General features: G+C 37.7%; 19 protein-coding genes, 6 long non-coding RNA genes and 4 pseudogenes across 42 annotated transcripts; 16 read left to right on the top strand and 13 right to left on the bottom strand.

Moving 5' to 3' along the window:
• Window positions 1–4,804: 4,804 nt before the first annotated feature.
• Window positions 4,805–6,446, bottom strand: LOC126601343 (uncharacterized). The gene has a single exon (XM_050268032.1). The coding sequence runs from the start codon at window positions 6,030–6,032 to the stop codon at window positions 5,079–5,081; it is 954 nt and encodes a 317-aa protein (XP_050123989.1). The 5' UTR covers window positions 6,033–6,446; the 3' UTR covers window positions 4,805–5,078.
• A 3,322-nt stretch (window positions 6,447–9,768) lies between these two features.
• Window positions 9,769–10,489, top strand: LOC126601346 (uncharacterized). Its single transcript, XM_050268035.1, has one exon. It carries the CDS (start codon window positions 9,924–9,926, stop codon window positions 10,284–10,286), a length of 363 nt encoding a protein of 120 aa, XP_050123992.1. The 5' UTR covers window positions 9,769–9,923; the 3' UTR covers window positions 10,287–10,489.
• A 1,808-nt stretch (window positions 10,490–12,297) lies between these two features.
• On the top strand, window positions 12,298–13,267 carry LOC126601345 (early nodulin-55-2-like). The gene is made up of 2 exons (XM_050268034.1): window positions 12,298–12,514; window positions 12,769–13,267. Exons 1-2 carry the CDS (start codon window positions 12,340–12,342, stop codon window positions 13,026–13,028), a joined length of 435 nt encoding a protein of 144 aa, XP_050123991.1. The 5' UTR covers window positions 12,298–12,339; the 3' UTR covers window positions 13,029–13,267.
• A 1,767-nt stretch (window positions 13,268–15,034) lies between these two features.
• Window positions 15,035–16,083, bottom strand: LOC126601649 (transcription factor MYB73-like). The gene has a single exon (XM_050268391.1). The coding sequence runs from the start codon at window positions 15,884–15,886 to the stop codon at window positions 15,167–15,169; it is 720 nt and encodes a 239-aa protein (XP_050124348.1). The 5' UTR covers window positions 15,887–16,083; the 3' UTR covers window positions 15,035–15,166.
• An 8,579-nt stretch (window positions 16,084–24,662) lies between these two features.
• Window positions 24,663–25,689, bottom strand: LOC126603541 (protein MIZU-KUSSEI 1-like). The gene has a single exon (XM_050270429.1). It carries the CDS (start codon window positions 25,515–25,517, stop codon window positions 24,813–24,815), a length of 705 nt encoding a protein of 234 aa, XP_050126386.1. The 5' UTR covers window positions 25,518–25,689; the 3' UTR covers window positions 24,663–24,812.
• Window positions 25,690–29,820: 4,131 nt separating this feature from the next.
• LOC126603532 (uncharacterized) lies at window positions 29,821–41,505 on the top strand. Its single transcript, XM_050270413.1, has 18 exons — window positions 29,821–30,142; window positions 30,248–30,435; window positions 30,591–30,695; window positions 30,791–30,862; window positions 30,987–31,134; window positions 31,371–31,453; window positions 38,025–38,080; window positions 38,347–38,483; window positions 38,593–38,683; window positions 38,790–38,855; window positions 38,978–39,200; window positions 39,490–39,591; window positions 39,822–39,907; window positions 39,996–40,118; window positions 40,407–40,476; window positions 40,568–40,659; window positions 40,826–40,930; window positions 41,021–41,505. Exons 1-18 carry the CDS (start codon window positions 29,844–29,846, stop codon window positions 41,132–41,134), a joined length of 2,160 nt encoding a protein of 719 aa, XP_050126370.1. The 5' UTR covers window positions 29,821–29,843; the 3' UTR covers window positions 41,135–41,505.
• A 3,207-nt stretch (window positions 41,506–44,712) lies between these two features.
• Window positions 44,713–46,078, bottom strand: LOC126603538 (uncharacterized). The gene has a single exon (XM_050270421.1). The coding sequence runs from the start codon at window positions 45,986–45,988 to the stop codon at window positions 44,930–44,932; it is 1,059 nt and encodes a 352-aa protein (XP_050126378.1). The 5' UTR covers window positions 45,989–46,078; the 3' UTR covers window positions 44,713–44,929.
• A 12,787-nt stretch (window positions 46,079–58,865) lies between these two features.
• Window positions 58,866–63,185, bottom strand: LOC126603533 (uncharacterized). Of its 3 annotated transcripts, none has more exons than XM_050270414.1 (12): window positions 62,543–63,185; window positions 62,233–62,304; window positions 61,630–61,731; window positions 61,407–61,523; window positions 60,966–61,209; window positions 60,673–60,833; window positions 60,262–60,584; window positions 60,054–60,153; window positions 59,837–59,896; window positions 59,628–59,711; window positions 59,434–59,538; window positions 58,866–59,326 (listed from the first exon to the last, which is right to left on the bottom strand). In XM_050270414.1, exons 2-12 carry the CDS (start codon window positions 62,290–62,292, stop codon window positions 59,027–59,029), a joined length of 1,656 nt encoding a protein of 551 aa, XP_050126371.1. In that variant the 5' UTR covers window positions 62,293–62,304; window positions 62,543–63,185; the 3' UTR covers window positions 58,866–59,026. The 3 variants fall into 3 exon arrangements, with proteins under 3 accessions (XP_050126371.1, XP_050126372.1, XP_050126373.1); XM_050270415.1 differs by having other exon boundaries at window positions 60,673–60,827; XM_050270416.1 differs by having other exon boundaries at window positions 61,630–61,721.
• A 14,677-nt stretch (window positions 63,186–77,862) lies between these two features.
• On the bottom strand, window positions 77,863–79,444 carry LOC126603545 (uncharacterized). Its single transcript, XR_007616281.1, has 4 exons — window positions 79,042–79,444; window positions 78,861–78,958; window positions 78,071–78,685; window positions 77,863–77,929 (listed from the first exon to the last, which is right to left on the bottom strand). It is a non-coding gene; the product is annotated as an uncharacterized LOC126603545 (long non-coding RNA).
• A 5,084-nt stretch (window positions 79,445–84,528) lies between these two features.
• Window positions 84,529–89,118, top strand: LOC126603534 (serine carboxypeptidase 1-like). The gene is made up of 8 exons (XM_050270417.1): window positions 84,529–84,933; window positions 85,748–85,858; window positions 85,976–86,250; window positions 86,903–87,175; window positions 87,817–87,926; window positions 88,112–88,198; window positions 88,307–88,415; window positions 88,701–89,118. The coding sequence occupies exons 1-8, from the start codon at window positions 84,543–84,545 to the stop codon at window positions 88,857–88,859; spliced, it is 1,515 nt and encodes a 504-aa protein (XP_050126374.1). The 5' UTR covers window positions 84,529–84,542; the 3' UTR covers window positions 88,860–89,118.
• A 2,137-nt stretch (window positions 89,119–91,255) lies between these two features.
• LOC126601423 (serine carboxypeptidase 1-like) lies at window positions 91,256–100,825 on the top strand (annotated as a pseudogene).
• A 219-nt stretch (window positions 100,826–101,044) lies between these two features.
• On the bottom strand, window positions 101,045–113,180 carry LOC126603540 (uroporphyrinogen-III synthase, chloroplastic-like). Of its 4 annotated transcripts, none has more exons than XM_050270426.1 (10): window positions 112,913–113,175; window positions 112,202–112,289; window positions 111,854–111,923; window positions 111,644–111,762; window positions 111,201–111,296; window positions 110,901–110,956; window positions 110,332–110,417; window positions 110,097–110,231; window positions 101,481–101,553; window positions 101,045–101,363 (listed from the first exon to the last, which is right to left on the bottom strand). In XM_050270426.1, exons 1-9 carry the CDS (start codon window positions 113,108–113,110, stop codon window positions 101,505–101,507), a joined length of 897 nt encoding a protein of 298 aa, XP_050126383.1. In that variant the 5' UTR covers window positions 113,111–113,175; the 3' UTR covers window positions 101,045–101,363; window positions 101,481–101,504. The 4 variants fall into 4 exon arrangements, 3 of the variants coding, with proteins under 3 accessions (XP_050126383.1, XP_050126384.1, XP_050126385.1); XM_050270427.1 differs by having other exon boundaries at window positions 111,854–111,920; window positions 112,913–113,173; XM_050270428.1 differs by lacking the exon at window positions 111,201–111,296 and having other exon boundaries at window positions 112,913–113,179.
• A 2,112-nt stretch (window positions 113,181–115,292) lies between these two features.
• On the bottom strand, window positions 115,293–119,190 carry LOC126603535 (polyadenylate-binding protein RBP47-like). 2 transcript variants are annotated; one of them, XM_050270419.1, is made up of 6 exons: window positions 118,610–119,190; window positions 116,799–117,279; window positions 116,232–116,299; window positions 116,015–116,145; window positions 115,819–115,915; window positions 115,293–115,661 (listed from the first exon to the last, which is right to left on the bottom strand). In XM_050270419.1, the coding sequence occupies exons 1-6, from the start codon at window positions 118,988–118,990 to the stop codon at window positions 115,488–115,490; spliced, it is 1,332 nt and encodes a 443-aa protein (XP_050126376.1). In that variant the 5' UTR covers window positions 118,991–119,190; the 3' UTR covers window positions 115,293–115,487. The 2 variants fall into 2 exon arrangements, with proteins under 2 accessions (XP_050126376.1, XP_050126375.1); XM_050270418.1 differs by having other exon boundaries at window positions 115,293–115,664; window positions 118,610–119,188.
• Window positions 119,191–149,526: 30,336 nt separating this feature from the next.
• On the top strand, window positions 149,527–157,059 carry LOC126603531 (uncharacterized). Its single transcript, XM_050270412.1, has 16 exons — window positions 149,527–149,865; window positions 150,474–150,862; window positions 151,008–151,233; window positions 151,364–151,606; window positions 151,738–151,853; window positions 152,008–152,106; window positions 152,214–152,301; window positions 152,867–153,096; window positions 154,060–154,244; window positions 154,337–154,536; window positions 155,062–155,394; window positions 155,515–155,616; window positions 155,799–156,096; window positions 156,241–156,389; window positions 156,462–156,746; window positions 156,834–157,059. The coding sequence occupies exons 2-16, from the start codon at window positions 150,564–150,566 to the stop codon at window positions 157,044–157,046; spliced, it is 3,066 nt and encodes a 1,021-aa protein (XP_050126369.1). The 5' UTR covers window positions 149,527–149,865; window positions 150,474–150,563; the 3' UTR covers window positions 157,047–157,059.
• A 274-nt stretch (window positions 157,060–157,333) lies between these two features.
• On the bottom strand, window positions 157,334–159,584 carry LOC126603539 (probable inactive heme oxygenase 2, chloroplastic). Of its 4 annotated transcripts, none has more exons than XM_050270422.1 (5): window positions 158,940–159,584; window positions 158,613–158,854; window positions 158,137–158,244; window positions 157,897–158,032; window positions 157,334–157,792 (listed from the first exon to the last, which is right to left on the bottom strand). In XM_050270422.1, exons 1-4 carry the CDS (start codon window positions 159,538–159,540, stop codon window positions 157,931–157,933), a joined length of 1,053 nt encoding a protein of 350 aa, XP_050126379.1. In that variant the 5' UTR covers window positions 159,541–159,584; the 3' UTR covers window positions 157,334–157,792; window positions 157,897–157,930. The 4 variants fall into 4 exon arrangements, with proteins under 4 accessions (XP_050126379.1, XP_050126380.1, XP_050126381.1 ...); XM_050270423.1 differs by having other exon boundaries at window positions 158,631–158,854; window positions 158,940–159,583; XM_050270424.1 differs by having other exon boundaries at window positions 158,970–159,583.
• A 400-nt stretch (window positions 159,585–159,984) lies between these two features.
• On the bottom strand, window positions 159,985–166,115 carry LOC126603530 (uncharacterized). 4 transcript variants are annotated; one of them, XM_050270411.1, is made up of 10 exons: window positions 165,191–166,115; window positions 163,698–164,855; window positions 162,392–163,546; window positions 162,255–162,296; window positions 161,941–162,017; window positions 161,358–161,442; window positions 161,168–161,251; window positions 160,935–161,036; window positions 160,755–160,853; window positions 159,985–160,552 (listed from the first exon to the last, which is right to left on the bottom strand). In XM_050270411.1, the coding sequence occupies exons 1-10, from the start codon at window positions 165,944–165,946 to the stop codon at window positions 160,442–160,444; spliced, it is 3,669 nt and encodes a 1,222-aa protein (XP_050126368.1). In that variant the 5' UTR covers window positions 165,947–166,115; the 3' UTR covers window positions 159,985–160,441. The 4 variants fall into 4 exon arrangements, 1 of the variants encoding a protein (XP_050126368.1); XR_007616271.1 differs by lacking the exons at window positions 159,985–160,552; window positions 160,755–160,853 and having other exon boundaries at window positions 160,978–161,036; window positions 161,978–162,017; XR_007616272.1 differs by lacking the exons at window positions 159,985–160,552; window positions 160,755–160,853; window positions 160,935–161,036; window positions 161,168–161,251 and having other exon boundaries at window positions 161,383–161,442; window positions 162,448–163,546.
• Window positions 166,116–169,465: 3,350 nt separating this feature from the next.
• Window positions 169,466–171,722, top strand: LOC126603537 (patatin-like protein 2). The gene is made up of 7 exons (XM_050270420.1): window positions 169,466–169,669; window positions 169,806–169,987; window positions 170,092–170,281; window positions 170,449–170,610; window positions 170,735–171,037; window positions 171,154–171,326; window positions 171,426–171,722. Exons 1-7 carry the CDS (start codon window positions 169,538–169,540, stop codon window positions 171,502–171,504), a joined length of 1,221 nt encoding a protein of 406 aa, XP_050126377.1. The 5' UTR covers window positions 169,466–169,537; the 3' UTR covers window positions 171,505–171,722.
• A 1,413-nt stretch (window positions 171,723–173,135) lies between these two features.
• On the top strand, window positions 173,136–175,814 carry LOC126603543 (uncharacterized). 4 transcript variants are annotated; one of them, XR_007616277.1, is made up of 5 exons: window positions 173,136–173,701; window positions 173,971–174,259; window positions 174,455–174,487; window positions 174,599–174,674; window positions 175,532–175,814. It is a non-coding gene; the product is annotated as an uncharacterized LOC126603543 (long non-coding RNA). The 4 variants fall into 4 exon arrangements; XR_007616278.1 differs by lacking the exon at window positions 174,455–174,487 and having other exon boundaries at window positions 173,140–173,503; window positions 173,608–173,701; window positions 173,971–174,090; XR_007616276.1 differs by lacking the exon at window positions 174,455–174,487 and having other exon boundaries at window positions 173,137–173,701.
• A 417-nt stretch (window positions 175,815–176,231) lies between these two features.
• Window positions 176,232–209,322, top strand: LOC126603544 (uncharacterized). 2 transcript variants are annotated; one of them, XR_007616280.1, is made up of 4 exons: window positions 176,232–176,652; window positions 176,927–177,590; window positions 177,893–178,051; window positions 209,102–209,322. It is a non-coding gene; the product is annotated as an uncharacterized LOC126603544 (long non-coding RNA). The 2 variants fall into 2 exon arrangements; XR_007616279.1 differs by lacking the exon at window positions 209,102–209,322 and having other exon boundaries at window positions 177,893–178,719.
• LOC126603546 (uncharacterized) lies at window positions 182,449–190,823 on the bottom strand. The gene is made up of 2 exons (XR_007616282.1): window positions 190,377–190,823; window positions 182,449–182,831 (listed from the first exon to the last, which is right to left on the bottom strand). It is a non-coding gene; the product is annotated as an uncharacterized LOC126603546 (long non-coding RNA).
• LOC126603542 (glutamate dehydrogenase 1-like) lies at window positions 190,853–206,198 on the top strand (annotated as a pseudogene).
• On the top strand, window positions 197,659–200,261 carry LOC126603547 (uncharacterized). The gene is made up of 2 exons (XR_007616283.1): window positions 197,659–198,925; window positions 199,347–200,261. It is a non-coding gene; the product is annotated as an uncharacterized LOC126603547 (long non-coding RNA).
• Window positions 209,323–211,457: 2,135 nt separating the features above from the next.
• On the top strand, window positions 211,458–214,193 carry LOC126602205 (patatin-like protein 2). The gene is made up of 7 exons (XM_050269036.1): window positions 211,458–211,829; window positions 212,219–212,400; window positions 212,535–212,718; window positions 212,853–213,014; window positions 213,171–213,473; window positions 213,593–213,765; window positions 213,866–214,193. Exons 1-7 carry the CDS (start codon window positions 211,515–211,517, stop codon window positions 213,945–213,947), a joined length of 1,401 nt encoding a protein of 466 aa, XP_050124993.1. The 5' UTR covers window positions 211,458–211,514; the 3' UTR covers window positions 213,948–214,193.
• Window positions 214,194–225,393: 11,200 nt separating this feature from the next.
• Window positions 225,394–227,881, top strand: LOC126602175 (patatin-like protein 2). Its single transcript, XM_050269007.1, has 7 exons — window positions 225,394–225,619; window positions 226,083–226,264; window positions 226,360–226,549; window positions 226,678–226,839; window positions 226,927–227,229; window positions 227,359–227,531; window positions 227,644–227,881. Exons 1-7 carry the CDS (start codon window positions 225,485–225,487, stop codon window positions 227,702–227,704), a joined length of 1,206 nt encoding a protein of 401 aa, XP_050124964.1. The 5' UTR covers window positions 225,394–225,484; the 3' UTR covers window positions 227,705–227,881.
• A 22,791-nt stretch (window positions 227,882–250,672) lies between these two features.
• Window positions 250,673–253,262, bottom strand: LOC126601891 (uncharacterized). Its single transcript, XR_007615853.1, has 4 exons — window positions 252,975–253,262; window positions 252,784–252,848; window positions 252,288–252,356; window positions 250,673–250,966 (listed from the first exon to the last, which is right to left on the bottom strand). It is a non-coding gene; the product is annotated as an uncharacterized LOC126601891 (long non-coding RNA).
• A 1,832-nt stretch (window positions 253,263–255,094) lies between these two features.
• On the top strand, window positions 255,095–261,798 carry LOC126604122 (patatin-like protein 2). 2 transcript variants are annotated; one of them, XM_050271234.1, is made up of 7 exons: window positions 255,095–255,357; window positions 255,485–255,666; window positions 255,797–255,986; window positions 256,104–256,265; window positions 256,367–256,669; window positions 257,627–257,799; window positions 261,717–261,798. In XM_050271234.1, the coding sequence occupies exons 1-7, from the start codon at window positions 255,223–255,225 to the stop codon at window positions 261,796–261,798; spliced, it is 1,227 nt and encodes a 408-aa protein (XP_050127191.1). In that variant the 5' UTR covers window positions 255,095–255,222. The 2 variants fall into 2 exon arrangements, with proteins under 2 accessions (XP_050127191.1, XP_050127190.1); XM_050271233.1 differs by lacking the exon at window positions 261,717–261,798 and adding an exon at window positions 257,897–258,139 and having other exon boundaries at window positions 255,102–255,357.
• A 943-nt stretch (window positions 261,799–262,741) lies between these two features.
• LOC126601414 (patatin-like protein 2) lies at window positions 262,742–266,483 on the top strand (annotated as a pseudogene).
• Window positions 266,484–268,074: 1,591 nt separating this feature from the next.
• Window positions 268,075–270,787, bottom strand: LOC126604120 (patatin-like protein 2). Its single transcript, XM_050271231.1, has 7 exons — window positions 270,508–270,787; window positions 270,192–270,373; window positions 269,619–269,808; window positions 269,356–269,517; window positions 268,831–269,136; window positions 268,527–268,699; window positions 268,075–268,384 (listed from the first exon to the last, which is right to left on the bottom strand). The coding sequence occupies exons 1-7, from the start codon at window positions 270,655–270,657 to the stop codon at window positions 268,300–268,302; spliced, it is 1,248 nt and encodes a 415-aa protein (XP_050127188.1). The 5' UTR covers window positions 270,658–270,787; the 3' UTR covers window positions 268,075–268,299.
• A 6,732-nt stretch (window positions 270,788–277,519) lies between these two features.
• The window catches only part of LOC126601411 (patatin-like protein 2), a 9,394-nt pseudogene continuing 4,388 nt past the window's right edge, over window positions 277,520–282,525 (top strand).

The following is a 282,525-nucleotide window of genomic DNA, read 5'->3' as shown; positions in this document are numbered from 1 at the left end:
CAAGGAGTTTTTCATTCTGGGTTTCAAGCTCCAAATGGTTTTAATGATAACTCTGGCCAATCTCATTTCTTTAATGGAGGTCACAAGTTTAAATACAAGGGTAAAGGTAAAACTGGAAATTTTCAGGGCCACAAATATTATAATAATCAGGGACAAAGGTATTTCAGATATAAACCTGTTGTTCATGATTTTACTCCTGGAATTCTTAGTAATCCTTCCCGGCTTCATAATGGTCTATCTTCGTCCAGTATCATCTGTCAGTTATGTTCTCAACAAGGTCATAGTGTTGCTACTTGTGGTTACAGAAACACTAACTCATCTGAGTCTACCGTGAACTGTCAAATCTGTGATCGAAGTAACCATATTACAAAAACTTGTTTTTATAGAAATAAGAACCGACCTCATTCATCCCAGATGATTGTTATGCAAGCTACTTTTCCTGGATATATGCAGCCTCCATATATGCCATCTATGATGCATATGGACTATCATAATATGCTCTCTATGATGAACATGATGTCTTCAACTGGTACACCAAATCTCAATTCTTCTACACATATAACTAGTTCTAATGCATATGCTTTTACCAATATGAATTAGAGGTGGAAAAAATTCCCAAAAATCCTGAACTGAATCGAAAAAATCCTGATCCCAAACCAGGAATTTCGGTAAATTTCCCAAACCGAAATTCCCGAAATTTTTGGGATGTTATCCCGAACAGATCCTGAAATTTCGGTACAAGATTCGGGATTGGCTTCTTGATATTTGGGGAATCCCATACCGAACCGAAAATATATATATTTATACATATATATGATATATATTATTCTTTTATAATTGATGCTAGTAGTTTCTAATTCATGCTCTGCAATCAGGAATGCCCTGCACCTTGCATATTTTTCATGTTCTGTTTGATTTTCATTTGGATTTTATTATTGCTGCTGTCATGGTTGAGGATTTTATAAGGCTTGATTCTTTTGTCTGTCAACAGATTGCCAAAAGGGTTTTAATTAATTTGAATTTTGACTTTGATAAAAGCAGTCAGGCATGCCAGTGTTCAATTAAATGGTAGTGTGAATGAAATGACATTCATAATTCATGAATGTGTTCTTGAATTATATATTTGAAGAATAATTCATAATTTCATATTTTAATTTGGGATTCCCGATTTGTCCCGAAATCCCGAAAATTTGGTTTGAGATTGGTCTTCAAATTCTCGTCCCGAAAAATTTCAGTTTGAGATTCGGGGTACTAGTTTTGGTTAGGTATCCCATACCGAACCACCCCTAACATGAATGTCTCTACTTCATATGCTCCTACCATGCCCAATTTCGTTTCCCCACAAGTTTGGTTGACAAATTCCGATGCAACCAATCACATGACAAATGACCTCAGCAATTTGTCTCTGGCCTCTCCATATCCAAATAATGAGACCGTTCACACTGCAAATGGGGAAGGTTTACAAGTTTCACATATTGGGAGTTCTCTTATTCGGCCATCTTCACAATCTATCAAATTGAATTATGTTCTTTACATTCCCAAATTGTCTCATAATTTGCTGTCAGTTCATAGAATATGTTTTGACAACAATTGTTAGTTAATATTCGATGCTTACTGTTTTTGGATTCAGGACAAAACCACAAGGAGAATATTGTATAAAAGGCTATGCAACAATGGACTGTATCCAATTCCTTCATTCCCCAGTTTATCATTAGGTTCATCATCTCACCTACATGTTTCCTTCCTTTTTCTTCTGCTTCTGCAAAATCTGTAATACCCTTTGAGGTTATGCATAGTGATTTGAAGGGATCTGCACCTAGTGTATATATGGATGGTTTCAAATATTATGTCCTTTTTGTTGATGAATGTACCAAATTTTGTTGGCTCTTTCCTTTAATCAATAAATCTTATATTTATTATGTGTTTGTTACATTCTACCACTTTGTTTTTACTCAATTCTCAGCAAGAATTAAGACTTTATAGAGTGATGAAGGGTGAATATATTAGTAAACCTATGCAGTCTTTTCTTGCTAAACAAGGCATTTCTCATCATAAATCTTGTCCCTATACCCCTGAACATAACGGTTTGCCTGAGAGAAAGCATAAACATGTAGTTTAAACAGCAATTACACTGTTACAGAATGCACATTTACCTTTTAAGTTTTGGACTTTTGCTTGCCAAACAGCCATCTATTTGATCAATCAAATGCCATTTTTATCCTTCAAAATCAATCACCTTTTGAACTATTGTACTCTGCTATTCCTGAAATCTAGCACCTAAGGGTGTTTGGTTGTGCTTGCTTTCCACTTTTAAAACCCTATAACAACAACAAATTTTAACCTAAGTCTGCAAAATGTATCTCTTTGGGATATGCTTCGAACTATAAAGGTTATATATGTTTTGAACTCAATCTTGGGAAAATATATATATCAAGACATGTTATTTTCAATGAACTTGATTTTCCCTACAGTGCTTTGAGTTCTAAGTCACAATGTTCGCAGTCATAATGTTTAAAGCCCGATAGTAGTCCTCAAATACTCCCTGTTGTGATGACTACCTTGCAAAATGTGTTAGTTTCTCCATCATTAGTTCCTTCTTTTATACATGAACCTGATCCATTACCTTCTCAATCTCCCCCAACATAATCTCCTCCACCATATATATTATCTCAGTCATCATCACCACATCAGTCCATTGTTGCCCAAGATTCTCCAGCTCATATGGTTCCTGAATATAGCTCTGAAAGTCTTCAAATGGTGATTGACATACCACCATTGAATTTACATCCCATGCAAACTCAATTCAAGAGTGGAATTGTTAAGAAAATGGTTCTATTTTCTTCTGCCAACATCTTCACAGTGGTTGATTTGACTATTACTGAACCTACCATATATAAATCTGTATTGGAAGTTCTCGTGTGGTTTAATGCAATGAATGAGAAGCTTAATGCTCTTTATTCACAGAAAACATGGAGTTTGGTTGATCTTCCACCTCACAAAGAATTTAGTTGGGTGTAAATGGATTTTTAAAGTCAAGAGAAATGTTGATAGGAGTATTGCTAGACATAAGGCTTGTTTGGTTGCCAAAGGATTTAGTCAAGAGGAAGATTTGGACTATGGTGAGACATTTAGTCTGGTTGTTAAAACAATAACTGTGAGACTCATACTTGCTCTTGCTGCTCACTATAACTGGCCATTGAGACAACTAGATGTGAGGAATGCCTTTCTTCATGGCATTTTAAATGAGGAGGTTTATATGTCTCGACCTCAAAGTCTTGAGGATTCTAAGTATCCCTACCTGGTTTGCAAATTGAATAAGTCTTTATATGGACTTAAACAATCACCAAGGGCTTGGAATGATAGGTTTACTCAATTTTTACCACTGTAGTGTTTCAAAAACACTCATTCCGATTCTTCATTATTTGTTAAACATGTTGTTGGTTCCATTATGGTTCTTTTCTTATATGTGGACGATATTATAATTACTGGGAGTGCATCTTCTGCTATTCAACAAGTTGTTGCATATTTAACCAAAGAGTTTGATATTAAGGATCTTGGTCCTTTACATTTCTTCTTAGGTATTCAAATTTCCAGAACAACTCAGAGGTTGTTTTTGTCTCAAGAGAAGTATATTGTTGACTTGTTAAAGAAGATAGACATGATAGATGCCAAACCTACAGCCACACCATGTTTGCCTTATAGTAGACTTCTTAAAAATGATGGCCAGCCTTTTAATAATTCTGCCCTTTATCGAAGTGTGGTTGGAGCTTTGCAATGCCTTGTGTTCACTAGACTTGATATCGCATTCTTTGTGCATTAGGTTAGTCAGTTTATGCAAGCTCCAATGATATCTAATTTCACTGCAGTTAAACGTATTTTGAGGTATCTTAAAGGGTCTTTATCTAAAGGGATTACTTATAGTCAAGGAGAGTTGTTTCTCAAAGCCTTTAGTGATGTTGACTGGGTGGGGGATCCCAATGATAGCCGCTCAATTACAGGTTTGGTTGTTTTTCTTGGCAACAATCCCATCTCTTAGTCTTCAAAGAAGCAGCAAACAGTCTTTCGTTCATCCACTAAAGCTGAATATAGAGCTTTGTCTTCAACATCTGCTGAATTAGAGTGGATTCAACAGTTGCTTACATTCTTGCAAATCAAAATTTCTAATCTTCCAGTATTGTTTTGTGATAATATGTCTGCTATAGCATTCTCTTTTAATCCAGTAAATCATCAGCGAACTAAACACATTGAAGTTGATGTTCACTTTGTGCGAGAAAGGGTTGCAAGCAAGAAACTACTGGTACAATTTGTTTCTTCTTCAGATCAATTTGTAGACATCTTAACTAAAGGACTCAGTGCACTTTTCTTCAACACACATTGCAGCAACCTCATGCTTAGTTCATCCAAACCTGAGCTTGAGGGGGGATGTTAGAGTATATACTCAAAGTCATTAGGATTATGACATCTGTCAATGTTTGAAAGGCTAGATTACAAGAGTTGGTTAGTTAGTTAGTCCAAGTTGTATGGATTTAGAAGATAAAGATAAAATGAAACAAAATCTTACACAAGATATATTGTGATTGTATTGATCAGCTTCATTAAGGAAAATATATGCAAAGATTTATTTCTCTCTTTAAAACTCTCTCTCTCTCTCTCTCTCTCTCTCTCTCTCTCTCTCTCTCTCTCTCCTTCTTCGATCTTCTTCTTCATAAGTCTTTCTAATCTTCTATGTGCAATATTGAGCATTACTGCACTATGGTTAACACTTAATGTAAATATATTGTTGCACTGAAAAAGAGTGAACTCGTTTGATTTTCTCCAAAAAAAATGCATCAATTATATTCCTCGTATTACCTTTAAAACAAATGTTTAAATAAGGATACAATTTTTTTTTTAAAGCTACTAATAAAATTAAATAAAAACCCAAACCAAATAAATATACAGAAGAGAATTACTTAGTTGGATGATCCAGTAGATCATTTCCACATTGCCAAACCATAAAATGAATAAATTCACAACCTTTCAAATATACGCATGACCACACACACACACACACACGCACACACACACAAAATATTAATCTACAAGAAAATAAAACAATCAAGAGAAATTAAAGGGTTATCAATGTCCTCAGCAGGAAGAGAGTCCATATAGTCAGCCAGTGCTTCTCCAGCTGCAACCTCATCGATTTTAGAGGTGATCCTGTGAATTCTCATCTCTGTTTCTCTGCTGTTCAAACAAGGCCGAAGTCGCCGGCTCGAATTATTGTAATTCGCGTAGGGGTTGTGTGGCTCGATACAAGTCTTGGATGTGGATTTAGTACCGGCCTCACGCTGGTCCGTCGCGCAACAATATGAACCTGCAGGCCTAACATTCAATGCACTGTTAGGTCTCAAATGATTTAATTCTTTTGGTGGGATTGGCATGTTGAACCTTCTACTTGGGGAGGGTGACCTCAAAGTTCTACTTGGAAGTGAATATGCAGAGATCATAGGCCTCTCTGGCTCTTTTCGGAAGCTCTTTTGCCTTCCTAGAGAATTTGGTGAGCTTGATCTCACTCTCTTCTGTGGTGTAACTGACACATTTGCCCTTTTAAGGTTCGGCAGCGGCTTCTTGTTCACTACAGTGGCAGAAACCGGCTTTTGTGGCAATGCCGATGGGGAAAATCTCGAAAAGCTTGCATCTTTGATCGAGTTAATGCGAATGACATGCGGGTTCTCCTTGTAACACGACCACAAGAACTCGTTGGAGAAAGAACGATCAATTTTCGAGCTGGAGGCCGAAGAAGCACTTGACAAGGCTGAGCTCAAGGAGGAAGCGCTTGTGTAGGAAGTGCTTGTGGTGCAAGGGAAGGAGGAGGCAGAGGAAGTGGAGTTGGAAGGGGATTGAGGACAAGGTGAGATTTTGTTGGAAGCAGAAATTGGAGGGATGGTGATCCTAGGAGGAGGCTGTGAAATTATCAACTTGTCTTGGACATTGTTGAATTGTTGTAGGAAGTGTTTTTTGGGTGTGCATTTGCTAATGCAGGAACCCATTTGCTGGATTTTGAATTAATGCAGGAACATGATGGTAAGTGGTTACACAATTTATATAGTTGGTACTAGCTTTTTTTATTTAATTTGTGGGAAGTGATGGAAAAAGTGGGTGTGTGAATGTGGCTTTTGCTTTTTTTCTTTTGCTTTTCAGATATTTGAATTTTGTTGCCGGGTATGAATTCCGTTGAGCAACGGCTAGGTTGACAGGGATGATATCAAACGGTGGTGGCTACTTTCATGATTTCATCACATGCCTCTTCAGCTTCTAGAATACACATTGCAGCCAGATTTTTTGGAAGATTTTTTTTTTTACTGTGCGAATATTGCACGATGATTGAAATTGTCTATTTTCTAGTTTATCCTTTAAATGTCAACCCTGTACAAAATTCAACCAAATCAGAATTAGTTTAATTGTTCGATTAATGTTTTGAGAACTGAATGTTTAACTGAATAACATTGTTTGTTTCTTTATTGAATAATTATTAGATAACTAAACGATTTTTGTCAAACTTGATTGTTAAAGATAGTATAGAAAATAAATAGTTTTGGATGCAACATTAGAGGATAAGAAAAAGAACTAAGAAAATAACGAAAATGTTAAATAAAAATGTTACCCATCTATATGGCATCCAATTGACTTCTTGTTACACTTTGGGCATGGCAAAATAGTCCGTCGTCGAATTGGGCGGCCCACTTAAACCCGGTTTAAGCTTTACCCAAGCCTATTTGTACTTTTAGGTACATTCGAGGCCCACTATGTAGGCAGCTCCTCTATTTCTTCATTGTTACTTCAATTAGGGTTATATATTATAATATGAAATATTGTAATATATAATTTTAATAATTTCAATACAATTCCAAGTTATATTTTCTTCAGGTCGTATTTGGCTCGTTGGAGTTTCTTCAGGTCGTATTTGACGCAATACAATTCCAAGCCAAACCAAGCTAAGCTCGAGTTTGAAAATTTTATTCAATTTCTCGTAAATCACACCATCGTCACCTAATAATCAACGATTCAAATTTACAATTGAATAAAATTCGCAAATAATTGAACACAGTCAAGAAAATTGTCATTAGCAAGCAATTAACCGACTTGATTTACCAAAAGAACGAACTCCATTTGCAGGTTGCAATTGATGATGGAGTCAGAATTCCCATAAGAAACAACTCATCATGAACAATACTAACATTAACACCAAACAAGATTTGGCAAATAGATCCATACAACTTCCAACCCCAATTACACTTCCCCCCCCCCCCACCCCCACACCAAATGGGGGATTTCCCGTTGTTATTTCACAACTAGTTAGGCTTCATAAAAATATACATACAAACATATCGGCACACATCGTACTTAACTTTATGGCGACGAGTATGTAGATCAAATGGTTACGGGCGACTAACCAAGTCAGCCACAATCTTCTTGATTATGGATCCTCTAGGTGGCACTGGTGCTCTACCCCCACCGCCGTTTGCCGGGGCCTGGCCGGGTCTACCTCCGCCGTTGGGATCGCTCATCTTCACTCTTTCTGCTTGGCCTTGGACTAAATTAGCCAGTCCCAGTGGGAGATGAACCGACAAACACAGCACAAGAATTTTTGTAAGGTGCTATTTATCCCACTCTAATTATTTATGCCACAAAACCGCACATTGCCCCGGCGCCAGCTGTTTATAATGCCAACATTATTTATCCATTTCTTGTCCTGTTGTGATCATTTTGGTTAAATATTATGAAGTCGGCACCCCCAGTCTTACTGTGTATTACTCATCCGCCCATCAAAATTTTACTACGATTTAACGGTATTTTTTTTTCTTTTCAGATTTGCAAGTAAGAAATTTTGATAAACCATTGTACATGGTAAATACGATACTCACTTAGTATGGTGTACAACTAAAGTTTTGATCAAGCTAATTACTTGAAATTAGGGTAACTTAATCCGTGTATAAAAAATAAAAAAACAGTTTTAAACTGGTTATTTGGACAATGTGATGTGATTCGTTCAATCATTTAGGGATTAGGCCGTGGCGTCACCATGCTTACGTCAGCACCGCAAAAATCTGAGGCCTTGCGATCTTATCCATACACTTGCACATGGGATCTAGAAGGCGGCTTAACTGAGAAACCAAGGATTAAGATGAGAAATGCTCCACGACATTCTTTTTTTTTTTTCAAACCAGACATTTTTTTAGGAATATGATTTCTGTTATCTTACATTTTTGTTACAACGGTTTATGATGTTGATATAAAAATTGACGTTAAATTGTAAAATGACAGAGAATATCACTTTGAAATAGTCTCTTTAACATTTCTCATAAGATATAATATTGTTGAAGTTTATCTTGTATTAACTTTTTAAGATATTTGTTGATATGCATGGTTCAATTTTATTAAGGTAATTTTTTATGGAGATGTGTAGATTGGAGATTCTCTAACAATTGTTCTGTTTATTAACCAGCGATATTCCACATTGGATTTATTTAAACCAAAATAACAGAAATTCGAACTTTAAATTGATGAAGTAGCTTGTTGCCGGGTAAACTTTTTATTCTCACAAATGGCCTAAGCCCAAAGAAAGCCCAATTACAAGCCCATCCTCTTTTCTTATATTTCCTTCGAATTGGCGCTGGTATTTGTCAGGCTCAATCCCCATCCCATATTACATGTTCATGAATCATGTGTGACTCAGAGAATTGGCTCTGGTATCTGTTAGCACGATTTCTTCACACGGTGACATAAAGGGAACTGACAAAGCTCGATGAAGTTTTTTCGAAAAAGTGCTTCTCTTGGAAAGTGATTATACACTTCCAAGATTCCAACTGTTCCAGTGACTTTTTACTTTGCTTTCGTCCTTTACTCGCCCCTGGGTTCCGCTGATTCAAATAACGATGTGGTATTCACACATCTCATTTTACTTTTCATACACTTCTTGATAATTTATGTCCGTTGATTTTCTTCAATTCATCCGATCCGAATGTTGAAAATTAAAAAGATGTGTAAGAAGTAAAATAAGGTGTGTGGATATCAAACCCTTTAAAATATAACTTAGTGAATGACTGGACAACGAGCTAGCGAAATTTTTTTTTACTTATAAGTAAAGGGTTTTAAGTTTAAATTTTGGAAATTATGATTTGGCAACTAACCTATCCTACCATCCCATTAGTATAAATATCGTTGTAAAAAAAAAATAACGATTGTGATTTTATTTGATGTTAAATTGTCATTGTAAGACAATCGCATTGAACTTTCCATCATCTCTAAAGAACTTGCGTAGGGCATTTAGACCACGTCATCTATGAGAATCTCATAAATATATAATCTTCGGTATTAGTGTTACATTGATTTCACTAGGACAAGGATTGTCTGCTCTCCTACTTCTGTGCCCTTTTGTTTTGTGTGGCCACGATTAAGCCACATCAACATTTTATATTACTATTCATTTTTATCTTATTATCTCTATAAAAAAATAATATAAAATGTTGACGTGGCTTAACCGTAGCCACATAAACAGAAGAACACCGGAAGGAGAAGGGCAGACAATCCTTATCCTTTCACCAGATACGAAAATTGTTCTATTCGTACTACCTTACCGAAAATTTACTTCTCCCAAAAGGGGTAAAACCCGTAAAATAAAAAATCAATTGATGAGAATAAACTCTAGTTCTGGCCTTTTCTTCCAAACATGTGAATAAATCCACCCTCCAAGAATCCAGTTCCAAAAAGCAAATCATGCACTGCTCACAATAGGCCACAAAAACCCTAAACCCTAAACCCTATTCTGATTTCTTGAGCAACTCACAAAAAAGCTTCCAACTTTTGCATTATTTGGACTGCATTTCAAGGCACAAGAAGCAGAAAACCCAGCATTTCCCTCTTCTGGGTCAGCCCAAAAAATGTCAAGGCCATTTGATCAGACCCAGCAATCTCCACCAGACTTTGTGCTGCAGCAAAACACCAACACCTTTCACTCACCCCATGGCTCCATTGGAGCAGTTGTTGGTGTTCTTATTGTGGTGCTACTTTTGGGTCTGGTTGCTGCTGTGATTGGAAGGGTCTGCTCTGGAAGGAGTATTTTCGGGTACGGACATTACGATTTGGGGAGCTGGGCAGAAGCGAAATGTGCATCCTGCATTGATGGAAGAATCAACACTCAGATTCCAAGGCCTAATGTGTCGGCTACTTCATCTGCAACTGCAAGCCCAGCACAAACCCAGCAAGAATCTGAGCTTCAACCTCCACAAACTGCAAATGTTTGATTTCTGGTTATTGGGTTTTGGATTTGGTATTGGTACCTACCCAACAAGTCACAAGTTTCCTATTTTTTTTTTTATTCTTTATTTTCGATCTTCATCTGATCTCTGTTGCTGGGTACGTTATTAGAGCAGGGAAGCCATACATTCTGTGATGTTGGTGTCAATGATTTTGGAAGGATGAAATGAATTTGGGAGACTTCTTTGAATTTTTTAATTGCCTCTCTAACTTAGTTCTAGTTGAAAAGAAAAAGGAGTTAAGATATACATTACCAATCAAGATTCAAGCATTTTTGCAACGAATACTACAACGTATCAAACTGTGATTTGTCTGTAACGTATCGATTCAAGTTTTTTCCTTAAGCAATTGCCATATTTTTCATTTGATCGATCACCGGAGCCACATGATCTTTACGATCACATCAGACCATTCAACAGAAAAAGTAATTGCAAAGGAAAAGTAGTCAATGTGGTCCACCGAGCACAATAACTTGAGCAGCTGGTAGAAATTGGTGACTGAATTGAGGGAATAGGTGGAAAATGGCTAAAAATTCAAAAATCCACATGCTATAACAAGCTTAACAAGGCCCCAGAACGCATCGCTTTCAACCCAGAAAAGGGAATAATTTTGTTGATTCTGCAAGCACACAACTCATCCAAGAATACTTGGGGTCCACACTTGCTTTAATGCCCTTAGCTGGTGGTAGTTTACAACTTCCAGATGCGTAATGTCGAATCTCCAGATTTTGAAGTTGTGGTAAATTTGATTTTTGCTTTCAATTGAGCTGCAGGCAAAAGTACGTTAAAACAGTAAGCTGAACCAGTTCTACAGGATTTGCCACTTATCTTCAAAGAAATTACTGTTTCCGTTTCCACGGTCAATATTTTACTTTAAACTAATCTAAACCACAAGGAAGATGATTGAAGTAATGTGCATAGGGTGGAGCAAATCCGCAATAAACAATTCTGCTATTTGTATATTTGTAGGGTAAGAATGGACCTAGCTTCTCTGCTCTCCCACTTTCTGTACACTCTCATCTCCTCTTATTTGTGCGGTCACGGTTAAGCCATGTCAACATTTTATATTACCATTCTTTTTTGTCTTATTATCTTTATAAAAAAAATTAATATAAAATATTGACATGGCTTAACCCTGACCGCACAATATAGGAGCGTATGAAAAGTCGGAGGACGAAGAAGCCGGATCCGGTAAGAATACGTTAATCACATGTAGGCTTTTAAGAAAACTGTTGAGACCCAGAAAAGGGGGCACTTTTTAGCAAGCCCAATTGTCATTCATCATAGGGTTTCCAGAGAACAGCTTTTCTACCCTGTGCATTGCCCCCTGCACATGGCTGCGTATTGTGCGTATCAACTCATCACATCCACCGGTTTTTAATCTATAAAAATGGAGGGCTGAGGTTTTTGCTAATTGGGGCATGCGCGCAGCACATATGTGCAGGATAGTAAACATCTTCCAGAGAAATGTTCAAAACTTATTCTTCCTTCCCTTCATCCAAATTTTCTCATTAACCAAACAGACGCCTTGATCATATTAAGATTGTAAAAATTCCCAAGTTTCCACATGCCGTTGTTTGACCGTTTAATCCTCGTCTGTAAACGAACCCACACCTACCCTCCGTTGCCTTAGCTGACCTCTTAAACTGTTAATGCGCCACTAATCATAGCCATTGCATGAGATTTTTGTACTTAATGGATAATTACCAAATTTACGATGACCAGAACCACTTGTCAACCAATCAATTTTACTCTTTTACCCCTGCAGTCTTCTGGTCATGCTGTCACATAATCAACTAAGGAGTAGAGTTATGATGTAATCTGAAAGTTGGCAATTCAGTAATTACCAAATGAGAAAATAGGGTTTTGAAGTTCAGCTTCTGGAATCTGAAAATGTGAAAAATGTTGAAACCAAAGAGACAGAGGCAAATCTAATCACTTTCGATTTCCTATATAAACCCCATAACCCTCTCACGTTTTCTCATCACCTTCTCACACAATCAAGTTTCTATATTTTTTTAAGGACATTACTAGAGGGGCAATGGCTTTGAGTTCTAATGCGCAAGTGTTCATCCTCCTCCTAGCTGCTGCCTCTCTCTTGGCAGTGACTGAGGCCAGAACCGTGGTTGTTGGAGGGTCTGAAGGCTGGCGTTTCGGCTACAACTACACTGACTGGGCGCTCCAAAACAGCCCCTTTTACATAAATGACCAACTAGGTTAGTATCATTTAACATCAAAATTCTCTGTGCAGGACATCCCTTCTTGAATTTCAATAAACATGCTTTTATATTGTACGATAACATGTGTATGTGACAACTATATCAACGCATTATCAATGGCAACATCGGCAGTTAGTTCTTTAATAAAAAACGGACATACAGATGTCCATTATTCCGTAGATCGATTATTCCATGCATGCATACGTCAACTATTTATGTGTGTGTATAAGTTCTTGGTTTAACTTTTGCAGTGTTCAAGTACTATCCACCGAGTGAGGCGAACTCCGGCTACAGCGTATACCAACTGCCGAACCTATGGAGCTACATAACTTGCGACTTTAGCAACGCCAAGCTGCTGGCGAGTCAGATGCAGGGAGTTGGCGACGGCTTCAAGGTGGAGCTAACTCGGTGGAGTCCTTATTACTTTGCCAGTGGTGAAAAAGATGGCAAGAACTGCAAGGATGGGCTGATGAAGCTGTTTGCCATCCCACTGCCACGTTGGAATAATTAATCGCAGAGTTTGAAAACACACAAATAAAAAGGTCCGGGAAGAAGAGACGGTGTACAAAAATACACACATACGCACACCAGATTGATTATGTACTTCAATTATTCTGCAGGGTTTCGAGCCAAATAATAATTTCCCCATGATACTTGTAGGGGGAATCGTGTCTGAATAATTTGTACTTGTTTCTTGATTTTCATACAGTCATATACACAATAAAGATGATTTTGTCGGTTTGAAATTTATTTTATATTAATAAAAATGTTCAGCTCGTGAATAAGAAAAATATTATCTTACTGGACTCTCTAAATATTTCAAATGTTTATGTTGTCAGATTAAAAATCTCAACCATTGATCAGGTTGATTTTATCTGAATGATTAATCTGAACCATTTATCATAATTCTTATCTGAATGGTTAATTCATATTCATACAAGTTAAATTTGTACTAAAACATGAAAGCCTTATGTAGGGATTTAGCACCTAGTATCCAAAAGTGCTTCTCTAGAAGCAGAAGTGGGGAACACAAAGTGACAGTTTGCTTCCAACCGCGCCAAAACAAGGTGCCGCTATTCGATCAGACGTATGCTTTGTTAGCTTTTCCACCAGTGGAAGAAAAGATGGTGAAAAAGTCCTCGCGTACTTAGTTTTCAAATATATATTGCAAGTCGGTGGTGGGTTTAAATTGTTTTCAAAGACTTTGAATCTGTTTTTATTCGGAAACATGAAACATATTCCGCTTGATTCTAAATAGTAAATACCTAGACTCTTGAAGAAAACCTTTAGCTGTCAAGTCATTTGTATTGATTTAACGGTTGACAAGTTGTGGGGCTGATCTTGGCCATTCAAAATTGTGCAGTGTTACGCTTACTGTCAATTTGTATCATCTCTCAAATAGAGGTAAGACCTACTCATACATGTGGATTTCATCTCTATTAAAGATATAGTACGAATAGATAGCAAAAATAACATTTTTTTTTTCAAATTTTGGCCTTCTTTCCTTTCGAGGGTACACTAGCTTTAGGGCTTCCCAGGGGTGTGTCCAGAGTAGGAGGCGAGACTCTATGAAATGCTTGCCTAATTAGATAACTGATTTAACCAATTTTCCCCACTCATGTATGATTGAAGATAATGGACACAAATTTATGTAAATATCTTACCCAATTTCTTTCTTAATTAGGTGTAACAAATAATGTGCTTATTATTCCATGATGTGTAAGTTAATTAATTTTCCATCAATATTGAAGTACTCTGAAGTTGGTCAACACTAGCGTTGACCAGTTTATTAATCTTATTTAGGAAATTAATCTTATTTAGGTTAAATAAATTAAGTTGTTAGCGTTTGTTGGTATTCGATAATAAATTAAATAATACATTCTTATCCCAAATGTTGTTCAGTGTTTCAATGGATGTACACAACATGCTATATACTACTAATTATATTCTCTCACCAGCTGGAATTTCATTAGCTACCAAAAGTGTTATATTATATTATGCTAAATTAGTTACGGAAAATCTGCCACACCAACATAAACGACATGGTTAATTCAACCGTGCACATGATTTTTTTAAGTCGTACGTGTTTTTATGACAGACAATCTCAAATTTCAAAAAAAATAATTGGCGTATGAACATGTATGACATGCAAATTTGCCTGAACAATTTGATCAACAAAGTTTCCGACTTCTTAAAAAAAAAAATCAAATTACAACAAAATGTCCATCAAGCATCTAAAATTTTCTAAATCCCAAAACTAGTTGGTCTCGTGATAATTTAATTTTCTATAAATAAATACCATACTTTTACTCAAAAAATAATAATAATTTTTGAATTTTCAAATTACGTATGAGTGCATATGCAATATTATTTCTGTTACTGAGTTAAAGTTCCATCTACATCGAACTAATTGATTGTGGCACTTAACATCTCGACTTTCTTGTCTTTTCTATTCATTTCCACTTGTTCGTTGATGACAGGCTGGAACACCAGCCTTACATTTTTTTTAATCAAGAATTAAAAATTTTAATTATTTTTAGCTTATATTCATTCGACCAATCTTACATTTTTTAGCCTCTGAGAATTAATCGAAGCCAACATATTAACAAAAACATAATCCGAAATTAAATCAAAACATCATTAATTTTATCAAAGAAGCCCCGAAGGCTCTGAAAATGTTGTCGCCACGTAATCTCTAACCTCCCTAGCGATAACATCCCTCATCGCGTCCCAAAACCCCGCCGGCACACTCTCATTATTCCTCCGCTGCTCTGCCACCATCGCCCCGCCGCTTCCGCTACCAATCCCCGGCGGTGCCAAAGTCAACTCTGTCAACGGGTCAAACTCCATCGACCCATTAACCAAAGATCCGGAAACCGAACTCGTGCTCATCCCCTCATTGCTACCCACATTGCCGCCGCCGCCGCCAAGAAAACTGCCACCCTCCGTTAGTTGATCTCCCCTGACCCTCCGCTTCAACGTCGAGTTCCAGTGATTTTTCACCGCGTTGTCGGTCCGACCCGGAAGCAGGCGCGCAATGGTGGCCCATCTGTTTCCGAACCGGGCCTGTGCGGCCAAGATGGTCTCGTCCTCGGCCTGCGAAAAGGATCGATGCTGGACGCTCGGGCTGAGCTGGTTGCACCACCTTAGCCTGCAAGACTTCCCGGACCGTCCCTTTATATACCGGCTTATCAATGACCAGTTTCTAGGCCCGTAGCGCTCGACGAGCCGGGTCAAGACCCGGTCCTCCTCAGCGCTCCACGGGCCCTTGATTCGTTCGGGCTTATTGGGATTTCTCGTCAGAGAAGACTCCGACGAGGACGTGTCGGAAGACGAAGCAGAAGACGAGCAAATATTCAATGCTTCCATGGAAATACAGTGTTGGTGTTTGTTCGAGGAGAGTGAGGAGTGAGTGCCCGAGAGATGTTTGTGAAAATTCCTGAGAGGGGGAGAGAGGGGAGGACTGAAATGAATGAGAGATAGGTTGTGTGTTTGGGGATTATATTTTTAGGGGAAGAGGTGCGTGCACTTCTGAGTACTTTTATGGGAAGGTATCGAGAGGGGAAGGGGTACTTCCACGAAATTGGCTTTTGTAAAGTGGGTGGGGTGCTAACTTGAACCGAGTGATTAGATGCGTACCCCTTGTTTGTATCCTCATTTTTCTTTTACGGATATTTCCTTCCTTGTCTGTGGCCTCTGGTTTTGTTTATTTTACTATTTTGAGCTTCCCACGATATATTGAGACAAGGTGAGCTGTCATGTTTTCTCCCTTGTGACAATTTTTTGAAAGCGTTGCACAGTCATTTGATATTATCAGTTAAATTTATACAAAACGTAAATCATGCATAAAATAGATAGTTTGGTTAAATTTGATAATTTGATAAAACACTTACTAACATTTTAACTCAGGGGTAGCTATTAAATTTGATAATATTTTTTTCAATTTAACAATTATCGTATAAGAGATTTAACTTAAATCATCTTCAATTAAATAGACAAAATAATCACTAGAAGATGCCTGAGGAGGACCAGACCATCTCGTCCTCGGCCTGCGTAAAGTTGAAAATAAAAAGTAGTAAAATCATTCTCGTACATGGGACAAGTCTCAAGAACAAGAAGCGTGACTACTTTATAGATTAGGGAGCGTTTAACACATGACAGGAAACTCAGAGCTGTTAATCACAAATCAACGTTTCAAAACCGCAAATGGGCCACAACAAACTTTTTTGACCACTTTTTAGCCCCAGACTCTCTCTCTCTCTCTCTCTCTCTCTCTCTCTCTCTCTCTCGTCTACAACCAATTTAACAGCTGTGAAAAAAAAAAAAATTTAGTAGTTACAAGAACATAAGTGGTACATCACGTGTTTTAATAGAAGTTATGAGAAATTTTATTTTTTAAGTTATTAACTTTTTAGCACACATATTCCACCATTTGTATAATGACACGTGGTGTACCATCTTGTGTACCGATCATATTGAAAAATCTCTAGCGAAAAAGGGACCAAGATTGTCTTCCCTTCCATCCCCTTCTATTTTTTTCAGATATTGATTTCATGTCGAGTTAATTTAATACTTCAAATTTTTTTCACCTCACCAACAGCACTAAAGCATCTTTCAACCCAATTTTCCTAACTTTTTCTACTGCCTCTCCCCTCCCTCCTATCTGCCTTCCCGCTCTTCCAATTTTTCTGAACTTCACCTCCCACCGATTCGATTTCTAGGTCACAATCACAACAAAGTTCATCATCTAAACTTTTGCAACTCTATCCTTATGCCATTTTACACCAATGCATCTTCATTGGATCTTCTCAGGTTTTGTTTTTTCTTTTTTTGCTTGTTTATGCTATAGGATTTGTATTTTCTTTTTAATAACGTGTTGGGGTCCTCTTTGATTGAACTTGTCCCATTATTTGTTTTTATAAAGTAATTGAGAACAATTTTAAAGTATACAAAAGATTTAGTATTAGTTAAATAAAGCCCACATCCTCCTCCGTAAAGAAAAAAAAATTTGAGATGATGATTTTTTTTCTCTATTGCAGATAGGATGGAAAATGATTGATTCTGATGATTATATTTTAAAGTATACAAAAGTTGTTGCAGAAGCAGCTATGCCATGCATAGAGATTGCAGAGTATACAAAAGATGTTTAGTTAGATAGGTTTGGATCTCGTTGGTTTATGCGAAACAAATATTTTGTGTATAATTTTGAATCTGAATATTCTTGTGCTGCAGTCCATGCTTATTAATTTTGAATATGCAAAAATGTTCTGCTTGTATTGGAAGCATGTATTACTACTCCAGTCCAGGCTTATGTAAAATGCATTTCAGAAACAAGGGCAGCTTAAAGGGCAGATAAGAGCAACTCCACCTTTGAAGCCCTCCCCCTGGCAATCCACTATTGAATTCAGCATATTGAACAGTAACTGCCTTTAATGAATAGTAACTACCATTAATGAACAGTAATTACCTTTTGCATCTCCACCCTTGGAGCCCTCTCCCCTGGCAATAGGTAATAAAATAGTAGTTTTGTTTGTTTGTTTAAATAATATAAAATATAAAAAAACAGGGAAATGGGGTTGTAGGGCCTCGGGCTGACACAAAAAACAATAAAAAAATGCCTTGGCCCTCGGGCTGCAGGCCTGTCAACTCTCCACCCCCCTTGTGCTCGGGCTCTCACCCTCACTCGGGCCCTCCATGGCTGGAGAAGAATCAACCGGCCCTCGGGCCCCTTCCTGCAGCCCGTCCTCCGAGCAAAGTAGAAGGCTGAAGTTGCTCTAAGAGAGGGCGGAAAGGCAGCAGAAAAAGTTAGGAAATTTGAGCTTTAAAGTCGTTTTAGTGTTATCGATGAGGTGATAGAATCTGGAGCATTATTAACACGGTATGAAATCAATGGCTAAAAAAGTAAGAGAATATGAAAAGAAATGAAAAGTAAGAGAGGAATCAATCTTGGTTCGGGAAAAAGCCCCCGTCAGTCAGCCCCTTTTGCCTATAGAGTCACTGAAATGTGGAAATTAACGGCGTCCCCGATAAAAAGGAATGACTTTAACGTCTTAGACGTAGGAAGGTCCCACTCCCAGGCTGTGAGAATCTCACGTGATTTCAGTTGAACCCCCTCTTTGACTTCTGAGGCTCTCTTCCAATAAAGCTCTGCTCATCTTCGTCGAGGGTTACCCGTCCCTCACTTTACACCCCAAAGTTTTCATTGTTTTGTCGTTTAGTGCAAAATGTGGAAAGTGATTATCGATCGATTCGATTCGATATATAATCTAAAGAAACGAATTATGTAGAATTTGTTTGGTGTTTATGATATTTAATCATTCTTTTAAGTTCAATATACAAGAATGAAGAAATGAATGTATACTTCTATCGGTCGAATTTAAAGTAAATTTAACATTTTCAACTCTACAATACTGATATAATTGAACTTGATTATGATACAATGCATTTATGTTCAACGTACATTGGATTTATTAAGTTATCATATCCAATTTAATTATAAACACCAAATACCGTCATAATGTTTCAGACTGATTAGATGATAAAGTTATAGTGTTTCTACTCTTCATACGCTATAATACATCAATTTAAAGTGTTCATATTGAGTACGGCCTCAGCCTTCTGCTACATCTTCAATAACCCACAATCAGCACGAGACCATAGTAGCAAACATACAAATATCTTTTGGTTGTTTAATTTGTTCCAGGTTAAATAATTTTTTGTCGAAAAAAGGAGCAATTTTTTTAGGTTTGTGCTTCTTACACACTCATTTTTACTACTCACACACTCATTTCAATTTTCGACCGTCGGATCGAACGAACTTTCACTCGGGCTACTTTTCTTATTGGGCAAGTTGCCACCCGTTGTTCAATACCCTAACTATAGCAAGTAGCTTAATCTATCGAGAAGAACCAAAAAACAGTTACTTCATACTGATGATGCAACCAGTGGCGTCGTCACAACCATCAATCAACTACTTGATGCTCTGGTCTTTGGGTTGAGCATACCCAAAAGAGTCTTCAAACAAAAAAGGAATACAACCAGGAGGAGGACTTTGCAACTCAAAATAGCCCAGGTCATAAGTCAATCGAATGTTTGCCAAGTATCTAAAGAAGATCCAATGATCACAATTAACAAAAAAAAAAACGTGTGAAGGTACAAATAGATGTGTAGATAGTGAACATCTATTAAAGTTTTAGATAATATCTTGTAAAACAGGAGTAAGGATCCTTGTCGGTCCTCTTTGTGAGGATCTCGGGAATCCTCAAATCACATCCGTTCATCGTATATCATGCCGTCAGAAATCATTGTAAATTTTTTATTTAAAATTAAATATAAACAGTGACGAAAACCACCGCCATACAAGTATCAATTTTTTAGTAATTTCAAATTTTTGGGCAGAAAACTGAGACCCACGCGCGGACAAGCTCAGTAGAAATAAAGATCCCGCAATCTGAACACGAACGTTGTGATGATTGCATCCTAGGCGCCCACGTGGCATTTTTAATGGATTTTGGCGTACTTGTGGTGAACTTTTGGCAAGAAGCAGTTGGGCAGTTGATACCACAGCTAGCTGGCACCAGATTAGTCACCGACTTGTTTCAGATTTTTCATTACAACAAAAAGAACTATACATGTACCAATGTCCTTTAGTAGAAAAAAAGCCCTAGAGTTGTAGGGCACTGGCCATAATGTTAACTTTTAGTCTCAAATTAGAGTAGCGCTAGAATTGGTCACGTGGACGCAAAAGAGACGTGCTCGAACCAATTGTGTGAGCGATGCAAAAAACAGATTGTGATTAGTGTGTGTATAAACGATTGAGAGACAAGTAAATGCATGCTGCAGGATCATTTAGAGTCTCGTTACGAGTAATAATTTGGTGAAGAAAATTCAGTAAATACATTTGATAAAATAATCTGTAAATTCCATATTTATGGCAACTCTCATCTTAAATTGAACTCTCATACGTAAGGCCTGGAACTCTAACTCTAACCTCGAACTTTTTGAAAAAAACATTTTCTTTATGCCATCGCTCGAATGGTATATCTACAGAGCTACTATAACTATGGAAATACATTCTTATGTTTTTATTATATAATTTGCAAAGTTTTTTCAAGCGGAACAACGTAACAAAAATTCGAAGAGAAACAGATAAAAAGAGATGATTGTGTACGGTAGGTACCGGGAGGTGGGCCCCAAATTTGGACTCCTTTCATTCGTAGATATGTTCACTGATGGGAGGAGATTTGGGATACCTGGTCTGGTAACTATCAGAGGTCCCGCGATGTCCCCTTCCAACCCAGTTGCCGGTTGGGTCGGTCCCACAGTTAGGGTGGCAGCCCAAACCGCGTGAGAACCGGTGCCCGGTCCTTCTGTGCTGGTCAACAATTTGCATAAGACAAGGATTGTCTGTCCTCTCACTTCCAGTATCCTTCCATACCCTCTTATTTTATATGATTATGGTTAAGTCACGTCAACATTTTATATTATTTTTATAGAGATAATAAGACAAATATAAAATGTTGACGTAACTTAACCGTGACCACACAAACAAGAGGACACGGAAGGGCACCGGAAGTGGGAGGGCAGACAATCCTTGTCCATTTGATTAACCACGGTTGTTTGATATTCTCCTCGTTTTTCTTATTTTTGCATTCATTTGTTTTACGTGAATTGATTAGGAAAGGCTCCTCTCCTAAGCTTACTTTTTTTTTTTTTTTTTTTTGAAAGCTAGGAATTCACATTCCAAGGCTAAGAAGCCAAACAGAAACAAGAAAGCCAACTCCTGGGCAAACACCAAGGAAGACCAACCAAGAAAAAAGTAGTGCAAGGATATTAGACCAACAGACACTTCAATCAAGTAAAAGTGTCACCCCAAGCACCACTAATGAGGACATGGAAGACCATCATTACATAAGACATACACTAACGAATATGGGGGCCTATCGACCCACACAAAATCACACATCTCCGTAAAACCAGCCGACGTGAGAGCATCCGCCGCCATGTTGGCTGATCTTGGAACCTAAGACCAGCGACAGTTATGGAAAGACTCACTCAACTTAAGAGCCCTTGCCAAGAAAGGGTAAGCCTCTCAACTGCCATTATCAAGAGAACCACGAAGACAAGAAATCGCTTCAAGAGAATCGGATTCGATCATAGCAGAGCTCACACCCATCGAAATGCCCAGCTCACACCCACGAATCAGAGCCAAAGCCTCAGCAGCTGCGGCATTAGGAGCCAAAAGAGAGTACCTAGCAGCAGCCAAGAAACAGCCTCCCTCATCCCTGATAATCACCCCAGCGAAGCCCAATCTAAACACCTTTGACCAGTAAGCATCGACGTTAATCTTCAAGAAAGAAGAGGGAGGGGGCTCCACCGCTCAACCGGAACCTCCCTCGCACCCACCACCGGCCTACGAACCTCCATAACCCTCACCGCACACAAAAATGAATCCAAAGCAGAAGAAATGGCAAAAAGCACTTTTGAGGGATTAAGAGAGGCTTACTTTGTATGTGTTGATTCCTTTCGAAAATTTGTGAATACCGAAAATTAGAAAACGGTACCTCGTCTATTTGCATACGTAGATAAACGTGTCAAGGCAGAACTCTAATATAATAGTTGTAAAAAAAAAAAAAAAAAAGAGTATCTTCATCAGATTAAATAAATGAAACAAAAAAAAAATAGACAAGAGTAAATAAATATATATACACAAAAAGAACGCTTTCCTGCCCCCCTCACAAAAGAGTTAAATTGTCTCTTTTGTGCTATATGACTAATAACTGTAACCTTCCAAAGATCAAAATATATAAATCTAGCAATTATCTACAATATTACAATTAACAAGTCGCTTTTATAAACAGAAACTCAAATGGATGCAAAGCTGCTGACAGATGGATCAAAATTAAAAAAACCGAAGCACAAGACTTCTCAAACTAGGGAAGATCTAATTAAGTATATTCTTCTTACCCACCTAACCCAATCCCTATCCAATAAGGTTGGCTTCAATTCCAATCGATGTCAATTCATTTGGATGAGGTTTTTCTGGACAACTCTCTTTGACCATCTTTAATTTAAAGGAAAACTAAGCCCTATCTCTATTTCTATGTCTATTACGTTGGAAATTCTTATGTCCAAGAGTTGGACTAGGTGGATTGTCCGACATACTAAAAAAAAAGAAATAGGGTTTTTTTCATTTGAGTACCACAATCTCATGTACATGCAAACTTCAATGCTAGCGTTATGCTATTTAGTGATTGGGCCAGACAGTCTATCATATATGTCTATCGAACACAATAACGATTTCTAAGTGACAAAAGAGAAAAACTAGAAACAGTCCCACAAACACATACAAGCTGATCCTGACCGTCACCAATATATGATTATCCTGTAGGATAATCATAGTTAGTCTGAGCACGTACATCCTGGCATTTTCCTTGACAGAATGAAGCCGGCTGTAAATAGCAAAGTTGGGTTAGTAGGGATTCATACAAGGATTTTGGAGGCTTGGGCAATTGCAGGTTTTGTGCAATGCTAGAAGCCCATTCTTGTTGCCCGTTACTGTCTTTGTTACTGGACCACTAACTGAATCCAGTACAACTCACTTTTGGGCTTATGAGGCCTCACTTCGCATTATACGTGGGAGTATGTATTCAATTAGGAATTTGAGAGATTTCAATGAATTTATAAATCAATAGATTTTTAAGAAGTTTAATTGATTTGTAGAGATTCCATGTAAAATTTTGATTCAATTCCCTCGAAATCTCATGAGGAGAGGTGAGATTTGTAAATGTTTAAAATACATTACGAAATCTCTCAAATTCTCTCAAATTCCTCACTTTTTCAATTTATTTAAAATTAAATTTTAATTGAATAAACCTGAAATGTTATAAACTTCTTTAAAATCTTAATTGAATACCCCTAGATTTCTAACAATGTTGATAAGCTATCTTAAAATCCTAATTGAATACACATTGAATTTCAGAGAACCACTTAAAATCCTGATTGAATGCCCCTAGATTCATTAAAGAATTAAAATCACTCAAAATCCCAATTGAATACACGCCCCTTAGGTTTTCTTCCTTGCACTTGTGGATTGTGCGCATGAATTGCACATGACCTGACTAAGTGACATAGACGAGATATAGTAACCAATTATCAACATCATCTTGACAACGTTATATTGATGTACTGATACAAAATATCAACACTATACCCACAATATCTACCTAATATCGATGTAACATTTGCTGAATATCAAAGTTGTTGCCATATCATTGATATTCAATTGCACTATTGTCATCTGTATCGCTATTCGAGTCATGCCAAAGGAAAATCTTTTGAATTATACATACCAGAGGCACATTTTAATTTCTTTTCCTGCTTGTTTTCTATAAATTTATTTTGGAAAGGGGGTTGTGTGCATAGATGGCACATGACCTGAGCGACATAGATGAGATATAGTAACCAAATATCAACGTCATCTTGACAACATTATATTGATGTATTGATATCAAAATATCAACACTATATCAACAATATCTACCTAATATCGATGTAACATCTACTGAATATCAACGTTGGTACCATATCATTGATATTCAATGGCATTGTCATCCGTGTCGCTATTCGGGTCATGGCGGAGGAGAATTTTCTGAATTATACATATCAGAGGCAAATTTCAATTTCTTTTCCTTCTCATTTACTTTAATTTTATATTGGAAAGGGGGTTGGGACAGAAAACATTAATTTCACTGATAAAAGAATGTGGTCCAAACACTTTCCAGCCCGTTATTCTTTCCTATGTATCATCATGGAATGATCAAGAAAATACCTTGAAGGCAATTGATGAGATTTGAGACATTTTTTAATTTATTCTGCTGTGATTTGCGTGATAAATCAATTTGTTGGCCTAATTGTAATTTTCTTTCTATACCTTATCCGGTCGTTAAAACTTAGGCTAACCCAAAAAGTTTAATTATTATTTATTTATTGTATAAGTCAATTATAGTCCACATGAAGATTTCCTCCATGCTAAATAGACCATTGCTAATTGGACAGATAATGTCACATTGCACTCGAGTTCGAATACCTTTTCCGTCAATTAGAGAGAAGTTTCAGAATTTACTTTGTTAGAGAGAAATAAAACTTTTTGGAACTCAACTACTCCAATCATTGAAGTTCAAAACAATCAATACATGCATTTGAGAACTTTAATTAGTTTACATAGACACAAAGTTATATTATATATAACCTAGATTAATTAATCAAAAGAGTACATAATTTTTTGCTAATTAAGCTAATGAGCTCTTACAAAGAAAATACTTAATTCTGGTCCTGCAGCACCATCTGGATTAATCATGTACAAAGCTTCAGAGTCCTTTGATCCAACCACCCTCTCAAACCTTGCCCTAATGTAAGTCAACTCCCCATCTCCTGCATACTCCTTCTGATCAGAAGGGCATGGAAGAACCCCTGCCCCCATCGAAACACCCCTCAAAGTTTGCATAACATGAAGCTCATCCTCCGACATTTGCTTCCTCCTAATAGAATACCCTACCTTTCTTCCATTGCAGTATACAGCCCACACATACTCCTCCATCAGCTTCTTCTTGTGCGTCTTCGTCTCGCTCTCCAGCGCGATTCGGACTATATCCGACGCCATTTCCTTGTGAAACACACTACTGTGCATTGGCAGCTCTATCACAAAGAGTGGCATGCAATGAGGGTCTTCTTGTATAGCTAGGCTTACCCTCCCCTTTCGATAGCCGAAAATTGTACCTGTTGTGGCATGATCCTTCAGTAACGGCTTCCGGGGCCTGCCTAGCAAGGCAACCATTTTGCAGCCTGATGTTAACATGGGAAAGAGCTTGAACATCTTGAGAAGGCCTCCGGATGAAGATTTTGTTGAACGTTTTTGGCCTGGCGTGTGAGCGTGCCGGATTAGGTTAAATATGGCTGAGTTCTCTATGTGGTGGAAGGGGCTAGAGTGCACAGAAGGCATTGTAGCTAGGTTATGAGGTTCAGAAATCAATTTAGAAAATACAAGGTAAGTTAGATATGAGTGTCTGAAATTGTACGCTAATTGGAGATATATATAGAGAGAGTGGAAGGTTGGAGAATAGGGCTTCAAAGTTTAGTTTGGTTGGTCACTCGGGACTCTGTGTTTGGATGCTTTCAGTTGAACGACGTCGTTTCGAGGTTTGTTTGTGTGATTGAAATCTTTGAAGTGGGAAAGGGAATGGAGACCCTTTAAATTTCTTCTCAAGTTGGTTAAGGGAGAAAGGGAACTTAATGGGACTAAAGAGTAAAGTATGATGTGACAAAGTTTAGTGATGAAAAGTGGAGGGGTGTTGAATGCGATAAGAGAGGTCGGACCACACAGGAAGAAAAAGAAAAACAACACTATTTGTCTCATTACATGTAACAAGTCATTTCTCTTTATTTGTAGACCATTCATTGTTCGTAACAAGTTAAATTATCTGCTTACAAAACTACTTATTGTATGTAAGGAGTCATTCTTCTTTATTTGTAAATCACTCTTTGCAAGTAGTGGCTCATTCTCTATTTGCAGATCACTCAGTGTGTGTAATGACTTACTTATCTCTACTAGCAGATCATTCGTTTGTGAAAATTGATTCTTTACATGTAAGTGATCAAGTATATTACGAAAAGAAACTCGAAATGACGTGTAAAAAGGAACGTGGAAATGTTGGTTATGCATGTGACTCTCTGGTCATCAAATAAGGCATCAATGTCACTAGCTTTATGCTTTTCCAAACCCCATCCTAAATGCCTCAATAATTATTGAGGTGCAGCTCATCTTTCCCCTCATAATATTTTTCTCCTGTTTATCCATATTGGAATTAAACTTTGCTTTCTTTCCATTGTTTAGTGACTATCCCTTTCTCTGTTCCCTTTTATAGTTATTTCCTCTTATATGTCAGAGATGGTCTTATCACAAACGCCATGTTAGGCAAGTGCTGCAAATAATTGGATTCTATATATACCAAGTGTTTTTCTAGTTTCTGGTTTGTGTTCAACTAGGCATCCGTGGCACAATTACGAGCAAAACTTTCATGCTCCCAAAATGTCTTGGTGCTAGTATTTGAATCCAATCACGTACAGACTTGCCACGTAAAATGTGATTAACTTAAAATACTGTCATCGTGACATCTTAGGTTTGACGCAAAGTTAGAAACCCTAACTTTTAGTAAGTAACAAAATCGTTTATTTGAAGTTCTTCCACATGTTTAACAAGAGGGTCCAAACATGAGATAACTAGTGTCCATGCTGGGGCTCCTTTCCCATGATCTAGTATTTAGGGGCAGTATTGTCGGTATCACCAAACCATGATCCTTGACAATGTTAACCAAAACAGCATCTTTTAATGGTGCCCACAATCTCAATAAAGTTTATAGCCTCTTTTTTTTTGTTTAGTACAACTAAACGTGGTTGTGTTCGTTTTACACTTGCAACTTTAATCTTGCTTTGCAACAAGTATTAACCATAACTAGAAATGGAGTAGAGAGATGGAACGATGCTTAGTCTTTTTTAATGAGAAGTGAAATATGTGAGACGTGACGTTACTTGTTATGTACAATCACGTTTTTGTTTTTCATTTATCAAACATTTAATCACGTGATTGTACACAACCGCGTATGAATCATATTTGCCCTTGAAATAGAGATTTCACAACCAAAAGTGCATGAGCCAATCCCCTAACAACACATCTGCTCGATAGTTTGGTTTATTGGGAGCATTAGTTAAAGCTGTGAAACCTAGTGAGGAACTTAGGTATGGGAGATCTTTGCCAATGCAATAATACAAGTCCAAGGACAAGAAAGTTGAGTGCTCATATAACTAATTAAAAAAAGGGATTTAACTCCATGACCATGTCCATTCGGCTTTTGGGAAATGACCCACTGACTGAGCGATCATGTACCACAAGCATATGTTGGATAGAAAAGCTCTGGTCACTTTATAATTTGGAGTTTGGAACAATGCAAGACCAAGTTACCTGCAGCAGAGGTGGGTTCCATATGCATATGCATATGTATTTACCAAAGGAGTTTTAGTCTTCACTGATGCAACATAAAGTTGCAACTAAACCATGATCTGACCACTTACAATAGTGAAAAAAACCAATAATATAAGATTGGATTGATTTGAGATGGGGACGTTAATGTTCGGTTTTTCATTTCGATACCGACACCAGTTACTCGGCCATCCTAAACGGCTACAGTGTACTTTTGTCGTTCATGGTGCGTTAATTTCTTACTTAGATTTCAAGTTGAACTCTAGAGTTTTTAGTTAAGCTCGAGAGTGAAACTTGGAATCCAAGCTTGTAGGGTTATTTTTCATCCTTAAAGAATCAACACTTGTCAAAGATGAGCTCAAAATTTACAAAATAAAAAATTTGATGAAACGTGACACATTTAAGGTAAGTTACAATTTTCATTCTAAAAAATGATAGTTTTGTTGAAACCAGACTAACAATGCATTCACACGTAATTCATGGTTAACGTCTAGATGAAAATATAATTATGTATACAAATTTGATTTGATAACTGAATCTTGAAGGATTGATAATTCAATATGATGTTTTTGGCACGTAAAGCAAATTTAAAAAAGAGTAATTAGAAGATTGTTTGAAAACTCCTCCACCTTTAGAATTATTATTGCGCTTTGGATGGGATCGTCAACTCTTTTGGTTTTTCAAGTGACATGATATCAATAAAAGCACTTATAAGAAAAGCTTTCTTGAATGTGGAAGTTTGCTAGAGATTGGACAGTCCATGGCCAAACAAAGAAGTGAAAATCTCTCTCATCACTCAATTGCAATGATTGATCTACAAGTTGTTAACTTGCGCTTGTTAACTAGAAAAGGATTGAATTTGTGTATATAAAGATTTAACTCTTTTCACTTGTTTTTAATTAGTTTTTATTTGGATACTTACATTCTAACATGACATCAGGCATGTTATCTATTTGCGTCTAAACGACTATACCTGCTCTTGCTTCTCCAAAATATGCGTTGTTCAGTTGTTTGGCAGAAGGGCGAAATCCTTGCATTATTGTTTAAGGGTTGTGTTATCCACACATCCAATTTTATTTTTCACGCACTCTTGTTAATTTCTGTCTGTTGATCTTCTTCAATTTATTCAATCCTACGTGCAAAAAATTAAAAGGAGTGTATGAATAACACCACTTGTTTAAAACGATATTGAATATCTTCGCGTACCAATTAGTTTTCAGTTAGATGCTAACATCATAACGATTTGTTTCTTTAATAATATTATTCCGCAATCCCGTTTGCACGATTTACACTGCTCTCATTTCGCTCACCGCCACATTACTACGTTCGTTGGGTCCAGAAATTCGAATCCTCACTCTCATATTCGAAATGAAAAAAGGATAATGTGTATGGAAAGTAGAAACTTAGAAAGTCTAGATTGGGCTTAAAGGCTAACAATATATGAGGCCATAAAAACTTGAACCATCTCACGGCCCATATAAAGCCTCAGAATCACTCAACACCCAGCGACCCAGTCGGCCTCTAGCGTTTGGAAGGCCCGCGTATTCCCGCCCATTCCAAAACGCTCCCAACAGTTATTTATTTATTTAATTTTCTGTAAATGTTAGAAAAACGGTTTTATATTTTTAAAATATAAGAGCAGTTCCACCGAGGAACCTTTAGGCTGGCACCCAGCTAATCCACTCCAATCGAGCATATAGGCTAGCACCCAGCCCAAGCTGGTCTCTAGGCCGGCTTAGAATGTGCTGATCTATTGCCTGGCCTACATGACGCCAGGCGATACCGCCACGCCTCCCTCGACCTGAGTGTGGAGCACCTCCTTGGCGAGCTCTGACAAAGAGACCGACGACGAGGTTGAGTTGCCCCATGCGAAGGAGGAATCATTCGCCGAATTTCTTGACGAGGTCAGTGAGGCGACGATCACGACGACGACCAATGATGAGGTGACGATCATAGAGTTTTGAAATGGCGATGGCGACGAAGAGACCCAGAAGGGTCTTTTCCATGAGGAGGAGGAGGTCCATTTTTGGGGGAGCGTTGGTGTGGTGAGTAGTTTGGTGGGCGTACAGAGCAAAATGCAGAGAGTTGCCGTAGGAGAGTGAAAAGTGGGAAGACAAAGAAGGGATAATGCTAGAAATTAAAAACTAAATTATTATTTTATAATAAAAAATAATAATATTTTAATAAAATTGATTAGACAATTTAGTAAAGATGTATTTGGCATATTACTGTGCCCATGCCTATCTGGCATTTTTTTAGTGATGTAATTGCTCTAAAAACGGAGAGTCAGAAATGGCTGCTTTCACTCTCACTCTCACTCTCACTCTCACTCGCTTATCTTCGTCTTCCTTCAATCGAATTAGTCAACGATTGAGCTCCAGAGTACAGACGAACAGCCACCGTCTCCACCAAATGGCTACTTCTTCCTCCCCCGAAGTCAAGCAATCGGAGAAAATCGTAGCTCCTTACGGGTCCTGGAAATCCCCAATCTCCGCCGATGTCGTCTCTGGCGCCTCCAAGAGACTCGGCGGCACGGCCGTCGATTCCCTCGGCCGCCTCATCTGGCTCGAGTCCCGCCCATCTGAATCAGGGTATCCATCTCTCTCTCTGTGTGTCTATATATATGTATATCTTGTATTTTTTCGATTCTTCGTGAATGTATGTATTTAATGAGGAATTATTTGGTGGATGTATAGACGGGCGGTTCTGGTGAGGGAACCGGAGAGGCCGGAGGACGAACCGGTTGATATTACGCCGAAGGACTATGCGGTTCGGACGGTGGCGCAGGAGTACGGCGGCGGTGCATTCAGCGTTTCAGGGGATACAATCGTTTTCTGTAATTACAAGGATCAGCGTCTTTACAAGCAGTCCCTAAGTTCGAAAGGTATGTGATGTTATCAATCTCGTAGCTTTTATATGCTTGTGACTCTAATTCTCGAGAAAAGTTGGTAATAATTGTTTAATTTGAAAAGATGATAACTTGTATTAATATTGGTGTTGTGGTCTTATGGGTGTTGTGTTCTTATGGGTGCCAATTAGATTCTGCTCCTACACCACTCACTCCGGATTATGGCGGGCCGGTAATTAGTTATGCTGATGGCGTGTTTGATGCACGTTTTAATCGTTTTGTCACTGTACGGGAAGGTATGTGAATGTAGTGCATTCTATTTGTATATACATTTTCTTTTCAGTTTTTAACTTATGAGGAATTGTGTATCAATTTTCTCATTTTTGTGTAGATCGTCGTGAAAGCAGCATTAATTCGATAACAACAATTGTAACAGTAGGGCTTGATGGAAAGGAAATTCAGGGTAAGGGTTTATCAAAAACCCATGTCTTGCTTCAGTTTACAGTGCCATAGTTTATGTTAACTGCGAAAAACATTGCGGTATATTTGACAATATTTGACTATTGTGGACACCATTTGACATACAGAACCAGAAGTACTAGTTGGTGGGACGGATTTCTATGCCTTCCCGCGTTTTGATCCGAAAGGTGAACGTCTGGCATGGATTGAATGGTGCCATCCTAATATGCCATGGGATAGGTCTCAACTTTGGGTTGGGTATATATCCGAGAAGGGGTAAGAAAATCTCTTTTCAGGATGCCATTGCCCTTCTTATCATTTCCTTTCCAAAAGTAATCTTTCCAAGATAAATTAGGTCAACGCTGAAGAAACTAATAACCATTGGAAGTTTGATATGTCAGTACACACTCCATGCATATTGAAGTCAGTTTTATTTATGCAGTACTACCATAATACATATAGTCAATATGGAATTATTACCAAACCAAGTGTTATATGCTTCTTTCTCGCAGAGAAGTCTATAAACGAATTTGTGTTGCTGGCTCTGATCCTTCCATTAAGGAGTCCCCAATTGAACCCAAGTGGTCCTCTAAAGGTACCTTTTTTTACTTGCTTGAGTAACAAATTTAAGTAGCTTTTACTAAACAAATGGTCAATCTTTGAATTATTAAACAGCAGAATTTTGGTATCCGCAGTCTTATCAAATTGTCATGCTAACAATAAGATATAATAGACTGAACTAGGTTGACTTCAGGATTCCGCTATGATCGCTATCAAGGAAACGCTAAATGTGCATCCTTTGCCAACAACAACAACAACAAAGCCTTTTCCCACTAAGTGGGGTCGGCTATATGAATCCTAGAACGTCATTGCGCTCGGTTTTGTGTCATATCCTCCGTTAGATCCAAGTACTCTAAGTCTTTTCTTAGAGTCTCTTCCAAAGATTTCCTAGGTCTTTCTCTACCCCTTCGGCCCTGAACCTCTGTCCCGTAGTCACATCTTCGAACCGGAGCGTCATTCGGCCTTCTTTGCACATGTCCAAATCACCGGAGCCGATTTTCTCTCATCTTTCCTACAATTTCGGCTACTCCTACTTTACCTCGGATATCCTCATTCTCAATCTTATCCTTTCTCGTGTGCCCACACATCCCACGAAGCATCCTCATCTCCGCTACACCCATTTTGTGTACGTGTTGATGCTTCACCGCCCAACATTCTGTGCCATACAACATCGCTGGCCTTATTGCCGTCCTATAAAATTTTCCCTTGAGCTTCAGTGGCCTACGACGGTCACACAACACGCCGGATGCATTCTTACACTTCATCCATCCAGCTCGTATTCTATGGTTGAGATCTCCATCTAATTCTCCGTTCTCTTGCAAGATAGATCCTAGGTAGCGAAAACGGTCGCTTTTTGTGATCTTCGCTAGATTGCTCCGGTCATTAGTGTGGATAAGTATATAAATGGATAGAGATAGGAAAGCAAACACAAGATGTACGTGGTTCACACAGATTGGCTACGTCCACGGAATAGAAAAGTTCTCATTAATTGTGAAGGGTTTACACAAGTACATAGGTTCAAGCTCTCCTTTAGTGAGTACAAGTGAATGATTTAGTACAAATGACATTAGGAAATATTGTGGGAGAATGATCTCGTAATCACGAAACTTCTAAGTATCGGAGTGTGGTGTCGTCTTGACTTGCCTTATCTGTCTCATAGGTAGATGTGGCATCTTCTCTGGAAGTACTCTTCCTCCATCCAGGGGTGGTATCTTTAACTGGTGGAGATGCACAAGGTAATGTATCAATTTCACTTGAAGCTTACTTGTAGTTTCAGGCTTGGTCAAGCGCGATACAAACCATGTAGTAGGAGTCCCCCAAGTCGCCGAGCTAGGGGGTCTGCTGAAAGAGGTGACAGACAAGGTAAGCAATCAAAGCTCCAACTGATTGTTCACCTTCTCCCCATCTTTCAGCAGCATGAAGGATAAAGAGAAGAAAAATGAGAAGAGATGATATGAGATACTTTTGCTTTTGAAGAAGTAACTTTCCACAGGCTTATTCTTGAACTGAGCTGGAGGGTTTTCTGGTTTCCTCCAGAGTATAAGGCCGACTGAAGAATTTGAGGGTCAAAACAAGTCCATCAAATCTAGAGTACGTTCCACCCTGCTGATATGGGATACTTTTGCTTTTGACAGAGTAATGGATGTATCGGCACGTGTGCTGTTACGCTTGTCTCCACATGCTTCCTTGTATCCTTCGCACTTGCCCTATCTGTTCCTCAAGCAGATGCGGAATCTTCCCTGGAAACATAAGATGTTGAAGATGAGTACTCGAGAGCAATGCCAGGTAAGTAATCAGGTAAGCGGTTCCAGGCAGTCAGTTCCTGGCTGGAAGCTTGATTCCAAGTGCTGACTGATTGCTCTCTTTCTCCTTGTCTTGCAGGTAAAAACAAGGCCAAAGGAAAAGACAGGGAAAAAGCATGATATGGGATACTCTTGCTTTTAACCCTGATGATATGAGATATTCTTGCTCTAGTATAGCTTGTTTGCAGAGGTATTATCGGGGGGAAAGAAAGCTGAATATTTCGAAAGGTTTCGTTGGGAGTGCCCTCTCATATATGATGAAGGGTTGAGCATTTTTGCAGGTCTGCCTGTTCGTTGGGGATGGAGGTCGACATATATAGGAGTCTCCCTAACAAGTAGTAATGCTATTCCTTTACCCTGCTTGGTCATATCACGGTAGTGGGAGCTGCCAGTTTCACATGTTTTAACTCTGTCAGAGCACTTTGAAAAAGTGGTCTGTGGTATCTGGCTCTCGAGATTCGGAGAACGATGCCTCTTCGATTTTTGAGAAAGCAATCATGCTGGGGGTCTGGCTCTCGAGATTCGGAGAGCAGTGTCTCTTCGATTTTTGAGGAAGTAATCATGTTGGGAGTCTGGCTCTCGAGATTCGAAGGGCGGTGCCTCTTCGATTTTGGAGCAAGCAATCTTGTTGGGAGTGTTGTCTCGAATGTGAGTAAAGGTTGGGCATGTTTGCTAGTCTACCTTGCCACGAAGCACAAAGGTTGACACACAGGGACTTTCCAATTATCCAGCAATGGTACTGTTCCTTTACCCTCTCTTCGATTTTGAGAAAGTAGTCATGTTGGGAGTCTGGCTCTCGAGATTCGGAGGACGGTGCCTCTTCGATTTTGGAGCAAGCAATCTTGTTGGGAGTGTTTTCTCGAATGTGAGTAAAGGTTGGGCATGTTTGCTAGTCTACCTTGCCACGAAGCACAGAGGTTGACACACAGGGACTTTCCAATTATCCAGCAGTGGTACTGTTCCTTTACCCTTGTGGGTAATAATATGGTAGCTAGACCTTCAAAATTTATGTGTCTAAACTTTGTTAGTGCTGTTTCTTTGCTATTCTTTTACCTTTCTTGGTCAGAGCGATTTAGTGGGAGCTGCAAGCTTCACGTGCTCAACTTTGGCAGAGAACTTTGGCAAAGTTATCTGTGGTACCCATGAGCTATTGTTGCGTGTGGGAAGTGGGTGATTGAACAGTAAGATTCATGTGCTTTCTACTTCACCAGAAGTCTTCGACAGAATGCCCATAATTTCTGCAAAGCTGAGTGTGCGTGTGACAGGTGCTGACAAGGCTAGAAAAGTAGGTGCCTCTTCGATTTCTGAGATCGAGCCTCGTGGTCTCTGAGCAGCCCAGCTTTTGAGAAAGCGAGCGCCTCTTCGATTGATTCGAAGAACGATGCCTCGTCGATTTTTGAGAAAGCAATCATGCTGGGGGTCTGGCTCTCGAAGATTCGGGGAGCAGTGTCTCTTCGATTTTTGAGAAAGTAATCATGTTGGGAGTCTGGCTCTCGAGATTCGGAGGGCGGTGCCTCTTCGATTTTGGAGCAAGCAATCTTGTTGGGAGTGTTTTCTCGAATGTGAGTAAAGGTTGGGCATGTTTGCTAGTCTACCTTGCCATGAAGCACAGAGGTTGACACACAGGGACTTTCCAATTATCCAGCAATGGTACTGTTCCTTTACCCTCTCTTCGATTTTTAAGAAAGTAGTCATGTTGGGAGTCTGGCTTTTGGAGCAAGCAATCTTATTGGGAGTGTTTTCTCGAATGTGAGTAAAGGTTGGGCATGTTTGCTAGTCTACCTTGCCACGAAGCACAGAGTTTGACACACAGGGACTTTCCAATTATCCAGCAGTGGTACTGTTCCTTTACCCTTGTGGGTAATAATATGGTAGCTAGACCTTCAAAATTTATAGGTCTAAACTTTGTTAGTGCTGTTTCTTTGCTATTCTTTTACCCTTCTTGGTCAGAGCGATGTAGTGGGACCTGCAAGCTTCACGTGCTCAACTTTGGCAGAGAACTTTGGCAAAGTTTTCTGTGGTACCCATGAGCTATTGTTGCGTGTGGGAAGTGGGTGATTGAACAGTAAGATTCATGTGTTTTCTACTTCCCCAGAAGTCTTCGACAGAATGCCCATAATTTCCGCAAAGCTGAGTGTGCGTGTGACAGGTGCTGACAAGGCTGGAAAAGTAGGTGCCTCTTCGATTTCTGAGATCGGCCCTCGTGGTCTCTGGGGAGCCCAGCTTTTGAGAAAGCGAGCGCCTCTTCGATTTCTGAGATTAGCCTTCGTGGTCTTTGAGCAGCCCAACTTTTGAGAAAGCAAACGCCTCTTCGATTTCCGAGATCAACCCTCGTGATCTCTAAGCAGCCCAGCTTTTGAGAAAGCAAACGCCTCTTCGATTTCTGAGCAGGCGCCTCTTCGATTTCTGAAGCTCCGTCGAGTGCAGATTTTTATAGGGGCTGGCATTACGTTCCAAAGCACACTTGAATCTCCACCAGTAGAAGCTTCATTCTTGCACTTCTAAGATCTTGATTTGTCCGACCTCTTCTCTCTTCAACACCTTTGAAAATGTCTGGCCCCTCCGACCGTCGTTTTGACTTGAACCTTGTTGAAGAGGCAGCCCCGCCTTCTCCAGACAACATATGGCGCCCATCCTTCGTCTCCCTTACTGGTCCTCTTACCGTTGGGGATTCCGTGATGAAGAATGATATGACCGCTGCGGTGGTGGCCAGGAACCTTCTCACTCCCAAAGATAACAGACTACTTTCCAAACGGTCTGATGAGTTAGCTGTTAAGGATTCGCTGGCTCTCAGTGTTCAGTGTGCAGGTTCTGTGTCTAATATGGCCCAACGCCTATTTGCTCGAACCCGCCAAGTTGAATCATTGGCGGCTGAAGTGATGAGTCTCAAACAGGAGATTAGAGGTCTCAAACAGGAGAATAAACAGTTGCACCGGCTCGCACATGACTATGCTACAAACATGAAGAGGAAGCTTGACCAGATGAAGGAAACTGATGGTCAGGTTTTACTTGATCATCAGAGATTTGTGGGTTTGTTCCAAAGGCATTTATTGCCTTCGTCATCTGGGGCTGTACCGCGTAATGAAGCTCCAAATGATCAACCTCTGATGCCTCCTCCTTCTAGGGTTCTGTCCAGTACTGAGGCTCCAAATGATCCCCCTCCGGTGCCTTCTCTTTCTGGGGCTCTACCGACTGCTGAGACTTCTCCTAAGCAACCTTTGTGAAGGCTCCCTCTTGTGTGTTTATTTTGACTCATGTATATGTACATATTTGTAGCTTATCGGGGATATCAATAAATAAGATTTCCTTCATTTCAACGTATTGTGTTAAATACACCAAAGCCTTCTTCGCTAAGTTCTTTGAATTTTCTTTTGTTGAAGCTTGTATGTTGAAGCTTTCTGAGTGGAGCATGTAGGTTGGGGTAGTGTTCCCTTAATTTTCCGAGTGAGGAAAACTTCTCGGTTGGAGACTTGGAAAATCCAAGTCACTGAGTGGGATCGGCTATATGAATCTTAGAACGCCATTGTGCTCGATCCTGTGTCATGTCCTTCGTTAGATCCAAGTACTCTAAGTCTTTTCTTAGAGTCTCTTCCAAAGTTTTCCTAGGTCTTCCTCTACCCCTTCGGCCCTGAACCTCTGTCCCATAGTCGCATCTTCTAATCGGAGCGTCAGTAGGCCTTCTTTGCACATGTCCAAACCACCGTAACCGATTTTCTCTCATCTTTCCTTCAATTTCGGCTACTCCTACTTTACCCCGGATATCCTCATTCCTAATCTTATCCTTTCTCGTGTGCCCACACATCCAACGAAGCATCCTCATCTCCGCTACACCCATTTTGTGTACGTGTTGATGTTTCACCGCCCAACATTCTGTAACATCAACACGTACACAAAATGGGTGTAGCGGAGATGAGGATGCTTCGTTGGATGTGTGGGCACACGAGAAAGGATAAGATTAGGAATGAGGATATCCGGGGTAAAGTAGGAGTAGCCGAAATTGAAGGAAAGATGAGAGAAAATCGGTTACGGTGGTTTGGACATGTGCAAAGAAGGCCTACTGACGCTCCGATTAGAAGATGCGACTATGGGACAGAGGTTCAGGGCCGAAGGGGTAGAGGAAGACCTAGGAAAACTTTGGAAGAGACTCTAAGAAAAGACTTAGAGTACTTGGATCTAACGAAGGACATGACACAGGATCGAGCACAATGGCGTTCTAAGATTCATATAGCCGATCCCACTCAGTGACTTGGATTTTCCAAGTCTCCAACCGAGAAGTTTTCCTCACTCGGAAAATTAAGGGAACACTACCCCAACCTACATGCTCCACTCAGAAAGCTTCAACATACAAGCTTCAACAAAAGAAAATTCAAAGAACTTAGCGAAGAAGGCTTTGGTGTATTTAACACAATACGTTGAAATGAAGGAAATCTTATTTATTGATATCCCCGATAAGCTACAAATATGTACATACATATACATGAGTCAAAATAAACACACAAGAGGGAGCCTTCACAAACAATATTGAATGATTATACAGTATCAACTAAGGATCAGATTTTCTTGGCTAGTTCTTGGCTTTTATATGCACAATGGAACACTTAAAGCCATCTACTCTCTTAGAATCTAGCTATTTCTTTTGCTCTTGTTTATTCTGCATAGTGATAATTATGTATTACACGTTCAAATATTTTTATTAATGTTGGCCAAAAACTGTTGAACTTTCAGATGCTGGATGCCATTGCATGTTTTAATTGGTTAGCTTGATGCCATTGCATGTTTTAATTGGTTATACTTGAATTACAGGGGAACTATTTTTTATTACTGACAGAAAAGGTGGGTACTGGAATCTTTATAAATGGGTGAGTTCTGTACTTCAGCATTTCTGTCTTGCTTATTTATTGCAAATGATAAGAACAGTAAACTCCATCTAACATGGTTAAGTTACATCTTGTTTAATTGGACGATGAATTTTTAATTTCTGTTTAATTGGATAACAGTATTTGGTGTCAAAGAAGAGTGCTCAATTTAATTTTTGCTGGACCTGCTGTCTAGTCAGACAACAATTGTTTGGCAGTTGGTATTGATTGGCTTCAATATGATATATTCACTTTTTCTGTATCCACAGGTTGAGTCTAGTAATGAGGTCGTATCAGTTTATTCCTTGGATGCCGAGTTTTCCAAGCCATTATGGGTTTTTGGCATGAATTCTTATGAATTTATCGAGAGCCATGAAAGTAAAAACATAATTGCTTGCAGCTACAGGTAAGAATTATTTTTGATTGTTTTGAGTCTATCTTATTTTGACTTGTAATTTGCAATGATTGCATCAATGCGGTTTAGTCTTGCTTAAGTAATGGATGCTTGCTTGCAGGCAGAAGGGGAGGTCATATCTTGGAATCCTGGATGATGCTCAGGGCTCACTGTCTCTACTTAATACTCCTTTTACAGATATTGATAATATTGTATGCCTAGAAACCTTGTTTTCCCTAAGTTTCAGTGCTGAAGTTGTTAAGTATTCGACCTGATTATAGTTTTTTCTTTGTTAAATTTTCATATTTATCTATGCAGACCTTGGGGATCAATTGCCTGTACATTGAAGGAGCATCAGAAGTTCAACCTTTGGCTGTTGCTAAGGTGTTTGCCATCTTTTATGTCCCGTCCTAAATTACCTTTTTCTCTTGTCAGGCAAAGGCCATTGTTTTGGAAATTGAACCACCTGTGTTTTTGTCTTCAAATAATTTCATTCTCCCTTGCAGGTGACTTTAGATGATCATAGAACGAAAGCAGTTGACTCCAAGATTATTTGGTCTTCCTCACCTGATTGCTTAAAATATCAGTCCTACTTCAGCCTACCCGAATTAATTGAGTTCCCAACAGAAGTTCCTGGTCAAACTGCCTTCGCATACTTTTACCCACCAACAAATCCCAATTACCAAGCTCCTCAGGGTGAAAAGCCTCCACTGTTATTGAAAAGCCACGGTATGTGTGGTTTAAAATTTTCATAGTTATATTTCCTAAGTTTCCTGCATTTGGGCTTTCTTCTGCAAATATAGCTATGTGCTCTCTGAAAGGGTGATTTATTGCTGAGGATATCATGTTATCAATAATTTTGCTACACTAATAAGTAGTAAATTTACAATTAAGCTTTTGTAAGGCCTTTTACTTAGGTGCCCTTTGTAGTCAAAATATATCCATTCTCTTGAATGTCTAGTTGAGCTTCTTGTCAATAGAATTTGTTACATCACTGTATTTCTTTGATTTACAACAGGAGGGCCCACAGCCGAATCACATGGAATCTTAAATTTGAGTATTCAGTATTGGACTAGTCGTGGTTGGGCATTTGTCGATGTTAACTATGGTGGAAGCACTGGTTTGTTCTTAACCTTATGTTTTTCTTATTTCACTTTGGGGGGAATTTTTGCAGTTCATCCTGAGTTTTTGTTATCTCTGATTACACTCAATCTTTCAAACTCTATTACTCTATTTTGTTTTCTTTCTATGTCACATATGTCATATGTGGCTATCAATGGTGTTAGTTTGGCCGTAAAATGAATTGAATTTTAAATTACATTCTACTATATCTAAGACATTGCATTTCAGGTTATGGCAGAGAATATCGGGAACGACTCTTGAACAAATGGGGAATTGTGGATGTAAATGATTGTTGCAGCTGTGCTAGATATCTGGTATCCATTTATCTCCCCTCTTGTAAATGGTGATGTTGATTTTGATGGATCACATATCAAGCTTGGTAATATATACTTTGTTATTTAGGTGGATTCCGGAAAGGTAGATGGGGAACGACTTTGTATTACTGGGGGATCTGCAGGTGGCTATACAACCCTAGCTGCTCTTGCTTTTAGAGATACCTTCAAGGCAGGATCTTCCTTGTATGGTGTGAGTACCTAACTTTATATTCGATTTATTATTAATTTCTCGCCTCTCTCAACTAATCTCTTGTTATCTATTAACTAGAGAACTGAGGGAGGGATTATATTATTGCATTATGTAAGCTTTGTTGTTTTAGATTATTTCAGATTTGGCTTTTGCTTGTTTTCTCTCTTTCTTTTCCGATTTTTTCTCTCTGCTTCCTCTGTTACTACCAAAATCTCTTTTTATACTGCACAGATTCTATAAGAACTAGTTAACTGAATATCTTCTTCTTTTGTATTGATCCCTGAACAGGTAGCCGACTTAAACATGTTGAGGGCAGAAACTCACAAATTTGAGTCTCATTATATTGATAATCTTGTTGGTAAGTCAGAAGATGACATTTGGTGCTTTACGCTGCTCTTCTTGTTTTTATTGATATTGTTTGAAAATGAGCCAATTTTAACCGGTTGCAGGTAGTGAAAAGGATTATCATGATAGGTCACCCATCAACTTTGCTGATAAGTTTTCTTGCCCGATAATCTTATTCCAAGGGTTGGAAGACAAGGTAAGCAGATGTTGCCTTTTTTTTTTTTTTTTACCAGTCACGATATAATAAAGCAAGAATTTGTTGATGAGAAAGGAACCGAGGAATTTATCGATAACATGTGGTATGTTTGGGTTTTAGTTATTATCTTAAAGTTTAGTTTTATGAACTACGATTTATTTTGTAGGTTGTAGCCCCAGATCAAGCTCGTAAAATTTATCAGGCTTTGAAGGAAAAGGGTCTGCCTGTTGCTCATGTGGAGTATGAAGGAGAACAACATGGCTTCCGCAAGGTATTTTCTATTCCGTTTTCTATTGTATGTTGTATTAACAAATTCAAATGATTCGAAAGAGTAAATTGATCTTGTACCACTTGTACGCAGGCTGAGAACATTAAGTTCACGCTTGAACAGCAAATGGTTTTCTTTGCTCGTTTAGTTGGAAACTTCAAGGTTGCGGATGAGATTAATCCTATTAAAATTGACAACTTCGACTAGAATTCAACCCGAAAGTGGCGCCTCAAGGTGGAATTTTTTGAGTCTTGTGTTTTCATGCGAAGGAATTGGTTTACAGGTTTGCTTTTTCTGAAGAGACTTCTGTGCCATCTGAGGAGTGGAAAACAATTATCTAGTTTTACTAAGAACGTGGATAAATAACAACTTTGAGACGGAGCTTGAAATACTGACGCAAATGGGAATGGCTACATCTTCTTTGGTTTTCTTAAACCCTATGTGAACTTTGTGTTGATATACTCATGTATCCTCGGTTGTATATCTTTGTGTGTTTATTTTTCTCTCGATAGACGTATCTTGAAAGGACACACTTATGTTCTTCGATATTTTATACATAGAAGTTTTTATTCGCTAAATTTTTGATCCGGGATCCAATGATTTGAGTTATTGTGCATATAAGATCGTATGAGCATAAATAAAACTCTTGATGTACAAAGACCATAAAATGATTTTTTACTTGGGCCAAGTTTCCTGGACATGGGACAAAGTGTCTGTTGGTTAAAATGCGACCGGTTCCTTGCATCAAGTTCATATTCTACCGTAAATTAGGACATGTCAATAGTGTTTTGGTTCAATAACGCAATGCTATGTTACGTTGCAACATCAATTAGACTCGTTTACTATACTTCAAGTACAAAACCAAAAAAAGATGGAACAACGTAGCGGTGATAGAGGTGGCGACTGTCAGAAAAGGAGTGAGCTGGTACGAGTCAAATGGCCTTCTTCCTCAGTCCTCTTCCTCATCTGCAAGCGTTCATCTCTGCATGTCGGTTTCACTTGAATTCTCAACTTCAACGTATCAGTCGTAAACCACTCAGGAGTCCTAACCCAACTAAAACGCATAGCTTCAAGACTATGACCACTTATTCCTTCGAATCTATGAAAATGGAGAAAATCAGAGCTCCTTATGGGTCCTGGAAACCCCCCATCACCGCCGAGTTGTCTCCGGCGCCTCCAAGCTACTCGGTAGCACTGCTGTTGATTCTTTCGGCCACCTCTTCTGGCTCGAGTCACGCCCCCATGCTCTGTATCTATATCTATCCAACCATCTATCGTTTCATCCTCCCCCTTGCTAAACGGTAGTGGTGAATTTGGTACAACACCCATCAAGCCAAGGTAATATATATTGTGCCATTTTCTATTCCTCGTCATATGCTTTTTGAAGGAAGTTGAGGTTCCACCACACAACGGGGTGACGTGGAGCCCGTATGGCAGTTTGGCTTTACACGTGAGACAACTTGCTCTGATACCAAGAAGGAAGTTGAGGCTCCACCATAAAACCAATTGGTAATATGAGGAGTAGCCCAACCTCTTATAAGCCAATGCAAAGTCTCTACTTCCATCAATATGAGACTCATTCTCAACACTTTTCGTCCTACTTTCACCATGTAATTACTGGGGATGAAAATTTTGACAGAGATGAGATAAAATAATAAAAATTGAGTTTGGAAAATACAATTTTATTTTGCAGTCTGTACCCCCAGCACAAGCTCGTAACATTTACCATGCTTTGCTCTTGTGGAGTATGAAGGAGAACAACACGGTTTCCGTAAGGTAATTTCTATGTTCTGTACTCACAAAATTTATATGATATATATGTAATGCTATTGATCTGATATTATATGCAGGCTGAGGCTGAGAGCACTAAGTTCACGCTGGAACAACAAATGATCGTCTTTTCACGTTTAGTCGGACGCTTCAAGGTTGCAGAAGAGATTACCCCAACCAGAATTGATAACTTGGATTAAGCATTTATTAAAAGAGGTGCCTATGGGCCCTTTTGTAATATGTATGAGGTAATATGTCTGCAGATTTTGTTTCGTTATTTGGTTTCCATGCAATCTGGATGAGAAAAATTTGCTAGATTTAAAAAAACTTGTGGATCTTTTACTGATGACAAATTTAAATGAATTTTAATCTATTTGGAGCATTTATGGATTACAGTTTTTCATGTTGCGTGAAGTATTTATCATTTATGTTGTCTGTATTACATTGTCGAAAACCTTACTTGGAGCTTGGCGGATCCAATCAAGGTTTTTTACTTTAGATTAGGGAAATTGTCATTTGGAGACTAATATATCATATGCATATACGGTTCCAAAACCGTAGAGCGAAAACTTATATGATTTGTTTAAGCTTCGACATCCCACCTTAATACTGCAATTCACATTTCTAACGTCTAGAAGTTGACTGTACCTTTTGCCTACCGCCCGTTATATTCTACAATTTTAAAATCATGTCGGACAAGGATAATGGACTTGTCTAGTAGTTCGTCTCTATCTATCTGGAGTAAACAATGATTCTAGCAGTTGCATCCATGTTTACAAACATAGATCCACTGCAAGCATTTACAAGGTCATAGAATATTATTGTGAAGGCCTTAAGAAACTTCTAAATTACCTATAGATATTTGTTAACTTTCTTTTTAACAATTAAGGACAGAGTCCAAACTTTCTCTAACAATTTCAAGTGGTAAGTTTGCAAATGATCATGTATGAATAGTTGGGTTATTTTAATGAGTTGTCTCATTGGTTATAGAGATAAGTTTGATACAAGTTTTTAGGGATTTTAAAGTTATTTAGGGGTCTATATGTTGCACTATGAGATTTTTTTATTGTTCTACGGGGATTCTGATACTTGAATTTTTTTTAAGTGTCAAATTTTTAGTCAAAAAATACCAAACTTAAGATTTAACAATTAAAATGACTTCTAAAACCATATAATTTTTTATCGAACTCTTTTTAATCACTTCCTTAAAAAACAAGAACATATGACGTATTGACTTCTAGATGGCTGAATTAGGATAATCAAATATGAGGTCTATCTGACAAAACTGAGTTTGGATGGGTCTATGTCAAACCGTGTTGTATGTCTGATACAATGTCCTTTTCTTTTATGGCATCACCAAATATTCTTGTGGTCAGTATTCTGATATTTTTCCTTCTTTGTTTTTTTTTGGTCAAATGGATTGGGTGTAGGGTCTTGGAATTATTGCAGGGAGTCATCAAGTGTGCACAATAAAGATGTTAGTTCTTCTCTAAAATGGAATTGTAAATTCTCACTGAAGTCAGGTGCAGCCTGCTTATGAACTCTTAGCTTGTTGCTTCCCTTAGGTTTTCTGAAATCATACTTTCTTATAAGGTAAAGTGTTCATATTCGATTTCCTTAAAGTGCCAGGGGTTTTGTAGTTAAAGTGGTTAAAAACAATTAATCCTACTTTTGAAGTTAGATACAATAAGATTGAATTTTGATCTGAATTCGGATCGAATCCGATATAATTAACAAGACTTCTAATCCAGTAATCCAAATACGGTTTGAATTTGATAATCTTCGAATATGGAGTAAGGCTGATTTATCGTAAAAACGAACAAAAGTTTTTTTTTTGTCAAACACAAACAAAAGTTATGGTGCAAATTAATAAATACCAGTTAGAGGATGGCAAAAATCTCATACTCTCTAAATAGGCTTTGAGAGGGAAGCTAAAAACAGCGGACAATTATGGGATTAGATAATCTATGCTTCTTCCAGCATGTAAATATTTTTCCAAACTACTAACTTTGAGATAAAACAAAGAAATTAAGAATTGTATATATACGAAGTAATGGGGCAATCATTTCTTGATTTTTCACTGCACACCACCAATTACACTCCTCTCATGTATGAATTCTACATTGGTAATTAACAAAAATAACAAATTTAATTACAACAAAAAAGAGAGAAAAAAAAAACATGAAATTTTCTTAAGAATAAATCAATCATCAATTGGGCAATTGGGGATATTCATTTTCTTGAAAGAGACCCAAAGCCGTTGGCAAGGGCACTGACGGCGGGATTGAAGGCCAATCTACCCAAAAGGCCCTGCTTGTAAGGCAAGAAGGTTTTCTTCTTCATATCATTAGACGCTGCTTTGTTCACAGTGTAATGCAACTCGTGAGCTGAAACTGGCGGCCCTTTTCTCCTTGAGCTCGAAACCGAGGCCGGGCTGTCTATTGACCTGAAGCTGGAGTTCTTCATGTCTTCATTTTTTCTGAACAAAGTTGAGTACTTCCTGAACGGATCTTTATCTGCGGCTCTTCCCTCCGATGCGCTTCGAAACAACAAAAAGTCCTTCAGTTTCCATTTTCTTGAAGCCTTAGAAACTATGCAGGATGTAAACATAGCTGTAGGAGCTAACTGCTTGTTGTTTTGTTGTGGCTGCTGTTGCTTCTGTTGATTTTGTTTTTCTTCTTCTACCCATTGGTACTCCGAAACCCTCAAAGGTGACACCGATCTCGTCGCTCTTCTGCCTGAAATGGAGGATGACAAGGCTGCTGGAGCTCTCTCTCTACCTCTTTGTTGTTGTTGATCGCTTCTTCTCTCGCTTCTTCTTGTGTTGTTGTCCATTTGGGTCGGGGACGATAACCCAAATGGATATTCTTTACCCTTTTTCCGTCTAGGCGAAAGAACCTTACGGAAAATGGATGGAGTAGGTGGAGGCTTATTTAAGGGTCTTATGATGCCGCCATCGAAAAGCTCTTCAGCTGAGAGGGAAGTTCTTTGTACCTCTTCACCAACATCAAAAGCAAAGTCATCGAATCCAAAGTCCTCCTCACGTTTATGTGATTTCGGTGATCTTGGGGTGGCTGCTTGAGATGCTGTCTCGTCATCTTTCCAGTTACTCGTGTTGGAAAACTCCTCAAAATCCCTATAAAACTCGGACATCCGAGTTGGGCTTGTTGGTGCACTCATGTAGAAGTCCCCAAACCGCCGTGGTGTCGAAGGTGCAGTCACGGACGGCGAGGATCGAGCGCTGTTAAAGTCGAAATCCATGTCTGCTCTACTTGGTATCAGCACCTCCATTGATATGATCCAATCTGTAGTTTGCTTTGCTTGTTGTGTTGGGAGAGTTTGGTTTTTGAGAGGGACTGAAAAATGAAAGACAAAGGTGAATAATATATATAAAGGAGTACAAGTAGAAGAAGGAACATTGAAATGAGAATAAAAGGTAGAGATTGTTGACCAATGACCATCACAGTAAGACTTGAATTAGATTAATCTGGGGCCGCCTTTTAATACTTTGTGGCTAAACATGGTTTATTTTCTATTACTTTTTTTTTTTGGTAATGTTTATTTTCTATTATTACTTGTGCTATAAATCACTAAAACATCATATGCCAAAGTCTCATCATTCCTTTTTTTTTTTTTTTTTTTTTTACCGTAAGAATTTTCCTTAACATTAATGGATAGTAATATTACTTAAAAGTAAACGCGGATGTTAATCTCTATCGTTCATTATTATATGTAATTGGTAACTCGTATTTTTGATATCCATAAAATTTCCTTTATATGATGGTGAGGTTAATTTATATTAAAGTAAAACTCATGGCGCAATGAATGGCATCACTCATTTCACCTGTGTTTCTTTGCCTCCAAGTTTAATTGGTTTGACCACAATGCATGCGGTCAACGTAGTCGATTGCTTTCACCTGAGATGTGGGATTAATTATAACCATAAGTTTGGTACGTGTTTATAAAGCCCAACCAAATGATATGAAGAAAATATGACAGGTTAGTATAATACGTCTTAATCATGGGAAACATAACTAGGGTTGCTTGAGAAATATGGTAGAACACGTAACTTGGCTCTTTTTATTTTATTTTATATGCTATTGGGTTTCCCATTGAAGATGACGAAGAAGTAAAATTTAAGGAAAACTAAAGTTAATTATACAGATTAATTGGCATGATGATTGTTACGGCAATATAGTGGATGTATTGTAAATTAATTCATCCATATATTTGTTTTGTTTGTAAATTCAATTAATTCAATTGATTAGAGAATGTTTTGTACCTTTATATTTAAGTTCAAATTTCTCTCAATTTATAAAGTACCGCCTTGTCAAAAATTATATTCTTTTTGTTCGATTTTGATGCCCATCTACCTGAAAGATTAGCTGAATTGATTAAAGATTTTGTTTGATGGCTTTATAAACGTGACTAAAATCGCTCTTATTAAATCTCACTTCTAGAAATATTTGAAGCCTCATCAATTTTCTTGAGCCATGTAAGGGTGTGCTTATAATTCAACATCTAATAAGACTCCGATGTTGTTGGGTGCAGCTATATATCTTGCCTTGGGGCCCAAATATATCTAAATGGTGACAAAATGTTGTACAGCTGACAAATTTAGCCGAATCTCAAGCTGTACATAAGCCCCTATTGTTGAATTTTTGATGCAGAAAAACAAATTTGGTAGGGAAACCTTATCACCTTTTACACCTATCCAAATTTACCTCCAACAATTTTTGCTCCTCTCCATAATTTTCTTCAGTAACTTTTTCTTATTGTAAATTAAGGAGAAATACTTCTATAGCACCAAGATATTGTCTTCGTGAAATTTTTTATTATTGTAAATGACATTTGTAAGTCTTTTCACATAATGACGAAGTATTGTGTCATATGTGTATTGCCTGCGATACAAAGAGTGAGTTATTCTTTTTTCAATTCATGTGTCACTGGATGTTGCATGCAGTGCTGTCCACATTATAACTTGGTACAACAAATACATGTGGCCTTTGGTGAGGAACAAAAGATGCAAAAGCGCATGGCGGGGTTAGGGTCTTAGAAAGAGATGTAAAGTAGTGGTTGGGCAATGCAGCCGGCCTAGTTAGTCTTAAGGCTGCATGAATAATGCTTTCGATTTGTGGGTGCACGTTTGTGCCCATCCATATATTATTTTGATACATAACAAGCATTTGCCGTCCAATATGCGCTCCCCCTTGTATAAACTTTAATACCTAATTTAGTTGGATTTTTGTGCTTATTTGTGAATGGTATAAACAAATGTTCTTTACTATTTGTATATAAGTAAGTAGATCTTTGCTGATAAAGATATATGTAGACGAATTCTTAAAGAGTAATGTTCTTTTGCTATACTTATATTTTAAACGGATTTTTATCATAAATAATCTCTGAGATTGATCAAACTCATCATTTTGGTCCTTCACTTTCTAAATCAATCAATGTCATCACTGACATTCACTACCGCACGCCAATTTGGTCCTTACGTTAAGATTCCATCAACTATTCTATTAGTTTGTATATGGGACCCATAAATCCAATGAAATGGTTACACATGGATTACACAAAATAAGGATTTTTATCGTAAATGGTCCCTAACATTGATCTAACACCTCATTTTGGTCTTTGAGTTTCAAAAAAATCGATAAATTTGGTCCCTAATTTTCAATACCGCACATCAATTTAATCCTTCCGTTAAAGTTTCGTCAATATTTTTTGTCCCACTAATCCAATCATATGGCACCACGTGGATTAACTACAATAAACTATTTTTTAAGATTTAAAACTAAAAGTAAAATAAGAAACTAAAAACCAAAACTAAAAGAAAAAAAGGTCATCGTCGTCTTCATCAGGGTATGCTAAAAAAGAAAAGGAAGGCACCATGACACCACTAAAGTAATTGACCTCCTGAACTCACTCCTCATTCTCTCTAGTTGGTTATAATCCTATCAAATTTGAATTGAATTTGGATTACATTTTATCGAATTTAGATTGATTTTTTTTTTCCAATTGGGGTTGATGGATTTGAGAAAAATGTTAGCAGGGCATACTCGTCTGTTGGTTCACTCTTAAATAAAATAGTTTATTACAGTTAATTCACGTGGAGCCATATGATTAGATTATGGGACCACATCATAACACAAACAAAAAATATTGATGAAATTTTAACGGAATGACTAAATTGATGTGCAGTAGTGAAAGTCAGGGATCAAATTTATCGATTTTTGAAACTTAGGGACCAAAATGAGGCGTTGGATCAATGTCAGGGACCATTTGTGATAAAAATCCTTATTTTGTGTAATCATGTGTCACCATTTCATTAGATTTGTGGGTCCCACATACAAACTAACAAAATAGTTAACGAAATCTTAACGGAATGACCAAATTGATGTGGGGTAGTGAATGTAAGGGACCACATTGATTGATTTTGAAAGTGAGGGACCAAAATGATGAGTTTGATCAATCTCAGGGACTATTTGTGATAAAAACCCCAACAACATATATTTTTATCTTATCAATTTGTGAATTTGAAATTCGCAAGTGTTGCCCTCAAGTGAGGAGCTATACTATGGTAGGGTGTTTCTTAAAAAATACTCGTAAGTAAATTTGTTTGATACAATTAAAAATTAGAATATGCTAACAATTATATTAACAAACTACAAAGATTATTTATTAATAGAATATCGGCTAGCAATTGAAGGCTACATTTTGACTGATTTGTATCTAATGAATAACCAAACACCCTATTTATAGAGCTAACCCTAATTCCTACTAGGCAAGTAAGTGAAACCCTAATCTTAATAAGCAAGGGAACCAAAATTTAAGCCCACAAGAAAACTCATAAAATACCGAACTACGCTTATCCATGTCAAACTTATGGTGGTACACACCATGAATTTGCCAACATGAAATGTTGATTGCCGATGTTGATGTTGATGGAGATGTCGATGGAGATTTCTGGATGCCGAAGCCATGAACATTCCATATGCATGTAGATTCAGAAGTTGTTGGGGTGTATGAAAAGAAGGCATATGAATGCTCATCATCTCTAAATGAACGAGATTTTCGTATTTCACCATCAATGAAAAAAATAGAACCGATCACAAATTTTCAATGCCAGTGGAAACTTCAAACAAACAAAACAAAAAAAATCCAATCTATCCCCATTTATACAACATCACTTAAGTTGTGATCAGTCCAAACACTCGAGTAATCGTTGTGGTCAAGCAACAAAAACTTTTGCCTGAGCCTTTAAAGCAACATGCGGCCCAACAACTTTTCACTGTCAACCATCCCAAATTCGTTGATAATCTCGGATCAGGATCCTCTCTTGAGCTTAGGAGGCTGAGCCTCTTGAGCAAATCACACGGCCCGTTGGATTAAAATCCAACGGCTACAATTATTATAACTTTTAGAGGAATACCTATTTGTAGCCGTTGGATTTTGATCTAACGGCCCGTGTGATTTGCTCAGGAGGCTCAACCTCCTAAGCTCAGGAACGGATCCTAATTAGATAATCTCGCATAGATTCAAAATAAAGTCAATAAGTTGCTCAACCGTTTAAGTATCTGAATTTTCGTGGACAGTTATATGCTCATGGAACCATGCGAGTAGCAAATAACCTTCTTCAATTTTAGAGGTACGTATATATTTGAAAATTCCGTCTTAGTTGCATAAAACAAATGCCAAATGGGATTAATAAAAAAGAAAAGACCATCTAGAAGTGAAGACAGCTCATGGAGTTGAATCGTTGTCTGACAAAAGTAATATCAAAATGTGCATGACATGCACATCTATACCCTAAAAATTTAATTCAAAACAAGGCATCGTATTCGTACGTGCGTATGCAAATTAAAACAAAATTCTTAACTCATGACAAGGTACAAATTGACACACAACCCATAAGATAAACATGCCCCGGCCCTTCAAGGTTCATGTATGTACAAGAAGCTAGCTAACTTCGAACAAAATAATAAATAAAAATTTAACAAGAACTAGAAGCTCCTGTGTTTGTAGTCTACATGGTGCTCATTAACAACTCTTCGCTTTGGTTTGTTCTTTCTAATATTATTTTTAAACAAGCGATATCGAGAAAGAAGATAGTTTGACATATGACCTCGAGTACAAGGGTTAACACTTTTATCTCTTAACCACTTGTTGCAAATAGTGGCTTTGATTTAAGCAAGCTAATTATACATTGAATTAATGAAAATGATAATCACACACTTTTTTCTTTCATAATACACTCTCATGTAATTGTGCACCTTATTTGATTTATTCAATTTGATAATTGTGCATGCGATAACCTTTGGCTTGTTGTGGAGCGAGGTTAGTGCCTCTCACTCTTCAATAAGAGAGTATTATCCACAAATTAATAAATAAAATAAACTAATAGAGATGATTAGTTGGGTTCATATTAATTCATTAGGTCAACTTGCCTTTTCAAATAATAAACCATTTGGCAAGCATCTTTAATACTAAACAACAGCCTCTCTCGCAACTCCCATGCATGAAATTGTTTTTTGTTTTCATGTGTTCATTTTGGTGTATGAAACGTGCTGAATATCATTGCATTCGTCTTCGGTTTCAGTTCCCTATCGTTAATATAAATCATGAAAATGTCAACCCTAAAAAATTTGTGGTTAGGAATTGGGATTATCTAATCTAGGTTCAGCCAGCCCATGTTCTAAATTATGTCTTCTCCAAGCCTCTTGAGTTGGTGATCACCGATTGGTGCTGCTGCTGCCATGCATCCTATTGCTAGCCCCCATTATTGGTTCACCTCTACTGCTTTTGGTATTGTGTGATTCGGCTTCATAAACTGGTTATATGTTCAGTCGAGAAATGTTAGCTACAAATTACGATCTGAGAAATATGCAAATCTAACTGATTGAAGGTCACAAAACAAAGTTTATATTAAACTAAACATGGTAAATACCAAAAATATATATGACATTATTTGAGAATTTCTTATATATTCATTAATCTCCAAAGTGGAGTATATATATGAGTTACAATTGTATTACATATGTACTTCACCAATGTGGGACAATAAACTACTATTTACACTTTAACTAATATATAACTCGCAACACTCCCCCTCAAGTTGGTGCAAAGATGTCACACATGCCCAACTTGTCAAGCGAGTTGGAAAACCCACTATTAGACATAGCCTTGGTAAGAACATCAGCAAGTTGATCTTCAGATCTCACAAACGGAAGCATAATAATTCCAGCATCCAATTTTTCCTTAATGAAATGTCGATCAATCTCCATATGTTTTGTTCGATCATGTTGCACTGGATTATGAGCAATCTCAATAGTAGTTTTGTTATCACAATGAAGTTTCATAGCACCCTTGGGTTTAAACCCAAGATCTTTCAACAATTTTTCCAACCACAACAACTCACATACACCATGAGACATACCATGAAACTCAGCTTCTGCACTTGACCTAGTCACCACTTTTTGTTTCTTGCTTCTCCAAGTAACTAAATTACCACCCACAAACGTAAAGTATCCAGATGTAGATCGCCGATCAGTGATAAAACCTGCCCAATCTGCATTTGTATACCATTCGACATTCAAATGACCATTCTTGGAGAAAACCAAGCCTCTGCCAGGAGCCATATTCAAGTACCTCAAAATACGGGTTACTGCATCCATATGAGCTTCACTAGGTGAGTGCATAAACTGACTTACCAAACTAACTGCATAAGCAATGTCAGGGCGAGTGCGAGTACGAGACAAATAAATTAATCTCCCCACAAGCCTCTGATTCCGTTCCTTATAAGTAGAAACTTGATTTGGAAATAAGCCCAGACGATGATTCTGCTCAATCAGAGTATCAACAGATTTGCAATCTAACATACCTGTTTCAGCTAACAAATCAAGAACATACTTCCGTTGAGACTGAAAAATACCATGCTTGGATCGTGCAATCTTGATTCCAAGAAAATACTTCAATTCACCCAATTCTTTCATCTCAAATTCAGTAGCTAGGTACTTTTGAAAGCGTTGTATCTCATTCTGATAATCACCAGTCACTATCATGTCATCAACATAAATAATCAATGCAATTAGCTTACCATTTTGTCGCTTTAGAAACAAAGTATGATCTGAATGACTCTGGATATACCCAAACTTCTTCATTGAACTTGTAAACCTCCTAAACCATGCTCTAGGATATTGTTTCAAACCATACAAAGCCTTTCGTAACCTGCATACAACACATTTTCCAGGAAATGTTCCAATACCAGGTGGGAGATCCATATAAACTTCCTCCTTAAGATCATCATGAAGGAAAGCATTCTTAACATCAAACTGCAACAGAGGCCAATCCTGGTTTGCTGCTAAGAACAGAAGAATACGCACATTATTAAGTTTGGCAACAGGAGCAAAAGTTTCCTGATAAAATCCACCCCATAGGTTTGAGTATAACCCTTAGCAACTAATCTGGCTTTATATCGGTCAATAGAACCATCTGCTTTGTGCTTAATAGTAAACACACATTTACATCCAACGGCTTTCTTCCTGTTTGGTAAAGGAACCAAATCCCAAGTAGAATTCTTTTCCAAAGCTTCCATCTCAACTTTCATGGCATTAACCCACTTAGGGTCAGACAAAGCATCTTGCAATTTTGTTGGAATTAATACACTAGATAGCTGACATATGTAAGATGCATACGGTTTGGACAAACGATGAGTAGACACATAATTGTTGATATGATATTTGGTTTTGACATGCATATCAGACTCATATTTTACCTTAGGTTTTCCACGATTAGCTCGTGGAGGCAACTGATAAGTAGAAGAATCGTCAAAATTTACCTCATGTATGCCACCATCTTGTACCAAACTATTAGAAGAATCATCACTAGACAAATCATCATCAGTCAACTCGTTAGACATATCAGCAACAGGCAGCCGATCATTAGAAGGTAATTCGTCTGACATACTAACAGGCAACTCGCTGGGCACATCTAATTTGTCGTCAGTAGAAATAGTTCCGGGAATGATAGGTGACCGATCACTATCTGTAGCCAACTGATCAGTATCACGCAACATAATAGGTTATGTTTCCAACTCTTCCTGTAACACATCATCCATACCATCTCTTTGAATCTGCACTTCACTCTCCCTCTTCCCTTGAAGTGGAGAGTCGGAAGAGGGCTTCACAAAATACGAAACTTCCTCATGGAATGTGACATCCATGGTAATATAAGTTTTTTGAGTCGGAGGATGATAATACTTATAACCTTTTTTATTGTTAGCATACCTAATAAAGACACATCGGATAGCATATGCATCAAGTTTACTCTGCTGATAAGAGTAGACATGCACATACGCAATACATCCAAACACTTTTGGAGGAAGCTTTGATACAGAAACAAGATAAACATGTTTTTTGTAGCACATCAAGCGGTGTCTGAAAATCAAGAACTCTACTTGGAACACAATTGATCAAATACACAGCAGCTAAAACAGCATGACCTAAATACATTTATCCAACATCAATGAGCGAGCAACCTCCATTATTTGACGATTCTTCTGTTCGGACACACCATTTTGTTGGGGTGTAAACGGAGTAGTCGTTTGGTGAATAATACCACGATCACGAAAAAAACATGCCAAAGTGTGATTCACATATTCTCCTCCGTTATCAGACCTGAAGACCTTAACCTTGGTCTAAAACTGAGTAGACACCATTGTACAAAATTCTTGAAGAAGTAACGGAACATCACTTTTATTCTTCATCAAGAACACCCAAGTTAACTGAGTACAATCATTAATAAAAGTAACAAACCAACGGAATCCATTAGAAGTAACTTTCGCCGGACCCCACACATCAGAATGTATCAAATCAAATGACAAAGTAGCTTTAGAATCACTTACGGGAAAGAAGGCACGATGACTCTTAGCCATGACACATTTTTCACACTTGAACTCTGAATCACTAGAAGTGTGAAACAAAGAAGGAAATAGATGCTTCATATGACTGAATGATGGATGTCCCAATTGTCGATGCTACAACCAAATTTGATGTCTGTCATCCACTTTAGCACTTAAAACTTGATGATTATTTGAACCGGAAACAACAGTATTCTCTATAGTCAAGTTGTACAAACTCCCTACTCTTTTACCACGACCAATTATTTTCTGAGTTTGAATGTCTTGAAAATAGCAATACGTAGGGTAGAAGTGAGCAGAACAATATAAGGTATCAAGAAGTTTTACTACCGACAAAAGATTGCACTTAACATCAGGAACAAATAAAGCATGGACCAGTGATAAGGTTGGAGTCAGAGAGATAGTGCATTCACCCTTCACAGGGGAAGGTGCTTCATTTGCACTAGTAATATACGGATCACGAACATAATCACATAACTCATCAAACACTTTAGGGTCACTAGTCACATGATCAATGGCCCTAGTATCAATTATCAATTTATTTGTTCCACCAAGATGCATAACAACACTATGATTATATTGAGCCATTGAATAAAATCACGAACAATAAAGGCACAAAAGATATGCAGCGGAATGAAAACAATTTACCAGAACACTGTAGCAATCACTGTTCACGATACTGTAGCAATATGTCCACAAAGCAGATCACTGTTCAGGGCATTGTAGCAAACGATGTACTGTAGCGCGACACTATTCATTTTTTTTTCAACGAAGGAAATCACGAAAAATGTGGACACAAATTAAAGCACACAGATCATCAAAAGCGAACTGCTTTAATGCCATATTAAACTAAATATGGTAAATATCAAAAATATATATGACAATATTTGAGAATTTCTTATATATTCATTAATCTCCAAAGTGAAGTATATATAGGAGTTACAATTGGTATTACATATATACTTCACCAATGTGGAGTAATAAACTACTATTTATACTTTAACTAATATATAACTCGCAACAATTTAGCGTTGGAACAGTGAAAGAAACCCTAGCTAGAGATAAAAAGAAGTCGCTCACCAGTTACACCCTTGCCGCTAACCCATGACTTGACTTTCCTCTAAGACTACATCTCAAGTTTCCATTTGATCTGTTTGGGGTATTGTGGGGCGCTATTTTTGGACGTGGTGGTGAATGATGATTTCTACTTCGATGGCAGTGTATGTGTCAAGAGGCATCGCAACTAAGAGCAAACATTGCTCCAAATTACGGGTTAAATCTTCAAGACAAATCCCATAACATTGCAATTGACAGAAATGACATAATTCTCATCTAGAACGTTCAGACTAATCACTAGAGAAGGTTTACCAATATTTAGCAAAATGTTTGCTCGTGTTTGCGATGTCTCTTGCAATTGGGTTGAATAATCATTTTTTCCCTCCTTCAAATTGTGTTGCTTGAGCATTACAATTTTTTCGATTCAAAATAATATTATATTTATAGGATATGTTATCCACACATCTTTTTTATTTTTTACACCTTTCTAATTTTCGGCAGTCGAATCGGATGAATTGAAGAAGATCAACGGACATAAATTAATAAAATATGTGTGAGAAGTAAAAAGAGGTGTATAGATAGCACATCCCTACATCTATATCTTTTCTTATAAAAAAAATATCACAAAAACAAAAAAAATTACACAAATATCAAACTGTAATTTATGAGTTTAACTTCATCGATTAGAAGGAAAATTAAGAAATCCAAAACCATTCAGCTCCAATTTTCTTCCAAGTCATTGCAACTGTTCCTCTTCATGTTCACTCAGTGAATGAAGGACCCATAAATGATAAATATGTACCTAAAAAAATGGACTTTAAACACAGTTGTCTTCAATAGCAGTTGGAAGATGCACAGTCCAAATGTCTTTCGAAAAGATATTGGTGCAGTAGCTCTGCAACTATTAGGTTTGGGCCTCAAACTTTAGCCGTACTATTTGTTTGAGTACCAACAGCACGTACCATTTTGACGTCACGGGTGTTGTGCTATTTCAGAAAACAGAATATCTCCAAGCCTGAAGTCAGCAGGTACAGAAAATTTAACTATTCTGTATGTTCTTTAGTACAGGGTGATAATTGTGGAAATTTTTGTTAATATTACTCAACATCCCGCTTTAGAAAAATAACATATTTTGCTATGATTTAAGAGTTTTGGGGGAAGGGATTATAAGTCGGTGTTGTAATGGCACGTCTTACTTATGAGCTCTTAAAAATTGGTATTAATTAGGGGATTGTGAATCCGTCTTAAAAGAAGGAAATGGTTGCCACCATGTGAGACGCCTGAGACACAGGCATGGAAGGGTGGTGTAATATTCTAAGTCGGTTTTGTAGTGCACGCTTTACCCATGAACTCTTAACATTTTGTATCAGAACCTGATTTCGAGTCAATGAATATTAATAAATGAGTGTTCACTCATCCTAAGAGCACTTCCACCAAGGTGCAAATGTGCCAGCATTCAGTCAAAAAACCAAGCTGGGGGTCATTCCATTCACTCCAGCCCACAAACTTGCATGGCACCTAGCCTAAGCTAGGCAATAGACCAGCCCATTTTTGACAGACCCAAAGATCGGCCTATTTGACTGGCTCGTGCAGTTTATTCACGAGTGGGCGCGAGTAGGGGACATGGGTGCAGGCGGCGGGGCCCGTTGTCAGCCCACTTGTTCTTCACTCGAAAGTAGGTGACGTGGCCCTCTCAGTGCCGTTAGATTTCCAACGGTAAAAAAAATTTAAAATTTACTTTTAAAATGGATCGTCCAATCACAGATCAACAGTCCACGTTTTTTCCCCAAAAATAAAAATAAAAATAAAAAGGCCCAACGGTCAGAATTATGACCGTTGGCCACATGGCAGCTCCTTGGCTCTTGGATTTGAATATTTTTCAAATTCAACTGTCTAGATTAATTAACTACATTAAAATTTATTAAAAATTATGAAAAAATAAGGAAAATTTTTAAAAAATTTATTTATTTTTTCTATAAATACCTAACTCTCATCTTCCACCTTACACCACATTTCAATATTTTCTACACTTTCTACTTTTCAATATTTTCTACAAAATAGTACATTCGGATAATTACACGTGATGTTACGAGATTGATTAAAAATCTTATCCGAAATTAAAACTATTTTATTTATTTGTTCTTTTATAAAAAAATTTAAAAAATTTAAAATGGGCTGAGTGCCAGCACATTTTGTAGGGGTGAATATCGTTTGTGCCAGCGTATTTTTTTAAGGGTGGAGATGCTTTGGCCTATTACTGTTCACTATGGTATATTACTGTTCACTTGAGTGAATAAATGTATTGGGTGCTGACACAAAATTTTTAGGGATAGAATTGCTCTAAGTTGGCTGACGATGACGTAGGTACAAAAGCGTGGTGGAATGTATGGAACACCAGATTTTAACGCTGTAAACTCGATTAATAAGAATTACAAGAAGAAAATGTAATATGAATGCATGGAAATATTGTCGGGTTTTGTTTTCTGATTTTTGCCTTTGGTTAAACGCCCCGCTCAGGTTTAGACTCTAAGTAGTGACCCCTCCACCTTGAAAAGCGTGGTTTGGTCGTTGATTCGATGTGCATGATGGATAGGTCTGTGTCGTGAAAATGACAAATTTTAGGACCACTCACTCAACTTGTTTCCAATAAAATTTTGAGAATTTTAACGAAATATTCCCGGTACTATTCATTTTAATGAAAAATCATATTTTTACATTAAAAAATCAATCCCACTACTATTCACCTTACCTTTTATTTTGTCTTTATCGTTAAAACTCAAAGTTTTCAAACTCTTTTCATTAGTTTTGCTTAAAATTTTCTTGCGCATGGGCCAATACTTAGATTATCTAGCTATACAGATCCGATCATAACCAGCGCTTTTTATATAAGCAATATCAAAGGAGGGGGAATTGAATAGAATATCAGAGTGTAAAGGAGAAAGCTCTTGATTATTTGAGTTACATACTCCACTATTGGGAATAGGGAGTAGAACACATGACTAGAGAACATATTTAAGTACTCTATTTGAGCTACAAGCCCTTGTATCGATAAGAGAATGGAGTAGAACACATGATCATAATGCATATGTAAATGCTCTAGACTACTTGAGCTACAAGCCCTAGTATCGGAAAATTGGGAGTAGACACATGATCCTGAGTGCAGATGTAAATGGTATAGACTACTAAAGCTAGTGCTTTCAAACTTGACGCATTTCTCTCATTATTACTCACAAGTTACAAGAGAGCATATATTATACATGTAATTTGCATATATGTCTATATCTATGTACAAAATCATAAACCCCAAAACCCTTACAATGATGTGAACAATAATTTGCAGAGCCAAAGATGGATCATGCGCATAGAAGGTACCTAAAATTAAACTCATACGGCATTACTTGGACAAATTGTAAAAGAGGCTCATTTTTACCTTTTACAAGAAGCTTAAGTGCCTCTTTTCCTAGTTCACTTGGGAGCTGAAGGCAGATCCAATCAAGCAATGACTCCAAATCCTTAGCAAAATCAGGTAAATACCAATCCAAAATCTTTGGAATTGCAAACCTATTTGATGAAATTCCAACTGCAGCTTGTAGGTACTCTCTTTTTGCAACTTCCAGTTCATTTTCAACTTGGGATGCAGTGTACACTCTCACCTACATTTTGGCAGAGATCTTATATTAATAATGTCAGTTGGCCGCGTTGATAATTAAATGATAATAGACAGATAGATTTTGTTTATTCCGTGTGTAAACAAACTTACAGAAGGGGAGGACCAGCTGCCACATGATAGCGCAAACGTTACCAACGGTTCGGATAATTCCAATCCGAAAGTATTTCTTGCCGTCTTCTCGTCATTTTTTGTACCCTTGGAGAAGGTCCGGTCAGGAGTTAAAATTATGATGAGAAATCTTCTCTTTTCTATCTTCTATGTGCATGCAAGTTGAGTCTACTTACATATTTTGAGTGAAAAGGCAGTCTCAAGATGAAATGTTCAATAGTTATTGCATTCAGTATGTGTCCACCAACATTTATTGTCGCCTGATTCACAAGAAACACAACCATATGGTCCATATATGAATTATTGACAAGCAGAAGTATTCAACAATCTGGTTTGCTATATGGAATTTGTGAAAATTTTGTATCATAAACGACATATTTCATACTTTCTGCATTAGGGCAACAATTATCTCGGGACTCTCAGGTATGCCGTGCTCGAGGAAGGCCTGCAGTATTGAACAAATGCAGCAGTTGAAACAATTTCGTAACATAAACTAGACGGGAAACAAACAAGGAAACGAAGACGTGATTACTAAGGCATAACGGCACAAGATTGATCTGAAGTGTTTTAAATAAGAATCTCTTTTGATGGCTCTTACATACATTCATCATGCAGGAGTTGTATATATTGATCCAGAAGGCAAGCTTCTCCTGATGATTGAGGCTTTGTAAATTTACAGAAGCAAGTTTCCGTAGCAGTAGTCTGCAAATTCAACAAAAAAATATGACTATAAGTACTACTAAAATAATCATCATCATATCATGCAAGAAGGTTGAAAACCAACCAAACATTACAAAACAGAGAACTTACTTCAGTCTGCCGAGTAGGAACAAAGCATTTGCTGTTTGGTTTGGATTAATATTCCGAGCTTCAATTGCGTGTAATTGTTTATATGGACCGATATCTCTTTGTCCAAATTCCAAACAAATACGATAAGGATCCCAATTTTCTGTTCTTTCATTTTCTGCAGGACCCGAATTCTTAACTGAACTCATTCTCATGAGAATGCTTGATAAGCAATTGATAATATTTTCTGAAATTTTGTTAGGACTGTTATCTCCTGACAACTCCTTGTCCGGCATAGTAGGAAGTCTTGCTTGCGCACTTTCTTGATCCGCAGTTCTAGTTTCAAACTGAACGTGCAACACAAGTGAAACAATGTTCATTGCACTGCAAACGAGTGTAATTAACTTAATGAAATTTGGTAATTTTATTATGTACCTGTAGTTTCTGAGGCTCTAAACGCTTTTCTGCAGCTCTGTGATCGATTGGAGGTCTCTTCACTGGAGTCCTAACCTGACCTTTATGGATCAAGGCTCTCTCATTGCTCTTCGTAATGTTATTATATGATTGGTTCTCTTTTCCCTGCTTATCATCTGAAACTGCAATTAAGAACATTAAAAATCTCATGGCCTAGAAATTAGCATGTGATTGTTTGATCTCTGGTTGCGATTCCTTTCTCCCACGCTTTCCGTTGGTCAATTTTCAGCAATTAGGATGAACATATTGCTTACCATAAGGGGATGGACAATCCTTTTCAGTGGAATTGGTAGAATTGTTTCCTCTTTGAGATTGAAATTTGGGATTCTTTATCGGGTACGAATCAGATGAAACAGCTGAGAATGTTTCCATTTTCCTCTTGGAGTTTGAAATGTATACAGCTTCCTGATACAAGTCCTTCCTAAAATGCACTACCTGTTCTTCGAGCCGAACCACCTCCTCTTCCAAAACCGCCACTTCTGCTAGAAGCTCTAATGTCTACAAAATTTAAAATTACAATTGAAATTACTTTCAAAACTCCTTTAAGTTCATCAGTCCTAGTTACTTTCTTGAACAATGGACATTGGTGCAAAATACATGGGTCAAACCAATTGGCCAGGACAACGAATTCATTTTCCCGTAAATTATAGCAGATTAGAATATCGCTTTGTCTACAGGAATAGTGAAGTACTCACATAAGGAGGCAGATAAGGAGGAAGACGAGGCAGAGCTCCTAAGGGTCTTGTAAATGCCCTCTGCAAAGCTCTGCGTACATTCTCTTCATGTCTAAGCTTCTTCTTCAACTTATCAACCTAAACAAATTACAGTGTTCAACTCAATAATCAATACCAATTAAAAAGATAGAGAGCATATGAAATTACATAACATAAAAATTAAAAAAAAAAAAAAATTTCATACATCTTGTTGTAAAGCAAATTTTCTCTCTCTGCTCGAAGCTCTTCCATTGCTGATTGCTTTTCTGGTATCTGTAATCTTACCCCCTTTCATTTCTACCCGTTCCTTTAAATATACAACAATTAGCTTCCAATACAAAAAACTGAACTGGGCAGAGAAGAAAACTTGTAAAATTTAAACCCCATGTTGGAAATGGATCAAACAAGTTAAATTCACTTTCTTGTGTTGAAAACCAGTAGAAGGGTCAACGGAGAATTGGAAGAAAATATTATATAATTTTCCCGAGAAAATTTCGTGAGGCAGGGGAGATAAACAACTACTGAGATTGAAGTGGAAGAACCATCACGGAAATCTATCTAAAGATGTCAGCAATTTAAATTTTTTTGGGAGGCTCCAAACTTTGAAGCCATGATTTTGGTGAAAAACGGTTAAAGCTAAAAGTTGAAATGATAACAAATTCGCGCTCCATGGAAAATTTCCATAGGCTCCTCTCACAGTGAAAGCACTGAAAGGAAAAAAAAAATCGTTTTTCGAAAATTATGATTAAAAAATGTGAGAAAGGTGCATAACGTAAGCTTAGCTCAGAGTTCAAAGTATATGATTTACCTTTTGATTCTTCTCAGGTGGCTTCATAGACTGCAGCCTTGTCCTCACTCTGGTGTTCATCTTCCAACTTCTCTGCAAAATTGTTAGCAAACCAATCCAACTATTTCATTAGAGAAACAAACTTTGAAATGAGCAAAATTCAATTAGGATTTTCTAGTAATACTCCGGAGTTTTTAACGGTTAGATTATTGGTCAATGATAAAATGACCAATATCTAACTGCTAAAAACCTTGAAGTATAGATACTTTGGAGCACCATAGAATTTTCGAAGAATATGAGTTGAATTGCTATAAAGAGATCAGATTCATACCCTTTTACAGAAAATAGTTCATTCCCTTAAACAAAAACAGAGACAAGAAATTCAAGTTTCAATGCCACTAAACAGTAATCACTCTCCAATCTCTCCTGCCTTCCTCGTTCAAGGTGAACTAAAAAGTGCAAAACTAACCCAACCCATGTCACAAATTCTTGGGTATTTGAGCTGGGATGCTTTAGATTAAGCAAAACTTAGAGAGAGAGAGAGAGAGAGAGAGAGAGAGAGAGAGAGTGAGCGTTGGGTTTTGGATATGCAGAAAGATAAGGGGAAGAGAGCATCTAAGAGCAATGTGCAGAGCCGCACAAAAAAACTAGAAGCAAAGTGCACTACAGCAATGGTGCTCTCTCACTTCTTTGCGTCATCATGAACAACGTGCACCTTTCTCTTTTAAGCTCCTGCAGCGTAGCACCGACTCTGCTGCCTTTTATTTCACACCTTCTTCTTTCTTTCCCTATTTTTTTGTAATTCCGAGAATGCCCCTAATTCATGCCATACATATCAAAACTTAGTGGGGGAAAATACACTACGAGACATAAATTGCGTTACCAAAATTATAAAAGTTTGTATTTATGTGTTCATAGTTCTAACAAGATGATGTAGTTGACTACTGGGGAAGATCGAGAGGTATTTATATATTTCTGGTTTTTCCACAATTTATGTGGAGGTCAAGTGACAAGTATGATTTGTTGATGCATTAAATAAGATTGTGGGGGTGTTTATTTGAAGGCAAAAGCTGCCCAAATCACATGTTTTGCCAACCAGCTAAATGGGTTTTAATCGTGGAAAAAGAACTAAAATATATGGGCACTAGCTCCTGGATTGCTTGACCATTCACGATTTGATTCAGAGTTCAGACTTGTTCTTGTTAATTTACCATGTGTCACCGATTCTTCATTCATGCATGCTTAGTTAATGTTGTTATTTAATTCCTTATGTGCAGACGCTCCAATATTTAATAGATTGGATCCTATTTTCTTATGTTCTTTTTATTGGAGACTATATATATGACAATTACAAAGATCGTTATAATGAGATGACACATCATAATAAGTGTAAATTTCTCACAGATAAATCCTTTTTTGCAGTTGAGAATTACTTCCTTCAACTAAGTGAAGGTAATTACCATTTTCAATTAAGTAAAGTCAATTAATTACCAAAAACTAAAACTGGTTTGTAATATTTATTCAGTTAGGGGAGACAAAAAACTTTGCAGCTGTGAAATACTGAAATTATTGTTGGGGCTTCTCAACTTAGCATCATAATTCAATACTAGGATACAGTTAATAGAGTAAGAACCTGAGAGTTCTAATTAGAGTAATGACAGTACTTTCACTTTTGGTTGAACTGATCTTTAAAAGAAAATTGAGAAAATAAACAATTCAAATACAAGAAAGTTCAATGAGAAGGTTGGTAGCATTCATTTTTATGACTACTACTATTAGAATAATACTATAACATACTTTCACCATAAAAATTTCTTAAAGCAACTGTTTAATTTCTTAATTCTCATGTGAAGATTATGCCTACAAAAAATCATTCGAAGCAGAGTACATTTATTCATTTAAATGTATCAAATATATCAACATTTAATTACCAAGTAACATATTTAATAAATTAATAAGTTATCAATTAGTTGATAAATTAATAATTAATAATTTATTGATTATTTAATCTCTACTAATTAATGAAACCCTCCTTGTCAACCAAAAGAAGATGAAAAAATAATTTAGTCTTCTATCACACAAAAAAAAAATGATGGGCAATAATGTTATTTCACATATCCAAATTTTACTTTTTTTTTATTGAAGCCTCATCTACAGGTGATGGTAAAATATCTCTAATATTTAAAATTAAAAAAAAAACCTCTCACTCTCCCTATGTTCTCTCTTTCTCTCTCTCTTCCTCTCTCCTTCTCATTTTCTAAAAAAATGTGTTCATACACACAAAGTGTGTAGACAAATACTAGTATTTATTAGCTTAACATATTTTTCTATCGAAAAATTTATTAATTTATAGAAATTTAACTGTATAATTGTGATAAGAGATGATCATGCACACATGGGATATTGGAATTGGTGTTCTGAAAGGAAAGCTATCATGATGTTGATGGCAGGAAATTACAAATATGTGAGTATATAAGTAAAGTGACACAAATTCTCACTCCAAATGCAAGCCCAACGCATGGCTAATTAGAAAAAAAAAAATTTCCCAGGAATGGTCCAACACTTTCAAAAACAAAGAGAAAAATAAAAACTACAAAATATGGACACGGCATTCCAGCCACGTGAGACCGAGTCTCAAGCACAAAAATGAAACCTATTTTAATGCTTATTTGATTACTTAATTATTAGATTAGTTTAATTGTCCATTATCAAGTAACTAATCAACTAATTAATAATTTAGTCGATTATTGTGAAATGACCTCAAGCAACCTCTCCTGGAAGGGTAGTTTCATCATTTTCTTGCAGGACACCAACAAAAGCGCAACGAAACAAAACTCAGATCAGCTATACCTTTCGTGCAAATTAATTTTCCCTTAAAAAAATGAGATTACTTTCTTTAGCTTCCTTTAAATATTCATTTATTTGTCTTCCAAAAATGGGTAATTGATTTTTTCTGGATTTGCTGAGGAAGCTAGAGCCAGTTTTTTTTTTAAGAAATGTACGTAAGGTGGAAAAGATTATGCAAATTATGGCGTCCTAGTAAATGTCATTTTCGACTGCCATCAAATTCATTACTTATCTAATTAATAATTGAATGGAGCTGTTTAACGTGATGGCAATGTGAAGTACATATGTATGAAAGCCGGTTTACATTAATTTAGAGGGGACCTGATGATGTATCTTGCGCTGCAGGAAAAACCAGGACATATATACTTTTAGTATTGTTTGTGAGAAATTCTAAAAGTTCTGTTACCCTTTATTTTAATAAATTTAGGGTGTGTTTGATTGGCTTCTCTAAATTTCACTGGACTAGCTAGGATACTTAGATCATGTTTAGTGCAAGTAGGGATTGTATTTAATGAGACTAAGCTGGACTCGTTGGGATTAAACGCTTCGCTAAGGGGCCTTAGCGAGACCCCCCCCTGGGAAAAGGAGAGGATTGCTAATCCCGTCTCCTACACTTGCTTTGCTTCATCTCAGGCTCGTCCAGGACTTCAATATTCTTCACATAGTCCTCGTAGCCATCCGACGATCGACGACGGACCTGCATTGTCGTCGAAACCCAAATCCCTAAAAGACAAGATATTTGAAAGAACGTTGCTGGAGGAGCGCTGTTGCAAGCGCAACAACGGCCATAAGTGTTCTCAATCCCCGCTTCAACAACGGCGCTGCAAGCACAAACCACCACTTCAAGGAGGTCGGACCCAAAATCGAACGGATCTAAGCCAACCAAGCTCGCCCATTCAGGATTCCACGCCCACCGAACAAAAACTTGAAAAACCAAGCTCGATTCTTCGTTTTGCAGAATTTTTTTTTGGCAATTAATTGGAAAAAAGAGGGAAGGGAAGGAGAGCGTGGGACGAAGACAACGAGGGAGATAAAAGGGAGAAAAAGATGGACTGATGGAGGCTTCCAAAGAGAGATAGAATTAATTAATATAATATTATTAGATATAAATTAAAAAAATATAATATTGTAGTTTGGTATTATCCTTCTTTTTAGTCCGACACTGCACCGAACGCTTTACTAAGTCAGTCCAGATTAGTGTAGTCTAAGGCAATCTAGCTTAATCCCTAAAGCTAATTTAGTCTGAGATAGTCCGGTGCAACAAACACACCCTTATATTATTGGTAAGGTTTACTAGTGGTGAAGCCAAAATTTCAGTTCATTGGGATCGTGAAGGGAGATGTTGTAACATTTTTTTGTATATATAATTCATGACTCGTTCTTATATTATGGACTCATCGTTGTACGATATCATTTTCAATATCGACACTATTATTTTGATGTATACAATCAAATTATAACTACATATTGATCTTCACTATATGATTAGCCTCTTTCACTTAAACAATCGCAACCGTTAATTTGATTATCATAACCAAATACACCAACTTTTGCGAAAGATCAATCCTTTCAATTGATTGAACTCACTATGAAAGACTATGGATCAATCATTTCAATCGATTGAACTCACTATGAATGACTATTGTTTAATAGAGTGTTTGAGAATAATGGAAATAAAATAAGAAATCAAACGCGTGAAGACATAAAACTTAAGCTGAACCTAATTATTGGAAGTTTTTATTGGGATAATGGGGATCGGTAGCAAGAATTATATGGAGTAATATAGAGCTGCTGGGGGTCATGTTATATGGTACATGATAATGCTGATATTATAAAATGTTTATTACACTACTAATGTTGATAGTTACACAATAATTGTATTGTTAACAATATAGATATAAGCTCTACCTTCACGTTTAATGGTATTATAGTATGACATTAACATTCAATGTTCGAAATACAATAAATGTAAGTTACATTATAATCAGCTAATTTTAAAGTCCAACGTTATAGCAAATAACATAGAATGTCATTACTGTAAAATGCTGATTATTACATTATTCACATCATATTAGTATACAACACTGAAAAAGTAGGACTTGCCGCGTCACCTCATTACATTACAAAAGCATCGTTTGATTAAAAGTATCATTACATTTTTTTTAAGAGAAAACTAATGAAAAGACTTTAAAAATTTTGAGTTTTAATGATAAAGACGAAATAAAGGGTAGAGTGAATAGTATGAGGATTGACTTTTTAGTGTAAAATTATGATTTTTCGTTAAAGTGAGAGATTTTCGTTAAAGTTCCATTTTCTTAAAGGTATCATAAACTAAACTTTTTCTATAACAATTATTTTTCTCTTGGCTGTAGCTAGGCATCCTGTAATTTTTCTTTTAAATTGTCTATAATAGATTTGCTGCTGTTCTATCCTCATATTCTAATCCCATGCACGTTATTTCTGGTTTGACCAACCATAAACAAAATGAGAAATTGAGAATGGAAAATATAACAGTTCGTGCGCATTAGATTTCTATCTATTTGATAAATGACCAAAATTAAAAAAGAAAACTAATGAAAAAGGCTTGAAAACATTAAATTTTAATCAAAAGGATAAAAATGTGTTGTAAGTGAATAGTACCATAAGTGATTTTTTAGAGTAAAAATGTCATTTTTCGTTAAAGTGAACAGTACCAGAAATGTTTCGTTAAAACTTCCAAATTAAGAATCGTTAGGGGCCATTAGACACACAGAAACTATTGCTTGGTCATACAACAATTAAGATATGTTGTCTCAACCGACTTTCAACAGACCATTCTCTCTGGCAAAAGAGATTACAATTTTTGAAAAATCTAATTTAAAAAAAAAACACAAAAATTACTACTATTATAAAACTACACATCAAATTTCTAATCTGAGTGAAAAAGGATTTGCCATAATATATAGGAGAACATGTTCCAAAATGGTTCATAATTAATCTTTGATTAATTCGTAGTGGTGTCCCGGCTTCAACTGAGAGCCTTATATACACCACCCCACAAGTCATTTCGTGCACACAGCCATCTACTCAGCCATGTTTTCTATAAAGTGCTCATTTTTTTGGTCTTTTAAAAGCTCTTCAGTGTGGGGACTTTGATGAGTACCGAAGTTGCTCATTGAGGCCTATCGAGCTCATAGCTTTTATCTAATTCCTTTTCTCCTCTCTTATTTGTTTCCATAATTGCAATGTAATTGTAATAAAACTAACACACTTTTTTCATATTACATTACATTAGAAGGTTTCAAATTCTCGACCTAGCCTAGTCATACTTATTACCCTATCCACTTTCACCACTAAACTAACCTCAATGGCTTAAACTCACACACTTGCATAATGCCAGCCAACAAACTCGAATTTGCAGTAAATCTCCAATTGTAACATGTCATAGCTCAATCCTCATCAAGATATTGTAACCTTTAAGTCATATTGGCACGGTTTTGTTGGCTTTCAGATTCACAATCAAAGATGTCATCTAAACATATAAAGCACAACACTATTACCACAATCTACCTCGAAGGGGGCCTGAAGTTCCTGTCAGCACACTTCAGGTCAAGTCTAGCTATAACTTCCATCTTAATCCAACTTTATGAATAAAACATTTCCGAAATTTAAAGGTGACAAAAAACATGAAACTAATAATCAATATTTTTTTTTTTTGGAATACTAATTATGGAGAGCAAAGTACAATCATTCTGGAAAATGATGGTTGATAATTTAGGAAATACATGGCAAACAAATAATCATGGAATGTGGTCCAAAGCTGGATGTGGGCTTGATCAGTAACAGGTCTTACTATCCTTGCATTCTAAATAACTGAGATGAATCTGGTTCTAGGGTTTCTGGGAACTTTTTAGGTGCACGTCTGGCCAAAATAGAAAGTGAGAAACGTATTTTTGCAGTACTAGTAGTTCTGATAAAAGAGAAGGAAAAGAAGCTACATGTTTAAAAGTCTATTTTTCTTCTCTCACTTTTAGGTCCACCACATAAGAATCAAAGCTAGCATGCTTTGGCTTGGGGCTCTTTGTAGTTTGTATGTTAATTAAGGTCAATTGATGTTTGGCTGTCTCCTATGTAAGGGTCCATTGTTAGACCAGCCGAAGTGACACCATACAAATCCACATTATTGGATTATTGAATGATAAAGCTAGCTCAAGATCGATATATGTGTGCTTTTATCAGAATAAAGGGAGAGATTTGGTATGCTTTTTACACTAGGATAAAATAATTCACCAGGATTTGTTCATAGCTCTCACAAGGACAAAAGTTTTGCCAGCTAGCTGAACCATTTTTGCATCCTTTACTCTACACTTAACTTTGTCTTCTAATCACAAGGCAGGGCATGTCTCAATGTGTACTTCATACAAAAAAAATCACACTACATTTATGTATACGCCGTATTTATTATTTAATTATGATGAAAGTTGGTGATACATATCATTTGTTTATTTTTTCATATATTATTATTAGTTGAGGGAACATTAGGAAACCCCAATCTCTAACATGTTAATAAGAGATCTACATTGCATGAACTTACAAATGAATTGCAAACTTCCTAGTTTTCCAATGTGGGACACTTTTCACATCTTTACACATCCTCTTCTAAAACCATGAAACAAGTTGAGATTTCTTGCAAAGCAAATAATAAAGCGAGTTGCATGCACGTGAGCTAGTTACTAATGAACGGAAATGGATATTTATATGATGAGGTAACTTTGTCCAAAGTTATAATATAGGATTTCTTTTTGGCCTTTTTGCTTCTCAAAGATTTAAATATTGGTGGTGGATTTAGTAGAGAGGAAGAGTCCAAGATTTCTCAGGGTGATGAGGACGGGAAATGAGACAAAGCTGCAAGTATACAATGAGAAATCTCGAGAGGTTGTTCAAAGTTTCAAGGACCCGTCATTTTCTGCTGATATGTTTTTTGGGTTTGCCAGCTCGAACCAGGGAGTACTGGTCCCTGCTTATTTGTGTTTCTTCTACTATTTCTCTAATTATATATCTACTTCTTCTCTCGCAACCAACAATGTCCATCAATGGTTTGCTCTCACATCCAAATTCCAACCCCAAATTATGCAGTCATTTTCAGATCAAGTAAATTAAAAGAACTGGAGAAATTAATTCAGGTGAACTGTTAATTTAGATGCTGGCCCTCCACAGTGGAGGGTAGTCAAGCCTCAACCTTCTTTATTTTGTTTGTATGTTAAAATTTTGAAGATCTTTTTGAGTTTTGGGTGTAGTGATGAAATTGTCGGGTGCATATGCTCCCGAGACAAAACTAGTTGTATGTCATAAATAACTTTCTAATCCAACATCTTGGCAGGCTTGTTGATTACGTCTAGAGTAGAATTGGGCCACAAAGTTAGCTTGGTTGTGTTGAAGGATTACCTTCAGCTTTGTGCAAGGAATTAAACACCAAATCAAAGATTGGAGGGAACATGTTGATACTAAGATAAACAATTGTATAGTAGTAGCGCAGATTTTAGAGATGTAAGTTTTAATTGAAAGATATGAGTTGAACATCAAAGTTGAATATCAGAGTGCCCATACCACAATGAACGAACAAACGGATTACAAAACTAGAAATATTATTGATATCAAACACTACAAAATCGCCGAGACGGCTACAAAAACTCCAAGAGGCTATATTGTGAATAACTTATATCTCAAACTAAATTACAAGCAATATTTATAGAGAACTATGTTTGTACCATACTTGACCAATCCCGAAACTACCGAGCACCGGCCAACGCTATACTGTCAAGGACCCAGAAGAGTTCCCCTCCGACCAGGAGGCCAATCACTACTCGACACGTGTCAAGATTAGAAGCCAATCAGAGCGCAACACGTGTCGACATCAAGAACCAATCATAACATGACACATGTCAATGTGACAAAGCTACAAGTTTTTCTATAAATAGGGGTCATTCCCCCACAATATGGCCTAATGCCATTTTGTGTTAAATCATTCACAAGAACTCACTAAATTGAGAGCTTGATCCTTTGTACTTGTGTAAGCCCTTCACTACTAATAAGAACTCCTCTACTCCGTGGACGTAGCCAATCTGGGTGAACCACGTACATCCTGTGTTTGCTTCTCTGTCTCTATTCATTTACGTACTTATCCTCACTAGTGACCGAAGCAACCAAGCGAAGGTCACAAAACCTGACACTTTCTGTTGTACCAAAGTCCTCACAGATTTTGTGCATCAACATTTGGCGCCGTCTGTGGGAAACGACACTTATTCCTACTCTCTTCAGCTGTGTCAAGCTGGTTTCTATCATTCGTACACTTTCTTTTGATCAGGCATCCCTCTCCAACATGGGAAGCGAAGGAAGCCACAGCACACAGAATGACACCCCTCTTGCACATAGTGCGAAACAACGAAAGAAGGAAGGAAAACGAGTTCTTCTTCAAGCTAAAGTCGATGAGTTGGAAGCTCAGAACAACAAGATAGCAATGAGGAATGAGGTCCTCCAGGAGCAATATGAGAAGCTCTTCGAGACACTCCACGAAGCTAGGCAAGCTCAGACACGCGAGCTTGTTGCCCCCGTGGAAGTCAACCATCAACTGGGTGCCCTCCAACATGGAAGGTCACATGCATTCGACATAGATATCCCTGATAGGGAACAGATTACCCCTCGACTTGATAATCAACATGAGGCTTCTCTTAACCCAGTTGCTTCGACCCGAACCATGAGAAGTGGAGGGAGACACCTCTTTGCTGAAGGGGCAGAAGGATCGAAAGCCGTCTTTCGCGATTGTCGGGATTTCCTGAAGCAACGTCGAGAGAATTCCATCCATATAAGCTCAAAGATCAATGACCCAAGGATTTCTGAGAGACTCGGTCCCCTGCCACGGCCCGAGCCGGCCACCAATTTGGGGAAGGGGCAACAAGTCCTAGAGAGACATGAGGGTACAGGGGACTCAGAGGTGTTCCGACAGACATACCCTGGAAGCCAGTACAGCGAGTCCAGGGAAAAATCACATGCCCTTGATCAAACCTTCCTAATTCCAAGAGGAGATGGAGATTTACGAAAGAAAGCTCCAGTGGCACATAACTCCGCTCAGGACCCCCTTGTCCTACAACTTCTTGAGGAAGTAAACAAGTTGAAGGCTGAACGTCAGGCTGAAATACCTGACTGGAACCAACCCAGGCCTGGCCCTCTTACAAGGAGGATCCTCAACACCCCCCTTCAAGCAAAGACAAAGCAAAAGCTTGGCTTGCAACTTTATACTGGAAAAGAGGACCCGATTGAGCACCTTAACCTCTTTGAGTCCACCATGGCATACCAGATGCACACCGACGAAGAGCGATGTCTTCTCTTCCCCTCCACCCTCTCTGGCGGAGCTCTAAATTGGTATTGTCGTCTTACACCTGAGACGGTAGACTCATTTGAGGAATTGAGGAAACTATTTGTTTCCCAACACATTTTCCAAACCGATCGCTTGCACTCTGCAGATGACCTGTACACTATCCGCCAGAAGCCAGACGAGTCATTACGTATGTATGCTGGCCGCTTCAGCCATGAATACTCCCGGTGTGCCGAGGCAGACGACAAGACTGCCCTCAAAGCCTTCACGGCAGGCCTACGTGATTGTTTCTTTAAATACATGATCAATGCCAATACTTGGAAGACTTACTCTGAGGTGATGGCGCAGGCTTATAACCATGCCTCCGCCGAGGCAAAGACATATCAGGAGAAACCCCCTACAACCATCATTTATCAACAAGTGGGAGGTGGAAGCCAGACTCACCTAAATGAGAAGACCTCGACTTTCCAAACAGCAGTGGCACCTCCCCATGCCTTGCATAATGCTTCGCCGAATCAACAGACATATCAATTTCAAGGCAAGAGGAAGGATTTCCATCCTCACCACTCTCATTTCAGTAAAAAGAGTAAGGGACACTATCCCGATAACCAAGGGTATCGCCACAATAACGCTCGCCCCCAGGCAGTCAATGCAGTGGGTCAAACCTGCGTCAAGATACCCCCTACCCCAAGGTATGAGACATACACGCCCTTGAATGCCACATGCGCGGCCATTTACCCCAGCATAGCTCACCTGATACCAAAGCCAAAGCCGAGGTACCCAGATTACACGCCCCCGAATAACGCGGGCATGTTTTGTTGCTACCATGAGCATAACGGCCATGATAGCGAGAAATGTATCATCCTCCGTGATCGTATTGAAGCTTTGGCACGAGAAGGAAAAATTGATCAATTCCTCATTCACCCTCAAAGGGATAACCGTAACCAACGCCAGGTGAATGTCATATATTCCATAAGCGGCGGCACACCCATATCTGAATCTTCCAATAGGGCCATGAAAAACAGTGAACGAATTCTGAGGCCTGGTCACCAAGTGTTTCACGTGGAAGACATCAGGGGAGGGAAGTATCAAAAGCCTAACTGGGATCCGATATGTTTCTACCCTGAGGAAGAAAGAGGCATCATCTACCCTCATAACGACCCATTGATCGTGGAGGCTCACATAGCCAACTTTGATGTTCGACGAATCCTCGTAGACACAGGGGCTTCGGTCAATATCATGTTTGCCGAAGCTTTCAGGGCACTCAGTGTAGCTGAACACTTGCTCGATCGCTCGATTTCTCCTCTGATAAGCTTCTCCGGTGATATCGTGCAACCCTTAGGGAGCATACATTTACCCTTTACTATTGGTACAGGCCCTTACACGGCTACCATTACCACTAACTTCCTAGTGGTTGACTGCCCAACGGCATACAATGTCATCTTTGGGCGCACAGGCATCAATGATCTCAAGGCTATGGTATCCACGCATATGCTGTTGATGAAATTTCCAACCCCCCATGGCAACGGCTACATCAGAGGAGATCAGCTTAGTGCACGATCATGTTACAACACTTCAGTTAAGCAACAACACTTGCCCGGACCCAAGGAAACCCTGTCTGTACATGACCAAGTCACAAAGACCAGCCTAGATGAAGCGAACTTGGATCTTCCTGATAGCAACAATCAACCCGATGATCCTCGAGATGACTCTTTCACCCAGCAAGCCCAACCTGCTGAAGAGTTGGAGAATGTACCTATCTCAAGAGATTATCCAGATCGCATGGTGAAGATTGGCACCACATTGTCACCACCCCTTCGGTTAGCATTGATATCTTTTTTGAAAGAGAACACTGAAGTCTTCGCCTGGTCATACGAGGACATGCCAGGCATCTCTCCCGATGTCATCTGTCATCGTTTGAGTATTGACCCCAAGATCAAGCCGGTGAGACAGAAGCGAAGATCTTATGACGCTGAACGATACGAGGCAATGAAAGCAGAAGTTGAAAAACTTAAAGGCATAGGCTTTGTCCGCGAAGTCAATTACCCGACATGGGTAGCAAATGTGGTCCTTGTTAAGAAAAATCCGACCAAAGAAAGTCTTTTGCTTCAAAAGGTCTTGTGGAGAATGTGTGTTGACTACACCGACCTAAACAAAGGGTGTCCGAAAGATAGCTTCCCTCTTCCTCTTATTGACAGACTTATAGACTCTACGGCCGGGTGTGAACTCCTGAGCTTCATGGATGCTTACTCAGGATACAACCAAATCCTCATGAACCCTTCGGATCAAGAACACACAGCCTTCACTACCGACAGAGGACTATACTGCTATAAAGTCATGCCTTTCGGCCTAAAGAATGCAGGAGCGACTTATTAGAGACTAGTCAACTCAATGTTCGCCGAGCAGATTGGGAAGAGCATGGAAGTTTACGTTGATGATATGTTAGTCAAGAGCAAACATGCTGACCAACACATCACCAACCTATCTGAAACTTTCACTATTTTGAATAGGTATCGAATGAGGTTAAACCCCAACAAATGTGCCTTCGGCGTAGGCTCTGGCAAATTCTTAGGTTTCATGATTAGCCAACGAGGCATTGAAGCTAATCCCGAGAAGATCAAAGCAATCCTCGACATGAAGGAACCGGTAACTTCAAAGGACATCCAGAGCCTTACTGGCAAGGTGGCAGCCTTAACCAGGTTCATTTCTAAGGCCACAGACAAATGTGCTCCCTTTTTTAAAGCACTTAAGGGAAGTAGGAAGTACATTACATGGACTGATGAATGTGCCGAGGCATTCAAAAACCTCAAGGAGTACATGAGTAAAGCCCCTCTACTCTCCAAGCCCGAGGTAGGAGACATTCTCATTATCTACCTATCGGTATCAGCTTCAGCCGTAAGTTCCGTTCTCATTCGAAAGGATGGGAATATTGAACGACCTGTCTACTACGCTAGCAAAGCCTTACAAGATGCGGAGACACGGTACTCTAACATTGAGAAATTGGCTCTGGCATTGGTCATGTCTGCTCGAAAACTCCGCCCTTACTTCCAAGCGCACTCCATCATCGTGCTTACCAATTATCCTCTTCGACAGATACTCCAAAGTCCTGACACTTCAGGGCGAATGATCAAATGGGCAATAGCGTTGGGTGAGTTTGACATCTCCTACCAACCAAAGCCAGCTGAGAAGGGCCAAGCAGTGGCAGACTTCATTGCCGACTTCACATATCCGGTTGACATTGCTTCTACACCTGAAGCAGTGGCTTCATTACCCCCGGAAGCTCAGAAGATAGAACCAACAACCCCAGCATGGAGTCTGTATGTTGATGGCTCATCCAACCAACAGGGCTGTGGAGCGGGACTAGTCTTGACTACACCCGACAAAGTAGCAATGGAGTATGCTCTTCGTTTCAAATTCAAGGCATCAAATAATGAGGCCGAGTATGAAGCCCTTCTAGCAGGATTACGTTTGGCCAAACACCTCGGGGTTAAACAAATTGATATTTTCAGTGACTCCCAATTGGTGGTCAACCAGGTTACCAACAACTTTGATGCTAAGGACAGCTCCATGGCAGCATATCTTGCGCAAACACAACTTTTGCTCAAGCACTTCCACTACCAGATCACCCAAGTTCCTCGAGCGGCAAACAGTCATGCAGACGCCCTGGCTCGCCTCGCCTCGGCTGTGGAAGACAAGATTGGAAGAAAAATTCATGTCGAACTGTTGGCAACACCAAGCACCATGGCCGCAGAAGTATGCAACTTACAACAGGGGGATAGTTGGATCACCCCGATCTATAATTTCCTTGCTCATGGCACCCTCCCAAATGATAAAGTCCAGGCTAAGCAAATTCGATACAAGTCTACCCGCTACCTGATCATCAATGATCAACTCTATAAGCGAGGTTTTAGCCTGCCATACTTAAGGTGTCTTACGCCTGCCGAGGCGGAAATCGTCCTTCGGGAAATACATGAGGGAGTCTGTGGAGATCATGCTGGATCTCGGTCCCTAGCACACAAGACTTTTCGCCAAGGATATTACTGGCCAACACTCCACCAGGATGCCATCAAAGTATCCCGCTCATGTGACAAATGTCAACGATATGGACTATTCCTCATTCCCCTCCAGAGCCTCTTACTCCTATGATCAGCCCTTGGCCCTTCGCCCAGTGGGGACTTGATTTGATCGGCCCAATGCCGGTAGGGAAGGGCAAAGTCTGTTACGCAGTCGTTGCAGTGGACTACTTCACAAAGTGGGCCGAAGTAGAACCCTTGGCAACCATTACTGAGGCAAAGATAGAAGACTTCGTGTGGAAGAACATCCTTTGTAGATTCGGCATTCCCAATGTGATAGTCACTGACAATGGGCGACAGTTTGACAACAAGAGGTTCAGGTTGTTCTGCTCTAAGTTCAACATCAACTTATGCTTTGCCTCTCCAGCTCATCCCCAGTCTAATGGACAAGTTGAGGCCATCAACAAAATAATCAAGCGCACTTTGAAAACCAGCTTGGACAAAGCTAAAGGCTGTTGGCCAGAATTTGTACCCCAAGTTCTTTGGTCATATCGCACTTCATATCGGACTTCAACAGGAGAAACTCCATTCTCACTTGCCTTTGGCACAGAGGCGGTTGTCCCTGTTGAGCTCGAGCAAGCAACATTCCGAGTCCAGAACTACATTCAAAGTGAAAATGACAAACAACTCACCCTCAACTTGGATTTAGTCGAGGAACACAGAAACCAAGCTCACTTGAGGAATGTCGCCTACAAGCAGCGCATCTCCAACTATTATGACTCTAGGGTCAAGCCTCGTTCTTTCAAAATAGGAGACTGGGTCTTAAAGAAAAGATTACTCTGCGACAGAGTCCTGAGTGAAGGCACACTTAGTCCAAACTGGGATGGACCGTATGAAGTCATTGGCATCAGTCGCCCTGGCTCTTACACACTTAGAAGCTCCGATGGCAAGACCCTTGGCCATCCATGGAACGCTGATCACTTGAAGTACTACTACAAATAGACTCACGATGTACAAGTGTTGAGCTATAGCCGTTCGGCATCCTATGTAATGAAGGCCATTTGGCAATGAATTCAATAAAGAGGTAATTTAGCCAACTCAGCCCTCACTCTTTTACATTCATAGCAAGCGATGCCGGAACCCTTCTCAATCAGAAAGCAATCCGTCTTCCACAGTCACTACAAAACAAGCAAATGAAGACCGTGTCAAGCGCCAAAAAAAAAAAAAACAGCTTCATCCAAAAAGCTTCACCCGAAAAGCTTCACCTCCAAAGCTTCACCCACAAAGCTTCACCTAAAAAGCTTCACCCAAAAAGCTTCACCCGAAAAGCTTCACCTCCAAAGCTTCACCCACAAAGCTTCACCTAAAAAGCTTCACCCACAAAGCTTCACCCAAAAAAAAACTTCACCCGAAAAGCTTCACTTAAAAAAGCTTCACCTACAAAGCTTCACCATCAAAGCTTCACCTAGAAAGCTTCATCTACAAAGCTTCACCATCAAAGCTTCACCTAGAAAGCTTCATCTACAAAGCTTCACCCACAAAGCTTCACCTAAAAAGCTTCACCCGAAAAGCTTCACCTCCAAAGCTTCACCCACAAAGCTTCACCTAAAAAGCTTCACCCACAAAGCTTCACCCAAAAAAAATTCACCTAGAAAGCTTCATCTACAAAGCTTCATCTACAAAGCTTCACCATCAAAGCTTCACCTAGAAAGCTTCAACACCAAAGCTTCACCTACAAAGCTTCAACACAAAACCTTGCTCCAAATAAACAAATTTTGTTCACAAAACCCAAGATGCCCTTGAACTTGTACAAAAACACTTGGGTAAACATAAACATTTTTTGTTTTACACCCACAAGGGCCCAAAATTTTCCTTCTTATTTATTCACTTATATATGTTCCCAAACATATTATAATAGATCCAACAACAAGCCAAAGTCCCAAGTTTCATAATGGACAAAAGTACAAGCAATTCATCAATAATGAAGGTGCTACAAAAATTGGAATCTGCCCCAAAATAGAAATCCAACCCAAGAGACTTTTTCTCTCTCTCCCTCTTCCGCCTCCTTTCATCTATCAAATTTCTGCAACCTCTGCTCTTCTCCAATGGAGCTGAATTTTAGACACCCTATAGTTCTTGAGCATATGAACAACTTTCAAGAAGGAACCATTTCTGTTTGAGCGACGGAAATTACAGTGTTGAAGCTCCAAACATGATAGTCGGCTTCTTGCAGATTTCGAAGCTGTTGTGATGTTTCGAAGATCTGGAAATATTTAACCGTTAGTTCATCCTGAATTTTTGATATGTTATGAAAGAGTCGATGAGGAACAACTTCAATGAAGAAAGCATACCGATCTGAACAAGAGAAAATGGAGTTTCGAAGCTCACAACAAATCTGACGGGTTGACAGAAAAATAATAACCAGTCATTCATCATACCTGGATTTCTGGAGTTATACTGCTCCGAGGGATCTCAAATTTGGATATGTTGTAGTTCACAAGCTGAGGAACAACTTCAATGAAGAAAGCATGCTGATCTGAGCAAGAGAACATAGAGTTTCAAAGCTCACAACAAATCTGACGGGTTGACAGACAAATGATAAACAGTCACTCATCATACCTGGATTTCTGGAGTTATACTGCTCCGAGGGACCTCAAATTTGTATATGTTGTAGTTCACAAGTTAAGGAACAACTTCGATGAAGAAAGTATGTTGATCTGAACAAGAGAAAATGGAGTTTCGAAGCTCACAACAAGTCTGACGGATTAACAGAACATTGATGAACAGTTACTCATCATACTTGAATTTCTGAAGTTGTACTACTCCGATGGATCTCAAATTTGGATATGTTGTAGTTCACAAGATAAGGAAAAACTTTCATGAAGACGACTTTGCAATCTGAGCTATAGAGAAAGGTGTTATCTTGCATCCACTCAGGCTGATTAGTGGAAACGAAAAGCAATTCCACCAAAGAAAAGATGAAAAAGAGAGAAAAGCTACTAATTGCACTTGATCTTGTCTAGTCAATAGCATGCAGCATCAAACACACAAAAGTTGGAAATATTTTTAGATAAAGCATATACGAATGTGTGACATCGAAACAAGGATTCGTTACTTTGACAAATTAGTAACACGCGAGACACCTCATTCGGCAACTCTCTTCGCCTGAAGACTTGGAGGACTCCCACCATATGCTACTGCACCTTGATACTCGGCAGTCTCACAACCACTCAGTGACTTGGATTTTTCAAGTCTCCAACCGAGAAGTTTTCCTCACTCGGGAAATTAAGGGAACACTACCTCAAACTACATGCTTCACTCACAAAGCTTCAACAATACAGGTTTCAACAAAAGCAAAAATTCAAAGAACTTTATGAAGAAGGCTTTGGTGTATTTAACACAATATGTTGAAATGAAGCAAAGCTTATTTATTAATATTTTCGATAAGCCACAAATATGTACATATACATGAGTCAAAATAAACAAACAAAAGGGAGCCTTCACAAAGGTTGCTTAGGGGAAGTCTCAGCAGTCGGTAAAGCCCCAGAAAGAGAAAGCACCGGATGGTGGTTATCCGGAGCCTCAGTACTTGACAAAACCCCAGAAGGAGGAGGCATTGGAGGTTCATCATTTGAAGCTTCATTACCAGGTACAACCCTAGAGGACGAAGGCAATAAATGCCTTTGGAACAAACCCACAAACCGCTGATGATCAAGTAAAACCTTACCATCAGATTCCTTCATCTGGTCAAGCTTCCTCTTCATGTTTGTAGCATAGTCATGGGCGAGCCGGTGCAACTGCTTATTCTCATGCTTGAGCCCTCTAATCTCCTGTTTGAGACTCATCACTTCAGCAGCCAATGATTCAACTTGGCGGGTTCTAGCAAATAGGCGTTGGGCCATATTAGACACAGAACCTGCACACTGAACACTAAGAGCCAGAGAGTCCTTAACAGCCAACTCATCAGACCGTTTGGAAAGTAGTCTGTTATCTTTGGGAGTGAGAAGGTTCCTGGCCACCACTGCAGCGGTCATATCATTCTTCATCACAGAATCCCCAACGGTAAGAGGACCGGTAGGGGATATGAAGGATGGGCGCCATATGTTGTCTGGAGAAGGCGTGGCTGTCTCTTCTCCAAGGTTCAAGTCAAAACGACGGTCGGAGGGTCCAGACATTTTCAAATGTGTTGAAGAGGGAAGAGGTCAGACAAATCAAGATCTTAGAAGTGCAAGAAATGAGCTTCTACTGGTAGAGATTCAAGTGTGCTGTGGAACTTAATGCCAGCCTCTATAAAAATCTGCACTCGACGGAGCTTCAGAAATCGAAGAGGCGTTTGCTTTCTCAAAAGCTGGGCTGCTCAGAGACCACGAGGGCCGATCTCAGAAATCGAAGAAGCACCTGCTTTTTCAGCCTCGTCAGCACCTGTCACATGCACACTCAGCTTTGCGGAAATTACGGGCAATCTGTCGAAGATTTCTGGTGAAGTAGAAAGCACGTGAATCTTACTGTTCAATCACCGCTCTCCATATGCACCATCAACTCCTCGGGTACCACATATAACTTTGTCAAAGATCTCTGACAAAGTTTAGGCACGAGAATTTCGAAGTTCCAGCTACCCTACTATTACCCATAAGGGTAAAGGAACAGCACCACTGCTTGACAACTGGAAAGTCCCTATGTGTGTCGACCTCCGTGTTTTGCGGCAAGACAGGTTGGCAAGAACGTCCAACCTTTACTCACATTCGAGAAAAGACTCCCAACATAATTACTTTCTCAAAAACCGGAGTAGCACCGCTTTCCGAATCTCGAGAGTCAGATACTCGACGGGATTGCTTGTTCGAAAACCGAAGAGGCACAACTCTCAGAACTTCGAGAGCCAGATTTCCTTAGATAAAGCTTGTCTGTAATCTTCACACGTAATATCAGCTTTCCAGATACCACATACCACTTTTTCAAAGTGCTCTGACAAAATTAAAACACGTGAAGCTGGCAGCTCCCACTACATTGCTGTGACCAAGAAGGGTAAAGGAATAACATTACTACTTGTTATTGGGAAATCCCTATATACATTGACCTCCCTCCTCAACGGACAGGCAAACCTGCAAAAATGCTCAACCCTTTCTCGCATTCGAAAAGGCACCCTCAACATAACCTCTCGAAATACTCAGCTTTATTTCCCCCCGATAATACCTCAGCAAATAAGCCACACAAAGAACAAGAGTATCTCATATCATCAGGGTCGAAAGCAAGAGTATCCCATATCATGCTTTCTCCCTATCTTTGTCTTTGTCCTTGTCCACACCTGCAGGACAAGGAGAAAGAGAGCAGTCAGTCGGAACCTGAAATCAAACCTCCAATTTGGAACTGACTGCCTGGAGCCTTTGCCTGGTTGCTTACTTAGCATTGCTCTCGAGTACTCATCCTCAACTGCTGTCAAGGTCACGAATTCCACCGGCAAATGCCTCATGACAGTTGATCAGATATTGGCTCTTTACACTGAAGCTGCCAAGCGTGGATGAGTCACTATGAAGGAATGTTCTGAAGGACCATTTAAATGCAAAGGTTGCACACCACTTCTGCCATGCAAAAGATTGAAGCAGAAGGTTCAACGGTGAGCTGAAACAGATCACTACAGCACGACACCTTTCCATACCACATTCATTATTCCGTCAACAGCAAAAGTATCCCATATCATCAAGGTCGAACGTACTCTAGATTTGATGGACTTGTTTTGACCCTCAAATTTTTGAGTCGGCCTTATACTCTGAAGGGCACCAGAAAACACTCCAGCACAGTTCAAGAATAAGCCTGTGGAAAGTTACTTCTTCAAAAGCAAAAGTATCTCATATCATCTCTTATCCATTTGCTTCTCCTTATCCTGGCAGTTGAATGAGAGACAAGGAGAAGGAGAACAATCAACCGGAAGCCGAAGTCAAACCTCTGATCCTGGGTTGCTTACTTGGAAGTTTGACTGCTTACCTTGTCTGTCACCTCTTTCGGCAGATCTCCTAGCTCGGCGACTTGGGGGACTCCTACTATAGGGTTTGTATCACACTTGACTAAGCCCGAAACTACAACTAAGCTTCAAGTGAAATTGATACATTACCTTGTGCGTCAACATCAGCTAAATACACCATTCCCGGATGGAGGAAAGGTACTTCCAGAGAAGGGCAGATGAAGATCAGACCACACTTCAGTATTTAGAAGTTTCGTGATTACTCAAGGGATTGGATCTTGCAAGTCCCCAACCGAGGAGTTTCCCTCACTCGGGAACTTAGGGGAGCACTGTTTGTACCATACTTGACCAATCCCGAAACTACCGAGCACCGGCCAACGCTATACTGTCAAGGACCCAGAAGAGTTCCCCTCCGACCAGGAGGCCAATCACTACTCGACACGTGTCAAGATTAGAAGCCAATCAGAGCGCAACACGTGTCGACATCAAGAACCAATCATAACATGACACATGTCAATGTGACAAAGCTACAAGTTTTTCTATAAATAGGGGTCATTCCCCCACAATATGGCCTAATGCCATTTTGTGTTAAATCATTCACAAGAACTCACTAAATTGAGAGCTTGATCCTTTGTACTTGTGTAAGCCCTTCACTACTAATAAGAACTCCTCTACTCCGTGGACGTAGCCAATCTGGGTGAACCACGTACATCCTGTGTTTGCTTCTCTGTCTCTATTCATTTACGTACTTATCCTCACTAGTGACCGAAGCAACCAAGCGAATGTCACAAAACCTGACACTTTCTGTTGTACCAAAGTCCTCACAGATTTTGTGCATCAACAAACTAAACCTAAGAAACCCTAACTAGGATGGGCTAGGCCCAAATCATAAACTAACAAAGAAAACCCAAATACTAAAATAAACATAAATATTAATATTTTCCAACATCCCCTTGGTCAAACTCATGGCGGTACATGACATGGGTTTGCCAAAGTAGATGTGGATGCAAGACTCCAAATTTCAGTGCCAATGTCAATGCCAATACCATTGCCAATACCAATGCTAATTCCAATGCCAATGCCAATGCAAATTCCAACTTCCGAACAAAAAAAAAAAAATTCCAATTTACTCTGTCCACAATGTCATTCGAATAGTTACCAATCCAAACACTCGAACGATCGTCACGATGGGCAACAACATGTTTCCCAATACAAGCCAAACAAACCATATTTCTTTCTTGCCCGTGTATACCTAAAACCTCCAACTTTTTTCCTTTGCCCGTATGGGCCTTAAACAAGCAACCAATTTTGTATTTTAACATTTTCTTGTTTCTTCCTCTTTTTGTTTTTTTAGCTTTTCGACAGACCATTTTTTTCCTTGTGAACAATCAATACCAACTAACAATCTAAAACGAATGACGAGCAAGACAGAAAAATTGATACCAATGATAACAGATTAAATCCCAAAGGATCAAACCTGCTCTGATACTAACTTGAATATCAGAGTGCGCATACCACAATGAACGAACAAACAGATTACAAAACTAGAAATATTATTGATATCAAACACTACAAAATCGCCGAGACGGCTACATAAACTCCAAGAGGCTACATTGTGAATGACATATATCTCAAACTAAATTACAAGCAATATTTATAGAGAACTAAACCTAAGAAACCCTAATTAGGATGGGCTAGACCCAAATCCTAAACTAACAGGGAAAACCCAAATACTAAAATAAACATAAATATTAATATTTTCCAACAATATGTAGGCTGCTAAGCTAGTATCAGCAAATGAATTGAGATGATTTATATGTTGGAAGCATATTAGGAGATATACCATAGCATAGTAGTACTCTTGTGCAAGAACTGAACAAGAAGAACATACTCATGAAACTATTCTGTAGTTGTACACTCAATTAAAACAAACATATGAGACTCGAGGATTAGCCTATATTTACAATGTTTCGTCTCATATGTGAAGTGCATTGGTTTCTCCAATTTAAAAAATTTACAAATCCGAATACATAGTTAATTACACGCAAACGCCTAAGTAATCTCGTCTAAGCACTTGCATGGCTTATTAGGTCTATAAATTGAAGTTATGGTTTAGTCGATATATCAGATCCTCAAGTCTATTCTTAGCAGCAAATCGTGAAAAATGAAGCTTTCATTGCTTTCATGTTTGTTGCTTCTCTCTTGCTACCAGTTGGCCTTTCTCATATTATCATGCAATGCTACCATTTACCAAATGAAGAACCTCAACAAATTGATCAAGTCTCGCAAATCTGGAAATCCTCTTCATTCTAAATCATGGGATCGCTTAGATGTCGCACCAGACCACTATTCTCCGGTGTATGTCGGATCACAAGAAGGGTTGATGGAAGCTGATAAGATTGATGCCTTGCCAGGACAACCTGAAGGAGTAAATTTTAATCACTATGCAGGCTATGTTACTGTGGACCCTAAAGCTGGGAGGGAATCGTTCTACTATTTTGTAGAGTCACCCCAAAATTCTTCAACCAATCCTCTGGTGGTGTCATTACATGGAGGTAAATGTTACTAAAAATTTTAACAAGTCCCACGTCGAAAACATGACTAAATAACATATAACTTATATTGAATGGTTTCACTTCTAATTGTACTCAAGCTTTTTATGATAAAACTCAACACTTTTGTATATTGGATTACACATGTATTTAAGTTGAGGGCAGTGTTAGTGCGGTTAGTATAGTGGACTTCTAGCTGGTCAGTCTTTGTTGGTATTTCAAAGTTTACTAACTCAATACCAAAAATATGTGGGTGATAAGTTTTCTAACTTTATCACATCTCTCACTATCACTCTCAATAAAATTGGACAAACGAAAGGAAAGAAGTAGCAAATTTGTTGATAACAACACACTTTGAAATATTAAAAGAGTTTATAACTATTAAAAGGTTACAAGCTGAAAAATGAGAATGGGAATTACAAAGAGCCTTACAGGAAGGCTTTCTTATACTTGCAAAAACAAAAGGAACCATACAAGTGCTTTTAATAAACAAATACAACATGTCCGCTTTCCTAAAAGCAGTTCAACTATCACATGTCAGCACACTGTTGTCTTGTAATCACCTTTCGGCTGACAGATAGAGGGAGCAATGATGTTTGTAGTTGTAGGTGAACGACCTGAAAAAACAACATGCTAGCTAAAAAGTGTTCCAACAATTTCTGAAAAATGTTCCACTACTTTCTGAAAAGTGTTCCACCACTTTTTGCCACTGTATTTGATTTGAACTTCCAACGGTCTTCACAATTACTCCTCTATCTCTGAAACAAGTAATTTCAAATGTAAATAGGGTAAATTAATATTGTTGTCTCCGTCACAGGACCTGGAGGATGCTCACCTTTTGGATATGGAGCCTTGGAAGAACTAGGACCATTCAGAGTTAGCAGTGACAACAAGACACTAATCTCTAATGACTATGCTTGGAACAACGGTATTACATACATGTAGCACCTTAATTATATCTTCTTTCTTAATTAACTAATGTAAAATAGCGTCTTAAGTCGATATGTAGATTTGATTATAAGAGGAACAAATGAATGGCTTGCAGTGGCAAACGTGCTCTTCTTGGAGACTCCATTAGGGACTGGGTTCTCATATTCAAACACATCGTCTGACTATGAAACTGTGGGTGATCAGAGCACAGCTGAGGACAACTACGTTTTTCTTGTAAACTGGCTGGAGAGATTTCCCCAATATAAAACCAGGGATTTGTTCATCACTGGAGAGAGTTCTGCAGGCCATTACGCACCTCAACTTGCTTACACCATTCTCTCTAACAACAATGTCACCAATCAAACAAAAATCAATCTCAAAGGAATTGCAGTGAGTACTCGATTAATTTGGATTTATTTGCGTCCTAATGCTAAACCATGACATTTTTTTTATCACAAAAATGCTTATGTTATTCTACTCTTATAGTATTATAGTAATACAGTGTAAGAAGTTGAGGTTTTATCATAAAACTAATTGGTAGTTAATATAGGTAGTAGTCTAATTCTTTATATGCACCTGCAATGTTGGTATACTTCCAAACTGGGACATTTCTTCACTTCCTCACACATTCTTACGTGTGCTGAATTTTCAAGTCTAACAAAAAGACAACACAGATTGGTGGGTGACATGGAGTACGTGTGTGCACTGTGCTTTACAGGTGGAGCAGTATTGTTGAGGCCAATGGCCTATGTGTTGTTCATGTGTCTGACTTAAGTAACACCACACGTAAATGATGTTTGAGAGTAGAAATTCCATGCTAGGATATTAAGGACCTTGCATTGCATGTATTTACAAAAAGTTAAACTACTCTCCATATTGCTAATATATTTTATAATGGAGTCTTCTTACCTGAATGCATGGGTGTGGTCCACATTAATTTACTGGCAACATAAGGATGTGCATGGTAATATAAGTCTTTCAAATTAACATCACTCAATATACCGATGATATTAATGCATGGTTAATTATTTTATACTTGCAGATTGGGAATCCTTATATCGATGATAATACCGCTCTACTAGCCATTTTCGATAATTTGTGGACACATGCTTTCAACTCTGACGAAACCAATGCAGGAATACACAAATATTGTAACCTTACTAATTTAGGTGATAATCCCTCCGAAGAGTGTCGTAGATATGTGTCTCAAGCAGTCATGGAGCTAGGAGAAGATATTGATATTGCCAACATCTATGCTCCAGTTTGCACAACATCAGAGGACGATTCAGAACCCAAATCTGCCTCAACTGGTTCTGTAAATCTCTAAACTGATTTTAACAAAATAATGCACGAAAAAAGAACAAAAAAATAATCTGATCAGAAGTTATTAATAAAAAGATACATAAAATCTTCTTCTGAGTATATTTGATGACCGTATATAATTTGACAGTGGATGTGTTATTAACAGTTTGGCATGAAGCTGGCTGATGTGATCAAATGGTAATAAGGCCTTGGCTCCGTTTTAGTATAACACTTATGCTCATAAGGAGTGCTTTTATTAGAAATATGCATGTTTGAATTTTATCAAAAAGACATGCAATTCTTGAAAAACACTTGGAGATGTTATGGGAAGCATCTCTGCAACATTAGGAAGCATATAACAAGTGCTTCTCCATGAAACATTTCCATGATCTAATAGTACTTTTTTTATTTTTTTTATCATACACAGTCATAACACTTTTGATTGCCAAAAAACACTTACAGTCTTTCTAGATTTAGTCCCAAACATCCCCTGGCTGTCATTGAGCTAATTATTTGACCAGAAAATATAATCCTTTTAACATTTTTCCTGCTGTCAACACTGTTTGAAAGGAGAGCTGTTTCCCATTAGGTTACATATGAATCAATTGCAAGGACTTAATTATGACTTGGATTTTATGTTACATGCATTATCAGGTTGCTGCTGATTTTGATCCATGTTCTGACAACTATGTGGAGGCCTATCTAAACCTTGCCGAGGTGCAGTCAGCTCTTCATGCAAGACCGACAAAGTGGACTGCTTGCAGGTAAATATATAAGAAAGTTCTGTTTGTTCTGCAGCAAATTTTCACTTTCACCAAGAAAAAAAGCAGCAAGATTTTTCACCTTGGTTCACAACTACAAATCAACTTAACTGAAATGTATAGTGCTGGATCATCTGAGAATAAATACGCGCACACACACATATCTAACCTTTTCTTGTGGTCACTAGTGATACTGATTGGACGGACAGCCCAACAACCATGCTACCCACAATACAACAGCTCATTGAAAGTGGGATAAGCTTGTGGATATATAGGTGAGGCACCTTGAGCTTGAATTGTTAAGCTTCTATAATATTTGCTAAATTGTATGATCACAGATGGAATGGGAACTAAATAGTTTTTATGTTGAATGCAATTTGCAGTGGAGACACCGATGGGTACTTTTCAGTCACATCTTCTAGATACGCCCTACACATCCTCAACTTACCAATCCAGACACCCTGGAGGCCATGGCACTCTAGTACTGAAGAGGTAATACTTAATTCTTTTATTGATAAGGATGGTAGGATGCCCTATGAATTTTTTTTATGTTTATTTGGAACGCTTGTCAAGTGATGTATTGTTTATGTATTATGTTATAAGTGATGATTTAGTCAATATATATCCTAATTCTAAGATATATATTACTAAAAAAAATACTTATTATAATTTGAATAAAATAATAATTAGAGAAGACAGTGTTCAAGTACATTGATATATTAATTAATTAATTTCCCCATGATCATCTTTGGCCTATTGGCACATATGGCAATCCAGGTTGGAGGATATGTGGTTGGGTACGAAGGGCTGACATTTGCTACGGTGAGGGGAGCTGGGCTCATGGTTCCCACCTACCAACCAGAGCGAGCACTCACCTTGATCTCATCTTTCCTTCAAGGACAGCTTCCTCCTCTCCCTCCCCCTCCCTCTCCCTAATTCCAAGAACATCATTTTCCGCCGGCACCGCTGCCGTCGTATGGAGCTATTCACTCGGCCAGATAGTCATTTGGTTTATGAGGTGTTTTCAATAATATAAGCCCAATTTAATAGGCTTTAGGCTTCAGTTTCATTAATATTTGCTTTTCCGGAGCTGTAGGGTTTTCATATCCTACATCGATGTTTATTGTCTCTTTTATTTAGAAAATAATACAAGCTTCACATTCCTACTTAATAATATGAAGTAAAAGTTGAAAAACGATTGAAAGTGGGGTTGAAGAGAAGAGCAATATCTCACAATTCACATACGTATCTACATGAAACAGTAAAGCGATGATTTCACACTCAATTTTTTTCTTTGATATTACACCTTTGTTATTTTTTATTATTTGATTCTCATTTGATTATTTTTTGTTTTTTGATTCTCATTTAAAAAAAAAAAATTATTGTACATTAGAAAATATTTCAATATGATTGTCATATAATCATGAAATATTATTTATCAATTCATATTATAATATGTATATTTACTTATTAATATTATAATTCTAGAACCATGACATCTATATTATTAATATTATAATTCTAGAACCATGACTTATAAACCCTACTGTTTATTTATATTATAACACATAAGATAGTAGAATTAAATAAATGCGAACGTCACACTAAAAAACTTCTTCACGGTTTACCAATTCCTTTAAATAATAAAAAGATCCAAACTTGCTAAACTAATTATCCAATCAAAGGATTGGAATCTGCGGCATTCAAAGCGAATAGGATCCTATCCGGATCCTATTTGTTGGATCCAAAGAATCAATCAATCGTGTCCGTTCATCATACATTATGCAGTTAAAAATTATTTAAAATTAAATATAAATAGTACCTAACAAAAATTGACCGATACGATGTACGATGAACGAACACGATTGATTAATTCTCCGGATCCCCACAAAGAGGATCTAGAGAGGACCCTCGTCCCATTTAAAGCACAAGTACCCTTGTTCTACGATATTTTAATAATGGACACATAAATCGTAGCTTAGAATCTTTAGATGTGGCATTTTAATATGAACTATAAAGACACTAAGTACTATGGTTTGATGATATTCATTTTCACTTGAAAATGAGAGGTCTTAGGTTCAAATCTCGTGGATGGTGAATTCGATACCAAATTAGGTTGCTCATTGTGTGGCTTAACCGAACTCCCCTTCCTCATAGTGCAAAAAATATCGATGTACTAAAAAAAAACAATAAATGAATGAACAACTGTATTCACATTTAGCACAAAGCTACGATGAAAATACAGTTGTGGGATATGTTTAGTCCAAAAGCCGATAATTCCTTATTTACCAATCAACAAGGAAAGTACTCTACAATCTTTCTCATTTATGTTGACCACATTTTGATTACATGAAATGATTTGCATGCCATTGATAGTCTTAAAAGTTCTTTAAATAACAAGTTTTGTATCAAAGATCTTGGTAGTTTAAGGTATTTTTTGAGCATAGAAGTGCACTCCATGAAAGGTATTTCATGATTTGAGAATAAAATCAATGGCCGGCCACTCCATTTTGTGATATCAATGAAACAGCTCCATATTGCCATAAATCCCTTGTTTTATAAACGAACAAGACGCATAAAGATTGTTTGCCATTTTGTTCAAGATAAGATTAAGGAAGGAAAGATTGTCACTGGATTCGTTCCATCCAAATCCCAGTTGGAAGACATTTTACCAAGGCCTAAGGTAAGGAACGCTTTTGTTCTTTGTTAGACAAGTTTGGTGTTTATGATGTTTACTCTCCAAATTGATGGACAATGTTGAGAAAGTCAACAGCGTACAAGATATTTGCATAGATTAGCATCCAATCAAGCAAATATGTTGGAATGATTACCTTCCTACTTAGTGTTGATTATATCAATTAGCTAAATATTTACTTTCTTGCTTTGTATCAATTGTACCAATAGTAAGAATCAATTATAGGATTCTTTCCTATTAATATTTGTATATTGTAACTTATGAAAATAATCAATCAAGAAAATATTCAAAAATACTCAAACTATCAAATTCAATTGTTTCCGCATATATGTGTCCAAAGAAAAATCCTCTCGAGACAATGATAGGATGTGTTAAATAATAATTATTTTTCATAATTTTCTAGCCATTGAACCTAGCCATTGTATGTATTCCTTTTTTAGCCATTGTACTTAGCCATTGTCTCTAGCCATTGTATGTATTTCTTTCCTAGTATGCCTTATGTTGTCCCTAAAGCTAAGGCCTTAGCATTCTCATCCCAAACTTTCAGTTCTTGAAATTTATTCCTACAAATAGTATAAGCTAGTGTTTGATACTACTAGTTCACCAGCATATTCAAGCAACATAAATAGTGGAGATCATGAAGCTTTCACTGCTTACACGTTTGCTTCTCCTGTCAAGCAACCTATTAGCCTTTCTCATAATATCATGCAACGGCAACCAAATCGACAACCTCAAGAAGTTTTTTAAGTCCCGCAAATCTGCGAATCCTCCTCGGACAGACTTGTGGGATATCTTCAATGTTGCAGAAGGCCAATTTTCTCCGGTTTATGTTGGAGTCCAACATGGGTTGAAGGAAGCTGATAAGATTGGTTCTTTGCCAGGACAACCTCAAGGTGTAAACTTTGATCAATAAGCAGGGTATGTTACTGTGGACCAGAAAGCTGGGAGAGCATTGTTCCACTACTTTGTAGAGTCGCCGCAGGATTCATCAACTAAACCATTGGTGCTATGGTTAAATGGAGGTAAATGTTGCTTTGAAGTGTTACTATACAATTATTCATCTATCCTATAAGTTCCTTACCTTTTTAATTATGTTATCGTGGAGGTATATATGCGTATTAATATTCTTCAATCGATCAAGAGAGATGAGGGCGCGGGTCTATGTATGAGGAGGGTTAGTGAGATGGGTTAATAAGAACAGCAAAAATTTAAAAATTGAATAATCCGAATTTTTGAATCCTTCTGCTTTGGGTCATTCCTAATAAAACATTTATTTGTAACAAACTATATATACCTACTCTTACTTTTGGTCAAAAACTATATAACCACTCGGAGCAAGTTGTAGTTATTTTCTAGGAAAACAACAAATCGGTGGATCGATGGATAACATGATAACATCATTTGTGACAGCAGTACTACTTTAAGGGAAAATAATACTTGAAAACAGTTAAAATTGTTGAAATATCTCACATTGACAGTATTTAGGAGAAAAAAAGTGTTTAAATATCTTAATCCTTTCAACTAATACCAAAAATTTTTATGATAAAACCTCATATCTGACAGATTGTGCATGTGAAAATTACCAAATTGGAGATAATATTGATGTTGTTAGAAGTAGACCTTATGTCTGTCTCTCTGATAATTTCACTACTATAATAATAGACTTAAGGCGATCGATCAGTCGGTTTGTTGTTTAGCTATCAACCAAATTTGATATAAACAGCCACGATATATATAATTAATGCTTAAAGTAAAAAAGAATGCATGGGGTTTACATCCCAAATGTTTCCTGGCCAGCCAAGCGAGCTAGGTGGACAACACTTGGAAGAAATTTCCGAATAATCTTGTATTCTTGAGCACCAACTATCCCTGTACGTACGTAGTGTGTTTCCCAATATACATAAATCAAACACGGTTTGTGGTACAATTCTTGTGGAAACTCATGAGACATCATCACTTTTAATAAAAAAATTATGATGTTTTGTAATATCGGATATTTTAAACTTTTTAATTGTTAAATCTTTGATTAAAATTATAAAAACTATAACCTAACAGTTGAAAAGTCCAGTGTATAATTATATACTCGACAGCACCATTAAATAGTCTAATCGTCAAAAAGTACTAGGACGATAGTATCCACCACTAAATGAAGATATTTTTATGTCCATGGCAGCAGATTCTATAGGTTTGAAAATAACCGTTACTAAGTTGTTTGAATGGTTTTGAGCCATGTAATGTGTTGTATATTCTGATTTCCACTTGTACAGGGCATACTATTTTCTCTCTTCATGAAAAGAAAGCACATACAAGAGACACGAGAGAGAACAAACAATCAAAATTAGCAAAAAATGGACAAGAACGAAGAACTTTTTGGCCAGTTCTCATTGTTGTTGCCACAACTACTTATGAAGTTATGAAGTCTAATGACAGTTTGACCATAAAATTGTGAATAACTCCCATTACATGACACAATTTTATGCTACAACAATGCCACACTCCAACAGTTCACATCTCTTATATAGTCTCAGAATTAGAGCTAAAACTTCTTTGGCTTCAAGTACTCACTATAATTAACTGGCTAAACCATCTTCTAACAACTCAAAGCTGACATACAATATTTTAACACCTCAATGCTGACTTGTCAGTCAGTATCAGACAACAGTTTCATGCCACGTACAACGATGCCACCTCCAATAATTTCATGTGTATGATTTACGTTGTTGTGTACATATATACAGGACCAGGATGCTCATCTTTTGGATATAGAGCCATGGAAGAACTTGGACCCTTCAGAGTCAACAGTGGTAGAATGACACTATTCAGAAACGACTATGCTTGGAACAACGGTAATTACAAAAATTATGTCAACTTCAGCAATTTTTTTCATAGAACGTAGCAATTAGTGGTACGAAAAAAAGCTGAAATTAAAAATAGAAAACTTAACAATTGTGGAAATCAAACAACGAATATAACATTCATAGCATTGAGTGCTATGGGGCACTGAAGCCACACAATCCCCAACTTTAGACTCGTTAGAATAATAAACACCAAAAAATGTGGCAGTGGTACACGTGATTTTCTTGGAGTCACCAGCGATAGTTGGGTTCTCATATTCAAACACAACGTCCGACTATGAAAACGAGGGTGACAAGAGAACAGCGGAAGACTCTTACAAATTTCTCATAAACTGGCTGGAGAGATTTCCCCAATACAAATCCAGGGATTTCTTCAATACAAATCCAGGGATTTCTTCATTATTGGAGAGAGCTATGCTGGTCATTACGTGCCTCAACTTGCCTCCACCATAATCTCAAATAATAAAGTCACAAATCAAACAAAAATTAATCTCAAAGGAATTGCTGTGAGTATCGTACATTATTTATTAGTTAATTAACTGTAGATCTTATATTATATTTTTATCTGATCTTCATGTGTTAATTATATATATATATTATATGAATAATCACGTGTTTAGATGTACCGAATTAGGATAAGTTCAGAGTTCAATTCCCTCTAACTTAATAAAAAGAAACATGTTTAGAATTTAGATAGTTCACAGTTCATTTCCTTCCAATGTAACAAAAAACACACTTTGTGCAGATTGGAAATGCTTGGATCGATGATAGTACGGGTGAGCTGGGGATTCATGATTATGCGTGGACACATGGTATGAACTCCGACGAGACGAGTGCAGGGATACACAAATATTGTGATTTTTCTTCCGGCAATTCCTCCAGCGCATGTGACAAATATCAAAGTCAAGCAAGGGAGGAGCTTGGAAATATAGATATTTATAACATCTATGCTTCCCTCTGCAAAACAATATCAGAAGCCACTAAATCTCTCCCAAAATCTTCTGTAAGTCTATCTGCAGCTAGCTAGAGAGCTCAAAGGAGTATAATATACATTATATTAGACTGAGTTAATCAAGCGTTCAAAGTAAATGATTAACTGGGATGCTATCATGATACAGGTTGATGATTTTGATCCATGCTCTGACAATTATGTGGAGACCTATCTAAATCTTCCGGAGGTTCAAGCGGCACTTCGTGTAATACCTACAGAGTGGTCAGCTTGCGGGTATATATATTTTTGGACAACTTTGTGCCTTAATGGTACATTAAAATATGCACTACAACAAGGGTTGCCCGGAGCTAATTTTATCACCTTAAAAATGTCATTCTGCACTCTAATTCTATAGAAAACAAGAGAAAAATTGTATAATAAAAGAGAAAGGCGTGCCACAGGGCGGGGGCTAGGGAAATTCTGCCCTGATGTGGCTGTTAAAGTCCCACATCGGTGGGTTCAAAGAAACCCAATAGGTTTAAATAGAATTGTCCTACTCTAACTAATATTGAGTTTTTTGTGGTAAAACTCAACACCCGACGGATTGGGCAGGTGATTAAGTTGGGAATAGTATCAGCATCGTTAGAGTGAGACGGACCCATTGATCCAAAAATCGAACAGTGTCTTCACGGCTGATAAATTATTTTAAATTGTCAGACAGGGAAAGAGAAAGACGTTTTATTTATAACTAACTCACTCTTATTTTTCATGAGTTGCGTCTAGTGGAGTTGGATGGACGGACAGCCCAACCACCACTCTACTCACGATAAAGCAGCTGATAGCAAGGGGGATAAATTTATGGATATACAGGTGAAACCCTTCAGTTGATTAAGCTAAGTGTGTTTCCCAATATACATAAATCAAACACGGTTTGTGGTACAATTCTTGTGGAAACTCATGAGACATCATCACTTTTAATAAAAAAATTATGATGTTTTGTAATATCGGATATTTTAAACTTTTTAATTGTTAAATCTTTGATTAAAATTATAAAAACTATAACCTAACAGTTGAAAAGTCCAGTGTATAATTATATACTCGAGAGCACCATTAAATAGTCTAATCGTCAAAAAGTACTAGGATGATAGTATCCACCACTAAATGAAGATATTTTTATGTCCATGGCAGCAGATTCTATAGGTTTGAAAATAACCGTTACTAAGTTGTTTGAATGGTTTTGAGCCATGTAATGTGTTGTATATTCTGATTTCCACTTGTACAGGGCATACTATTTTCTCTCTTCATGAAAAGAAAGCACATACAAGAGACACGAGAGAGAACAAACAATCAAAATTAGCAAAAAATGGACAAGAACGAAGAACTTTTTGGCCAGTTCTCATTGTTGTTGCCACAACTACTTATGAAGTTATGAAGTCTAATGACAGTTTGACCATAAAATTGTGAATAACTCCCATTACATGACACAATTTTATGCTACAACAATGCCACACTCCAACAGTTCACATCTCTTATATAGTCTCAGAATTAGAGCTAAAACTTCTTTGGCTTCAAGTACTCACTATAATTAACTGGCTAAACCATCTTCTAACAACTCAAAGCTGACATACAATATTTTAACACCTCAATGCTGACTTGTCAGTCAGTATCAGACAACAGTTTCATGCCACGTACAACGATGCCACCTCCAATAATTTCATGTGTATGATTTACGTTGTTGTGTACATATATACAGGACCAGGATGCTCATCTTTTGGATATAGAGCCATGGAAGAACTTGGACCCTTCAGAGTCAACAGTGGTAGAATGACACTATTCAGAAACGACTATGCTTGGAACCAAGGAAGAAAATATCGGTAATATCGGAAATATCGGTAGTCCGAAAACACGGAAATATCGATGGAAATATCGGGATAATATCGATATCGATAAAAATTACATGGAAACCACGGAAATTGTAAGAAAAACTTGGAAATTTTTATTGAAACTTTGCAGGATGTTTATTTAGTCAATTATCTATTAGTTTATCACAAAAAATTGGAAGGAAATGCATTGCATGATGGATTTAACTGATTTAAGTTGATTATATAGCGAGCTGGCAAACATTGTGAGTGTAGAAAATATGTAGTAATTAATGAAAGAAGTTTAAACACACCAATTGGGGCTTATTGCGGCAAGTTTTTTAGATATGACATCGCATCAAGTCGTATTTTGTGTTAATTTGTAATCTTAACTGGTTAAATTAAGCGGTACATCCAATTGGGGCTTATAAACATTTTAATTCTCTTTAAAAATCTAAGGGCATTTAATAAGGATTTTAAGTGATTCTTTATAGTTTAAGGGGTATTCGATCATGATTTTTAAGAAATTCATACATTCCAAATGTATTCATTTAGAAATTGATTCGAAGAGATTTTTAAAAAGTTGGGAAACTCGAAAAAATTAGAAATATTTCAAATAATATTTTAAACATTCTCAAATCGCTTCCTGAAAATTTGAGGGAATTCACTTAAAATTTTACATAAAAGTTTTAAAAATTATTAAACTTCATCAAAATTCATAAATTTTTAAATCTATTATAATCCTTTAAAATCTGAATGGAGTAAAAAATTCAAATCTAAACCTAGTATGAAACAATCACTAAATTACATAAAATTTCTAAACCAAATCTAATAATGATCAATTACAATTCTAATATTGTAATTACTTGGAGTTTTTTAGGGCAATTTAAGTAGATGATTTGGGGGCCGAAACTTGGTTAAATCCCTAAATTGCTAATTGAAACGAGAAAGAAGAGAAGACAGAGAGAACGAGAGGCTCCCCGTCTTCCTTTGTGCTAGTAATCCATGGCGTCAACGAGTCAACATCCCTCATCCTCATCGCCCTCCTCTCCCTCTTCACAATCTCCACCACCGCATCAAGGCCCTGCAAAACCCTCTTCGTTTCCTCCTTCTCATTCTCCCTCCGCCGCCTCCCCTCCTCCTCTTCCTCCTTCGGCTTTGTCACCATCGTCACCGAGATCAGCCAGATCCGCCCCGTCCACCTCCACCCCACCCGCTTCGACGACGGCTTCGTCTGACACCCTCACCACCACGACCCCAGCGAGAAGCGAACATCGCCACCCATTCTCCTCCTCCCTCCGGAGCCTGCCCCGCCGGCGCCGCGCTCGCCTCCGTCTCTGTTCCGCGTTTGCTTCAACCCAAGATCAGCCAGATCCCTCTTCGTTTCCTCCTACTCATTCTCCCTCCGCCGCCTCCCCTCCTCCTCTTCCTCCTTCGGCTTCGTCACCATCGTCACCGAGATCAGCCAGATCGGCGTCGTTGAGGCGCAGATCTTGGGTTTGAGCATGGATTGCAGAGAGATCTGGGCAGCTGGGGGGACGACGCAGCCTCGGCTGCCTTTCCGACGACGATTTTTTCGATAATATCGAAAATATCGCGATATTTTGACGATAATGAGACGGATACCTCAGAAAATATCGGAACCTCAGAAAAATGATAATATCGGCGAAATATCGCCGATATTATCGATATTTAATTCCATGCTTGGAACAACGGTAATTACAAAAATTATGTCAACTTCAGCAATTTTTTTCATAGAACGTAGCAATTAGTGGTACGAAAAAAAGCTGAAATTAAAAATAGAAAACTTAACAATTGTGGAAATCAAACAACGACTATAACATTCACAGCATTGAGTGCTATGGGGCACTGAAGCCACACAATCCCCAACTTTAGACTCGTTAGAATAATAAACACCAAAAAATGTGGCAGTGGTACACGTGATCTTCTTGGAGTCACCAGCGATAGTTGGGTTCTCATATTCAAACACAACGTCCGACTATGAAAACGAGGGTGACAAGAGAACAGCGGAAGACTCTTACAAATTTCTCATAAACTGGCTGGAGAGATTTCCCCAATACAAATCCAGGGATTTCTTCAATACAAATCCAGGGATTTCTTCATTATTGGAGAGAGCTATGCTGGTCATTACGTGCCTCAACTTGCCTCCACCATAATCTCAAATAATAAAGTCACAAATCAAACAAAAATTAATCTCAAAGGAATTGCTGTGAGTATCGTACATTATTTATTAGTTAATTAACTGTAGATCTTATATTATATTTTTATCTGATCTTCATGTGTTAATTATATATATATTATATGAATAATCACGTGTTTAGATGTACCGAATTAGGATAAGTTCAGAGTTCAATTCCCTCTAACGTAATAAAAAGAAACATGTTTAGAATTTAGATAGTTCACAGTTCATTTCCTTCCAAAGTAACAAAAAACACACTTTGAGCAGATTGGAAATGCTTGGATCGATGATAGTACGGGTGAGCTGGGGATTCATGATTATGCGTGGACACATGGTATGAACTCCGACGAGACGAGTGCAGGGATACACAAATATTGTGATTTTTCTTCCGGCAATTCCTCCAGCGCATGTGACAAATATCAAAGTCAAGCAAGGGAGGAGCTTGGAAATATAGATATTTATAACATCTATGCTTCCCTCTGCAAAACAATATCAGAAGCCACTAAATCTCTCCCAAAATCTTCTGTAAGTCTATCTGCAGCTAGCTAGAGAGCTCAAAGGAGTATAATATACATTATATTAGACTGAGTTAATCAAGCGTTCAAAGTAAATGATTAACTGGGATGCTATCATGATACAGGTTGATGATTTTGATCCATGCTCTGACAATTATGTGGAGACCTATCTAAATCTTCCGGAGGTTCAAGCGGCACTTCGTGTAATACCTACAGAGTGGTCAGCTTGCGGGTATATATATTTTTGGACAACTTTGTGCCTTAATGGTACATTAAAATATGCACTACAACAAGGGTTGCCGGGAGCTAATTTTATCACCTTAAAAATGTCATTCTGCACTCTAATTCTATAGAAAACAAGGGTTGCCGGGAGCTACTTTTATCACCTTAAAAATGTCATTCTGCACTCTAATTCTATAGAAAACAAGAGAAAAATTGTATAATAAAAGAGAAAGGCGTGCCACAGGGCGGGGGCTAGGGAAATTCTGCCCTGATGTGGCTGTTGTCCCACATCGGTGGGTTCAAAGAAACCCAATAGGTTTAAATAGAACTGTCCTACTCTAACTAATATTGAGTTTTTTGTGGTAAAAAACTCAACACCCGACGGATTGGGCAGGTGATTAAGTTGGGAATAGTATCAGCATCGTTAGAGTGAGACGGACCCATTGATCCAAAAATCGAACAGTGTCTTCACGGCTGATAAATTATTTTAAATTGTCAGACAGGGAAAGAGAAAGACGTTTTATTTATAACTAACTCACTCTTATTTTTCATGAGTTGCGTCTAGTGGAGTTGGATGGACGGACAGCCCAACCACCACTCTACTCACGATAAAGCAGCTGATAGCAAGGGGGATAAATTTATGGATATACAGGTGAAACCCTTCAGTTGATTAAGCAAAGTTTAATGATCCCCCTTCCACTTCAGAAGATTAATTTTCATGAGAAATGCTAATGAGACTCTTTTAATGTGAGATTCTCTGTCACCTCATAGTTTAACATTAATTTCGGTGCCAATATTATAAAACATTGTGCAAAAAATATGACAGATGGTCTATGGAGAGTCTCATTTTAAGAATCTCCTTAGCATTTTTCAATTTTCATTCACTAATTGATTAAGGTTATATTATTTCTGCATTTATGTTACATAGATATAAACACATGCATATTATAATTATATTTTAGTAATCTATAGCACCTGAGATTTTTCATGTTAAATATGCAACCCGCAGTGGAGATACTGATGGGAGAGTACCAGTCACATCTTCTAGATGCCCCATAAATTACACTTTGAAATTGCCTCTACAAACTCCATGGCGACCCTGGTATCCAAATGGACAGGTACTTAAACATCCACATCCTGTTAGAGTATGTTTAGTATTAACAGATAAACACGTGTTATAACAAGAGCAAACTATAATACCAGTAGATATGATACAAAAGCGTAACTCCATACACTAATTTATATATGTCAATCCAAGATGGTATGACACATTTTCCTTAATTATGGTGTAATTGGCTGGCAGGTTGGAGGATATGTAGCTGGGTACAAAGGGTTGACATTTATCACCATAAGAGGAGCAGGTCATATCAACCGCAGCGATCATTTACCTTCATCTCATCTTTTCTTCAGGGGAAGCTTCCACCTTCCTCCTAATTAAATCATATCAAATTCCCAACCCCACTTGATTAATCCTAGGTTAATTATCTGAATATCCAGATATTTACGTTCAAATATTCAAAAAGTATATATGGTTTGTAACCACATATATATTTAAATTCAGTAATTAAAACAATGACCAAGATGATCGGATAATATAATTTATTGGGTTTCTTCTTGTTTTGAAATTTGTGTTGGATGAAAATGATTCATGAATAAAATTTTCTGTTACAAAGCTTATAGATAAGATAAGAGGAAGATTTGTCTCATTCAAAATTGTTTTTTTCTTTGCCAAGTTTTTTTTTTTTTTTTTTTATTGGGGACGGGGACAGTGCTATATACAACAAATTCATGCACTAAGTGATGTGATGCATTCAACACGAACAATGACAAGAACTCTCGAAAAATTAAGAATAAAATGTACAAATAATTATACTCGTATCTCGTTACTACACATGAACTGGCAGTCAAACATAGCACCAAAACTGCTGTTACATAGCGTAATTGAGTAAAACAAAATTTACATAAACACAATAGTCTCTTCAGGGACCAGGAAGAAGCTTTGCCTAATGAATATGATCCCCTCGGGGTGTTGAATATCTTGACGTCTTCCATTCATACTCTTTGCAAATATTTCGTCCTCGTTCTGCAGCTAGTTTATGCAGAAACTAGGAAATTCAACTTTCCATTTCTGCTCCGGCTATCTCCTGGTCAGCCTGCCTGGGCCTGGGAGAGAATTGAAGACACGCAGCTTATTTAATCTATACCACCACAGTAAAAAAAAAAAAAAGAAAAAGAAAAGAGGATGCAAGTTACTAAACCGTAGCAGAAGGAAAACTCTACCTGCAAAACAGACCGCCTACAAATTTACAAATGTACATTTGCTTGCAACGCTTCAAGTATGCTACCCACCCACCTGTTGTCCAAAACAAAAAGGTTCAGAAAGAACAACAACAACAACAACAACAAAGCCTTTTCCCACTAAGTGGGGTCGGCTATATGAATCCTAGAACGCCATTGCGCTCGGTTTTGTGTCATGTCCTCCGTTAGATCCAAGTACTCTAAGTCTTTTCTTAGAGTCTCTTCCAAAGTTGTCCTAGGTCTTCCTCTACCCCTTCGGCCCTGAACCTCTGTCCCGTAGTCACATCTTCGAACCGGAGCGTCAGTCGGCCTTCTTTGCACATGTTCAAAATCACCGGAGCCGATTTTCTCTCATCTTTCCTACAATTTCGGCTACTCCTACTTTACCTCGGATATCCTCATTCCCAATCTTATCCTTTCTCGTGTGCCCACACATCCCACGAAGCATCCTCATCTCCGCTACACCCATTTTGTGTACGTGTTGATGCTTCACCACCCAACATTCTGTGCCATACAACATCGCTAGCCTTATTGCCGTCCTATAAAATTTTCCCTTGAGCTTCAGTGGCCTACGACGGTCACACAACACGCCGGATGCACTCTTTCCATCCAGCTCGTATTCTATGGTTGAGATCTCCATCTAATTCTCCGTTCTCTTGCAAGATAGATCCTAGGTAGCGAAAACGATCGCTTTTTGTGATCTTCGCTAGATTGCTCCGGTCATTAGTGTGGATAAGTATATAAATGGATAGAGATAGGAAAGCAAACACAAGATGTACGTGGTTCACCCAGATTGGCTACGTCCACGGAATAGAAGAGTTCTCATTAATTGTGAAGGGTTTACACAAGTACATAGGTTCAAGCTCTCATTTAGTGAGTACAAGTGAATGATTTAGTACAAATGACATTAGGAAATATTGTGGGAGAATGATCTCATAATCACGAAACTTCTAAGTATCGGAGTGTGGTGTCGTCTTGACTTGCCTTATCTGTCTCATAGGTAGATGTGGCATCTTCTCTGGAAGTACTCTTCCTCCATCCAGGGGTGGTATCTTTAACTGGTGGAGATGCACAAGGTAATGTATCAATTTCACTTGAAGCTTACTTGTAGTTTCAGGCTTGGTCAAGCGCGATACAAACCATGTAGTAGGAGTCCCCCAAGTCGCCGAGCTAGGGGGTCTGCTGAAAGAGGTGACAGACAAGGTAAGCAATCAGAGCTCCGACTGATTGTTCACCTTCTCCCCATCTTGCAGCAGCATGAAGGATAAAGAGAAGAAAAATGAGAAGAGATGATATGAGATACTTTTGCTTTTGAAGAAGTAACTTTCCACAGGCTTATTCTTGAACTGAGCTGGAGGGTTTTCTGGTTTCCTCCAGAGTATAAGGCCGACTGAAGAATTTGAGGGTCAAAACAAGTCCATTAAATCTAGAGTACGTTCCACCCTGCTGATATGGGATACTTTTGCTTTTGACAGAGTAATGAATGTATCGGCACGTGTGCTGTTACGCTTGTCTCCACATGCTTCCTTGTATCCTTCGCACTTGCCCTATCTGTTCCTCAAGCAGATGCAGAATCTTCCCTGGAAACATAAGATGTTGAAGATGAGTACTCGAGAGCAATGCCAGGTAAGTAATCAGGTAAGGGGTTCCAGGCAGTCAGTTCCTGGCTGGAAGCTTGATTCCAAGTGCTGACTGATTGCTCTCTTTCTCCTTGTCTTGCAGGTAAAAACAAGGCCAAAAGAAAAGACAGGAAAAAAGCATGATATGGGATACTCTTGCTTTTAACCCTGATGATATGAGATATTCTTGCTCTAGTATAGCTTGTTTGCAGAGGTATTATCGGGGGGAAAGAAAGCTGAATATTTCGAAAGGCTTCGTTGGGAGTGCCCTCTCAGATATGATGAAGGGTTGAGCATTTTTGCAGGTCTGCCTGTCCGTTGGGGATGGAGGTCGACATATATAGGAGTCTCCCTAACAACAAGTAGTAATGCTATTCCTTTACCCTGCTTGGTCATAGCACGGTAGTGGGAGCTGCCAGTTTCACATGTTTTAACTCTGTCAGAGCACTTTGAAAAAGTGGTCTGTGGTATCTGGCTCTCGAGATTCGAAGAACGATGACTCTTCGATTTTTGAGAAAGCAATCATGCTGGGGGTATGACTCTCGAGATTCGGAGAGCAGTGTCTCTTCGATTTTTGAGGAAGTAATCATGTTGGGAGTCTGGCTCTCGAGATTCGGAGGGTGGTGCCTCTTCGATTTTGGAGCAAGCAATCTTGTTGGGAGTGTTGTCTCGAATGTGAGTAAAGGTTGGGCATGTTTGCTAGTCTACCTTGCCACGAAGCACAAAGGTTGACACACAGGGACTTTCCAATTATCCAGCAATGGTACTGTTTCTTTACCCTCTCTTCGATTTTGAGAAAGTAGTCATGTTGGGAGTCTGGCTCTCGAGATTCGGAGGACGGTGCCTCTTCGATTTTGGAGCAAGCAATCTTATTGGGAGTGTTTTCTCGAATGTGAGTAAAGGTTGGGCATGTTTGCTAGTCTACCTTGCCACGAAGCACAGAGGTTGACACACAGGGACTTTCCAATTATCCAGCAGTGGTACTGTTCCTTTACAGTTGTGGGTAATAATATGGTAGCTAGACCTTCAAAATTTATGTGTCTAAACTTTTGTTAGTGCTGTTTCTTTGCTATTCTTTTACCTTTCTTGGTCAGAGCGATGTAGTGGGAGCTGCAAGCTTCACGTGCTCAACTTTGGCAGAGAACTTTGGCAAAGTTATTTGTGGTACCCATGAGCTATTGTTGCGTGTGGGAAGTGGGTGATTGAACAGTAAGATTCATGTGCTTTCTACTTCACCAGAAGTCTTCGACAGAATGCCCATAATTTCTGCAAAGCTGAGTGTGCGTGTGACAGGTGTTGACAAGGCTAGAAAAGTAGGGCCTCTTCGATTTCTGAGATCGGCCCTCGTGGTCTCTGAGCAGCCCAGCTTTTGAGAAAGCGAGCGCCTCTTCGATTGATTCGGAGAACGATGCCTCATCGATTTTTGAGAAAGCAATCATGCTGGGGGTCTGGCTCTCGAGATTCGGGGAGCAGTGTCTCTTCGATTTTTGAGAAAGTAATCATGTTGGGAGTCTGGCTCTCGAGATTCGGAGGGCGGTGCCTCTTCGATTTTGGAGCAAGCAATCTTGTTGGGAGTGTTTTCTCGAATGTGAGTAAAGGTTGGGCATGTTTGCTAGTCTACCTTGCCACGAAGCACAGAGGTTGACACACAGGAACTTTCCAATTATCCAGCAATGGTACTGTTCCTTTACCCTCTCTTCGATTTTTAAGAAAGTAGTCATGTTGGGAGTCTGGCTCTCGAGATTCGGAGGACGGTGCCTCTTCGATTTTGGAGCAAGCAATCTTATTGGGAGTGTTTTCTCGAATGTGAGTAAAGGTTGGGCATGTTTGCTAGTCTACCTTGCCACGAAGCACAGAGGTTGACACACAGGGACTTTCCAATTATCCAGCAGTGGTATTGTTCCTTTACCCTTGTGGGTAATAATATGGTAGCTAGACCTTCAAAATTTATGGGTCTAAACTTTGTTAGTGCTGTTTCTTTGCTATTCTTTTACCCTTCTTGGTCAGAGCGATGTAGTGGGAGCTGCAAGCTTCACGTGCTCAACTTTGGCAGAGAACTTTGGCAAAGTTATCTGTGGTACCCATGAGCTATTGTTGCGTGTGGGAAGTGGGTGATTGAACAGTAAGATTCATGTGTTTTCTACTTCCCCAGAAGTCTTTGACAGAATGCCCATAATTTCCGCAAAACTGAGTGTGCGTGTGACAGGTGCTGACAAGGCTGGAAAAGGCTGGAAAAGTAGGTGCCTCTTCGATTTCTGATATCGGCCCTCGTGGTCTCTGGGGAGCCCAGCTTTTGAGAAAGCGAGCGCCTCTTCGATTTTTAAGATCGGCCTTCGTGGTCTTTGAGCAGCCCAACTTTTGAGAAAGCAAACGCCTCTTCGATTTCTGAGATCAACCCTCGTGATCTCTAAGCAGCCCAGCTTTTGAGAAAGCAAACGCCTCTTCGATTTCTGAGCAGGCGCCTCTTCGATTTCTGAAGCTTCGTCGAGTGCAGATTTTTATAGGGGCTGGCATTAAGTTCCAAAGCACACTTGAATCTCCACCAGTAGAAGCTTCATTCTTGCACTTCTAAGATCTTGATTTGTCCGACCTCTTCTCTCTTCAACACCTTTGAAAATGTCTGGCCCCTCCGACCGTCGTTTTGACTTGAACCTTGTTGAAGAGGCAGCCCCGCCTTCTCCAGACAACATATGGCGCCCATCCTTCGTCTCCCCTACTGGTCCTCTTACCGTTGGGGATTCCGTGATGAAGAATGATATGACCGCTGCGGTGGTGGCCAGGAACCTTCTCACTCCCAAAGATAACAGACTACTTTCCAAACGGTCTGATGAGTTAGCTGTTAAGGATTCGCTGGCTCTCAGTGTTCAGTGTGCAGGTTCTGTGTCTAATATGGCCCAACGCCTATTTGCTCGAACCCGCCAAGTTGAATCATTGGCGGCTGAAGTGATGAGTCTCAAACAGGAGATTAGAGGGCTCAAGCATGAGAATAAACAGTTGCACCGGCTCGCACATGACTATGCTACAAACATGAAGAGGAAGCTTGACCAGATGAAGGAAACTGATGGTCAGGTTTTACTTGATCATCAGAGATTTGTGGGTTTGTTCCAAAGGCATTTATTACCTTCGTCTTCTGGGGCTGTACCGCGTAATGAAGCTCCAAATGATCAACCTCTGATGCCTCCTCCTTCTAGGGTTCTGTCCAGTACTGAGGCTCCAAATGATCCCCCTCCGATGCCTTCTCTTTCTGGGGCTCTACCGACTGCTGAGACTTCTCCTAAGCAACCTTTGTGAAGGCTCCCTCTTGTGTGCTTATTTTGACTCATGTATATGTACATATTTGTAGCTTATCGGGGATATCAATAAATAAGCTTTCCTTCATTTCAACGTATTGTGTTAAATACACCAAAGCCTTCTTCGCTAAGTTCTTTGAATTTTCTTTTGTTAAAGCTTGTATGTTGAAGCTTTCTGAGTGGAGCATGTAGGTTGGGGTAGTGTTCTCTTAATTTCCCGAATGAGGAAAACTTCTCGGTTGGAGACTTGGAAAATCCAAGTCACTGAGTGGGATCGGCTATATGAATCTTAGAACGCCATTGTGCTCGATCCTGTGTCATGTCCTTCGTTAGATCCAAGTACTCTAAGTCTTTTCTTAGAGTCTCTTCCAAAGTTTTCCTAGGTCTTCCTCTACCCCTTCGGCCCTGCACCTCTGTCCCATAGTCGCATCTTCTAATCGGAACGTCAGTAGGCCTTCTTTGCACATGTCCAAACCACCGTAACCGATTTTCTCTCATCTTTCCTTCAATTTCGGCTACTCCTACTTTACCCCGGATATCCTCATTCCTAATCTTTTCCTTTCTCGTGTGCCCACACATCCAACGAAGCATCCTCATCTCCGCTACACCCATTTTGTGTACGTGTTGATGTTTCACCGCCCAACATTCTGTGCCATACAGCATCGCCGGCCTTATTGCCGTCCTATAAAATTTTCCCTTGAGCTTCAGTGGCATACGGCGGTCACACAACACGCCGGATGCACTCTTCCACTTCATCCATCCAGCTTGTATTCTATGGTTGAGATCTCCATCTAATTCTCCGTTCTTTTGCAAGATAGATCCTAGGTAACGAAAACGGTCGCTCTTTGGTATTTCTTGATCTCCGATCCTCACCCCTAACTCGTTTTGGCCTCCATTTGCACTGAACTTGCACTCCATATATTCTGTCTTTGATCGGCTTAGGCGAAGACCTTTAGATTCCAACACTTCTCTCCAAAGGTTAAGCTTTGCATTTACCCCTTCCTGAGTTTCATCTATCAACACTATATCGTCTGCGAAAAGCATACACCAAGGAATATCATCTTGAATATGTCCTGTTAACTCATCCATTACCAACGCAAAAAGGTAAGGACTTAAGGATGAGCCTTGATGTAATCCTACAGTTATGGGAAAGCTTTCGGTTTGTCCTTCATGAGTTCTTACGGCAGTCTTTGCTCCTTCATACATATCCTTTATAGCTTGGATATATGCTACTCGTACTCCTTTCTTCTCTAAAATCCTCCAAAGAATGTCTCTTGGGACCCTATCATACGCTTTTTCCAAATCTATAAAGACCATGTGTAAATCCTTTTTCCCATCTCTATATCTTTCCATCAATCTTCGTAAGAGATAGATTGCCTCCATGGTTGAGCGCCCTGGCATGAACCCGAATTGGTTGTCCGAAACCCGTGTCTCTTGCCTTAATCTATGCTCAATGACTCTCTCCCAGAGCTTCATTGTATGACTCATTAGCTTAATACCCCTATAGTTCATGCAATTTTGTACGTCGCCCTTATTCTTGTAGATAGGCACCAAAGTGCTCATTCGCCACTCATTTGGCATCTTCTTCGTTTTCAAAATCCTATTGAAAAGGTCAGTGAGCCATGTTATACCTGTCTCTCCCAAAAGTTTCCACACTTCGATTGGTATATCGTCTGGGCCTATTGCTTTTTTATGCTTCATCTTCTTCAAAGCTACAACCACTTCTTCCTTCCGGATTCGACGATAAAAAGAGTAGTTTCTACACTCTTCTGAGTTACTCAACTCCCCTAAAAAAGCACTCATTTCATGTCCTTCATTGAAAAGATTATGAAAATAACCTCTCCATCTGTCTTTAACCGCGTTCTCTGTAGCAAGAACCTTTCCATCCTCATCCTTGATGCACCTCACTTGGTTTAGGTCCCTTGTCTTCTTTTCCCTTGCTCTAGATAGTTTATAGATATCCAACTCTCCTTCTTTGGTATCTAGTCGTTTATACATATCGTCGTAAGCCGCTAACTTAGCTTCTCTGACAGCTTTCTTCGCCTCTTGCTTCGCTTTTCTATACCTTTCACCATTTTCATCAGTCCTCTCCTTGTATAAGGCTTTACAACATTCCTTCTTAGCCTTCACCTTTGTTTGTACCTCCTCATTCCACCACCAAGATTCCTTTTGGTGTGGGGCAAAGCCCTTGGACTCTCCTAATACCTCTTTTGCTACTTTTCGGATACAACTAGCCATGGAATCCCACATTTGGCTAGCTTCCCCCTCTCTATCCCACACACATTGGGTGATTACCTTCTCTTTGAAAATGGCTTGTTTTTCTTCTTTTAGATTCCACCATCTAGTCCTTGGGCACTTCCAAGTCTTGTTCTTTTGTCTTACTCTTTTGATATGTACATCCATCACCAACAAGCGATGTTGATTAGCCACGCTCTCTCCTGGTATAACTTTGCAATCCTTACAAGTTATACGATCCCCTTTCCTCATTAGAAGAAAATCTATTTGTGTTTTTGACGACCCACTCTTGTAGGTGATCACATGTTCTTCTCTCTTCTTAAAGAAGGTGTTGGCTAAGAAGAGATCATATGCCATTGCAAAATCCAAGATAGCTTCCCCATCCTCGTTTCTCTCCCCAAAACCATGGCCACCATGAAAACCTCCATAGTTGCCTGTCTCCCTGCCCACGTGTCCATTTAAATCTCCTCCTATAAATAACTTCTCCGTCTGAGCAATTCCTTGCACCAAGTCTCCAAGATCTTCCCAAAATTTCTCCTTCGAACTCGTATCCAACCCTACTTGAGGTGCGTACGCACTAATCACATTGATAAGTTCTTGTCCTATTACAATCTTGATTGCCATGATTCTATCTCCTACCCTCTTGACATCTACAACATCTTGTACCAAGGTCTTGTCCACGATGATGCCAACACCGTTTCTCGTTCTATTTGTGCCCGAATACCAAAGTTTAAACCCTGAGTTTTCTAGATCCTTTGCCTTACTACCAACCCACTTAGTTTCTTGTAGGCACATAATATTTATCCTTCTCCTCACCATAACTTCCACTACTTCCATAGATTTTCCCGTTAAGGTTCCTATATTCCACGTTCCTAAACGCATTTTGCTCTCTTGAACTCTACCCTTCTGTCCTAGCTTCTTCACCCTCCCCCGTCTAATAGGATCAAAGTACTTCTTTTGTGTGTCCCGGGTAAAGTTGATAGGAGCATATGCTCCCAAACAACTTTGAGTGGAGTCGTTCGAAAAGAAGTTTCTATGGCCCCCTTGCTCATTTAACACTGCATCCGGGTGCCGATGGAGATACAGCGACCCTTGCTCACTTATCACTGTGCTCAGGCCACACAGCGCGCCACTTACGGGTGACGCCCTAGCTTTAGCGCGATTTTGTTCTGGATTCATTTTCATAAGGATTCGACGTGATCATGGAGTGCCGGCTGTCGACTACCTGACGCCCTCCCCCTCCTCCTTTATCCGGGCTTGGGACCGTTCAGAAAGAACAAGAAAAGAAAAAGGATATAAGAAGGCATCTCATAGTAGCTCAGTACAACGATCGTCTGGGGAAAAATCAGATATAAGAAAATCCGAACAATGAAAACCATAGAGTATATTTGAATTCACCATCTCTTCACATCGGATGAAAAGGATAACATACAGTAATGAAAAGTCAATATTACCCTTCAAGACCTGGGTTTGCCGGGTAGTAAACATTTCTCAGGCCTAATTTCTTAGCAGCCTTAGCAGTTGTCTGACCAATACAGGCAATTGAATTGCTCCATTTCTCTGGCTCTGAAATAAGACCGACCCAGGCACTGTTGGAGAAAACAGATAGTGAAAAACAAATAACTCTTTAAGTAGCTTCAGGAAAGTATCCACATGCTACATATGACAAAAAAGCAACCAGTTACTGACCGAATAGCTGAAGGAGAAGCAACTGCTATGACAGGAGCGGTGAGTGCCTGCTTTAAAACTGTTTGGTCGACACGATGGACAGGTCCCTAGAAGGAAGTATCCCAAGAAACATGATAAGTTATGACGGAAATAAGTCATTAGCTATCACAAGTAGTCCTATTCAATTAGTGCTAATATAACATCAACTGTCGACCTGCAACCTATAACAAAAAGGTTCAGACAAACATATCAAACTCCAAATGTCCACATTACACTGTAGCAAGGCAATGATTGAGAAGAGGAGCAGGGACGCCTATTGATCCTGAATGACGTACTAACTTTTATGGTGGACAACTATAATTTCCAAAACCAAAAACCTGGAAAGAGAAATTATCTTTGATGGAATCCAACAGCAACACAGAAAAGATGACCAATCGATGACAACAAATATAGAAAAGAGAAGTGTAAATATCTTGTCGTTAATCTACAAGAAATTTTTCACAGAACCGTTAATAAAAAGTAGAAATTATAGATCAGTTAAAACCAATATAAGGAGACCACACTTGCATGCCAAAGTTGAGTAAGCACACCGTTGTGTATGTATTTAGCCTTGTGACCTCAAACCCTCGATTGGACAGGCCTTCCTCTGAAACAAATACAAAAGATGAAAATGGTGAATAAAAGATATGTGACAGCGCACATAATCTTATAAGCCACTACAACTCTAAATTGACCAAACTGCAGGCTTCATCACGTGACATACCCTATGTATCCCAAAAATAAGACTTGCAAAAGATTGCAATCATGAATATGCCTAATCCTAAAATGGTGAAAGCAATAAAAACTCTATCCAAAAGAAGCAGGCATCCAGATTGAAGCATTCCATGTACCAATCTCATTGCTGGCCTTCGCAGAAGCAGGATATAAAACAGTGCATTTTTCAATCCCATTCTTAGGAAGCTCTGAAGCCAAAACCTTGCCTGTTGCTGAAGAGTTGCAGTTATTAAAAAAAGAGCAAGAATCATCAGAATCCAGCAATGGCATGGAGAGCATACCCACAATATTGAGTCTTAAATTAAACAAAAGAAAATGATAATAAAATCAAGCTCAGCAATCTAGAAAACTTTTGTTCAGATATTCAATATTCAATGAATCTCATACTTCGATGCATCTACATTTGGAGAGTTTTTAATTTAATACTTTCCAGAGGTTTCATAATGTTTTTAAGATGAAGTTCGCCTTTCTTGGACCTTCACATTGATTGAAGGAAGCATAACAGGCAATAGTACAGTTTGCACAAACTAAATTATTGCCTACACTGTTTCATAAGTACCTTTGGATGGCACAAAGGCAATGTTGAGGGATCGCTTTGAGGACTGTACTACTTCCTCAAATATGCTTGCTGTACCAGCCCCCACAACCCCTACTGTAACATTTGGACTTCCAGCAGCCCTAAAGGTCAATAATAAAGTAACAATTTGTATGAACAAGTCTTTAAATGCAAAATACGCCAGGTTTTTGTTTATTGAGTTTTCTCCCTTACTTCCAGGCCTCTAAGAAGACTGAACCCGCTTCAGGGGAAGTTATGACAATCCAATCAAATGTAGTATCTGCTGCCAACAAGGGCCATTAAATGAAGAACGCTATTAGAAAATAGTTGTACATTTGTTTGAACTATGCTAGGTGAGCATGCAATCAAATAAACACAATCCATCACAAATTCTTTTCATACACACGGGACATAACTTGAACTTTGTGAAAAGAAATTTGGAAACATCGAGCTGAAGTTTGAAGGCCAAAGGACAAAATGGGTGAAGTCAACTTGGTTTGCATTATCTGTGAAATTACTCAACGACATCGACAAATTAGAAAGGGAAGTTGAAGAATTTACCACTTAACACTGTAGAAAGCCTATCCAGATCAGGCCCCCGTGTATGCTGAATGAGCGGAAGCTCCAAACAGCTGATTCCCTGCTTGGCCTGCACTCAAAATTCGAAAATTCAATCACACTGCCACCAGAGCGACCTGTTCTACAAGTACATATAAACACATACATCCATCCATGCAGACATAAACAGGCATACGCGTACATATACGTATTGACTCAAAAAGGCAAGCATTTTCAAATTTCGTGTTTAGGTGCCGAAAAATATGTCAACTGAATATGAAAGAATTAAACTTTCAAATGTGATTGTGTTGGAGAATATCAAAGAATTAAACTTTCGATAAACGGTGGAAATGGCAAAATAAAAAATTGATGATTTACAAATGCTGAAGAACAAAATGCCGTAAACTGCCAATCACTGTCGCATTTCATCAAACACCTAGCTGGTAATCCAAAAGCTAAACTGCGGCCCGAAAACATTTCAAAATATACTTTGAGAATTTTGACAACCCATCAACAGTAAATGCAGAGTATTTCACATTTCACAAGATCAAATTCGAAAATGCAAGAGGGCGTCCCCAGAGTACATTTCCAAAATGCAGAGCCCTAGAAATCCAACACAGCACAAACAGCCAAATTTCCAGTCCCCCAACAAAATCGCAGGTAAAAAAAATGGCAGAGACAGAGGGAAAGCGAGAGGCGGAGAGAAATGCGTACCAGGGAGGCGATGAGCTTGCTGTTCTTGCCGTGCTCTCTAGTCACGACGACTCTCGGCGGCGCGTGTGAATTGGAGGTGGAAGTTACGGAGGCCACTTGGATTCTGGAAGCAACAACGAAGGTTCGCCGTTGAAGTGGCGGACAAGAAGGTGGGTAGGAAATAGGAGGAGAGAGAGAGGAGAGAGAAAGGTGTGCCATTCGAAACGTGTTGCGCAGAGAGGATTGCAGTAGGCCATCAAGTATACAAAATGTCTATTAATTAATTTTTCATTAATCATTTGATTCGGCTATGAAAATTACGTTACCTTCGTTAATATTTTATATTACTATTTTTTTATTTATTTTTTTTATGAAAATAATAAACAAAAAAGCACGGAAAATGAAAGAACGGGGAATCTGTCTCTGAAAATTATAAATTAGTCCACTATGACTGACCAGAATGGTCGGATGACACGTGTAGGGTGGGTTGGTGGACACGTGTCAGTTCTTGGTGAGATGTGTCACATGGCTGTGGACTGTCCTCCAGGCATCCAACCAATCAGCTTCCTGTCATATGCTTGTCTTTGGAGCTATCATTGTGCTGCACGTAGGATATGGTTTCCTTTTTGACCTCCACCTTACGGGCATCTCCAAGGGACGAATGCAAAGGTAAAGTTGTACGTGGCGGGGCGTTCGGCCGTTTTTGTATCATTCCCTCAAACAATCTCCAAGAACGGCCAAAAATCATGATTACAATGATCTTCCTTTTTAATTGTTAATTATCTTCCTATCCTTCTTCTTCTCTTACACTTTCTTTTTTATCTCTCTCTATTAAGAAAAATGAATGTAAGATGTTAAAGTAACTAAATCGTAACGTTCAAATAAGAGGGGAGAGAATGAGAGGAGAATTAGAAGGGGTGAGAATCATAATTCAAAATTCATAATTAGTGGAGGATATATGGTTTCCTTCCAATATTTATCTTGTCAAAATTTGTCCTTATGGCGAGAGTTTTCGGCCATTCTTGGCCGAATCCTTTTATATAGTCCCTATTTATCTTAAAATTCGACCACATTCAACAATGTGGTCTAAACGTTGTAAATTTTTATGATCCCTTGTTACATGTTTTAACTTTATAACAAAGAAAAACATTTTACATCATGTCATCCTCACACACTACCTGACATGTAGCTTCACTCTTAGGTGAATATATTGCAATGCCATGAAGAAAGTTGAACTTCAGATCCTAAAACCAAGTAGCAAAACTTCTTAATTTTATTGCAAGGATTAAGCCTGTTGGAAGATAGAAATCTGCATAATCATTTTTTAGTTTGTGCTAAATTTTGGTTCCCCATGTGTCCCGAATGCCCAACCCAACTCAAGGGTGTTGTGCGCCCCAAGGTTCCAACACCCGCCAGCTCAATTTTGATTCATGCTACTCAGATTTGAGTATGTTTATGGCTACTTGATCGTACGTCGATGTGAGCAGTATAATATATATAAGACTGGGACCTGCACAATGATGATGATGGTTGTTGTCAATTATCACTAACGCACATTATTCTAACGGCCCGCTTGCAAATGTTTATTTAGAAATTTAGTAAATGCGCTTTTATCATAAACACGTTTAAACTTTCAATAAAGCAAAGCGTGATTTAAAAAAATTCATGTGAAATTTTATAGTGCTTTTGATCATCTGAAATAGCGAAACTAAGTTCATTTATGTTACTATATTGACAGTCTAATACTACATAAAATCCAGTGCATTGGCTTGTAATATTTGCCGAATGTAGTTCAAAGATAACCAATCCAACCCGTAAAACTCATTTTGGAGCAGAAAATTTTGGATCCTCTAATGTTTGCTGGCTACCAATGAAAAAATAAGGGAGGTGTACTTACAAGAGAGCTTGACGCTCAAGTAGCGAGTGTTTGAGATGATTACAGCAGAAAGCATGCAAACAATAAGAAACAACCCCCCACTCGACCCTTCTCTAAGAAAAAACCTCAACATATTGAGTTGGAAAGAGGTTGTCATCAGAGGCCTTGTTGCCTTTGAACAATGCTACTACAACGACAAGCGGTACATAATGTTATTCTCATGGACCGCTTTGTGAACGATGAGAAGGATGTGGAGTTACTCGTTGAGAATGAGAGAAGTGTGCGGCAGCGAAACACCAAGTTTAAAACATAACACAAGTCAAATTTGCCTTGTATTTGCGGCACGGCCTTCTGCAGTACTTGTTCAGGTCTTCACCCAAAAGTAGACTGCAGTCCCGTGTCAAACATAACACAAGGGCAACTTGGCACTAGCATGCTAAAGATTATCTCGCATATTTTAAATTCATGGAGGCCATGTACTGATCGAATAATAGTTTCCCTAAAAATTACGTAAATCTGAAGAAATGATCAACGAAATCCCTTGCATAACTACCTTAAGTTGTCAAAATTCAGTTCCACTCCACAATTAGAGGGATTTATAAGAATTCTAGAGAGCCGAGCAAATTACAGATCCATTAAGTCTGATTTCTAAACTACTTATGCAGCTTACTCGGTTTGCTCAATGATGGTAGGTTGCTACCGTACGCAGGAGCTGCTGTCTCAACTTACTTGTTGTTGGTGGGTGCCATACACCGGATAAGCTCCATATGCGGCCGCAGCTGCAGCATACATGCTTGGGTCATGATGTGGTGGTAGAGCATAACCGTAACCTTCATAAACAGGTCCTCCATAGTAGGAGGCACCTCCCCATTGGTTGCCAAAATCCGATCTGAACTGCTGAAAATCAAAATCAAGGAAAACAAAAGAGTGGTGAGAATAAAAAAAACTAAAGGCATGATAGAGGCGTTACAATTGTATTTCTTCACACAACACGAAGAAGACGAGTTTTGTTGTGGACTTGGGAAGGGGTTATGAAAAGGGAGAAATGTACCTGCTTATTTGCTGGATTGCGACCCCATGAAAGGCGGACTGTTTGCTTGCCAATTACTGTGCCATTCAGTTTCGGCAATGCCTCCTCGGCGTTATTTCTGTCACAAGAGGTCAAAAGGATCATGTCCCAACTCGTTGTTAAGTAAAAACTATACCACCACCAGTGTTGCAGACCAATATCATGACGAACAGTTTACCTGTTAGCAAATTGTACAAATCCACATCCTTTTCCAACTGGTATTTTAACGGAAACTATCTCGCCATACTGAGAGAAGGGCTGCCTGAGATCTTCATCAGTAACATTAGGATCAAGGCCCCCAACAAATATCTACAAATGACATACACATCAGCAAAGGGGGTAGAGAAAAGCACAGTGTCGATTGGTTAAAAAACCATGAAAGTTAGAAGACTCACTGTCGTGTTCGTAGAATCTCCATCAGATTGGAATCCTTGGGTTGGTGTACCATTTGAAACATAACCCCCTGCAGAAACCACAAAATATAAGCAGATAAAAGAGAACATAACATTCAAGCCATGGTCATGCAGAGATTTATTAGCCTCTTTCACAATATAAAACCATCGTTTGGAAACGGAACAATCTAATTTGAATAGATCACAAAGGACGAGAAAATTACAAACAGCTAATAAAAAATAGTCCAATAAAAGGAAGAGGATTGATGATTACAACTATTCCAGAAAGATACCATCAATTTAATGTGCAATATGTGGGAAAACCGGCTCCTACTTGCCAAAATGAACTTTAAACACCTTAACTAGGCAGTGAATACTTCTAGCAGTAGTTTCAAATATTCCATGATGGAGGTAAAACTACAGCATGACATTCATATAACTCCTTACTACATATATACAAAAGATTTGAAGTACCTAAAATCAACTTCAAATAGAGCAAGTCGAGGCAAATACCTTTCTTACCAAAGAGAAGAACTAAACACCTCCTAATCAAAAAGCAGAACTAAATACCTTGTGAAGAGTATTGTTGCTGATACGCAGATGATTTCCTAGGAGTTGCGGCCCCGATGCGCATAGGCCTGCTGGAACAAAAGCTACCATTCATTTCAGTCATAGCCTGTGACCTTTCATTCTCGTCTCCAAACCTCACAAAACCGTATCCCTTTGAACGGCCAGTATTGGCATCAAAGACAACTTTTGCAGCTTTAACAGATGGATATTTACTAGAAAAAGTTTCGTACAATAAACTATCTGTAACATCTGCAGCTAAATCTCCTACAAAAATGGAAAGATCAGGAGCATTATCTGAACGCTTATCACCCGTGCTAAATGTAGCCCAGTTCAGACGGAAGGGCTGCTCTGTGTTGGGCATTAGAATGCCAGCGTAGTTCTGTAGAACTTTCTCAGCTGTTGCATGTGAAAAAAATTCTACGAATCCGTAGCCCTCTGATAAAAGAGTCTGCTTATTGCGAATAACCTTGATGGAGGCAATCTGCAAGGCATAGGAAATACATGTTATCGAAAAGGGCAGTCATGATCAATTACACAGACAGAAACAATAGGTAACAATTTCTTCAAGAAATCAGCCGAGTTTGGTTCGGAAAAAATTCCGACTGCAAAGAAGAAGGAAAATAAGAAACAAATAAACACAATTTCATGCCTGGACAAACAAAATATCATAACCTTTAAAATCTACCTTCTGACAGAATTAGAAATCAGAACAAGCAATATGCACTCAAAATATATTCTTCCGGTTTGTACTTTTCAGCCTTTTTTTTCAGTAATTGCCTCAAATATGTACAGTTTCCAATACATTTTTAGTAATGCCTCAAAATACCCAAATGAGAAAAAAAAAGCCTAGAAAAGTACTGTTGTTCGTGCACATTCCTTTCCCATCCAGCATTAGCCACCAAAAGGGCAAAATTTTCCAATAGTATACTACTATAATTATATATCCCCTCTTTAGTCCATCATTAATTGGGTTAGCTTAACACTTTCAGACCTTGTTTGGTACGCTATACTATATAACTATGTCTACTGGATAAACTAATTTGGCATCAGATAATACTGACTATATCAACCACAAAAATTGCACCATTTTTGTCATGTATACCAACAGATCCCTTAACAAGAGGATCCCCATTATTTGAAAAAAAATGAGGATTAGGTGTGGAACCCACTTCACATTGAACTTACACGATCCGAACCGTCTATTTTGTAAGTCTCGATTTATAGATCATCCTTGCAAAAATTCAATTCAATCCGAAACCATTTGCTTATTTAATTATCAAGATAAAATTTCATTGTTTCTTATATAACAAAATATTCGTTAATTTCTTTGAACCCAATTAAATGTCTTAAACATTACCGATTTGGTTAATATTTTGCAAGGATGATCTATGTGGTACAACTTGAAAAAATTAACGGTTCAAATCGTTGAAGTTCGATGTGGATTGGACCCTATACCTAATCCCAATTTTTTGAAAAAAATGGAGATCCCTTTTGTTAAAGGATCTGTGTATACCAAATGCAGCTCAGATAAATATACCAACCCATAAAACCCAACACAGAATAGCAAAATTAAATGAACTAATAAACCATGCAACAAGTCATTAAAACCCAGCTACATGCTTGCAACCCAATTAAGCAGAAACGTCAAAGCATCCAACTTTCAACCCAAACATCAATTTTCACAATAAAACAAAATAAAGGTTTCATCTTTAATATGAATTAATATACCGACGTTACAAGTCAAAAAAACCCATACAAATGTGTACGTGAATATATATATATAGACAGGAGAGAGAGAAACAGAGAGAGACCTCGCCAGTGGATGCAAAGCAGGTGTGGAGGTAATTCTCGTCCATCCAATGGTGCAAATCGCCCACCCAGATGGTCTTGTTCTCGCCGCTAGATCCCAACTGCTGCTGCTGGAGGTGTTGTACGTGCTGCTGCTGCTGGTACTGGTGGTACGCCATGTAGTGCTGCGGCGGAGGCGGAGGCGTCGCGTAATGCTGCGGCGGCATCATCTGGTGCTGCATTACCATCGCCGCCGCCGGGTACTGCATCCCCATCCACTGCTGCTGCTGCGGCGGCGGCGGCGTCGTCTGGGCTTGAGCCTGTTGCGGCTGCGGCCGTTGGTTATTATTCTGTTGCTGCTCCTCCTGCTGCTGCACCGACGAATCAGAGCCGTTCGATTGCATCCTCACACCACAAAAACACACTCTTTATTCTCCCTCTCCTTCCGCTAAACGACGCAGTTGAATTCGAACTTAAGGAAGTTATGGATTCAACGAATCTGAGAAGTAGTTCTGGGAGTTCTAGAGAGAGAAAGAGAGAGAGAGCTTTTCCGAATCTGGAGGTTTTAGAGAGAGAAAGTAAGAGGGAGGAGCGAGCGGCTTGGGCTGCGGGAGGAAGGGAAGGATTTATTATTTGTGAGGACGACGGATTCATGGGTTGGCTTCGTAAAATGCGGTTGGTTTCTCCACCGACGGATTAAACGGTGGGATCTGTTGTTCACCGTTGGATCTCACACACAAATGATAAGTGATAAGCACAAGTATACTGTTTTGTTGATCCGCCGCCAGCTGCCCTTTGCCCTCGTAACGAAAATATTTCCTTTTTTATTTTTATTTTTTATAATATTTTTGGGGGTTTTGGATTTACCGCGTGACGTCACGCTCTGTTCTCGGATTTCAGTGAGGATTTATTGAGGTGAAAAGAAATCCTTATTTTTTTATTGGATTCACCTTCTTTTTCTTTTTTCCTTCCATCTTCTTCTTTTACTCTTTACTTTTTTTACAGAACGCGGATAAGTACGACGGAGGTCAGGGGAAACCCAGAGGAGGATGTTTGTGTTGGCAAGCTGAAGTTTGGGTCCTCTTCTGGAAAGCTATAGATGGAACAACCAGGAGTTAAAGGTTAGATTCAACTCAAGTTAGATTTTGAGGGTGAGAGGGAAGGATGGAGAGAGAATGGTAGCTGCAATCAACAACTAGGAGTTAAAGGTTAGATTCAACAGTGATTAATCATTTCACAATAAATTCATGCATTTTTTTTTTTTTATAAATATGGTAACTTTCATTAAGTAAAATGTTAACACGGGCAGCGGAAGCTCGAATAGACGGTCTAAAATAACCAAGTAAAAGCATAGCGAGGTAATTTTCACTTTATTGCTCTTAGATACTGTAATTTTCAAATTTTGATACATAAGATTTTTTTCATTTTAGTTTTATACGTAAAATGCGTATTATGTGACATTTTCTTACTTTTGTCAATTTTTCAGAACCACCTTTAAAGCGTAATATGTCGCTTAGTTGGTGACCATGACTAAGTGACATGTGGCATGTGGGCATTAAATTTTGTTTTTTAATAAAAATCAATAAATTATAAAAATTATAAAACTAAAAACCAATATCTTCTCGTCATCGTCATCATCATCATCGTTGCTACTTCACCGTCTTCAAACCCAAAGACCCCAAAATCTCTATCTCTGTCGTCCAACTCCCTTCCTTCTCCATCCAAAACTCCACCGTTAACTTCACCTTCGCCAAATACATCTCCATCCGCAACCCTAACCGCGCCGCTTTCAGCCACTACGACAACATTGTCCAGCTCCTCTACTCCGGCAGCGAGTCGGGTTCATGTTCATACCTGCTGGTAAGATCGAAGTGGGTCTGACCCAGTTCATGGCCCCCAACTTCGCTGTCTAGTTGTTCTAGTCTTCGATGCTAATCGAGCTTCCAGAATCGTCCAGAACCCAATGGGGCTCACTTTCGGAGGCTAAACCATCTTCAAATTGAATGTTTTTTACGAGATGATCTTTAGATCATGAAAAAGAAAGTATACTGTTCCAATTAAAATGTTGTCTTGTGAAAATAAATCATAAATAAGTAGACAATTAAGTTTCCCATAAGTTACAAACACAAGTACTATCCTTTAATCTTCTACATTTCTTCTACCATTTTTGCTCTTATATATTCCTCATCTTCCTCATGTACTATTTTTCGTCACCTCTAACACAAAAATAAAAAATAACTTTAGCGTAATATGTTTGAGTTTGACCACAATGCACTACCAAATTAGACATTAATTGTCACAGAAATTATGACTAAAGAATGAATTGTGACGTAATTAATAAAAATGTCATTCTTTTTGTTGGAGTATAAGATTCTAAATCAGGTATATGACAAAATAGTATACAATTAATAAATGAGAGTTTCCATCCCATAAGGCTTTGGTGATAAAATCCAACACCTAGTAATAAAGTGGTTAAGTTGGGACAATATCGGTGATGTTAGTGGTCAACCATACTAGGGTTGTAAAGTTTACCGTGGTATCAGAGCATCTATTCTTTTGACAGCCCTACACCTGATTTAATGGAGTGGAATTTACCTTTTTAAGTTGAGCTTTTCTAAATATTGTGCTAGCTCTAGCTTAAGAATATTGATAACTGGATCCTCAAAAAGTTGTGTTGACTCTAATCCATGAATGATGACCAGACTCTCGAAAAGTTGCATTAGCTCCTGTACAATGACTTGACAAGTTCTCGATGTGGAAATTGGTTTCCCTTATGACCTTGTGTGAAGCAACTTGTCAGGGGGCGTATTGCAGAATAAGATCTCAAACCGGGCATAGACAAAATAATATATAATTCATATATGAGAGTTTCACCCTTAATATCATTAAGGCATTTTTAACAAAATTCAACACCTAGTAATAAGCGGTTAAGTTGGGACAACATCGGTGATCTGATGGTGGACCATGTTGGTCCTATAGGACGTGTTTGCTTGGCCTCGTTAAGTTTCACTTGACTAGACCAAATTACATATTAGTATAAGCATGTGTTTGTTACAAGCAGAACTAAGTTTAATAGGATAAAGGAGGACTCACCGCGACTAAATCCCTCACTAGGAGGTCTTAGCGAGACCCCAATGGTCCGTTTGTTTGCACTCACTAGCATTCACTAGACTGGATTGGACTAAGTGGTAGTCTAGTCCCGTGTTTGGCACAAACCAAGACAAGCTTTAATGAGACTCACCCCGACTAAACGAGACTAAGAACTTTGCTAAAGGGTCTTAGCGAGACCCCCCAAAATCGACCAGACTGCTAAGCCAACTCTTCCCTACTTCGTCTCTCCCATTTACTTGTTCCTCACAAGATTTGAAACCCAGGTCCCATATACAAACTATGCCCTGCTTCGCCCCTTTCATCTACCACTTCCAAACCCATATCCCGCAAAATTCAAAACAAAAAAGGCAAAAAAATATACAATATTTCCATTTTCAAAACCAAATCCAAATCCAAAATTCTAAACAAACAAAAAAATAAAATAAAATTTACAAAAATCGTTTTGCGTTTGAAACGCACAGCAATTGCTCTAATCACAGTGCACCTAGTCCAGACTCCTTGATCGCAGACCTTCGCCATTGACGCCAAAAAACATACCCATTAATACCCAGGTGACCCAACTCTAATTTGGGTTCTGATTCGCTAATTGGGTCCCAGGAAAATTAGGAAGAAAAGAGGGAGATGAATGGAGAGCAATAGAAAGAAAAAGATGGAGATGAAAAGGGAAAGGGACGAAGAGAAAGAGGGAGAGAGGCGAAGAAAAATTAGGAAGAAACAGAGAGGGGGACGGAACAAAATCAGGAAGAAAAAGAGGGTTAACGGAAAAGAATTGGGAGGTTTCTATAATGAAAAAAAATAGACAGTAGTAGTAATAAAATATTACTAAATACTAGCCTCTCTGCACGCATTGCATCATGGGCGCTACACGCCCCTAAAGGTGTATTGTGTTAGTTTTTTTTGTTCCATTGTAATTGTAGAGATATATTTTAAATGTATTGTGCAAAGATGAACTTTTTCTTTACCATGCACGTCCTAAAAAGTTGTTTTCACTTTGCATAAAGTAATGATTTAAATGTATTCATGCAATTGTCAAACTTACAGTCAAATAGTCTACCTTGTCAATTTTTGTTGCTTTACCTAAAGAGGTGCAAAATTACTCAATCTGAATGCTTTCAAATTGTCCATTTCCCCTGATTTTTCTGTTTTTGTGTCATTTCGAAATGTTTGTTGGAATAAGAGTGCACCCCTAATGGAATCACCAACAAAGTGATTCAAACTCTTGGTAGCGTGCAGTTACACTCTAGAGGCCCCATCATTCTTTGTAATTCTGCAAAGAAAGAAGAAAATAAGGATGTTGATTGAAGTATTCACCAATTCAAAAATTCGACCTTAAGAAAATTTTGTCGATTTTCTCTCCCTTTTTGCATGATCTGTGGGTAGATAATAATTGATTAACCCATTCTCCTCTTCTTAAACGTGTGGATGGCGGTTTCTATGTCCATTATCTGCAATGCACTTTGTTTACAATTAATCTCTATGTGTGGGTGTGTGGGTTTGCTTCATCTAACAGTTGAAAGGTAACTGAATAAGAGCACATCATGTGTTGCTTGAAGGTGAACAAATTGCCTATTGTGAAGACACAAATAACCAGTTAAGGAGACCCGAATTCCTTAAGGCATGACATTCATACCTGCTACCTTAATGCTCGTTAATCAAAGAAGAAAGAAATCAAAATCTGGAATAAAACAGGATGTATAAACTGCAAATTACAAACTAATGTTTGTTAGACTAAAACTGACAATGAATTGAGAAACTAAAATTGTAAAGGAAAATTAATAATAGAGAGAAAAAGAAATATCGGTGTAGCATATTCTCATAGAATTTGAATCAGTATGTGAACCTGTGTAATAAAATAAAAATATAAAAAGCAATGAAAGAAACAAATATATGAAGTCAACAGTTTTTTATATACTTGCTCGGGAAACGAAAGCATGTAAGAGAGAGCAAACCTGAAAGAAATCAGAAATGATTGTTTAGAGATCTTTGAGCGTGCGTGCGATTAGTAAAATTAGAATGAGGCATCAAATCTAATTATCTCTGAAGAGTAGTCTGCATAAAGAAAACACAAACATAAGGAGGGTCTTTTTGTGGCCTAGAAACTGAGTGAAAATAAACCCAGGAAACACACCAAATATGATAAAAAAAAACACTCAAAAAGCTAAATTGTTATAAGAAAATAACACATGAAAAATAAACCAAGATAACCTCTGTTGGAGGATACAACGTACCAAAAGAAAAAACGAAGTTTGTGGTTGAGGCATGGGCTTAGGGTGCCGATGGGTGAATACTAAGTGTTGATGTGAAAAATGGTTGAAAATGAACACCCCAATCTCCTTTTCAGAACGTGGGTTGTACTTGAAGATGACAGTTTCCATCGTCAAATCATTGCAACTGCCGTTTGTTTGGATAGTTGGATAGTGCTTATATAAAAAATCGGAGTGATGTTTTCATCGTCCATTTTTTTAATCTAAGGGGCCACATTCATTGATGAAATTTAGGATGAAGCTTTGAGGGAGGGTTTGATTCATCCAACGAATAAAAACAATGTTGGCTAAGAGTGCAGAAAAAGTATATCTCACGTAAGCATCTCCTATGTGTGTTGTGTTTCATTTTACTATGTTACCCCTACTATAAGCAGTTACTTTTGTGTTGTCTTTTTTATTGAATGAGGACATTATGAGAATATTGAAAGCTTCACCAAACTGGGGTTCTCCTTTTATATACTAGCATTTGTCTACACATTTTGTGTGTATGAACACATTTTTTTTAGAAAATGAGAAGGAGAGAGGGAGAGAACGTGGGAGGTTTTTGTTTTTGGTTTGTTTTTATTTTTTTTTGGTTTTTTTAAATTTTTATTTTACATATTAAAGATATTTTAATATCACCGGTAGGTGAGGCTTCAATAAAAAACAGTAAAATTTAGACCTGTGAAATTATATTATTGCCCATCATTTTTTTTTGTGTGATAGAAGACTGAGTTATCTTTTCACCATTTTGGTTGACAATAGTAGAGATATAGATGGGGATGACAATTATAACCGTTAAACCCGATAACTGTGGATAACAACCCGAATGGATTTGATTTGGATATGAAAATTCGGGTATGGTATGAATATGGGGAAAAACCGTGAACTTTATTCGGTTATGGTTTTAGATATAGTTATAGGGGCCCCAAATCCATATCCGTCTCCAAATCTGACCCGAATATATTGTGTGTGTGTGTGTATATATATATTTGATATATAATATAATTTTATTCAATTTACCGAACCCTCCCTATACTAATTCATTATGCATGAATCAAACCCTATACTATCTTTATTATGCACCAAACATCATGCATAGGGCATACCAACAACCTCATCAATTCAATACTCTTATTGTTATACTCAACCAAATTAATTCATTGAATCATTTTATATATCAATTATCAAATGTTCCAAGTTTATCAGATTCATCTCTCTTCAAGAGTCTCACTGTCAAGAAATTAATTCATTGAATAAATTTGTTTTGTCTTCCTTTCGTATTTGCTTTTGTCCTCTTTTTTCTTTTATTGGACCAATTTATCATATTGGCTTATCATAAACAACTTCAAATATATTGTTATGTTTTCTGTAATTGGATGTTACTATTTAATGATGGAATTAGTATCTACTAAAATTTATAGTACATCAATTGGATTAATATATATATTTTTTAATTTTTTTACGAACATGGATATAACCAATAACCGATTGAAAATCCGTTATCCAGTGGATATGGTTATGGATAATCTCCGATGCTTAATTTACGGTTATGGATATGGTTAATTTTCGTGGTTATAAGGATGGATATAGCATTTCTGTTCCCAAACCGAACCATTGCCATCCCTAAATATAGATAGATGTATTAAATAATATAAAATATTTATAAATATGAATAATAATAGAATATTAGAATTTGTTATTGTCAGGCATTTTAGTCCGACATTGCACCAAACGTTTCACTAAGTTAGTCTAGCTTAGTTTAGTTTAAATTCAGATTAATTCCTAAAGATAGTCTAGTGTGAGATGGTCGGTACAACAAACGCATTCCAAAAAGGAGAAGGATTGTCTGCCCTCCTCTTTCCATACTCTCCCCATGCCCTCCTGTTTTGTGCGGTCACGGTTAAGCCACGCAAATATTTTATATTAATTTTTATATAAAAATAATAAGACAAAAAACAAATGTTGACGTGGCTTAACCGTGACCGCACAAACAGGAGGGTATGAGGAGGGTATGGAGAAATGAGGGCAGACAATCCATCTCCTTCCAAAAAAACCACGAGTTACTATCCCGTCTCCCTCATCTGCAAGCAGCGTCCCGCGAATCCAGTTTCTCCTACATCGTCTGCGACGCCTCGTCGCCAACTCTGACACCTCACCCAAATCAATCTCGTCGCTTAATCATGTCTCCAAACTTGCGTCCTTTGTATGTTGCATAGCGTCGTCTGCAACAACAACTCTCAAATGATGCCCAAGATGCAGAAACCCAACCATGCTTAGTGTCGTCATCTGCGTACCGTCGTCTGTAGCACCTAAATCTCAACACAGTAACAACAACAATTCCAATAACAGCGTCGTCTACACAATTTCAGAGGAGGCGCGACGAAGCCTCTGCACAATCTGTGATCCGACGAAGTCTCTGCACAATCCAACAAAGCCTTTGCAAATTGAAAAAAAACAATTAGGGATTTTTTGGGGTTTGATTTGAATTCATTATTGTAATTACTATTAGAGAGATTGGGTACAATGTTTGGCTTTTGGGGTGAAATACTTTTTCATAATTTCCTAATTTGTTGATAGGAAATGAAATGAAAAGAAGAAGAGAAATTCTGGACTAGCAGAAAAATCCTGGAAGAGAAAGGAAATGAAGGTAGAGAGATGGGAGAGAGAGTGAGTCAAATAAAAAAGTGATAATAAAAAAATATTGGTAAGATAAATTGATAAATGACAAAAAAATATTTAAAACCAAAAATAATTTAATTATTATTTAGTTCGATACTACATTAAACTCCTCATTATTCTTATACTACTTAATTCATGTCAAGCTAATCTAGTTTAGTTCCTGAAGCTAGTCTAGTTCAAGATAGTTCAGTGCAACAAACGCGCACATAAAATTTATCACTGTTGATTGATCATAATTACAAAATGATGGAATGTCCAAATAGTTACGTTTGTTTGTTTTTGTTTTTGTTTTTTTTTTACTTATTATGTTCCGGGTTCAAACCCTCTCTCTCTTCCCCTCACCCTTAATTTAGACTAACCGATATATGCACGCCGTTCATGACATGCTTTTTTTTATTAGCAAGGGCGCTACGCTCATGGGTGAGAGAGAGAGGTGAGAATCACAAATTTCCTTTAATTAAACATTTTTCTTGAGTTGTGTGATTATACGTTACTAGCCTTTCTGCACGCGCCTTGCCCGTGCGAAAGGCTTTTTTTACGTCACGGCACGCTACGCGCGGCAGTCAGAGTTATTTTTCCCTTCCACATTTGGTTCAAGTGGAAAAGTGTTTTAATTTTGTTTTTGTGAAGGCAAATGAACCATACTAATATAAACAAAATATAAATTGAACTATTAATTGAAACACACTAAAATTTTAATCAATACAAAAAGGAATAACGCAGATAAGGTGATGATCTATGATATGTTACTCCTATCATTTCCCTACATACTTGATCTGTTGAAGTCCATTTTAAATCCTTTTGGATTCCTACATTTTAAAAAAATGGACACAATATAATTTATTTGACAAAAGAAAAGACAACATGAGAGGAAAATTACTATAATAGTTAAGTAACATATGAAAGTGATCAATAATAAAAATTCATGTCACATATTTTGTACATTACCATTTATGTTAATGTTGTGAGGTTAGAGGAGAAAGATACATTTAATAGCACCGCTACTTTTCATTCTAATATTCATGTAGTCTAAGGACACTTGTCCATAATATAACATCAATTCATAATTCAACCAGTAAATCAAAGTTTATATTGGTTTTGAATTTGTGTAGCATGTGGATCAACAAATCAAAGTTGTTGGTGTGCAAAATGAGATTGTCTAATTTATTGTAATTGGTATTTTTTTTTTTCATCAAAAGGTTTTTTGATGCAATTGATGTTGCTAAAATTTTGAATGCCTCTTTGGTTATTCCACACCTTGATGTTAATCCCGTGTGGCAAGTGGCAAGATTCAAGATATAAAGTGAGTATGCTAACCTGGAATTGTTCCTAGATGTTATTATTTCTATCCAAGGGGAGCCATTGATGGAAAACTTCTCTTGCAACCCGTTTGATCTTTCAACTATTCCACATAGGGCTATCTGCAAGCCAAAACCTAAGAGCAAAAAGCAAAAAGTCGGCGGCGGCTTCATTTTATATTGAACTCTTCTAGTTGGACAAAGAGAGAAAAAGAAGAGAGTGAGTGAGTAAAAAAATTAACCAAAGAGAACACAGAACAATGAAGACCGAATTAACTTCATTACCTTGAGGAATATGAGTCAATGATTAAAGAAGAGAGATCCAAAGAGAGAAAAGATAACCTCGAGGCTACAACACCCTTAACAACTAAGGTACATCCTTGTTGCTAAGTAAGGGGAACTCGTGCACTGATACACATTAGTAAGAGCTAACCACATGCTGTAAAATAAAGTGAAGCAACACAAATACAAAGAATTAACACTTCAAAATATTCATCATATACATCAATCTGTCTCTTGTGCTTGAATTGGGCATATGTGTGTAAATTCCAATTCACATGTCTAAAAACGAAATTCCCTTCTTTTAGCAAATTCCATATCGAATTGTACCTGTACCAATAACAATTTGAGGCAACTGAACCTACACATTTAGGCCTTTCGACTATTAAAAAATAGATTTGTAAGTCAAACAATCTAATAATCCAAGCACAAAAATGCAAATTGCAAAAGCTAAAGCACATACCTTAGTGGGCAAAAGTTTTGATTACCTAACATAATTCCTTTGATATCACTACAAATTCCACCACATTTAGAATCGCACACCTCCATCAACAAATGGCAAAACAAAAAATCAAAACAATTGAAAAAAGAAGAATCGATGAATCGAGAAGACGTACTTGGAGAGGTTGAGATCAAGATCGAGGTGATCAGACGTTGGTTCTACTCGTTTTATCCCATGCTCGAGTCTTAAAACTGCACGACAACATGTTGATAGCAATTGCAAAACTGAATTGAACATGGTGATCCTAAACCCACGTTAATTTTTTTTTTTGAGTTTTTTTAAACAATTTTAAATTTCTAAGTGTGTTTTTAAATATTTTATTTTCTGACAAAATTGGCCTTGTGTTTTTTATGTATCAAATTCGGTTAGTTTTAGTTTTTTTTTTTTTTAGGAGCTTTTTAGTTCAATTATTTTTGGTGAAGCCTTGAGACACAAAAATGTGCTTCTGGCATTCTAATAATAGAGATACATATTAAATCACATATCTAATAGAAGTGAAACTTATCAATCCATATGCATAAGTATCGATTTAATAAATTAAGATGTGGTTTAAATTGTGCATATGGTCTCAGAAAATGATTACAAAGTAGTGAATTATCTTGATGGTTGCGGTCTTTCTTTTTAACTCAGTATTTTTCGGGTTTAAACCCTCTCCCCACCTGCACGTGCATGTGAGAGGCCTTGTTATTATCATGGGCACTACGCGCCCCTTAAAATATCTATGTAAATCGATATCACGTGTCATATGGTATTAAGGTTTTTTTTTAATCAAACACACCACGTGCTAGTTACATATATGCGAGAGACCATTTAAATTACGTGAACTATACATTACTTACAAATTTTTCTATCACGACGTTGTTAGAAAATTTAATATTATTATTATATTAAATTAAATAATTGAATGGAAATTAGAAGTGGAGCCTTTTGGTAGAAAGATGCGTTTATTCAAATGTAGAGTTGCAATATTTGACTCTTCATGAATAATTACATACTTTCCAAAGAGGTATCTCAAATTCTATAAATAGGGAAGTCCCTTGTAATCATAAAAAAACTTTTCATTTTTACATAATCATACATAGAGAGCACTAAATATTAGAGAGTCTCATTGAGTGTCTATGAGAGAGTTTTCAACACAATCGTGGTTCATAGAGCTTTGTGATTTGGAGTGCTACTATTATAAGGACGTGGTCGTTGTATCTTAGGAGACAACCGCCGATCAACTATAAGCACCGTAGTGGGGCGTAAATTGTCTTAAGGACAAAGTGTTCAACACTTGCCTCAACCGTAATTCTAGGTTTTTCTAGTCCATTATGTCATGTTCATTTAACATTGGTTACTCATGTGCATACATTACTTTGATATATAATTGCATGAATTATTTCTTGATTTTCTATGTGATTTAATATAGTAATTAGACCTAATTTTTTCAACACGCGTTAAGCGTAACTTATCCCTATTTTCAATTGGACGATGCAAGTATTATTCATATATAAAGATCCTTGGTAAAAGCAAAGAAAATAATTAAATTGAAACTATAAATTTAACAATGCAGAAAAAGATAAAGGGAGAAGAGAATTATTATTTTTTATTATTGAGATACTATGGGATATTACATTTAACATGATCCTGGTGTTGTAGGTAGGAGACAGGTGCCTTCATCTACTGCCGCATAGCACTGGGGTATTTGGTTAGTATTTGGACAAAGCAGTCGGCTTTGCTTCATGCAATGATGCCGGCATAGGCGGCATACGATCTTGAACAGCTGAATTTGTGTCTTCTGTGTTCAACAACCTTGCTTCAGCTGCAATGATTCCATAAGAGAGAATTAATGCAAGAAGAAACACATTTGGCCACAAAAGCTTGGATCTTTTGGCTACGAGCGCCATGAGAGAGAGAGAGAGAGAGAGAGAGAGAGATGGAGGTGTTCTTTCAATTGAATGTTAATTATGAAGGGTATATATAGGATAGTTAGATGAGCAGCATTTTACTGCTCTCACAGTACACTCTTTCTTCAAGACTCACGAGGAAGAGAAACTTACTACTGCCATTGCATGGAGAAGGAAAGAATTGCTTGGTGTTCCGGAAAAAAAGGCTGCAGACCTGTCAGAATTTCAGGTTTGTCAAAGCAGTTACATCCTTGTTTTCCAGTAAAAAATCACAAATTTCCTTTAATTAAACATTTTTTCTTGAGTCGTGTGATTATACGTTATGTTCTGTTCGAGGGCGTTTGTTTGACCGGATTAGGAGGGACTGGACTAGACTAGACTGTAGTCCCCTGTTTGGTCTGGACAAGGATTAGGTTTAATGGGACTAAAGGGGACTCGCCCCGACTGAATGTTTCGCTAAACGTTCTTAAGGAGACCCCTCGATTTCAAGCGGACTGCTAGTCCCGTTCTCTCCCCCGCCGTTGATCCCTCGTCGTCTCCCTTCTCCTTCGCCCTCTCCCTTCTGATTCGCACCTTCGCCCACTCCCTTGGGCCTTCACTATCCCACCCAAAAGCCTAAACCTAGACCTCGAACAAAAATTGAAAAACAATCCACTGATTCTCTTCCTTTCTTCTTCGTTCAATTCACTCTCTTTCTCAGCAAAATCGTCATGGTTGCAACGACCAGATGACCATCACCAGAAGCTCGCTGTCGATCTCCGCGTTTGTGTGCGACCCATACGCAAGTCGAAACCGAAAGTGTACCAAATGCCCAGGTACCAGTTGGGGTTTTCGTAGGTGGTGGGGAAGAAGCTGAGAAACTTGTGAAATTTAGTAGAAAGTTGTGAAATTTGGTATTTGAATTTTGTGATCTGTGAGAAACTTGTAAAATTTGGACCTTATGTTTTGTGATTCATGAGAAGTAGAGGTGGGGTTTGATGGGAAAAGAGGTAGAGGGAGAAGGAAGAGAGGCTTGACACGGGATGGGAGGTGAGGGTTGACGGGAAAAGAGGTAGAGGGAGAAGGAAAGAGGCTTGACACAGGATGGAGAGGTGGGGTTTGACGGGAAAAAGGTAGAGGGACAAGGAAAAAGATAAAGTAATGGTAAAATATTAATATATAATAAAATATTAATTATATATATATATATTAATTTAATATAAAATAATATGATATTGTAGTCCTACTTCTTAGTTCGACACTGCACCAAACACTTCACTAAATCAATCCAGCTTAGTCTAGTCTAAGCCAGTCTAATTTAGTCCCTGAAGCTAATCCAATCTGAGATAGTCTGGTATAACAAACGCACATTTCATTACATAAGTTTCACTAGTAGTCCTAAATTTACATGAATCACATATTAGATCACATATCTAATAAAAGTGAAACTTATCTATATACATAAGTCTCAGCTTAATAAATTAAGATGTGGTTTAAAATGTGCATGGTCTCAGAAAATGATTCAAATAGCTTTGTTTATGGGAGGAGGATTGTCTGCCCTCCAAGTTTCGGTGCCCTTCCATGCCCTCTTGTTTTGTGTGGTCACGGTTAAGCCACGTTAATATTTTATATTATTTTTTTATAGAAATAATAAAACAAAAATGAATAATAATATAAAATATTAACGTGGTTTAACCGTGACCACACAATCAGAAGGGCATGGGAGGGCACGGGAACTTGGAGGGCAGACAATCCTCCTCCTTGTTTATGTGCACAAGGCAGAGGCCAAAGGCCTCTCAATTCGAAAACCACAGGTTGAACGAAATGGAGAAGTGAGCTAAGTTATATAGTGGACTGTCAAGATTTGAGAGTTCGGTTAGCGGTCCACTATTAATTATATCGATATTGTCTCAATTTTATCACATGCATAGCCCGTGAGGTGTTGTGTTTTATCACAAAACGTTTCGGTACTGTTATTTGTAGTGAAACCATTTATGTATAATTAGTATTATATCTTGTCAAGTTTTCGACGTGGGATTGCATTCTTCAAAAAGTATACCACCATAATAATTTGTTATTAAATTTATCATTTGTGACAATCAAACATAAAAACTCCTACTCACAAGTGATGACAAATACTAAATCTTAGTGGTACTAAATCATCTGATAGTGGCAGATATCAATTATTATGTTATGGTTACCCATGATTTTTTTTTAAAATACAGGTTCAAAAGTACCAGTGTTAAATAAGACCGTAAGTGTGGCTGGTCCATGTCGTAGGTGTGTTGTTGAATGATCATATTATAGTTCACACCGTTAAAAACTATAACTCCTAGATAGATCTTGGAATTTCTGAGGGCTAATTTAACCCATAAAAGTGGATGGGAAATTAAAAAAAAAAATCCAACTTTACGTTGATGTATCTTTTAAAAAATGTAAAGCCTTCAGTATTGTTTAAGATGTCGTTGGTAAGTTAATTTGCAATAGAACATATATAGTTACACAATATTTGTTACAAATATGCAAACGATCAAGCTTTGAAATCAAGTAATACATGAGAAACAAAATTCAAATTTATACTAATTGATACAACGGAGGACATATATATATATATATATATATATATATCCAAATACATAAAGGAAACACTTACATATATATATATATATATATATATATCCAAATACATAAAGGAAACACTTACATATAAGATCACAGATGAAAATAAAATATTTATATAGAAAGCTACAGGTACATGCTAATAAAGCCTTAATTAATATTCTTAATATATATGTTTGATCGATTGCAGTTCAAATTTTTTTTTTTGGCTAACGATTGCATTAATAATTACTTAATTTACTGATTTGGCTCTACTTGAGGTCCTACAGAATGACCAGCACCGGGACTGTGCCCCGGTGTTGTGGGCCGGTAATCGGAAGCACTGTGATAGCCTGGAACCGGTGGCAGTGGCACAGAGTCTGATAATTCATTTTCGAACACGTTTCGGCGCGAGTTGAGATAATTGTCATGGCTGATCATTGATGTCGATCCTCCGTTCGTGTGATCTGTTTTCAGAAATCTTTCTTCAGTTGAAATGATCCCATAAGAGGAAATTAGAACAAGAAGAAGAAAACTGAGCTTGCCATTGGCCATGATAATAAGATTAGTTTAGAAAACAACTGATAAAAGAGAGAGAGAGAGAGAGAGAGAGAGAGGGAGAGAGAGATAGGTGTGCTGTGGTTCCAACTGAATGCAATGGAGGGTATATATAGAGTTTGAGCTGGGGAGTTGGCGTAGTGGAGTGAAATTCTTGAAATATGAAATTCGAGCAAATTCAAAGAGGTACTTAGTACATTAATTAAGATTTAAACGGTTAAATGATTATATGTTCCTCTCCTCAAGATTCTCTCAATTTTCATGTCCCATGCATAGCCTTGTGTATGTTTCTAACTTGCTTTACAATGTTTTTCAAATGTTTTGCTAGCCTGGCTAATTAAGGTTAGCTGTAGGGATTAAATTGTATGTAATGTTTCAATAAATTAAGGAAGAATTTAAATGGTGCGAAACATCCAGACCCACTAGCCGGAGCTGGATGAGACGTTTCTGGCATGAATCCAACATTTGACCTATAGGACTGTGCAGTACTAAGCCTGTAACCATTCATGCATATTCAACTGTTTTACATGGCCAACATGGTCAAGCAGATTCATGATCTTCGTTTAACCAAAAGTACATATCATATTTCATGTGATAGCGATGCAACGTTAATGTTTTACCTTATTTCTTATTCATCATAAATATATGTTTTTGAATTAATACAATATTTATTAAAGATGGAGCGATATATTGGTGATGTTGGCGGTGAATCATGATGGGCTTATAAAGTTTATCATGGTATCAGGGCAGATTATTCTTTTGATACGTTCTGACTCGATTTACTTGGATTGAATTTGCCTCCTTAGGTTGGGTTTTCAAAAAGTTGCTCTAGTTTCAGCTTAAAGATATTGAATAACTGGGCCCTCAGAAAATTGTGTTGGCTTTAGTCCTTAACTGAAGACCGGGCTCTCGAAAAGTTACTTAAGCTACGGTATAATCACTTGACTAGTTCTCGATGTGGGAACTAATTTCCCTTGTGACCTTGTGTGAGGCCACTCATGAGGGGACTTGTTGGATAATGAGACCCCACATCGAGCATATGACAAAATAGTATACAATTAATATATAGGAGTTTTCACCCTTAATATCACTAAGACTTTTTGTGACCTAGTAATATATGGTTAAGTTAACACAATATCGGTGATGTTGGTGGTGGACCATGTTGGGTCCATGAAGTTTATCACTTTTGAGTGATCATAATTACAAAGTAGTAGACTGTCCTGGTGGTTATGGTCTTTCTTTCAACTCAATATGTTTTGGGTTCAAACCATCTTCCCTCCCCTTTAATTTAGACTACCTCTCGGCATGCGCGGAAGGCATGCGCTTCCGCGCATGCGAGAGGCCTTTTCATTATCACAGGGGCTCCGAGGCTTCTTACAATATTTATATAAATCGAAATCACATGTCATATGGTTCCAAGGCTTTTTTTAATCAGGCGCGCTACGCGTTAGTTACATATGTGCGAGAGACCCTTTAAATTATGCACACTATACACTATTTATAGATTTTTAATCACTGTGCTAGGCGTGCTTATTTCTATTTTTAATTGGAAGTATTATTCATATATATATATATATATATATATATATATATATATATATAAACATCTTGCAAAGACAGTAATTAAATTCAAGCTATGCAAAACTTACCCATGCAGAAAAATATATTGGGAGAAGAGTATTAATTTTTAATTATATTGATACACCATGGGATATTACTACATTTAACATGATCCTGGTGTTGTAGGCAGGAGAGAGGTGCCTTCATCTACTGCCGCATAGCTCTGGGGTGTTTGGTTTGTATTTGGACGAAGCAGGCGGCTTTGCTTCCTGTAATGATGCCGGCATAGACGGCATAGGATCTTAAACAGCTGAATTCGTGTCTGCTGTGTTCAACAATCTTGCTTCAGCTGCAATGATTCCATAAGAGAAAATCAATGCAAAAAGAAACACATTTAGCCACAGAAAGCTTGGATCTTTTGGCTACGAGCTCCAATAGAGTGAGAGAGAGAGAGAGGTAGGTGTTCTTTAAACTGAATGTTACGAAGGGTATATATGGGATAGTTTGATGAGCAACATTTTACTGCTCTCACATACTCTTTCTTCAAGACTCACGAAGAAGAGAAATTTATAACTGCCATTGCATGGAGAAGGAAAGAAGTGCTTGGCGTTCCGGAAAAAAGGCTGAAGACTTGTCAGAATTTTAGGTTTGACAGAGCAGTTACATCCTTGTTTTCCAGAGCTGGTAAAAAAATAAAAAAATCACAAATTTCCTTTAATTAAACATTTTTCTTGAGTCATGTGATTATACGTTATGTTCTGTTCATGACATAAGTTTCACTAGTAGTCTTAAATTTACATGAATCGCGTATTAAATCACATATCTAATAACAGCGAAACAGATCGATATACATAAGTCTCAGTTTAATAAATTAAGATGTGAATGGTCTCAGAAAATGATTCAAATAGCTTTATTTTTGTCACGCAAGGCCAAAGGCCTTTAAATTCGAAAATCAGTAAACCACAGGTTGAAGGACATGGGGAATTGAGATAAGAACCACAGGTTGAACGAAATATGGAATTGAGCTAAGTTATATAATGATACTGTCAGGATTTAAGAGTCGGTTTTGCGGCCCACTATAATTACATAGATATTATCTCATTTTATTACACACACAACTTGAGAGGTGTTGAATTTATCATAAATTAAAGGTTTCGGTGTTATTTGTAGTGTAAGCATTCATGGATAAGTAGTAATATTTTGTCAAAGTTTCCATGTGGGTTTGTATTCTTCAAAAGGTACAATCATAATAATTTGTTATCAAACTTGTCATTTGTGAGAATCGAACATAAAAGCTTCTTACAAAGAAAATCCAAATTTATTCTAATTGATACAATGGAGGACACACATCTATATATATCTCTCCAACTACATAAGGGAAGCACTTACATATAAGATCATAGATAAAAGTAAAATACACTATACAGTCTAACTACAGATGAAAACTAGAATAATATTTTACAACCAAATTATATATATATATATGATCGATTAACTAATATTCTTAATATGTATATGATCGACTGCAGTTCTTTTTTTCTTTTTTGGGCTAACGATTGCAATTCATGATAGTCATGAACTTAATTAGACCCATATACAAATAAAGAAGTTAATAATGATTTAATTTACTGGTTTGGCTCTACTGCTTGAGGTCCAGCAGAATGACCAGCGTCATGGCCAGCACCGGGACTGTGGCCCGGCGTTGTAGACCGGTGGGAATCGACACCAGAATCGGTTAGAACCGGTGGCACAGAGTCTGATAATTCATTTCCCAACACATTTCGGCGCGAGTTGAGATAATTGTCGTCGCTGATCATTGATGTTGATCCCCCGTTCGTATGATCTGTTTTCAGAAACCTTTCTTCAGTTGAAATGATCCCATAAGAGAAAATTAGAACAAGAAGAAGCACACTGAGCTTGCCATTGGCCATGATAATAAGATTAGTTTAGAAAACAAACTGATGGGAGAGAGAGAGAGAGAGAGGTGTGCTGTGGTTCCAACTGAATGCATTGGAGGGTATATATAGAGTTTGAGCTGGGGAGTTGGCGTAGTGGAGTGAAATACTTGAAATATGAAATTTGAGCAAATTCAAAGAGGTACTTAGTAAATTAATCAAGAATTAAACGGTTAAATGATTATATGTTCCCCTCCTCAAGATTCTCTGAATATGCATGTCCCATGCATAACCATATGTATGTTTCCAACTTGCGTACATTGTTTTTCAAATGTGTTTTCTAGCCTGGCTAATTAAGTTTAGCTGTAGGAATTAAAATGTATGTAATGCTTCAACAAATTAAGGAAGAATTTAAATGGTGCGAAACGCATAACCATATGTATGTTTCCAACTTGCGTACATTGTTTTTCAAATGTGTTTTCTAGCCTGGCTAATTAAGTTTAGCTGTAGGAATTAAAATGTATGTAATGCTTCAACAAATTAAGGAAGAATTTAAATGGTGCGAAACATCCAGACCCACTAGCCAGAGCCTGATGAGACGTTTCTGGCATGAATCCAACACTTGACCTGCTGTGCTGTAACCATTCATGCATATTCAACTATTTTGAAGTAATACAAATCATCAAAGATGGAACAAATATCTAGCCTATATAAGAACAGTAATGCTATTTTTACCACATTAATATATCACATTATGTAGCATCTGATGGGGCTGTTCACATCATCTAAATTAATCTTAATTTAATTTAAATTAAAAACAATTTAATAAACCAATAATAAAAAAAAATCTGGAATTGAATGGTGATTGTGGCATACGATGAGTCTTCTTCTTCCTTCATTCCTTCCTTCCCCGTTGCTTCTTCTCCTGTTTCTTCTTCCACGCCATTTTTTTGTTTCAGCCCAGATTTCTTCCCCATATATTTTCCAAACTTCTCCTGAGTCTGGATATTCAAACATTTAGCGATCTTCCTTTTTATAGAAGCCCGCATCGAAGAAAATGGAGCTTTTTTTCCAGATTGACTAGCTTACTAGAGGTGCTAGAATAGCAGTACGCTTAAGACTCATTGGGCTTCTCTTTTAGTAGCATGAGAAAACAACATAGAATCATTCGCAAAGAATAAATGTGAAATCATAGAACGGTCATTCTGGGCTGAAACAAAAAAATGGCGTGGAAGAAGAAACGGGAGAAGAAGCAACGGGGAAGGAAGAAAGGAAGAAGAAGACTCCTCGTATGCTACAATCACCATTTAGATTATGTGGACAGCCACATCAGATGCCACATAATGTGGTACACTAATATGGTATATTAATGTGGTAAGAATATCATTATTAATATAAGATTGATGATGCACGATTGGTGAGCTCATTAAAATCTTGCTGGAACTTGCAACTCAGTCAAATGAAATAGAGTGCTACGCATATCCCAAGAGAAACTAATCTTTGCTATAGTTTAGTAAAAAATTTACAATGTATGTCTTAATTCCTATCAAGTACTAATAGTAATAATGCAATTGTTAAGCAGAAAATCAAAGATGCAAATTAAATAAATTAAAATTTCATCATTAAAATTTTAAAATCAAATCTAACACTAGGGTTTAGTAAAAAGTCATCTAATTTAATGCTCACAGTTGAATTTTTTATACAATTTGAGTTAGCTAAGTTTTAATAGTACTATATATATAGTGCAGTCAAATGGTGTGAAAATTAAGGGGCGTTTTGTGCGCTGGTTATCATATATGATAACTATCAAACCATCACAGGGGGACCAAAAAAAAAAAAAAAAACCATCACAGGGGTGGCCGTTTGAGACAAATTTTAGGCCCTTATGAATACGGCACGTCCTGGGTTCGATTTCTGCAACTGGTGAATCGCACGATGGTGGTCAGAAGAGGCTAAAATATTTTTGTGAATCTTCCCGGTCCCCGGAATGGTAGAGTGTCGTAACGAAACCACTAATTAGTCTATTTTTTTTAATATATATATATATATATATATATATATATATATATATATATATATATAAGTATCAAACTAGGAATAGGATATTGTGTGGGGATACAGGCTATAAATCTCCCTTTGACTGAATCTTTCGTATATTCCGCGATCGAGTATACTTCGAACTGTACGTACGTAATGCCATTTTTTTCAGTTGGGCACTTAAGCATCTGGCCATGATTCTGTCGCCAATTCCAAGCCCTCCAAATACACAAGATTATGAAATCACCATGACCCAAGTCGATCTAATCAAGTACACTAGGCCATGTTGGTTATACTGGATTGATTTGGCTTGAAAACTCACCAATATTATTGAGTTTTGAATGAAAATATACTAATTTTTATATTTTGTTCAAGTGAAGGTAGACGGTAGAAAAACCATGAAGAAAGCTTACTTTTCCTAATGCCCACAAAAAGTAGGATTAAGAGAGAATTTTTTTCATGACCTCTCTACAATCTACCACTTACACAAAACTATGCAAGTTGACATCCGTATTTTTATCTAACATTCATAAGTAATGCTACACTTATCATCTATTTGTAATAGTATTTGTACCATGTTTCTAATAAAGGTAGGATCTGCTAACGTATGTGGATCATATTTCTATTAGAAAGATAATACAAATATATGGTAAAAAATAGCACTTTTGAACATTCATTGAATCTAATATAGGTTATCCAAGCCATGTCAATCATAGACAACAAATAAGTTAGAGCTTTCATCATGATTTGACTTCTAAGAATGAGAGAGATTTTGAATATAATAATCTCATCATTATGTGATTTTATTAATTCATAGGTTATAATATGAATAGATGACAAAATTAATATTCATAAAATTAGGGTACAAAGCTAATAAAAGATTATTATTAGAGCGTCAGAAAAATCATTCTACCCTCCTCATTCTCTCACTTTTTTCATTAGGAAACAAGTGCAATTACTCTTTTACGTGTTAATAATTATTTTTTATTAACAAATAGATACACATGTTATATAACATGAGGGCATTACCCAGTGCGTGATTCACAAATGTTAACACATAATTAGTGGTCTGGTCGCACCTTTCAATTAAGGGACAAATTTTTTGCACGGGTGAGAAGCAACTCACAATTGATGAACAAGATGAGAAGCCACTAGATATAAAATATACGAGTTAAACAAATACCAATGGAGGTTAAACGTCATTCTAATCATCGTTTTCCTAACAAAAAATGGTGATATCAATGATTTTAGTCTAGCAAATACAAAATTAATCAAGATTTAGTCTAAGCATAATTCAAAGATCTTGAAGCATTACTAAAAGTGGTCGACTGCAAGTGTTCAATCTTGGTACCACGTGCGCAGTGCGCACTAACATTTTCAAAAACTAGTCTTGCTAGTAAAAGAAAGGTCATCAAGGTTTGAAGCCCCACAAAGATACACAGCAGCCCCTTATAGCCTATAGGAATAAGAAACTACAGTACCCAATGAAACGTGTAATAATTCATGTTCTAGGCCTTTCAACCCCCAATATATATTCTCTATCCAAATTGACTTCTATGGATACAAAGTTTCATGTTCTCGATCTTTCAGTAATGTCCGGTCGAATATTCTAAGAGAATTTCCTTAGTATTTCTCTTTTGCTTATCATTATGTGAAAAGAGAAACATGATAATGCTGGAGAATAAAGTTCTCATCGGAAAACAAAAAAAAAACAACAATTTATGGATTATTATATGTGGGAGTTCTCACCTAATACACCAAGTATTTTTTTTGTGATAAAATCCAACGCCTAGTAATATGTGGGTAAGATGGGACACATATCGATGATGTTGGTGGTGGACTATATATTGGGTCTAAAACGTTTATCATTGTATTCTTCCGACATGTCTAGAGCTATATTTACTAGGCTCGAACCTTATAATTGGACTTCTGAAAACTTGGCTTACCTTCAACTTTAGTGTACCAATAGGCCTTTGAAAAGTTACGTTGGCTCTAGTAAATGAATAATATATTACCATACTCTCGAAAAGTGGTGTAAGCAGTAAGCTCATTTAGGCTTGGTTTGGTATTGTTGTGCTTTGAAAAAAAAAATTGTTTCTACTGTACTGTGAGAATAAGTTCATTTTTGCTACTTCACGTTTTCAACTTTTTTTTCACAAAAAAAAAGTGAAAATAAGCTATTTTTAAATGTTTATCAAACATCTTTTTGAGCTTAGTTTTTTTTTATATCCACTTTTTATAAAAACATCTCAGTACCAAATCAGTACTTAAAGGGTTGTCCAAAATTTGTGAGATCTTGGTATCCACATCTGGTTGGTTCCTAAAGTCATGGAAGTCCCACCATCCAATTTGTTTGGACCCTACAAAATGGAGTAAGCTTTCAGTCGATGAGAATTACTATGAGTGACTACATACCTACTTCTTCAATTAAAATGAGGCTGACTTTTGTTGAAATTGAGAGAGCATTATAAGAGGCTGACAAATCTTAAGTTCTTACCAAGTCGTTGAAGACAATAGATATGCAACTGAGAGGAGGAATCTGTCGAAATAAAGGGTAATTGAGCACTTTGTGGAAGCTTAAGAGGGAGAGATTCCATTCGCTTTAACGGCTGAGCTACTATATAAAAATAGTGTAAAGTCAATGGGAAGCAGCTGTTTAGAAGAGTGGAGGAAAAAACTCTGGTGGGAGAAAAATGACAAGTGCCAAGAGAAATTAAGTTAATAATATCTATGCTTGATGCTTTATATCACACATGATTAGTAAATCTTCCAAGGTAAACCAAAAATTAACAAGTGAGTTCAATCTAGCTACCCACTCAAATATGCGTGGAACAAATCAAAGACGAGAAAAGAAGAAGGGCTGCTTACAAACTATGATTTTTGTTTTATGGATTAAAATAAAGAAGAACACTACATCTTGTCAAAGATTTTTTTTTTTCCTAACTTACTAAGTTACAAACTATATTTATAAATCGGAAAAATCAGTATCTGGCTCCTAATTACTAATGTTTATTGATTAAAACCTTATCAGTTTTCAGATTTTGACAGAACTTCCAAATGAGAATTACAAGCATTGCATATGAATAGTTAGACATACCAATTCCTCAGACAAACTTCTAAAAGTTTGACTTCAACAGTGACGTCGTGTAAAAGTCGGCAAGGTTGTCTAAGATTAACTTGCATGACTTCAATCTTCTGATGCTTTGCTGATGTAGAAGTAGACTTAATATGTCTTGGCATTGACTTCGTTGATGTATCATGTCTTGGTTGGGTTAATAAATGCGGTATAGTCTTCATGGATCGTCGTTGGGACTCAACGATGGATGAAAACATCAAGTACTTTGAATATGCTCAACAAGAACTCGTAACCATGTCTCATGTGTGGTGTAGTGAAGTGAGGTAAGTCTTGGAACGATTCGAATGTTTCTCAACTAAGGTCATATCGTGGACCTCTAAGATATTGTGATATCCCTTAACGGTAAAGACATAACTATTCAGGGGATATGCCTTGTGTGGGTCTGATAAGTAACCAGCGTCAGCATAACAAACAAGGCAAGCATCATTCCGACGATCAGGGGGGTCGGATCCACTCAAGATGCTTTGGGATTAGCCCAAATTCATAGTACATTTCTGGGTAGCAGAAAAATGTCTTTAATTGGTTGCGGGTAGGCGCGGTGTTGAATCTTTACCAGTAGATCAACAACGAAATATATGTCCTATCTAACGCAATGAGCTAAGTATAACAAAGCGCAAAGTTGAACTTAGATATGGAATTTCAAATTCCATAACCTCTTCAAGGGTCTCATTTGCATATAACGTATGAAAGATGATAAGTATACTCAAAGGTAACACATTCGGGGTGTAGTTTGACTGGTATACCAAAGTACAATCAGAACAACGCTTCAACTTCAGGTCAAGGTATAAACGAGTTTTCCCAAGATCCTTCATCCCAAATTTTGTCTTTTTATACGAGGCAATTTTCTCAAGCTCTTCTAGAGTCTTAGTGAGATTCATGTCATTGACATAAACTGTAACTCTAGCAATTCAGAATAAGACTTCATAGTTTAACATGCAAGGGTGTAGTTCATATCCCTGATTGATTAAATAATCACTTAGACATGTATACCATATCCGTCGGATTGCTTCAATTCGTAAATGAACGCTTTAAACAAGTTAAGAGGTTGTTCCATGGTTTGGAACTATTTGAACCAGTCCATGTAATTCTTCCAGAACTTACATGTCAATCTCCGTATTTATATCCCTATGGAGAAACACTAACCACATTCATAATGTTGCTTTCAATCACATGGCGTTTGAGAGAAACCTTGCGTTGTAAGGCGTGCATCATATCGCACTATTTCATTCATCTTATTACGTTTCTTTTCCCACTTGTAACACAACAAGGTTACCTTAGGCAGTGTAGGAACGATAGGTCCAAAACACAAGTTGGTAAAGAATTTAACCTGGATTGTAATTTCGGTTGTCTAATCAGTTCAACGTTGTTACTAATCAACGGAACATGGTTCAATATCGTTGCTTTCATTTAAGTCGGTATCTACCATATAAGTGAAAACATCATCGATGATAATCTCATTTCAATTCCATTATCTCATCCAAACTAGTATACTAGACTAAGAACTTCAAGTCTCGGGGGTAATCTGGATTAATCTCATGCGATGGAAATTATTGAACCACGATCGAGTATGGATTCATGTTGTGATGTGATATTCCTTTTCTAGGGAAGTGAATCCTGAGTGATCTGTCATGCTTCAGGTTGAGACAGATTAATTGACTATCCGTCGGTGTACCAGGTCGTCCAATAGGGGTGGCCAAACCGTCCTATAGGGGCGATATACCCTTCAGGGATGTTGACTTGACGTCCGTTAAGTACGTCTATCCTTGCAGACATGTTTGCAGTTGGTATATGATCTCATCACTTTAGCTAGATCAGAAGAATACGTTTGGTGCAATATTCTGAAAGCTAGAATACATCGCACTTGTTTATCACACTTGTGCGGTACGGGGATCAAGATGAGACATAGTGAGCAACATCCGCAGAAATTCGCACCGTTCTACAAGAACATTGACGTTCTTATCTCCTCTTAACAAAGGGAAAGCTGTCTCATTGAAGTGACAATCTGCAAATGAGCGGTAAAAAGATCGCTTGCAAAGGCTCTGAGATAGCTATTATGAAGGAGAATCATAATCAACAAAGATTCACAACTTTCTGTGAGGACCTATATTGGTACGTTACAACAGCGCAACTTGGCACATTGAATGCACACCTAAAACATGTAAATACGAAGCGTTAGGTTCGTACCTAGTAACCCATTGTAACGTCAAAAATGGTACGGTGGCAATGGTCCTCAAGGCGGACCAACATAGTTGCGTACAAGATTGCACTGCCTTAAGCAGAAATCGAAAGCTTGGTGCGTTCACCAAGGTCCGGGCATTCAATTAAATTGCGCTTTAGGATCGCTCTACGAGGCTATTTTGGGGTGAACATGGGAATTCGATGTCCAATTATAAACCCAAAAGACATGCAATACTTTATCAAAAATCGTAGATATAAACTCTCTGACATTATCCAGTATTCCAAACTTTATGGGATAAGTAGGGTGGTGAACCCTTAAAATCGGTCAGGAGGTTTAGCAGCAATTTGTATGGACAAACATGTGACCAGTTTGTTGATTCATCAACCAAAACCATAAGTATTTATATAGTCCGCATTTTGATTGGATTAGTCCACATATATTCCCTTAAATCCATTGTGAAAAAGGGTGATTTCATATCTTTGCGAATGATGATTTAGAAAATCAATTTCCCCAACGAGTAGGCTTAGCAAAATGTGCTTGTAGGCATAAGATCATTACTTTAGGTAAGGAGATGTGTCGTGGCATCATTGTTCGACCTAAGTGTCCCAAACGGTTGTGCCAAGGTAAGTAAACTACTTAATCACCAAGCTCCAAACCGGCCACATGTAACGTGTTCCCAGTTGAGAGACAGCCCATTGGCCCCAAAGCAAAGCTTCAGGCTCATTTTTAGAGGTGGTGTAAAGATATTCTACTCTATTTTCCATCAATGGATTCATTCATGATTATTGTCATCTTGAATATCCTTAAAATTTAACGACGTTCTTCCAGAACGAGGAGAATACAAGGTCTCTTACATGGTAATTTAGTACCATTCATACAACGAGGAGCGTGCCAATGCTCTTAATCAGGTTGGATAGACCTGAAGTCGTTGTTATAGATGTGATTTAGGTATAAAGTTAGTGTGCGTAGTATTGCATTCATCCAAATAACGAACTTTCCCACATTCGTACCTAATCATGTATTTAATTGAATTCGGTCACATGTATACAAGAAACATGATTCAATTAACTCATATTCAAGGACAATATCGATAAATTATCCATAATTAAAACAAACATCAAATGTGAATCTAAGAGCATAAAGAAATGTTCACAAAGTAAATGGTTTACCAAGGGGATTTGGCCAACAAGGCCATCCATGTCAAAATTCTCCTCTTCCAACGATGTTTGGTGGAGCAAAATTAGTCTCACATATTACTATGAGAATGGTAATCCTCAACAACATTGGTAGAGACACAAACAAGTGCATAACCAGTGATCTATTTTATTGAGACGAAAGTAGATTCTGCAGGATTGAGGTTTGGGAATATTATCCCTTATTCTTGAAGTTTTAAGTCTTAGGTGCCAAGGATTATGCTTCGGGCATGATGCCACACCTTAGCAGGCCATGATTATACCATATGTTGTAAAAACAAACTCGAAATTGGATTGTGAGAGAGACAGACCCAAAATTAGATTCTATAGGCTCCAGCCAAAGCTGGAAGGGTCTGTTCAGTAGGCATCTATCGAAGCAGAGCAATACCGTTCGGTGCATCTCTGTCGAAGCAGAGCATGCCCTTCGGTGCATCCCTGTCGAAGCAAGGCATCACCATTCGGTTGACTCCAGTCGAAGCTGAGTCTACACCATGTTCTCACATTTATGGTAGTAATCAGATCCGAGAATTTGGTAAACTTCTGCTTTCTATATTACTGCTTCAGGAGTGAGTTAGAAACTTGGAAGGACGAGAAAAGTATTTTCCAATCAAAATTCGATCGGATTTATTAACTTCATAATCGTACTCATTCATGGATGTAATCATGGTGTGTTTCAAGCAATATCTCGCATGATCAGATGGTCCGTAGGAGCAAGCCAAAAAGCCATGGAATCCTTGTTCAGGAGGTACTTCTGTTTGTAATGCTTTGGGTATAAGTCTTTGAATAAAGATCATATCGGAAGCTTATTCAGCTCTTCCATGCCATTGTTGGCTTCAACAGCTTCTTAGCTTCTTAATAGTCAAGTGGAGATTCACGTCTTGTACCCACATAAAGTGGTTTCTGTTAGAAACATGCAAATAAGGGAAATCGAACTTATGACGGTTTGACAATCCACTGAATTGGAGGGAACAAGATTGTGATTGGTGTTATGAGAATGAATCATCCATAAGCATCAAAGTTAAAACATTCGAGTTCTAAGACGTTGTTTTCATGAAAAACGTCGGGTTTTCATGGGTGTATTGTTTTAAGAAAACATCGGGTTTCAAGGGCACTAAATTTGAAACTACAGGTTCAATTTAGTTTATGAATGGTTAGTTCATAAAAGATAGGTTCCTGTAGAACACATAATACAATATGTTGATTTAATTGTAGTGGATTTGAGTTGTTTCAATTTACTAAACTATATAAGGACAGAGAGAGAGGATATGTGGCAATAGTAGAGAGAAAGAGAGAGATGTATAATTGTGAGGTGTGTTCTATTCCACCCCATTGTGACTTTATTTATAATATCAGGAAGGTTAATTCCTTACTCTAATAAGATAATATATAATCTAAGAGATATAGTACAATCCCATGAGGATATCCTAGATATGTTAGGATTTACACAATCACATTTTTTAATCTAATAGGACTGCAACAATTTTTAAATTTTTTAATCTTAAATGTACTCATTCATGTAACTTTTCAATTTTTTTAATCGTAAATGTACCAATTCTTAAATATATCAATTAGTTGTACGTAAAATGTATTATTTTTATATAAAATGTACCCTGTTTTTTTTTAATCAAATTCATTCAATCTTTTTCTAATCTATTTTTTAAACTTATAAGAGTACATTCCATTTCGTTGATTTGAGCATGTCAATTGTAAACGAAGAAATTTAATAATGTTATTAAGCCTAATATATATTATTTTTTGTGTGATTTTGAAAGATGTACCCATGTTTTGGTACAATAACATTTTTTGTTAAATTTGGGTGAATATACCCACACACACACACACAATATTGGAGAGTATAATTTATCCTTTAATATTTTTAATCCCACAAATTATGGGTTTTATTTAAAATCTCATTAATATAAACAACTACATATTTCAATTTTTAATTTAAAAATATAATAACTTACATAAAATGTAACATCCCACATCGCCCAAGGGAGTGGATCCTATAAGTCTTATATGTATATTCTCATCTCTACCTAGCACAAGGTCTTTTGAGAGCTCACTGGCTTCGAGTTCCATCAAAACTTCGAAGTTAAGCGAGTTCACGCGAGAGCAATCCCATGATGGGTGACCCACTGAGAAGTTCTTGTGTGAGTTCCCAGAAACAAAATCGTGAGAGCGTGGTCGGGGCCCAAAGCGGACAATATCGTGCTACGGTGGAGTTGAGCCCGGGATGTAGTGAGGGCCCGGGCCGGGATGTGACATAAAAGACATTATTATCAACGTCAAGGATTTCGATAAAAAACTAAAAACTAATAAGGTTTTAGTAAAAAAATATTGATAGTTAGGGATTGTATCCAAAGTCTCCCTTATAAATACCTAATTCTGAACAAAATGGAAATCAATCATAAACTCTAGAGGAAAACAATCATAATAGTTAGGGTGGTGTTGTCCACACATACTTTTTATTATGACTAATGCAACTCCAATTGAGCTCAGTTAGTTGGCACTTCAGCTATTTTACTTCTTATACACCTCTTGTTAAATTTTTGTTTTTTGATTTTCTTTAATTCATTCGATCTGGCAGTCGAAAAATAAGAGAAATGTGTAGAATGTAAAAATAGGTATGTGAATAACACCACTCTTATCCTATTGCAAACCCTAAAACGTAAAATACCAAACTTCTACTCAAACATAAAACTGAACTAGGCTACTAACCTATTGACTTTACCAAGGTGAGTCAAGTGAGATTCACCCTTAGTATATATCACTATTGTTACTAGCATATGTGCTATTATTTAAGTGAATAGACTGTTAAACTTTGTAAACAAAACACCTCATATGCCCATGTTTTACTAATTTTAGCATTACTAAAACTACAAAATACAACAATAAAAAATGTTATTCTTATGATCTTATCATATTTTTCATATCACATTTGTACCATCTCTCTATTAGAGATGAGATCCACATGTGTTGGTGGACTCTACCTCCATTAGAGAGGTGGTACAAATGTGGTGTGAAAAATGTAAGTAAGTGTAGTATTACTCATATAACAAAGTCTTAAAACTTATTTCCAAAAAAAAAAAAAAGTAATGGTAAGGAGATCACATATTTATACAATATTAATAGACAATTTCATGTGGCAACGTGATGCATACAACCAACATCTAAAGAACACAAAAACATTTTCCTCACAATACTCTCTTATTTTGCATTAACAGGTACCCCTTTCCTTGAATGTTTCTTCTCCTATTTTCCAAATCCGTAGGATGGTATGAGCATTCTTTTTACAGTGCATTAGTCAAGTTTATTGAATACAAATCAACAACTATATACTCGTTTGGAAACGCTTTTAAAATGGTAGAAAGTCTTCTAGTGAAAATATTTTTAAAACTAATCTTTAGTAAAATTGCAAGTGAATTGTTAAAAAAAATAAGCATTTTTAGAACTCAAAAACATTTTTACTAAAAAAGCTATCAATCATTTTAAAAACACTTGCAAACCATTTCAGTCGATCGCATAACAACTGTAAGATCGACGAAATGTTAACCGACGGTAGATAAATTCATGATACGAGTAGAACAGTCCTTGGTGGACAACAGAGCCAAATCAGGTCGGATCCGAACGGGATTCCATCAAATTGGGCTTAAGTAAAAAAATAGGGCCGAAATATCTCAAAGGGTCCATAAAAACAAACACCAAAACAAAAGCCCAACCCACCATCACAAACCCAATAACGGCCTAAACGACTCTGCAACGAAAGCAAGAGCACGAGGGAAACGTGGAAGAAAACGGAAAACGCAAGCAAGAGGCAGGGAGGGAGAGAGAGAGAGCCCAAATGATAGAACTCAAGGTTTCAACGGTCGTTGGCGTGAGAGTCTGGCCGGTGCGGTTTGGCGCAAAAATAAAATAAAAAGAGAATATGCCGTTGAAATAATGCTTTTGTGTCCTCGCAGACGTTCTTAAATGCCAAGTCGGTTGAGTCGAGTCTCTCAGAAATCAAAGAAAAAGATACCCGGGATTCCCAATTACTAGCAATACCCATATTCCCTCTCCACGTCCTCTCTCTCTCTCTCTCTCTCTAGAAAAGTTTCAATCTTGAGAGGTCTCCGAGCATTCTTGGATCAATTTCTGGTGGGTGTTTCCGGCGTCCGACGGTGGTTTCTGATAATTTTGTGATTAATTTAGTTTGATTTTCATTTGCTTCTGTGCTTTCTGCAATGGTTTGCCTTTCGTTTTGGGTTTCCTGGAATTTTGGAATCAAACCCTAGTGCCTAATACTCTCTGTATAGTTTCTGTTTTTCTGCTTCAAATCTGGGTTGCTTGCGTATTGGTGTCTGCTTTGTTAGTTTCTTCTGAGTAACTTTACGGTGTCGTTTGAGCTGTTTGCATTTTGGGCGATGTGATTAGCTTTGTTATCAGTTTTAATGAATTGGGTTACTTCTAATTATTTTCAAAAGTATTGATTTTTAGTTCAAACTTGGTGGTATGGTTGATATAAATTTTTGTATCGATGTTAACTTGCATTGCAGACGATATTATCAGCTTGGAACTAGTTCTTTTTGTGCATTTGTATAAGATGAGAGACCGAAAGATGTTAGTGGTTTGCTTATTTTGAACCCTTCACACGTTTGTTATCTGGGTTTCTTTTTGTTCTACGTAAAACAATATGAAACATTAGTAATTTGCTTATTTTGATCCACTTATTGACTTTTTTTTTTGTAATCTGTCTTTGTGCTCAGGATATCGGAGTTGGTCTATGTGGCGATTCTGGCAATCACGACTGTAGTGTGGTTTATTTGTAATAACTTGAAGGAGTGCGTGTACATTCGATGGGGTCGGATGTGCAGTCCGTTGGTTTTCTAGACACTTTAAAAATGGAGAGGGTTAGGACAATTCTAACCCATACATATCCTTATCCGCATGAACATTCCCGTCATGCCGTAATTGCTGTTGTTGTGGGTTGCCTCTTTTTTATCTCATCCGACAACATCAACACCCTTATAGAAAAGTTAGACAACAATATTAAATGGTGGTCTATGTATGCATGCTTGCTGGGTTTCTTCTATTTCTTTTCGTCCCCATTTATAGGGAAGACTATCAAACCGAGCTATTCAAATTTCAGTAGGTGGTAAGTACATGTCTCTGTATCCTATCAATGTGAGTACATTTGCACCGTCTCACATTCGTACACCTGTACTCATACAGTGTATATAAGTTTGCATGAAAGCATTAAGAGTCGAAACAAGTTTTAAATATGTGAATTGCTTTTGTAGGTATATACTCTGGATTCTAGTTGCGGCTGTCTATCATCTTCCTAGTTTTCAATCAATGGGAGTTGATATGAGGATGAATCTGTCTTTGGGCTTTAATGTATTTGTCACTTCTGTTTTGTTTCTTCTTTTCTTCCACATTATATTCATTGGCCTTTGGTACATTGGTCTCGTGTCGCGTGTTGCTGGAAGGAGGCCAGCAATTTTGACCATTCTCCAAAATTGTGCTGTAAGTTACAGTAACACCATTTCTACTCATGATTTTATATTTACTCAGGATGTAGTACAGGAGAACCTTAAATGCTTATGCATCAATATATTATCTTTGGGTATTATATTCATGCTTTTTGTTCATGTAGGTTCTTAGCGTAGCATGCTGTGTGTTTTATAGTCATTGTGGCAACCGTGCTATTCTGAGAGATAGACAACTGGTGCGACGAAACTCTTGGTTTAATTTCTGGAAGAAAGATGAGAGGAACACATGGCTTTCGAAGTTCCTCCGAATGAATGAGTTGAAAGATCAGGTCTGCTCATCTTGGTTTGCTCCAGTTGGATCTGCAAGTGATTATCCACTTTTGTCCAAATGGGTCATTTATGGTGAGGTACATGTAGAACAAGAAAAGGATCCCCTCCCCTCTGCAACCACCTCCCAAAAAAAAACACTTTTACCGTTTGCTTCTTCTTTTTCTGTTATTATTATGATTATATACTTATTAATGTTTTAATTTCTCAGTTAGCATGCAATGGTGCATGTGCTGGTTCATCGGATGAAATCTCCCCATTATACTCATTATGGGCCACATTCATAGGCCTCTACATTGCTAATTATGTAGTGGAGAGATCAACAGGGTAAGTGGTGATTGTAAAACAGATTAAAAAATGAAACTAAGGGAAAATGAGGAAAATATGTAACAAAAATTTTGTTAGATGAATGATTTATGGCCGTATGCCTTTCAATTCTTTTTATAACTGCCTCATGCTCATTTGTTTCTTAAATAAATAGGTGGGCTCTTACTCACCCCCTGTCTGTTGAAGAACGTCAGAAGTCGAAGAAGAAGCAAATGAAGCCAGATTTTTTGGATATGGTTCCTTGGTATTCAGGGTATATGCTTTCTCTGTGTATCTGTCTCTCCTCTCTCCTCTTTCCCTTCCCTTCTATTCTTGTGCGCAGGGGGAGCTGTGCTGACTTTGCTGATGTTTATATTGCAGAACATCAGCTGATTTATTCAAGACTGTCTTTGACCTCTTGGTATCAGTAACCGTCTTTGTTGGCCGCTTTGACATGCGTATGATGCAGGTAATCTCATAGCTTCATGTTCTGTATTCTAGCTTAGCTTTGAGATTATCCTCTCAAAATTTTGAATGCCTATCATGCACTTGAATCATTTCATTTTTCCAATATACATGGTAGCATTTAAGAAATTTTTTTTCATTGTTTTACTTTTCCAGAGAAACCATTTTTTCCATTTACTATGTTAATTTTTATGCTTCTGTGACTTCCCATATATATATATTATATATATATATATTACAAATAGTGTCTAATTGGTTAGAAGTTTCTTGTTCACATTAGTGTCTCTATATATTCCTTCTTGTCAGTAGTATCTCTATGGTATGCTATTGTATGGTTGTCTTTTATAAGTCTAATTAATTAATAAATAGAAAGAAGAAAAATGTATTTTTGATTATCGGTTGATCATGAAACATATATTCTAATTTCAAAAATTGATCTCCTGTTTTCTTTGGTTGAAATGAGCTGTCTTTTTATTTGTCAATATTTACTTTGTTTTGAAATTTCTTCTGTAATTTAAATAAGGGCCATGATATAGTGACATATTTATGTTTCCCTCTCCACTGATCAGGCAGCTATGGACAAGGTCCATGATGGAGCCAAACAAAAGGATCTTTTATTTGATAACTTTGCCGAGAGGGATGATTTATGGTTTGACTTCATGGCTGATACTGGCGATGGTGGAAACTCATCTTATTCTGTGGCTCGGCTCCTTGCTCAACCTTCCATTAATATTAACAGAGATGATTCCATGCTGAAGTTACCACGTGGAGACTTGCTTCTTATTGGAGGGGATCTTGCGTAAGTTGACATTCTTATTTGTATTTAACATATGGCATCATTGGCATGGCTGATCAGTTATTAACTTATTATATAGATTTTTGTTTCATCGTAAATTATAAGTGATGATTTGTGAGCTTCTTTCTGTGGCTTAAATGATTACTCTAAAGTAGTTCATCAGTAGTGTATTCTTGACATGGTATGAAATGAAATTAATTAATTTTTGAGTCTCAAATATCCAAACCCTTATAGACCAAATATCTGTTTACACTTAAAAATGCTAGAAAAATTTTGACTGGAATTTAAAGTTAAGATTTCAGATTTGGTGGCTATTTCTTTTAGTTATAGACCTTTACTGAAGGTAGTTCTCTTCAATGACTACTCCTGGAACCGGATTGATCTGAGATTGAATATCCCTGTTGTAAGTGTAACTAGAGTTTTGTGGACTACGTAAACCAATGTTTGAGGTGGGAAATGTGAATTTCATCAGAAACGTTGATGAGCAGCATTTTGATGAAACCACCACTAACAACCCTATTGCCCTCAATGCTGTCTGCATCATATGTTGCCCTGCCCCGGTCCAATATTGGCTTTTCATTGCCACCATTTTCTCTGCTTACACTATTTCACTGACCAGTTGAACATTGGTTAGCTGCTCAGCTGGTGCTGTCTACTTTATTCCCTGGTTGAGAGAAAATTCGTGTTGGAACCTTGGTTAAGATAATGTTAATTACCTAAATACATGAATATGCCCATGATGTTTCATTTGAAGATTCCATTCAAGTTTTGCCGATGTTTTTCAACCTTTCCTTCGTATGCATATGCCAATCATGTTTTATTCAGACCTTTGTTTGTCATGAGTACTTCAACCTTTCATTCCATTGGTTTTTTTGTTTTGTTTAGGCATTTTAATATAAAGGCATACCTGATAATGATAGTTTATCATGTTAAATATCTAATAATCTGTGAATTTGACATGTTTAGGTATCCTAATCCATCATCTTTCACGTATGAAAGGCGCCTCTTTTGTCCTTTTGAGTATGCTCTCCAGCCTCCTCCATGGTCTAAACAAGAGCATATAGCTGTAGATAAGCCTGAACTACCTCGTGGTGTGTCTGAACTGAAGAAATACGATGGGCCTCAGTGTTTTGTCATTCCTGGAAACCATGGTTCGCCTTACTTCTTAGCCTGAACATCTTTGTAAAACCTATAATGTTAATATGGTTTAGTAAATATTCTTTGTTTCTTTTTGGAATTACAGATTGGTTTGATGGACTTAATACATTCATGAGGTATATATGCCATAAAAACTGGTTGGGTGGGTGGTTTATGCCTCAAAAGAAGAGTTATTTTGCTCTTCAACTCCCTAAAAGATGGTGGGTATTTGGTTTTGATCTCGCACTCCATGGTGATATTGATGTGTACCAGTTCAAATTCTTTACAGAACTTATTAAGAACAAGGTATTTCTTATTTTTCTTTTGCTTTTTAATTTCAATATGGTTTACTTAAAGTGGCACCCATAGCTTCTCAAGTTGTGCTGCATTTTGTGAGTTGTTTCTTTTGTCCTTTGCCTTTTCTTTTAACTTTTTGGAGATGTAAATAGAAGGATCCAATTTTTGTACGCATGGCTTTTTTAATTGTTTCTATGGTTAACATTACACAAGCAATATGTTGGTTGAGGATGAGACAGGTGCTTTTGTTTTTCTAATAGTGAACTGGAGAGGATTCGCACTAGACTTGCTATGAGTTCATATATATTTTCCCCATTTATAAAAGTAGAAATGTCGTATATTATGTCTTAGAATTGAGAGTTTCACCAATGTGATAGCTACGCCTGTGCTTGATGCATGTAAACCTACATAAACTACGTATATGCTTACCAGGGACACTGTTGAGCTTTTTACTGTTTGCTTATTTCTAATTTTTCAAGTTCCAAAAATTTTCTGATCGTAGTTAACATTCCCATCTCATCATGTTTCTTTCAGGTTAGAAATGGCGACTCTGTAATCATTATGACGCATGAACCAAATTGGCTTCTTGATTGGTACTGGAATGATGTTTCTGGAAAGAATGTTGCGCACCTGATATGCGATTATTTAAAAGGGAGATGTAAGCTTCGAGTGGCTGGAGATTTGCATCATTATATGCGTCATTCATTTATTAAAACAGATGGCCCAGTTCCCGTGCAACATTTAATTGTAAATGGTTGCGGTGGGGCTTTTCTACATCCCACTCACACTTTTAGTAATTTTAAGAAATTTTGTGGAGTTTCTTATGAGACCAAGGCTGCTTATCCTTCATTTGAAGATTCAAGCAGGGTTAGTTTCGGTTTTTAATTTATTATGAGACCAAGATTGTCAATAAAAATTCACATTTATATTTATTTCGTTCACATTCTTAGTCCTAATGTGTGTTTCTTGTTCTGTTTTCTCTTTCAGATTGCTCTGGGAAATATTTTAAAGTTTCGAAAGAAGAACTGGCAATTTGATTTTATTGGTGGAATTATATACTTCATATTGGTTTTTTCTATGTTCCCACAGGTGAGTTGTTGATTGATTCTTCGCTGTTATTGAAATAACTTGTGCCTTACCAACCTTTGTTAAACTAGTGTTTTTCCTTCCTTGGAGCTTGCAAAATTGTTTTTATATTTGCTTATCCAGTGATGGGATCGTACTCTGTTATTGTGACATGAAAATTGTAATTTTCCTTTTCGTTTTTGTAGTGTAAGCTTGGTCATATCCTGCGAGAAGATTCATTTTCTGGTCACGTGGGGTCTTTCTTTCAAACAGTGTGGAATGCTTTTATGTACATGCTGGCACGCTCTTATGTATCTTTAGCAGGTGCCCTGCTGCTGCTAATTGTGGCAGTTACATTTGTCCCCTCTAAGGTGTCTCGGAAGAAACGATTGATGATTGGAGTTCTTCATGTGTCTGCGCACCTGGCTGCAGCTCTAATTCTTATGTTACTGTTGGAACTGGGTGTTGAGATGTGCATCCAGCATAAACTACTGGGAACTTCAGGTGAGCTTTATATTCTCTGTTATTTTCTGTCCTTATCTGTTGTATTTGTTTATCTGATCACCTTTAAGTATCCGATAATTTTTACCATTATGAAAATCATGTTCTTGGATTTTGTATGCTGTATGATGTACTTTTTACTTTCAGGCTATCATACTTTATATCAGTGGTACCGATCGGTGGAGAGTGAGCACTTTCCAGATCCAACCGGCCTTCGAGCTCGTATAGAACAATGGACTTTTGGCCTTTATCCAGCATGCATCAAGTATTTCATGTCTGCATTTGATGTTCCAGAGGTATGGAAAACTCTTTGCAAACTCGGTATTCCTTTTCTTTGTTATATATTGACGATGAAGTAATATCATCAGGTTATGGCTGTCACCCGAAACAATATATGCAAGACTGGGATGGAATCACTATCTAGAGCTGGTGGTGTCATATATTATGCTTCCGTGTTCCTCTATTTCTGGGTCTTCTCGACTCCAGTAGTTTCTTTGGTGTTTGGAAGTTATTTATACATCTGCATTAATTGGCTTCACATACACTTCGATGAAGCCTTTTCCTCTCTCCGAATTGCAAATTACAAGTCTTTCACCCGATTTCACATCAACAGTGACGGCGATCTTGAAGTTTACACTCTTGCAGTCGATAAGGTAAGAAAGCAATGCTCAATGCTGGTTCTCTTTCCGATAACATATTCAGGCCCTTTCAAAATTAACATCCAAAATTAAAACGTGCAGGTCCCCAAAAAATGGAAGCTAGACCCTGAATGGGATCGGGAGCCAAAACAGCCGGAACAAATGAGCCACCTTAGAAAATTTCCGAGCAAATGGAGTGCGTCAGCTGGTCAACAAGATCCGTTAAATACAGTTAAAATCGTTGATCAGTTTGTTATTCGACAAACAGATAAAACTGATGTTGGAGCAAGTGATGCATCAGTAATATTATTGTAGCCCCCTTCGTTTAGATAGCAATGAATGAAAAGCAATAGGAAAAAAAAAATTAGTTTGTATTGTGATATTTTGCATCCTAAATTTTTTACCTGCCCGATTTGTACAGAAACTTCGTCATGCGCATCGGTTCCGGATTGAATCGTGTCGTCCATGCCATGAACACAGATTCTTAGGTACAACGATCGGCAATATATCCCCTTGTTTACACCCGGAACCGGAACGAGAGATGTAGATACAAAAAGATATATTACTGGTTACGTAGCAGAATATCTCTTCTACAACGGAGATTTAGGGTTCAAAGTCTCCCTACTTTGAAGGCCAAGGAGGACAAGGGAAGTGCATTTACAAGATCCAATCAATTAAATACAATGAAATTTACAAAAGCAAAAAGTTCTGCTGATAAATACGAAAAAGTTGATAAAAAAAAAGCTGGAGGATTAAAAAAAAAAATATGAATCAACAACAAATTTAAATAGAAAAAAAAATTGATTTTCTGAACTGAAGTGGTTAATTATGTACATTTCAATCTGATGAGAGAGTGATGAACCCAAATTAGGGGGTGAAACTGAAGAATGCAGTTGATAGTTTGCATGCATGAAACTCTCATACGACGTCCCTCTGAGTGTTCTCTCCACATCTTCCCAGTCCTCGACTTGTTTTGACACCGGCGTTGTATGTATCTTAACCTGACGGCTCTTGAGCTCCCTGTGTGGTAACCTTAGGAAGTCCTGAACCTCATCCAGTTTCTGCAAAACCAAAATTTTAGTTGACAAGATGTTGAATAATAAGGAATCTGTTAATTTCAGAGGAATTCAAAACACGAGGGTAAAGAACTATCTTCCAGCCGTACCAATGAGTGAGATCCCGAGCATTTTGATTTCAGATTACTTGAGCTCCAAGATGATCAAACGAACTATCTGCCCCAAATACCGAAATGATTTTGTTGTTTCTTTTAAGCATTTGTTTTTGTCATCTCGCGTCCAGTGCTGTAGTCACGAAACAAAAATTTCCAACTTCTAAGTACTAGTAAGAACTAAACACAATTGAAAACTCAACCGAAGTGAGAACAAATAGTTGCTCAGGCATTAACCTCTCCGAGCTTGTTGAGCTTCTCACGAACACCTTTCAATAACTCCTGCACGTCCTCTTCCCATGCGCAAAATGCCAACTCCCTTCCTTCCAGCAACTTCTCAGATACCTAAAATTCACCAATCCCAGTTTCCAGAAGGCAAAAGTAGCTACCAGTCAGTTGATTTGGTCCTGGAAAAAACACTCAAAAAACCTCATCTCTTCCACACATGGATCAAAACCTTCATGCTTTAACGAAAGAGACTGAAAGAAGTCAATAACTTGGAGTCCTTCTACTCTACATCAATGCATTGCATTTTACGTGGCTTAGAATCGCACACCAAAATCCGTTACATTTTTCAGCGCAAATTCAGCAAATGTATGTCATGCATTGATGTACTCTAGAATTTACGCAAATTCACCAACGCCGCCTCAGAATTCGGAACAATCATAATAAAATTCAAGACTTTGAATCATATGGGCAAAGATTGGAAGTACCGAAAAATCGAAAAGTACCTGTCTTGCAATGACCTGCCCACCAGCTATATGTGAAAAGTAGATGTTGTAGAAGTGGCAGAGGAACAATGGGGCAGACTCCTCTGCCAGCCGCTCCAAATACTTAGCATATGAAACTCCTGGATTACTGGGTTCTGGAATCACATTGCCCTGCTGCTTAAACCATTCGAGATCTTCCGAGAGACTCTCCGATCTCTCCAATCCAGTCTTCCTAAAATATGCATCTAAATTGAAGAAAAATAAAAAATACCCAATTAATTTGTAATTAAAATTCCCAATTAATTTGAAAAAAAAAGAAAAGACACAAACGTGATGAAATGAAATCAGCCATAAACTCACAAGCGACGTCGTTCGATTCATCGACAATGCGCTCGACGGTGTCGAAGACGAGCTTGCTGTCCACCAAGTACTTGATAAACCCTTCCAAGCTCGGCCGCCAAGTCTCCGTTTCACCCCCGTCGCCGTCCGCATCCGATTCCGAGCTGTTGTCCTCGACGGGGGCATTATCGTCATTTTCACCATCGCCGTCATCGTCATCAGAAGAGGAATTGTTACTGTTGGTGTTCAATTTCTTGCCGTTTATGTTGCGGAGCTTCATGGCGACGAACCTCATCTCCTCAGTGATGCCTTTGCTCTCCCCTGGGTACTGCTTCCGGTACCTCATCCTCCTCCTCACCACCGGCGGCGCCGTACCGGTGTTCGCCGTCGAAATGGGCGGCGGAGAAAGAGACGTGGAAGCGACGGCGCTCGAGTCGGAGCAGCGGAGCGGCGGGGCTCGACGACGAAACTTTCTGGTTGAAATGGTTGAGGCATTCGACGAATGGGGGTGCGGAAAGAAGAAATTAGCGATTGATGGTGAGACGGCTTTCTCCATTAACGACGACATCGTTGCGCACTGCATAATTTGCATTGCAGAAGATAATGGCGTTATGTTCGAGCACCCTTAACTCATTCCACCCTTTATATCTACCAACTTATCCCAACTTATATCAGTTGTTAGTAAGTTTGTCTCTTCTAAGGGGGTAGGAAAAAAATTGATTAAGAACTCGCTGATATTAAGATTCGGATTAAAACTTCTCACTTACAAATGAAGAAGAATATTACTAGACCGTAATACTAAGCGGTCATTTATTTTCGATACGGGCATCGTCGTACATGATAGACGACCTTAATTATCGATAACTCACAACGAGCACAACAATCGTAATTTCACAAGAACAAATAGTTGAGTTTTGGATTATCACAAGAACAAATAATCCTTGAAAAAGAAAATCAAGTACGAAAGTTGAGAGAAAAGTTTGAGTTGAGAGTTTCTTTTCCAATCGGAATAAGTCTAAGTAAACCAGACAAACAATTGCAACAATAAAACTTTTATTCATTTCGTTTCGTATAAATGAAATCTTTCTAATACGGAGTTTTACATGGATATGATATCATACAACTGCCTTGTTTATGGTGCTTTTCTACAAAAAAAATAAAACAATGCTAATGAGTACAATCAAGAACGGCAGCGATTCTGGAGAATGTACAAAACAATCTGCCGTCTTTCCGCTTCTGTCAGATGGCAATTGCAGTTTCACGTAACAAGTCCGCTTACGGGTTGGAGCGGATTAGTTTCTGTTATACATACAGGATACCTGACTTAACTATCATGTGTCAAAAATATGCTTTTGGTTCCGCTCGGCCAGGCGTGACTCGCGGTGACCTGATCCCTGTTGGATCAGAAACCACCAGGGACGCCTGGTGGTGTTGGATTTGGACGATTCATGAACATAATTTCTGAGGCATGCTTCCTTTGCACTATTGCCTGTTCATTTCTGGCTTGCTTTCAGCTTCCGCAAAAACTGTAATATCTCTGTATATGAGGGATCGGTGCGGCTGAGTGGTTTGCATGAGTTTATGTGATCTGTTGAGTCTAATACCTGTTCCAAAGTTACAAAATTAATGCTGAAAATAAAAAGACATGTCGCGTATGGAACACTAACGAAATTAAGATATTCTAGTTCGTTATATATCATTTTTAGGGGATGACCTAATCGATTTATTTAATTGGTTTTAAGCAAGTTAGTCAACCCTAAACCTAATCGATCTTTAGGTGATCTATACTCGTTCAGTCATACTTACAACGAGATCACCAAATCCAGGATATGCTGATTCGATTGATACAATTTCCATCCGGAAGGCCCATCCGCCATAGCCTTCAACAATTGGAGTTACCTTGGTCTGCAAAAGGAGTCATTACATGATTAACAAGTTCACAAAGACGCAAATAGACACAAGCACAGCCTCACAACTTTGGACTACCTCACAGAAACTAAGGACTTGAAGCATCCCCTTCTTGTGAAGGCGGCGGATATAGTCATTAAGCTCTACTAATCTTGGAGATCCACTTCTTAGCTCCCCTATCTAGGAAACATCAAGAAATAATTCTATTAACATTATTAATACGTCAAGATTTGCTGGTTGTAACATTGGGAACCAGCGATGTGATACTATTGGAATGGAAAACTTTGTGGTTGTAAAGATCATATACTAACAGTTGGTGCTGGGCGAAACACCAGTCCCATCCTCCAAGGCATGTCTGCAAGTTTGCTTCCAAAATGCGGGCAGCTATAGAAAACCTGAAGCCAGCATAAAACATGAGTTTATCACATAACAAGTAATAATACGCAGGTGGGAGAAGAACTGCATTGTAAGTGAAATATTCAATTATAGAGAGGTGCATACAACTCCAGCGGTGTTTTTCACAAGGTTATCAATATTATCTGCTCTTGCTTTATGTAATATCTGCTTGACAACCAGACCTCCCATGCTGCAAACAAGAGGAAGCTAGTACATTATTTAAAATCATCTATAAAATATAATGTATAAAACCTTAGTAATAAAAGGATGCTGTGAACCGTTCATAAAAAAAAGAGAAAGATCGCATTAATTACTGCACTAAAATTTGAAGGGAGAAAAGGAAGACACTTTAAAAGACTATATCCTTCAGTTGTTAGACTGTCTACCACATTTGGTTTTTACCAGAAAGTTCATTTAAAAGAAAAACGTCCGCAGCACCTGCTCCCTTTACTTTTGTTTCGTTTTTCTTTTGGGATACAAAAAACTCTAAGACAACACACAAGACCACAAAGACATCCTTAAATTGGTCAAAGTTAGAACTCGAAATTGAAAAAACAAAGAGGAGTTTATTTTTATATGTGTGCGTGTGATGACTGAAAAAATATATATCTTATGGCTAATGTATGAGAAAACTGAAAATGGGACACCAGTGGGATACATTTAAACACACAAGCAACACTATACAGACCTGTGAGTCACGAAAACAACAGGTCGATTCCCAATACCTGCAGAAACAAGCTTCTCTAACAGCATTGAGCTAACTTCCTGCACAATCCAAAACAAAGGAAGACAATTGGAAACTGCAAGAAGCTAAAAACATCTCCATCAGCCAGAGACTCAAACATGAATTGTTGGTGAAACCAAAAATCATTTCCTAAAATTAACTCATGCACAGATTCATATGTTCTACAAAACAATACACTCCTGAAGTCATTAGAATCTGAAGCACTAGCGCCCTTAACACACTATAGAGACCAATTTTCGTCAACCAAATACACTAACCTGAAGAGGCAGGCTAGCGCCAGACCACTGTGTTAAATTTGTCTGCATATATCATTCAGATAAAGAGTTAGATGCCAATGAGGGGACCAGCATATAAAAGAAATAATAAATTTATTACAACCATCACCAGACCAAACCTTGTATTTAAGGGTAAACATACGAGCTCGAGGGAAGTCAGATGAAAGCCATTCACCTGGCCAGAATGTACCTAGCTTTCCTGCTTCCTGGTCAATCTTCTCTACTAAGCCAGACTTGGTGGATGACTTGTCCTCGGATATGCGCCAAGTCTTATAAGGGCCTCCACGGAGGCCATGGACAAAAACAATATCCAGAAGAGGCTCCCTTGTGTCTGCACTACTTTGAGATCCATTCACAGAACTGGATATGTTAACATCATCTGAAATTCTGGTCACAGATTTATCCACACCCTCAACAGAAATTGCCTCATCCGAAGAGGATGCATCGCTTGGACTTGTGTCTTGGTCACTTTTTTCAGGGCAATTCCAATGGGAAAGTTCAGGATTGATTAAGAATATCATGTCATCATAACGGGGACAATTTTTGTTTCCGTTTGCAATACCAGAGTCGGCAACGTCACCATTTGCAGAATCTTTATTAATTTGGCGACCACAAAATACATTTATAAGTGTTTTTCTAGCATAACTTTGAATTTTAAGATCACTACAACCTGAGATTTTACCGTTAGCGCAATCCTCAAGCCATTTACACCAAGGTTTATCCGCTATTATGACTCTCTGGACTTTTGGATGTATCGAGAGAATTGTTAACAGCCTAGCTGCATGCCTACGGATGTGAGCTGTAGGTGGAACTTGGACACTAGATGGACCATTACTATCTGGAATAGATGACTCTTTAGGAACAACTGAAGTTCGCTCTTGTGCCTCAAGCGTCTTAGAAGCATCATACGCTTCTATGGCAGCAAGTTTCTCATAATCATCACGTAACAAAAACCGTCTCAGCAAACTTAAGATTCCAAAATCTGTTAGTTTCTCCTGACATAAAGAATCGTCAGCACAAACTTCAGTCAGTGCTTTGATTCCCTTCAGAGTTGCCACTGCAGAATCTGCCGCATTAACCTTAGGCAAACTATCTTTCTCTAGAGTTTTAAATGGCCCGGAAAAAGGTTCAGCGGAAAGAAGATCTGCCAGTGGAAATGTATCAGTAGAATCAGTGGTTGTTCCTAGCTGATTTCCTGCTAGATTAACAACAGCTGCCACTAACTGATTAGAAGTCTGTGAAGCGGAAAGCATGTTTGACTGATCAATTTGAGTCTGCAAAAGAAAAATTAAGGTTACTATGTACATTCTAAACAAAACTAGATGAGAGATATGAAACTTTAATTGGTTTAAGCATAATGCAAAATTGGAAGCAACCCTCTTAAAGGTACAAAAGAATTTGCAAACAGGAAATAAGAATGCAGACCTTCACTTTGACAGATCTAGCCTGAGGTGTTCCTTTAACTGATGATGCCTTTTTCCCAGTCAGAATTTCAGTAAGAAGAATAGCTAACCATCCCTGAGAAATGGGTACAGAGTATGGTCCATAATCTTCGAGAATGCGAGAAAGGATTTTTATCGCTGACAAACGTATAGTGTCAGAGGAAGATTTTCCAAACACCCAAGGAAGCAAAACAGCAGACCACCTTTGGCCTTCTTCAAGAGGTAAATGCAAGTCCCCAGAACAAAGCAATTCCAATGCCTTTGACAATGCTTCTTGCACATGATCATGCTTCATCGTCCGCTTCGCAGTGTCTCTCATCAGATGAAGACCCTTCTCCATCACAATCTTTTGTGCTTCAGGGCTCCTCTCAACAGAAATCAAGAATGCTGACAAAGCCACCCGAGCCAAAGGAATGTCTTCATTTTTGGTTGCCTGAGAAACAGTAGAAAGAAGACTGGAACTCCAATCAGAAACTGAATCAATCAGGGGTAGTTTCTGATCCTCTAATAGCAAGCGAGCCACCAAACTTCCGTGCCATTTAACTGATCTCTCAGGCGCCATTAAAGCAGTCATGATAGCTTGCCCATCAGCATCCAGTTCCTGTATCCGTGATCTATTCACTTCTGATGCCATCGCCCAGTTAGCCAATGCCCAAGTAGCAAAAGGAACAGCAACATGTTGACAATTCAAATCATCCCAGAGGCCAGGAACAACAGCAGAAGACAGATTAATTTGTGCTATCAAACTTTCATGCGTATTTTGCAGGACAAGATTATGAGGAGTAACCCTTTCTGATCCCACCTCACTAGTTTCAACACTTCCCAGCTTCATAACTCCATTTGTTCTTGATAGGCCTAAAACTGATGTACCCCCAAGAACCTTAATACCAATCCCCTTCATTCCAGTGTCCCCATCTTCGTCATCATTTTCATGTGACTCGTCCAAACGCATACCACCATCTTCAATAACTTGAATGGCAGCTGCTATATCCCGTGTTTCAGCATTCGCTGACAGGGATGGCTTAAAGGACACTTTTCCTAAACTATCACAGTTGGCTGTGACGATATCCATAATGGCAGCTACAAGCATGCTCCTGCCTTTCAAGTTTTCATAAACATCGAGTGAACTGCGTCTTGCACGCTGCTCAGACAGAAATTCCATTGATTATATTAAAACAAAACCAAACGCATCAACAAACTCGGTTATGAAGCTCGAGTGATTTTAATTAAAATGGGGCTCAAAGGATCCTACCGATACTCACTCACTGGAAATTGCCTCAAAGCATTTCCCTATTGAAAGTTATCGTCTTTATCATGTTGATCTCGGTTACTATTCTAGTGCTCCGAGTTCACAATAGAAAGACAACGCCAACGTTCATAACGAAAAACGAACTCAATGCGCAAATGCTAAAGGCACAAAATTTTCCTAATTTGAAGAATTTAACGAAATTCAAGAGAAGAATGGAGAAATCTCACCTTCTTAGACGACTGAGGCTGGCAGGAGAAAATGAACTTTAAGAGATTGGGAACGGCGCCGGGCCTGCCGAGCACGGCGGCGGACACATTAGGATCGGCGATCAAGAAGGCGAGAGCTCTAGCCGACTCGGCCTGGGTCCCACAGCCATCTCTTGGGACCGCCACCGACTCGAGCAGCCAATCGACAACGACGCCACCTCCAGCCCCAACAAGGGCGGACCTTCGGCGGGCATTGGCGGCGGCGATATCGGCAAGGAGCGCGGCGACCCGGAGCTCGAAGCCGGAGCGGACCTCGTGGTTGGCAGAGGACAAGACGGAGCTGAGAGAGTGCCACAAAACGGAGGCGGCGACGCCGGTCTGTTTGGCGTGGTGGAGGAGCTTCCTAAACGACTCGGTGGAATTGAGGACGGCGTGTCGTACGCCGTCATATAGAGAATTTGACGACTTGTCGTCGGAGTCCGTCGAAACGAAGACGTACGAGACGATCAGGGCGGAGGCGAGAGTGCCGGAGAGCGCGATGGCGGCGGTGCAAGGGAGAGAGGAAGCGAGAGGGATAGGATATAGAGGGTTTAAGCGGCGGTGGAGAACAGAAGGAGGATGCTGGACTTGATTGGAATTCTTGAGATTGCTGAGGGGCTCGTTGGGGTTTCTGGAAGCGGATGAGGAAAATAAACGGGCGCGATTGTGATGACGGCGGTGGTGGGGGAAGAGGTGGTGGCAGTAGCGGCGGGTTGTGTAACAGAGGCGGAGCAACATTTGGGGAATTGGGAATTTGGGGATTGTGGGGAAATGATTATTTTAAGTTTGGGGGAAAAGAAAAGAAAACAGGGAGAAGAGGGGAGTGAAGGTGGTGGCGTTGCGGAGGGAGGCTTTCCATGGCGGGAGGAAATTTGGCGATTTATACGGGGAACTCAAGGGTCTACGGAGAGAGGAATTTTCTTGGGGGATATGCGAACCTCTGCCTCAAGTAACGGTATGGGCTCGTAAACTGGGCCTGATGGGCCTCGGCTACGCTTGGTTTTTACTTTTTTTTTTTTGTCAGAATTTTCTCTTTATTTTCATAAAGCCCAAGTTTATGCCTTTTGCTAAGTCAGAATTTTCACCTTGCATAGGGAATTGTCTTTGGGAACTCCACTCGTAAAACATGAGCATCAAATAAAAGGTAGAAAGTTGGGCATATCTTGCCCGGGCAAGGTTTTAAAAGACACTAGACGTTAGTCGGGCGGTAAGTTGGGGCCTAGGCGGACTAGGCGGATTTAAGTAAATTTAATATATATCTTTAGTATCTTAGTGAATTTGGTGGTATGAAATAGAAGTTCAAATAATCACAAGTATGTATTAATTTATAAAATATCTTTTAGAGATCATAATAATTTATTTTGAATTTAAAGAGAAATGAAAGTGTCAAATATGTGGGTATGAAAAGAAAAGTGGAACATTGGGATGCATAAAGATGGGCAACATCAGCCTGACAATCTATGTTTTTTTAATGAGAAAAAATCAATAGCACCTGATGCTATGGACTAACAACTTTTTTTTTTTTTTAAAGTCAAGCAGCTTATGCTAGCTGTCCAAACTTGAGTGGACAGAAACCAAAAAAATATAATAATATTAACTTAAACAGTTTGAGAGTGGTCACGTGGGCGAGGAAGGAAGAAAGAGAAACTAATTTTCTCTCATCTTTTTCCTCTTTGCAAGAACACAAACCAGAAGCTCAGGAAGTCCAGAAAAACCATAACACAGTTGATCTGCATTCATCCTTTCTCAAGTTCGAAACCAGAAAATATTGAAATTCCCAGACCACCTAGGCCACCTAGTCGCCCGCCTCGGCGCCAGCCTAATCCCTATCCTGATTTTGCTTCCGATTATGCATTAATCTCGACGGTTGGCCACTGTCCAACGTCTAGGCCGATTTTTAGAACAATGTGCATGGGCATTTGGTCGAGCTTGACTTGGCCTACCACTTCCCCTTTGATTTTTAGGTCGCTAGAGCAACTTCTAAGGTTAAAGGGCAAAAATGAAAGTAACTCATTTATTTTATGTTATGTAGAAGTCATATGGATTTTGATTTCAATTTCGAAGAAGAATACGAAGTCCATCAATCCCACGTATTGTTGTTATGTAAGATGAGAATAAATACACAACTAACACTTACTGGACGGGTGACGCAACTCGAACTATGTTTTGAGTGTAAGAGAGAATATGTCCTCACCCTAAGGAGCACCTTCATATCCACCCTAATTTATATAGACCAATAGTAAGTTTAAACCTGTCTTTTTCAATAATTAAAAAAAAACCCCAAATAATTAAACAAGAAGATGAAAGTATCCTTCAATTGTTTTACCAAAAAAAAGTATCCTTCAATTGAAACAGAATAATTCGTTTGCTCCTTTTTTTCAAACCCGGAATTGAATTTAGGGTTTGGCTTATTTCAATAGTTTGATTTAAAACCAACATCTGACTGTTTTGGTTCGTTTTTTAGGGCACGTGATAGAGTCTAATTATTTACAAGCTAAGAGATGAATATTCTTCACTCTTTAAAAAGAAGAATTTGAAGTCCTATTGGATAAAGCTACATATTATCCTATGTGTCAACCTGATATTGTTGAATTGGCTACTGCCTACTGGCATATGTAAGACCAATTGGTTGACAATGGCATGGAATAAATTCAATCGCTTTTTCTGTTTGTTGAACTGAATTAATGAAACACGGCTGCATGACATTGAATAAATGAAATATATAGTTGTGATAACAAAAATTCGTTGTCTTGCTTATCAATTAATTGGCGGAGACTGAGGTATTTATAGGTCATAGGGCTCACCGCATGTGTAGGGTTTGCCATGCACGTGTCATCGTCTAATTGGCCAAGTTGTATCATATGTTGGATAGGAAAGAATTATCACGAAGATAATATTGAATAATAATATCTTGTAGAATCTGGGCCTGATTGAATTTGGTTGTGATTCCTTACTTAGACTTGTCTGAGGAAGCGGTCTTCATTTAATTAAAGATAAGATTTGGTGATTGATCTTATTTTTAATATGTTTGACTTTTCTCAGGGAGGTTGATGAGATTGTAGTGAGCAAATATATTTCTTTTTTGTCAAACTATAGATTTGTTAAATTAGATGTTAGATTAGGGAGCCAACATGATTCAAACCTACGCCGTGGTGCAAGAGCAACACTCATCTCCACCACTGTGGTAGAGAGACACTTGCGAGCAGTTCAGGTCTTCAACAAGGTTGAATTGCGCGCGTAATAAATATGGCCTTACCAATTGAATAAGACCATTATTGTCATTTGTTGGTAAAAATGTATGTGTCAGCTCTAAGATTTTTTGGATTATTTTTTGCTCCATAATAGTTATTCCCATTTATGCATGAGCATATATACAAGGGTAAGGTGATGCCAGGGAGACTAAATTTTGAAATTTAATTTTGTAAATAAAATGATATGGTTGTTGATAATTGGATTATTACTTTTAAGTGTTGATTAATGTGCTTATTTTGCTATTGGGACACACCATTTAGCTTATAAATTTGGTTTAAAAATTTGGTCTACTTAATATTACCCTATATATAAGCCTTGAGGCACTACATGAACATTTACAAGTCAATGTTGCATGCAGGAGTATATAACATACGCAAGAGCCTCATCAAGCTGGACATTGGCTCCATAAAATTTGGTAGGAGATTCTAGTCATCGAAATGTATAAAGCCAGATGATCGGAATCAAGAAAAGTATTACGAACTGTCTATTTATTTATTATAGTTTTTTTTTTTGAAAAAAAATGAGGACAACTGGTGGCAAGCCATGGTTATCCACCTCTTTCGGGGGCCGGGAAGACTCACAGAGGCATTTCAGCCTCCCCTGACCACAAGTCTGGGGGAGGCTGAAGAAAAAAATTCCTTATAGAGATTATTATACAAGGTGTCAAATAATATAAACAGTTCCGATCATAAACAAAAATTCCTTGAATTAGCTATGATGTAATTTTTGTGGAAATTTCTCTATAATTCTTCTGGAGTCAAGTATCTCTCTTATCGTATATAGGAGCTTGCCGGATTGTTATGTTACGTTTGGTTACTCAATCTATAAAGACTAGAATAATCGTCAGTCCGACCTTTGTAATTAAAGAGTCGATTGAATATAGCTATACATTAGTTAATTCGCCTAATTTCTGAAGGACGAGCTCGGCAATTCAGGGAGGTTGCATATTTACAATGCAGAAACACGCATGCACGAAAGTTCGAGTCTATAAATACGAAGACTACATCTCTCAAAGCATAACTCAAAAATCTATCTCTATCTCTCTCTCTCTCTCTCTCTCTCTCTCTCTCTCATCTGATGGAAAGAAGCGGTAGCGTAGAGCGCCCCCCAGTCTTAGGAAAGATGGTCAGAGTTCTCAGTATCGATGGGGGCGGAATAAGAGGCCTCATTCCGGCAACCATTCTTGCTTTCCTTGAATCTGAACTTCAGTTATATAAGACTGTCTGTCAATATATATATATATATATATATAAAAGTACTTTACCATCTATGTTATAATAATACTTTAATTAAATGAATATAATTAAGTACTAATAGCAGATTAATGTCATTGATGGTATTGCAGAAGCTGGATGGTGAAGATGCAAGAATCGCCGACTATTTTGATGTGATTGCAGGAACAAGCACAGGTGGTCTTGTGACTGCTATGCTCGCAGCCCCAAACGAGAATAACCGCCCACTATTCGCCGCCAAAGATATAATTGACTTCTACTTTCATCACTGCCCTAAAATCTTCCCCCAGAACACGTAATGCATGCTTAATTGATTACATGTTAATTATGTCCACTTAAATAATTTTTAATATTTTGGATTATTCATAATAATTTTTACTCTAATGATTCAAACTGCAGTTGCCCAATTTTTCGTTATACGATAAAGATTATTAAAGCTCTAGCAGGACCAAAATACAATGGAAAATATCTGCATAGCTTGATCAGAGAAAAAATGGGCAACAAAAAACTACATGAAACATTGACTAATGTTGTCATTCCCACGTTTGACATCAAGAATCTCCAGCCAACTGTCTTCTCCAACCATAGGGTACTTCACCTTCTTTCTGATATATTCACTATTTCAAGATTTTTTAGTATATGCCAGAGTATTTATACGTGGAAGCACTGTAAAATTTGTTCATGTCCAAAAATTATTTAAGCAAATTACTTATATGGTTGTAATATAATATGATATGCTTATTATTTGATTGACAGGTGAAAAGGAAGCCATCCTACAATGCCTTACTCTCTGACATATGCATTGCAACCTCAGCAGCACCAACTTATCTTCCAGCTCATTATTTTAAAACCAAGGACGCTGCAGGCAGAGATAAAGAATTCAACCTTATAGATGGCGGCGTGGCTGCAAATAATCCAGTATGTATAATATTAGAGCAGGAGTTACATATATTGCCAGAGACTCTCAATCTACACCATTGCTTTTAAAAGTAAACTTAGCGTTTAGAATAACTTAAACACTTAAAATACTTTTGTCTTGCAGACTTTACTTGCTGTTTGTGAAATGACGAACGAAATAAAGAAGGAGAATCCAGTCCTCTTTCCCGTGAAACCTGTGGACTATGGGAGATTTCTAGTGATATCATTAGGAACTGGCTCATCAAAAGCTGAACTGAAATACCATGCACGTTCTGCAGCAAAATGGGGCCTGTTGAATTGGTTAACCAGCGGTGGCTCCACCCCAATCATTGATGTTTTCAGTCAAGCAAGCGCTGACATGGTTGATCTTCACCTTTCTGGAGTTTTCCAAGCCCTTCATTCTGAAAAAAACTATCTTAGAATTCAGGTACTGAACTTGTTGCATACGAAATGCATTTTATCCATGGATTTTTTGGTATAACTTTTTTAGACTAATGTTATTTAAACACACAAAACTGACATCATTTCTGATACCAAACGTAGGATGATACCCTTCATGGGACCATATCTTCTGTGGATATAGCCACGAAGAAGAATTTGGCCAATCTTGTGAAAGTTGGTGAAGGGTTATTGAAACAACAAGTTTCTCGGGTTAATTTGGACAGCGGTAAATTTGAGGCTTCTAATCATGAGACAAATGCAGAGGCTCTTATAAGGTAAAACATTTATCGTTAAACTTGCAGATTTATTTATGTAAATGATGATCAGTGGGAAGTTGTAACTTAATTAACTATATAATTTACTATAATTTTCAGGTTTGCTAAACTACTCTCGAAAGAGAAGAGGAGTCGCCAAGCAGGGTCAACCAACGGGAATGCTGAAAGTACTTACTGATTGATTGTTACCCTAAGACGATAACAAGTCGTAATTCTTTAAATTATACTGTTTGGAAATGTAAATTATAATAAATTATTGATAGTTCGAGGGCATGGGGGCAAATGGCCACCATATATACTTCAGTCTTTCAATATTTGTTTGTGTTCGAATAAATCCTGTTGGGATATCACTGTAATAGATCTCTCTGTATTCGATATATTCATTCTTTTTGTTAATTTGTTGCTTGTTGGTTCCTCAATAAAATTAAGCTTTCATTTTAAAAACATGGACTACAGTCTACATGTGGATGCAAATTTCTTCATTCTTGTTTTTAGACAAAAATGCACTTGCAAAAACAATTAACACCTTAGGTCAAAGCCAAGAGCCTCACGCGCCTACCATGAGTTGGGGAGAGGGGCTTTGGCCGAAGAACTTCCAATGCCAAAGTTAGAATTTTGAGGGAAAAGTGTTTAGAGAATTTAAAGAATTTTGCAAGAGGATTCCACTTAGGTTTTTGGAGAAATGGAGTAGTATTTATAGGGGTGTGGCTGGCCCCCTTTGGAGAGGTGGGAACCGGCCACATTTAGTGGTTTTAGGGTGTAATTATAATATGTTGCAATCAATTAAGAAATTAATTAGAAAATCAATTAATTAATTTAGGTAATTAATTCTATTTTGCATGAATATTTGGAGGTTACCTTGTGGGGAGGATTTGATGAGGATGAATGAAATATGTTTTGAATAAATACCTATTTCAATCACTTTTGACTCCGCACTACAGTTCTTCATCATATACGCAAGAGTATCAAAAATACGATTACAAGAAGCAGGCATCCTAGTCACGCAGCATTATGTATATATTTGGAGGATATTAAACCGAATATGCAGAGTGAAATGATGAGATTTTGGGATTAATTTCCTCAACTCCCACATACAGCTTTTTCTTTCTTCTTTTTTTTTTTTTTAATTTTTGAAATTTTCAAACTTCCTTAATTCAGTACAAATCACAGTAATCACCTCTTATTTTGTGGCAGAACACTGACCTTAAAGATATGGAATAGCGTGAAGTGGAAAAAATAGCATGAATACGATGTTAGTTGTAGTTTGACCGCACATCAACTCAAAAGATGTTATGTGGGTCCAAAATTGACATTCTATATATACTAAAACCCAAACGGGTGGAACACTGTTGATGAACAGTGATAAACACAATCCATCTCTTTATATCCACGTCTCAAATAAAAAAAAATCCTACACAAAAATGTGACACAAAGTTAGCGATCACATTGCTTCCCTATATCAACACAAATGTATGAAAAATAACGACAAATGAAAAGAAGAAAGGTGGACACATATCATATTTTCATTGTATATGCCATAAGTAAGACAAAGATCAATTCCAATTAAAGTTAAATACTCACTGGTTAAAATTGTCTACACCACACATATGCAAATAAATTCCTGATAAATTAAGAGAACAAATAAAGGTAAGTGATATATTAATTTATGGTTGGAACCATTTTGACAATCGGTAAAAGATCATCTCTTACAAAACTGAAAATAGAACGATTTGTACTCGAATATAGAAGAATGAACATAATATTGTCTTATTAGCTAAAATTATAAATTGAGTACACCTCAAAATATCCTATGGACTTGAAAGATCATCTCCATACACAGGTATCGTTTCTCCCGTAATTATATATTTAATTATTTGAAAGTTAGTTCTTCTGTGTAAAATTCTTGAGCTTTTGATTACCTGCAATTTTCAATTTTCTACGATATAGGATTTTTGGATAATTTCATGATTTAGCGATCCTACTAATGATAAATCAAGTAGAATCAATATGAGGAATAGATTCTTCAATTTCGTAGCTTCCAAGCCTAGACAAGAGATTTTTTGCGTTTGTTTATGTCTGATTTGCACCGATTTTGGTCCTATCTATTTCTGATTTTGTTTTCCGTTTGAGCACCGGTTGTTTTTGCATCGCTGGGAAGTTAATTTTCTACAACTGAGGTGTGTTTTCTAACTGCTGTGTTTTGATTGTTATTCTGTGTTTTGATTAATTTTGGATGGAATTGTAACCGTTTGGTTTTGGGTTGGCTCTGTTCCTGTGCTAGAGTTTTCCTGGCTAACAGGATATTTTGCGCTTTGGTTCCTTGCTTGGTCAGTCTCAGATTTACTGACGGTTCCGGCGGTCCTGTTATTTTTTGGGTAAGTTTTTTCTCTTTTTGATTTTTCCTGATTTGACAACTCCTTGGTTGGTGTTAGATTAAAATGTGTGTGATTTTTTCGAAAAATTACTGGTGAGATGGATTGACAAGATTCTTGAGTGAAAAACAGGCTTTTTAGTGCGGTTAAACAGAAATATAGAGCTTTATTGTAAGAAAGTTATGGACGATTTAATCAAATTAATTGTACTGATAGAGATATGAATGAGCCATGTTTATTCTTTTCACTCAAACATCATTATACCATTACAGAAAATCAGGAATTTGAACATCAGCTTGTGACTTTGCCGTCGATTTGAACGCCACCAGCTTCGATGCAGTCCTTGGAGACACCCCTGCCTCCTCTGCCATAGTCGAATTCTTTGCTCACTGGTCAGCTTTTCTAATTTCTATGTAAACCATTGATTTTATTTGGGAAATAAATGGAACCCCTTATGTTTTTGCTTAAAGTATTGATCTTTGAGTGTTACTCGGTAGATATTAGATCGATTGGAGGCTACCCATTTGAAAAAGAAGTGAGATCACATGGATGATGGATCATGTGAGGTTCTCCAATTATTTGAGATCACATGGAAATATTTAAGTTGTCATAACTAAAATGATCTGAAAGCTTATTGAGAATTGTTGTAATTTGCTTTTCATTGTAGCTTTACTTTCTTAAACTGATTAGAGCTAAAGATTGCTAATTCCTTAGCATTCAGTGCATATGCTTATTAATGTCTGTTTGTTATCGTAGAGGCATATGGTGGTTTAGTTGCACCCTGCACACGTGAAGCTCAAGGCTGACCCTAAATTGTTCCTCCTGAAATGATGTTGTGCTTATTTGTAAATTTTGCTTCTTATCTGCAACTCACCTTTTGTCTCTTGATATCTTTTACAGGTGCAAAACGCCATAGAGTATTTAAACGTCATCGGGGCCTTGGATGAGAATGAGAATGAGAATCTGACTGTTTTAGGTGGGGAGAGATTTATTATTCTTTTAATATTTCAATTATGCATTGTGATGCTTGCAACTCTTTGAAATGGTTGTGAGTTTAAATTTGAAAATAATTAGCCTAATGCAGTTTAAATCACTTGACAGTTTAAATGCAGGTTGTTATATAGAGCTTAGGATTTAGGTTTTCCAGTTCAATCAAAGCTAATTAAACCGAATCATGAATTAATTAAATGTGGTGTCTTCCTTTCTCCTCTGTTTTTTTGTTGTTGTTGGGTGAGAGTGAGCATGGGTTTATGATAACCTATTTAAAAGGAAAGCTGGAGAGAGAGAGAGGGTAATAAAGTAGGTGCATATAGGGAGTCAAAGGTTAAGGCATACTGATGCACAGATTGGTATGGTAAAAATGAAAAAAAATGAAAAGAAAGTGAACCCAATAGAATATAGAAAATGAAGTGTTCATCCAATGGAAGAACCCATATGTGGTGTTTTATTTTTAGACAAGATGAGAAGATGTAAACAGTTGGAGGTCCATACCATTTTCCAAGTTCTTTATTAATGTGAATGCTTATGTTATTCTGATTAGGAACTTAAGTGAATAAATCGCTTTCGAATTTGTAAACAAATAATTGCTTACAAAATAATGAACTTCGTTAAACAAAAATAATTGCTTACAGTAGAGAATAACTGTAAACATTATTGAAGTGTATATTTAAATATTTTTAATTTATATAAATAGATAGGTTGCTATTGCATTCTGTGCCTAAATCAAATCACTAACTTGAACCATGCTCTTTATTTGGGAACTGTGTGCATTTCTTATTTGAATTAGTATGGTTTGTTTTTCAAATTTGATTTTGTGTAATTTCATTTTGATAGATATTTCAGAATTTCAGAAAGCAGGTGCGGTTTGATCAATTAAGGCCAACCTGATTTACAGGGGTCTGATTAGTGGTACACTACTAATTACCTCACTTTTCTCCCAAGAGTATGCTGCTTTTTCCAAAAGGAAAATATTAGCTTGGTTTGATCTCTTATTTGAATTGTGTAGATTTGGTTTGATCTCTTAATTTGTGTTGTGCAAATTTTGTATGAATTAATTTGGGTTGGGCAGAGGAAGCAAATAATTTTTTAAATTAATAAATTTAGTTTGGTTTATACATATGCTGATGAATATTATTTACCGAAGCATGAACAAGTTAAGAAACTATTCGTTTCAAACTATTCATTACAACTTTGCACCAACTGCTTTTGTTATGCCTAACAGTTTTAAAACCCGCAGCATCACAGGCTCCTTTGCTAGTGCCATTCTAAAGCTATGTTAACTCCAACAAGCCGAAAAATAAAAAACCTTAATTTTGGGGATATGCTACAACAAATAACCTTCATTGAACGTCTCTCCATTCTTCTAGTTTACATCAAGCTACTCCTCAATACATGATGACATATACATCCACTACAAAAAAAAGGGCTAAGAAAAGAACACAATTGATTTGTGCTCTTTACATTTTCATTCAACACAAAAACATATTTGTGCTTTTTAAATGTCATTGAGCACAAAACTAACTCAAATGTGCCCTCTGAACAAAAAGACACATCGAAAAAGAAAAACAGGAGAGTGTATTTGTGCTCTTTACTACACGCCTCACTCACTCTCCCTCCCTCCCTCCTCAATCCTCAATTACTCCGCCTCTCCTTTATTTGCTTTCTCTCACTCTTAAACTCTCCTTGTTCTCAGTTTCCCAAAAAATAAACTCTCCTTGTTCTCAGCCATCTTCCTCCCTCCCACATCCTCTCTCCCTCTTCTCTTTGGCGCAACAGCGCCGCTGTTCACCGATCACCAACGACCGTCAAATCATGCCTTCAGAATTTCCTCAATTTCAGATCTAAGAAACGATTCTTACCACGGATTTTCTGGCCAATTTCTGACCAAGTCTTCCGGAATTGGACCTCGACTGAAGAGGTAAAAATGATCCTCTCATCGTGGGCTATCATCCAGTGTAAGTGATTTTTCAAAATAAAAACGTCCAGTTTTGTGATTGATGAGTTTTCAAAATAATTGTCTAATTAAGTTAATCTGAAGTAGTTGCATGTTTGCATTAATTTAGGGCTATATGAGTTTTTAGGAAGCACTTAACTATAATTGAGTTTTAAATTGATTTTGAATCTACGAAACCAGTGGGAGCCAGCCATTGAGTTTTTGGTTTGTTCTTTCAATTTTAAATGTAATAAGGATTTTACAATTATGGACGTGCGTGTTTTGTTCGTATCTAGCTCTGGACGAAATGGAGTTTTAAAATATCACCGCATTGGAAATCCAGAAGGAAATGATCTAGAGGTTCCGTTTGAGAAGGCTTCCCTCGTGCTAATTGATGTTTCTTTGACAGTAACTGAGGTGCACAATGTTATTCCCTGTATTATTTTGATTCATCCTCTCTCCTGTTCTGCCATTGACAAACAAATATTCATATTATAACTTTAATTCATGGTAGGAGTTAGGAAAATGCAATAAGATTTCGCTGGAGGATCTCTTTCACATTTTAGTATCCCCCTATTGCTATCTACTTCTCTTCTCCCTCTCTAAATGTTTTCTTCTAATATCTCTACTTCTCTTCTCCCTCTCTAATATACAAGTATCGAGTAAAATTGCTTCTCTCAGCTCTCTGAGGAAAGTTGAGGTGTTAATTTTCTCTTTTCCACAACCCATTAAATTTGTTCCTTTTCTACTTTCTTGGTATGCAGCTGGAGTGCTACAACTCATTTCTACTAGATTTTTCAGGGCAATATTATGATTGGATATAAAACTATTAGAAGTTGTTTCAAGATACAAGACTTATGTTGATGTTTCCCATCTGAGACATGTGGTGCCCCTATCAGAGGGTCTGTATTTGTGGTGGCGTGATGCTGCTCAAGCTGCCCTGCAGCAGAAGAAAATGTGGTAACACATATATATACACTACACTTGACAGATAAAAGTGTATCTATATACTCTTTTATGGTCTATGCTTGTATGCCTGTTTACGGCCTGGTATTCAAGGCTTTTTTGTCAGCTTCTTATTTTTACAATATTCCTTTAAATTTTATAAATAAAAATACTAGAATTGAGTTGAAGTTTGTATTTACTTTTCAAATATTTGGTGAAACTTCTCACCATATGCTTTTGGATGTATTTTACAAATCGATGTACTTTTATGAATTTCCCATGTTGGTTCTGACTTCACACTTGTTTTCTTGAATCAGTTGCCGATCCTCTTGGGACCGCATTCGAGATCTTTGTCAACTTTGTCGCCGTTACATTCAGTTGTACGCTGGTTCATTGCAACACTCGTCAATTATTAATAATGCAGCAATTAGAGAAATTAAGGAAGATCTGGATTCTAACGTAATTCTTTTATTAAGGTAAATGTTTTATCGACCTTTTGACTTCATTGATATTTATTAAAATTGATTGTAGGTTTTAGGGGATGCATACATTCCATATTAACCTTGGCCTTACACCTCATAGTTGTTATTTTGGGTTCAGAGGACCACAATTGAATTTGGATTGGGTTTGGATTCTAGTGTATGGATTAGCAATTTAAACCCATTTGGTATGTTTCACATGGAATTTGCAAAGTGATTAGCTTTCATTCCCTTAAATTAGTTGGAATAAAATGTGATTGATGACATATGGAATTCTAGTGTATGGATTAGCAATTCAAACCCATTTGGTACATTGGACATTTAGTTGTACCAATAGAAAAATGTTCTCTCTTTTTGTCGGAGAAAATGAAATTGTTATTGTTATTAGATATGTCACTACTACAATATACCTTATCAGTGGCGAAGCAAAAACCGACGAGAAACCCAATTTCTGTCGGAAATTTAGCAAAAATCCGACATAAAACAATGTAATGTTAGATTGGAATAGCGACACTAATGCTGGCGTCACGAAAGGGCTTCAATGTTGATTTGTACGCTTAATCCGCCAGTACGCAGCGTCGGTTAAAAGCGACACTGACACTGACGTCGGTTTAAAGCGACGCAAACTTCAACATTACGTCGGTTTAAAACGACACTAATTACCAATTTAATTATAAAATATCCAAACTACCATCAGTTTTGACCGTTATGATGTTGTTCATAAGCGACACCAAATATATTAATAATAAAAAAATCATTTTCCGTTTTTAAATAATAATAATTAAAAATTATTATATAAAAATAAATCCCACCATATGTCAATGAAAAAACAAACAATTTTAAGCAAACTTCATATTAAAAATAAAATTTCTACCAACTATATATTAAATTTAAAATTAACTACAATTCCTAAAAATGTACAACTCATACAAATTCTTCCCAAACTCTTGCAAAATATTTTGAACCGGTTGTATGGTTCATAGTTTTCAACTGCCGATTATGCTTATTGTTTTCGACAATCTCCTAAAAAATAAAAGATTTTATTAGACAAATTTCAAGGTATAATAAAATAAATCATGGAGCGTTTACCATTGTTTTTTCTTTATTCCAGTATGCCACCATCGAAATATTTTTGTAATCTTTAACCTCTGCCGCTACATGTTTCAAAAACGCACTAGAATTATAACTAATGCATTTTCCAGACGAATCAAACGAACAAGGCTGTTCTTTCCAATTCAGAATTGAGGGTCCGTATCTCTGTTGAGTTAATCCTTATAAATATAGAAAAAAACAATTAAAAACCAAGAAACAAAAATAAATTTTCAATTTAAGCATAAAACTAGTTAGAATACAAAACATAAACTAAAATTAATAATCATAATAATTTAAAATGAACCACCTTCGAGCTCTTCCTCGTCGAAGTGGAGTTCCTCAGAATGTTGATCTTCAAAATGGCGATCCATAGAAAATGGGGAAGGAGAAGAGGAAAACCTAAAAAGGAGGAAGAAAGGGATGCACAGATGAAATGGGGAAACAGAAGAAGAAAGTCTGAAATTAGGGGAGAAATGAAAGCACGGATGAAATGGGAAAGAGAGGGGTTTAAATATGGGTACTTAGTTTGCGTCGGTTTAAACCGACGCCAACTTCTGACACACTTTTTGAAATTCACATAGCGTCGCTTTAATGAAACTCGCGTCGCTTTAATGAAACTAGCGTCAATTAAAACCGACACTAAGTTTCTCCATCCATGTCCTCGTGCAAAACAAGCGAGAAATTTCCCGCCTAATATTTCAAATACTATAATTTTATATATATTAATTTTATAATTTTATAACCCTAAAATACTATAATAATTATATATATTAATTTAACAATTTTATACCCCTAAAAACTATAATAATTATATATATTAAAATAAATTTTAAAAAATGGTGACCATTGGATTGGCTTAAATATACATACCATTCAATTTCTTAAGTGTTATACGTACAAAATAAATAAATTTAAATCTACTTAATATATATATGTACACACACCATTGAACTTGATGGGATACGAATTCTACGAAATTAATTTCAACGATCTAACAGTCAAACTTGTTTGTATATGCTTCGAGATCGCATCAGTAAAAAATCACAAAAAACAAACATTCAAAGATAAATTAACGAGACAAAACTTTTCGACGGTTATAAAATGAAAAATCACGATTTAACGGTTATTTTAACTCTGATTTTGATGTTTTTTTACAGCTACACTCCTTAACCTTATATAAATACAATGAATGAGCTCGATCTTCAATTTAAAATATATTACACTATTGGATACCACAAATTCTTATGTTATACTTAATGAAAGTATAAATAAACTCTAAGTGTTAGTGAATCTATCATTTTCATGGAATACGCATTCTACGAAACTAATTTCAACGATCCAATCGTCAAACTTGTTTATATATGTTTTGAGATCGCATACGCCAAAAATTGCAAAAAACAAACATTCAGAGATCATGTAAGGAGACAAAACTTTTTTACGGTTATAAACGAAAAATCACGATTTAACAGTTATTTTAACTCTGATTTTGATGATTTTTTATAGCTACACTCCTTGATCCTATATGAATACAATGAATGAGCTCGATATTCAATTTAAAATATTTACACTAGTGGATACTACAAATTCTTATGTTATACTTAATGAAAGTATAAATCAACTTTAAGTGTTAGTGAATCAATCATTTTCATGGGATACGCATTCTATGAAACTAATTTTAACGATCCAACCGTCAAACTTGTTTATATATGCTTCGAGATCGCATACGCCAAAAATTGCAAAAAACAAACATTCAGAGATCATGTAAGGAGAGAAAACTTTTTGACGGTTATAAAAGAAAAATCACGATTTAACGGTTATTTTAACTTTGATTTTGATGATTTTTTATTGCTACACTCCTTGATCTTATATGAATACAATGAATGAGCTCGATCTTCAATTTAAAATATTTACACTAGTGAATACCACAAATTCTTATGTTATACTTAATGAAAGTATAAATAAACTCTAAGTGTTAGTGAATCTATTATTTTCATGGGATACGCATTCTACGAAACTAATTTCAACGATCCAACCGTTAAACTTGTTTGTATATGCTTCGAGATCGCATACGCCAAAAATCTCAAAAAACAAACATTCAGAGATCAAGTAATGAGACAAAACTTTTCGACGGTTATAAACGAAAAATCACGATTTAACGGCTATTTTAACTCTGATTTTGATGATTTTTTTACACTTACACTCCTTGATTCTATATGAATACAAGGAACTAATTTGATCGTCAATTTAAAATATTTACAGAAGTGGATACCACAAAATCTTATGTTATACTCAATGAAAGTGTAAATTACTTTAGTCTAAAGAAGGCTTTTCAATTGCACTGTACACATGAACAGTGTTTTGAACCACATTTCAGTTTATTTACAAGATTGCCACTCAGATGCTTTTAACCAGCTTTCTCTTAATTTACAAAATTGCCACTCAGGCTTGAGGACCTATCTTCAGCCGTTCGCTGCATTTCAGCTTTTGACTCAGCGAGAGAGAGGGGGGACATCATGGCTGACAAATTGGAGAGAGAAGATCGCTCCTATTTTTGACTCGGAGACAGCTGGGTGTGCCTGTGGATAGCGGAGAGAGGGGGACAGAGCGACTACAGAGGAGGGAGACACAGGGCCTGACAAATTGGAGAGAGATAGGAGCTACGGGTTTGGATTGAGTGTGAGAGATATTTAGGTAGGTGCTCTGCCAGGATCTATGGGATTTTCTCCCATTTTAGAGAGATAGATGGACAGGGAGAGATACAGAGCGGAAAGCATAGGTGTGTGTATTCTTTGGGTCTTCCGAAAACGCTAGAAATCTAAGGGCCTGTTTGGTATCCTACTCAAAAACTTGAATTGTTGTTAAAACTAATTTTCAGGATCATCTCTTAGAAACAGTTTTTTTTAGGTTTCAAAAACTTGTTTGGCATTGAACTTAAAAACTATTTTTGAATCTAAAAATTTGAAAACTTGTTTGGTTTAACTCTTGAAAAAAGTTTTTTTTTTTTTTTTTTCAATTATGTATTTGTTTTAAGATATACAAAACATATGAAATTAAACCTTAAACATACTATTTTGATATCCATGTGCAAATACAACATATATATGCTCGATAATCAAATTAAACTTCAAGTCTTAGATAATAAATATTACATTAAAATATTCTAGAAAACCAATAAACTTTGAGACTAATTGTTATTGACGTAATCAAGCCACATTGACTGTGAATAACGAAAAGTTTATGTGTCAGTTTATATTGCGTAAGACAAACTAATAACATGCTGGCAGAAGTTTGGCACAGTAACCTCCAAAAATGAATAATTCAGAATGCATGAACTTGTAGAGTCAAATACCAAACATGTGTAATAGAATTCATGTCACTCACAAAACTACAAAGCTATACAAGTAAATCAAAACACCTGCTCCCAAAAAGAAACTATTAGCCATTCAAATATAGGGATTCATTAAATTTCACATAAGTAATTCAAGACAATATGAAGAGTTAATATCATGGAGTGAGACATTTCAGTCTACCGTATACGCAGAAGCATATTATAAATGAACCAAGGGAACGGTAAAAGATGCAAAAGTTGGTCCTAGCTAGCACTCACTAATGTCTTTGAAGAGTTGCATCCCGGCTTTTTGCTCAGGTTTGAAGGTGCGGGGTTACAATTCAAAAAGCTAAGGACCTGAAGATACACCAACTAAACTAAAGCAACTGGCCAAAAAGCCTACATTCCCCCATAACAGCTGTGGGCATCTTTATAATCCGCAACATAATAAAAATGAATAAGGGATATAGAAATAAAAAACAGTAGCAGTTCAGGGGAAGTACACTCGTGAAAGAAGGATTCTCAGTACGATATGCCACAAATTCTCATAATCCAAAAAATTTGAATTGGTAATGAACCCCCAAATTAGAGAAGACGCTAAGGTTGGATCACAGAACATAAATGCACGAGGAAAGTTTTGAAAAACTTTTTGGTCAATACAACCAAAACTCATGGCCACTCATTCAGATATCCAAGAGAATGGTAAAGAAAAGAAAACAAAATTATGACAGTTCTGAATTTGGGTTTCAAAGTACAAACCTGCAGTTTGGTGCTTCAATCAGCAAGCTGTTAATATCTTAATGAATATTAACAGTACTATGGTTGATCTTATGTTTTCAACCAACAACAACAACAACAACAACAAAGCCTTTTCCCACTAAGTGGGGTCGGCTATATGAATCCTAGAACGCCATTGCGCTCGGTTTTGTGTCATGTCCTCCGTTAGAACCAAGTACTCTAAGTCTTTTCTTAGAGTCTCTTCCAAAGTTTTCCTAGGTCTTCCTCTACCCCTTTGGCCCTGAACCTCTGTCCCGTAGTCACATCTTCGAACCGGAGCGTCAGTAGGCCTTCTTTGCACATGTCCAAATCACCGGAACCGATTTTCTCTCATCTTTCCTTCAATTTCGGCCACTCCTACTTTACCTCGAATATCCTCATTTCCAATCTTATCATTTCTTGTGTGCTCACACATCCCACGAAGCATCCTCGTCTCCGCCACACCCATTTTGTGTACGTGTTGATGCTTCACCGCCCAACATTCTGTGCCATACAACATCGCTGGCCTTATTGCCGTCCTATAAATTTTCCCTTGAGCTTCAGTGGCCTACGACGGTCACACAACCCGCCGGATGCACTCTTACCCTTCATCTATCCAACTTCTATTCTATGGTTGAGATCTCTCTCTAATTCTCCGTTCTCTTGCACGATATATCCTAGGTAGCGAAAACGGTCGCTTTTTGTGATCTTCGCTAGATTGCTTCGATCATTAGTGTGGATAAGTATATAAATGGATATAGATAGGAAAGCAAACACAAGATGTACGTGGTTCACCCAGATTGGCTACGTCCACGGAATAGAGGAGTTCTCATTAATTGTGAAGGGTTTACACAAGTACATAGGTTCAAGCTTTCCTTTAGTGAGTACAGGTGAATGATTTAGTACAAATGACATTAGGAAATATTGTGGGAGAATGATCTCGTAATCACGAAACTTCTAAGTATCGGAATGTGGTATCGTCTTGACTTGCCTTATCTGTCTCATAGGTAGATGTGGCATCTTCTCTGGAAGTACTCTTCCTCCATCCAGGGGTGGTATCTTTAACTGGTGGAGATGCACAAGGTAATGTATCAATTTCACTTGAAGCTTACTTGTAGTTTCAGGCTTGGTCAAGCGCGATACAAACCATGTAGTAGGAGTCCCTCAAGTTGCCGAGCTAGGGGATTTGCTGAAAGAGGTGACAGACAAGGTAAGCAATCAGAGCTCCGGCTGATTGTTCACATTCTCCCTATCTTGCAGGCAGCATGAAGGATAAAGAGAAGAAAAATGAGAAGAGATGATATGGGATACTTTTGCTTTTGAAGAAGTAACTTTCCACAGACTTATTCTTGAACTGAGCTGGAGGGTTTTCTGGTTTCCTCCAGAGTATAAGGCCGACTGAAGAATTTGAGGGTCAAAACAAGTCCATCAAATCTAGAGTACGTTCGACCCTACTGATATGGGATACTTTTGCTTTGACAGAGTAATGGATGTATCGGCACGTGTGCTGTTACGCTTGTCTCCACATGCTTCCTTGTATCCTTCTCACTTGCCCTATCTGTTCCTCAGGCAGATGCGGTATCTTCCCTGGAAGCATAAGATGTTGAAGATGAGTACTCGAGAGCAATGCCAGGTAAGTAAGTTCCAGGCAGTCAGTTCCTGGCTGGAAGCTTGATTCCAAGTGCTGACTGATTGCTCTCTTTCTCCTTGTCTTGCAGGTAAGAACAAGGCCAAAGGAAAAGACAGGGAAAAAGCATGATATGGGATACTCTTGCTTTTAACCCTGATGATATGAGATATTCTTGCTCTAGTATAACTTGTTTGCAGAGGTATTATCGGGGGGAAAGAAAGCTGAATATTTCGAAAGGCTTCGTTGAGAGTGCCCTCTCATATATGAGGAAGGGTTGAGCATTTTTGCAGGTCTGTCTGTCCGTTGGGGATGGAGGTTGACATATATAGGAGTCTCCTTAACAACAAGTAGTAATGCTATTCCTTTACCCTGTCAGAGCACTTTGAAAAAGTGGTCTGTGGTATGTGGAAAGCTGATGTTGCGTGTGAAGATTACAGACAGCTTTATCCAAGGAGATCCGGCTCTTGTAGTTGGGAAAGTGTTGCCTCTTCGGTTTTCAAACAAGCAATCCTATCAGGGATCTGGCTCTCGAGATTCGGAGAACGATGTCTCTTCGATTTTTGAGAAAGTAATCATGTTGGGAGTCTGGCTCTCGAGATTCGGAGGGCGGTGCCTCTTCGATTTTGGAGCAAGCAATCTTGTTGGGAGTGTTTTCTCGAATGTGAGTAAAGGTTGGGCATGTTTGCTAGTCTACCTTGCCACGAAGCACAGAGGTTGACACACAGGGACTTTCCAATTATCCAGCAATGGTACTGTTTCTTTACCCTCTCTTCGATTTTTGAGAAAGTAGTCATGTTGGGAGTCTGGCTCTCGAGATTCGGAGGACGGTGCCTCTTCGATTTTGGAGCAAGCAATCTTGTTGGGAGTGTTTTCTCGAATGTGAGTAAAGGTTGGGCATGTTTGCTAGTCTACCTTGCCACGAAGCACAGAGGTTGACACACAAAGACTTTCCAATTATCCAGCAGTGATACTGTTCCTTTACCCTTGTGGGTAATAATATGGGGTAGCTAGACCTTCAAAATTTATGTGTCTAAACTTTGTTAGTGCTGTTTCTTTGCTATTCTTTTACCCGTCTTGGTCAGAGCGATGTAGTGGAAGCTGCAAGCTTCACGTGCTCAACTTTGGCAGAGAACTTTGGCAAAGTTATCTGTGATACACATGAACTACTATTGCGTGTGGGAAGTGGGTGATTGAACAGTAAGACTCATGTGCTTTCTACTTCACCAGAAGTCTTCGACAGAATGCCCATAATTTCCGCAAAGCTGAGTGTGCGTGTGACAGGTGCTGCCAAGGCTGGAAAAGTAGGTGCCTCTTCGATTTCTGAGATCGGCCCTCGTGGTCTCTGAGCAGCCCAACTTTTGAGAAAGCAAGCGCCTCTTCGATTTCTGAGATCGGCCTTCGTGGTCTTTGAGCAGCCCAACTTTTGAGAAAGCAGACGCCTCTTCGATTTCTGAGATCGACCCTCGTGGTCTCTGAGCAGCCCAGCTTTTGAGAAAGCAAACGCCTCTTCGATTTCTGAAGCTCCGTCGAGTGCAGATTTTTATAGGGGCTGGCATTAAGTTCCAAAGCACACTTGAATCTCCACCAGTAGAAGCTCCATTCTTACACTTCTAAGATCTTGATTTGTTCGACCTCTTCTCTCTTCAACACCTTTGAAAATGTCTGGCCCCTCCGACCGTCGTTTTGACTTGAACCTTGTTGAAGAGGCAGCCCCGCCTTCTCCAGACAACATATGGCGCCCATCCTTCGTCTCCCCTACTGGTCCTCTTACCGTTGGGGATTCCGTTATGAAGAATGATATGACCGCTGCGGTGGTGGCCAGGAACCTTCTCACTCCCAAAGATAACAGACTACTTTCCAAACGATCTGATGAGTTAGCTGTTAAGGATTCTCTGGCTCTCAGTGTTCAGTGTGCAGGTTCTGTGTCTAATATGGCCCAACGCCTATTTGCTCGAACCCGCCAAGTTGAATCATTGGCGGCTGAAGTGATGAGTCTCAAACAGGAGATTAGAGGGCTCAAGCATGAGAATAAACAGTTGCACCGTCTCGCACATGACTATGCTACAAACATGAAGAGGAAGCTGGACCAGATGAAGGAATCTGATGGTCAGGTTTTACTTGATCATCAGAGATTTGTGGGTTTGTTCCAAAGGCATTTATTGCCTTCGTCTTCTGGGGCTGTACCGCGTAATGAAGCTCCAAATGATCAACCTCTGATGCCTCCTCCTTCTAGGGTTCTGTCCAGTACTGAGGCTCCGAATGATCCCCCTCCGGTGCCTTCTTTTTCTAGGGCTCTACCGACTGCTGCGACTTCTCCTAAGCAACCTTTGTGAAGGCTCTCTCTTGTTTGTTTATTTTGACTCATGTATATGTACATATTTGTAGCTTATCGGGGATATCAATAAATAAGTTTTCCTTCATTTCAACGTATTGTGTTAAATACACCAAAGCCTTCTTCGCTAAGTTCTTTGAATTTTCTTTTGTTGGAGCTTTGTGAGTGGAGCATGTAGGTTGAGGTAGTGTTCCCTTAATTTCCTAAGTGAGGAAAACTTCTCGGTTGGAGACTTGGAAAATCCAAGTCACTGAGTGGGATCGGCTACATGAATCTTAGAACGCCATTGTGCTCGGTTCTGTGTCATGTCCTTCGTTAGATCCAAGTACTCTAAGTCTTTTCTTAGAGTCTCTTCCAAAGTTTTCCTAGGTCTTCCTCTACCCCTTCGGCCCTGAACCTCTGTCCCATAGTCGCATCTTCTAATCGGAGCGTCAGTAGGCCTTCTTTGCACATGTCCAAACCACCGTAACCGATTTTCTCTCATCTTTCCTTCAATTTCGGCTACTCCTACTTTACCCCGGATATCCTCATTCCTAATCTTATCCTTTCTCGTGTGCCCACACATCCAACGAAGCATCCTCATCTCCGCTACACCCATTTTGTGTACGTGTTGATGCTTCACCGCCCAACATTCTGTGCCATACAGCATCGCCGGCCTTATTGCGGTCCTATAAAATTTTCCCTTGAGCTTCAGTGGCATACGGCGGTCACACAACACGCCGGATGCACTCTTCCACTTCATCCATCCAGCTTGTATTCTATGGTTGAGATCTCCATCTAATTCTCCGTTCTTTTGCAAGATAGATCCTAGGTAACGAAAACGATCGCTCTTTGGTATTTCTTGATCACCGATCCTCACCCCTAACTCGTTTTGGCCTCCATTTGCACTGAACTTGCACTCCATATATTCTGTCTTTGATCGGCTTAGGCGAAGACCTTTAGATTCCAACACTTCTTTCCAAAGGTTAAGCTTTGCATTTACCCCTTCCTGAGTTTCATCTATCAACACTATATCGTCTGCGAAAAGCATACACCAAGGAATATCATCTTGAATATGTCCTGTTAACTCATCCATTACCAACGCAAAAAGGTAAGGACTTAAGGATGAGCCTTGATGTAATCCTACAGTTATGGGAAAGCTTTCAGTTTGTCCTTCATGAGTTCTTACGGCAGTCTTTGCTCCTTCATACATATCCTTTATAGCTTGGATATATGCTACTCGTACTCCTTTCTTCTCTAAAATCCTCCAAAGAATGTCTCTTGGGACCCTATCGTACGCTTTCTCCAAATCTATAAAGACCATGTGTAAATCCTTTTTCCCATCTCTATATCTTTCCATCAATCTTCGTAAGAGATAGATTGCCTCCATGGTTGAGCGCCCTGGCATGAACCCGAATTGGTTGTCCGAAACCCGTGTCTCTTGCCTCAATCTATGCTCAATGACTCTCTCCCAGAGCTTCATTGTATGACTCATTAGCTTAATACCCCTATAGTTCATGCAATTTTGTACGTCGCCCTTATTCTTGTAGATAGGCACTAAAGTGCTCGTTCGCCACTCATTTGGCATCTTCTTCGTTTTCAAAATCCTATTGAAAAGGTCAGTGAGCCATGTTATACCTGTCTCTCCCAAAACTTTCCACACTTCGATTGGTATCTCGTCTGGGCCTATTGCTTTTCTTTGCTTCATCTTCTTCAAAGCTACAACCACTTCTTCCTTCCGGATTCGACGATAAAAAGAGTAGTTTCTACACTCTTCTGAGTTACTCAACTCCCCTAAAGAAGCACTCATTTCATGTCCTTCATTGAAAAGATTATGAAAATAACCTCTCCATCTGTCTTTAACCGCATTCTCTGTAGCAAGAACTTTTCCATCCTCATCCTTGATGCACCTCACTTGGTTTAGGTCCCTTGTCTTCTTTTCCCTTGCTCTAGCTAGTTTATAGATATCCAACTCTCCTTCTTTGGTATCTAGTCGTTTATACATATCGTCGTAAGCCGCTAACTTAGCTTCTCTCACAGCTTTCTTCGCCTCTTGCTTCGCTTTTCTATACCTTTCACCATTTTCATCAGTCCTATCCTTGTATAAGGCTTTACAACATTCCTTCTTAGCCTTCACCTTTGTTTGTACCTCCTCATTCCACCACCAAGATTCCTTTTGGTGTGGGGCAAAGCCCTTGGACTCTCCTAATACCTCTTTTGCTACTTTTCGGATACAACTAGCCATGGAATCCCACATTTGGCTAGCTTCCCCCTCTCTATCCCACACACACTGGGTGATTACTTTCTCTTTGAAAATGGCTTGTTTTTCTTCTTTTAGATTCCACCATCTAGTCCTTGGGCACTTCCAAGTCTTGTTCTTTTGTCTCACTCTTTTGATATGTACATCCATCACCAAAAATTTAAAAAAGGAAGAAACACCCAAAACAAACCAGTGGAAAAGCTACTGGAATGACTCAATTTCGATAGCAAGCAGAACACTAGCACAACAATGTAAACCTATGACTCAAATTCTAGACTAAATTCATGCATTTTTCAAGTTTCATTAGCATTTGGTCAGGGGATTCTTTGAGAATGCAAGGGAAATGCTGACCGGATTAGGAGAAATTCATGTGACACACAAGACAACATTTCCCTTCAGTGAATGGAAAATAGTGGAGTTAGCTTATATGGCTGGATTATATTTGGTTCATGAAGAACAATTCTCGATATGGGATTATCCAGAAAACCAAGAAAAATCATATCAATACGTTTTTTTAACAAAATTGAAAGAGAAAAAAAAAATTGCAGGGCCTCCAAGTAAATTCCAGATAAACCCATCACTCCAAGTAGATTCCAAGTTCGAGATTTCCATACCTCGAACCGAAGGTGGCTAATTCTAAAGAAATTTTGCAACATTTTCCCTCAATTTTCCCAATAGTTGCCTAATTCTAAAGAAACCCAATAAACCCAGCTGCAACAGACCTCCAAAACCACCAATAAAAACACAAAATTGACCAATTATACAAACAATATCAAACATTCATGCAATTCAACACAAACAGATAATACAGAAAACAAGAGAGAGAGAGTTACAGAAAATTAAATCCGAAATCGAGTCACAAATATGCAAGGTGAAATGGGTCTCTTCGAATTGGATTGAGGAATTGCAGTCTCAAAGACCCAGAAACTCAAAAAAAGGGATTACCTATTCGTCTTTATATTTGGTAGTTCGTTGTTGGTGAGGCGCAACGCTAGATCATGGTCTGCGCAGCACAGCTTAGACCTCCATCGCGGTACAGGAACTGAACTCGTGAAAAAAAAAAACACTAAAACCTAACTTTTGTTGTTTTGAAATTATAATGAACTGTTTTTAAAAATTTTTAAGTCCAGTTTTGCAAAATGGGCCTACCAAACATGTATTTTTACCTTAAAACTTAAAAATTGTTTTTAAGTTAAAAACTTTGAACTCAAATCCAATACCAAACAAGCTAACATTCTCAGCTGCTCTGCAACGGGTTGGCGACTTCGATCATGCGTCCTACAGTCCGCATCGATCTCTTCCATCTTTGCTTCGTGATCCCTTCGATCCCTGCTTCCTCATCTTTTCGATCTTTGCTTCACGATCTTCTCGCCCCCTTATCCTGCACCCAAATTCTCTAGCCTTCAAGAGGTAATTAAATCTCACTTCTTTCTCTGATTCGTGCCTTATTCTCACTATTTTTCTTCGATATTGTTGTGTTTCGATCCCAATTTTTTTCGTATTTTAAGAAATCTTATTTCTGGTATCTGATTTGTGGAGGGTTTTTTATCCTTTTAAACGTGGGTTGTGGGTGTTTTGTCCAGGGAGAAAAATTGATCTGGTTAGGCTTTTTCCCTTTGAAAATTAATAGATGTTCAAATTCGGAACCGTGAATTATTAATTTATTTGTTGATGCGCTTCATGAAAGCGAGGCAATCATGGTTAGATTTCATGCGGTTCATGAAAGACTCAGTCAGGCTTAGAAGGTTTGCCTGATGAGCTTTGCCCATCAGATGAAGTTGAGGAACAGGTATATACATATATGTCCTTTTTTTCCGTTTTCAAGCTAATGCTTCTCATGTGTTATTTCATTTTTTTCACACAGACAGATCTTTTATCAATTCAAACTACTCTCGTTTTGCTGCACACGTTTGATATAAGTTTGTCTGGGTTTGACGAGATTCAGAGTACTTTTTATCAAATTGGTCGCACGGACCACTACAAGGAAGACATCTTCCAAACCCTCTACATAGCATCGAGGTAAATCCCACTTCTGCTCTGCTTCACAAATTATTTGTATTTTTCCGTAATATATTTTGATTTCTAGAACTGTAATTTCAAATTATTGCCCCTTCGACTCCTCTCCCACTGCCTCAAGCCAAAACCAAACCCAGCTCCAGCCTCCAGTCCTCTACAAATCAAACCTCACAAAGTAAAGCACTGTGATTTCGTTTTTTATTTCTGGTCCAGTAACCTTAGGTAAAGCAAAGAATTGTATAAATCCTCATGCATGTGGTTTGTTCTTTTGCATAATCCGATATTGGAGGTGATAAGTAGCTGGTTTTAGCTTTTGAGGCAGGCACTTGAAGAAGGAGCAAAGATGAATGCATTAGTGGCAACGAACAGAAACTTTAAGTTTGCTGCTCAGCTTTTGGGATTGGACTTCAAGCTTGAGAAAAGTTTACTTATACCATTTAGGGAAATCAAGGTAATTTTGCATATAATCTCCCTTTTGTATATCCCTTACTCTTAATTATAGGTAGATTTCAGACCCTAAAACTAATGTGGTTATTGAGTTTTCTCCTTTCTTTGCTTTTGAACTATATACTTTGGTGCAGGTTGATTGTACTATGCCAAAAGACGATGGCAGTTTGGCTTCATTTGTTGGCTTCAGGGTTCAACATGACAATGCTAGAGGCCCCATGAAGGGATGAATCAGATATCACCCAGGGGTATATGCATACTTTGTTAAGTTCCACTTCTACGACAAATGTGAATGGTTGTCATATATCAAGACTCGCTGCCGTGAAATTGTCTTTAATTGTTATCGATCCTTTTATGGAAAATGTAGGTTGATCCAGATGTGGTGAATGCTTTGGCGCAGCTGATGACATGGAAGACGGCGGTAGCCAACATCCCATACGGGGGTGCCAAATGGGGTATAGGATGTAATCCAGGGGAGTTGAGTCTTTCCAAACTAGAGCAACTCACCAGAGTTTTCACACAAAAGATGCACAATCTTATCGGAATCCACACCGATGTTCCAGCACCAGATATGGGGATGGTCCACAGGTTGAGCACGCCACATTTTCCATTAATTTTGTTCAAGAGATTTGATTACAACAGAATTTGGTTATCAAGTAGATCAGCTTGAATGTCCGAAAAACTTTGAACTGTATTTTAATAGTTTTCTCTTCTCGATCTTTTCGGTTTTTTTTATGTTTAAACAGACCATGGCATGGATACTAGACAAATACTCAAAGTTTCATGGCTACTCACCTGCACTAGTGACTGGAAAACCTATTGTAAGTAAATCATGGAAATGTGCTTAATGGTTTGCATTGGTTGCTGTTGTTGCATAATGGTTTGAATCTGTGCTTAGGTTGGTTTGAAACTCAGGTTGTGTGAATTAAGGTTGTTGATGCACAAAATCAGTGAGGACTTTGGTACAACAGAAAATGTTAAGTTTGTGGTCTCTGGTTCGAGACTTGGGAGCAGCCTCTCCATAAAATGGGGGTAAGGCTAGCCGACATTCACCTCTCCCAGACCCTGTGTAAAGCGGGAGCCTTGTGCACTTGGTACAACCTTTTTTTGTGATCTTCGCTAGATTGCTTCGGTCATTAGTGTGGATAAATATGTAAATGGATAGGGACAGGGAAGCAAACACAAGATGTACATGGTTCGTCCAGATTGGCTACGTCCACGGAGTATAGGAGTTCTCATTAATTGTGAAGGGTTTACACAAGTACATAGGTTCAAGCTCTCCTTTAGTGAGTACTAGTGAATGATTTAGTACAAATGACATTAGGAAATATTGTGAGAGAATGATCTCTATTTATAGAAGAGAGTTTCTAGTTTCATTCTGACATTGACACGTGTCGTGTTGTGATTGGCTTCTGACGTTGACACGTGTCACACTATGATTGACTTCTGATGTCGACACGTGTCACGCTATGATTGGCCTCCTGGTTGGAGGGAAACTCTTCTGGGTCCTTGACAGTATAACGTTGACCGGTGCTCAGTAGTTTCGGGATTGGTCAAGTATGGTACAAACAGTGCTCCCCTAAGTTCCCGAGTGAGGGAAGCTCCTCGGTTGGGGACTTGCAAGATCCAAGCCATTGAGTAATCACGAAACTTCTAAGTACCGAAATGTGGTATCATTTTCACTTGCCTTATCTGTCTTATACGTAGATGTGGCATCTTCTCTAGAAGTACTTTTCCTCTATCCAGGGGTGGTATCTTTAACCGATGAAGATGCACAAGGTAATGTATCAATTTCACTTGAAGCTTACTTGTAGTTTCGAGCTTGGTCAAGTGCGATACAAAACCCTATAATAGGAGTCCCCTAAGTCGCCGAGCTAAGAGATTTGCCGAAAGAGGTAACAGATAAGGTAAGCAATCAGACTTCCAAGCAAGCCACCTGGATTGGAGGTTCGACTTCGGCTTCCGGTTGATTGTTCTTCTTCTCATTGTGTCGTAAACAGCAACAAAGATAAGGAGAAGCAAATGGAGAAGAGATGATATGAGATACTTTTGCTTTTGAAGAAGTAACTTTCCACATGCTTATTCTTGAACTGGGCTGGAGGGTTTTCTGGTATCCTCCAAAGTATAAGGTCGACTCAAGAATTTGAGGGTCAAAACAAGTTCATCAAATCAAGAGTGCGTTTGACCTTGATGATATGTGATACTTTTGCTGTTGATGAAGTAATAGATGAATCGGCACGTGTTCTGTTACGCTTGTCTCCACATGCTTCCTTGTATCCTTCTCACTTGCCCTATCTGTTCCTCAGGCAGATGTGGTATCTTTCCTGGAAGCATAAGATGTTGAAAATGAGTACTCGAGAGCAATGCCAGGTAAGTAATCAGGCAATGGGTTACATGCAGTCAATTCATGACTGGAAGTTTGATTCCAAGTGCTGACTGATGACTCTCTTTCTCATTGTCTTGCAGGTAAGAACAATGCCAAAGGAAAAGACAGGGAAAAAGCATGATATGGGATACTCTTGCTTTTGACCCTGATGATATGAGATACTCTTGCTCTGGTGTGGCTGGTTTGCATAGGTATTATTAGGGGGGAAGAAAGCTGAGTATTTTGAGAGGCTTCGTTGGGAGTGCCATTTTAGATATGAGGAAGGGTTGAGCATTTTTGCAGGTCTGCCTGTCCGTTGAGGATGGAGGTCGACATATATAGGAGTCTCCCTAACAACAAGTAGTAATGCTATTCCTTTACCCTTCTTGGTCGTAGCAATGTAGTGGGAGCTGTAAGCTTCACGTGTTTTAACTTTGTCAGAGCACTTTGAAAAAGTGGTATGTGGTATCTGGAAAGCTGATGTTACGTGTGAAGATTGCAAACAAGTTTTATCCAAGGAAATTTGGCTTTCGAAGTTCGGAGAGCGATGCCTCTTCGGTCTTCGAACAAGCAATCCTGTCGGGGATCTGGCTCTCGAGATTCGGAGAATGATGCCTCTTTGATTTTTGAGAAAGCAATCATGTTGGGAGTCTGGCTCTTGAGATTCGGAGAGCGGTGCCTCTTCAATTTTTGAGAAAGTAATCCTGTTGGGAGTCTGGCTCTGAAGATTCGGAGGGCGGTGCCTCTTCGATTTTTTAGCAAGTAATAATGTTATTCCTTTACTCTTCTTGGTCATAGTAATGTAGTGGGAGCTGCAAGCTTCCCATTTTTTAACTTTGTCAGAGCGCTTTGAAAAAGTGGTTTGTGGTATCTGGAAAGCTGATGTTGTGTGTGAAGATTGCAGACAAGCTTTATCCAAGGAAATCTGGCTCTCGAAGTTCGGAGAGCGGTACCTCTTCGGTTTTCGAACAAGCAATCTTATCGGGGATCTGGCTCTCGAGATTCAGAGAACGGTGCCTCTTCGATTTTTGAGAAAGCAATCCTGCTGGGAGTCTGACTCTTGAGATTCGGAGAGCAGTGTCTCTTTGATTTTTGAGAAAGTAATCCTGTTGGGAGTCTGACTCTCGAGATTCAGAGAGTGGTTCCTCTTCGATTTTTGAGCAAGCAATCTTGTTGGGAGTGTTTTCTCCAATGTGAGTAAAGGTTGGGCATTTTTGCCAATCTGCCTTGCCACGGAGCACGGAGGTTGACACACATTGGGATTTTCTAATTATCAAGCAGTGGTGCTATTCCTTTACCCTTGTGGGTAATAGTAGGGTAGCTGGACCTTCAAAATTTATTTGTCTAAACTTTGTCAGAAATATTTGGCAAAGTTATCTGTGGTACCCGAGGAGCTGATGTTGAGTATGGAAAGTGGTGCCTCTTCGAAATCCGAAGAGTGGTGCCTCTTCGAAATCGGAAGAGTAGTGCCTCTTCGAAATCCGAAGAGTGGTGCCTCTTCGAAATCCGAAGAGTGGTGCCTCTTCGATTTTTGAACCAACGACCCTGTTGCCCTTTCTTTTATAAGGGCACCAATTGTGTGCAAGAAGTACATTCAAAGAGTTATTACTTGTATGAATTTTCCCCTTACTTCAGAGATTTATTGCACCTCATTTCTTATTCATCATTTCTGAGAATGTCTGGCCCATCCGACCGTCGTTTTGACTTGAACTTTGGTGAAGAGGTAACCATGCTTTCTCAAGGCAACATATGGCGTCCATCCTTCTTCCCCTACTGGTCCTCTTACCGTTGAGGACTCTGTGATGAAGAATGATATGACTGCTGCGGTGGTGGCCAGGAACCTTCTCACTCCTAAAGATAACAGACTTCTTTCCAAACGATCTGATGAGTTGGCTGTTAAGGATTATCTGGCTCTCAGTGTTCAGTGTGCAGGTTTTGTGTCTAATATGGCCCAACGTCTATTTTCTCGAACCCGCCAAGTTGAATTATTGGCGGCTGAAGTGATAAGTCTCGAACAGGAGATCAGAGGGCTCAAGCATGAGAATAAACAGTTGCACAAGCTCACACATGATTATGCTACAAACATGAAGAGGAAGCTCGACCAGCTGCAGGAATTTGATGGTCAGATTTTACTTGTTCATAAGAGGTTTGTGGGTTTGTTCCAAAGACATTTATTGCCTTTGTCTTCTGGGGTTGTACCGCGTAATGAAGCTCCAAATGATTAACCTTCGGTGCCTCCTCCTTCCGGGGTTCAGCCTAGTATTGAGGCTCCGAATAATCACCCTTTGGTGCCTCCTCTTTCTGGGGCTCTGCTGACTGCTGAGACTTCTTCTGAGCAACCTTTGTGAAGGCTCCCTCTTGTTTGTTTATTTTGATTCATGTATATGTACATATTTGTAACTTATCGGAGATATCAATAAACAAACTTTGCTTCATTTCAACGTATTGTGTTAAATACATCAAGACCTTCTTCACTAAGTTCTTTAAATTTTTCCTTTTGTTGAAGCTTGTATGTTGAAGCTTTGTGAGTGAAGCATGTAGGTTGAGGTAGTGCTCCCTTAATTTCCCGAGTGAGGAAAACTTCTTGTTTGGAGACTTGAAAAATCCAAGTCACTGAGTGGTCGTGAGACTTCCGAGTATCAAGGTGCAGTAGCATATGGTAGGAGTCACTGTTTATACCATATTTAGGGTCTCGTATTTAGACTTCGTATAAATACTCAGGGGACTTAAATGTAATTATGTAATAAAAGAAGGGGCAAATATATAATTAAAGAATGAGCCCTTATTCTATAAAAGGGCCTCCTTACCCTCACACACCCGAAACCTCTCCTATCTAGAGCAAAGCTCTCACTCTCTCCCTCACTTCTCAGAGAAATACAATACAATCAGTGTGGACGTAGCGCAAACCTTGGGGTGAACCACGATACATCTTGTGTCATTTACATTACTTGCAGATTCACAGTCGGATTTACGTTGTTCCAAGACCTCCGGTTTTGTGCATCAACATTTGGTGCCGTGTAGGAATCGACACGAAAAGCTATGTCGGTTCTCTTTCATTTTTTTCACCTCCACCGTGAATTTGCAGAAACCCAGAACCTCCATTCTTGGGCTTTTCTAGAAAACCCCCACTTACTTTCTCTCGTCCCTCCCTCTTACTTTCTCTCTCTAATAACCCAGACCTCTAACTCTTGAGCTCCATCATCACTAGAAACCCTTGGCAGGAACCTTTCGCACTTCATTTCCACAAGGAAGGATCCCGTAATCGGAGGAAGGAGTGGCAGTTTTGGTAATTACGGGGTCATTGATGGGCGGTTTCTAGAGGAAGCGTTCAGACTCGCCTTCATCACAATACTCGAACCTGGTGAAGGAAGGGTGGGTGCGAGTCAGGAGAGGGAGGGAGGAGTAATCGTCGTCATCCTCATCGATTTCATCGCTGCTGTCCTCATTGATGTCTTGGTCCTCATTTTTCAGCCGGGTAATCGTCTTCTTCAGCCCAATCTGCATTTCCAGTTTTTGCTTTCTGGGTTTTTGCAAAACGCGGTCATTTTCAGCTTCCATGGGCTTTCGTGAAGCGGTTGGTCTCGGAGGCCAAGCAGTTCCGCCATAACAAGAGCTCTGTTTTGAGCTCCTCCACCTCCCCTGTTCTCTACGCACCGTCGAGCCGGGTAAATGTCTTGGTCCTTATCGATTTCGTCGCTGCTGTCCTCATTGGGTCAGGAGGGATAATCTGCTGTGGGTCTACCTCCTCGTCACTTTCCTCCTCTTTAATTCTTAAATGGCAGAAGAGGAGCTCGTTAATAGTGACAAGAAAAACATGGCTGCAAGTGTTGAAAAACCGAGCCAGCTGCTACCCAAAGGTGACGATGGTCATAGTGATGAGGTTGATCTAGATGAAGAGGACGATGAGGTCGCCGCATTGGAATCGGAAAAGGATAAGTTGGTTTTTGGCCTTCAGTTTTCTCTCAAGGAGCAGATCGAGAAAATAAAAAAGAAAAGAGAAAAGTGAGAAACATAAACAAAAGCAAAAGCTAAAAGAGAAAGGAAATGATTATATTTTTGCTTTTGTCCACCACTAAATGATGCATGTTCCTATTTTTTGAAAGCCAGAGAAAAGCAAATGGGTGATGTCGGAAAGGCTATCCAAAGCAGCTGTCATTTCAGAGAAAACACAAAAAGCAAAAGAAAGGTGCGGTGGAAAAGAGAAAAGCAAAAACAAGGAATAAACACCCCACCAGAATGATGTAATTTATTTTTATTATCTTTCGGAGACATCTATATAAACCCCATCAGAGGGTAATATGTATAAACCCCATCAGAGGGTAACTAAAAAAAAAAAAAAAAACAGCAAAGCCCAAAACAAATGGGCTGGCATGTTGTAGAGGGCGAAGGCCCATAAGCCCGAAATAGCACCAACCAGGTGATCAAAAGTACGCCCAGTACTCCACAATTATTCGGTAACCTGCCGCTATTACCACCAATCAGGTGATCAAAAGTACGCTCAGTACTTCAAAATTATTCGGCAACCTGCCGCTTTTACCACCAACCAGGTGATGAAATGTAAGCCCGTACTCTAATATCATTTGGCAACTAGCCATTCATACCACCAACCAGGTGACGAAATGTACAACTCGTACTCTCCTTTATGCCACCAACCAGGTGATCAGAAGTACGCCCAATACTCCAAATTATACATGAGCATTACTCATGTCATTCATACATAAACATTCATGAGCATCACTCATGACAATCATACATAAACATTCATGACCATCATTCATGTCAACATTCATGAGCATCACTCATGTTAACATTCATGAGCATCACTCATGACAACATCCATGAGCATCACTCATGTCAATCAACATAAACATTCATGAGCATCACTCATGTTAACATTCATGAGCATCACTCATGACAACATCCATGAGCATCACTCATGTCAATCAACATAAACATTCATGAGCATCATTCATGTCAATCAGCTTCAAAAGCTTCATTTACAGAGCTCTAGCTTCAAAAACATCATTTACAGAGCCCTAGCTTTAAAGCTTCACTTGCAAAGCTTCACCTACAAAGTTTCAGTGCAGGGTATACAAATACCGCCTCCGAACAACCACCACTTCGGCCCATACATGGATTCAATTTGAAGTCTCCAGCCAACAAACTCTATTGACCGAAGACTTGGGGGACTACATTATGTACCATATATTGGGCCTCAACTGGGCCTCATGAAAAATACTTGGAGGACTTGGCCCATTACTTATGTATTGAGGAACGAGCCTTTATTCTATAAAAGGGACTCCCTCACCATCATTAGAGAGCATCGTCGCCTACTGAGCAACCGCCTCGCCGCGAACATGAACTCTAGCCCATCATTTATGTATTGAGGAACGAGCCCTTATTCTATAAAAGGGACTCCCTCACCATCATTAGAGAGCATCAACTCTAACCCATCATTCATGTATTGAGGAGCGAGTCCTTATTCTATAAAAGGGACTCCCTTACCTTCAAACGCCACAAGCCGAGTCAACCAAGGCAACATAAGCCACGAGCCAAGCAGCCTCGCAGCGTGTGCTACTTCTAGTTGAGCGTCATTTCAGATTGAGCACTGACTTATATCGAACATCGGTTCAAGACAGCATCTAGTTACTTCGGCCCACACATGGACTGAATTTCAAGTCTCTAGCCAACAGACTCTCTTGACTGAAGACTTGGGGGACTACTGTTTATACCATGTTTAGGGTCTCGTATTTAGACCTTGTATAAATACTCGGGGGACTTAAATGTAATTATGTAATTAAGGAAGGGGCAAATATGTAATTAGAGGAGGAGCCCTTATTCTATAAAAGGGCATCCTCACCCTCACAAACTCGAAGCCTCTCCTATCTAGAGCAAAGCTCTCACATTTTCTCCCTCACTTCTCAGATAAATACAATACAATTAGTGTGAACGTAGCCTAAACCTTGGGGTGAACCACGATACATCTTGTGTCATTTACATTACTTGCAGATTCACGGTCGGATTTATGTTGTTCCAAGACCTTCGGTTTTGTGCATCAACAAAGGTGTAAAAAATGAATATGAATGAACCTTTAGCTACTGCATGTAGATTCAGTTTTCCTTTGCATTTCAGTGAGTTGGAAACTGAGTGGAACTGTTTGAGAGAGAGAAAGAGAGAGGATGATGTTTGGATTTTGGTATATGCAGCCCTACTGTAACTTTTTATACACACTGAATACACTTACCTTTTGTTATATGCACACATAGATTGCATACGCATACAATATACACACACACACACACACATCACACACTTATCCACATAGAGTACACACACATTTTATATGCATTCACAGTACATGCACATGCAATGTCACACAAACACTATCATGTACTTATACACACACAACACATACAATATATACTCACACGCTTATGCCTTTTTTTATCACTTGGAAGATTTTTTTGTTTTTCCTTAGCAATACAATATACACTCACACACTTATGCAGCACAAGCACTCACACACACAGTACACACATTGTTGTTTTTCCTTATTTGGTTATTGGGATGCCAAACTTTAAGAATTTGTGTTTAATTTGATTCTTTGGTATACTCAGTTAATTAGCTAAGTAGTGGTTTACATTTAGATAATATATATATATATATATGTGTGTGTATATATATATATATATATATATATATATATATATGTATATATATGATTTTGGACTGTAGTTTTTCTCTAACTTAATTTGTTTTGATTCAATGGGTTAGTGAGTTAAGGTTGTTCTTAACTTTCTGTTTCCTGATTGAATTTGTTTTGATTCAATTGGGTTAGTGAGCTAAATTTCAAAAGGGGGGGGGGTTTGGTTTCCGAATGCCTCTTATGGGTTGTGCATGAGGCTAGAGGATTTGAACTAAACCACGCAATGGACATTCATAATAATGTGCAAGTAGGTATTGCATATACGCTTAATGGTTTGCATTGCTTGCTGTTTTTGCATAATGGTTTCAATATGTGCTTAGGTTGGTTTAAAACCCAGGTTCTGTGAGTATAGCGGTTTAATTGGGGGAATGAAAAATTAAAGTTGGCCTTTCATTGAAGATGGTTAAACAATTGGAGTTTGTTTTATTAGAAAGATGGTTAAACAATTTTGGTTGTTCCCCTTTTCACTGTGGCTCTGTTTCAACCATTACATTTCATACATTTGAAATTTGTTTACTATCTCATTAATTGGTGTACGTTAGCTCATTAACTCAAATTTAATGAGATTTGGTCCTCCAATTTGTCTGATTTCGTAACGGATTTACTTTCTTTGGAAATTTCAGGAACCCTGATTATGGGAGGAAGAATACGCTTCATTGCCATCTTTAGGTATACAATTTTGCACACTGATTACATGTTCAAAGCCTAATTAATTGTACACCAATTTTTTATTACTTTTGTAAAGCTTTTGTACTTAGATTTAAATATGTGATTAGTTTATGAAGAATAAACGAGAAAACTAATCATGGGGACATACTTCTTTTTCGATTTTCTCCTCTGCATGGTTTCTTGAATGAAATTGGATTCATGGATGTAGGGATACAGCAACGACTGAGGTGTGAATAAAAGGTCTAGGCGTAACGATTTCAAGGTTTAGAATTGATTCGAAAATGCGAGAAAATGCTGCATTCTCTGTTCTTTTTTGCTGTTTGCTGTAGTGATTCCAACTTAGTATATACCCATTTTTAGAGAACCATGAATGGTGGTTGTTAAATGTTGAGCCATTTGACAATCCTTAGTTCTGCATTCCTTGATTTTTTTTTGCTGTTTCAAGTTTGAACAACCTTTCATGTTCTTTTCTGATGGTTTATAATTGTATATTTGCAAAGATGCATGGCTATTAGACCTTCAATTAGAGATCATCATGATTGCATTGTCATAAGACTAAAGCTGTACAATTACTATTTGCTAAATATTACTTCTGTCATTTAATTGAGGTTCGTGTAGAAGAGGACTCAGGCATGTTGTTAGTGTAGATTTACATTTCTTAGTACTTTCGTGTAGTATTTGATTGTAAGTCATGAACAAGCCAATGTTTTTCAAACTTTACAGATGCCTATGTTCACATATGAATTCTTTTCAAAAAAAAAAAAAAATGTTCACATATGAATAATTTGGCTTATGGACATTAATGTTGTAAGTAGATATGGTAATTGTTCAATCTATGGAATATCTATTTAAGGTCTCATTGGTTTAACATTATCAAAACTTCTGCATATGTCTGAAGTTTAATGAATGCTTATATATACATATAAGATCTGAAACCGATGGAATTGTTTTCTTATTTAGTAACCACCGTGTATATATATATATACACACATATGTATGTATATGTATATGTATACGTATGTGTGTGTATGCATATGCGTATGTGTATGTGTATTCCAATAAACTTGCTTATATCTTTGGAAATATGTACGTACCAACTGTCAAAGCATGTATATACTGGTGTCCAAGTTGAGCACAACAATGACACCCCATTCTATTCAATCTCAGTTATTGATACAGCGTTTGATGATCTAATTCACCTATTTTCTCTATTGCGATTTTATCTTATATCTCTTGGTTAACATTAAAATTTGGATGGGGGAAAATGGTTTGTGGTTAGATGGGTATTTATTAACCCATAGTGCTCAACCACATAAGTTAGACCTTTTAGTTGCTTTATTTTGCTCTAATCCTGTCAATTTTTTGGCTGACATTTCACGTAATTAAAGGTTTATATTTCCCACTAGGAAGTATCTGGGAAAAGAAAAGGGGAAGGAAACAAGAGCCGAAGTAAGGGCTGTTTTCTTTTCTTTTAAATTGTTTAACGTTTATGCTTTTTATTTGTCGAGTTCGTAATTTAGTTCATTTATACCGTGTTTTTGGCATGGTTTATTCTTTTAAGTGCCGGTTACCCTATAGCCGTTATAATTTAGGTCTTTAGTTGTTTGATAGAAAATCGCTTTGATCTGCTATTAATAGCTTACCACATGTGGTAGCAGAGTGATTGCGTTAGTAGCTTATGTATACAAGTGAATTCAGATGACACAATGAGTTAGATATTGTTCATTTTTTGAATTTATAAAAACTGTCGAATCAATTTGAGTATGTAATTTTATGTTAATTGTTAGGTAAATTGCTGTTTTTTTTTCGCTGATAAGAAGTATAGAGTTTGGCTGTGTAAATGTGTGTAGTTTTATACATTTCGCTTGGTTGACAATTTGATAATGGCTGAAGTGCATTCTTTAATCAAATGTGTTTTCTTTCCTCGATCGTAAATGTCTTTTTGGTATTTTGCAGATCAAAACAAAGTGAAAGCTTTTGACTAAATTTTGCAACTGCTACTTTGCTGCTTTGGTAAAGTCTCAACTTCTTGATAATATCAATTAATTTTGGCTGTAATGTTAGGGTATTGAGTTGAATGCATATGCTACATGGCATAGGTCTAACATGATTAGAACTTTAATATCATGATGTGTGATGCTAATTAAGCGCAATATGAGTATCTGTACCAAGAAAGACATGAGCATCTAACAGATTTACTTTCTTTGCAATTCCAATTTGGGAATTGAGTTTATTTAAAAAATTACGATCCTTTTTAAAATTTAGAAAAGAGCATGTTAAAAGACCAATTTTCTTTACAAAAACTTGAATTCAAAGTAGACCATCAGCGAAAACGAACCAACAACGATTATGGTAATTTAGTAAATTAAACATAAACCATCTTTGAGAGTCATACTCCCATTGTCGGTTTTCCTTGCGAGCATATTTCCTACCCAAAGTTTCCCAAATTGTGTTCTCAAACTGCTGCATCGGCATATCTTTCCAACTTCTAATAGTGTTTGGTCCCCATACTTTCCACAATTAGTTTTGGATCTTAATAATAGCTGCTATATTGCTTGCAATTGTCAATGATTTAAGTTTTTCGTTTTCTTTTCTTTTTGGAAAGCATGAGTGTGAAGTTTTATCAGAGTTTGACAAACAAATATATATTGAATATTTCAAATAGACTTTAAATTTATCCCATAGAATTTCTCCTTTTCTTTTTATGATTGTTGTTGCCATGCCGAGAAAAAAAAAATTATATTAATGGCTGTTCATTTACCTCTGTAGTATTTCATACTTATTCTGATCTCCACTGGTTCTTTAAATGGTGTGGTTTTTCAATCAGTTAACAGTTTTTAAAACGGGAGTTTTAACAAAACACTCCCGGTACTATTCATTTTGAACGAAAAACCACTTTTTTTACCTTTAGCTGACACAATTCACTATACCTTTAAAAATGACTTTTCATTAAAAGAGAAGTTTTTTTGGACTTTTCATTAGTTTTCCTTTTTTAAAATTCAAACAACATTATGGTTCTAAGTGTATTCATTTGGCTAGCGTCGGCTAAATCCTCTCGAAATTTGGTTTAGTCAGTACATGTTTGTATAATATTTTGATAGAAAATGTGTTATATTCTCTCTGTATTTGGTTTGCAAAGGGAGGGCAACATTTTTCGGGCTTTGGATATTAAAGACTAAAGATGGTTTTACTTTGTTAATTAGTTTAATTAGCATGTGGTTTGGTGGGGTCTGGTACGTATGATTGAACTAAAGTGTGACAGAAGAAACTGTGAATAGTGATTGGTAAATATTTCGCATTTTTTTCTATGGGCCATTTGTGTTCTATTTGGGTTGTATTTTGAGTCATGTAATTTAAATTGCATACAAAGGGCTAAAGAAGTAAATCCAGTATACAAGCTCTCGCGGTAAAGTTTAAGTTGAAGCTACACTATGGAATGTTAAATATTTAGTTGAAATCTGAAGACTGAAAAATAAAATAACTTAGAAGCTAAACTGAGTAGAGTTAAGTTTTTAGCCTCAAATATCCTTAGGCGGACACAAAATTTTGACCCCGACATCCAAGATTTTGATCCCAACAGCGTGGATAAACATGCTGTCAGACGACTGATTCCAAAACACATTTTAACAGCTTTATCTGGCTGATAATTCAGAACATTATCAAGTATAAATGACTGGTCGTCAGTTAAACCCTTATGAGATTTACCCTTTGTTTGTTGCACTTTTGCAAATTTAATCCGTTCCACCATCACAGTTTTTTTTACTTTTACAGTTTCCGGAATGCATTTTCGATCTTAATACTATCTACTCTGTTGCTTGCAGTGATCAATTTTTAAAACTTGAAACAACATTATAGTTCTAAGGAAAATTTGGGAAGACCAAGGATGTAACCATCTTCGGTTTCACATTGTTCGCCATTAGATTTCCTAATATAAGTATTTTTTACATGATCTTACTGGTGAATTGTTAAACGGTACAAAGAGAGAAAACAGCATGCAATTTTATAAACTAAACTTTACATGCGTTCTCTTTAGTATGGGGTATCCGAGAAAATAGGTTGAAGGATTAGGTTTGGTTGGATTTCAACCATTACATTTCATAGATTTGAAATCTGTTTACTTTCTCATTTAATTCGTGTACGTTAACTCATTTAACTCAAATTTAATGAGATTTGGTCCTCCAATTTCTCGGATTTCCTAACGGATTTACATTCTTTGGAAATTTCAGGAACCCTGATTCTGGGAGGAACAATACGCTTCATTGCCTTCTTTAGGTATACAATTCTGCACACTGATTATATGTTCAAAGCCTAATTAGTTATACACCATTTTTTATTACCTTTGCAAAGCTTTTGTACTTAGATTTTAGATATGTGATTAGTTTGTGAAGAATAGACGAGAAAACTAATCATGGGGACATACTTCTTTTTCGATTTTCTCATCTGCATTGTTTCTTGAATGAAATTGGATTCATAGATGTAGGGATACAACAACGACTGAGGTGTGAATAAAAGGTCTAGGCGTAACGATTTCAGGGTTTATAATTGATTCGAAAATATGAGAAAATGCTGCATTCTCTGTTTTTCTTTTGCTATTTGCTGTAGTGATTCCAACTTAGTATATACCCATTTTTATAGAACCATGAATGGTGGTTGTTAAATGTTGAACCATTTGACAATCCTTAGTTCTGCATTCCTTCAATTTTTTTTTTGCTGTCTGCTGTTGTCATTCCAACTTAGTTTATACTTATTTTCATAGAACCATAAATGCTGGTTGTTAAATGCAGTCCAAATGTTCTATTCTAACTCAAAACCATCCTCTTCCAAAAATGAACAATCTCACTGATTTTCACTAAACGTACTCCACAGTAAACCATTATTTACTCTATTTAGCCTATTCCTTCTAAAACCAACGTTCTCACACTCTAACCCCTGTACTAATTAAGAACCGCCTGCGATACCTCATCCTTACTTTAGGCCTTTAAATTAATATGGTGACAGAAGATGCATTCCCGTTGTTAGCAGCTTTTCTTTCGTTAAATATAAATTTGTCGTACATTAAGTCCATTGAACTGTCCCAGTTAGAGTCCATTGCACTGTCGCAAATTGTGTTACTATTCCTGTATCCATTTGTTTGCGCATCGAATTCTAACTCTCAGTCTCACTGATTTGTTGTAGTTTAGATCAAGGTCTTATTGCAATGTTGTGATCTGCTCTTCTTGCTGCCTTTATCTAGGAATCCGCATCTATTGCATTTGAATCAAGGCTTTGGTATGTCACCTAAACTAATATACATTGTTTCCCTGTGCTTTCCGTTTGAGTTAATGCAAATTTATCATGTTTAAGTCGATTGTTTGGTTTTATCAGCTTATGTCATTCGTTTGCTACCTGCTTTGTTTCTCATTCTTGGTTATCTCTGTAATCTTTTGATACTTCACAAGTTCATTGGTTTCTTTGTTTTTGTTGGTTTTAAATTGGTCTCAACCATTCTATTATTGTTCAAAGGTGCATTGGCGTCATCTGTGATTTTGCTTTAACTAGTTGTTCCTAATTCTTAGTCGAATGTTGTTAGTCATTTTATATATTTTTTTTGTCAATTGCTTTCTTTCTTTGTTGCGTTTTCAATTTCCAAACCATTCTTCAGACGTTAGTTACTTTGCTTGGTTGGTGTTTTCGTTAGGTTTTCCTAAGAGTCAACCATCTCATCCCTCCCAAAGTACATTAATAAGTGCTGTTAATAACTACGCTCTCCGAACAAACCTAAGTTATTTCCAAAAAACTCACAGCTTCTATATTTGAGTTTTAAAATTTTTTGACACAGTTACAGTTATTTTAAGATCTACAAGCTAAACACATTTTTCTTTCTAAATACATAAATATTAATGTTGTATTTAATTTTTTATTCAGGGTTAATAAAATGGTGAAAGAGATTGATCGAAGTGAACAACAAATTCTAGAAGGCGATTTGGTAAAAAAATTTAAGGGAACTGATTAAGGCTCGAAACGATGAAAAGAATGAAGGAACGATAGTGAAATGTTTCGATACTGCCCCAGGACCTAGTACAAAGAAATCAGTGAAAATAGAAAAAACAAGGTTCGGTTTGCGTGTTTATGGTAAGGGCCCAAACCGAAACAAATTAGTGGTGCACACTCTCTACTCACCTTATATATCCCTTTGTCATTCATTATTATGTTGAATTTATTTAGATAAATGTTTCTTATTCATCCAATTACGATTAGTACACTGATTTCCCGCAGTATAGCGCGGGCTTATTTTCTAGTAAACTCTAAGTGTTAGTGAATCTATCGTTTTGATGGGATACGCATCCTTCGAAACTAATTTCAACTATCGAACTGTCAAACTTGTTTATATATGCTTCGAGATCGCATACTCCAAAAATTGCAAAAAACAAACATTCAGAGATCAAGCAACGAGACAAAACTTTTCGACGGTTATCAAGGAAAAATCACGATTTAACGGTGATTTTAACTCCGATTTTAATGATTTTTTACAGCTACACTCTTTGACCCTATATGAATACAATGAATGAATTTGATCTTTAATTTAAAATATTTACACTAGTGGATACCACAAAATCTTATATTATATTTACTGAAAGTATAAATAAATTATAAGTGTTAGTAAATCTATTGTTTTGATGAGATACACATTCTATGAAACTAATTTCAATGATCCAACCATCAAACTTGTTTATATATGCTTCCAGGTCGCATACGCCAAAAATGACAAAAAACAAACATTTAGAGATTAAGTAACAGGACAAAACTTTTCAACGGTTATAAATGAAAAATCACGATTTAACGGTTATTTTAAATCCGATTTAGATGATTTTTAACAGCTACACTCCTTGACCCTATATGAATACAATGAATGAATTCGATCTTCAATTTAAAATATATACACTAGTGGATACCACAAAATCTTATGTTATATTTAATGAAAGTATAAATAAATTCTAAGTGTTAGTAAATCTATCATTTTGACATAGATATTTAAAAAAACTAAAATCTATGTCATTTAGAACCGACGCAGACTTTAAAATATTTAAAAACAATACTTTGTGTCGCTTAAAAGCGACACCAATGCTTTATGTCGCTTAAAAGCGACACTGTTTTGTTTAAAGCGACGCTAGTATTTAAAATTATTAAAATATATGTCAGTTATAAGCGACATTAAATGTTTACGTCGGTTTAAAAGCGACGTAGACATTTTATGACGCTTATAAGCGACAGTAAATCCTACGTCATCTTCAGTTAGTGTCGCAACTGTCTTATCTGCCACTATATTATATTAAACCGACGCCACTTACTGACACTATAAGGCCCTTTTGTAGTAGTGTGTGTAAAGCTAATGAATTCTCAATGTTGATTGGATGTTTGGGTAGTTAAACATCACTGGAAATATGTGATCCTTTTCCTTTTTCATTTTTCCTTTGGTTTGGATTTTAGGAAGATGATTGCATAATCCACCGAGCTGGGAAAAAGGGTAAAATCAGTTATGGGTGGCTATATGTAGGAATGCATGGATGCATTGATAGGATAATCTCATTATTTTGTTGGTCTTTTATCTTGAACATGTTCTTTATGAGTGTAGTTTCATTATAGACATTCCATTTCTACTATTGGATTGCTTTTTACAGCCGAGACTGCCATCTTTGATTTTATGAAAATTTTAAATTTTTGGTTTTATTTCAAAATTTTACATTTCTATTTTTTTTTTAAATAGAACCTATTGGGCACAATAACAAAAATAGTGCAAACATGGATGGAGAAGGTCATCTGACAAGTTTGTCAGAACATAGACACACAAATGCCTTTATTTGTGCTTGCCTCTTTGAGCACCAAACAGTCTATTGTGCCCTTTTAGCAATGGTGATGCCTATAGAGGGCAATTATACAAATATAGTTGTTGCACTGTTGCTATTGGTCTATGGGTACATATGTTGGTGCTTTTTGGCCTTAAAGGGCACATATAATTTATTGTGCGCAGTGCTCAAATTTTGTGTAGTGATCATTTTATCATACAAACATCATAATCACAGCCGTTCATTCTCTTTGATAATCATTATCTAAAGATCATATTTAGAAAAAATCATTCAATTTGAAGACTGTTAGCATCCATATAGATCATACAAATTGACCGTTTATCATAAGTACATTGCTTAATTATCACCATAACCATTGATTTGTTCGACACTTATGAATGACTAAACGGTCTTTAAATTGAATGACTTTTTCTAGATATGATAATGAAGGGTTCTGGTTATGATGTTTATATGTAAGACTATATTAGAGCTGCACACTTGTATGTAACGTCTCTTATAGATTAAGGATTGCAGAGATTGATTTTAATAATACTTGTACGCTAATGAGAAGAGTGTATTACTAGGTTTTTATAACTATAGAAGTCCTAATACGATTAGTAAACCTAATTAGATATGAATCTAAACTTTAGGGATAAAGTCTTGTTTGAGCAGAATTACATGATGGGAAGTTCCCTACTCGGATTCTACCTCTATTATTATATAACAAGGGTCACTGCTCTCACATTCGGCACCCAGAAATAACCCTTCTAGCCCCATTGAATAGAGTTGTGATAAGATGAGTGAAAGAGAGTAGAAGATAATTTGTTTTTGCTATGGAGTTGTCACGATACAAAGAGAGATGTAGATACTCAAAAGATTGTTCAACGGATCACGGTTCTAATCCAAATAAGGGTTTTTAGTTGATTATGAATTTCATTCTTACACTATACAATGAAATGTTTCCACGTTTCCATTAAAGAAAGAAAGCATTACATGGAAGAGCCAAAAATGTCATAATAAATTGTATGTATGTGTCTCAATATAAAAAAAATATATAAAAACAAAAATTAAAAAGAAACTTTCCAAAACTTTTCGCTGATGTTGGGTTAGGCAAGATAGTGTGCATTCCCTTTTAGACTCAAATTTATTGTTTGGAGATTAGAGCAGTTCAAACTATTGTTTTTCGAAACTAAAAAAAATATTGTCTCTCCCTTTCACAACATACCGGACATTTGGTTAATTTTAATTCTTGTGAATGTAAAAAAAATAAAAATAAAGACATAAGGAGATGAAAGTCCGAATTCAACTGCGAGAGGGTGATTCAAAACTTGCAAACGAAGAGAGATGATTCATCTCACTTTAAATAAATAAATATAGTCGGATTGGATAAAACCATCGATTACGTGTCGTCCTATGTGTCAAGCTAATTGTTGAATTGGCTTTTGGGGCCATGGACCATTTGGTTGACGCAACAGTAATATGGGTGACGTTTTTTTTTTTTTTTCTGTTGTTTGAATTGAACGAGTAAATAAGGCGGCAGGATGACATGAATAATAAAACCAGTTCAATTATATATTCCCACATATATGCATATGCGGATATGGGGATATGTATAAATTTTGGAGGGACCACTACTTGGCCACTAGTGGTCATGAATAACAGGTCAATATTGCATGCGCAGGATATGCAACTAGCACGAAGAACTCTTCATGTTTATATCCTGTACGGAAGAGCCTCAAGGATTATGATCATGGAAGCTAGCTAAATTAATAAGTTTTGTTTTACGTTTTGAAACTCTCACATATATAAGACTAGTATACATTAGTCCGACTTTTATAATTAGAGAAATATTTTTGGGACTTCAGTCAAATAAAATAAGGAGAATTAGTAGACAGAAATAAACAGAGTGTGCAAAAGAAGAAAAAGCCGTATGCAAAATTCATTCCCTATATTTAAGTATGATTCAAACTCAGTTAATTGGCCTCTAAATTTCTGGATTAATTAGGGAGCTGGGCTGAGTTGGAGGATGAGCTTAAAGCCTTCAGCATGAGTTTAATATGTTAGTGACCATGTTGGAAATGAACTATCTAAAGGGAGAGGTTCATTCCTGGAAAATCATGGTATATACGTATTCGCGCAAGCAAGCTACCAAGCTAAAGTCTATAAATACCAACTACTCTCAAGGAGAAATCACAATCAAATTAAGAACTCTAGCTCATCAATTGTTCAGGCTCTATCTCCCTCTCCCTTTCTCAAACCTTCTAATGGAAATAACCAGTAGAAAGCTCATCACAGTTCTCAGCATCGACGGCGGCGGGATAAGAGGCCTTATTCCAGCCACCATCCTCGGTTTTCTTGAATCTGAACTTCAGGTAATGTGATTAACAATATTATGTTAACTTTGTTGGTCATGTACTTATCTCCAACTTTGTCCGAAGAGGTCTCAAGTTCCCCTCCCGGATAAGGTTAATTTTGCAAATAGGTGAATGCATACACACCATGTCATTCCACATTTGCGTGTAACAAAATTATAGTTACATATAGTTTAATCAACGTCCGTCATGCGTAATACACTAGTTAGTACGTAGTTCAGTGTCATGTATTATCAAGTAGTTGGTAGGTGTCAGGTTTCCATGTGCCTCAGGTCCTAAAACTTCTTCTTTCCTAAAGTATTGTAATAGTTTCGAATTATTCTCCTCCCCTCAATAATAATAATAATTTAAAAATAAAAAAAGTATTAAATTGAGATTAATGTTTGCAGAAGCTGGACGGTGAGGATGCAAGAATTGCCGACTACTTCGATGTGATCGCAGGAACAAGCACTGGTGGTCTTGTGACAGCCATGCTCACAACCCCAAACGAGAATGACCGCCCACTGTTTGCTGCCGAAGATATTAAGGACTTTTACCTAAGTGAATGCCCTAAAATCTTCCCCCAAAAGATGTAATGCTTTTACAACAAGTTAAATTTCAAATTTGTGGATTACATGTTAAATTTCAAATTTATTATTTTGTTACTATATTGCTATTGTATATGGTTAAGATTCTTTATAGTCAATATATTACTTCTGTTTACAGTTGGCTTCCGTATACAAGAAAGATTATGAAAGCTCTAACAGGACCAAAATACGACGGTAAGTATCTACATGGCTTGATCAGGCAAAAATTAGGCAACAACAAGTTGCACGACACATTGACTAATGTTGTCATTCCCACATTCGACATTCGGAATCTCCAGCCAGTTGTCTTCTCTAGCCTTAGGGTTTGTACTTGATCACCTTCTTCTATCTGGAAATTTCACTTCTTCATCATCTCCAAAGAAATAGTTAAGAAAATTACTTAAAAATATGTAGTTGATATCTAATACGCATGGGCATTTATGTGGTTTTTTACCAGGTGGAAAAGAAGCCGTGCACCGATGCCTTACTCTCCGACATATGCATTGCAACCTCAGCAGCACCAACTTACCTTCCAGCTCATTATTTTGAAACAAAGTATGCTGCAGGAACAGTTAGAGAATATAACCTTATAGATGGCGGCGTGGCTGCAAATAATCCGGTAAATATTATAACACGATTCAAACCCCTGTTTTCTGTTATATTATTTTTATTATAGATTGCAGACAAGAGAATGTTGTACTGTATATCTAAGATTTCATTTATAATAAACTTGGTTTAATTAGAAAATGGCTTAAACATTTTTTTTACCTTGCAGACATTTGTTGCTATTTGTGAAGTGATGAACGAAATAGAGAAGGAGAATTCAGATATCGTTCCTGTAAAACTCATGGACTATGGACGATTTCTAGTAATATCATTAGGAACTGGCTCATCAAAAGCTGAACGGAAATACCATGCACCTGCTGCAGCCAAATGGGGCCTCTTGAATTGGTTAACCAGCGGTGGTTCCACCCCGATCATTGACGTTTTCAGTCAAGCGAGCGCCGATATGGTTGATCTTCACCTTTCTGGCGTTTTTCAAGCCCTTAATTCTGAAGAAAACTATCTTCGAATTCAGGTAATGAAATCATCATCTGAAATGTATTTTATCCATGGCTGCTAGTCTAATTTGTCTATTAATATGGTTTAGACACACAAAACAACATTTCTGATACGCTTCGTGGAAACAAAATGCAGGACGATACCCTTCACGGGACAGTATCTTCTGTAGATGTGGCAACAAAGAAAAATTTGGTCAATCTTGTGAAAGTTGGTGAAGGGCTATTGAAACAACCAGTTTCCAGGGTTAATTTGGACAGTGGCAGGTTTGAGGCTTCTAATCATGAGACTAATGCAGAGGCTCTTACAAGGTACATAACATAATTATTAATCTTATATATAATACACACGTATATATTGTAATGATTGTTTATTAATGAAAATTTGGAACTTAATTAATTATGATTTCAGGTTTGCTAAACTACTCTCCGAAGAGAAGCTGCTTCGCCAAGCAAGCAGGTCAACTAATGAGCCTGCTGGAAATACCTACTGATATATATTACCCTATGATTGATGAAGTCATGATTCTTTAATTTAGTAGTGTTTGGAATTGTAAATTGTAAAAAGTTATTGATAGTTCAAGAGTACGTGGGCAAATGCCATCATACTTCATTCTTGTAATATTTGTTCGTGTTCGATTAATCCCAGTTGGGATATCACTGTAACAGATGTATAACATATACATTCTTTCTTTTATTTGTTGTTCAATTATCAATAAAATTAAGCTTTGATTTTCTTACTTATAAATTTCTGTTATTCGTATTCTATTTGGGGTAAATAGAGCTCAAGTGTATTCATTTATTAGTCGAGTGGTGATGGTCATGGTAGTAATGGCAATGTGATGGTCATGGCGAGGGATGATGATTATGGAGTTATGGAAAGTACGTTGTCTTGGTCAACTGATTTAATCTACATATGTATACATATTTCTATACTACATTTGACAATATATATATACAACTCATAAGTTGTGATTAAATCAGTAGTATCTTGTGAACAAATTTGTCATGTGATACAAATTATGATTGAAAAAACTCCTCATATTGATTAGTTAAAATCCAATTTACTTTTGTTGACGTTCGATTTCGATTGACAACCAAGTAGTACAAGCCAATGCTTAAAGGAAAGATGCCTAAAAATAAATTTTAAAATCTCTCCGATGCATATTGTAATTGCATAGAGTGTCGCATAAGGGTTACGTATAAGTTCCGCATAAGAAGTCATTCCGCCAAGACATCATCAGGCCTCCCACAACTTTTATCTCTTCTTCTATCATTCAATTACACAGAAACCTGCATTTTTCTTCAAACCATATCAAAATCCACGAAACCAGTGGCAATTAAGTACTAATGATACAAAATTCCGAATTTTTCTCCTGCCATACATATTTTCCAAAAATCAAATTGGCTGACACGATATTTACTTTTAGTTTGCAGTTTTTTGTTTCAAATACCCCTCGCAAATATGTCCGTATCTTTTCATTAGTTTTGTGGGTGGTATATTTAAAAGGGGAGCAGAGGAATTTGTGGAAGTCGAAGTACTGGGAAGGGCTCATCTGTTGACAAGTTGTTGAAGTCTGTACTCATACAACTAGATGCTTTACAAGAAACCACGGTTTACAACTAAACTATGTATCACTTACAGTTTTATGTTTATGTTTCAATCTTATTTCTGATTTCTTAGTTCCATTGCTGATACTTCATTTCTTTTTTCCGTTGCTTAAGATGCACAATTACCATTTTCAAGTATATGTCATTCTCCTTTATCTTATTGTTGTTGTTGTTAAGCCGAACAATGCAGTCCCACAATTTTAGTCCTCTATTTCAGAAAGTTAGGGTTCCACCATAAAACCAATTGGGAATATATACAGTAGCCTAATTACTTATAAGCAAATGTAATGTCCCTCCTTTCCCTAATGTGGGATTCACTCTCAACATGTATAGTGTGTGGCAAGGTTCCACCATAATACCAATTGGCAATATGGAGAATAACCCAATTACTTATAAGCACATATACAAGGTGCTCCTTTCCCTGACGTGGGATTCACTCTCAACGTCTATCACGTTTTCTTTTATTAACACACATTCGACCTTTTAGGAGTTTCAGAGTGGAATAATGCAATAATGCAAGGCAAAACACTATTTTGATTTCGAAGGTGCACTCAACTACCCTTTTCTGATTTCTTTGATTGCATAATAACAGAATGGTAGGTAGTATATGATGCAACATGTCGATAAAATGTCTGTTTATTGCTCTTCACTGATGTTTTTTTAATAACTTAATCTAGTCTAAAATATGAATTTTGAAATTTTGGATTGTTTTCTGTGAATGAGTTTATCTTAAACCGAATCACTGTTTTTTCTTCTTTTTTCTTTTCTTTACACAACATTTGATTTGGATTGTATAGAAGACACATACGAATGGTGTTCGGCCATGTTTTCTCCCTTTAGTTTTGCTTTCAAAGGTATAATTTGAGAGGCAAAACTCAAATTTCCCAGAAAATCGTGTATGCTGGAACGATGCAACAACGATTAAGTATATCATTTTGTGAAATTTCATTCATTTCATTTTCTAACTCTTGATGCTTGGTATTTCAGAGTTTTGTTGGCCCTGTCTCATCTGATAGATGTTTTACTAATTGGATCTACACCAAAAGCATGCCAATTTGTTTTGCTTTGGAAAACAACATATAAATACATGTTACAAGTACCGATATTTTTACGAATCTGGATTTTTTCCCTCGATTTTTTTAGTCACCCATATTTGCATGCATTTCTTCATTCATAGTACAGGTAGGAAATTAAAAATATAAGTGCATCTTGGAAAGACTAACGAATTTACAGGTGAAACTAGGAAATGCAACATGTCAAGAAAAATATCAGATTAGAGTCTTAAGCAGAGAAACCCTTCTTAGATTTCTACAAATTTTATTAGCTATTACAGATGAGGAGAAACGGAGGAAAGTAATGAATTGAGTTGCTAGAGTACCAACATTACTAGAACATTAGAGACACATATTTTCATTAGTTCTTGTTCTCTACAAACTACAACGCTTCTCAACAGCTACGGATGAGAAATTATTTGGGGGAAAAGTTTTGTTGTGCTAGGATAGCACCAAGCCAATTGGAACCAACTCAAGCTAACCCACAGATAATATATCAAATGAAATACAAGAACAAAATATAAAAGACACCAAGATTTTAACAAGGTTCCTCAACAGTCAGTGTAACTGGAGTACGTTCTCGGAGCAGTAGGAGGTCACCCAATAATCCACTATTAGCCAAATGAGAGTGTTTACAAAGTGTTGGCAATCTCACAACCAAAACCCCAATACACCCAAAAACTCTCACTCACCAAAGAAACAAATAGAGAAAGAAATATAATGATTAATTTCTTCTCTATATAAAGCTCAAAACTATTACAACAAATACAACTTTTAATTGAGTGAGTGCTAACCAAATGAGAGGAGCACACTTTCTTCTTCTCTCCAAAAAGGGGGCTGCGGCACTCCTGTTTTTTTTCTTTCTTTTTCTGCTGCTAAAAAACAAAGGCAACTGCTGCTGCCAATTAAAACCCTAGCCACAGCCATGGCTTTTCACATGGGCCAAAGAAGAAAGGCCCTTTAAATGGGCTGTTGGGCTTATAAATAAAGGCCCACTACAATTTGGCCATATATTCAACAATCTCCACTTTGGTCAAATTCCCGAAAGCGCCATGATTAGCCAAACAAACATAATCAACAATCAACACAAAACCACTCCCAAAAGTAGCAAGAGAATAACTCAAGTCGAGCCAAAATGCTCCAAAGCTCCTACTGCTCAATGTCTGCTTTATATGGGCAAAATGTGAGCCAAGTTTAAGCAATGAACAAACTTGGCTACACCAACAACCTTAGTCAACATATCAGCCGAGTTGTCTTTAGTTGGAATCTTCTATAGAATGATATCCCTTTCACCAACAACTTCACAAACAAAGTGATAATGCACATCTATGTGCTTGGTCCTTGCATGATGAACCTGATACTTAGCCAAATAAATGGCACTCTAACTATCACAATGCAACTCCACCTGCTTCTAATCAACCCCCAAATCTTTGGCAACGACCATATATTCAGCATCTGTAGTGGACAAGGCAACAGAAGACTGCAAAATGGTCCTCCAACAAACTGGCCCTTTAGCCATAGTAAACACATAGCATGTAGTAGACTTCCTTTTATCCAAATCATCTGAATAATCTGAATCAACATAACCAACTGCAAAGTGACCAATACCAGAGCCATTCTTCTCAAAACATAAACCAACATCTCGAGTACCATGGAGATACCTCAATATCCACTTAGATGCATGCCAATGCTCTTTACCAGGATTATGTATATATCGACTCATTATACCAACTACATAAGTAATATCCGGTCTAGAGCATACCATTGCGTACATCAAACTACCAATCAAATTTGCATATGGTACATTTTTCATTTGCAACTTCTCTTTATCAGTTTTAGGACATTGTATATAACTCAATTTAAAATGAGGAGCTAAAGGGGTACTAACCGGTTTGGTTGAATCATGAACTCCAAACTTCTGAATCAACTTCTCAAGGTATTGTCTTTGATTCAAGCATACCAAACCCTTCTCTTTATCTCTAGTGATCTCCATGCCAAGGATCTTCTTTGCTTCTCCAAGATCCTTCATCTCAAAATCATTCTTCATTTGCTTCTTCAATTTCTCAATCTCTTCGACATTCTTTGAGGCAATCAACATATCATCAACATATATCAACAAATAAATGAAAGACCCATCTTGCAACTTCTTGAAGTACACACAATAATCATATTGACTTCTAGAATAATTTTGCCCTCTCATAAATTTATCAAACCTCAAAAACCATTGTCTTGGAGATTGCTTTAAGCCATAAAGTGATTTCTTCAACTTGCAAAACAAATTTTCTTTCCCTTTCGCTTTGTACCCATTCGGTTGACACATATAAATCTCTTCATTTAAATCATCATGTAGGAAAGCCGTCTTCACATCGAGTTGCACAAGCTCAAGATCATATTGTGCAACAAAAGCTAATATAATGCAAATTGAAGAGTGCTTCACAACCGGAGAAAAGCTTTCATTGTAGTCAATGCCCTCATTTTGTGCATACCCTTTAGCAACTAATCTTGCTTTGAATCTCACATTGCTTTTCTCATCAACACCTTCCTTCTTGGCATACACCCATTTGCAACCAATAGCTTTCTTACCCTTAGGTAATTTAGCTAACTCCCAAGTCTTGTTCTTCAAGAGAGAATTCATCTCATCACCCATGACATTGCACCATTTCTCCTTTTCTTCACTCTCAATAGCTTCTTCAAAATTGGATGGAATCTCATTAGTGATAATAGGAAGAGCAAAAGAAACGTAATCACTATACCGAACTGGCTTGGTAATATTTCTCTTTCCTATGTTCTTGGCAATAGACTCGTGAGGTGAAACTTGCTCTTCATCTTGAAAATAGTCTTCAACTTCAACTTCTTCAACATCATCATGGTTTCCCACTTCTTCACTTGTAGTGGCTTCGACATCAGCGGAAATAGGATTTAAAGTACTAGAGGCAATTTTCTCAAGCTCCACCTGTTGGACATCTTTCACATTATTCCCATAGTCTTTAAACATACTTTCTTCATCAAATGTCACATCTCTACTGATTACAGGTTTCTTCATCTTTGGGCACCATAACCTATAACATTTGACACCATTACTAAAACCAAGAAAGATAGCCTTTTTGGCTTTAGGATCAAGTTTATTTTCAGTCACATGAAAATAAGCTGGTGAACCAAAAATACGGATATAGTCATAATTAGAAGAAGGTTTTCCAATCCATACCTTCATTGGTGTCTTGCCTTGAACAACAACTGATGGTAACCGGTTGATGATGTGACATGCATAAGTAACTGCCTCTGCTCAAAATGACTTGCTCAAACCTGACTGAGACAACATACATCTAACCTTCTCAAGCAAGGTTCGATTCGATCTTTTTGCAACTCCATTTTGTTGTGGAGTTCCCTGGACATTGAAATGCCTCACAATCCCTTCCTCTTTGCAAACTTTAAAGAAAGGGTTGGATGTGTATTCACCACCATTATCCGATCTCAAAATCTTAATCTTTCTCCCAGTCTGGTTCTCAATCATTTTCTTCCAACTCAAGAAAATGCTCAACACCCTACTCTTGTGCCTCATAGTGTAAACTCAAGACCTTCTAGAATAATCATCAACAAAGGTCACAAACCAATGTCTACCACTCAAAGAGGGAGTCTTTGTAGGACCCCAAACATCCAAATGCACATAATCAAGAATGCCCTTCGTCTGATGTACTGCAGTACCAAACTTCACTCTAGTTTGCTTCCCCAAGACACAATGCTCGCAGAAATCAAGCTTACAAGTTGTGACACATTTTAGAAGGCCTTGTTTCATAAGCCCTTGTAGAGCTCTCTCACCGGCATGGCCTAATCTCATATGCCACAGTCTAGTAGTATTTGAATCAGATGTGCCCATATTTTCTGAGACTACAGATGCTTCACCTGTCACAGTGCTTCCTTGCAATAGATACAAATGACCACATCGAGGAGCTTTCATCACAACAAGTGCACCATAAGTAACTTTCAATGTATGTCCATCTGAATGAAACCTGAAGCCTTTGGATTCTAAAGAGCCCAAAGAAATAAGATTTTTCTTCAAATTCGGTACATACCGAACACCTGTCATCTCTTTAACCATACCATCATGCAACTTCAAACGAATTGTACTGATCCCTTTTGTTGTACAAGGATTGTCATCTCCCATGAAAACAACACCACCATCAAACTCTTTCAAGCTTGAAAAACAATCCTTGTGAGGAGTCATATGATAAGTACAACTTTTATCCAACACCCACTTAGTAGCACAATCAAATGATGTGGAAGCGATTAAAGCAAAATCAGAAAAATCATTTTCAAGCTCAACAACATTAGCTTCAGAACTTATTTTGCCTTTGGTCCTTAACCTAGGACAATCTTTCTTCCAACGGCCCGTATTATGACAAAAACCACATTCATCCATTTCCAAGTTTTTTTCTAACTTTAGAATTTCCTCTAGGTCGAGACTATGATTTTTTCTTACTAGAGAAGGATCTCATTTCTAATGATCTACCTCTAACAAATAAAGCTTCACGGGTACTATCATGATTCTTATCTCTATGCCTCATTTCATAATTCATCAAGGCATTTGACACATCTTCAAATTTCACAGTTTCTTTACCATGCATAATAGTGGTAACAAAATGCTCATAAGAGTCCGGCAAGGAATTCAACAATATTAAGGCCTTATCTTCATCCTTAATATCCTCATCTAAATTCATTAAATAGGCAATCAACTTATTAAAAGCATCGAGGTGTCTAATCATTTTTGTACCTTCTTTGTATTGGAAGTGATAGAGCTTTTTCTTCATGTGTAGTTGGTTCTCCGCACTCTTTGTCATATATTTGTCTTCTAATTTTTACCACAACACATTTGCCAATGTCTCTCGCATCACAAAATAATTCTGAATTTTTGCAAGGCACAACCGAATTGTAGAGCAAGCCCACAAATTTAATTTCTCCAATTCCGACTTGGACATAGCTACCGGCTTATCTCCCAAAGCGGCAAGTAGATATTGTTGAGCCAACACATCCTTGACCTCACATTGCCACATCCCGAAGTTATTTGTGCCATCAAACTTTTCCACTTTGAACCTTGCATTTTGCACCGTGGTTCTTGCAAACCCGGAGCTGTTTCCAAAAGGATTCTCATCTTGCCCATCTTACATCTTTAGCAACTAGACGGTACCCAAAAGCAACTAGTGCTCTGATACCAATTGTTGTGCTAGGATAACACCAAGCCAATTGGAACCAACTCAAGCTATAATATATCAAATGAAATGGAAGAACAAAATATAAAAGACACCAAGATTTTAACGAGGTTCCTCAACAGTCAGTGTAACTGGAGTACGTCCTCGGAGCAGTAGGAGCTCACCCAATAATCCACTAACAACCAAATGGGAGTGTTTACAAAGTGTTGGCAATCTTACAACCAAAACCCCAATACACCTAAAAGCTCTCACTCACTAAAGAAATAAATAGAGAAAGAAATATAATGATTAATTTCTTCTCCATATAGAGCTTAAAGCTATTACAACAAATACAACTTTTAATTAAGTGAGTGCTAACCAAATGAGAGGACCACACTTTCTTCTTCTCTCCAAAAAGGGGTTGCGGCACTCCTTTTTTTCTTTCTTTTTCTGCTGCTAAAAAATAAGGACCTAGCTTCTCTGCCCTCCCAGTTCCCATACACTCCCATCCCCTCTTATTTGTGCGGTCACGTTAAACCACGTCAACATTTTATATCACTATTGTTTTTTGTCTTATTATCTCTATTAAAAAAATCAATATAAAATGTTGACGTAACTTAACCGTGACCGCACAAAATAGGAGGGGATGAGAGTGTATGGGAACTGGAAGGGCAGAGAAGCCAGGTCTCAAAAACAAAAGCAGCTGTTGCTGCCAATTAAAACCCTAGCCACACCCGTGGCTTTTCATAGGGGCCAAAGAAGAAAGGCCCTTTAAATGGGCTGCTGGGCTTACAAATAAAGGCCCACTACAATTTGGCCATATATTCAACAAGTTTCAGTACTAACTTTGTAAGTCTCGGTTATTGTAAATCGTGTATTTCCTGATTACACCCCAACAAAACATACCCCATATCATATAGTTTCTCATAATTATGGAAATCGTTAATATCCTGATTACAGTACAACAAAACACCCTACAGGACACCCTTCTATGCACACTTATGCACGTCGGTGCCTGTTCAAGCTTTGCATTCACCAATGTTCGTTATTAATTAGTGGCCTTCAAATTTGGGAAACTAACAAATTAACGGTGTGGCTTACACAAATTTGATTTACAATTGGGATTATATGAATTGGATACAAAGTACGTATAGTGCGAATGAAGCAGAGCCAGATATGGGGAGTGTTTGGGTAGTTACTAAATGACCATTCTATTTCTACCCATTAGTAGATGTATTAACTTGAGCAAGTGCAGATATCAATTTCGTATGTATGTAGTTATCCCTGGCATCTGAATTTTTTGTTACCTTCCTTGGAATTCAGGTATCAACTGCTCAATCAGTCATCTATTATCAATCCGGTGCTTCATTTTATTGTGTATTATTCAGCCTAGTTATTAAATGGAATGGCTGAAATAAGTAAAAAAATGTAATATTGGTAGATACTAGTTGATGTTTCCACCAAGAAGAATTTGGAAAATCTTGCAAAGATGAGACTAATGAACAGTCTCGTATAAGTTGTGTGAAATTATTAATTTTAGCTTGTTGATTATAAACCTCTGTCCTATGATAAATTTTCTTTGAACAGTATGCAGGTCGACAAATAAGATACTCTCGCAAGAGAAGCACCTTCGTGATCAACCCTCATCATCGAGGAAACCAGTGGCAAATTAAGTACGACTTGTATCAAATTGTGAATACTTTGTGATGCATGTTAGTATGAATAAAAGTATCGCAAATAAATCACTTTGAGGCGGCTTTGATGACATGAAAATAAAAACTAATGCAACAAAATCTAATTGAGATAGAATTAGAAAACAGACCAAATTTGTAGGGCAGCAAGACTCTTAAATTAATAATAATGATATACGCCACAAGCCGCTTTCATACAGTAAGGGTTTTGGATTCTATATGTTATAAGTACCTATATTGGATGGTTTGAAACTTTGTTTTCTTATGTTTTGGGCACAAGAAAAAGTTATTCAATAAATGATGCTGGCGATGGGTTCATTTTTCTGCATGTTTAGAATTTTCCAGCTTCATTACAAAACTTGTTGGATTGCTACCAACATTTGACGACGCTAACTTGCAGTTCAAGAACTAAGACTAGTCGTCCTATATGATTTTCTTCTACGGCTGCTATGTATGTCTGAGAAGAGAGCAACTTCAGCAAAAACTCAGTATATTTTATTTCTGTCTCGAACTCAAACTCATAAGAATATAGAAGGAAAAGTTAATAGTTTTGAATATTAGTATCGTGCACGTACGCAATGGAATATGTCACCAACTTGTGACTAAGAACCCCAGCGCTGCCAGTTCAATTTTTTTATGACTTGACAAAGAAAAAGACAAATAAATTTTTTTTAATCTCGAAAGAATTAATTGTCAAACATTTTCCATGGACTGGGAATTCTGAGTTTGATCCTTCATGTACAGTGTGATACGTATTTTTTACTCGGCATCGCCATCCACCTAGAGAAAAAATATGTTCCTCAGTAGTATATTATTGCAGACTCAGTTAACCATGCCATAATCTTAATTATGGTATTTTTGCATCTGCGCATCCTTTTTTTTTTCTCAGTTCATGATGATGCATGATGATAGTCTGACTCTTAGAAAAAAATTTGAACAAGCATGTACTAATTTGGGCTGCATATATGTACAAATCTTGAATATAGCATTTCAGCATATCATTCTTATATCTTCCGGTCACCCTAGGGCAAATAATTAAGTTACAGCTGTTTTCATACGCGGAAAAAATGATGAGAAGGCCAAAATCTTGAATGAGACTTAATTTAGAAAAGAAATATTTGTTACTTATGCAAGAGTATTTAATACAATTACAAGAAGCCGCCATCCTATTTACACAGCGCACTAGAAGAAGGATTACAGTAACTTTGTTGTATCCGGATAAGATTAGAAACGCAGTGAATTGATGAGGAACTGAGCTGGAGGGATTAGCTTCAGCTAGCCTCTGACAGCTAATTACCTCTCTGATATAGTTTGCTTGCAAACCATGCTCAGTTAAAAACTTTAGGGAATGTGCCAGGAAATGAATGACCAGTAAACGTACGAAAAATTCCAAATTTATAGTCAGGGGAAAAACTAGTATACATGGTATGGGAAAATAAGAAGTGAAGCAAAATGTTTTTCTTCTCCTATTTACAGAATACCGTGTATCGAAGAAGACGAAGCAGTGATGATCCGGATCCAAATGTTAACAATATAATAGAGTGCAAGATAGGTTATAGATAAATAACTTCTATCCTACCCAAGGCACAGGAGAAACATATGACCATAGAATATGCTTAAATTATGAACATTTCCTTGAGATACTATACATCTTTTTATTACATCATGCATGATAAAGATATACATAGGTAGACCATTATTCTTGGTTTCGTATGAGTACTTTAGACTAATATGTGCCACTGTTATTCATCCTAATTGACTTATAAACCTGCTATGCCCCTGTTGATCATCGCCGCCTTTTGCGAATCAAGCTAATTGTAGTACGTAGCATCAATCTTATCATGATTCCTTCATAGAATGTTGTCCGCACAAAAGAAACGGATTAAGTAATTATAAATCTAGAGCAGTTCTAGTTTTCTTGATGAAGGTTCCTTTAGAGGTTAGGCAAATTTCATGAGCAGAGGTTTGGCCCAACAAGCTGTTTCCTGTATGTTTGCTAACCTCAATTGTTTCACCTAATCACTCTTACCTACAATTCTCCTGGAGTCTCACCTACAATTCTTGAATTCTCAAATATGTTTGTCCAGGACATGGATAGGAGGGCAATGAACATTTTTTTCTTTAGCACAGGGCATAGCTGGACTACATATATATGAACAATTATTTAATTATATATCCTTTTGTTGTTTAGAAAACATGCCGTGTTCAGCTAAAACCATATCCAAGAAATATACAAACCGGGTCAAAATTTTGAATCGCATACATCCATTGACATTCTTGTTTATTAAATCACTTTTGTGGGGGGCATGTGATCTATTAACTTGGATAAATCTTGGAGTGTAATAGGGACTAGTCTATAAATACCTGTAGTTATCTCAAAGGAAAACTCACCAAAGAACTCTAGCTAGCTATTTGTCTAAAGCCTTTACTAGTTCAGACTCTTTCTCTTCAGCTCTCTTATACACACAGCAGCAGTTTTAAACCCTTAGGTGTCATGAATAGAACCACTAGCATTCCCCTTCAGCCCCCAACTTATGGAAACCTGATCAGTGTTCTAAGCATTGATGGGGGTGGAATAAGAGGACTTATCCCAGGAACCATCCTTGCTTTCCTGGAATCCGAGCTTCAGGTAGAATATGAATATCTTAGGTTATCTCATGCGGGGAGTATATAGATATAAATGTTATACGACTTTCATTTCACAAGATACAAACTCACGTGCAAATCATGCATCCAGTATGCATTGCTAGTTTTCGAGGATATATACATAACCTCACTGTGTGTTTTTAAGCCTTGCATCACAAGACATAAAATTCAAGACTTCTCAATCAAACGTTACCATTCAATTTTGAGTCAGATGCTCTAACTTTAACATGCATGTGCTAGTATACGTATTTGGTTATGTTCACCTTGCCACATTAATTTGCATGTACATATATATATAGCATAATTATCCAGTTCACTTGTTAACCATCTGTCTTCTAATGTTAGTACTTTCTACTTTTTATTAAGAACTGTTGCAAAAGGATCTAATGTCGTATATCAATTTATTTATTTACTTATCTATATTTATGTTGCGGATCACGTTGCAGAAGCTGGATGGTGAGGATGCAAGACTTGCCGACTATTTTGATGTGATTTCAGGAACAAGTACAGGTGGTCTTGTGACTGCCATGCTAACTACTCCAGATGAGAATAACCGTCCTTTATTTGCTGCCAAAGATATAAAGGACTTCTACCTTACTGAGAGCCCTAAAATCTTCCCCCAGAAAACGTAATGTTTACATACTAATTTGCATATTGCAACGTTTTTGGATATAAATACTTTCTTCCTGGTTACTAATCTTAGTTTTATGTTTCAATTGATAGTGGTTCGTTGTTTCCTCATATTGCAAAGATTATCAAACGTCTAACAGGACCAAAGTACAATGGGAATTATCTACATGGCTTGGTTAGGCAAAAGCTTGGTGAAAAAAAGCTGCACCAGACATTGACTAATGTTGTCATTCCTACATTCGACATAAAGAATCTCCAGCCAACAATATTTTCTAGCTTTGAGGTTCACTTTCTTCTCTTCACCGCTTTAGTTTCTTCTCAAGGTTTAATTTTACCTTTAAAATATGCCTTGTTGTACATATATGTTTGTTGCCGAGTTATAACATCCATTTTTCTTGGGTGCTCGATCAGGCGAAACATAAGCCACCTTTTGATGCCTTAGTCTCAGACATATGCATTGCAACCTCAGCAGCACCAACTTATTTTCCAGCTCATTATTTTGAAACCAAAGACCACAATGGAAATGTTAGAGAATTCAACCTTATCGATGGTGGGGTGGCTGCAAATAATCCGGTACAGATTATAAATGGATCAAATAACGAATATTAAATTCTTTTAGAATAATATTGTTCAGCAAAATAACTTCAAGACAACTTTCAGACTTTAGTTGCTATTGGTGAAGTGACAAAGCAAATAATCAAGGGGAGCCCGGACTTCTTTCCTATCAAACCTATGGACTATGGACGATATCTAGTCATATCATTAGGAACTGGCTCATCAAAAGTTGAATTGAAATATAGTGCACATAATGCAGCTAAATGGGGCTTATTGAATTGGTTAACCAGCGGAGGCTCGACACCGATCATCGATGTTTTCAGTCAAGGAAGTGCTGATATGGTTGATCTTAACCTTTCTGTGGTTTTCCAAGCCCTTCACTCTGAGAAAAACTACCTTCGAATTCAGGTTTACTTTAATTAATTCTCTCTATTCGACTAATAACATCATAAAATAATGGAGTTGAGACTAAGATTGAAGGTTCAGATTTATTAACAAATTACATTTAAATGAAAAAATATATATATATATATGTAGGATGACAAGCTGCATGGGGACGTATCTTCTGTAGATATAGCAACAGAGAAGAATTTGGACAATCTTGTGAAAGTTGGTGAAGGCCTATTGAAACAACCTGTTTCTAGGGTTAATTTAGAGACGGGTAAATTTGAAGTTTGTAATCATGAGACTAATGAAGAAGCTCTTATAAGGTATACAGATCATATATTAATCATAATATATATTTCCACAATCTATATGCTAATATTTGCTCTGATTTATAACTCATCCACATTTTAAATATTGTCACTTATGATTTTGCAGGTTTGCAAAACTACTCTCTGAAGAGAAGTGGCTTCGTCTTGCAAAGTCGCCACATGGTTAATGTACTGCAAAACCCAACTGATCATCTAAAACACATTTTAATCTCTGTGTACACAGCTAATGATTCTTTGATCCAACATACTAGATTCTTTATGTAATCGAATAAATCCCCCGTGGGGTGGCAAATGTATTTCTTAGTTCATCTATTAATTGTTAGAAATAAGGGAAAAACACAACAGTACATAAGATCACAGTTATAAGCATGAATGTATAAAACCATATAGTACTAACCTGAAGCAGCATACATGATGCTAAGGTTATAGGGTAAGGAAGTTTTCTCCACACACAATCAGAATGTTCTTTACTGATGAATAAGGTAAACAGCACTAAAGAAGAACGCATACTATGTGTGCAGAAACATCCATATTTATATCACTAGGGTTTCCTACTAATCTGCCTATCATCGAATAGTCAGGAATATCCCATAGCTTATGATATCAATTATGTTTCTTAACATGATATATAAGTCTTACCAAATGAGGCCTCCTAATTAGTTGCATGTGATTAAGACTTCAAATCTCATTCATATCAAGACTCCCACATATTTGGCTGAGAATCAACTTGTTACCAAGTTGATTGTCGTGTAAGTCAACGGATGGGATTTCATTGATACTCAAATAATCTTACATTCTCCCACTTGAGTTTCAATGAATTCGATCCTGATACGACTAGAAACGGTGATCACTAAAGTCTTACAAAATTTGCAACAGATACCTCTTAAACAACTTGTCACTCTCATCTCAAATGTTGGACTATAGAAAACTAAGTGAATTCATTTTTTCACTTGCACTCTATAATCACACACTTAGACGAAAAGCACTATGTTGCAGACAATACCATGTTTTTAAGTTGATGAGTCTAAATATCAACTTCTTAAAATTTGAATATTACAGAAACTAACAAAATATTCTGTTTATTCAGGAAATGATATGATGACAAAATCTTAAGTTTGGAAATAAACCTTTAACAACGAGTTCGAAATATTCAGAATAAACTTGGAGAGACATTTGAGTAGTTTACTCCCACTCATTCACGGAATCAAAAGTCTCCTTAATCCCCATGTTAAAAACATGTTTCTTGAATACTCCCACTGACAAGGCTTTAGTCATAGGATCTTAAACATAAAATTTGTGAGCTCAACATCTTTATTCCAGATATCTTTAGGGAAGTGACTCTTGTGACTGAAAAACTATACAAAATCATTTGGTCCGTTTTGTTCATCTAACATTTGACAGAAATAGAAAACTTTAACGGAACGTTTTCTGATTGCAACAAAAACATATAATTCCAGAATCATCTTTGGACATAATCTAATTATATTAGGTTTTCACAGCTAAAACATATAAATACAAGAGCAAACGTATATAGTTTCAACACTTTTGAGCAGAAGAAGTATATACAATTTTGTCAATTCCATGTCAATTCCACTTTTGAGCAGATTAATTATCCATCAATAACATATAAATCACAAGTCCAATTTCTTGAACAACAAACAAGAATTAATAAGCAAAACAGTTTTGAGCAGAATATACTCATTAACCCTTCTTGAATTTCCTGCAAGATTAGTTGCATATATAAAATATAAACAAGTATGATAATGTATGTTTTATCTACCAAAACTATGACCATTAAAAGCATGCAAAATTGATGAGTGTGAAGCCCATAATACATTATTTCTCCCACTTGGGCAAACACTCAAAATTGCAAGATTAAACACTAGAGACAGTGGTTTTCATATAACAAAATATAGGCTAGTTGAATCAATAAAGATAGTGTAAGCTCTACCAAAATTTCACATTTAAACATAATTTAAATAAAACCAATTTACAATCTTTAATATGATCAAAACACGAAAATTTCTTAAATAAATTAAAGGTTCATTTCATTAGATAAATAACCTTTAATATGCCCAAAACATTAAAATTTCTTAAACAAATTTGTTGAGTCACAAAATAGTTGGTTTGGACAGAATAAACCAATCTATATGTATCAAAAATTAGGCTTATATAAGGAACAATATCTCAACATTATTAATCGATCTAAAAGTGACAAGTGATTAGATAAACTAATGGCTACGAAATTTATTTTAGTGTATGAGAGAAGACTCATATATGTGTTAAAGATTAGGTCATAAATTAAAATGAAACCTAATAAGAGAATCCAAACTCAAAATTTATGTTTTAATTCGAAAACAAAGTAGAATTAAGGTAAACACATAGATATCTCAACAACATCAATTTTTCAACAATAATTTTAATCCAATTTAGAACTCACAGAAAATTAAGGCAAAAGATTGGCAAATTTACCTACTCATTCTCGATTCTGCAAGATTCATCATGGATGTAGTCGAGTTGTGGACGATTGAACTAACTCCAAATTGCATGATTGTTACACCTTTGGGCAGAAACTAATCATGCAAAGAAAATACCTGCATAGCTAGCCAAAACATAAAATACACAAAATACATATAGCTTCAACAGCTTTGGCCAGATGAAAATATGTTAGAAGTACTTTATGATTTGCTATAATACTAATTTATAATTGGTGAGTTATTTCCTAAAATTCCCATTGGGACAAAAGTATTCACCATATAAATTAGAATTCTGATTTTTCAAAATAATCCTTTAGAACAGTATTAAATAACCGTTTTGTTGGATATTCAATGATTCTCAAAAGATTCAATCAGACACAAAATATGTCGTTATTGACATTGAACAATAGAGTTCTCGAAAGAGGAAACATGGTTATTCAGTTATTCGATAAGGACCAAAATGATCAATTAGTAAACTGATGCCACTTTCCAATTTTCTTTCAAAAGACAATTATCATCATAATCAAAATTGATGACCAAACAAAACATTGGTTTAAGCAAAACAAACCAATACATCTTTAAATCAATAATTTAATCAGTGTTGTCTAATAAAAGTCATTAGTATTAAGAATTCACATTAAATAAAGATATATTGGAATCATAAACTTGTATAATAATCGGTACCAATAGATGTGCACAAATAAGTGAAAACAATATCACATAACAAAACTAGTTTTGAAGTACCAAAATTCAGCAGTACTGCTTTAGTTTCCAAATTCACTAAAAAATCACTTCTCTTTAGATTGTCATGAAAATTTTTAGGTATGCACTAGACATATATGGCTACTATTTTGCAAAATTTCATGATTGTTAAAATTTTATAAGCTAGCCAAAAATGAATTCGAAATGAGATGTGCTGCAGAAACTGCAAAAAAAAAAATCTGCATGCAGACCTAAGATTAAAAAAAATTCACTAAATACTCCTTTATCATTCAATGTGCATAAAAATTTCCAGACATAAAGCAGACATACAATGCTACTATTTCCTAAAGGTTTATAAATTTTTTTTTTTTTTAATTTTTTTTTTTAAGTTTGCCAAGTATACGAGAGGCAAATTCGAAATGGGATATGCTGCAGAAAGTGCAGAAAATCTGCAGTACAACTGAGATGAAAATTTGACTAAACATTCATTTTCCATCCAATGTATATGAAAATTTCCAGAAGTGAAGTAGATACATAAAGCTGAAATATCACAAAATTTCATAATTTTTGAGATTTTATAAGTGGGCTAAAAATAAAGTCGAAAAGGAATGTGCTGCAGAAGCTGTAGAAATTCCGAACTACATACCCGAGACTAAAACAAAATTCACCAATAATTCATTTTGCAGCCAATTGTCGTGCAAATATCCAGATTTAAACTAGATATATCGATCTCTATCATACTAAAATTTCATGAATTTAGGAGTTGAATGGGTATACCAAAATAATATCACAAACAGACAATGTTGCAGAAATTTGAAAATTTCAGTAGCATAATCTCCTTTTTAAATTTTACAATGATTTCATGTCATGCCAAAATGACGTGAGAACTTTTAATTATAAAAATCATATACTAACATAGCATGATAAAATTGCATAATAATTCACAATTGACCATGAGTAGTTTTAAAATAACCTTTAGCATGTCCATAATGTATCAAAATCTCCCCTTAAGACCAGGTCAAAGTCCATCAGCCCCAACACGATTTCAATATCCTGCTTCCACTTTTTATAGTTTGAACCAGTTAGGGTCTCAATGTTGCTGAAATTGAGAGAAGTTATACCTGAAGCTCAAATAAAACTTTATGGTTTATTAATCTTGTCCATCAGAAAACAGAAAACTATAACATGATGTCTTCTGTTTATTGCAGTAATCATACAATTCCAGTGTCATTCTTTAGATTGGCACTGATCATATTAATTTTTGCATAACTAAAATGTAAAACTGCAACTTGTTTATATAGATCAACACTTTTGAGCATAAGAACTATAAAAACCTTGTAGTTTCACATTCCATTATACATTAACTTAGTGCCAGAACTGAATACATTCACAAAAATCCTTTTGGATAAATTTTTAAGGTACTCATCATTGCACATAAGTCACTTGTTCTGTTCGAACCAATATGAAATCTATAAGCAATCACTTTTAAGCAGAAAATACTTGTAGATTTCTTTCAACATGAATAACATAATGCCAATTATTTATCGATTCAAAAGTGACAAATAATGATATTATTATTCAACAACATTTCTTCAAACAGCAACTGATTGGAGGATTCATTTCATCTTGCTGATGTCGTTAACTATTCCTGATTCAGTGAGCAGTAATCGAAGCACATATAGATCTATCCATCTAATGCAGTTAGGATCTTTTTTAAATATATACATGCATGCAGCGGAAGCATTATATAGGATCTGATGATTGAAAAATACTCATAACATTTTGTAAACTGAATCTCAAAACTGTTGTGGTGGCTCTGATACCACATGTTAGAAATAAGGGAAAAACACAACAGTACATAAGATCACAGTTATAAGCATGAATGTATAAAACCATATAGTACTAACCTGAAGCAGCAGACATGATGCTAAGGTTATAGGGTAAGGAAGTTTTCTCCACACACAATCAGAATGTTCTTTACTGATGAATAGGGTAAACAGCACTAAAGAAGAACGCATACTATGTGTGCAGAAACATCCATATTTATATCACTAGGGTTTCCTACTTATCTGCCTATCATCGAATAGTCAGGAATATCCCATAGCTTATGATATCAATTATGTTTCTTAACATGATATATAAGTCTTACCAAATGAGGCCTCCTAATTAGTTGCATGTGATTAAGACTTCAAATCTCATTCATATCAGGACTCCCACATATTTGGCCGAGAATCAACTTGTTACCAAGTTAATTGTTGTGTAAGTCAACGGATGGGATTTCATTGATACTAAAATAATCTTACATTATTATGTAGTGATTCATCAATAAAATTCAACGTATTCCAAATAAAAAAAATTTCTGAGTCCACTTGCCAATATTTCTGTTTTATATTATGCGCATACATGTGGCCAGACCGGCCTCTTGGAGATCTTTCGATAAAAACAGCCATAAATTCACCAACTTTTCTTAGTTTATTTCTAGATATAGTGATTAATTACAACATTCAACTTTAAGAACTTTTCTCGTTTGGCACTTTGTTGCTTGTTGTTTAAACAAAAGGGTTGAGGGTTTCTTTTTTCTTTTTTCTTTTCTGTAAAGGGAATGTTGCATGGGCAGAACAGTAGATGCATCACTGTTGAAAACGTTGTCACAAATTCGCTTGACTATGTGGTCAGTTGGAATGAGACAGTATTAATATAATTTTGTATTAGTCAAGTTGGAATGTGACTTTTACCAACAAGTCCCAAAGCACAGCACAGCAAATTAGCTTGACTGACAGCTTCAAAATATATATATATATATATATATATATATATATATATATATATGAAGCAGTCAATCAGAAAGTACAGGCTTCCTTTATTGTTTCAAATGAACGCCCCCAAAGCACAGCATCTGACATGAACAAAATTAATCATTTAGACATAATGATCAGTAAAACATTGAACATGGAGCACTAGGGATTAGGGGTGGGCAAACGGGTAGTGGAACCGCGGGTCGAGACGGGTAATCTAGGTTCGGGGCGGGTACGGGGCGGTTCCAATTTTTTTGGAGAATAAACGGGGCGGGGCGGGGCGGGGCGGGGCGGGGCTGGGAGATGGCAATTAAGGTTCGGGCCTGAGTCCAAATATTGAGAAGAACGAGCCCTCGAACCGGCCTGTTTCTTAGTCCATCATCTAGGATCCCATCCCCCAGTTTGTAACTCAGACTCTTTCTCGTCTCCTCCCACCCATAGACTCTTTGTCACTCGTCTTCTCCTCCTCAACCTCAATGACATCAAACTAAGAACCATTGTTGCCGTCGCACCACCTATCTCTCGTTCTGGGGGAGGAGGCCGATGTGGGAGTGAAAGAGAAGGACGGAGTTGGTGATCTCGATGACGTTATTCTGGGGGGAGACGTGGCCAAGGAGGATGCCGTTGACGGCAGAGGTCTTGTGCTTGAGAGCGTGGAGCACCAGATTTATGTAGGCATTTTGTGCGATCTCAACGACATCAAACTCAGAACCGTTGCCGCCGTCGCACCACCTATCTCTCGATTCTCCTCCTCAACGAAGACCCCCATCATCAGCACCTCGAGATGGTCAAACACCACCATCATCAGCGCCATGCGAATCGAAGTCGACCACCATGCCCTCTGTTCTTAGTCTTCCAGTGTCTCCTCTCAGATCTTAATGTTTTGCGGCCCACCCCATCTGGGTTTTCATTAATCTGCAGGTATCGTATGGTGGGAAATATGAGATGGGGTTTTTTTCTTCTTCTTTTTTTTTCTGAATTTGTTGTGGAGTTTAGACTTTAGTCTCATCATTCTTCAATTTTGTTTCTAATGTTTAGATTAAGGAAAAATTGAAGGAAAATGTCTCTTGCATGTTGTTATCTGTGTAGGGATCTTGTAATCAAAGGGTATAAACTCATATCCCTTTTGTTGATTTTGAAAAGGAACTAGAGACAAAGTGATTGATTTTGTTGATTTTGGATAAATGGTGCCATGATTTTATATGTATGGATCCATAATGGGAAGTACATACAAGGCGGTGATGGAGTTCGGGTTTATCATGACGGTGAAGCGGCTGAAGGACTCGAGGTGGTACCCGAGAATGGAGGAGACATGGACTTGCTAGGAAGCTGAGGCACCCACACTTGGACCCGTAGGACCGACCCGTTTCAAAAAGGTCGGGTTAGGTCCGGATTCCATTTTGAAAAACTCAAAACCCGCCCCGCCCCGTTTTATTTACAAACCGGTCCGGTCCGGTTCCTTCAATTTTGGACCCGGTCCGGCCCGTGCCCACCCCTACTAGGGATGGCCTTCTTTTTGTTTTTTTTAACAGCATTTTTAAAGCATTATAGATTAGTCACTAGGGATGGCTTTCCTTTTGGGTTCTCAACAAAACCTGCAGTTTCAGAGAGGCGGGTCAGCACTACTTAAAACACCGATTTTGTCCTTAACTTAACCACATGACTTGTACAATCCGGCAAGTGTTAGTTTTCATTACAAGTAGTAGTGGAAGTGTGGAACCACTTAAGATAAGTTGAAAATTATTTTGAAAGATTTCTGACGTGGGTCTTTATATTATTCAACACCTACCGCATCATGACTCATGAGTAGTAGTACAAATCTGTTAAAAGGTAATCTTGTCTTCGGCCCAAGACAAGTCATCCAACCCAAAGTTAATGTGCAAATGCTAGAAAATTCTAGCAATCTATGTTGGTAATATAGCTGGAGAATTCTAACAATTCCAGTCGGTTATCACTAAAATATCCAAGCTAAAGAAAGATCTAAAGGCAGCAAAATCATGTGGTCATTGTTGCAATGCTCAAGTTGGTGGTAACAAAGATAGTCGGTGAACACCACCTATAAATAGGTGTGTGGTGTTGTGTAACAACCAAGAGAGCAAGTAGTAAGAAGTGAGAGTGTCAAGTAAGAAGTAAGAAGAAGCAACAAAGCTTCTAAGAGTGTTTGAGTGTTTTCTCTTGTACTAAGTTTGTGAGTGAATAAAAAATTTGTGTAATACTTTGAGTGTTCTTTCTTTCTCTTACCTATCAATTCCGCTGCATTACATTCTTCTTTGTGAGATAAACATGTCCAAAGTAGTGAAGTCTTTTTAAGCCCCAACAAAGTGGTATCAAAGCTATGGCTAGCAACACTGTGGCAGCCTTCCAAGTTCCAGTGCTCGACAACAACAACTTTGATAATTGGAGTATCAAAATGAAGGCTATTTTGGAAACACACGATGTATGAGAAGTCGTGGAGAAAAGTTACATTGAGCCAGAAGATGAAGCTACTTTATCCCAACCCCAGAATGAGAGTTTGAAAGATTCAAGAAAGAGAGACAAGAAGGCTCTCTACCTCATCTACCCAACATTAGATGACAATGGCTTTGAGAAGGTCTCGAGTGCAACCTCTGTCAAGCAAGCATGGGAGAAGCTTCAAACCTCTTACAAAGGAGTCGAATAAGTGAAAAAGGTTCGTCTTCAAATATTAAGAGGTGAGTTCGAATCTCTACAAATGAAAGGGTATGAATCAATCTCTGATTATTTCTCAAGAGTCTTAGTTGTTTCTAATCAATTAAAAAGAAATGGTGAAAAGTTCAAAGATGTTAGAATTATAGAGAAGATACTACGCTCGTTGGACCCCAAGTTCGAGCACATTGTCGTGACGATTGAAGAAACTAAAAACTTGGAAGAAATTAGTATAGAGCAATTAATGGGTTCACTACAAGCATATGAAAAGAAGCATAAGAAGAGGCAAGGGAATGATGAGCAGCACTTCAAGACGCATGTTCAGCCAAAGAAGAAAGAAGAAAGCTTTGATAACGAGAGAAGCCAGTACGAAAGAAGTTGTGGTCGAGGACGCGGACGTGGACATGGACGTGGACGTGGTTGGAACTTCAACAACCATAACAACTACAAAAGAGGAAAAAGCTCAACAAAAGGTCATGGAAGAAGGCGCTCAAACTTAAGGTATGAAAAATCTCAAGTTCAATGCTACAACTGTCAAAAGTTTGGGCATTATGCTTGGGAATGTAGAGCTCCAAGCAACAGACCTGATGAGAAGGTTAATTATGTGAAAGAAGAGAAATAAGATAATGGCGTTGTGCTACTAACATGTAAGAACAATGATGGAGACTAAGACTATACATGGTACATTGACACTGGAGCCAGCAACCATATGTGCGGAAGAAGAAGCATGTTCGTAGAGCTCAATGAATTTGTGAATGACAACATTTCTTTTGGAGACGAATCCAAAATACCTGTAAAAGGAAAAGGTAACATCCTTATTCCCCTAAAAATTGGTGGTCACCAATTAATTTCAAATGTCTACTACGTGCCCAATATGAAAAGCAACATTTTGAGTGTGGTTCAACTCTTAGAAAAAAGGTTATGATATTCACATGAAAAATTAAAGCCTTTTTCTTAGAGATGACAAAGGAAGATTAATTGGCAAGGTGAAAATGTCAAAGAATAGGATGTGTTGATGCAAAAAACCGGAGGGGTCTTGGAACAACGTAAATCCGACAGTGAATCTGCAAGAAAGTAAAGAACACAAGATGTATCGTGGTTCACACCAATGTTTGGGCTACGTCCACACCGATATTGTAATTCTCTTTTTGTGAGAAGATTGTGAGGGGGAGAGAGCTTTGTAATGTGAGAGTGAGGCCTCTGTATGTGAGGATCAGGGCTTTGTAATGTGAGAGTCAGGCCTGAGGTTTGTGAGGGTGAGAAGACCCTTTTATAGAATAAGGGCTCCTCACTTATTACATATTTGCCCCTCCATTTATTACATAATTACAATTGAGTTCCCCAAGTATTTATACGAGGTCTAAATACGGATGCCCTAAGTATGGTATAAACAGGATGTTTCCCATGAACATTCAAAACAATGTTGCAAAATGTCTCAAGATATGTTACAAAGACATATCCTGGCTTTGGCATCTTCGTTTTAGGTATCTTAACTTTAGAGGACTAGAGTTATTATCCAAAAAGGAAATGGTGAGAGGCTTGCCGTGCATCAGTCACCCTGATCAAGTTTGCGAATGATGTTTACTTGGGAAACAGTTCAAGAAAAGCTTTCCTAATGAGTCGACCACAAGAGCCCAAAATCCAATCGGGCTTATTCACACCGATGTGTGCGATCTAATAAAACCAAGCTCTTTGGGTAAAAATAATTATTTCCTTCTCTTCATTAATGATTTTTCAAGGAAAACCTAGGTATATTTCTTGAAGCAGAAATCAGAGGCCTTTGGAGTATTCAAGAAGTTCAAAGCTGCTATAGAAAAAGAAAGTGGTTGCAAGATTAATGCCATGAGATCTGATTGAGAAGGAGAATTCACTTCGAAGGAATTTCAAGAATTATGTGAAGCCAATGGAATTCGTTGACCTTTGACAGTTCCAAGATCCCCTCAACAAAATGGTGTGACGAAAAGAAAAAATTGAACTATCCTCGACATGGCTCAAAGCATGCTCAAAAGCAAGAAATTACCTACGGGGTTGTGGGCAGAAGTTGTGGCATGTGATGTTTACTTATCTAATTGGTCTCCAACAAGAAGTGTGCGGGGAAAGACTCCGCAAAAAGCATGGAGTGGAAGAAAACTAGGTATCTCTCATCTAAGAGTTTTTGGAAGCATAGCCCATGTACATGTACCAGACGAGAGGAGAACCACACTCGATGACAAAAGTGAAAAGTTCATCTTCATTGGATATGATACAAATTCAAAAGGCTATAAGTTGTATAATCCAAACAATGGGAAGACGGTGATCAGTCGAGACCTGACAATCGATGAAGAAAGAGAATGAGATTTTGGCTCTCATGCAGGTGATCTTCACTTCTTTACTCAATTTGAAAAAGAGAATGAACAAGGGATGATGGAGCAAGTAAGAAAGGTTCAACAAGAATCCACTACTCCATATGTTTCATCAACATCAACCAATCATGGTAATTCATTAGCATCAGCATTACCATCATCAAGTGGGAGTCTAAATGAAAGATAAGTACCACGCACAAGAAGTCTACGAGATCTCTATGAGGTAGCTGAAAGACTCGATAATCCTACACTTTTCTGTCTATTTGCTGATTATGAACCAGTCAACTTCCAAGAAACGGTGCAAGATACTAAGTGGAGGAAAGCAATGGATGAAGAAATCAAAGCCATCAGAAAAATGATACATGGGAACTCACTATTCTTCCAAAAAGACACAAAGCCATCAGAGTCAAGTGGGTATACAAGACAAAGAAAAATGCCAACAGAGAGGTCGAAAGATACAAGGCGAGATTAGTGGCGAATGACTATAGTCAAAGAGCCAAAATCGACTATGATAAGGTGTTACACCAACCCCCACATTTTTATTTATATTTCTATATTTCTCCCTGGAACATGTTTAAGTCTATCAATTTAGTCCCTTATCTCATTTAATCCTAGCCTTTGATCTAGATTCCCCATTTCTCATAAACTGCCAAGTGGCAGATCCCTAACTTTCTTCTCTTTTCTTCTTTTCCCGAGTCATCCCTCTCAGACATATCTCTCTCTCTCAACCCTCACTCTTTCTAATTTCTCGAGCATCACCACTCACAACCATCATCTTTTACGGCTTGGTTCAACACAAAATCACCAAAAATAAATAATAGGTTGCATGAGGATCTCAGCAGTGGCTCTGCATGGATCATTTATGCATGGCAGAGTTTCGAACTCACTGAACCGTGAGCTTCGAGTCTTCCCTGTCGGTTCCAAGTGAAACATCTGCCTCATTTAGTGTTTAATCCAAGGTTTATGAGTGATGTGGAGATAATTTCGAGCTCTAACTCTTGCATGCAGGTTTATATTTTTTTACCAGTTTTCGACTAGTGTGAACAGTTGAACTCCGAGGAGTTCGTGGGTGTGTGCGTGTGTGAGTGTGTGTGGTACACGTGTGTGTGTGTGTTGTGCCGTGTGTGTGTGTGTGTTGTGCATGTGTAGGTGTGTGATGTGTATACTGTGAACCCATGTGAGTGTGTATGTGTTGTTGTTTATGGGTGTGTGCATGTACAGTGTGTGTGTATGTGTTTAGTGTGTGTACACGTGTATATGATATGTGTGCATGTGTACCGTGCATGCACGTGTGTGTGCTAGCGTGTGTGTATGCGTGTTGTGTGGGTTTGGGCTCAAGCCCAAACCACCCCTTTGTTCTTGAACTACCCAAACCCAAAACCCAAAATATCATAATCCTATTTAACCTAAACCTAAACCCTAATCCAGATCCAAACCCAAGACCCATTTCCATTTCTTGGAATTCTATCGTTTGAGCACATTTTGATAAATTGTACATTTTTGTGCTTAGGTGAAGTTGCTAGTGGAGATTTCCTTAATTCTTTTCCGCACAACTCTGCTGCTACAGAGTATCTGTGAGTGGACCCCTTCTAAAATTTGCATAATTTTATAGTTTATTTGCATAAATGAAATGCATGCCTTGCGAGTTTATGAACTGATTTTATGTTAAGCATGTTTATTGAAATGTTGATTATTGTCTCGTTATTTTGTAAGGAATTAATTGTTGGCCTATATTGAGCTATATTTTAATATATTGTATTTTCTATAAATACCATGAACTGGTAGACTATCTGATGGATGACTATAGGATGCTAGAACATGTTTTGAAAACCCTTCTTTATAGTATAGACGATTGATGACTTTATACTATGAAGTGGTTATATTTGAGAGGCTTAATTATTTGTGCGTACTTAGTGGACACTATGCCGCCTGGGGTGAGGATCTGATGTTGGCAGTTAGGCCGGGAGAAATAATCCCTAGTTATAGGCTGAGGGACATGGAGCAGGCATTGGGCCAGGAGTTGGTAATCTCTGGCTATGGGCGCATAGATCATGATGCTGGCATAGGGTTAGGAGTTATATTTATTCAGTGATCTTATTGGCAGCACAACGCGCTTACGAGACGATCTGTGAGACGTTTGATATTTTGATCTCCGCGATGTTTTCTGCAATATGACCTTTGAGACATTTTTGGCATGCTAGGGTTTTCAATAAACCTATCACTTATTATGCTAATAGTTTTCTTTATATAAACTGTGGGGGTTAGTATTTTGATAACTGTTTTATTATTATTGTATATATGAACTTGGTCCACTCACCTTTGTTTTGCGCCCCCATTCAGGTCTTAGAAATGAGGACTACGACATAATGTACGAGGCATTCCCCTACCCGTGGCAGTCTATCACTCACTTGGGTGATATCTTGTAATGATATTTCCTTCTGTGATCTTGAATTAGAACGTATTTTGTGCACTCTAGACATTTCCTTAAACTTTGTTTATTACCTTTGGATTCTAATGATTATTCATGTTCATTTCCTCCTAATCATTACTCTTATATTCAATAAATGGCTTTCGTCACCCTCGGGTGTCAGCCAGTACGTGCTTATCCGGGTATTCAGAGAATATCAGGTCGGGAATTGTCAGATTGGTATCAGTGCATGGTTAGGGTTTTTTTTCCACCAATTTGGTAAATTTTAGCCTTTCTAAATCTTGTTGTCCTTGTCAGAATGATGGCTAATCCTAGCAGGAATGTGCCTTGACGACCTCGTTCTTCTATAATATGGGGAATCCAGCAGTTTACCTCTGCATTAATGAATGCTCTTCCGGGTTATAAGCCGAATCAGATGTATATAGAAATTGCTAGAAGTCATGGAGTTATTGAGTTGAAATCTATGGGAAATTGTAAGGAGGCTGAGCAGTGGTTAGAGAAAATGGAGGATACTTTCGAGACTATGAAGTGTCCATTAAATGAGTGGGCAAACACTGCAGGTTTTTTCATTTAAGGTGATGCTAGGAGCTGGTAGAAATCAACGAAGGAATCTCGTCCACTTGGTTCTTGGATGACATGGGTTGCCTTCAGGAAACGTTTTATTACTTACTTTCTAGGCCCAGTTACAGATTGAGGAAGAGGCAGAAGTATTTAGAGTTCCGACATGGTAACCTCAACATCACAGAATTTAGGCGCTTGGCTATTCATCATGATAGGACTTATGATCATCCACAAGCACAGATGGATCAGGTGATGCTTGCACTGAACCAAGAGTATCGTACACTAGTAGCTGCTCAGAGACCCATAACTTATGAAGAATTAATCGAGATAAGTCTGAGTCTAGAACAGTCTAAGTGGAATACATATATTCAGGATCAACCTCAAATTTAAAGCCAGCCTCAGAGATAGAATAGACAACGGAATCAGAATTAGAGGAGTCAGAATTTCTAGTCACGGAGTACCAGAGAATCAGTGGGCCCCTCCAGTTCTATAGGTCCCAGACATTATTTTTCCTTTAAACGACCAGGTCAGGGTTCAGGGTCTTCCAGTGAAAGCTCAAACAACGAGTCGGTGAGACTATCTTTCGGTTATTTCACTCCGAGTTATCCGGTTTGTAAGCAATGTGGGTTACGTCATCGAGGGAGTTGTAGGATAACTACTGTAGTTTGTCACAGGTGCGGTGGCACTGGGCATTTTATTCGTGATTGTCCTTCAGCACCACTACATGGTGATTTTGCCTATGGCTCAGGCTACAGTGGATATCAGACCGTTCAAAATTTTGGCGCCTGATAGAGCTATGATGGTAGTGGCAGTAGTAGTTGGAGTTATGGTAGCAGTACTAATCAGAACTATAGGGGTAACATAAGTCTGCAGTTTGGTGGCAGAGGTAGCCAAAGTTTTAGAGGAAATAACAGCCGGATTGCTCAGTTTTCAACCCAGCAGCAAGCTAGAACATCTTCTTGTAACAGTAATCAGGGGAACAGAGCAAGACGTGGTTCCAGAGGTCGTGGCGGTAGGAACAATAATGCAGGATATCAAGTTCATGGACGTACAAACGCCATGACTCATCAGGAGACTGATCAGGATTCTTGAGTTATCACCGGTATGTTACCTATCTGTAATACTTGGGCTAGAGTTTTAATTGATCTGGGTGCTACACAGTCTTTTGTTTCTTCATCTTTTGCTCGGCTTATACCTTCTCAACCTCAGCTACTAGGTTTTGATATGCTGATTCAAATGCCACGTGGTGAATTGTTTTGTGCTCAATGGCAATATCGGAATTGTCCAGTTATTGTGGAAGTGGAAAACTTAGAGATTGATTTAATTCCTTTTAAACTAGCGGAGTTTGACATCATTCTGGGAATGGATTGGCTATCTAAGCACCGAGCGAATGTCGCATGTTGGGAGAAACTTGTGATGTTCAATCGGCTAGGACTTCCATTAGTTACATCTATGGGTGAACGACGTGTCCTTCCCAATAATATTATTTCTGCCATTCGAGCAACTAGGTTGTTGAATAAGGGTTGTGTGGGGTTTTTAGCCCACGTAGTTGTGAGTGATGAACTTTCTTTACGTCCAGAAGAGGTGCCAGTTGTAAGGAACTTCATCAATGTGTTTCCTGATGATTTACCGGGGTTGCCACCTGTGAGGGAAATTGAGTTTACTATGGACTTACTTCCAGGTACAAATCCTATTTCCTTGCCACCTTATCGAATGGCACCAATAAAGTTGAGAGAATTGAAGATCAAACTCCAGGAATTGGTAGACAAAGGTTACATACAGCTGAGTACATCCCCGTAAGGAGCTTCTATTTTTTTTGTTAGAAAGAATGATGGATCAATGAGACTTTGTATCGATTATAAACAACTGAATCAGGTGACGGTAAAGAATCATTACCCTCTGCCTCAGATCAATGATTTGTTCGATCAATTGAAAGGTGCTCAGGTATTTTCCAAAATTGATCTTCGATCAGGTTACCGTCAATTGAGGATTCGCGAGGATGATGTTCCGAAAACTGCTTTCCGTACGAGGTATGGACTTATGAGTTTCGTGTCATGCCCTTTGGATTGACAAATGCACCTGTAACATTCATGGATTTGATGAACAGAGTCTTTAGACCGTATCTGGATCGGTTTGTGATTGTGTTCATTGATGACATTCTAGTTTATTCTAGAAATGTTAATGAGCACAAGAAGCATTTGAGACTAGTGCTAGAACGACTGAGGAACAACCAGTTTTATGCCAAGTTCAGTAAGTGCCAGTTTTGGTTAACTCAGGTTGGTTTTCTTGGACACATAGTTTTTGCTGAAGGAATTAGTATGGATCCCCAAAAGGTGTCAGCAGTGTCTAACTAGGAACAACTGAAAAATGTCACCGAACTGAGAAGTTTCCTGGGTTTGGCAGGGTATTATCGAAGATTTATTCAGAATTTTTCTGCAATTGCTCTGCCTCTTACTAAATTAACTCGTAAAGGTGTCCAGTTTGTGTGGGATGAAAATTGTGAACAAAGTTTTCAAGAGCTTAAGTGACATCTCACTCAAGCCCATGTTCTCACTCTTCCAGATTATAGTGGTGAATTTGAGGTGTATACTGATGCTTCTCTATCGGGTTTTGGGTGTGTACTGATGCAGCATGGAAAAGTTATCGCTTACGCTTCCAGACAACTCAAAACCCATGAAAGAAATTATCCCACTCATGACTTGGAGTTAAGAGTAATGATTTTCGCTTTGAAGATTTGGATGCACTACTTATATGGAGAGAAATGTCGTATTTTTACGGATCATAAGAGTCTTAAGTATGTGTTCACCAAGAATGTGCTGAATTTGAGACAGAGAAGGTGGATGGAGCTTATCAGTGATTATGGTTGTTTGATCGAGTACCATTCTGGGCATGCAATGCTGTGGCTGATGCTCTTAGTCGGAAACATAACGAGCAACTTGCATCACTTCAAGTTGTACACGTTCCATTACTATTTTCTCTCCGGAAAACTGGTGTTAATTTGGAACCAGGTGAGCACACATTTTCATGTTAGACCTATCTTTGTAGACATGGTTAGAGAAGCTCAAGAACTTGAACCAGAATGCGCTGAATTAAAGGAACAAGTGTTGAAGGGGGAGAATGAGAAATTCGTCATCCGTAGGGACGAAGCTTTATTGAAAGGGAACCGTTCATTCGTTCATAAAGATAATGAAGCTGTTAAAAAGGAAATTCTGGATGAGGCTCATACTTCAGTTTATGATATGCATCCGGGAAGTACTAAATTGTATCGCACCATTTATCCTTTCTATTACTGGGAAGGGATGAAACGGGACGTAGCAGAGTATGTGAATAGATGTTTAATCTGCCAATAGGTTAAAGCAGATAGACAAAGACCTGGGGGATTGATGCAGAATCTTTTAATACCAGTTTGGAAGTGGGAGGATATCACTATGGACTTTATGTATGGACTGCCTAGAACACCGTCAAGGGATGATGGTATTTGGGTAATTGTCGATCGACTTACCAAGACCGCTCATTTCTTACCAGTTCGACAGACCTACTCGTTGGAGAAATTGGCGAAATTATTCGTCGATAATATTGTTCGTCTACATGGTGTACCTACCTCCATCATGTCAGACAGAGATCCCAGATTTACTTCCAGGTTTTGGAAAGCCTTTAATGCCGTTATGGGTACTCAATTACTGTTCAGCACTGCTTATCATCCACAAACTTATGGTTAGTCCAAGAGGACGATTCAGACTTTAGAGGACATGTTGAGAGTGTCGGTATTACAGTGGAAAGGTAGCTGGGATAACTATTTACTGTTGGTGGAGTTTACTTACAATAATAGTTATCACTTAAGTATTGGTATGGCGCCTTTTGAAGCACTTTACGGGAAGGCATGTAGGAGGCCATTATGTTGGACAGAGGCATGAGAAAGGTCGTTGGTGGGACCAAAGATTGTGGATATAACCAACGCTAATAACCAACTAATTAAGGCGAATTTGAAAGTAGCACAAGACCGACAGAAAAGCATTACAGACAAACACTCCAAAGATCGTGCGTTTATAGTGGGCGACTTTGTATTCTTGAAGCTGTCTTCCTGGAAGGGTGTTGTTCGTTTTGGTAAGCGAGGAAAGGTGAGCCTCTATACGTCGGTCCCTATCAGATTATTGAAAGAATTGGTGCAGTTGCTTATAGGTTAGAGCTACCACCGGAGTTGTCACTGATCTATAACGTTTTCCATGTTTCCATGCTTCGGAAATGTGTACCAGATCCCTCTCATATCATCCAATAAGAGTTATTGGAAGTAAATCTGGATGCTAACTATGTAGAAGAACCAGTGGCTATCCTTGACAGACAGGATAAGGTGTTGTGAAACAAGGTTATTCCTTTGGTGAAGGTACTGTGGAGGAACCATGCAGTCGAATAAGCTACTTGGGAAACAGAGGAATCAATACGGAACCAAAATCCCTTTCTTTTCGTGTAAATTCGCAATTTCGAAGACGAAATTTCTGTAAGAGGGGGTAGATTGTTACACCCACCCCCACATTTTTATTTATAGTTCTATATTTCTCCCTGGAACATGTTTAAGTGTATCAATTTAGTCCCTTATCTCATTTAATCCTTGCCTTTGATCTAGATTCCTCATTTCTCCTAAACTGCCAATTGGTAGATATGTTTGTTAACTCATCTCTAAACATATCAATCATTCATCTCTCTCATTTCTCTTCCTTTCCCTTCATATCAATCGTTGATCTAGATAAATATGTTTTTTCATGTGGGATCGATCCGTAGCTCTCTTCTCTTTTCTTCTCTTCCCGAGTCATCCCTCTTAGACATCTCTCTCTCAACCTTCACTCTCTCTAATTTCCCTAGCATTACCACTTACAACCAACATTTCTTACGGCTTGGTTCAACATAAAATCACCAGAAATAGATAATGGGTTGCATGAGGTTCTCAGCAGTGGCTCTGCATGGATCATCTGCGCATGGCAGAGTTTCAAACTCACTGAACCGTGAGCTTCGAGTCTTCCCCGTCGGTTCCAGGTGAAACATCTGCCTCATTTAGTGTTTAATCCAAGGTTTATGAGTGATGTGGAGATAATTTCGAGCTCTAACTCTTGCATGGATGTTTATACTTTTTTTTTTCCAGTTTTTTACTAGTGTGAACAGTCAAACTTCGGCAAGTTCGTGGGTGTGTGCATGTGTGAGTGTGTGCGGTGCACGTGTATGTGTGTGCTTTGTGCATTGTGTGTGTGTGTGTAGGTGTGTGATGTGTATATTGTGCACCCGTGTGAGTGTGTGTGTGTGTGTGTTGTTGTGTATGGGTGTGTGCGTGTACAGTGTGTGTGTGTGTGTGTGTGTGTGTGTGTGTGTGTGTGTGTGTGTTTAGTGCATGTGCACGTGTATATGATGTGTATGCATGTGTGCTGTGCATACACATGTGTGCGCTGGCGTGTCTGTATGTGTGTTGTGTGGGTTTGGGCTCAAGCCCAAACCACCCATTTGTTCCTAAACTACCGAAACCCAAAACCCAATAGGTCTTAATCCTATTTAACCTAAACCTAAACCCTAATCCAGATCCAAACCCAAGACCCATTTCCATTTCTTGGAATTTTATCGTTTGGGCATAGTTTGATAAATTGTATATTTTTGTGCTTAGGTGAAGTTGCTAATGGGGATTTCCTTAATTCTTTTCCGCATAACTTTGCTGCTACGGAGTATCTGTGAGTGGACCCCTTCTAAAATTTGCATAATTTTATAGTTTATTTGCATAAATGAAATGCATGCCTTACGAGTTTATGAATTGATTTTATGTTAAGCATGTTTATTGAAATGTTGATTATCGTCTCGTTATTCTGTAAGAATTAATTGTTGGCCTATATTGAGCTATATTTTAATATATCATATTTTCTATAAAAACCATGAACTGGTAGACTATCTAATTGATGACGATAGGATGCTAGAACATATTTTCAAAACCTCTATTTATAGTATAGATGATGGATGACTTTATACTATAAAGTGGTTATATTTGATAGGCGTAATTATTTGTGCATACCTAGTGGACACTATGCCACCTAGGGCGAGGATATGGTGTTGGCAGTTAGGCAGGGAGAAATAATCCCTAGCTACGGGCTGAAGGACATGGAGCAGGCATTGGGCCGGGAGTTGGTAATCTCTAGCTAAGGGCGCAGAGACCACGGTGCTGGCATAGGGCCAGGAGTTATATTTATTCAGTGATCTTATTGGCAGCACACCGCGCTTACGAGACGATCTATGAGATATTTGATTTTTTTTATCTCCGCAATGTTTTCTGCGATATGACCTTCGAGATGTTTTTGGCATGCTAGGGTTTTCAGTAAACCTATCACTTATTATGTTAGTAGTTTTCTTTATATAAATTGTGGGAGTTAGTATCTTGATAACTGTTTTATTGTATATATGAACTTGGTCCACTCACCTTTATTTTGCGCCCCCATTCAGGTTTTAGAAACGAGGACTATGACACAACGTACGAGGCATTCCCCTACCAGTAGCAATCTATCACTCACTTGGGTGATATCTTGTAATGATCTTTCCTTTTGTGATCTTGAATTAGAACGTATTATGTGCACTATAGACATTTCCTTAAACTTTGTTTATTACCTTTAGATTCTAATGATTATTCATGTTCATTTTCTCCTAATCATTACTCTTGTATTCAATAAATGGCTTTCGTCACCCTCGAGTGTCGGCCAACACGTGCCTATCCGGGTATTCAGAGAATATCGGGGTTGGGACGTGTCATGAGGTATTTGCACCCGTTGCTCAGTTGGAAACTATACGATTACTAATTTCTTTGGCAACTCAAAACAAATGGAAGATTCAACAAATGGATGTGAAGTCCGCTTTCCTAAATGGAGTCCTTGAAGAAGAAGTCTACATTCAGCAACCGTCAGGCTATGAAATCAAAGGGCATGAAGACAAAGTTCTGAAGCTGAAGAAAGGCCTCTATGGGTTAAAACAAGGGCCACGAGCATGGAATAGTCGCATTGACAAGTACTTTCAAGAAAACAACTTCACCAAGTGCCCTCATGAACATGCTCTCTACATCAAAGTCAAAGATGGAGATATTCTAATTGTGTGCTTATATGTGGATGATCTAATCTTCACAGGAAATAATCCAAACATGTTTGAAGAGTTCAAGAGAGTGATAACCAAAGAATTTGAGATGACCGACATCGGGTTAATGGCATACTACCTAGGCATTGAAGTCAAGCGGAACGAAAAAGGTATTTTCATCTCCCAAGAAAGCTACACAAAGGAGATACTGAAAAAGTTCAAAATGGAAGACTGCAAGCCCATAAGCAAGTCAATGGAGTGCGGAGTCAAACTAACCAAGCATGACGAATGAGGAAGCGTAGATCCAACATTTTTCAAAATTCTAGTTGGAAGCTTGCACTACTTGACTTGCACAAGACCAGATATTCTCTATGCCGTCGGATTGGTCAGTCACTACATGGAGAATCCCACAACTACACATTTGAAGACGGCCAAAAGAATTGTTCGATACCTTAAAGGTACTATTAACTTTGGCTTGTTCTATTCTAGTTCTGATAACTACAAACTTGTTGGATATATCGACAGTGATTGAGCAAGAGATTCCGACGATAGAAAAAACACTACTGGAATTGTGTTCTTCATGGGAGACACTGCATTCACATGGATGTCGAAGAAGCAACCGATTGTCACTATTTCTACCTGCGAAGCTGAATACATAGCTACTACCTCATGTGTCTGTCATGCAATCTGACTGAGAAACTTGCTGAAAGAATTAAGCATGCCATAAGAAGAGCCAACAGAGATCTATGTCAACAAGTCTGCAATAGCTCTAGCAAAGAATCCAGTATTCCATGACAAGAGCAAACACATAGATACCCGCTATCATTACATAAGAGAGTGTATTGCAAGAAAGGATGTGCAAGTGGAATACGTGAAGTCTCAAGATCAAGTTGCGGACATATTCACTAAGCCACTCAAACAAGAAGACTTTGTCAGACTGAGAAACTCAATCGGCGTCACAAGACAAGATTAAGGGGGGATGTTAAAAGGTAATCTTGTCTTCAACCCAAGACAAGTCATCCAACCCAAAGTAAATGTGCAAATGCTAGAAAATTCTAGCAATCTATGTCGGTAATATAGCTGGAGAATTCTAGCAATTCCAGTCGATTATCACTAAAATATCCAAGCTAAAGAAAGATCTAGAGGCAGCAAAATCATGTGGCCATTGCCGCAATGCTCATGTCGATGGTAACAAAGATAATCGGTGAACACCACCTATAAATAGGTGTGTGGTGTTGTGTAACAACCAAGAGAGCAAATAGTAAGAAGTGAGAGTGTCAAGTAAGAAGTAAGAAGAAGCAACAAAGCTTCTAAGAGTGTTTGAGTGTTTCCTCTTGTACTAAGTTTGTGAGTGAATAAAAATTTTTGTGTAATACTTTGAGTGCTCTTTCTTTCTCTTACCTATCAATTCCGCTGCATTACATTCTTCTTTGTGAGATAAACATCTCCAAAGTAATGAAGTCTTTTTAAGCCCCAACAAAATCAAGGTCTGCAATGTGAGGCTAGTTGCAGCTTATTCTAAAGCTCAGCTTTCTAACCAATTAACTGTCTTTGAATTTGTTACATCAGGAGTCTTGTCGATCCGTTTTCTTCATTGAATTTCAGTTTTTCACTGATCTGCGCATTGTTGGGTCTTGTTTTTTCTTCAGTAAATGATTGGAGCTAACAAAACAGCTTATATGTCGGAGAAATATTGCAGATTCATCAATCTTATGAACATACTGCAATCTTATGATTTATTTTTGCGTACTTCAAATCTTGTCGTACAAACACTACAAAAAAAATGAGCACTGCACACAATAATTTATCTATGCTCTTTGAGGTCAAAAAGCACCAACAATTGTGCCCATAGACCAATAGCAACAATGCAGCTACTATTTTTGGGTCTGTGCCCTCTATGGGCGTCACCATTTCAGAAAGCGCACAGTATGATGATTTGTGCTCAAAGAGGCAGGCACAAATAGACCACTATCTGTGCCTTGTTTCTGACACCTTGTCAGACAACCTTTTCCAGACACGTTGGCACTTCATATTGTAATTGTGCCAACATGAATTAAATATTAAAAAAAATTTGACGAAATGAAAAACTTTAATTTTTTTAAAATGAAAAGGCCTACAACACATTCCCAATCTCACAAACATAATGTAATGTTACATACTTTATCTCTAATACAATAAAACTTGAAAGCACATATTTTTGGACAAATGCATTTTCCCCAACAAGCCTTGCACCTCATCAAAAGCCATAACAGATATAGTCGAATTCAAAACAAAATAAGTCCAAAATAGGAAGGCTAGCTTGTCGGTGATACTTAAATCTTCAAAGCGTGGAACGTCCAAATAGGAAGGCCAGCTTGGTGGTACTTCCAAATCTCTGGTAACAAAGACAAACACACAAACAAAAGCCGGTACTCTTTAGTCTTTAGTAAGAATAATTAAAGAAAAAAATGCATCTTATATACAATTCCAAGAAGACATAGTATAACTATAATGCAAACCAGCAAACCCCTCAAGCCATTTCTCCTTGCAGAGATTGATAAAAGCATTTGTATATCTTCTAAAGATACCATCCAATCAATCCACCAAAATATCAATATCTTGTAGTTCAGGCAATTAAACTATGGGTAGGGCAAAAACAAGCTTTTATGATTTAGTTCTACAAACTGATTCATACAGATAATGAAACCAATAATTCCTAATACCATTTGAATTCATCGGACGCCAAACAACCTTCAACCACCATAAAAAACACAGTATTGACATCCCCTGCTCTGACAGCCTCTAAAAAATGACCACGAGTAAGAAATATATCAAGCAGTAAAATACATTATCACATTGGATATCGCTGAAAAAATGAACTATAAATTTAGACTACCAAGAAGCTATTGAAAATGAAGGTGACATCATTTACACAGAGCAGCAAGAATGAGTATGTAATGGCTTCCAAATTTTTAAATCATGATTCCTTTTCTTTACCAGATCAGATGCTATATATCCTTCCTCCCACATATTAATTGGTGTAATTCTGCTATGTATACATGCACTCGTCCGTGATTGAAACATAATGACTTTTGCCAGACACTTTAGTAACATTTTTAATTTCTTCATGCATGGCAATCAATCTTCACACAGATTAACACATGAAAAAAGCAATCCACAGTCCCAATAATGCGACTCTACCTCTTTCGAATGTAGAATAAAAGAGAGATGCAAAAAAATATCTCAAAATAGGTCATTTCCTACAACATATAACAAACACGAATTTTAGGAACTTAGGTGATAAGTAGTAGTTGGTCTGGAGTTTAATTGACAAAACACATAAGTGTAATGGGAAAAAAATGCACATCTCGTCATGGGCATCACAATTAACTGTAAGACATTGACAAATTTCCACATTCAATGATAATGACGTTATCCTATAGGCAAATTGAAACTTCCCCAAAAGAAACCTAATGTAAATTACCTAAATCAAAGTCAGATCTGAGCAAAAAAATTAGGGAATATCTTCTATAGTCAAATTGAAACTTCCCCCAAAGAAACCCAGTTAAAAACAGTCAAGAAATGAAGATTTACATAATTTAATTATCACATAAACACCAGTCAGCGATCATGAATTCGAAACAAGAAATACTAAAACAAAGTACTACCTAGAAACCAAAACACATTAAAATTGAAAAATCTTAGAAAAAGATTACCTGATTTTACCAACGTGATTTCCGATTCAGGCTCTACATCCACCGATCTTCCCAAACCCGACCCACCCCCTCCACATAAGTGTTCATGCACATAGAGAAATTGCATGTAAACATACAATATTGTAAATTTCGTATAATTTTATGAGAACCACAAATCAGACACAAATATATACTTATAAGTTATTATGAGGGGCATTCTTAGCTTGATGGCAAATAGAATATTTTTGTACTATATATGAACACTTGGAATTTACAGGTTACCCACATGCACAGCACATTCATCAACTACCGTCATACATTCCAGGACAACAAAGTGGAACCAAGCGCCCCAAACGAAAAATAAGACAATTAACTACTTCAAGTTTAAACGAGTAAAACGGATGTGAATCTTTTCATAAGCTCTTCCATAAACTTCCAGAAGCTACTTGTAACACTAGGATGAATTTAAGCAAAAAGAAAATCCAATCTTTGACATGCATACAAAAAAAATCCATACGTGGGCGGGTCCAATTCTTCTCGGCCCAGGTTGGAAACAAACTTGATTCACTTCCTCGTCCCAATCTTTGACATGCATACAGAAAATGGATTTAAAATTCGAAATCTAGAATCTATCCCAAAACTAAAAGTTTTTATTTTGGAAAACAACTTATAGTGGAGGACAACCTACAAGGAGAGGATCATTTTTACCTCTTGGGTCGAGGTCCGATTCCGGCAGGTTTGGCCGAAAATTTGTCGGAAAATCCGCGGCCACCGCTTCTTAGATCTGAAATTGACGAAATTCGGCTACAAATTTGTAGAAACTAACTTGGGGGTTGGAAAGAGGACGTGAAGAGGATTCTGGAGGTTTAATTTGACGGTCGTTGGTGACCGGTGGACGGCTTGCGTGAAAGAGGGGGGAGAGAGAGAGAGAGGACGAAGGAGGAAGAGAGGTGGGGGGAAATGAGGGGAGAGAGGGGAGTTGGACGTTTGTGAAGGGAAGGGAGATTTTTTATATTTTTTAAGTTTACATATTTTAACTTATCCTATCCAAATCTTCTTTGGTTTCCTTGCTTGCCCCATAAAAATCCCAAAAGTAAATATGTAAAGGACACAAAATTTACTTTTTATTTAAATATATTAAACTAGAGGGCACAATAATCTTTGTCGTGTTTTTGCAAATTAATAAAAAAATTCCAAATCTGACACATGCAAGGCTGGCTGGACATACAGCGTTGCTGACAAACATATTTTATAGACACAAAATGCTTTTTGTGCCCATCTTCAATGAAAAAGTTGTCATCTGATCCTATTCGGCACGGTTTCCGTGCTCATTACTGTTTTGTGTCATTTTTTTTTAACATTGGGCACAATAGATGGTGCCCTTTTTGGTTGTCAAACTGACACAAAATTCTCAATTGTGCCCTTTGTTTTGTACCCAAAGCTCACTTTTCTTGTAGTGAAATCCTCTAATAGAGTCATTGTGATTCTATGCTCTTCAATATTTTCTTTATAAAATTCGTCGAACTCACTGCGGCGTAGTGTGCTTATATACACAATGGTTTTAAATATTTTTGAACCACTGAAATTTCTACCACTCACAACATGTAGTTTTGAATCATCACTTCAGCAAGTTCATAAAAAATTAACTGGTAAGTTAATTTTCGCTTCAGTTATATTGGAGCCAAATTTAGGTATACCAGTCATGTGGCATGCTAAAAGAGAAGCATATACCTCCTAGTTACTGCAGGGCACATTTAATTAAGCTGGAAAATTTTGTGGAAAATTTTATTTTCTGAAAGTGTGATATACGGTATGAAAACACAGAATCAAAATATTTCCTCTTCCTTGTTGACAGGAGCATTAGAATCATACAATGATTCTGGTATTACTGAAGTATAAGGTTACTGACAGGACAACCAAATACTACATACTCCCTTAATCAAAGTACACGAAAAACTCATGAAAATATACAACTTGATTAAATTATGCAGCATCACTTTACCATCAAGTTGAAGTTATATGCAGACATAATTGAATGGTAGACCAATTTTTTATTTCTTACGAGTGCGGCATTTGGCCAATAGATCAATCACACTAGCAACTTTTGGCCTTCGAATTGACCTTCTCAAGTTACTGCTAATGTGCATCGCCGCCTTATACGAATCAAATTACATATAGGTCGTACTTAGTGCACAAGGCTCCCGCTTTACGCAGGGTCTGGGAGAGGTGAATGTCGGCTAGCCTTACCCCCATTTATGGAGAGGCTGCTCCCAAGTCTCGAACCCGAGACCTACCGCTCATGGGCGAAGGCACTTGCCATCGCACCAAGTGCGACCTCTATACGAATCAAATTACATATAACGCGTAAAAATTTTCTAGCTAATGGCCATTTGACAAGGAATATTACATCATGTGGCTTCATTATACGAAGCCGCACAGAAGAACTTGATAATCTTAATAATAAACGTAAAGTATTTAGCTGCATGCTTGATGGAGGTTTGCTTTAAGGGTAGGCAGTTCATGAGCGTATCATGGGGTTTGGATTTGGCCAAACTCAGTGCCTTGTTTATTAACCCTCCAATGGCTTCAGATTATAACCAACTAGTCTCATGCTTGGAGTCTCACCTACCATTCTGCAATTATTTCACAGAGATTAGTAAACAATTTATGACTAAATACGAACCGACTTTGTCCAACTTGATGAGCTCTATCCAAGAAGCTTCTCTAAAGTATTTGAATAATCAAATTCTTATCCACTGACATTGTACTTGTTTGGGTGCATGCATGCATATGATCCAGTAACTTGGTTGATATTCTTCGAAACTTAATGAAGAGGAGTCTATAAGTACCCCTGTACTCTCAAAGGCTAACTCAGCAAAACAGTCAGGCTATATATTTGCTTAAAGCCTCTTCTAGAATCCATCTCTCTTTCTTTTTCTCTATCTCTGAAAGTCTCATGGACAGAACCAAGAGTATACCATTACAGGCCCCAACTTACGGAAACTTAATAACGATTCTCAGCATTGATGGGGGTGGAATAAGAGGACTTATCCCAGGAACCATTCTTGGTTACCTTGAATCTGAGCTTCAGGTAGCTAGGATATTCAATCTCGTCTTCATATGCATCCTTATTAATTGCATGTCAAAGAATAGTTGCTAAATTATATTAATGTTTCACATTAAGTACTAAATGTCGAATTTCATTGATCATGTTGCAGAAGTTGGATGGTGAGGATGCAAGAATCGCCGACTATTTTGATGTGATTGCAGGAACAAGCACCGGTGGTCTTGTGACTGCAATGCTTGCAACCCCAGATGACAACAACCGCCCTGTATTTGCTGCCAAGGATATTAAGGATTTCTACCTCACTCACTGCCCCAAAATTTTCCCCCAGAAACAGTAATGTCCGCATCTTTATGTCAAATTTTTAGAATATTGATACAGAACATATTGTTCTTACCAAAAAAAAAATTACTTCTCTTCCTGCATATATAGATTCTAATATGAACATTAATGCTTTAAACAACAGTTGTCCATTGTTTCCGAAAATGACAAAGATTATCAAAGCCCTATCAGGGCCAAAATATGATGGGAAGTATCTGCATGACTTGGTTGGGCAGAAACTTGGTTCTAAGAAACTGCATCAGACATTGACTAATGTTGTCATTCCCACATTTGACATAAAACAGCTCCAGCCAACTATATTTTCCAGCTATGAGGTAGGTTTGTTACTTTGTTATTTTTCCCCCTGTTTATAGCAAAAAAGAAAACGTTTATAGCAAAAAAGAAAAGGATGTATATAGCTGAATTAATATCTGCTTTTCTTGGGTGCTTAGGTGAAAAGTAAACCATTCTTTGATGCTTTACTCTCAGACATATGCATTGCAACCTCAGCTGCACCTACTTATCTACCAGCTCACTATTTTGAAACAATTGACCCAGAAGGGAATGTAAAAGACTTTAACCTTATAGACGGCGGTGTGGCTGCGAATAATCCGGTATATAAAAGAATTAATTTGAACTTAAGACTTTTTCTGATAAGTTAAATGTTATTTGGTTGATTTAATGACTTCCAACATTATTTTTGGTCTTATTCCAGACTTTACTTGCAATTGGTGAAGTGACAAAGACAATAATAAGTGGGAGTGAAGATTTCTTCCATATAAAGCCAATGGACTATGGGCGATTTCTAGTGATATCTCTAGGAACTGGCTCGGCAAAAGCTGAGTTCAAATACCGTGCGCATTCTGCAGCCAAGTGGGGTTTATTAGATTGGTTAACCAGCGGTGGTGGAACCCCAATAATTGATGTTTTCAGTCAATCAAGTTCTGATATGGTCGATTATCATCTTTCTGTGGTTTTCCAAGCCCTTCATTCGGAGAATAATTACCTTCGAATTCAGGTACATTAATTAATTTTAGTAGTTAATAGTTATTACTTGTTGAAAGTGAATTTCACATTTATGGGTTCGACAAAAAAAAAAAAAATCTCACATTAATGGGAGGAGGGACCTTGCATATGCTTATAAGTAGTTGGGCAATTTTTATATTGCCAATTGGTTTTATTGAAGGGACCTTGCACGTGCTTTACGTCACCCCATTCCATTTACTATTTTTTGTTGCTTTTTTAAAGTAAATAGAGTATTAAGATATATTTTCTCCTAGCCAAATTTGAACCACATTATTACTATCTTATTTATGAGACTTAACCTACCCTCTCCTTCTTAGTATAGATAACATCATTTGTTTAATAAAAAAAATATATATTATCTCATTTTATTAACACGGTGTATGATGCATAGCGTTCGCTCTCAAACCTAAAGGTGAAGGGTCGTACAGTCTCCAAAAGCCAGGCGCCTCTTCCCCCTTTCTTATTCAAATAAATAGAGAAAGACATAGAACTAGAGGAGAACATGTATAAAACCAAAATAAGGGCATGAACCCCACCAATGAACACCGTATTGATCAACATCATGTTAAACAGTCAGCAACTTTCTTATCTTTATATCAACATGCGAAATCTGAATCGACATATAGTGGATCACATTTACCTATCACATTGTTGACTACCTTAATTATCAATGAAAGTGATAAAAAAAATACTACGTTAAATAGACGCATTTGGAATTTCCTTTGTAAGAATAGCTTTTGCTCATGAAGCAGTTTTATTAGGGTGTTTGTTACAAATATGTTAAATTTTCTGTTAAAAATTCAAGTACTTCTTTAGAAAGCGTTTGTTTGACCCATATCCATGTTTTTTTGCCAAACACTATTATAACTGTTTTTAGTTGCCAAGAGTCCAAGACAGGCTCGTAATCTAATTGTAAAAACACAATTAAATGGAATAAACAAAAATGCAGGATGACACATTAACTGGACAAGTATCTTCTGTGGACATAGCCGATAAGAAGAATTTGGATGATCTTCTCAAAGTGGGTGAAGGCCTGTTGAAAAAACCAGTTTCTAGGGTTAATTTGGAGACTGGCAGGGTGGAGCCTTCAAAACACGAGTCCAATGAAGAGGCTCTCACTAGGTACACCATATCAATTACCAAAACCAGATATAAATTTCCACAATTTTTGTGGTAAATTTTTTGTAGTAATAGAAAGTTGTTACTTGTTATTTTGCAGGTTTGCAAAACTATTATCTGAAGAGAAGTGGCTTCGCCTTGCAAAGTCGCCTGTTGGACACGCCGCAAAGCCTAATTAAACAATGATCAGACCAGCCAAGATTCTTTAGTTTTTGTTTTTATTGATAAAAATCATGACTCTTTTGTTTTGGTAATTAATTTGAATGATAATTAAATTGTTGTAATAACGTCAACTTGGGGGCAAATGATCCATCATAATGTTTAGATTATTCTCTTAGATTTATTTTTGTGTTGGAATAAGTTTTCTTCCGGGTGTTTTTTTTTTTTTGATAAAAATCATGACTCTTTTGTTTTGGTAATTAATTTGAATGATAATTAAATTGTTGTAATAACGTCAAGTTGGAGCAAATGATCCATCATACTGTTTAGATTATTCTTTTAGGTTCTTTTTTGTGTTGGAATAAGTTTTCTTCGAACTAGGATTCTCTCCCCTCCTCTTTCCATCCCCTTTCATCCCCTTCTTTTACATTATCTTATTTTGTCTTTCTCTTGCTATAAAAAAATTAATATAAGATGTTGACATGACCTAATCATGATCATTCAAATAGGAGGGGAGGGAAGGGTAAAAAAAGGAAGATAATCCTATTCCATTTTCTTCCAGGTGTTGGATATCCTAACTTAATGACTTTTCCTAACACACTCTGATTCCAATATCCTCAAATATCAGAATAAGCACGTGTTAGCCGACATCCGAAGGTGATGAAGTAATTTTAAACATGCATACAAATAAAATATATAATTAGAAAGAAATACATTCATGCAGAACCGTGTTCAAAGTATACAACTAATCAAGAATAATGTGAAAGAATTATTATAAAATGGTATGAACCAAGGAATGGGTCCTACATTGAGAAAACTCGAAGATACCTATACAGAGGTGTTATGACGCTGGGATTGTATGCCTCGATCCTAACTCTTGAAGGGGGCGCAAAACAAAGGGTGAGTGGAACTAATAATAAGAAAACTATTTTCTTTCTGAACATACTAGCCCCTGTTTTGAAAACACATATAATACTACATAATAGGTTTTCTGAAAACTCTAGCATGTCATGGAAAACATTCATAAAATAAGTACGTGTAAAACAATGCTCAGTAATGGAAATAGTCGCCCGAAGGTAAATTCGTAAAACATCTGTGAATCACATCAATGAGGTACTTAACTAGGGGTATCATGGTCGCCCGAAGGCAGTACATGTCCATCACCCAAAGGTGAAGCTGTATAACACGTCCATCACCCGAAAGTGAAGCTGTATAAAATAGCATAACATAACACATAGACACTAGTCGTGGCTAGTGAAGCTGTCCGACATTGGTTTCGCCAGTAAAGCTGGGAGTATGTCATAAATATCATCAACTGTGTCCTATGGCCATAGACGTCTACATACCCATGTTGTGTGTATGTGTTGTATGATAAGCCACTAGGTAAGCACAGAAAACGTATCTCAAAACTCGTATTAAAACACCGGAGTTCAAAAGCTCAAAACCTCATCTCATAAACCGTAGTAAATCATATTCGTAAATCCATAGAATTTCATATACGAAAATCCAATAATTCCTAACCTCTAGTAAAACATAAATTCAATAAATCATAATTATTTCGTAAGAGCAATTTAAATAAATCATAAATTCTTCGTAAACCATAAATAAAGAAATCCGTAAATCATATCATGAAACGTAATCAATTCATGAAATATGAAATGCATAATATTTTATAAAAACATGCAATTTAAAAAGGGGTCCACTCACATATATTTTGTTGCCCGAGAGTCGCTCGAACTCGAGAAGACGGTGTCACTTTCTACCAATGCACCTAAACACAAATAGAGCCCATTTAATAGAACTTTACTGAAATGATCGAATTTCATAAAATGAACAGTGGATTTGGATTCGGCACGTCGACAAACCTAAGAAGGGAGCTCAGGTTCCCCCACACGCATCCACGGGGCGGTGGCCCGAAAGGCCACGCATCATCGCACGCGTCGAGATAGGTTGCTGGAAAAGTCGTCAAAAAATTCACCGGCACCACCATGGATGGCAGCAAAGAACAGTACATCTGACGAAGGTGCATGTGCTTTATGCGCCGGCCATGACAACCCGCCACGTGCAGCCTACGCGCCGACCATGGAAGTTGGGGTTAAGTCCAGGTCGGATCTGGGGTTTGGGTTGTTGGGTTGGGCCGATTGTTGGGTTAGGCCTGGGTTAATAAGTTGGATTTGGGCCGGTTATTGGGTTATGGGTCGAGTTGACTCGAATTCAAATCATGGGTCGGCCAGTCTCCACGAAGAAGAAAGCCGGAGCTTCCAATCTCCGATCATCCCCAAAACTTAACTAAAACTAGTCATTCTATATACCAAAATGAAGCCCAAGGAACAAGGAAGAATATTATACCTATCTTGTGGCCATCCGTGGCCGAAGTTGGTAGAAAAACGGCTTGAAGCCGCCGGATATCCACCAGAATCTGGGGAACTTTTCCTCCCAGTCGATCTGCACCAAACTTCATCAACACACACGTCTAACGTAACTTATAAACGTAGGATAGCTAGATGAGAAAGATTAAGGGAGTCCCGAGACTCACTTCGTCAAGAAAATCGAGGAATTGACAGGAAAATCAATAATAGTGGCAGCAACCACTGTGCGTTTCGAACCATCAACCTAGCGTCCTGAGCACGTTAGGAAAAGTGATGGTGGTCTGAGTGGTTCACCGGAGGAAGAGTGGCGAGGTGGTGGTTGGTTTGTGGTGCTCACTAGAGAGAATGGCGAGCAAGTGGTCTGTAGGTGTGTTAGGGGAGGGGGGAGTGACATAGGAAAATGAGGGAGAAAGAGTTTCGGAGATTGGGGGAGGGGAGGACACATGTAAGAATGAGAAGTGGGGTGTGGGCCCCGCATGACAAAATTTATTTAAATGATAAAATATCCAACCCTAATATCTAGAATAGTGAATTGACTACTTTGCCCATCTACTTCATAGTTCCGTAAAACGTTCATCGTAACTCCAAATTCGATTCTACTTGCTCCCATGAGTTCGTAACAATGAGTACTACAAGGATACACCAAGGAAACAAACCTTACGTGACACGACAAGACGGTCAACAAAAGTCAACATTTTTGCCTCGAAGGGCATTTTCGTAAATTCATGCTTTAAAATTATAAAAGCCATAATATTTGGGGACAAGTCGTTACATTTCCAAATAATTGTAAGCTGCTGAAAGAGAAAAAACTTACACTATGTTTGGATGAAAGGATAAAACTTGGGATAATGCAGCTAAATGGGGCTTATTGAATTGGTTAACCAGCGGAGGCTCGACACCGATCATCGATGTTTTCAGTCAAGGAAGTGCTGATATGGTTGATCTTAACCTTTCTGTGGTTTTCCAAGCCCTTCACTCTGAGAAAAACTACCTTCGAATTCAGGTATTAATTCATTCTCTCTACGCGACTAAGAACATCATAAAATAATAGAGTTGAGACTAAGATTGAAGGTTCAGATTTATTAACAAATACATTTGAATGAAAAAAATAATAATAATATGCAGGATGACAAGCTGCATGCATGGGGACGTATCTTCTGTAGATATAGCAACAGAGAAGAATTTGGACGATCTTGTGAAAGTTGGTGAAGGCCTATAAAAACAACCTGTTCATTCTGGGGTTAATTTAGAGACGGGGAAATTAGAAGCTTGTAATCATGAAGAAACTCTTATAAGGTATACAGATCATATATCAATCATAATATATATTTCCACAATCTATATGCTAACATTTCTCTGATTTATAACTCATCCACATTTTATATTTTGCAGGTTTGCAAAACTACTCTCTGAAGAGAAGAGGCTTCGTCTTGCAAAGTCGCCACATGGTCAATGTACTGCAAAACCCAACTGATCATCAAAAACACATCTTAATCTTTGTGTACACAGCTAATGATCATTTGATCCAACTTTCTAGATTCTTTAGTATTCTTTATGTAATCGAATAAATCCCCCGTGGGGTGGCAAATATTCCTTAGTTCAACTATTATTATGTTGTGATTCATCATTAAAATTCATAGTCTAAGGAAAAAAAAAATTGAGTAAAATTGCCAATAGTTCTGTTTATATTATGCACATACATGTGGCCAGACCGGCCTCTTGGAGATCTTTCGATAAAAACAGCCATTAATTCACCAACTCTTCTTAGTTTATTTCTAGATATAGTGATATTAATTACAACATTCAACTTTAAGAACTTTTCTCGTCTGGCACTTTTGTTGCTTGTTGTTTAAACAAAAGGGTTGAGGGGTTTTTTTTTCTGTAAAGGGAATGTTGCATGGGCAGAATAGCTTGACTATTTGGTAAAGGGAATGTTGTCACAAATTAGCTTGACTATTTGGTCAGTTGGAATGAGACGGTATTAATATAATTTTGTATTAGTCAAGTTGGAATGTGACTTTTACCAACAAGTCCACAAGCATAGTTTAACTGTGCAGAGACTTTAAAGATTAGGTGAATCATATTATATTTGGTAAAAGAAGAAGGCCGGCCACCATTTATCTTGGCCTCTAGGGTTTGCACGAACTAATTTAGAGCATTTTTTTGTAGTGCCATACAATCCCATGGGAGGAAGAACTGGTTTTTCTTGGCATCAATATATATGAAGCAGTCAGTCAGAAAGTACAGGCTTCCTTTTTTTTTTCAAATGAACACCCCCAAAGCACAGCATCTGACATGAACAAAACTTAATCATTTAAACATAATGATCAGTAAAACATTGAACATGGAGTACTAGGGATGGCCTTCTTTTTGCTTTTTAACAGCATTTTTAAAGCATTGTGGATGAGTCACTAGCGATGGCTTTCCCATTGGTTCTTAACAAAACCTGCAGTTTCAGAGAGGCAGGTTAGCGACCCACCACTAATCAACACTGATATTGTCCTTAACTTAACCAGATGGCTCGTACAGTCCAGCTGGTGTGAGTTTTTAGTACAAGTAGTAGTGGAATCACTTGAGATAAAATGAAAATTATTTTGAAAGATTTCTGACGTGGGACTTTCTATTATTCAACACCTGCCCCATCATGACTCGTGAGCAGTACAAATCAAGGTCAGCAATGTGAGGCTTGTTGCAGCTTATTCTTAAGCTCAGATAGAACAGCTTATTCTTAAGCTCAGCTTTCTATCCAATTGACTGTCTTAGAATTTGTTACATCAGGAGTCTTGTCGATCCGTTTTCTTCATTGAATTTCAGTTTTTCACTGATCTGCGCATAGTTGCACTTGTTTTTTCTTCAGTAAATGTTTGGAGTATAGCAAACAAAACAGCTTATATGTTGGAGAAATATTGCAGACTCATCAATCTTATGAACATACTGCAATCTTATGATTTATTTTTGCATCCTTCAAATCTTGTCGAACAAATCCTCTAATAGAGTCATTGTGATTCTTTGCACTTCAATATTTTCTTTATAAAGTTCATCCAACTCACTGCGGTGTAGCGTGCTTATATACACAATTGTTTTACATATGTATGTACAGTATATGCTCTAAAAACAACTGAAATTTCTACCACTCACAACATGTAGTTTTGAAGCACCACTTCAGTAAGTTCAGAAAAGATTAACTGGTAAGTTAATTTTCGCTTCAGTTATATTGGAGCCAAATTTAGGCATACCAGTCATGTGGTATGCTAAAAGAGAAGCATATACCTCCAAGTTACTGCAGGGCACATTTAATTAAGCTGGATAAATTTGTGGAAAATTCTATTTTCTGAAATGTGATACATGGCATGAAAAAACAGAACTAAAATATATTTTCCTCTTCCTTGTTGACAGGAGCATTAGAATCATACAATGATTCTGGTATTACTGAAGCATAAGGTTACTGACTGGACAACCAAATACTACATACGCCCTTAATCAAAGTACACGAAAAACTCATGACAATATACAACTTGATTAAATTATGCAGCATCACTTTACCATCAAGTTGAAGTTATATGCAGACATAATTGAATGGTAGACCAATTTTTTATTTCTTACAAGTGCTTTGCATTTGGCCAGTAGATCAATCACACCAGCAACTTTTGGCCCTCGAATTGACCTTCTTAAGTTACTGCTAATGTGCATCGCCGCCTTATACGAATCAAATTATATATAACGCGTAAAGTTTTTCTAGCTAGTGGCCATTTGACAAGGAATATTACATCGTGTGGCTTCATTGTACGCAGCCGCACAGAACAACTTGATAATCTTAATAATAAGCTTAAAGTATTAGCTGCATATGCTTGATGGAGGTTTGCTTGAAGGGTAGGCAGTTCATGAGCATATCACAGGGTTTGGCTTTGGCCAAACTTAGTGCCTTGTTTATTAACCCTCCAATATGGCTTTACATTATAACCAACTAGTCTCATGCTTGGAGTCTCACCCACCATTCTGCAATTATTTCACAGAGATTAGTAAACAATTTATGGCTAAATACGAACTGACTTTGTCCAACTTGATGAGCTCTATCCAAGAAGCTAGTCCACAGTTTTTGAATCAAATTCTTATCCACTGACATTGTACTTGTTTGGGTGCATGCCACAGTTTCTAACATGAACATTAATGTTTTAAACAACAGTTGTCCGCTGTTTCCGAAAATGAAAAAGATTATCAAAGCCCTCAGGGAAAAAATATGATGGGAAGTATCTGCATGACTTGGTTGGGCAGAAACTTGGTTCTAAAAAACTTCATCAGACATTGACTAATGTTGTCATTCCCACATTTAACATAAAACAGCTCCCGCCAACTATATTTTCCAGCTTATTGTTGGAATTTTTGGATCGCCGACCCACCCCACTCTAACGACACCGATACTGTCCCCAACTTTTCCACCTGCCTAATCCGTCAAGTGTGGAGTTATAACACAAAATGCCTCAATATTAGTTAGAGTAAGATAATACTATTTAAACCCATTAGGTTTCCTTTACCCCACTGATGTGGGACATTTAACACTTATCTCCCAGCTCACTATTTTGAAACAATTGACCCAGAAGGGAATGTAAAAGATTTTAACCTTATAGATGGCGGTGTGGCTACGAATAATCCGGTATATATAAGAATTAATTCGAACTTAAGACCTTTTCTGATAGGTTAAATTTTATTTGGTTGGTTTAATGACTTCCAACATTATTTTTGGTCTTATTCCAGACTTTACTTGCAATAGGTGAAGTGACAAAGACAATAATAAGTGGGAGTGAAGATTTCTTCCCTATAAAGGCCATGGACTATGGGCGATTTCTAGTGATATCTCTCGGAACTGGCTCGCCAAAAGCTGAGTTTCAAATACCGTGCGCATTCTGCAGCCAAGTGGGGTTTATTAGATTGGTTAACCAGCGGTGGTGGAACCCCAATAATTGATGTTTTCAGTCAATCAAGTTCTGATATGGTCGATTATCATCTTTCTGTAGTTTTCCAAGCCCTTCGTTCGGAGAACAATTACCTTCGAATTCAGGTACATTAATTAATTTTATTAGTTATTAATTAGTTATTACTTGTTAAGAATGAATTTCACACTGATGGGTTTGACAAAAGAAAAAAATTCTCACATTGATGGGAAAAGGGACCTTGCTTGTACTTATAAGTGGTTGGGCAATTTCTATATTGCCAATTAGTTTTATTGGAGGGACCTTGCATGTGCTTTACGTCACCCTATTACATTTCAATTACTATTTTTTGTTGATTTTTTTTAAGCAAATAGAGTATTAAGATATATTATCTTTTAAGCAAATTTGAACCACATTATTGTTATCCCCATTGTGAGGATTAGCCTACCTCCCCTTCCCTTTAATGTAGATAACATCATTTGTTCAATAAAGAGAACAATATATTATCTCCTTATCTCCTTTTAATAACACGGTGTAGAATGCGTAGCGTCTAACTCTCCAACCCTAAAGGTTAAGGGTCCTACACTCTCTAAGAGCCAGGCGCCTCTTCCCCCTTTCTTATTCAAATAAATAAAGACAGAGAACTAAAGGGGAACATATATAAAACCAGAAGGAGGGCATGAACCCCAGCAATGAACAGCATATTGATCAACACCATGCTAAACGGTCAGCAACTTTCTTTTGTTACAAATATGTTAAAATTTCTGTTAAAAATTCAAGCAATTCTTTAGAAAGCGTTTGTTTGACCCATATCCATGTTTTTTTGCCAAACACCATTATAAGTGTTTTTAAATGGAATAAACAAAAATGCAGGATGACACGTTAACTGGACAAGTATCTTCTGTGGACATAGCCGTTAAGAAGAATTTGGATGATCTTCTCAAAGTGGGTGAAGGCCTGTTGAAAATACCAGTTTCTAGGGTTAATTTGGAGACTGGCAGGGTGGAGCCTTCAAAACACGAGTCCAATGAAGAGGCTCTCACTAGGTACACCATATCAATTACCAAAACCAGATATAAATTTCCCCAATTTCTGTGGTATAATTTTTGTCATAATCGAAAGTTGTTATTTGTGACTGTGCAAGTTTGCAAAACTATTATCTGAAGAGAAGTGGCTTCGCCTTGCAAAGTCGTCTGTTGGACATGCTGCAAAGCCATATATCACCCTTTGAGTCTATGACCAAACTAGCCAAGATTCTTTCGTTTTTGTTTTTTGGATAAAAATCATGACTCTTTTGTTTTGGTAATTCATTTGAATGATAATTAAATTGCTGTAATAACGTCAAGTTGGGGGCAAATGATCCATCATACTGTTTAGATTATTCTTTTAGATTCTTTTTTGTGCTGGAATAAGTTTTCTTCCGGGTGTTGTATATGCTAACTTAATGACTATTCCAAAATAATTGTAAGTTGCCCAAAGAAAAAAAAAACTTACATTATGTTTGGATGAGGAAAATAAACTTGTAATTTTGACACAAGATATAAATTATAATTTGACATGCACTAGTTCACTTGTTTGAATCATAAACAAATAAATTTAGAATTTTTGCGTAGAAAAAATACTTTGAATTTGAGACCTCCATTTGTCAAATTTGAATTCCATGTAAATAGGTCACTTCCAAATTTCTTTGAGTGAGAGTTTAAAAATAAATAAAAAATTCATATTCAAATTCCATTACTCTTCTAGGTTAACTAAACAAGAAAATTCACAAATTCTAAAAAAAATAATTTCGTCATTTCTATTTCTGTCATTTCAAATTTACCTAATTATCATAGTAATTATAAATTTCCTTATTCAAACAAAGTATTAGTCAATAACCAATTGCGGCTAAAAACTATATATGATCAATTGATCTAATTAAATACTTTCAACAAAAATTAAAATGTAATTTTCTTTTGAAATGCAAAAACTCCTCATCCCTCTTTCTATATATATATATATATATAGCAAGGTTAATTATATTTGTTTCACTCTTATGTAAGCATGCCTAACCACTCCCGCCGACAAAATTCGATTCGTAAAGAAAGTTTTGAAAAGTTAGATGTAACATACGTGAGCGTTTGGAACGGTTTGAGGAGCATGCATATTTGACCATTTGGTCAAGCTATGGTCCAAGCTTGATGAGTCTATATTCTTGGATAATGACTCTTACCAGCAAAGTCCACAATTATAAGCAAAATGCTCTTAATTATTGTTTAGATAAAGAACACGTGAGCTACTAATTTCGTTTTTGTTCTTGCTTTATGGAAGTGGAGTCATTTCGTGATGGAACTTGTTTTCCATAGACCCGCGAAAGAGACTTTAAAGATTGATTTTTCGTTCCAGCAAGTAGCCAAACCAATGAAACAAAAACGTAAAAGTCTGAGAATATTACTAACAGAAAGGGAAAATTTCTACTTTGGTCGAAACTGTTCAAACTTTAGTCAATTGGCAATGTTGGGGATAGTTAATTAAACTCTGCATAATTTGGTTATATATGGCTCTCAGCCGTATTGTTGTTTCAACTTTTTTTAGTTATATATAATATTATTATTGTTAGGAGGTGATTTTTACACACGTGTTTTAGTGTCTCGCATATTTTTATTTACAGTCTGAAAGGCTAAAAACAAATTAAACAGGGGTGTGTGTTTATTATTATTATTATTTTTTTTTTTCGGAAGAGGGTTAAGGGGACTGAGAAAGAAAAAGGAAAGAATACAAAACCTTGATAACTGTCGAAGAAAAAAATTCATAACCAAATAAAAAATTACAAGATGAAAAAATAATCAAAACCAAGAAGCTGAGTAGTATTTATTGGGAGAGAAAATAATGAATTTCAGTACTGAATTACAAGAGTAATTAATTAGCAATAATTTCACCATATGGTTAATTATTTTTCTATATAGTGCTTTATTTTAACTAAAATGAATTGATTAATCTTCCAAATAAAAATTGAATTCTATTAAAGGGAATACTAATTGTTTGTGAGAGAGAAAGCAGCTTGATCATCAGTTGGGCTTGCTGGTTACGGCCTTTCCATGTGGTGATTGCGTTTCACGGACCTTCCTCTCCCGAGACAGAATTCTAGCAATCCTGCAGCACATGAAGATTAATTATTAGTCAAGAAAACAAATAGTAATGAGCAATTTTTAATCAATATTATAACATATATGATCATGCTAAAATACGTATATAGTGGAGATATTTGGTGAATGATGATTAAATTATATATTACCTTACGAGGGCCTCTTCATTTGTAGATTGATGGGCAGGTTCAAGGGCACCGGTATCCATATTCACCCTTGAAACAGGCTTTTTCAGCAATTTCTCTCCAACTTTCACAAGATTATCCAAGTTTTCCTTCGTAGCAATGTCTACTGAAGACACTGTCTTTTCCAATGTATCATCCTACAAACATAAATTTGCCTCACGTAAATATTTTTTTCAACATATAATTGATTTATATAGCAATATAAGTATGCTCTGTTGTCAAAGTGTAAGTATTTTAAACATACATAGAAGGATCGATGTATATATACCTGGATTCGAAGATAACTTTTCTCACAGTTAAGAGCTTGGAAAACAGTGGCAAGGTGAAAATCAACCATGTCACTACTGGCTTGGGTAAATACATCGATGAGTGGACAAGAACCTCCGCTTGTCAACCATGCCAAAAGACCCCATTTAGCTACGTCATTGGCATGGTACTTCTCCTCACATTTTGCAGAACCAGTACCCAACGACACAACTAAGAACCGACCATACTCAGTTGGTCTCATGGAAAAGTTGAAGTCGGAATTTCCCTGGTGGATTTCCTTCGTGACTTCGTTTATGGCAACCAAGGCCTGAGAAATGAACAAATTTAATCAGAGGAAATCGTACTGCTAGTTGGTAATTATATTGTCATGAATAGATAAATATGTCTTTTACATAAAATATAGGTGTTTAGATTGGATTCCGAGATAGGTATTCCCATGAAAATTCAAAATTCTAACACTCGAGTTTTTAATAACAAATTAGTCTTATCCATATTTTAACTATGGAAACTACGTACTAATGTTTACCGGGTTATTAGCAGCGACACCGCCATCAATGAGATGGAACTCTCTTGTTTCACCAGTGGAAGTTTTGGTTTCAAAATGATGTGCTGGAAGGTAGGTTGGTGCTGCTGAAGTTGCAATACATATGTCCGAGAGTAAAGCATCTACGCAACTCTTCTTCTTGGCCTAAAATCAACAACATACACACACAATAAATATATATGTAGAGATAGAGCAAACTTTTTCACAAAATTATTCCAAGAGAGAGTATTAAAAAATTAACCAACCTCATAGCTGGAAAAGATGGTTGGTTGGAGCCGCTTTATATCAAAAGTTGGGATTATAACGTTAGTCAATGTGTCGTTCAATCGTTTGTCTCCTAATTTTTCCTTCACTATATTATGTAAATATTTCCCATCATATTTTGGTCCCGTCAAATTTTTAACCATATCCACGGCTTCACCAATTAGTGGAGCGCTGAAGAAAAAAAAATGATTATCTGATTGTTAGCAACAGTAGACTTGTGAAATATAGGAAAGAAAAGAAGCAGAAAGAAAAGATTAACGAATGAAAAAGGTCGATAAGCTTATAAGAAGCAATTGAAAAAAGTTGCAGTTTCATTATAAAATTAATTGGCAATATGGAGTGACTCAATTTAATTATTTATAAACCCATGCAAGGTCCTTCCTCCTAAAAAAGTTAAGTTCTACTATAAAATCAATTGAGAATATGGTGAGAAACCCAACTTATACTTAAAACCCAGGCAACGTCTCTTCTCCTATCATTGTAGAATTCATTCCCAATGCATGCAAGGTCCATTTCAAACAGATTTCAAGTTAAGATTGTAATTAAGTAGGTACCTGTCCTGGGGGAAGATTTTCGGGCAGTGTTCGAGGTAGAAAGCGTTAATATCTTTAGCAGAAAACAAGGGACGATTATTTTCATCTGGGGTAGTAAGCATGGCAGTCACAAGTCCACCTGTGCTAGTCCCTGTAATTACATCAAAGTAATCTGCCAGCCTTGCATCTTCACCATCCAGCTTCTGCATATGGCCAACAAATTAAAGTGAAGGTTAGTTCGAATGTGCAAGCATATGTTGTGCATGAGATTAAATTAAAGTGGCGTTTAACATTTTTAATTTGAAGTTAAATTATGGGTTTAAATTGAAATTTATACCTGAAGCTCAGACTCTAGGAAGCTGAGTATAGTTCCGGGGATAATCCCTCGGATACCACCTCCATCGATGCTAAGAACAGTGACGAGGTTTCCATAAGTGGGAGACTGAAGAAATGATCTTGCTCTTTCCATTTGAGAAAACGAAGGCATATTATGAATGATAGTCGGCACAGGGAAGCGTACGTAGGAACGAAACGGTAAGTACTATTATGAACCGGAAGCAAATGCAGAAAGCAAACCTGGGTGATGACAATTAATCTGGGGGATGACAAGATTAATTGAGTGTAAGAACCTTGAGTACCTATCTACGCCTTATATAGAGATCTTTTCCCCTCCAACTTTGACCCTAAGCTTGTAGGTATGTATCCAAAACAAGTTTTAGTTGGACCATTATCTATTCCTGACTTTTCAAATTAGGTATTGCATTCTTGTACTGGACATGGTTGGTTAATCAAAATGACAGTTGAATCTTCTAGGTGATTACACTATCAAGCATAACAGTCCACTTTAAATCTTATTTAAATTAGGGGCTTTTGAATTTTAATCCCTGAATAAGATTAAAATTTAATAAAAAATTTAGTCATTTAATATGTACTTAATTCAAATTCATATTATATTTTTGTTTTCATATTTAATAGATATCTTATTTTCTCAAAAAAAGAAAATTCTTATTTAATGTCTCTACTTTAAATTTTAAATTTATTATTATACATATTTTAATTCTTTAATTTTATTTAACTTCCTTTTTAGTGTAACTAAACATGACACACCCCGTCCCGAAGGAGGGCATGCTGGCCGTCACGAGAGAGTGACGTAACCATTTGCACAGTACGGAAGCTTTAAGATACAATTTATAAGTTGATACACCCGAAGGTGAGTCCTAATTTTGTCCAATCTGTCAGAACACCGTCGAATTCCTCGTAGTCACCACACCCTTGTGATTCCTGAACCTGGAGGGGCGCAAAACCAAAATTGAGTGGGTCAGTAAAACAATTCTTTTCCAAATCCAAACATTTCTCAAAACGTTGCAACCCCTCTCCGTAAAACCTGTATACTTTCCCAGAAATGTAAAATATAAATATACATATATATTCTCAATACTTCAATTCATTAACTCAACATTTTTTCTTTATCAATCATGCCATGCCATGTCTGATTCAACAGTTAAGTATGGATGCATCAACAATAATCATATCAGGTGCAAGAAAGTAATCAACCGGAGACCCTACAATGGTCCTGTACGGCTGAATGTAGAGCTCAAATCTCATCTAACCGGAGTCACCAACTGTGACCTGTACGGCCATGCCAGAGTCACCTAGTATGACCTGTACGGCACTACACTGCACATAAGTCGGAATTACCTAATGTAATCTGTACGACTTAATGGTGTAATAATATGCTCTAGTGCTTTTCTCATCAATCATATGTGCACATAATCTAAGGTCACCTACCAGTCGGAACCCCTCTAATGGTCTATACGACTGGCATGTCGGAACCACCCCCGGTGGTCTGTACGACTAGCATCTACTTGGATCCAAGATGAGCATACGATGCGGTGAATAATAATAAGCACTAATACCAAGGTGCAGTTTATGAGCTCAACATATCTCAACATCATCATAACAGTAATAATACTCACCTGATACTCACCTGTGCGTCCACAGCACCATTTCATATATATATACATCATATCTCAATTCATACTTTTCATATCATTTCATGCATGGCAATTCGATTCACATTTCTATATACTTTTCATATACTTTTATGCATGGCATCTCAATTCACATTTCAATATACTTTTCATATGATTTTATACGTTGCATTTAAAGCATACTTTCATTAAATTTCAATTTCTGGGAAAACGTCAAGTATATACGGAAAACAAAACTGCCCACTCACAGAATACATCGACGTGTCGTAGGTCCCTGAGCCTCCCTTAGTCATGCCCAACATTCGTACAAGCCTCGCCTATACGAGAAATAACCGAATTAACGTTATTTAACGCATAATCCCACTCTTAGCTAATAACTCCTCATATATTGTTCAAATTGGGTATATGAATATACCACAGTGACCTACACAATCTCAGGATCATCCCCATATTTTTAAAATAATTTTTGGAGGTCCCACGCGCCTGACGTGGCATGGACCTACGCGCCCCCACGCGCGGCCACGTGTCGTGCACACAGACGGCACAGTAACGGCAGTTAGGGAATATTCCGTTAAATCCTAGCATATTCCGTTAAATATTAACGGCATCAGTCAACGCCGTTAGCATATTCCGTCAAAACTGACGGAATATTCCCTGTCTTCTCCGGCGAGTCGCCGGTCGCCGGCGACTGTTCGCCGGTTTCTGGAAAAATTTCAAACTTGCTATTCTCCTTCGTTTTTCGTCCAAATTTTTCGTACCTTATACCAAATTGAAGCTCTAAACACCTACTATCACGTTGGACTAGTTTTAGGGCCTAAAAACAACGGGATCAAACTTTCAAAAATTCAAGAAATCGGCCTACCTTCGAACTAGGTGATCCCGACGTCCAATTCATGCCAACGAAGCACTCCGAGCTTCCTTGGGACTTCCTTAAGCTCACTGTGAGCTTGGTTTCACCTAAAACAAAGTCAATTCGAAGATCATGAACAGTGCTCTTCACGGGAACTTTGAAACTAGGGTTTTTCCGAAGCAAAACTTACCTGAAATGGATACCATCGTGATCGTGGAGGTTCCAGGAGTTTGATGGTGGTCTTAACTCCGTCGTTGGTAGAAGTTTAGGGTTGTTTTGTGGTTGGTTTGGTTCGAACGGAGAAGAAGAGTGACAGAGAGAGTGAGAGAGTCGTGAGGGAAGAGAGAGAGAGACAGCATGCAGAAAATAGGGAGAGGATTGAGGGATGTGGGGATCCCACGTGGTCCTTTTCCAATCCCCAACTCCAAACCACAAAATTTTAACCTAAAAATCTAAGTTCCATCCTTATTAAATTCCATTTTATTTTCAAAACTTAGGAACCTAGATAATTATCAACTTGAGCTTCACATACTTAGTATTTCTTAAGGGCAATTTCGTCCATTCACAGCCACGAATGTAATATTTTGGAACGGGCTGTGACAAAACATCCGTACCATAACATTTTTTATTGAACTAGTATACTGAAATGTTTGTACCTAAATATATTTTAATGAATTAGTGGCACATAAGAAAATATGCAAAAACATTAGTTTGTACCTAAATATATTACACTAAATTAGTGTATCAAAATATATGTACCTAAATATATTATACCAATCTAGTATACCGAAATGTCTATACCTAAACATATTATACTAAAACTAGTATACCAAAGTGTATGTACCTAAATATATTGTAATGAATTAGTGGCACATAAGAAAATATGCAAAAACATAAGTGTATCGAAAAGTTTGTACCAAAATTATTTCTTTATTATATAAGATACCTACAATAAAGTGGTGATGGAAATGTCAACAAATAAGGCTAATTCATTTTAATTTCAAAAGAAATTAAAATTTACTATATTTTACATAAAATGTAATTCATGGACACCATAAAATTATAAATAAAAAAAGAAATTGAATGCATATGCTGACATTAAATAGAATCTAAGGGAATAAAATCAATATTTAATCTTGTATAAGACATTTTTCTAAACTTCATCTTATTTAAGAATTAAAATCTAGTTTTCTATTTAAATTATAGGCTTATTTATTATTACGCTCCTGAAATTCAATTTCCCCCTGAAACTCATAAGTCACCACTTTATTCTATGAAACTCGATTTTGATCTCACTTTACCTCTTGAAACTCAAAAAGTGCTACTTTATACCCTGGAATTGATATTGATCTCACTTTTCTCTCTAAAATTCAAAAGTTGCCACTTTACTTACTGAAACTCAATATGCACTCCACTTTTGGTTTTTTTTCTAGGAAGACTTTGGATGCGGTCCTTAGTTATGAATATTCTTTGATTGAAACCTTGTTAGTTTTTAATTTTTTATTGAGGTCCTTGAAATTAATGTGATAATTGTCACAGCCCATCCTGAAATTCATTTATCAGTGATGTAAAATGATAGCTTTATCCTTGGACGGGAAAATGGTAGTGTGTATGTGTGACATATTGAGACTTAGAGGTTGTTTTGTGGTCTTGGATTGGTGACCACGTGGATCACACACACACCACACTCACTCCTTCTCTTTTCTTCACGTGCTCTCTCTCATCTCTCAGACTCTCTCTCTCTATCCTTCTTCTTGTACGGACAAACACCAAGGACCTCTTAAACCTCACAGATCGAGGAAGAAAATGGTATCATTGTGTTCGTGAGGACCCTACGAGTTCAAAGGTATCAATTTCAGGTAAGGAAACCTTCAATTTCACGTGGAATCCCTAGCCCCGATTTTGGTCACTATTCATGTGGACGTAAATATGTTGATTTCAGGGAATTTCAAGCTCATAGAGAGCTTTAGAAGGTCCTAAGGAGGCTCGGGGTGGTTCGTTGGATAAATTTGGACGTCGGGATAGCTAGTTTCGAAGTTGACCGGATTATCGAGCTTCCTCAGGTAAATTCTAATGGATTTCAAGGATTAAAAATGGTATAACGTGATTCTACATGTTGTTAGCTTTCCAATGGTTCAAATTTCATAAGTTTTGGTTAAGAAACGAGCGAGAATAGACGTTTTAAATTTTTACCCAGTTTTTCGGTGACCGGCGACTCGCCGGAGAAGATGACGTCATATTCCGTCAGTTTGGACGGAATATGCTGACGCCGTCAGTCAGTTTTAACGGAATCTATTAGATTTTAACGGAATATTCCCTAACAACAGTTAGGGAATCCGTCAGTGCGCCTGTGCGTGAGGCCGTGCCCTCCCCGGCCCGTGAGGGCGTGTGAGCCACAGAAAAATTATTTTAAAAATATCACAATGTTCGTGAGGTTGTGTAGGTCACGTTGGTATATTCAAATACCAAAATTGATCAATGCATGAAAAGTTATTAGCTAGTTTTGCCTATGTGCTTTAAAATAACGTTTTTATAGTTAATTCGCATATAAGTGAGACTTATCCCGAGGACGAGCGTATCCACGGGCGACTCGGGGGTTACGACTCATCGATATACCAGTGAGTGGGCTTTTGTTTTTAGTATATATTTATATACTTGATATATTTCCCAGAAATGCATTTTTTTTAGAAAGTATGCTTTGAAATAATATGTCAAATGCTTTTATATTCTGAATATGCATTTCATGGTTGCATATATATATATGTGGTGTTGTGGAGGCACAGGTAAGTTCAGGTAAATTATGTTTGATTATGTGAATCATCGATGATGTGATATGTGATTAAATAATGTTGAGCTCATAAAACTGCACCTAGGGTGATGGTGATTTAGCCAGAGATATGAAGTACAAGCATGTTTATTTACATCACCTCCCACACTATATGCTCATATTGGATCTAACTTAAGTGCACAGTCTTGTTGTACAGACCTTTTTCATGGTTCCGACTCATAGGTGACTAGCGATTTATCGTCCGGCTATTATGAGAGAATAGAATTGAGCATAATTATATTACACCCAATCTTGTCGTACATACCCCTTTTTAGTGATTCCGACTTATGTGCAGTATATTGTCGTATAGGTCATTGTAATGACTCCGGCTAGATTGACTTTTGAGCTATGAATTCAGCTGTACAAACTACCACAGGGGTTCTGGCTAACATATTATATTTCTATGAAATCATTCTTACCTGGATTGTTTACTTTGTTATATTTTGGCATGGCATACATATGACTATGATTATGTGAAGCATGAATTGAATTGTTATGATTTCAGATATATATATATATATATGCTTATATCTTGATTTTAGGAAAATTATACATGTTTTACAGCGAGGGGTTAGATATATTGATAAACAAAATGATTTTGTAAAACTTTTGTTTTTGCCCACTCACGTTTTCTGTTTTGCACCCCTCTAGGTTTTAAGTAAGCTTGTTGTTGGTGGCTTGAGGACGTCGGCAGTTCTGACCTATCTAAATAATAGTAGGACATTCATGGTACTGTATAACTAGTACTTGTCCTACTGGACTGCACCTAGACTTTTATGCTCTGATTAGGAGTGTTTACTGTTGTAATTAACTCATATCACTTTCTGTTTAGTAATGCACTCTAGTAATTCGGTTTTTAATTATTCATATAATTCTTATCTTTATTGCTTCCGCACTGTGCACATGACTACGTCACTCTCACATGACGGCCAGCATGCCTTGACCTCAATCAGGGTGTGTCAGTTTGGTATTAGAGCCTATGTATAGCAGTTCTGTATAATTATTGAATGTTCTAATCCTTGTGATGTCTTATGTCAGAACTATGCCGCCTCGTAGAGAGCCCCGTTAATCAGCTGAATCTAGTTTCCCTGATATTGCTGAATTAGGGGAAGCTATAGTTTCTGCCATTCAGACTGCATTCCGTACTCCCCAGAGGACACTTCTTGAGACAGTTCATAATCTGAAGTTGACTTACTCATGGGAAATGAAGGCCATGAGGGGGCATAAAAATGGCTTAATCATGTGGAGAAGACCTTTCAAGTGATGCAGAGTTAGGGGAATCTTGCTCCTGATAGGTGGGTCGAGATGACTACCTGGTTTTTTGGAGAACAGCCTGCATCCTGGTGGAGACATGAGTCTTATCAGTTGACCCCAGCAGAGATTGCAGACTGGGAGTGTTTAAGGAGTTGTTTCAGAAAATGTTCATTCCTCCTACGTATATCAATCGTAAGAAACATGAGTTTACTCATCTGAGGCAAGGAAAGATGTCCGCTAATGAGTATTACAAGATGTTTACTGATATGTCGAGATATGATCCGGAGGTTGCTGCTAATCCGGTAGAGATGCTTCGCCGTTTCAGTTTGGGTACTAAGAAGAAATAGCGTTCCATAGCGACATCGACTCATTGTGCCTCTTACAAGGAGTTTTATGAAATCTACTGAGGATTGAGGCCTCAGAGAACATGCCTAGTGAAAGTGAGGATGAGGAAGGAAAGAATAGGGGCCAAAGAGAAGATGACAAAGGAAAAGGGCAAGCATTTCAGGGACCCCGCAAGACCCAGAACTTTAATATGAGTGGTGGCAGTTCCAGCTCTTCTAGCGGAGGATTGAGTACTAATATGCAAAGGAGAGGTGGTAAATTTACTAGAGGCCCTAGGTTTCAGAGGTAGAGAGATTTTGGTGGTTCAGGTGGATTTGGTGCTCCCTTATACCGCAGGTGTAATAATCGGCATTTTTTGAAGTGTATGAGAGGCAGCAATGGATGTTTTATTTATGGACAGATGGGTCATAGGGCTGCCCAATGCCCTCAGAGTCAGCAGAGACCCCAACAGCCTTCATTCCCACCACCTGCACTTACCCAGCAAACTTCAGGATCTGGTGGTTATACTCAGACTGGACGAGGAGGTGCCTACCACTATCAGGGCGACGCCGCTCCTTACACCTCAGGACGGCAGTAGTACTCTCAGGATTCTCAGTATCAGAGTGGGTATCCTCAGTATCATGGAGGATCTATGACTTATCAGCCACATTCAGCCAGAGGATCTCAGTGGTACCAAGGGGACAACCCTAACAGGCAGAGATTGCTGCTAGTAGTGCAGGATCTTCGGGGTAGTCGGGTCAGCAGAGGCAGGGACGTGGTGTTCATGCCAACAGAGGTCATGGTGGACAACAGCAGAATCAGGGGTGTATCCACAACATGTCACTGCAAGATGCCCAGAATAATCCAGATTTAATCATGGGTACGTTAAATATTTTTGGTCATTTTGCTAGAGTATTAATTGATTGTGGTGCTACACATTCTGTTATTTCTCATACATTTGCTCAAATGACACAACCTCATCCTACATTTCTAGGATATAATTTAGAATTTTCTATGCCTATATGGGATAAATGTTTTGTGGATCGGGTATATCCAATGATAGTAGAGGATATTATTATGCCGGCTAATCTTATGTCGTTGGATATTATGGATTTTGATGTGATTTTGGGTACTGATTGATTACATTATAATCGTGCCAAGATAGATTGTTATGGGAAGACAGTCACATTTCATTGTCTTGGATTACCTGAAGTTACATTTGTAGGAGAGCCTAGTGGGATGAGGCATGGTATTATTTCAGCCATGAAAGCAAAGAGATTGTTGTCGAAAGGTTGTCAGGGATGTTTGGCTTATGTGGTGTTGAATGATGATGCTCCTAGTAGTGTGGAGGATGTTTGTGTGGTCAATTATTTTCCGAATGTATTCCCTGAGGATTTGCCTGGATTACCGCCAGATAGAGAGGTGGAGTTTGTTATTGATCTGCTTCCAGGTACGAATCATATATCTTTGACTCCTTACAGAATGGCTCATGCTGAATTAAGAGAATTGAAAGTACAGTTGCAAGAGTTAGTGGATAAAGGTTTTATTCAACTAAGTACTTCACCTTGGGGAGCTCCAGTGTTATTTGTGAGGAAGAAAAACGGAACTTTGAGGCTATGCATTGATTACAGGCAACTAAATCGGGTAACCATTAAAAACCATTATCCATTGCCTCGTATAGATGATTTGTTTGATCAACTCAGAGGTGCCTGTGTATTTTCTAAGATTGACTTGAGGTCAGGTTACTACCAGTTGAAGATTAAAAATGAATATGTCCCTAAGACCGCATTCAAGACTCGATATGGTCATTAGAGTTTCTTGTGATGCCATTCGGGTTAACTAATGCACCAGCAGCTTTTATGGATTTGATGAATCGAGTATTCCAACCATATTTGGACAGGTTTGTTATTGTCTTCATTAATGATATTCTGGTATACTCTAAGTCTAAGGCTGAGCATGCTAGACATTTGAAGTTGGTGTTGAGCAGTTTGAGGGAACACTAACTATATGCTAAGTTTAGCACATGTGAATTCTAGTTGAATCAAGTGGCACTTTTGGGATGTCATTTCTGCTCAAGGCATTCAAGTGGATTCTCAAAAAGTGGTAGCTGTGGAAAATTGGGAGCAACCTCGAACCGTCACCGAGGTAAAGAGTTTTCTTGGCTTAGCAGGCTATTATAGACGGTTCGTTAAGGATTTTTCAGTGATTGCTTTGCCATTGACGAGGTTGACGCGAAAGGATGTTAAGTTTGAGTGGGATAATAAATGTGAGCAAAGTTTCCAACATGTGAAGTACTATATCACCCATGCTCATGTTCTAGCGCTTCCAGATGATGGCGGTAATTATGAGGTTTACAGTGATGCTTCTCTAAATGGTTTGGGTTATGTATTGATGCAACATGGTAGAGTAATTGTTTATGCTTCGAGACAGTTGAAACCTCATGAGAAAAATTACCTTACACATGATTTGGAGTTAGCAACTATTATCTTTGCCTTGAAGATTTGGAGACATTATCTTTGTGATGAGAAATGTAAGATCTTCACATATTATAAGAGTCTCCAGTATTTGTTTACTCAGAGAAATCTTAATCTTCGACAGCGAAGGTGGATTGAGTTACTTAGTGCACGATTGAGTATCACCCTGGTCGTGCAGTGGCGGACACACCTAGTAGAAAGACTCCAGCCAGACTTAATGTCATCTATGATTGTCATGTTCCTCTCTTAGCAAATTTGAGGTCCATTGGAGTGGAGCTAGGAGTGGAAGATCGAGAAGAAACCTTACTTGCTAATTTTCAGGTTAGGCCAGTATTAATTGATTGTGTGCTTGAGGCTCAGATGATTGATGAGGAGACCCAGGAAATAATTCAAGCAAGGAACCAAGGCAAAAAGAAAGATTTTGAGATTCGAGAAACTGATGGCATGTTGATACAGGAAAGCAGGAAATATGTGTCGAATAATGCAGAATTAAAGAAAGAAATTTTGGATGAATCACATATTTCGGCATATGCGATGCATCTAGGAGGCACTAAGATATATCATACCATTAGACCATTTTATTATTGGCCGGGTATGAAAAGAGAAATTGCCGAATATGTGAGTAGGTGTGCCATTTACCAACAGGTTAAAGATGAAAGGAAGAAGTCGTTTGGGTTGATGCAGCCACTTCCCGTTCCATAGTGGAAATGGGAAAATATTACTATGGATTTTATGTACAAGCTTGCTCGTACACAGAATGGTCATGACGGCATTTGGGTAGTAGTTGATCGGCTTACAAAGTCAGCGCATTTTATTCCAGTGAGGAAGAAGTATTCGTTAAGCCGATTAGCTAAGTTATTTATATCGCAGATTGTGAAGTATCATGGTGTGCCAGTTAATATTATCTCGGATTGGGATCCTAGATTTACTTCCAAGTTCTAGATAGCATTCCAAGAAGCTCTTGGTATGAGATTGCTTTATAGTACGACATATCATCCTCAAACAGATGGACAATCTGAGAGGACCATTCAGACATTAGAGGATATGTTGAGATCTTCAGTGCTGCAGTTTGGAGATAGTTGGCATGATTGTTTGGATTTGATGGAGTTCTCCTACAAGAACAGTTATCATTCGAGTATTGGTATGGCACCATTTAAGGCACTTTATGGGAAATCTTGTCGTAGGCCCTTATGTTGGTCAAAGGTTGGCGAAAGAGTTTTAATGGGCCCTGAGATTACGGATGTGACTACTCAAAATGTTCAGGTAATTAAGTCTAACCTGAAAGCGGCCCAAGATCGACAAAAGAGCTTAGCAGACAAACATGCCACTGATCGGAAGTATCATGTAGGCGATTGGGTATTCCTGAAGCTATCACCTTAGAAAGGTGTTGTATGATTTGGAAGGAAAGGAAAGTTAAGTCCTAGGTACATTGGACCATATATGATCACCAAACGAGTCGGTGAGGTTGCTTACAGGCTTGAGTTGCCTCTAGAGTTGTCCAAGGTGCACGATGTATTTCATGTTTCGATGCTTCGACATTATGTTTTAGATCATTCGCATGTGATTCCTCCTTAACCTTTGGAAATTAATCCGGATTTGACTTATGATAAGGAACCAGTGACTCTTTTGGATTGGAAAGATAAGGAACTAAGGAACAAGACTGTGCGTTTGGTGAAAGTATTATGGAGAAATCATTCAGTGGAAGAAGCTACTTGGGAGACAGATGATTGAATGAGAGAGATGTACCCACGCTTATTTTATGATTATTAATGGATGTATTTGTTATGTATAATTTCGAGGATGAAATTTTACAAGGTGGAGAGATTGTCACAGCCCATCCCGAAATTCATTTATCAGTGATGTAAAATGACAGCTTTATCCTTGGACGGGAAAATGGTAGTGTGTATGTGTGACATATTGAGACTTAGAGGTTGTTTTGTGGTCTTGGATTGGTGACCACGTGGATCACACACATACCACACTCACTCATTCTCTCTTCTTCTCGTGCTTTCTCTCATTTCTTAGACTCTCTCTCTATCCTTCTTCTTGTACGGACAAACACCAAGGACCCTACGAGTTCAAAGGTATCAATTTCAGGTAAGGAAACCTTCGATTTCACGTGGAAACCCTCGCCCTGATTTTGGTCACTATTCATGTGGATGTAAATATGTTGATTTCAGGGAATTTCAAGCTCATAGAGAGCTTTAGAAGGTCCTAAGGAGGCTCGGGTGGTTCGTTGGATAAATTTGGACGTCGGGATATCTAGTTTCGAAGTTGACTGGATTATCGAGCTTCCTCAGGTAAATTCTAATGGATTTCAAGGATTAAAAATGGTATAACGTGATTCTACATGTTGCTAGCTTTCCAATGGTTCAAATTTTATAAGAAACGAGCGAGAATAGACGTTTTAAAGTTTTACCCAGTTTTTCGGTGGCCGGCTACTCGCCGAAGAAGATGACGGCATATTCCGTCAGTTTGGACGGAATATGCTAACATCGTCAGTCAATTTTAACGGAATCTGTTAGATTTTAACAAAATATTCCCTAACGGCAGTTAGGGAATCCATCAGTGCGCCTGCGCGTGAGGCCGTGCCCTCCTCAGCACGTGAGGGCGCGTGAGCCACAGAAAAATTATT

The sequence above is a fragment of the Malus sylvestris genome, chromosome 15, assembly GCF_916048215.2.
Source record: "Malus sylvestris chromosome 15, drMalSylv7.2, whole genome shotgun sequence".
NCBI classification, from domain to species: Eukaryota; Viridiplantae; Streptophyta; class Magnoliopsida; order Rosales; family Rosaceae; genus Malus; species Malus sylvestris.
This window is presented reverse-complemented; position numbering and strand designations above follow the sequence as displayed.

Bases quoted from the DNA above. Each gene is read 5' to 3' on its own strand.
- LOC126603537 (XM_050270420.1), top strand. From the start codon at position 169,538: ATGGAAAGAAGCGGTAGCGTAGAGCGCCCCCCAGTCTTAGGAAAGATG. The intron at 170,611-170,734 runs GTATGTATAATA...TTTGTCTTGCAG, and splicing joins GCGTGGCTGCAAATAATCCA to ACTTTACTTGCTGTTTGTGA. The intron at 171,038-171,153 runs GTACTGAACTTG...TACCAAACGTAG, and splicing joins AAAACTATCTTAGAATTCAG to GATGATACCCTTCATGGGAC.
- LOC126604120 (XM_050271231.1), bottom strand. From the start codon at position 270,657: ATGCCTTCGTTTTCTCAAATGGAAAGAGCAAGATCATTTCTTCAGTCT. The intron at 269,518-269,618 runs GTTGGTTAATTT...TGTTGATTTTAG, and splicing joins CCATCTTTTCCAGCTATGAG to GCCAAGAAGAAGAGTTGCGT. The intron at 268,700-268,830 runs GTATATATACAT...TTATGTTTGTAG, and splicing joins AAAGTTATCTTCGAATCCAG to GATGATACATTGGAAAAGAC.
- LOC126603533 (XM_050270414.1), bottom strand. From the start codon at position 62,292: ATGAACACCAGAGTGAGGACAAGGCTGCAGTCTATGAAGCCACCTGAG. The intron at 61,524-61,629 runs GTATGAAATTTT...TAATTTGTTTAG, and splicing joins AATTTGCTTTACAACAAGAT to GTTGATAAGTTGAAGAAGAA. The intron at 59,539-59,627 runs GTAAGTAGACTC...ACCTTCTCCAAG, and splicing joins TGCCTTTTCACTCAAAATAT to GGTACAAAAAATGACGAGAA.
- LOC126603539 (XM_050270422.1), bottom strand. From the start codon at position 159,540: ATGCAAATTATGCAGTGCGCAACGATGTCGTCGTTAATGGAGAAAGCC. The intron at 158,855-158,939 runs GTTTGTGTCTTT...TCTTCAATTTAG, and splicing joins GGCTGATTTCATTTCATCAC to ATGCATATTTTAGGAAGACT. The intron at 158,245-158,612 runs GTACTTCCAATC...GGTGAATTTTAG, and splicing joins AGGTACTTTTCGATTTTTCG to GTATCTGAGAAGTTGCTGGA.
- LOC126603540 (XM_050270426.1), bottom strand. From the start codon at position 113,110: ATGGCACACCTTTCTCTCTCCTCTCTCTCTCCTCCTATTTCCTACCCA. The intron at 112,290-112,912 runs GTACGCATTTCT...TTTTGAGTGCAG, and splicing joins GCAAGCTCATCGCCTCCCTG to GCCAAGCAGGGAATCAGCTG. The intron at 111,763-111,853 runs GTAAGGGAGAAA...ATTGACCTTTAG, and splicing joins GTCTTCTTAGAGGCCTGGAA to GGCTGCTGGAAGTCCAAATG.
- LOC126602175 (XM_050269007.1), top strand. From the start codon at position 225,485: ATGAATAGAACCACTAGCATTCCCCTTCAGCCCCCAACTTATGGAAAC. The intron at 226,550-226,677 runs GTTCACTTTCTT...GTGCTCGATCAG, and splicing joins CAATATTTTCTAGCTTTGAG to GCGAAACATAAGCCACCTTT. The intron at 226,840-226,926 runs GTACAGATTATA...GACAACTTTCAG, and splicing joins GGGTGGCTGCAAATAATCCG to ACTTTAGTTGCTATTGGTGA.
- LOC126602205 (XM_050269036.1), top strand. From the start codon at position 211,515: ATGTTAGTGACCATGTTGGAAATGAACTATCTAAAGGGAGAGGTTCAT. The intron at 212,401-212,534 runs GTAATGCTTTTA...TTCTGTTTACAG, and splicing joins AAAATCTTCCCCCAAAAGAT to TTGGCTTCCGTATACAAGAA. The intron at 213,474-213,592 runs GTAATGAAATCA...AACAAAATGCAG, and splicing joins AAAACTATCTTCGAATTCAG to GACGATACCCTTCACGGGAC.
- LOC126604122 (XM_050271234.1), top strand. From the start codon at position 255,223: ATGGACAGAACCAAGAGTATACCATTACAGGCCCCAACTTACGGAAAC. The intron at 256,266-256,366 runs GTATATAAAAGA...GTCTTATTCCAG, and splicing joins GTGTGGCTGCGAATAATCCG to ACTTTACTTGCAATTGGTGA. The intron at 256,670-257,626 runs GTACATTAATTA...ACAAAAATGCAG, and splicing joins ATAATTACCTTCGAATTCAG to GATGACACATTAACTGGACA.
- LOC126601345 (XM_050268034.1), top strand. From the start codon at position 12,340: ATGGCTTTGAGTTCTAATGCGCAAGTGTTCATCCTCCTCCTAGCTGCT. The intron at 12,515-12,768 runs GTTAGTATCATT...TAACTTTTGCAG, and splicing joins TTACATAAATGACCAACTAG to TGTTCAAGTACTATCCACCG.
- LOC126603535 (XM_050270418.1), bottom strand. From the start codon at position 118,990: ATGCAATCGAACGGCTCTGATTCGTCGGTGCAGCAGCAGGAGGAGCAG. The intron at 117,280-118,609 runs GTCTCTCTCTGT...TATGCCTTGCAG, and splicing joins GCTTTGCATCCACTGGCGAG to ATTGCCTCCATCAAGGTTAT. The intron at 116,300-116,798 runs GTATTTAGTTCT...TGGTTTCTGCAG, and splicing joins GCAACAATACTCTTCACAAG to GGGGTTATGTTTCAAATGGT.
- LOC126603541 (XM_050270429.1), bottom strand. From the start codon at position 25,517: ATGCCTTCTGTGCACTCTAGCCCCTTCCACCACATAGAGAACTCAGCC.
- LOC126603531 (XM_050270412.1), top strand. From the start codon at position 150,564: ATGGGGTCGGATGTGCAGTCCGTTGGTTTTCTAGACACTTTAAAAATG. The intron at 152,302-152,866 runs GTAATCTCATAG...TCCACTGATCAG, and splicing joins TTGACATGCGTATGATGCAG to GCAGCTATGGACAAGGTCCA. The intron at 154,537-155,061 runs GTATTTCTTATT...TGTTTCTTTCAG, and splicing joins CAGAACTTATTAAGAACAAG to GTTAGAAATGGCGACTCTGT.
- LOC126601649 (XM_050268391.1), bottom strand. From the start codon at position 15,886: ATGGAAGCATTGAATATTTGCTCGTCTTCTGCTTCGTCTTCCGACACG.
- LOC126601343 (XM_050268032.1), bottom strand. From the start codon at position 6,032: ATGGGTTCCTGCATTAGCAAATGCACACCCAAAAAACACTTCCTACAA.
- LOC126603532 (XM_050270413.1), top strand. From the start codon at position 29,844: ATGGCTGCTTTCACTCTCACTCTCACTCTCACTCTCACTCGCTTATCT. The intron at 31,135-31,370 runs GTAAGAAAATCT...TCTTTCTCGCAG, and splicing joins GGGTATATATCCGAGAAGGG to AGAAGTCTATAAACGAATTT. The intron at 39,908-39,995 runs GTATCCATTTAT...TTTGTTATTTAG, and splicing joins GCAGCTGTGCTAGATATCTG to GTGGATTCCGGAAAGGTAGA.
- LOC126603534 (XM_050270417.1), top strand. From the start codon at position 84,543: ATGAAGCTTTCATTGCTTTCATGTTTGTTGCTTCTCTCTTGCTACCAG. The intron at 86,251-86,902 runs GTGAGTACTCGA...TTATACTTGCAG, and splicing joins TCAATCTCAAAGGAATTGCA to ATTGGGAATCCTTATATCGA. The intron at 88,416-88,700 runs GTAATACTTAAT...ATGGCAATCCAG, and splicing joins GGCACTCTAGTACTGAAGAG to GTTGGAGGATATGTGGTTGG.
- LOC126601346 (XM_050268035.1), top strand. From the start codon at position 9,924: ATGTCAAGGCCATTTGATCAGACCCAGCAATCTCCACCAGACTTTGTG.
- LOC126603530 (XM_050270411.1), bottom strand. From the start codon at position 165,946: ATGTTGCTCCGCCTCTGTTACACAACCCGCCGCTACTGCCACCACCTC. The intron at 164,856-165,190 runs GTGAGATTTCTC...CTGTCTGAGCAG, and splicing joins AGCCTCAGTCGTCTAAGAAG to CGTGCAAGACGCAGTTCACT. The intron at 162,297-162,391 runs GTTTGGTCTGGT...TGATATATGCAG, and splicing joins TGTTTACCCTTAAATACAAG to ACAAATTTAACACAGTGGTC.
- LOC126603538 (XM_050270421.1), bottom strand. From the start codon at position 45,988: ATGGAGGTGCTGATACCAAGTAGAGCAGACATGGATTTCGACTTTAAC.